The sequence below is a fragment of the Opisthocomus hoazin genome, chromosome 8 (genome assembly GCF_030867145.1).
Source record: "Opisthocomus hoazin isolate bOpiHoa1 chromosome 8, bOpiHoa1.hap1, whole genome shotgun sequence".
NCBI classification, from domain to species: Eukaryota; Metazoa; Chordata; class Aves; order Opisthocomiformes; family Opisthocomidae; genus Opisthocomus; species Opisthocomus hoazin.
In genome coordinates this window covers 66,294,581-66,582,938 of record NC_134421.1, presented here as the reverse complement: position 1 = coordinate 66,582,938, position 288,358 = coordinate 66,294,581, and the positions used below count along the sequence as shown (strand labels likewise).

Genomic DNA, 288,358 nt, shown 5'->3' with positions numbered 1-288,358 from the left:
CAGAGCTAAACACAGTGCTGGAAAGATGAAGAAAAGGTGCAATGCACAGAGAGGAAACTTGATTGTATTTGGGAAAAAAATCACAGAAATGCATTCCATTTGCCTGTGGGACCACATGACTGTTGGTGTGAAAAGCTCAGAAGCAGAAAATATATGGCTGCTTTTATAAAAATGCTTATATCTGTGCTAATCTGTAAAACACAACACGTAAAATCTGCTGCTTTATTTGGTGAATGAAGAAGCAACATCAAACATTTGGTATAAATATATACTTGAAGGTCAGGAGTGATTTTTGCCCTGGACCACCACGAAGATGTATATTATTAACAGCGTGTGCCTCTCCTGAGCTGGAAAACCCTTTCCAGCTTACTAATGAATTTCTCAGGTTTAATAATTCAGGCTGAAATTTCTGTTCTGGATGTCTGCTTCAGGCTGATTATTCCCTCCTCCCCCTAAATTCAGGTAAAAGTTAGAGTTGTTTACGAGAGTAAGATGGGAGGGCAATGAGGGAGGGTGTAGCGAAGGCATTTTTCAATATTCCCAGTAATCTGCAAAGTTGTAGCAACCTCAGGCCATGCAGCAACCACTTCAAAGTTGTTAAGCACAGTCTACACACCATAATCAGTCTTTCGAATTTTGCTTTTCCGTGGAAATCTGCCCACTCAGTTAAACAGTTAAGTCTTTGCAAAAAAAATTAAAGTTTGCATTTGTTTGGTAAAGGCAAGATATGATTATGTAATTCTTTGGGCCCCAAGAGCATGCTTGAACCTGTAATATCTCTTAAAGTTCACCAGATTGCATACGTATTGTCTTGTTAGAGCAAGAGACCATGTTTCCTCCTGCTTGGAAATGTTCATCTTGCAGTAATTGCTCCCATGTTCTTCTAGTAACTGGGATTTAACAGTAGCAAGGGCAAGAAATGGAAAAGGAAAGAAAGCCTAGAGGGAGAGGACAACTTTAAGGTGGTGGAAAGAGGAGACACGTGGGGCCTGGGAAAAATCAGGGAGAGCTGGGCTTAGCCGAGGATTTGGGGAAAGCCTGGAGCCACCAAGGAAAAGGTATAGAGGACAGAAACCTGTCTAGCTGAACAAAGAATATCGTAAAAGGATGCAAACAAGAGAAGAAACCTGACAGCTGGTAAGACATGTGTTGAGGGAGAGTTAGAGGGAATGGGGAATGCCCATCAGTGGGGCATGGCTGAAAATCAGGGCAGGAAAGATAGGCAGAGGAGTGGGAGCAGGAGCATATGCCGGCAGGGCAGGGTGACAGCAGGACACAACTGCATGGGTTAGTTGCTGCAGTTGCCCAAGGAAGCTCAAAGCATTTCCTAACTTTAAAGTGCGAGACTGTGCTGCTTAATATTACTCATTCAATTTTTTTCTAATTACTGTATTAAAAGCAAAGAACAAGAGAGTTTCTTGAGGCAACAGCAAAATCTCTCGCGGAAATCTCCCAGGATTTTTTGCAGGAAGCTGTATTTAATACTGTGATTACTGATGTACGATGATGAGTCAACAGCAGGGTGAGAGCCAGCGCACATGGGTTACGGCACGGAGGGCTTGCCAGTGCAGCCTGCTTGCCTGGCTATGCCAGGGCAGTGTGGTTGATATCTAGGGCAGCTAATAGCAGCAGACTCATAAGTAGGCTTTTGGAGATGTAGATACATCACAGTATCCACTAAATCCAAAGCTCATTGGCTTGGTGAGACAAAGCCACACTAACATGGGCTGTTCGAAAGAGATTCTACATCAGGACCTCGACAGTCAAGTCCCTATAGCACAGAGTGATGGGTCTGGTTGGATTTCTTGGAAATACAAGGCAGGGAAAGTCTCTTCAACAGCGCAAGTGGAGAAACACTTGCTAAGATTTGTACAGAGCACAAGAGAAGGCTAACTCAGAAACCCAGCCCCCTTTATCCCCTGTGGTGCCCAGTACCAAGGTGCTGAGTAGAGGAGCCCGTGAAAGCAGAACGTGATGAGTTGATCGATCCCCTGCAGCAGTTACAAGCATTACAGTAAAGATGAAGCTGACATTGAACACTGTAATAGCACACTAAAAAAAAAAAAAAAAAAGGTATTTCTTTTTCCTCCAGGGGGAACAGCAGTTGAATAAGCAGTTTGTAACATAAAATAGGACAAGAACTGAGGTTCATCAGACCTCTCTGGGACAGCCTGCTCCAGGATATATGGTTTATAGACACTATATAGCAGGTTCATTATAAGCTCAGCACCCACTTGGGCTTGATATAAGTATGATCAAATGGTCTGCATGCAGATACCTTCTGGAGTCTTTCTGGATTTGGGCACCAAGCATGACCAAAAGTGACACGTCGAGAGCATGCTAGCACCCCAAAAAGGATTTGAAAACTAGGCAAGGATTACTAATCATCTTTGAGAGGTCCTGGAGGACAGGAGAGGTGCCCGAGGACTGGAGAAAGGCCAATGTCACTCCAATCTTCAAAAAGGGCAAGAAGGAGGACCCAGGGAACTACAGGCCGGTCAGCCTCACCTCCATCCCGGGAAAGGTGATGGAGCAGCTTATCCTGGAGGCCATCACCAAGCAAGTGGAAGAAAAGAAGGTTATCAGGAGTAGTCAGCATGGATTCACCAAGGGGAAATCATGCCTGACCAATCTGATAGCTTTCTACGATGACATGACTGGCTGGGCAGACGAAGGGAGAGCTGTGGATGTTATCTACCTCGACTTCAGCAAGGCTTTCGACACAGTCTCCCATGATATCCTCCTGGGGAAGCTGAGGAAGTGTGGGGTGGATGAGTGGTCGGTGAAGTGGATAGAGAACTGGCTGAATGGCAGAACTCAGAGGGTTGTCATCAGCGGCGCTGAGTCTAGTTGGAGGCTGGTGACAAGTGGTGTCCCTCAGGGGTCAGTACTGGGCCCAGTCTTGTTTAACTTCTTCATCAACGACCTGGATGAAGAGTTAGAATGTACCCTCAGCAAGTTTGCTGACGACACCAAACTGGGAGGTGTGGTAGATACACCAGAAGGCTGTGCTGCCATTCAGTGTGACCTGGATAGGCTGGAGAGCTGGGCAGAGAGGAACCTGATGAGGTTCAACAAGGGCAAGTGCAGGGTCCTGCACCTGGGGAGGAACAACCCCATGCACCAGTACAGGCTTGGGGTGGACCTGCTGGAGAGCAGCTCTGTGGAGAGGGACCTGGGTGTCCTGGTGGACGACAGGTTAACTATGAGCCAGCAGTGTGCCCTGGCTGCCAAGAAGGCCAATGGGATCCTGGGGTGCATCAAGAAGAGTGTGGCCAGCAGGACGAGGGAGGTTCTCCTCCCCCTCTACGCTGCCCTGGTGAGGCCTCATCTGGAGTACTGTGTCCAGTTCTGGGCTCCCCAGTTCAAGAAAGATGAAGAGCTACTGGAGAGAGTCCAGCGGAGGGCTACAAGGATGGTGAGGGGACTGGAGCATCTCCACTACGAGGAGAGGTTGAGGGAACTGGGCTTGTTCAGCCTGAAGAAGAGAAGGCTGCGAGGGGACCTTATAAATGCCTACAAATATCTGAAGGGTGGGTGTCAGGAGGATGGGGCCAAGCTCTTTTCAGTGGTGCCCAGTGACAGGACAAGGGGTAATGGACACAAACTGAGGCACAGGAAGTTCCGTCTGAACATGAGGAGGAACTTCTTCTCTCTGAGGGTGACGGAGCACTGGAACAGGCTGCCCAGGGAGGTTGTGGAGTCTCCTTCTCTGGAGATATTCAAGACCCGCCTGGACAAGGTCCTGTGCAGCCTGCTGTAGGTGACCCTACTTCGGCGGGGGGGTTGGACTAGATGACCCACAGAGGTCCCTTCCAACCCCTACTATTCTGTGATTCTGTGATTCTGTAATTTCAGGACATGGATTTCAATTCTGAGAGCACCTACTAAGCAGTACAGGTTTTTCTGGGAGTACAGAACTGCCAGTCTGATTTGAATCCCAAACAGGATAAATTTACTGTCACAGAATCACCTGAGAAAACTTTAAACTAGGTACAGATGAAGTAAGGCTGCTGGCACAAATATTTACCAGGTCTCTCCTGGGAGGGATTTATGGCTCCCATGAGGTCCCACAATTTCATTATTATCAGTACAAAACCAGTTAGCATCAAGCCAGCCGAGCTGTGAACTTGATCTATAGCTACACCTTTTACAGCAGAGCAGCCATAATCTCCAACCAGCAGCACCTGGTTTTATATGAAATGAAAAAAGAACTGATTTTAGTTCTTACCCACGGGGAAGATAAGCAGACGCACTAAAGCAGATCAAAAGTTCAAGCTCAATAGGCAAACACATATGGGAGCAAGAAGATATAGTGGCCACAGCAACAATATTTTAAGTAAATCCATTTGCAAAGCTAAAACTGCGGACTGCAGATGGTGGCAGCTACTGATGTGGGTTCCAGTCACCAAACTGGAAGTCTTCATACCCAAGGAAAGAAACAGAAACTCTGTCACCTACAGTGGTAGTCTCTGTGCCAACAGCACGGACGGGGCAGCGGGCTCGAGCTGAAGCATCTCGTGCTGTTGGCCACTGCAGCGGGTTGCTTTATTGCTCAGTGAGACCCTGAATGGGGTTGCAGGTGGCTCGTGCCATCAGAGGAGCCCTCAACTCACAGCCACGTCTGGCTCCTTGGCTTAGGTTGTAAATTCTGCCTTGAAATACAGATGACCTTTAATGAACGTGTCTTTTCCATATACATAGTGTCAGTCACAGTTAAACCCTGTTGGGTTGTGGGGTTGTGTTGGTCTCCAGCTATTATAGTAATAAATGTGATTAACTGCAGCTATAAAAAGCAATTTCATTCTGACTGCTAACCTCACAAAAGAAAAAAAATAAATAAACCAAAGCATGGGCTTCAATAAGACATTTATCTTCCACCTTTGGACCCCGATGGCTCATAATGGGAGCAACGGTTTCTTTTGCATGATCAGTGTTTGCCATCACGGTTCTGTGGGACAGAGGTGCCGCAGGTAATTTCCATTACAAGGAGGAAGGAGTTGCAGCATCTCTCCAAGACTGTTGTAACCATCTGTGAATAGTAGTGACTTAATCAGTTTGTTAGGTACCAAAGCAACTGGGGTGACTAGCCAAAACAGCTAAAAGCCACTCTCGCAACCTCAGGTGACAAGTAACCTCTGCTGAATGAACAGAGTTGCAAAGGGCAGAGCTGAAATTAATCCTGAATTTACTTAATCTCAAGTACAGGCTTTTTAGAGGAGTCTGTTGCTGAGGCTTAGAGTATATAATGTCATGAACACACATCCAATAGGAACTGCATGGAGAATGCAGCCTTGTGTAAAGTAGCTCAGTTTTCAGAAAACTTTGACCAAATCGAACTACAAACATGTTAATTGCTATTTTCTTTTCTTTCTAGGCTTTTAATCATTAACAGAACATGATTTATCTCTTTGATCATCTTGAAGATTTGATTTAACATAAATTATTTTATTCAAGACCGTTTTTGGTTTAGCAGGAAATGCTGTAACAACATCCAGTGGCTGCAATATAAAGTGAGATGCACATTTTTAACAAGAATAATTAATTATTGGAACAATTTACCCAAGGATGCAGTGGCTTCTCCATCAGCTATGGTCTTTAAATAATACTAGATTTTTCTGAAGGATTGGACACTTCAGTGTCCAATGTTTGGAGTGAAGGCAGGAACTAAGAACTAATGTGTATGGGTTGTGCTGGAGTAATTTCCTATGATCTACAAGTCTTTTCACTGAAGATGGGATTTTCCCCATGCTTTTTGTAGTTTTTATAGCCCCGTTTGCCGAACTCTGTATGTCATTCTGTTAACTTTGCAAACAAAAGCTGCATTTATTATATCTTAAATTAAAGGGAAACTTGAATAGACACTTCATACAAAATATTCACAGCTGCATAAATCAACTCAAAGAAGAGATTAGGTGTTTATTAACAGGAAAACATAAGCTGTAGAAACATGCTTTGTACCTTCATTTCTTTGTGCTTCTCTTGTAAAACATTAAGGATGTCCTAGGATGTGAGGTAATTAGGCAGATAGTGTGTTGCAGCCAAATAAATGCCACATATACCTTCCTCTTCGGACAGCTTGTAACTCACTGTTTATTTCCTCACTACAATATAGGTTTTTCTGCAAAGGCTGCACTGCCCTGATATGGAAGCTGTAAAAATATTTAAATATTAAAATTTATTCTGTGAAAACCCCTGAAATGAAAGTGAAGGGATGCATGGGAAGCAAGCAAAATCCACTTAGCCTGCCTTCATACTGCCAGGTTAAAAGCAAGAGAAAATAGCCACCCACGGCAGCATGAGGTTCACCATCTGCACCATATTGATAGCAGGGGAACATGAGATTCCACTCTTGGGTTTTTTGAGCCAGGGGATTCAAAACCAGCATTGTGCATCTCCAGCCTTGAGCTGTGGTCTGTACCTGGTCCCACATATAGCACCCGTCTCCTGTGAGAGGTTTACCACAGTTTCCTTTGTTCTGTTCCCACAGTATTTCCTTTGTTGTCTTATTAAACTGTCTTTATTTCAACCCCTGAGTTTCCCCTTTTGTCCATTTCTCCTCCCTGTCCCACTGGGGAGGAAGGGGAGTGGGTAAGTGAGCGGCTGTCTAGTGCTTAGTTGCCAGCTGCTGGGTTAAATTATTGCAGCCAGAAAGGAGCGGGCTTGATTATCCAGCCGCATCTCATGACAGAACGGAGAGAAGGCATCATCCCTTCTCAACTGAGAGCTTCTCAGCAAGAGTGACCTATCTTTTCTTCCAAGTGCTGAAAACGTACAAATTTCTCAGCTATATTTGCAGGCAAGCTGCTCTGGTTTTAGCCCATGGCATGTATCATCCTGCTGTTATTCTCTGTGTGATGAGAGCAGTTTCCGCAGTCCAGCAGTGGCTACTGGTAAATCACAAGCAACATCAGGTTTGTGAGACTGCTGGGTCACCTTTTTGGATGGACCTTGGGCCCCTTCTTTCAGCTGACAGAATTAATAATTTGCATTATTAGCCTCTACAGGGTCATCCTGATGACATGCAGCTCCAGGCAAATATCGCAGGCTCTCACCCCAATGCCTTCAAGAATGTCACCTCTCTCAACCTGAAGAACTCAACCTCTCTTAGAACAATTCGTCCCCATGGAAAATTTTTTTGAGCAATAATTTGACCCCAATGGAAAAGGCCTTTCAGAAAAAAAATAGGAAAACAAAGGACTATTTCAAGAGAACTCTCAAAGTATTGTAGCCCACGATGGCTCTTTTTTGTACATTTTCCTATTTTGTACCCCCTATTACTTAAAATTTCAAAACCAATCTGCTAAGTTTTTTTTTGATGCTTTCTCACATCCCCCAGAAGGAGTCTGTTTCTAGGCTGTGCTGCAGTGTGGCTTTCTTCAGCATTTACCTATGCTTGTCAGCTTGTGAGTGTTAAAAATTCAACTTTAAACACAGAGTGACCCCTTCTTCCCAGTCTATGACAACTAATGCATTATGTCCTTACAGTAAAACAGCTTTATTACAACAGTTGTACTGTGGTTTTGTCTTTTTCTCTCTCTCAGTCTCCTCAGGGTAATTGAGAAGTGCAGCTAGTTAAGACAAAGAGCTAAGATAGATGCTGATTCTGGCCCCCATTTATATCAGAGTGACCCCATGCTTCAATTATTTATCTGTGTTATCACAGTATTTAGGAGCAGCTGGCGTGGAGGAGCTGCCATGCTGTTACAACACCAGCAAGATTTTTTCTTTTAAAGTGTTTCCTCACTTACAGGATTTACAGTCTGAGATGCTACAAGGGCAGACAGGCAGACAGACAGACAGAATGGAGGAACCAAGAGACAAACAGATAAGCCATTTTCCAGCTGCCAGAATCGCCAGCTGTCCCGTGTCAGCCCACAGCCCAAGTCCCGTTTTACCCAGCACTGCCTGGTCAGACCCAAAGGTACGCCGATTCCCTACATCTCTTCTCTATCAGGCACAGCCACTTCTTCCAAACAAGTCTGATGAACTGCTAGGATTTTTGCCAGTGAAATGAGAGCTTTGGAAATGTCAGCCCTGGAGGGTTTTGTTTCTGACTGGGAACAGCAAGAACACCACTTCCTACGGGCTGTGCCTCCAACGCAGCTGTGGGCCTGAGAAGGTCCTCCTGCAACCAGCTGATGAAAGGGATGCTCTTCACCTCCTGCCATGGACTGCGCCACTGCCACCTCCTCTCTGCTGTCAGAAGGAAGATCTGTGGAGCAACCACCTGAGCATAAGAGAGCACCAGCAGTGCTAGAAAGGACATCTGGGGCAGAGCAGCAACTCCTGTGATCTCCCTTGCTCTTCACACAGTGGGAAGATGAGGTCAAGCGCATCCTGAACCTCAACCACCCAGGTTAAGCTGGAAGGGACAGCCAAGATGTCGTCCTTCCAAACCCAGCTTTCAGACATTAAGAAGTCTCCAGAAGGAAGTGCATTTGTTCATGCTTTTGTTTGGCGGGGGACAGTGAGCCTGAAGCAAGCATATAGAGCAGCGTATATATGAATATTTCTCCCCCACTCCCCAGGCAGCTGAAGTGAAATGCACTCAGAATTGCTGTGCTAAAGTCTCCGTGTCAGTCAGCGCTTGCGAAAGGTCGCCGTGACTGAAGCAGTTGGTTGGATCCCCTGTGTGGTTGTGCTGTTTGCTCTGTGTGGAGAGAAGTGTCTGTGGAATTTCACTTTCCAAAGCCTTTCTGATGCAGAATCGCTCATCGTTTTCCTCATCGATATCTGCCTTTGCAATTTACTCCACACAGGATCACTGTCAGAATAATTTTGTTTGCTTTTATATGCATGCAACCAGGAAAACAACTTCAGTACAAAAGGTAACTGTGTGAAGACAGAACAGAAAGGCCACTAAAGGCAAGAGCAGGCTTTCAATAGGCTCCACCATGGAAAGCTTTTCAGCTGTATTGCAGGCTGACCTGGCATTTATTTTTTCAAAGATATATTTTTCCATTCAGTGAATTTATTCCACCTGAATTCTGAACAGGTTGTGCTTGCACTTATTCAGACTAATAAGGAAGATTTCAGTCTCTGTAGCAGAACAATTTGGCAGTAGGGAACAGTCCAGGTTTCTCTGACAGATGCAAATATTTACACCAGATAGCAAAGATGTCACTGGGTCAAGCAACAGAGCAGCTGCAATACCAGCATAAAGCCACTTAATGTTCTCTTTGGCTCCAGGTTCACATAATTGATTGAATCTGCAGATAATCAGTTACACTAAACACCCACTAAATCTTCTCTTTGTCAACAAAGATGCAGCGTCTCATAGAGAGAGACGTTTAAAGGATGAGCTAAAGCTATTTCCCAGACTCTTGTGTAAATACAAATGTCATTATTTAAAGTGCGCATTGCACACATTTAAACTAGCCACTGTGGCCTCTGGCACAAGCCAGGATACTCATAACCTGATTTTCCCCACAAATTTCGTTCAGTAAAGAAAAAAAAATTTTGTACTGCAAGTCTGAAAAGGGATCCTCCCAGCAGAGACACCTGATCCGAGCCGTCTGTCTGGCATCCCTGTTCTCTTAATGGAAACAGGCGTGTTCAGGTCATGAACCATCTCGTCCTATTTTAGCTAAATTGGGATGGGATGAGTCAGGTCTTTGAAACATCTGTTTCTTTCCTCTGATAATACAAGGTGTTGAGACAAATACCACCCATGTAAGCATATATATTGTAGAGACTGCATTGGGTCAGATGATTTCCCTGCTCAGCATCCAAATGAGCGTTGCTAAGCACTGGTAATAAAAACCTTACAGAGAAGTCACCAAGCTTCCAGCTTTGGTCAAAACACTGAACTTCTCTAGAAATCTTCCTACTTGACTTCTTTTCCACGTCTCATTCCACCTGGTTGTCGAAGTTTCTGCTCTTGTCTAGCCCATCTTTCCGCTAAAGAGCGTCACCTCCGTGCTAAACCCCTGAAGCTATTTGGTAAGCATTCCTTCTGGCTTATACATCTCAAGTACTCGTTCCCACCATGCTGTCCACAGCAACACTTGTTGATTTGTTCAGAAAAAAAAAACCTTTTTCATTGTTTCTCTTTCCTGACAGCTACAAAGCAGCAGACACCTTGTGGTCCTCTGGTATGACATTGCTAGGGCACACACCATTTGAGAGACACCTGGAAGACTTTCAACACAACTATAAAACACAAGTAACATGTATTAACAACCAGATCAAGGCTTACTGTAGCACTGATAACTCTGGGCCACTTTATAAAGGGTAGTACAGACACCTGGCTTGAGGAGTTTTGCTCTGGTGCTTTTTGGGAGATATCTCTTTCGAAGATGGCGTTGAGTCAAATGGTACCTTTGGGGCACCCCCAGACAATAAAAGACACTACATTTGTTATGGCTCTGGAGTGTCGTTAAGCACTGGGATTTCTTTTCATCTGCTGAAATAGCTCTGCCCAAATTGTAAAAATGGAGCACAAAAATTCCTTCAAAATGAGCTGACTTCTGAAAGGGAAGGATTGGTGGGTGGGATTATGGGATTCTCCTTGTCTGGAGAAGTATGCTGAGATTGGATTTTGCATGCAGATCAAGGAGATCACATCCATACAAATCCATGCACTCCTACCCAGAAGTCTTTCTTTATATTCACACATATCCTTCAGTCTTCACTCCTCTTCAATATTTATTTGGCTCCTTCTGTTGAAGAGAAATATTCCTCTGTAAGCCAATATCTATGTGAGCTCGGATGGAAGGAAAATGGGATGAAAGACTCTTACTTTGTAAGTTTATAGATAACAAGAGGCCTAAATGTTGCATTTGAAGCTGTATCTGCGTCTCCGCAACCATTTACCTTACCTGCAAAATCCGCTATATTAAGAAAAATACACTCTGAGATCAGCTAAGGGTATTTCAGTGATGCTGAGACGAATCTGTGTTTAGAGTTTTCAGAACAGCTTTGTAAGCTGCTGTTACTCTTTAACATACAACAGTCTCCCCATTAATGATGAAAGTTTCCTCCTTGGAGAGCTAAGGAACAAAAAGAAATCCAGACTGTGTAGTTCCTTTACTGTGCTTCAGTGGGAGAAAGGAGAGCATCAGCTGATGCTGTCCTACAACGCTTCACTTTTGCTGGTTAATCATTTGAGCTTTTTCACTAGGAACAATAGCGTAAAGGGACACCATGTTAAAAAAAAAATAAACCCAGAGTTTAAATGTATGGCTCAATATAAATAAGTCATGAGCAGAGGAGCTGATTTCAAATTCATAGAGGTAAATGAAAGGAAAATGGATAAAATTCTGCCTTTATGCAATAAGCTTCTCATGTCTCTCAGGTGTAAAACCCCGGTGACTTCAGTGGAATTGCACCAGGGATGGATTTGGTCCCATATATTTGCCTTAAAGAGTTTATCTGCCCCAAAGCAATAGGCTGTCACTGGGAAGTGAAAACAGCTCTGATGTGCGATGTGATGGGGGAGGGTTTGTACCTTGCTGTCTGAATTAACCAAGTAACAATGCATTAGCAGTGCAGGAGAGGACTCTGGAGGAGGCAGGTTTGCCAAGGGATGCTCCATTTTATAGCAGCAGTTTGCATTCAACAGCAGCCACGAGCTACCCACGTTGCCTGTCTCACTATTCTCCCTGCACCTGGAAATGAAACGAGGACAACTGAAACTGAACAGTTTGCAAAATGTAGTTTGGGGCTCAAATGATTCCTACTTCTGCCCCAGGTCTGCTCCTGGTGGGAGGGTGAGACCCCACTGGGACCATGGAGCTGGCAAGGCCTCCCAGTAAGGCCAGATTTCCAGCCTTTTTCTGGAGCAATTTGACCAGTCTCTCCCACCTCTCACATGCTCAGCTTTTTCTGCTGTTATTTCAGTTTATCAAAGATGCCCTTATTTGTGGTATTTTCCTTTTTGTGTTGTCCAAGACACAGAAGTTCAGGCCATCCTGGCTTTCAGTTTCAGTCGTCGTAGTTCAATGATTTGCTGGGAACTTTAGTTATAAGTGACCAAGGCATTTTAGGGGAAATAGCAAAGGCAAATCTGAATCTGTTACGTGCATTTTGTAGCATGCAGAAACCACAGCTGAGACTTGTGTGTACAAGGTATTCACAGAGGAGTAAGCAACTGTTTCTCCAATAGGATTACAATATAAGCAGAAAAAGGTCAATTAATACTAAAAAATGCTGAGAAAAAGGAAATAGCTGATGTAAATTTGACAAAGATCACACAGGCATCTGGTAGCAGAAAATTCCTGCAAGCCCAGTCTGAGCACCCTCACCACAACAACACCCCTTTGCCAGCAGCATCCTTAGATAACGCCTCAGTGATTTTGTAGCAGTCCAAAACTGCGAGTCCAGTGAGAAACCGCAAAATGCAAACAACTGTACAGTAGAAGGCAACCTTTTGCTGAGTCTTGGTCTCAGATTCATTAGATGGTACCAGGTAACAGAAGAAAAAACTATTTCTCGTTAGATAAGAAAAAATAATTTAGACTGAGAGCTCTGGACAAATACAAACCTACTATACATCAGAAGGGGGATTTGGGTACTGAGCCTGGGCTCTGGATGAGTAAAATTGCCTGCCAAGAGATTTAAACACAGGATGTCTTTTTCCATTTCACCTTCTAAGACTCCTCAGGCTCTATTACACTGCTTAGAAAGAGGGTAACTCATTATTTATCTCGTATACAAAACCACAGGTGAGATAGTGGAAAAAATTGGAACTCTACTGTATGTTCCTACTGTATTAAGGAGAAAAAAATCATTTCTTTTGAGTGATACATATCTATTGGCCTGAAAAGAGCAATCAACAACATAAAAACAAGAGGTGAGAGGAGAAACGCAACCCAAGTAAAACAGAAAATAGTTCTTACAGTGATTACCTCATGAAAACATAGCAATCTTAATGAAATCTGTCACTGCCCCTCTAAAGAACACCTTTGTCTCCATAAAAGCGTTGAACGACTTTAATGGTATTGATTTAGGTCAAAGTGTACAAGCCCTCCAATGTGGAGACACTTATGTTGCTATAAAAAGGCTTTATTTCAAATGCAGGAATCTGGAGAGTAACTTTCCTGTACGTACAGAACTAGGACTAAATACAGACTTTTTTCTGTTTCTTGAAATGTCAATTCTACTAGTGCTGATGTAAAAGGTTTTAAACTATGGTAGTTCAGGACTGAATATATCTTCTGTTCAGGTGTCCCAATGGGAGGTTCACGGCTCCTTAGAAAAGGCTCTGCTGATGCAGCAGCCACAACGACCACCCCTGTTGCATCCACTCACACATGAGAATAGGACCCCTCATTTTGGTACAGTAATTTGAGAAGAGACTCAAAAGATTGATTTCAAGAGGGAGGAAATCTCTTGCCTTGCAGATGAGCAGATTAAGTATCCCACATTGTAAAACAGTCTTTTCCCCTGGCTTAGTTGTGTATCTCTCACTCACACAAGGGGGTTGTCCCATCAGCTGATGAAGACTATTCGCAGAAGTGAGACCTATCTGTAAGAGAACAGCAGCTGGGTCAGGCCCCAGCACATTTGCAGAAGGAGATTAGTGTTTAATGGGTAGGAGTGTATGTTTGAGACTTGGGAAAAATAATATATCCCTGAACCAAAATCTCATTTTTAGCCCAAGAACCACTAAACGGTTTCATAAGACTCTCTAGGATTATAACAAGTATGATCCAGAATACATCCCAGGGACTCTTCCTCGCAAATAAATAAGCCAGATGAGCATGCTGTTGCCACACTCCAATTCATAAAGAGAACCAGAGGGCAGGCTGTAAACAGAAGGAAATTGCAAGAAGGCCAATAAAATGCAGTTCTGATCTCATACCATCAGCTGGACTAGGCAACAGGGATAAATAAAGTCACAGACTTCTCCTACATTTATGATTCCTTATTGTTGCAGAGCTCTCCTCGGAACAAAAATGAGTCTGGAAGGGAGGCGGTCGTGCTCCTTTCGGACGGCAACGTTTAAGAAAGGAGAACCATATGGTTTTGAGCTGGCTCAGTTGTGGCAGCCAGGAAACTAATCCGCAGATTTATTAGAGCTGGCATACGTAACAGAGTGGCAATGCTCCTTTCATTTGCTGCCAGGAAACCCTCTGTGGTGCAGAGCTTTAACTTGAGCAGCAATTGCTTACTGGGCATATGGGCCTTCTTTCTGCAAAAGGGAGTGGAAGAGAGTCAATTTGCAAATCAAATTGGAATTCTTTTCCTCCTGCCACTCCATTTTACTATGCAGACTTTATTCATAGTCGATGGAGCCTGTATTCCTGCCTCTTTTTTCTCTAACGAACTTGTTCTCTTGATAGAGGACATCCAAATGGGGGAATATGATGAAGAGAGAAGAAACCATTTAAACCATTGCCACTGACCAGACAGAAGTTATTGCAATAAGCACTTTACCTAATAGCTTATTACATTGTGCCCAGTTGCTGAAAGACCCCTAGCTATTATCATTACAGTTCCTGACACCCTGATTTTTCTTGAAAAGGTCAAATGAAGATGGAGAATGGCAGGTCAGAGTCAGTAATCTGTCTAAGATATATGATCATCTGTTAGAGAGTTTTCACATTTGGGCTATGAAGCACAATAAGAAAACCTCAAGTATCCTTTGGGCATATTCAGAGAAGGAATTTCAGAGTTCCCTTGGGCTCACTTGGAAAGAGGTATCAAAGGCTTGACTTCTGAGGAGAGACAAGGGGCAGGGGGTGATAGATAGATGAACTGCCACCCCTTACAAGTGCAAATGCAAACACGATCAGGGTTTGGAATCAGCCCCATTCACCTGGGGAACATGCATCTGAGGTCTGCACCAAGGCATGGAGAATTTCAGGGGGAAACAGATGCTAAAACAATGCTAAATCTATTTCAAAGATTTCCTGTAAGCAACAGCTAAAGACACCAAGAAATTTATACAATTTCGCTAGGAAGCTATTCCCGAAAACCACGTTGACCTATTTTAGAGTAGATACAGAATTATTTTCTTTTCTTCAGCAAAAAAAGTTAAGAACAAAGGAAACTGGAAGCGCTTTGCTTGGTAAGATCAATGATCGGTCATACCGCAAACATACTGTGCTCAGCGTGCACAGTACCAGACACATCAGAGAAGGGTAGGAATGACCATGCACGGGCAGTTCTATAACATATCTCTGCCAAACTTACCTGTGTGCCCAGTTCCCAAGAGTATGTGTCTAGAAACATCAGTGTATCCAGTAACAGCAATAACTCATGAATATAACAGCTCCATCAGCCCTTGAAGCTAATCAGTAGAAGTCCACAATGAATTAGAGGAATAAATCATTATGCTTTTAAAGGTTAACATTTGCCATCTCTCTCTGCAAGATGGTTCCTCTGTGAAACTAAGCATTGCTCTCAGCACAAAAATATTATTGAAGAAGTTAAATTGTCTCCTGAAGATTATGTTAAACCTGAAGATCGCATGCAAATCAATAAAGTATGAGTTCAAAGCAGTCAGCAAAGACAGTCCAATCTATGGGGACTCCCATAGGTCACTCAAGCCTGCTGTGACCTTATTTTGACACACCTCTTATAAAATGGGTCGGAACAACTCTTGTACTCAGCAAGTAACTCAGATATTCACAATTCCCTCCTTTCATTACTTGCTACAGGTAAAAAACCAGAAATACATCATTCGACATGAACTTAAAGGAAAAAAATATATATTTATATATCATCATATTTATATAGCATATTTATCAACAAATATAAAGAGATGCTTGAATCTAGAAGAGTCCAGTGTTCAAGCAGGTGTAAAGAAGTGCTTTGCTTTTTGTCTGCCAAAGCTACATCATTCAACACACATAACAATACAGAACTAATTGTAGACAAATACCCTGGTTTTCATTCTTCCCTCGTGAAGAACCAATTTTGGGTTGATGCCTCAGCAGGAGTCAGTTCCCATTTGTGTGACAGTGAGTGAGAAAGAAGACAGATGCATTTTCATACCTGAGGAGTGTCATTACTTTGTTGAATTGCCCACAACTAAAACTGTGTATATTTTTTGTTCTGCCTACTGAAGAGGCAATAAAGCATGTATATGCAGATACAGACAATGAAAAATTAATTACACAGGAATAATTCCATTTTTTACAACCTTAACTTATCACTTTGGTACAGTTGGCAGTAAAAATTCTTCATTTTGAGATAAGCATCTACATATACACAAATATATTAGTCTATATATTTGCACCATTGAACTAGAGTGCTGTAAAGGAAGATTTCCATCATCATCTCATGAAATGAATGTTTCTTTGACCATATAAATGATTTTATTTCAAGAGGTGGTTTTTGAAAGCAAGTGTCTGTAACAGTCATAAGCCATCTATGTCTGAATTTGTCTGCAATTTCTACTATGAATATTATGAATGCTGAATAATAAAAAAATCAGATAGCTTGTCAAAATAACTCTGCTCACTGTGCAGAAAAGGAAAGCAGAAAATAGTCAGTTATATCTGTACCTCTTCGCTGAAAAGCAGCTTGAGAGCTAACACTGGCCCACAGTAGCCCTAATACCATGTCCTCATCTGAAAGATGGAGAACAAAACCAGTCTGATAAATTCACAAGAAAGGGGCATCTGTTCACCAGTGAGAGAATATACAGATACTGCTATGTGTCCTGATGTTAACAGACAAGAAACCTTCACACTCCCAAGCATCAGGCCTTCCCTTTCTGAACTAATGAATTAAATCATGTGGAATTCAGAATGTAATTCTACCCCAAATAAGATCACAATCTAATCACAGAATCACAGAATAGTAGGGGTTGGAAGGGACCTCTGTGGGTCATCTAGTCCAACCCTCCTGCTGAAGCAGGGTCACCCAGAGCAGGCTGCACAGGACCTTGTCCAGGTGGGTCTTGAATATCTCCAGAGAAGGAGACTCCACAACCTCCCTGGGCAGCCTGGTCCAGTGCTCCGTCACCCTCAGAGCGAAGAAGTTCTTCCTCATGTTCAGACGGAACTTCCTGTGCCCCAGTTTGTGCCCATTGCCCCTTGTCCTGTCACTGGGCACCACTGAAAAGAGCTTGGCCCCATCCTCCTGACACCCACCCTGCAGATATTTGTAAGCATATATTAGATCCCCTAAAGGGACAAATTGAAAGGAACAAATTGCCTTGTGTACATGCACATGGTGGGTGTCTTATTCCTTCTGCTGTGGAATAGTCTTTAAACAAGAGACTGTCCTGCTGGTCCCTAGCCTACACCTGGGGTGAAGAAACAGACCCCTTCCATTTATACAGTGCAAGCAGGGAATGTCCCTTTACTGCCCATGCTTGGCCATGGACTCCTATGGGACTTCTTGCTGTCCACATCATGGTTTGACTCCACTGCATCAACTGAGGAGTTCATCAGACTTGGAGAGCACTGAGCTATTGGGAATGCCCTGCCCCGGTAGCTGAGGGAGCTGACCTGGGGTTTATGTATGGACAGTGTCACCACGGATCTCCATCAGGGCTGGAAGCTAGCAAGATGGAGGGGAGGGAGAAGGGCTGTCTGCCCCACTCCAGCACTGCCTCCTGCAGTGGTAATCACTGATCTGCAAAACTCCATGGACTTCACATTTAAGCAGGCATGGCATTATTCCAGCATATATAGCTATAACTTGGTTATGTTAACTATTAAGCATAGATCTTGCAAATGGCTAAGAAATATTTAGTGACACTAAATGCTTTATTTTAATTGTAACCTTTCGAACTCTCCAAATATGCCAGGTATTGGTCTTGCAAATGTTGTAGCAAGCAGACTGGTTTGCAGCATGAAGAAAAAATTTAGATATTTCACATAAATAGGACTTTTTTAAAAAAGTGCTTATGTTTCACTTAGTTTCAATCTTTTAAAATTTAAGATACTTGCAAAAAACAAAGTAAAAAAAATAACCCAAAGCTTTGAAGCTTACAAAAGATGTCTCTCCTTTGCTCACTCCATGTTTAAGAAGAAACAGCTTATTTCAGTCCACAGAGTTTGCATTTCACTCTGTCCATGAAACAAAACAGTACTTTGCAGTACCCTCCAAAGATGTTTTCCACTGCTGGCTGTAATCCGTAATCAAAATGAATGACAGATCACACAGCAGGTTTTTTCTTTGCAGATCTCTGAAATCAGTGGGCGTATCTTAACACCTCTCATCTGTATCACTTTGTCCCTGGCCTTACTTGCTTGTTACAAACAGGCCTGAACACCCTGATTTAACAGATTGCTGAACTCCCCTGTTCACTTCTCTGTTCATTAATCTTCATAAAATAATATGGCAACAAGGATTGCTGAAGTTCTCCCTGTACTACCTGCTTCACTCTGTGCTCTAGTGAATAAATGGAGAGTATCTAATATGTGGAGAGAAAAGTTTAAGTCTGTATTCTTTTACACATTGGAACGTCTACAGCCTCTGTCCCTATGGAAATGTAAAGCTTTGTATAGATTGATTTGCTATGCAGTGCACATTCAGCAGGACCGTCTGAAGGCATGTTGCAGAGGAGTGAAAATAATGAAGTAAGTTACAGGTAGCACAATGCTTTGTGCAATGTATAAATCAGCCTATGCCACATGTGAAATTCTTTTTTTTCTAGGCAATAGTTGCATTAACGATATTTCCAAAGGGATTCTCAAAACCTATTATTTTTAGGCCAATGAAAAGCATATTCTATTCAGTCTTTTGCTGCAGCAAAGGCATCTGCTGTCTGCAAAACTTGATCCTGAACACAGACATGTCACATTTGACATGCATTGAGAGTTCCACCCATAGATGGAGGCCAGAAGAAATCAGATGACCTGACTTCATGTCCTACATCTCAAGAGTGGCAGAACTGCCAGTGCAAGCCCTAGAAGGATGTGCTCGAAAGGGAACCACAGTATCAGTATTCTGTTCTCTGCAGGCTGCCCAAGGCAGGACTCGCTCTCTGCATCTGAAGCACAAGCTTCATTGGCCTCAGCACTTCACCTTGAGCTTTGCTCATCACATCACAGGATGCTTCAGGTGGGAAGGCACCTCTGAAAATGATCTTGTCCAACCCCTGCTCAAAGCAGGGCCACCTACAGCAAGTTGTTCAGGGCCATGTCCTGTTGGGTTTTGAATATCTCAAAGAATGGAGACTCCACAACCTCTCTGGGCAACCTTTGCCAGTGCTCCGTTACCCCCATAGCAAAAAAAGTCTTTGCTTATATCTAAACTGATTTTTCTGTTTCAGTTTGTGCCCATTGCCTTGTGCTGTCACTGGGAAACTTGGAGCAGAGCCTGGCTCCCTCTTCTTTAGTCCCTCCCTTCAGTTGTTTATACACACTGATAAGACCCCTCTGAGCTGTCTCTTCTCCTGGCTGAACAGTCCCATCTCTCTCAGCCTCTCCTTGTAGGACAGGTGCTCCAGTCCCTTTATCACACTTGTGGTCTCTCCAGTAAGTCCACTTCTCTTGTACTGGGGAGCCCAGAAGGGGACCCAGTACTGCAGGTGTGGCCTCACCTCTGCTGAGGAGAGGGGAAGGATCATCTCCCTTGACCTGCTGGTAAAGCTCTGCCTAGTGCAGCCCAGGAGGCTACTGGCCTGCTTGGCCACAAAGGCATATTGCTGGTGCATGGTCATCTTGGTGTCCATCAGGAGCCCTCTGGGTGGGTCCGTTTCCGCAAAGCTGCTTTCCAGCTGGTTGGCCCTAACCTGTACTGGCACATGGGATTATTCCTCCCCATGTGCAGGACTTTACATCTCACTTGGCTGAGCGTCATGAGGTTCCTTGTCAGCCCATCTCTCCAAGATGCCGAGCACCCCCCAAATGGCAGCACAATCCCTCTGGGGTATCGACCACTCCTCCAGTTTTGAGCACCACTTTGAAACCTCTGTAGCCCCAATTTAGGAAGCACAGTTGTCTGTCCAGAAAAATACTTCTCACTCTTGGTGCTGTCTGATGTGTTTTGCATCTTTATAGTGGGCAAAGGCCGGTTTACACAGCGTGTGGCGGCAATTTCATTAACCTGAAGTAGTCAGAATAGACTAGTAAAAGTGGCAAACACTACAGATGTAGGGAATGTTCCAACAATATGTCAGTGTTAAAACTGACATGTCTTTTGTCCTAGGTTAGACAGAGCAGTTTCCATAGCCTAAGTCAGATACAGATTTTTTGGCACAGGAAATATTGCTCTGGGACATAAATAATATTGACTGTCCATATTGACAGGAGGTAACAAGAGACTTGAGAAAGCAGTGACTAGCAGTGCCTAATTCAAGAAAAATTACATATTGAACTGTATTGGACATGTCCTAAATGGTAGAGAGATAAACACCCCTTGTATAATATCCATCAGTCCACTCCCACACTCCCATATGTAAATGGCTGTTATTTAGCTTCCTTTTTAATTAGAAATATGACTTCAAATTAATTTCATCCTAAAAAACCACGTAAAATGGCTTACCCATGCTCCAAAGCTACTTATTTCTCTGTGCTGCCTGTAAAAGGAGGCCAGAGCAGCTGGTTCAGCTGGAGACAACAAAAACTGGACAGAACAGAAAGGCTGAGGCTGCTCCAAGAACTGCTAAACACAGAAGGGCTCTGGTTCAGCACGAGTGACACCTTGCTAAGACAGCAATCTAGCTAAGGGCGTTATCATTTTAAAATACACTTTCTATGATATTTCTTTCTTAATGAGGGGCACTTTGCTTTTGTGAGAGCTGACAGACCGCCTGCTGCCCCTCAAAAAACGGAGATGAAGGTATTGAACTGAACTCAGACTTGCTGAGGCGATGCCACAGGACTACAGCCTACAGTCCTTAAATGTGGGGGAAAAGGAACATGCATTTCCAGCTGAGCCTGATGGTGACTCAGAGGCTCCTCTGTAAGAAGGAAGAGCAAAAGGAAAGAAGAGGAGGACAGGATGCAACACCTGAAAGGAAGATGGAGAAGGATCGTGCATCTGCAGGTGCTATTGCATAGCCCCCAAGTGATTGTCACACCAGAGAAAGAATTTTTCATCACTTATGGAAACACTGGAAAGGGATATTTCACTGCATTTAATTTTTTTTAAAAAATATATTTAAAGGCAACAAATGCAATCAAAACTGCCCCTTTCTTGAACAAGGTAAAAAACCAAGTTTTGATTTTTACAGCTTTGCTATAAACTGCTTTGACATGAAATCACTGATCAATAATAACATCACAGGAAACAGGATCTTTCCTACTGGTGCTCATTGTGGAAAATGATATAAACTGATTCGGCTTGCTTTTGTCAATATATATCTTACATCTGCACCCAGGCTGAAATTCAGACTTCTTGTGGTTTCAGCTTTTCAAGATACACAAACCTGGGATCCTTCTGCTTGTTTAGAGCAGACCTTAGGCCATTGATATAGGGACATTTTGGATTTCAAGGCCTTCTGCAATACTTTTTTCTTTGTTGCCTTTTAAATAGATCACAAGAAACAAACAATCATCATATTTCTGACTATTATTCCCTCCCAACACTTCCTCTCTCTCAGGCCCACATTTACTCTGCGCCTTCTTCAGGGTATACCTCGCTTGTCTGAACAAATTTCATTAGCAAATATCAATAAGTATACATGTGCTCACTGCAACAATGTATAACCATTGTGATTTCCTTGGAGAATTGATGTGTTTGATATGAGAAGAACAAGAAGTATCATGGTCTTAAATGTGAAGATTTGGGAAATGGATCCATTAAAAATAGATAAATTCCAGGATACATGAAGATTTTCTTCCTAGTAAAACTGCAGTTCTATGAAATGTGTCTACTTCAGTCTTTACAGACTTCTATTGTCAAGATCTTGTGTAATTCTAAACTCCAATTAGCAGAGCACTTAACTTCCATGGCTCTGCTGAGACCAGACCAACAACAAGCACTTTTGGAAAGATCTGGATGTAGGAGAAGTAGTTAGTATGTTTTCTCCCTCCACCCTACGAAGCAACAGAAATTCGTCATGCAGAGCAAAAAAGATGACAGAAGATTTAGAAAGAAAGATTTAGAAAAGCAGAAAGAAAAAGCAGAGACACAAAAAGCTTTGAACAGAAGAGGGAAGAAACCATATATTTTTGTAGCTAAATGGTAGCTTGGAGGGAACTGTATCTGGGGGTTCAAACTAAAAGGTGCACCCAAAAAAAATCTTCTGCCACCAAAGAGGATCCAACACAAACTGCCAAAATACACCCAAGGAAGGAAGGAGGGGAAGTCAATGAAACATGTGGCAAGCTTCTTTCTCCAGATCCAGACTCTCTGTGCCTCTGTCTGTTCAGTAGAAAAGAGCAGTGGTTGCAGAGTCCTGTGGAGGTAATGACAAGAATATTGCATCGGTATTTGCATGAAATCTTGCAGCATACTTCAGAGGAATTAATTTGCAACCCAGATTAGCACAAAGAGCAACACAACTAGATCTCAGTGCCACCTTTTATGAGCAGATGCTGATAGAGGATTTCTTCCCAAAAAAGGAAGGTTCCAACTTCCCAAACAAGGAAAAGAGTTGAGGTATCGTGTTCACATATATATGAACAAAGCACCCATCAGTCTTGGAGTCAATGGAGAGGGTCAGTGGGCTGCCAGGCAGGTCCACGCAGCACCCATCAGTCTTGGAGTCAATGGAGAGGGTCAATGGGCTGCCAGACAGGTCTGTCTCTAAAGATGGCACCAAAGCAAGCAGAGCCTTGGATTGGTGAATTGTGCATTTGTGATGCTCTAGTAATAAAACACCAGCAAGTGCCTCGTCCCCAGAGCAGAGCTTGGGCATTCAAAGTCCTGAGCTTGGGAAGGAAAAAAGCAAAGGCTGAGGGCATGAATGAAAGCTTCGTTTCAATCAAAGCTCTTTGATATCAAATATCACAGACCAGGAGCTAAAAAAAGGAAAAAAAAAAAGAGAGAGAGAAAAGAAAATGGGAGGGAGAGCAGAAGAAAGCAGGGAAGCGGGTGAAGTCTTGATGTGAAGTTTAGAGCTGAAAAGTGTCTTTATAGCATTTCCCTGATCTGCCATTTATTAATCAGCCCATGGCAGGACAATAGAGTCTTCTCCTGCTGTTTTAACCTACACCCACTGCCCAGGGAATGCACCTCATGTCAAAGGTTACCCGTAAATTCCAAACTCCTCTTTGAGAGAGGCCAGTGGGTTGCAGGAGAATATCGTCAGCATGGAGGCGGTCCAGACCCTCCCAGAGGGGCCCTGATCCACCTCCCACGGGATTTGATGCACGGTCTCCTGGACTATGGCCTGAGTATCTAATCCTCACTGCTTTACAAGAAGATATTGCAGCTGCAGCACGGCCCTTTATTGAGCTGATGAACCTTAGAGACATTTTGTCATTCGCACAGATCAAAAAATATTTTCTCCAGTGAAAACAGATTGATTTGGCATTAGAACTGCAGCACACTACCCTTCAGAAAACAGCCTGAAGCTCCATCCCATTTACCCCTTTAACTTTGTCCTGGCTTTATTGCAGCTAACATGGTCAAAATTGCCTACATCTTGTCCTGCGATTTGCAGAGTTACTTAGCTGAAAAACATCACCACCCCACTCACCCCACCACCCCACCCAATTTCTCATCTTTACTGAAGAGGGAGAGGAGACAAAAATCCGGTCTTTTTCTTTGCAGAAAGAGATAAATACAAAATATGGACTCTTCCAAGGAATACTACTACTACTATTAATTTCTCCCATAGATCACAGTCAAGCCTGGACTGTGGATTCATTGAATTTTCATGTTTACTACTAATATCCCAGACAAACTTGTACATGCACAGTATGGAAAACCAGCCAAGTAGAGAAGAAACACTTATAAATTGTTTTGAAAGAACAGTATTTGAGAGGTTGGCAGAAAACTTTGCTATTTTCTAAAAAGAAAGTTGTATTTTCATAAATTTTCTGGATAAAAATTATTCATTTGCCTATTTGAATATTGACAACTCTGGTATTTCCTGCAGTCCCAGTTTCTGATAAACACAAGTGGTTTTTTCATTCTCTAATGAAAACTAAGTTTTTCTGCTGTAGTTGACAGAGAACTCTTTCAGGTGTGAAGTTCTTTGTGAGAAATCACCTCTAAATTTCATATCTAACAAGGTCAGAAGCCTTGTCAGGAGCATATCAAGAGAGTTTCATAAGATTCAAAGTACTTATGCTGCTGTATGGTAGCTGAGGACATGAATTAAATTCTTGAAGGGGAAAAATTACACTTTGAAATTACAGAGCGACATACTCTAGCTGTGTATAAATTAAGAAACCTTCTCACAACTCATAAATAGAATAGATCTTTTAACAAGTGTTAAAAATTAATAGGGAGAGGAGAGAAGGAGATCAAAGCTAAGGTAGATGTTTCAGCAAACTGTCAAAGCATTGACAGAAGAAATCCTTCAGCTTTATTTTATAAGGAGAGACCAGAAAATCGTTTCCCCTTTGGTGGAATGAAACAGGTTTAAATCAAATAGAAGAGAATTTGAAATCAAATGTCTATATGGAGAGAAGTCTCTTCGTTCTCCTCCTACTGGGGAAAGCTTTCTTCATCTGAAATCAAAAGTTGTGAACTGATCATTCACTTTCTCACCCAAAATTCCTCCAGTTGCATTCACTACCAAAGAGAGAGGACAGATGAAATCTCTTAGACCAAGATGCACACACTTACATGCTGAACATGCACTTTCAGCTGCAGAATTATCCCACCAGGATCAAGTGATTTTGGAAAGAAGTTACTTTAGCTGCAGGTCCCACCTTCCAGGCTCCTCAGGCAGATTATCACTGTGTTTATTCCAGCATAAACTTTCTGCCAGAGACTGGTTGTGTGCATGTTGTTACTTATCTTGACTTATTTGGCTCCTGACACTGTTGGGTGATGGGTGCCATGACCCATCTGCTAACATCGCATCACTGCTGCTGGATAAAGGTCCCTTCTTGCCACCTTAAAAGAAAAAGAACCTAAGAGCGTGGGTCAGGTCAGTAATTCTTGGAGACAAGGACCGACCGTGACCCTGAAGTACTTTGAACAGCATAACTCAAGCTTCAGAGATACAATGATGAAGAGGGAGGAATTCTTCATCCCTTCAAAGCTAACCTCCAACAATGCTCAGAAATCTAAGGATGTGCAAAATATGCCTTGCTGATGTTGCAGCTACTTGTCATGTAACACCAAACACAGACTGAAACCTTCGTGGCAACTGTGGAGACTTCAGAGATTGTATCTGGGTCAGAGAGGGATTAACGCAGAGTTCAAACACTTTCACAGTCCTACAGAAATCCAGAGGTTAGGTATTGGTCTAAGGTAGCCATCTGGGCTCATGCTATAGCTGGAGAGAAGCAGACGTCCCCAGTGGAGGTTTGTTCTGTCTTCAGACAAACATTTAAAATAGAGGACCCGTCTCCCTCTCCTGCCTTCCCCTCCCATAGGCAGAGTTCTCCATCAAACTGAAGTCGGAATCTTAACTACTGAGAGCCTGACACTGGAAGAGAGGGATCTCACCCCACACAAACTGCTCGCGCAAGGTCACATAAGCAGCTCATTGCAAAGACTGTTCCTAAATTCAAGTTTAGCTCAAGCACTTCATCACTGTTCCCTGGCAACAAGACAGGACACAGCTTCAGAGCTTGCATTTAGCCTTGCAGCCTTTGCATGCGCGGCTAGCAGAGACCCATGCAGCCTGTGACAAGCCTTGCAGTATGCATACAAGCCAGAGAAATCTAAAGGCAGGCCACAGAACATATCTATAATTGCTTTAAGGACAAAAAAAAGTAAAAAGAAAAAAAGTTGGTTCATCTAAATCTTTCACAGCTCTCAGTACAGTAACTAGATTTTATTTTAGGTCCGTTCTGCCAACAACTATCATTTTGATTTGTATGAGCAGAATGAAGACAATTAAGCTTCCAAAAAGCCAGTATTTGGTAAAAATAGCCACGGCCTTATTTAGCAGCGTACAGAATTTTTAAAGAAATGTTTTAGTTTCCATCTTCCAGTTAAAGGGCACTTTTTTTTTTTCTGACAGAGTTATTGACTTTTCTCTATTTTCAGATCACTAGAGAAAAGAAAATGACAGGGAGATGAGTTGTCCAACTTCTTTCAAGACATGCTGAAGAGGTAAGAGTTACTGTCTCTCTCCAAGCAAGTATCAGTAATGTACTGTACAGCCCGTGTCTCTTGGACAGCTTGACACAGTCTAGCTGCGCTGAACCATTTCTGATTTACACCAGCACTAAAAAGGAGAGAGGGAGAAAGAAGTCAGACATCATAAATCTGTTCCTTGAGTGACATTTTGAAGGGCTCATACATCATCTTGAAACTAAGGTCTAGACTCACAATACAGATGACCTGAAGAATGGCTTATATGCCCCAAAGCCTCTTCTCTTTTCCTCAGATATCACTTGCTTTAGCAGAAGATATTAACTGTTCCTACAAAGCCTGTCTCAATGGACTTCCAAAGGCATTTGGAAGCCAAAGCGTTGTTGACTGTAAGGCTAACACCTCCAGGATATTTACCTAATACAACCCACTAATACTAAACAGACAACATTTTCACAAGCTATACAGCAATTTAACAGCCTGATTTTCTTTGAGGATCGAGGGAATAAGGTTTCTAAATCATTTGTCAAAGCATCAACCGTTATAGTTCATTATTTATACTGCAGAAGAGAAGCAAGAGTTGGCAGTCCATGATCTGGCCACACAATGGCACAGCTGTGAGCATTAGAGGAGATGTTCACCATCATGCACTCAGTGACTCTGCCAGGGTTTCTGAACAAGGGACAAGATGAAACTGTGTTTTAGTCAATGCAGTATATCCCCATTTCACATTGTGTTGAAGGCAGAGTAATAAAACAGGTGTAATTCCAGCCTGCCCTAGCACAGGCATTTTTCATAAAACAACATCAGGTTCTTTCCCCATTTGCCATACACACATCCCCCACAGCTTAACAGTTCATACAGATCAGAAAATGAAGGCAACACCTCAGCAAAGTGGCTTCTCCAGATCTCCATTTCCCAGCTTTGATTCAACGTGCTTGAGACACTTGGGTAAGTCTCACAGGGCTGCAGTAAGGATGCTGAGCATCATCCCATTCAGCAGCTCTGTGTAAGAAAGACCTCAGTTTTGAATATGCTTTTGGGCAGAATTCGAAATATTCTTTCGGCTGAGACTTTGGCATCCAGACAGGTCACATGGATACCATTATGACAGACAGAGAGGTGCAGAACCTCTTTCAACAAAACACAAGGACTACTATCCTAAGCAGTGCTGTAATAATGTGCAGTTTTAATGAGTTAATGGTGGAGAAAGAGCTTCCAGTCTGGTAATCTAATCAATGATAAGATCTATGTCACCCAAGATTACAGGTCCACAGCACAGGTCTGAGCATCCCAGCAAGTTGTCTGAGACTCCCATCATAACATTTGAAGTCTAGTGAATGGAGTTTAGAGTGCAACTCATCTAGCCAAACCTAGGCTGCACTGACAAGAGCCTGTATTTGAATAGCTCTATTTCTGTTATAAAGGGGTCCTAGGCTCACTGGGATTTATATCTTATAGGCACTGCAATCTTTCAGATGAATCTTAACCAAGCATTCCAAAAAGTCTGATTTATTGTGTACAGAAAAGGATTAAACTTTTTGAGCTTGAATGACGCAGTATAAGATTAAGGTAAGGAAAGTGTTAAGTCCTCAACCACCAGCATGAGCAGCAGACAGCATGCCAATGTGTCTCCACATGAGTACTGACATTTGTGAGGTTAGAATGAGACTGGAAGTATCCATTACCCCTAACTCAGACACAAGGATGACACACTATACTTGACCAGATGTCATATTCAAGCTCAGAAGCTTTATCTAGCAGTGATGATAAAATTACTGATCTGCTGGTGACAACTTTACTGGTCCTTAACACTGCATTAGCAATTAGCTTACTGAAATATTAAAGATAATAGTTGCAGCTCCAACACAACATACCATTATATGGTGATTCAGAGACTGAAAGCATAACTAATTATAGACTGAATTTTGCAGCAAATACATTGGTAGGGCTTGAGACAATATTTTAAGGCATGTGTGGGCAGTTACAAAATACTTCCAGAAACCTGAACAAAGACTTTTGCAGAGGATTATAAAACTAAGTCTTTGAAGAGCAGAAGCAGCATGCTAGCCATGTTCTTTCCTCAAACCATACTACTAAACTGTCACTTACTTAGCAATGGATTAAAGTGCTTTGTACTGGAATCCTATTAGTGGCTAACACCAACACAAAACAAATTCCGACTCTTGGAGGTGCAATGTTGTCCTACTTGTAGCATTTGTAGAGATGGTAGGAAAAATGATTGTAAAAGTACAATGAAGTTGGAACATCTCTGCATGAGTTTCAAGGCATGTGTCTGTTGCTACCATTTTCCTGCCACATATTTACTTGTTACTAATAGCCTCTGTTTTCAAAGCTAATAAACACACACATGTAAAAGTGTTAGTAATTGCAGGAAAGAGAGAAGTGAGGGTCAGTTGTACTTGTTCACTAAGGCTGGGTTGTGTTGTTGGGTTCAACCTCCTTCCATCCTCCCCAGGGAAGGGTTATCACTCAGCTGTTCTGCTCCACTGGGGGACTAAGCCTCAGAAACATCACTTTATCCACTACTTCTTCGCTTAAGTGTAAACTGCATCCTTTGTCCCTACAGTCCATAATTTTCCCATCCCACTAACTCATATAAATAGTAGAATGAGAAAATATCAGCAAAGCAGCCTTTATTCCCTAAATCTAACCTGTGGCAGATCTGCCCTATGTTGTTGCACAGAACCAGGATGCAATCTTGCCCTGAGTCATTACAGGGATTCAGAGATGTGCATCAATATTGATCTGGCAGAATGACTTTAGCATCTAGTATCTTGCCCTGGACCCCAGCATGCAGACTTGAGCCTCAGTCCAGGATGAAAGGCAAGACTGGCACAGAAATGCATCTGCAGAACCATCAATGTCTAGGCAAATATAAATTAGAACCTGTAAACTCGCACCTCAGAAGTTGTCCTCAAAGCCTATGGTTTTATGGTTAAGAGCAAGCCTGAGGTTTCTCGGCTACCCTTTTACCACGTGACAACCCCCTGAACATGGCCCAGGTGGCCACACACAGACATACAGGTCCACTTGAGCTGCCCTTTGGGATTTTGCCCTGCCACCAGCTGCTACTCCAGAGGTCTGGAGGTGCCATTCTGGTCCTGGTCACATCCACCACACACAAGTGGATGGATACCTTGGCTATCTTAAGGCATCTCAAGTGGAGCTGGACACCTATGACTAGGTCACCAAATCTCACCCACTGCACGTTAGTGAATGCTGTCAGTGGGGATTCGATTCTACCTAAAGCAGATGCCTCCTGTTTGGACCATCTTTCAGCGCCACTGTTTAGATTGCCTCTAATACAAAGCTGTACAAATAAAGCTGTACTGCACATACAGGTATCCTAACAGAGTGTCTGAATCTATGAGCTGCATCTTATGGACAGGCATCTCAGCCTCAGCAACTTAAAATTATCTCTGGCAAGAGATTTTTCAATTTTATTTAGATTTTAGTATTCTGCAGATACAGATGTTTTGAGGTTGGCCTAACATGCAGTCATTTATTTTTCCCCAGTTGTTTACACTCCCTTTAAACAACATTAAATCTAATGCAAACCACAGGAGTGTCCAGGAGGCCCAAGAAGTTTTTGCACACAGAACTGAAGTGTTCAAATCAATCCATACATTATATTTGCTGCACCTCAAGCGCATCCTTAGTAGGCTGGCAGCTAACCTCACCATCAGCATAGAGGACCACAGGCACATTGACTTGCCAGTCTGAACCAGGCCCTTCTGCCAAGGAGGTCTCGGGAGAAACAGAAGAATGAAGTCCTCAGTATCTCAGAATGTCAAGCCACTTGCTCCAAAATGGGGTAAATCTTATACTCTACTACAGAAATCTGAAATTTACCACAACAGCAGCAACTTTCCTATGACACAATGGAGCATCTTGCTGATTGTCACTAGAATATGTAACTTACTGAGGATGCTTGTGAATCTCGCCTCCTTTGGGAGTTTATATATGAGAATCTTGCTTAAAACCACTGAAGAAATGCTATTCTGTATTCCTTGTTTATATTTCTGGTATTATTTTTCTGTTTCACATTTGTCAAGATAGATTAAAAAAACCCCCAAACAAACACGGAAGAATCAAGTCAATCCTGATGGTATTCTTTATCAACAGACATGCAGATTACTATTTAAATTCATCCAGAAAATAGTTTATACAGTACCTTTCTCAGTAGCATTGTCTTTGTCTAAGAATCAAAGCAGACAACCTTTTATAACTTGGCTGTCTGCCATGACAACTTTCCTAGTCCAGTTTCCATTTATTAATATTTATTGTTGCAGTTTTTTAGCCTCTTCACAGCAAAATACAGTGTTATAAAGAGATTGGAAGTGTCATAAGAGACAAAGGCAACATTATGAAGAGCAAAATGGTTCTAAATTTCCAAGAAAAATTCTGCATGGTACATAGCAAAAAAACTGATGCCATTGCATTTCTGAAGTAATAGCATCAGTACTTATACTCCCAAGTGTCATCATTTAATTTCAGCTGTAGAACATTTTTTGTAGAGTCTAAAGAAGAATTTCTGGGGATAAACCTTCCCTCTGTTTGTCTGATAATATAAACTTCAAATAGGCTGGCAAACAGAGCAAGATCTGTTGATCAGTCTACTTATCGGGCTTCAAGATCAGTTGAATTTCTCTGCTTTTTAAAATTCACATTTTTTTATCTCAGTGAAGTTTCTTCTCTTCCTAATTATTCATTGGGCCATCATCTTTGTATGCATGTACCCACACATCAGACTAGCCAGGTTCCTTGTAAACCAGAGACATGCTGAAGCCTGAGGACATCTTTTGGACAGAGAACAACTTTATGACCAGTAAATACTGGAATTATTGGTTAAAAACTCTATTGCTTAAATTATTCATAAGGTCAAATTGCATTGTTATACTGTCATTGAGCCTTGTACTCTGGGAATAAATGTTAGAACTGAGATAGCGCTGCATGTGATGCAGTTTGCTGCTTCTAGAGCATTATACAAAAGTACATCAGGAAACGGACAGGGACTGTACCCAGAAATCACCAAGGACGGATTCATCTTCTTTAGCTTTAACCCAGTCCCTTACATTCCCTTTACGGTAAGTGAAAGGAAAATGGATAATACAAAGTCACAGTCTGTCCAGTTTCAGACATCTACTTTCTCCAAAACAGGTTGGTGCCCTAGACATATCCAGTTTCCTTCTTTGGCTTTCACTGGAAAGCAGATGATCAAACCAGCTGAATTCATCCCTGTGTACAATTTCCCTACACAGGGTCAAGTGACGGTCTTAGCCCAAACTCTGAACCAGCCAGGCAATTTCATTCACTGTTGTAGACCAGCTGGGGCACTGAATATCAGATTTTTCCAAAGAATTAGACTCCTATTTAAGCACACTACAAAAAGCAATTCTTACTTATATGTTTCTTTTAAACAGTACTCAGCACCTTCACACTCAGCAGAAAAACAAACAGAAAATGGCTGCTGGAAGACTTGATGAAAGTCTGTCTGAAAATGCAATTCAACAGAAAAAAATTCACTTTAATTTTTCTTATAACAGGTTATGAGGGCTTTTTTCTATGTTAGGGGGTTGGCATTTTGTCTTTCACCCTCAAGTGATCTCTGGTCGCAAGGACAGCAAAGGTAGTTCATACCATCAGTTTATAGATGGACAACTTACTCTGGGTATCAGTGGATTTGGAGGTGTACAATGATCTTTTAACTGCAATGAATTATAAAGATTTGTGACAAATGCGTTGCAAAATTCAGGACACAAGTCCACGACTAAATGCTCAAGTTTATTGTTTATTGTGTTTAAAAATGAAACTCATTTACCAGTTAATAGCTCATTAACTGGTAAATCACATTTTATTTCCACCTAATTTATGAGTCCTGAGGTGTTTGGACAGGGCTTAACATGACGAAAAAATAATGCTGTATGCAAAATCCTTTCATTTGCTTTTGGTGTGGTACATGAAATAGACTCTTTATTTTAGAAAGATTTTTCTCTGTGAAAAAACATCATTAGCAATCAAAGAAACAGCTATGAGCATTGATTGCAAATGTTTGAACTTCTATAATTTGCATGTCATTAATAAGCAGGCTGGCAGAGTTTGGTCATAAAGTTTACTTTGAAAGTTCACATTGCTGTTACAGCTCGAGTCATAGTAGTGTATTGGGTTTGATTGGAAAGGTTTTGGTATCAGAGGGGCTGCGGAAGTGGCTTCTGTAAGAAGCTACTGGAAGCTTCCCCTATGTCTGATGGAGCCAATGCCAGCTGGCTCCAAGACAGACCCGCTGCTGGCCAAGGCTGAGCCCATCAGTGATGGTGGTAGAGCGTCTGGGATAACATAGTTAAGAACGGCCTAGAGTTGTGTGAGGGGAGGTTTAGACTGGATATTAGGAAAAAATTGCTCTACTGAAATAGTGGTCAGGCATTGGAACAGGCTGCTCAGGGAAGTGATGGAGTCTCTATCCCTGGAGATGTTCAAAAAACGTGCAGACATGGCACCTCAGGACATGGTTTAGCAGGCATGGTGGTGCTGGGCTGATGGTTGGACTTGATGATCTTAGAGGTCTTTTCCAACCTTAATGATCCTATGGTTCTATGAGCCTATTCTAAGAAGGGGGAAAAAAAACATGCAATGGCAATTGCAGCCTTAGAGAGGAGTGAGAATATGTGAGAGAAACAACTCTGCAGACACCAAGGTCAGTGCAGAAGGAGGGGGACGAGGTGCTCCAGGCGCCGGAGCAGAGATTCCCCTGCAGCCCGTGGAGCAGACCATGGTGAGGCAGGCTGTGCCCCTGCAGCCCATGGAGGTCCATGGTGGAGCAGATCCCCATCTGCAGCCCAGAGAGGATCCCATGCTGGAGCAGGAGGATGCACCCAAAGGAGGCTGTGACCCTGTGGGAAGCCCACACTGGAGCAGGTTTGCTGGCAGGGCTTATGACCCCATGGGGGACCCACGCTGGAGCAGCCTGTTCCTGAAGGACTTCACCAATGGAAGGGACACACGCTGGAGCAGTTAATGGAGGACATTGTCCTGTGGGTGGGACCCCATGCTGGAGCAGGGGAAGAGCACGAGGAGGAAGACAATATGTGATGGAATGACTGCAAACCCCATTCCCCATCCCTCTGTGCCACTCAGGGGAGGAGGCAGAGAATTCTGGAGTGTAGTTGAGCCTGGGAAGAAGAAGGGGTGGGGGAAGGTGTTCTCAAGATTCAGTTTTATTTCTTGTTACCCTAATCTGATTTGCCTGGTAATGAACAAAACTAATTTCCTCCAGTCGAGTCTGTTTTGCATCTGACAAGAACTGGTGAGTGATCTCTCCCTGCCTTTATCTCAACCCACAAGCCTTTCATTTTATTTTCTCTCCCCTGTCCACCTGAAGAGAAGCAGTGACAGGATGGCTTTGGTGGGCACCTGGCCTCCAGCCAGGGTCAGCCCAGCACAGGTATTAGCAGTGAGATTCTTAATTCCAACTAATGAATGGTTTTAGTGAATTACGAGTCACACCTAGCATGGTGAACAGCAGCCTGGGGCTTGCCTGTTGCAGCACAAACCTCTGCTCGCATGAGTCTCCCTTGATGAGAAGGCAGAATTTGAATCCACTCCAGCAAAATCCCCCTTTTTCACTGTATGTTCGTCTTTGTGCATAGGTCAGCCACCCGTTTTATTTCTCCTCTCTCTCATTATGGGATTAGTGGACCACCAAAACACCTAGCACACTGGAGATGCGCAGTTGTCCTGCAAAAAAGACTTTGAGCCCTTTCACAAAACCAGAAGACACCAAGAGGTGAAGGACACTGCCAAAGGACATACAGAAAATGCATGCCAGTGCTTGAAAACCAGTCCTCAAAATACAAATCTAGTATCCGGAGGCTTAGAAACCAAGGAGTAGGAACAGGCAGCCGTCGTTGAATTATTGGTAGATTGCCTTGGGGAAGCAAAAACAAAACACCTCGTACAACACAGAGTGAGCCAGAGAGGCAAAAAAAATCCAGCCTCAAGTCAAACAAACTAATTGCCTTGGCTAGCCAGGTTTTCTACCTCTAAACTTCATGATCTGGATGGTTATTTTCATCACCTCAGAGAGTCATAATAATCAGCGGAGTGACACAAAGCAGACTGAAAACAGGGGAAAATAACTCTGATCCCTTTGATTAAAAATAATCAATAATGCAGCGTGCGAGGCTTCAGCAGGTAGGCAGGGGTGATGGCTCAGGGGGCATGACGGAAACGGCCAAGTGAGAGAAATGCAGAGCAGCCTTCCCCTCCTCTGCCGTGGCTGCCAGCGGGTAAAGCAGGGACACGGCTGTGGCTCCCAGGCAAGCGCAATAACTCTGCTGAATATTGCAATCTATAGTTCACTGACCCCAAATGATTACTGCACTCCTCTCATGCGTTCAGTAATTTTCTGTCCTGATTCTGCAGGATCCAAGCGGGCAACCCAAAAGAAACCAAACTCCTTAGCCCTGCTTAGAAAAACAGATAAAAAGGTGATATCAGAGTCCCCTGCTTCCCCTTATAATTTTTTAATGTCATGTTGGACTGTTGGTTTTAAAAGCTCTTTCAGATCTAGCCACAAGTGTAGCCACCTTACTGATTCACTGTGAAATGGCTACATCGTTAGAGAGGCAATCTGAGACAACATCCGAAAAATCCTGCCAGCAGACAACTTCAGAGCACACTTGTTCCCCAGCTCAGAAAGGTGCTGAGGGACAGGCTGAGCCCCTGAGATCCCTCTGGTGCTCCCATACCTTGCAGAAGCCCTAAAATCCCTGCTCTGGTCAAGCAATTAGTATGACACTAGGACAAAGACATTTCTTCAAAGAGAATAAACCCACAAAACAACCAAGAGTTCCGTGCACAGACAGAGTTTTCCTGGTGAAGCAGGAAAAGATTAAATTCTATTATTTTTCTTTTATTTTCATTTTTATTTTCATTTCAGGAGGAAAAGTAGATGGGGTTTTTGGGAGGCTGCCCCCCAAGGAATCCTAAACCCTTTTTTTTTTTGTTGGTGGTTTTTTTTTTTTTGTTTTCATTTAAAATTGCCCATGCTGCTTAAAAACAAGACAATGTGATCAAGTATATATTTGGAAGATGTGCCTGCCCCCAGCCACGGGAGCATCACATCCCCTGCTGGAGAGGGACTTAGGAAGCTGTGACAACCCATCCTCATGCAAGAGGCTCTGGATATATTTGCTACGATATTTGGACCCATGCCCTCGTTTGAGCCCTGCTAGTCAGATCACTTCAGGCACACAGAGTCAGCTTTCCTGCCCGTTGCTCAGGCGTTGGTGGCCCTTTGGTCCCCATAACTGTCCCTTCCCATCATGGAGCAGGACAGCAGAGAAGAGCCAGGCTTCCTGGTGGAGCTCGGACTTTTGCAGTCCAGTGTCTAAGCTCCACTGAAACGCTAGAAACATCTTGGTATCTGTATGCAGGGGACTTCTCAGCTGCTACTTTGTCCTCTAGACTGGCTGGTCTTCCCGTCTGTTCCAGTATGATCCCTCAGGTACCAGTCAGCTGGCAGGCTACAAAGACCACCACCCTCAAGCCGGCCCCGCAGCTTAGCCCGAGGCCAGAAAATGGCACTGAACAGACTTGTACTTGTTGAAATATTCACCGCATGAAGCAAATTTTTATATGAATTATTCACACAGGCAATTTTTAAGTAAATTGCTACTCTCCACTGAATCCGCCCTATCCAGAAGATGCCATCTGTGTTGGCTACTAGAATTTATGAAAAAAACACTGGTCTTCCCAACACAAGGTGGATGGTTTTTTTGCAGTACAATATCATCACCTGTTTTTACTGCAGGCAGCAGCATTCTCTGTTGTTGACACTGCAATCCAGATGAGTTTTAATTCTGTCAGCCACACAAACATATGCACGTGTTCCTCCAGTAGTCAGCAACAAAAGCAAAACAGACTCAACTGCTATAAGCATCAAACACAGCCCACATTCTTGAGGTACATAAAAATGTGTGGCACTGTGCAAAATTTATAGCAACCCTTCTAGTGCAATATGCATTACAGCAAAATCTTGATTTGACTAAGTGTTCAATATTCTCATGAAGCCATTACTGCTAACAGGACCCATAAGTCACATTTCTTTAGCATATGTAACTTTAAAGGGGACTGTTGGCTTCATATTTAAATCTTAATATAAATTTCCCCAGAGGAAAACCTGCTAAAGATGCAGTCATCCTTACAAGCCAAGGGAGACAAATGTCCAATTTACAATGATCTGAAAGATTTGACTCGAGGAAGAAAAGGAAATATGAAATTTTTTCACCATGTTTGCAGTTTCTGTTACAATAAAGCTCCCGCCTCCAAGGAGCATCTAGGTGCCACACTAATGCAAGCACAGTCACAGTGTGGTAGCATATAGATGTATAAATGTGAGCAAGGGAATAAGTTTTAGATGATCCCAGCTGATTTTGGGGACATGGGAATGGAGATAGCCATGAATTCTTAGCAGGGGGCTGACTCCCATTTATAAGGGGAAAAGAAAGCAAATCCATCCGCCACTGCCAGTGATGACCCCTCCTGTGCTAAAAACTTGACATTTCTGTTTTCTTAGATGGTTGCATGAATCGTTCAATAGGGAATGATAAGACCACCGTAACCATTAGAGTTGAAGCAGTTGAAGTCACTGTTTCTCAGCTGACACCTAGGAGTTAAATTTTATCTGCTACAAAGCAAAGGAAAATCAATTCACCCAGACTGTCAAGGAAGAGTACAAAGAGAGAAGGAGAGCACCAACACAGCCAGCTACTGCATCTCAGCTGGGATGCAGATACCACCTACATTGGTCTGGATCCCTTGGATGGCAAAGATCGCCCCACGGGATGCCATCCCACATTCGCTGCAAACTTCATTTTCAGCTACTGTTATCGCGACTTCTGTCTTGTGAAGGCTTCTTTCCCCACAGCTGGAAGAGAGTATTTTTAAGAAAGACAGAGACTTCCTAGGACAAGAGAGCCATCAATTTCTGCTTCCCAGCAGAGCCCTTCACACTCCTACAGGAAACTTCTGATGGGAAACATTCCCCAAAACTGGGGAACACAGTATTAATGTGTAGAAGCAAACATACAATTTGTTTCAGCAGTGGCCTGTGTCTTGAGACACTTTGCGTTAGGTTTTAGATGAGAATATTGACAAAACCCAGCTTAACCCAGAGATGGATTTAAAGATCTAGTACTACCTCTCTGTACTCACCAATTTAGGACTCAGTACAGCTCGTACTTGCTGCTTATCAGCAGGACACCTTCAGATAATTTGATTCTGGCAATAACATAACACTTTTTCTAATCACAGCAGACTCCCCAACCAGATGTTGTGCTCTGGAAGCCCTCACTGTGGTTTCTCGCACTGTGGTGCCTTTATAAATGCTGCAGCTCATAGCTGCCACATACAGCACTACACGATAAAAATTAAGACACTTTATGTGGAGCTTTGAACACTTCTCTGAGGGGAAGCTGTCATCTTATTTAGACTGGCAGAACCAGAATTGAATCTAATAAAGCTGTAGTGGAAGAGACGTGGAGGAGAGAAAATTTGTTTCTTCCCACAAGGAGGTCCTTCCAGCCCACTGCCTGCTCCCCTAGGATGGCTCACATATTTTTGCAGATCCAATGGGAATCACAAGCTGCAGTTCGTTAACACACAAAATAAACTGAGCAGTGTTGCAGAGCACCAAAACAACTTTAAAGGCCTCCAAGGAAAGTATATTGTCACCTGCAGGTGATATCTCCAGAGGAATGAGGTGTCACCAGAGCTGCTACTAGGCAGCTGCTGTTTGAACAGCTAGTAGGTGCCATTAACCAGCCAAGCACCCCCAAACACATTGCTTTGTTTTCCATGGAGATTTTGCCCCCAAAGAAAGAAATCTCCATCATTGGCCCTCCTAAGTCTGCAGGGACGTGCGCTCTCAGGAGGGATCCATGTCTAAATGTCCCAGAATACATTCCCTTCTCCTGCCAGGACAACAAGGAAAGCAAGGATCCAGATGGCAAATCTTTCTGCTGAACCTGTCCCTAAGTCTCCTGGTTTGCGAAGCACTCGGCTGGGTGACAGGAGTCCTGTGGCCCATGTCCCTGCTCCCTGGATGAGTTCTCTACTATTTCCTAGCACCTGGTCTATATGAACACAAGCACGCTGCAGGAGATGCAATCCGACTCCCTCTGCATTCCCACTGCCAAATGGGTACTGCAGCCGCTCACCTCCACTGCTATAGTCTCTTAGTCCTTTTTATTTGAATAAAAGCTTAAATTTGTCATTGGAGTTTCATTTTTAAGCACGTGAATTAAACAGTGATGGAAAACTCATCTTGTTGACACTTTGTGTTAACATGAGCTGAGCACTTCAGCCAGTCAGTGACTAATATTCAAGACCATTTTCTTTATGGCTGATGTATTTGTCTGTAGTACAGTGCAATTAAGAGAATACGTTGTGTTTCAGCCAAGGGAGTAGCAATGAGACAACAATAGAGATGACTTAGCAGATGTACATCACAGGGAGATGCTCAGCCTGCTCCTCGCAAGATCTGGGATCCCAGCGTCATGCTGCCTCCATATCTGTGCAAGCGTCCAGCTCCCTTCATAGAATCATAGGTTGGAAAAGACCTCTAAGATCATCAAGTCCAACCGTAAATCATTTAATCACAGTCCAGTCCCCTCTGCATATCCTTCTCTATCAGGCTGTCTCCTAATTTCTGGTGTGTTTCCCAACATGCTCCAGGCTCAGCCCAAGCACTGCGCTACATGTGCGGTGGGACTGCAACCTTCTCCTTCATGGGTCAGCTTCTCAGTAAGTATAAATCAAACCTGAAGGTGAATCTTTATGCAACAAACATATCCAAAAGCTTGTTACATAAATCCAAGAAAGATACCAGAAATAAAAAAAAATAAAACTTCCCAAGAACACACAAGCAACAGTGTGAACAGTGTGAGATTTCTTTCCTTCAGATGTTGTCATCTCTCTGGGTTAAAAAACCCAACTAGGCCTCAGCAAGAAGTTACACGGCTAAAATTAAACAGACCTTGTGCTCTGTAGCTGGATTTTTGTTTGTGTTTGTTGCAGAGTACCCAGCATTGCTGTGATTAAGTGTCTCATGGATAGAAGCAGTTTCTCTCCCTACTTCAGATGTTTAACAGCATTGACATAGTCAGATTTTCAGTTTCTCCTGTGTTGTCTCTCTGTTTCTCTTTAACTTGGTGAGTTTCTTCAAACAGCAAGAGAGGTCTGAACCAGACTGACCTGCAGTGCACTACACCCCGTTTCCTTAGATTTGATTCCATCTTCCCTCCCCAAAGACTCCCCTGCACCTCCTGTGCTTCCTTTCTGCAGCATCCTTAGCCCCTCGCTTGGTCCTTCGCTTACACTGCCACCCGAGTTACATGCTGTAACCATCAGCCACGATGTCCTCTACGTATGATTGGAGTATTAGTGTTAGATGCACTGAAACATGAGCGCAAGTGTTCAGCCTTGGGAAGACACAGAGGTCCTTTTAGATTACGCTGGGTGCCACGTACAGGCAATGGTTTGCAAAAAGGGAACAAGTTGCAACAAAATGGACCTTGGTTTCTCTGAGTGCTCGGTGAGCGGGCTTATCCTGTGAACCAGGCACTGGCTTAAGAAATGATTACTCAAAATGTCACTTGCAAGGAAGCCAGATTCAGATTCTGCGCTACCAATTTTTTTTTCCTTCGAAGCCGAATGCAAAGCCCTGGACAATCATTGTCGCTTCATAGTGAGTTTAACTAATGCACTAAAAAGCCACTGCTGTCAAAAAGAAGAATAGCAACATAAAATAGAGCCACTAACCTCCTGTCATTTAAGTTACTGGTCACATCTGCTTTTATTTCAGCATGAGCAGATTCAGGTCTAGAGTATTCTCAGAAAGAGAATCTTAGAAGCCAGTCATAGGGTAAAATTAACAACTGCTGATTGATCAAGATTTTAGTCACTGCCTTTCTTAAAAGTAATGACAGTAAAAAAAAAAAAAAGTAGCACATCTCTGTTTTTCCGTCTGTTCAGAATTCACTGCTGTGGTTTCTATCTCTATTTTTTATTTAAATAGTCTTTGCCCTAGAGAAAATAGTTCATCTGATGTTACAGCTGACCTTTTGGGTTTACTCTACATAAAATTTTTCCCCTGAAGAAGGTTCCCATCTCTGTAAAAAGGGATGGAAAAATATATCCAACTCTTTTCCTCTAATTCTAGCTACATCCTACATTTAAATCAGTGCACAAATGTAACCGAATTTGGGATCAGTATTTTAAGTTTTTCCAACAAGATCTCCTATATTAAACCGTGATTCTACAGGAATATGCCACTGCTTTTGAAAACTTGCTTCTTACTGTATTCCTGTAAGCTTTTGGCTTAGCTAACTGTAAATTATCTTTTAATGAATTCACCTTCTATGTATCAGGGATAGTAGTGACACTTCTGGTAGTGAACACATAAGGGAGAAAATTCTCACATGGGTATTTAGGATCATACTGTATAAACAATTACAGCATTCAATGTCTGCAGAAAATCAAGTGGCAAATCAGCAGTGAATATCAATTATACATCTGCTGCATCACAGAGGCAGATGGCACTTTAATTGTACATCCGAAACATTATGGACAATTTTCCCCACCCCAGCCTGACTGAGATAGTGGCTTTAGCACCTGAAAATATCAAGGCAGGGTATGTGGGCAATGACTCATCCAAGAATTCATTTTGGTCTGAAAATAAATGTTTCATCAGTAAACCGATAATAATCTCCAAGATTCACAGCTCATACGCACAAACCTTCTATGCTATCTTCATCAAGGTAAAAACTTCTATTGATGAAAAGCAATTGGGCAACCGTATGGGTCACATCACTCAGCTCAGCGTGTGAAATTGTCAAAGTGTTTGAAGATCAATAAGACAAATTGTTTTGATTGCATCTGTAGAAATTGGAAATGTCGTGGAGATAAGTAGAGTAATATGGATTTACACTCTTCTCCCAGCTTGATCCTAAGAGAAGAAAGATCAAATCCTTTTCCATGGACGAGAATGCTTTTGTGCAATGGGGAGAGTTTTATGGAACTTAAACAGAGGCAACTACAGCTACTGATCATGGAGGAATCAATTGACACCAGTCTATATATGAAAGAGTGACTCTGGCTCCCCAGAGACAGCTGTGTTAATTCACAAATAGCAGAAATGCTGTGAATGCTTACTTTATTAAAGATTATTAAAAATTAAAACTGGCTGCTCTCTTGTTCTGAGCTGGCTATATATTATTCTGTTTGCATAGGCTTTGCCACCCCTGCTTTATTACACATGGACAGTAATGGCGATTTCAAAGAGGATTCTTTCCTTAATCCCATTATGTTCAAAACTGATGGGTTTTCATTTGTCCGCACAGTCACACAGCCTTAAAATGTCCAGTTACTCTGACATCAATTTACATTTCATCTTGCAAGAGGACAGCACTCCTCTCCTCCTCAAGTATTTTTGAGGCTAGCCACAGCAGACACATTTATTTGCATTGTGAGCCCCGGTGCATTTTATTGGGAGAAATGTACAAAGTTAATGACAGAAACCTGTATTTGGAAGTGATCTCTCAGGTAAAACACTAAACACAGACAAATCAAACTGGAACATTCAAAACAGGATCCATGCCCAAGACATCAGGCACTTCTGGACTTTGCAGCTAAGGTTTAATTCCTACTGGTGAATCAAAGCTTTCAGGGAAATTACACATGGATGATTCTTTATTTAGCTCTTCAAATTTAAATGGTTCATCCAAATATGAGAAACTCTCTAAAGTGACCTAAGCACTAACTGTCCAAAGAACTTTAGTAGTAAAACTCATCAAAGAATGGGTCAAAATATTCCTGTGATAGAAAAACGTTTGTGTTGGAACCAATGTAAGATGCAGAGACTGCATCTAATACTAGATACAGGGGAGGAAGAGAATTGAGGAGGAGCAATTCATCAGAAGTAGAGGACTCGGAATGAGTAAGCCTTTGCTTACATACTGCAGTAAGGCCGGTGACAAAATGAGTTTCTGTGTCGATCGAGAGGGCAATAGAGGTCTCTCCATACAGAATTTTTTAACTCCTGACTCCAAAACAAAATCTCAAAGTGGGGAAAAAACCCACTGCTAGGAACTTCAGGAAGTTACAAAACTTGCCCATCATTTTTCTTGTGCCATCACTATGTCTTCTGACGCCTGTAATTTTGTCTATTTAGAGTTGAAGTGCTTCCTCGCAATCTCGTTAACGCCAGCAGTCTCAGAATACTGATTCAAGGACTTACGGCTGCATGAAATATCCTGTTTTAAACACATGATTAGAGAAAACAGCATGCAGCAAAAAGCTGTATTTAATATAGTAAATAAGTGCTATTATTAGTGATATCTTGCAAAGGAAATTACTAAAAAAATGGTCTTCATTGTTCTTTTGATTTCATTAGGACTTTCTTTGTCTTTAACTAGAAAATAAGGAATTCTCAAGAACACTAGTCTGCCAGTGGAGGAAATACTATTAATCCTTCTTAGAAACATCATTTTTAAATTTTGGTTTTCAGTAGAAATATCACCCTGCTGCTCTGGGGACCCTGACCTACTGAGCAGTTTGAGGGACAGCTCAAAAGCAAATCTCCCTATAGCTCCTGCTTGATCTGGAAGTTAGAAGCCCTTCTGGAGGCAGCAGGATAGCTAGAACGAAGCCTGGTTTTCATGAGAAGGCTGATTTTGGTCCATCATCAAAATCTTGGAAACTCAATCCAAGCCTGAGATACCAGAACACAAATACCACTGTAGCAACATGTAGCAACAACTGCCCTGCTGGCCACAGCCACCTACCCAGTGTCCACGCCTTGCTGCTAAAGAAGCCAACATGAGGGGTCTGTTGGGTTTTGCTCAGTCATCCAGCCCACTGGGACTGCCAGTGAGAACACAATCTGTGCCACTCCTTTGAGAAGGACAACATTTCTGGCCACGTAAAGCTAGATGTTCAACCTCACAAACACTTCAATTAATTGGTCTGTTTTTAAAAAAGTGGACAAAAATCTAATCACCTGAAAATCAATGTAAATGTAGAATAATTGAGAACAATCTTTGCTCTCTGATATCTGAAATGAGACCAGAACAGGAAAAATGGGTGTTTGAAAAGCTCATGCCATTTTTTTTCAATCACAATAGCTTATATAACAGCAGTAATAATGACCTTCACTAGACATTTCCTTGAGTACTAATGACCTGGGGTTAATGGCTCAAGACATACTTTTATGCAGTCAAATATCACAGCCAGCAATTAATTACCCAGCAACACTATGTGCTTTGACCACTACGGCTCAGTTAGCCTCATATTATTAAAAAATGAAAAGCATTTCAATCTTATTTACTGTGAAGCTGTCCCAAGTTTTGCTTTAGCATATTAGACTAAAAAAAGCTTGAACCTATATTAAGCGAAACATCTGTTCTACAACACTCCTCCATTAACTTCACACAAATTACGGGGAGTCAAAGCCAAGTGTGTTGAAATATGATGATCATCACAGCCTGCTCACAGACAGAAAAACAGTGTGGAGCAAGGCTCTGTGTGAATTCTGCTTCTGCACTACCAAAACCTCCCTAAAAATAATTTTCAGCTCTCTGGTGGCTGTAAAGGGATTGAGAGAAGAGAGGACAGCGAAGGACACACTGCAGAGAGCAACCCTTCATTGGCAGGGATGGGCGGAGTGTGTTGGCTAGGGACAGGAAGGTGAAGGTGTATTCTGTTTTTACCAAATTGGGTGAGGCCCCAATTCCTCTGTAACTGATTTATGAGGAATATCAGTGTAGACTGTTTTTGCACCCAGCTTTATGCTTTCCCAGTTTACTCCCATTCATTATGTTTTATTATTTCAGCAAGGCTTCTGCAACATGCCTTGAAAACAAAGAACCTTGGGCTCAAATCTCATCATTCCTGGTTAGCTGTTGGCATTTTAGCACAATCACAAGCTTTTTGGAGAACTGAAAGGCTAAAGCCAGGCACTAGAACTAGCACTAAGATGTGCTGGATTTAATTAGGAGATTACCAGCTTTAATCCCATGAAGGATGTAAAAAACTGATAAGAATTTGTATGTAGATCCACTCCTCTAAATAAGTTTCTGGCATTGACTATACCTTCTGTTTCCATGAAATACAGACAGACAGACATTTTTTTAGGTCTCTTCATGTCTGTGAGGCTTCTTGAGGAAGATCTGGTACCTCACTGCCTTCCAGCAAGGCTTTGGAAACGCCACTTGGTCTCAGGCATTGGTCCTGGACAAGCGCGTGCTACGAGGGCTCTCAGTAGGACTACCTAACACAGTATGACCCATCAAAAGGCAAGCAGAACCCTCATTTCATGTGCTTTGAGAGTTTCAGCTTCAGGCCAAACCAAGAATTAATTTAAACAAGAAAATTTCTATCACTTGAAGGTAACAATAGGTTCAGGCTAGTTAGATACTCACTATCATTAAAACCTGTTTGTGAAATGACTGATTTCAACTCACTTCCCACAAGTTTCTGGGCTTGATGATTTTTAAAAGCATAGGGAATTAAGACATTGGGAGCAAAATGGATGCATCTGTCTGGAGGGGCACAGTTTACCCAAAGTTTGCCAATGATGGCAGCGGTGGAAACACCCATTCCCCAGCAGCATTTGTGGTGGCTGTGGAGAGCCCCAAACTCAGTCCAGTCACTCTGATTGACCGCACATCCAGCTGATGGCTTCTGTTTTCAGTGAGACGCATGAAATGAAGTGGCTGTTGCTGGTGCTGGCCAACTCCATGAGTGCCCACAAGACCAGCCACCTAAGCGCAACAGCTATAGGTGCCAAATCACAAAAATCTGCATTTTCATGGGGTGTACAGAGGATCCACATGGGACTTTTGTACGTCTCTGAGCTCTGATGTGCTAACCACATTAGCCTGCCAGAGGGCTGGATTGTTGTCACACTGAGAAGTTATGAGTACAGTAATTATGGAAGCGTGACATTCATAACCACAAGGCAAAGAATGAAAAATTGCAATCGCCCAATGTTACAACTGCTTACTATGTATTAGTAGCTATTCATAGTCTTGCATCTTAATTGTGGCAATTACAGCATTTTTAATATTTTTTTTTGGTTTAGGGATATCAGTCAGGTTTTCCAACGCATTTCATTTTAAAAAAGTCAGAGTGACATCATTCTTCTATATATTGTCAAAAGGAATTGTCATATTTAGTGGTCTTGTCAATCTGTTAATACGTTACTTTCCTCCTAATTGTAGAAAGGCTCCAATTAATTATAATGATCATTTACTCAAGTGCTACTAATTCTCTTCTACAAATAGTGATGCTCTATAGCATCATAAAAAAAAAAAATCAATGGCCACATCTCTGATGAGATAATTCTATTAGTCACTCAGAATGAGCATCTGGAATAAAAAGTACAAGCTATATTCATAATAAAAAAGTTAAGAAACAAGTAATCCTTCTTACTCCTGTTTTAAACCATAGTAATAAATGGGAAAATTCAGATGTGCAAACATTATGGTCTGCTTCTTCTACAGCATGTTCATGCAGAGGGACACGGGAACGAAAATTGATGGCACGCGCTAGAGCAGAATCGAAGGGATAACGATTTTGTAGTTCTACAGCTCAGATGGGTAAAAGGTGACATCCACCACAGGGAAGCCAAGAGCAATCCCGGGGAGTGTTTAATCTCATTCACCTGAATTAAATCACCATGTTTGAAGTCTTACTGCAAGTTTATAGAGGCTTATAGTAAAGTTCAGATACAATTCAGTGCTGCAGGGGAACTTATCAAAAAGAAATGGCTAAATTTCCAGTCCACAGCAGCAAGCAGCCACAAAGCAGAATTTGTTATTTGTAGCAACTTTGCTACTCTCATCGTCTCCTCCAAAAGAGCAACCAGCACAGCTCAGCTATTTGCTGCTCATGAAGCCCATTAGCAAATTACTGCCTGGCTGGAGCGAGGATGGAGCCAGGGAGGAAGGGCAATTGCCGCCGGCACGGCTGCCGCAGCGCATTATCATCTCCCGCCCAGACCTTCTGGGAAGCCTGCGGATGAAGACCACACACCTGCACGGTGGAAATATCGGCAAAAGGAGCACAAACAGGGCTGCTTGATCACCTCCTCTCACTGTTTAAGTAACCCCACAGATCTGACTTTGGGCCTGAAGCTGAAGAAGGCCATATGTCAGCGGTGCAGCCGATTCCTGGGGGAAGGTGTTCTTCATCCTCAAGCAATGTTGCTTACACCCAGACCCGTGTATGGGTCACACACTGCTCACACATCACACTGCTTCAGCATTATACGAGAGCTGCATTAACCCCCTATGCTGTGCAACAGCAAAAAACGATCGGGTTTTGTCTTTGTGGAAGGATCATGCCAAGCTTAGCTTGTCTTCCAGGTCAAGATTGTCTGTAGATGAGGTCACAGCAAGGAGGTTTGAATGTCAAGGGCTTTTGCATACTGTCAACATAGAGATAATTTAAGCCTGAGATGAGAGAGGAAGAAAATGACCTCATCCCCACACTGTAACCTTGCTGCTCCCAAAGGCTTTAATACGATCCTGCAAGCCCAGCTGTGCTGCTGCAAGCTGTCTGGAGGTTTGAGTGGGACAGAACACAGTTTTACAGTCAGTAGGGTCAGTCCTGGGTCTAAATACAGCTTAGAAGATCTATATCTTTTGAGTTAGTTACCCAACTCACCTTCACACGGGCAGACTTCAGGCATAAAAACTTAGCAAACATGTGAAATGATATATGAAACATCCAGAATGTTGTGAAGTCCAACACCTCAGAAGCCAACCAAGCAGGCTACGGCCCCCACAGCGTTTAGCAATGATACAGTCAATATCTATGAAAGTGTTTTAAAGGAGATTCTACAGAGTTCAGTGCTACGTTTCAGAATGATCAGATTGAGGAGATTCATGTCAGTTTGAGGACTACAGTGTAGCTCTGCTTGAGGGATGGAAGGATGATTCAGGAGAACACTCTTTAAAAGGAGGACTGGAAGCACAGGGGCATACTAGGATTTTCAGTGAAGAATGACACTCCGATGCCAATTATTTATGCAAAGGTTTAAGAAATGGAGCAGTTTTTACATGTCTTCCTGTTGCAGATGTCTGCCTTAGACATCCATTGCAATGCCTTCAACCCAGTAGAATAAGAAAACAACGAGGCTGGCAGCCACAGTAGTGGGCTGGCCAGCCAACTTCTCACTCTTCTTTGTGAGCATTGTGAACACCGTGGCCTGAGTTAATGCTCCCAGTTCCCTTTGGGCAGCCTTTTCTCCCCTTGAATCACAGAGGTAACTGAGTCCCATGTGGTTAGTGTCACCTAGGACCTCTGACATCCACCTCTATTCCAGCCTCAGCTTTGCAACCAGCTCAGACACAGAGTAATGAATTATAGAAAGTGAAAGCATCATACAGCCCCTTGAAATGAAAGATACTCCTCCAAACACAAGCAGTTATCATTAATTTACAATTGTACTTGTTTTCTAAATGGTACATTGTTATTTCTTCAAGGAAAGCATTTCTATATACAGACCAGAGAGAGCAAAGCCGGACTATAAATACAGTGAAGCTTCAATTTGATCGAGGGAGCGAGAGAAGCTAACTGGAGCTAGCTTTTCTGGAAATAGAAAACCATGCTTCTCTTCCCTACCATTTTAAGATCATTTTGAATTAATTGGTATACACTGAGCTGTATACCTTGCTTATCTGAACTGCTGCTGCCATTGAACACAGATTAATTAGTGCTAGTGTTATGACCTACAGTAGTTTGAAGGTCAAGTCCCTAAGATCTATTTTCATGAGATACAGTAATGCTGTCTCGAGAGACACCAGGTATCATAACTTATTGTGCTGTTAAAATCTACAATCAATAAGTCTGCAGCTTTAAAATTTTACAATACACTAATAAGACAGACATAAAATCCTACTAGTATTGCACTTACTCCCATCAGCATTAATGATCTTAACGCAGCAGGTGTTATCATTCCTAACTAGACACGGTATTTGCTATCTCATGCTTAGATGCTCCCTCCTCTTGGTTCACAGAAACTAAGGAAGCTCTGTTTTAACGGTTTCATAACGCTACAGGCAGAGCCACTTTGGGCAGAGTTCGGCCCCGTTTCCTCCATGCTGAACCAGGCAACTTCCCTCATCTGCTGTGATCTCTGAAGCAAGGTAGAGGCAGGAGTCCTACAGGACCAGGCACAATCCAGAACCATTTGTAATACGAGTCATTTACCAGAATGGATGAGTTGCAGTTATATTTTCAGATTGCAGTCTTTGTATGAAAGCTGCATCTTTATGCTAGGAAAATACATGTTTAAGACAAGTTCTCCTTCATTGAGCCTTTTCCCTGGCCTGGGAGAAAAAAAAAAAGAAAATCACTAAATACAGAAAAAAAGTATCACCTGAGTATTAAACTGGCTAGAAAACAAGATCAAAATAAAACCAGATCCAATTTAGATTAATTCATTGTATGGTCAATATTTATTTCACTAAACTGAAAAGGACCGGTCCATATAAGGCTGCAGGTTTAATGAGATTCTCAGGTGTGCTAATGGCTGCCCAGGCAATGTGCTACTCCCTGCTGACCTGAGGTCTGGGAGCTGCTTTAGGCCATGCCAACTACATGTCCTAGGTAGCATTTACCAGGCACAGGTAAGTCACAGTGAGCTGTTATCATGGCTGGCACCCAGAAATGCCACACGGTCCCATGTACAGCTCTCTCTGCTGGGGCGTACTGGTGCTAGATACCTATGTCCTATAGATGGTCCTTCTATAGGAACGAAACCCCATACCCTGGAGATGCCCATCTTTCTTAATTGGCCAGAAAGGAGTTTGGGATGAGCAAACTCCTCATTTGAGTCACTCAGTTTAGTGCATCAAATTCCAGGGAAGTCAACTAATGGCTCTGTACCTTGGTTTCTTTACCTGCAACAAGAAGTGCTTTGAGGTATCCCACTGAGAAGGAGTTATTTTCAGACTGAGTATGATGCAGCACTGCCAAATGCTGCTGCTGATTAGGTCTCATAAAAAGTGGATGGTTGGATGCACATTCTGCATCCTATTGCAGGGGAAATGCAGTACTGAAGTACTCCTTATTGCTAAAAGAAAACTCTCTCAACGGAGAAAGCCCATCAAAGTACTAAAAGATACCTCTGTGGGCTTCCCAAAGACATATAATCCTTTAATCTCTGGAGAGTGGCAGTTTTGGAAGAGATGCCATTATAGCTGCTCATTGTGTGATGAATTATGCAAGAATTTATTATTGATTCAAGGGAAGCCTGCTCAAGAACACAATCAAAGCCAAGCCAGAGCAGAGGGGAAAGAACGAGGTTTCTACAGTTAACTAAACCAATTCATGACCCAAGAAAAAACTAAGGCAAGAGAAGCAGTTGGCAAGAAGTGGTGTATTTTACATACCAAGTCACCTTTTCCACACCCATAACCAGCCTTTAGTACCAGATCGTGACAGAGCAGAGTCCAAAGTGTTACATGAGTCCTCTCGCAACCCAGAAATGCCTCCCCCCACTACCACCCCAACCATCCATGGGGTCAAAGGCAGGAACCCCTTTGGCTGTGGAGCCTCAACCCAACGCAGCCCATCCACGTGGGGCTAGGAGACCACAACAGCCCTGCCCAGGGCTGTGCCCGAGGTGAGGAGACCCGAGGGGTCCAGGCTACGGGCCAGAGCTGTAGAAATGCCCGATCCACCTCAAAATGACAGATGGGGCAAGGTCATCCGGCCGCAGAATGCTGTTTTAAGAGAGAAAATCTGTGGAGAGCTTGGCACCATACCAGAGGTTGACAAGGTCTGTTCAAGGAGTATAGAGGTGGGAGAAAAAGAGGTTTAACTTGAGAATTAAGAGGGTAGTGAAACTAAACACATATACAGCCCAAACAATGACACAGGGGTGACAGGCACCCATCAATTTATCATTGAAAGAGTAATAGAAAGAGGCCATTTAAACAGCCAGGAAGGCCGGATGTAAGCAAGGGGAAATAAAATGATCTTGCACAGCAAGTCAGTCACTGACAAATATAAAACAAACCATGCGGAGGTTTAATAGCATGTTTAGCATTTTGAGTAAGGGACATAAAATTTGCTTTTCTCAACTTGACTTTTGTTAACAACCTTAGGCACTACAGGGTTATTATCCTGCAGCGTACCCTTTACTAAACTCATCATGTCTCTGAGTGCTAGGGACCATTTCCTAATACAATTAGAAGAGAGATCAGTAACAATAATCACGTAAATATATATGTAATGCATATGTACCTATGCATTCACACACACGTGCACACACACATGCTCTTTGCTTATAACAACTCTCTAGCGGAAACATCACAGTGTCCTTTAGGCAGAAAAACATCCAGCAGAGATCTTACACTAAAACCATCCCTCATGCTGCTGCATAGAAAATGGCAACAAGAGTAGGACAGAGGAAAAAAAAAAAAAATCAGTAAAGCTAAAAAACTCTCTATTACCCCACCAAAAGGGTTTATTTTAATTGCAGCAGGACTGTGGCATGTTTCTGGACTCAGTCACGTGTTTTGCTAAATAATCTTCTTTGAAATATTATAAATATGCAGAACTTTGAGAAGTAGGTCAGTGGCTCAACACGTTGTAGCAAATAGCTCAGATAGATACTAGCCATCAGCCTGTGGTCTGCACCCAGCAGCAGGTCTGACACACTCTGCAGAGAGTCAGGTGGCAAATCCCTGCATTAGGGGACCTTTCCCCGAATGATACAACACCTGAGTACCTGGTCACAGCTAACACCGTGCCTCTCAGACATCAAGCTCTCCTTCTCATCATCTAAGCTTTCTCACAATCAGCAAGGGCGAAAGCAGAAGGATGTGAGAATTCAACACACTGATATTACGAACAAAATGAGAAACAACAGCTCAGGATCAACCCCGAGTGCAAGCCTCAGCTCTGCCGGAAAGGTGACTTCAAAACCCTGCTTCGAACATTGGTCCAGATGCATTAAAACCCATCACAGTAGGACCGTCTCCGTGCGAGCAGCAGATGAGCCCTTTGCAAAGTTCCCCGGGACCTGTAACAGCCAAGCGGTGGCTCACACAAAATCCTGCTGTGGATTTGGTGCCCTGAATCCGTGCAGTGCAGCCCCCCTTGCCCACCCCCCTTCCCAAACGGATTTCAGCAAGCACTTACCATCAGCAGGCTCAGAGCAGACTCGGGAGCACGCTGCACAGCCATCGCCTCTCTTCCTACGTACAAATCCTCCCCACGACTCGGTCAGCCCTCGGCCCTCCGTCACGGCAAAGCATCCACAGAGCCCACAGCTAACTGCAGGGAGAGAAACCCCAAATCAGGGTCGGAGAGCATCTGCAAGAGGAGGAGAGGATGGACGAGGGGGTGGGGAACAGAGGAGGGAAGGAAATAACCTTCTCAGCCAGGGAAAGAAGCTTAAGCTAGGCCAAATTTTACACTAGAGAGAGGAGGAAAATGAAACAGAGAGCCTGCTGGAGAAACAAGGTATCGGGAACTGCAGGATATTTAAAGCTCAGGCGCACGCTGCCACAGTGAGCAGCAGCAACACAGGACATGTATCAAACACCTACATGACAGGTTAGGTCCAAGCCATCCTCCCCCTGCCCCAGCACAGAGACTATAATTAATTGCTTTTAATTGCCACTCTCCTTCCTCCACCTAAATAAATGCATAGATAGCACAAAACAGCCATGCCCCTGACTCTGCGTCTTCCTCCCTGCCCTGGTGATGCTAGCGCAGAAACAATGTCGAATAGCGCAACGTACCGCTTCCAAAAGGGTCAAACCTCTTCTCTCTTCTTGCAAAGCCCTGCTTCGCCTGGTTGGGAGAGCAGGCGCCTGCATAACACAGACACGAGCAACGAGGGAGAGCAGCCAGAACCAGGAAGCACCCGCCGTTCACTTCAGAGCAGCAATTACCTTTATCATATTCGAGCGAGAGCTGGGTTACGCACTGACCCTTTTCACCTTACCCCCCCACAACAGAAAGTCTCTTCTTCCTCCTCCTCCCCTTCCTCCTCCTCCTCCTCTCCAAATGGACCCAGCTCCCCGTGGAGCTAACACACTTCCTAGAAACATGTAATTACACAGTCTGTTGTGTTAGCGCTCTGATCACGCTGCCTGTACCGCGCGGAGATGGCAGCCAGGCAGCCCCCCCTGCCCCCCCTTTGCCAGGCGACATGCTGCAATCCCCCGCCGAGCTCCTGCGGCTCGGGGGCCACAGACGGCTAATTGTGAAAATGTGGCCGGTTAAGACACAAAGACAAATTAGCCTTGAAAATAAGCCCCTTGTTTAAACGTTAGCTGTAAATAGAAGATGCCTTTCTGAAAGCCTTTAAAAATAAACAGAGCATCCTGGTAGGAAGGCAGATACTCTCACACAGATGTGCCCTGCCAGAGCTGTAGGACCCCTACTCTGCAGGGTTCAAAAGCCTCCTGGACTTCAGTGTATCAACTCTTGCATCTCTCCCCAAACAAGGAGAATTTTGGCTTCATTTCCTAAAATGTTAGGCTTCATGTAATGACAATATCTGTTCATCTTCCAACTCCCGCCTACACATTCCCCGGCCCCCTCTCCCCCCATGATTTTGGAACCCAATTAGAAGTTTCAGACAAATTCAACTAGAGTTGAATTCTCTGACACATGTCATTCCTGCAACTTTTATAGGAATTGGAACCAGGACAGAAAAGAGAATCAAATAACTGTCTCCGTGAAGGCAGGCAGCAGTAATCCAGCCCTTGAGCTCTGCAAGCTACATCTGGCAGGTCAGCTGTGGCGGGTACCACACCGGAGTAATTATTTGCCCAACCTCTGGTTATTCACCTATCACCGTGTTTTAGCAAAGGGGACACAGAGACATGGGAGATTGCAGACAGTGCCCTGGGAAGGACATTCAGGACATCTGTGTCAGACCCATACCTCCCAGCATATTACTCTTGAGCCAGGGGACTGCCCTTCTTGTAAGGCACATATAGCATGTGCTGTACAGAGAAACTTGCTTTTTTTTCATGTAAATACACAGACCAGTGAAATCCCCTCCATGCTGCAGCACCAAGCCTGGGTGTTGCGTGGTGATGGCCAGGGCTTCCTTCCCCAGCAGGTTCTCCACCAACAAGAAGCCACTTGCACAGAGAGGTGACGCCTCTCAAGAGAAAGTGTAGACTCACTCATGGGCACGCAGGAAGACATTTTCTGTGGTCCCCCCTCCTTGGGTTACAGACATCAACGCCCAAGGAAAGTCCCTTGTTTCACACCTGGGAGTGGCATTTACTGCATTGTTTCTGAGACCCGACCTTCACTGCAGTGAGTGAAGCTCCTGTGAAAGCACACTTATGCCAGCAGTCGCGCTTTTCTCCACCCTTGGAGGTAAGTCATCATCTCAACTGATGGAGAACAGACGCCCAGCTTCTCAAATGCATTAAGGTACCCAGGCACCAAGGAGCTCTGGGCTTCAGAGATTTGCTTCAATTCAGCCAGAGAGCTGAGGCAGAACTTCATGGTGCTTTCTAACCATACGGCCTTTCTTGGTTTTCTGCAGTGAGTTATTCTTCTCCTCACAGGCACCTGAAGCTTTGAGCTGTCATAAAATGTGATCTTCTCCTTTCTCTCCAAAGAGGTTTGTCTTCATTCCTGAAGATGACCAGGTTGCTGACTGTTATAAGGAGTGCAGGAGGAGGCTACCTAAATGTCTCTTGAGAGGGGAAAACATGCAGAATAAAAGATGAAGGCAAGTTATAAAAGATATCTCAAGGCATCAAATTCTAAAATATATAACTAAATCTTTTTCAAAAGTACCATGACGAATATCGCAAGGCTACTATATTTTCCTCTACACTAACCCAATCTGAAGCACTGCAAGGAGGTGGCTGCAGAAACAATGTGCTCAGTAACTCTTGAGTCTGGCAAGAAAGGTTTCTCCTTTGCCAGATGATTTTAAGACACCAGCCTATACCTGTGTTTTTGGACTTAGCTAAAATGAAAAATCTGGAAGTGTAGATGTCTCTTCCAACTCTAGCTCCTGAATTCACTCTATAGTTGAGCAGGGTAAAATTCCAGTCGAATACTAGGAACTAGTTATGATTTCTGGTGTCCTTGAAAAAGTTCTAGTTTTTTTCCTGAGCTCTGAAAGTCTCGGAGTTATGACCATATGTAGCGAGCCATCTGTGCACAAGTATATGATCTATGGCTTCAAGGTCCATTTGCAAACTTACCTTCAGGTTTGCTACTTTCCACTATTTAGGTGAATAAATTTCATAGCACAAGAGGAAAAAAAGAATAAGTCATTATTCACTGTAGGTTGTGAAGAGATAAAAACCAACCATTTTAAAAAGGAACTTGCTGGACAGATGGTTAAAACTACAGACTTGTGGTTTTGTGTCAAGGTCTAAAGCTATGACAGTAGAAAAAGGAAAGAGTTTATTAGCTGTCTTTCCCCAATACTTTAAGAGAAATAGGTGCTACAATTGGTTAATAAAGTAACTGCTTACAATTGCTCAGAGAAAAATCTATTACAGCAAACTCTGGATTAATAGAAGAATTGATACCAGTAAGAAGACATAAAGCACTTGCAGAATGGTAAATGGAGAGGGTCCTCCAACGCCAGTGTTACGACTGGCATTCCTTTGACAGGGGTAGATATGTCATGCCATGGTGGGTCACCTTCATTAGAGTAGGTGGTTGCTGGGGCTGTGGTTTGAGGTTCTGGTAATGCAATGTGGTAGGAAAACCTTCTGTTAAAAGCACATTATTTTGCCTGTTTATGGACATACAGAACCTGATAGGCACATATTGTCCTCAGCAAGAGATGCGGCTTTGGAGACTGAGAAGAAGACGGCATTATTAATGGTAGGAATAAAGGCAATGCAGAACTCCAGGTTAATTGCAGTACTTAATTTCAACTAGTACAGAGCTTATATTTCCTGCTAAATTTATTTCCTGTTTTTTTCTTCCAGGAGTTCTATTTTTCACAGAAGTGAAAGCAAATTTCCCGTGTATTGCTATCATACATATTTCAACTACTAAAAATCAAAGTCCTTCCTCCAGTTGCCTGTGACATATCCAAGAGATCAAAATCCTGATATGAATTTTAATTTGCCTTCTTGCATCACAGATGTGTGTTTGAGTGAAATGTTGTCCAGTGATATGACAACTGCCAGGAGGTCACTTCTTTAAGCAAAGGTGTATACAAAGAAAATCGTTTGATCAAGAGGAGTTTAAGTCTTTACCTCAACTTACAAGGGCTTAATAAAACCAGTCCTGCTATTGTTTTGGCAGGAAGATAGTTAAAGTTGATGGTACTACTATAAGCAACGATGTGACCAGAACCACTTCCATTTACAACACCCTCACCCATCCAAGAACCCAATGAAGAACCCAACAAGCATCTCTGGAACCTGAGCTATATGAAAGTTTACGTCATGTTTGTAAATTTTTAACCACAAATTTAAAGCACAATGAGTTTCAGCAGTGTGAAAAGAATAGATGATGTGAGAGTACGAAAAGCTGTCTGAGTTTATTGAATTTCATTCATGTGTTCCTCATGCATCTCAACTGTTTGCTGGAACTTAGGTGATTAGTTTCAAGTATATGTTAGTCACAGAAATAAAATTTGGATTATAAATGGCCATGGCAGAAGTGCTTCTGCTTTAATCCACAAAGGAGGAACCACTTCACACCACAAACTGCAACAAAGCAACACAGCTGGGATGTCTAAGATGTCTAACCAAGCTATAGACAATTACATAAAAAGAACTATTCACATAATTCAAACCCACAAATTTGAGGACCTACATTTTGCTTGTAGCATATCCCCAAAGCAGATAAAAGCCTGATGCCAACAAGTAAATTATTCATTGTGAATTATTCACTCAGCTTTAAAAAAGATCTGGAAGGAACTTACTGCATTAGCTCTTCTCCTTACCTTCCTCTGCTCCCCTCTATCAACCCAATTGCTCTAAAAATCACTTGTCATGCCCCACAAACAGATCCCAGCAGGGCTGGGACTGTTTCTTTTGAAAACTCTCTTAGAAGCTTTTGATAACTATAATTGCAGTGATAAGGCTGCTTCTCCAAGCTGCCAAACAAATACTGCACAGGAAGAGAAACATCATTCCTCGAGCCAGCAGACTGTAAAACGAAGTCACCGCGTGTGGATATACGAGGGAAAGGGTCTCTGGTCAGCCTCTTGCTCCACCACCACTCTCTCTGGAGGGCGAAATTAGTGAAGGGTGCCCTACCAAGTGCTTGGGAAAATATTTCCTTGCCTTCCTCAGTAAGGAGGTATTACAGAAAGTATTGATAGAAATATATCCAGTGTAGGTGGAGACCTGGACTATGACACAGGCTAAGAGAAGGATTAATCTCAAACTCATCTCTTGATTTCTAGTTTAGCTGTTGGTTGGCTCATTTCCCTTGCCTTACTTTTTTTGGCAACTGCTCCCTAAGAAAATAGTGCTGTTCATGAGTGGTATAAACCAGAGGCTCTGCCTTCATTCGAGTGCCGAGGGCTTCCCCGATTGAACCTCTCTGGATCATTTGTCCTTAAAGCTGTACAAGCAACTAACAGGCTGCTCACTGCCAAGCAGTCCAAATCCCAGGATGACTTATGTCTGAACATTAATTAGCTTTGATAGGCACTGCTCTGGAATAATAAGAGTCCTAGAAACATCTTCTCGTTGTAAGGACAAGGGTGAGATAGCACAGAATTTTCCTGATATACCACCATAGCTAGAGGCAGAGATTTTTCTTGGCCTCTCTGAAGACGCTTCTTTACAATGGTGACTATCACTGGAGAGCAAAGATCCCTGCAAGAAAAGGTCATTGCACACCTCTTCTACAGGTGTCAAGGTGAGACGTGGCAAAGCAAGAAGATCAGTCCAGAGTCCCCTAGCAGACAGCTGCCTGGGCCGGGAAGGGAACTGAGGCTTCTTGGGGGCCCTGTGCCAACCACAAGGCAATGCCCAGTCTTAGACCACTTTCAAGAGACTGAAGCAGGCCAGAAAAACCTCATGTATGTAAGTATGAGAACTGGAGTGTCCAGAGAGAGTTATACCAGTAGTAAGAGCTCAAAGTAACAGCCTTACAGAAGTGCACTATAGTCACATACAAGAAATTTTTGTTGGAAGTGGGGTGGCTTCCATCAGAAGCAATGAACGGACTCTGACATATGAGCAGACCTACTGCTCTTGCACAAGGCCAGCTGCCTCAGGCACTACTGCCTCTCTCAATTTCAAGATGAGGCTGGTCTGCTTTTTTCTGCCTCTCAATGTAAGCAAGACTCCTGTCTTCCAGGGCCCTCTTCAGCCTATGCAAGATCTCAGGAATCCTGGCAGTCCTCATCTGATATCTGGGAGGAAAAGCATCTCCTGCTGAGCTCTGTCCAGTGGGAGCTGGCACCCAGGAGCACCTCCTGCATCTCCCATCCATCAGTACCACCTTTCTGTTCTGAACTCAGCAAGGGCTGGGCAGTCTTGGCATTCAGGGACATGAATTTTTGCTGTCTTGAACTAGGCAGGTTTTACAGCTCCTTTCAGCAGACCTAGCATCTCCTTTTGTCCAGGAGCAGCTGTTTCAGCCCACAGTTCGGCCAGCCTCTGTAACTGCTTGGCACTCATACCTCTCAGAACTGTCTATGGCCTTTGTCTGAGCTCCTGCTCTCCAGTATAACCCCATCCAGTTTATCACAGCCCACACCGATCAAGCCAGGACAGGAGCCTGGTTCCCAGCAAAACTCTGAACTTCCTCTACTCCACAGAATCATAGAATCATTTAGGTTGGATGAGACCTTCAAGATGAAACAGCCTGTGGCATTTAGACGTGTCGCAAGAAAAAATGTACATTAACGGAAAAACCTAACATAGAAGTATTCCAAAAGCTGATCTCCAATGTTCTTCTAGATTATATTCTACTTTCTATTTAGCAATTTAGAAATTAACACTAACGGTGCACTGACACAACCCAAATACAAAAAAACCTGAAGGTTAACAACTAGAAAATAAACATGTCATAACTCAAAGTACGACTTGATAGTGGCATAGTAATTAACATTCAGTAACCATATTACTCAAGTTGAAAGCCCTGCGTTTCATATTATGATTGTTTAATATTAATTTGACATTTATAAGATGATGGCCTCAGCAAACTCTGATATCATGAGTCTAGCTGAACTCCAAGGCCCAATAGAGAGTATGGGAGTCTGCAAGCACGCATCACTGCTGCAGTTATGTTTGTTCTCTGAATATGCACTCTCCAGTGCTGTCACATGACCTGTTGGGCTATACTTCTACTACTTGACCTAATTTGCACCTGTGGAAGTGCAGTCTTAGTGAAATAAAGTGGCACTTTTCAACTGATTCCATTTTCTTTTTCTTTTTTCCCCCTTTCTTTTTTCTTCTAGCATTCATTTAAAAGAACCTATGGGAGAGTCATCTCTTATCAACAGGCCTAGTTCCTCTTCTACAGGCAGGCTCTGCATAGTTGTGCTGAAAAACTTACTAGGTTTTGTATTACTGTTCATTTTTAAATTCCAAGCTACATTTATTCATAACCAGTTCTTTATCTTTGTGCTGGCACTATGTTTCAACTGGAGTAGCTCTAGTTCCTAGTGATTTATTTCTAGACGTATTTGAGATAATCATACTTCTTCTGAGCCTTTGTTTTGCCCTCTATGGGTTTTCTAGCAGTCTTCCAAGTAAAAGACTATTTCTTTACATTAGACAACCTTTGCTACCCACACCAAATAGGAGTTATCTTCCCTGAACAGCATAGACCAACACATTTTTTCAGATGAGACCTGACATCTTCACAACTCTATGCCACATATTTGTGCATGTCATGCAATTGCCTTTTCCTCTGGGCTAGGCTTGAGCATTCAAATCCTTTTCTTCTCAGCGCATCTTATTAGGCGCTCATGCACCTCTTAAACATGTTCAGGTTAATGCATTGGCTTTAAACCAAAAGAAGGTTGATGCAATAGCTTTAAACCAAAAGACGGTAAATTAAGAATAGATATAAAAAAGAAATTCTTTACTGTGAGGGTGCTGAGGCACTGGCACAGGTTGCCCAGAGCAGCTGTGGATGCCCCCTCCCTGGAAGTGTTCAAGGCCAGGCTGGACAGGGCTTTGAGCAACCTGGTCTGGTGCAAGCTGTCTGAGGGCGGGGGGGGGACAGGGGAGTGGGAACCGGATGATCTTTAAGGTCCGCCCCAACTCAAACCATTCTGTGATTCTACGATTGCACTCATCTTTAGGCCCACCCAAGTCCCATAAAATATTCACAACACAAACATGGATGAGTACTCATGTACAAGACTACATTCAATTGTCTAGGGTTTATGGAGGAGCTGGAACTTCCAATCTTTGCTCCATACACTATCTTTGAGTCTGGAAGGTGTATTTGACCTTTCAAAACTTCTCTAACAGAAGCCTCAGCACACCAAGTAAACCAGTTTTCATTGACTGGAAAGTGAAGGTTTGAAGGCTCTACACTTTGAACTTGAGGCCCATGCATCCTTTCAGGCCAGCACTACGAGAGTTGCCTATATTCTCAAAGAGAGTCTGTAAGGCAACCGGGGACTAGATGTCCATTTTCTCCATCCTACCCATGTCCCCTGTGAAGCACTTCTCCTCACAGAGCTTCTGCCTTTCAGACTCAGAACAGCCTCTGCACAGTCTAGACTTCATACAGAATTTGTTTGGCTGGATGTTAAGTACAGTGACTTTTGCTACCTAATGCCTTAGGGCAGAATGTCAGACAAGTTAAGGAACAATACCTGCCAGAATGCAAGTGTTACTGAGAGCAGTCTATTCTCAGCTTCTGTCCTTAGGAGTGACCTAACCTAGTAAAAAACATTTATGAGTAAGATATCTAGCCAAAAGCAGCCAATTGAGGCTCCTTCACCAGTCAGTGGACTAATACATGCAGCTCCATAGGGTGGGTTACACATTAATCTTCAAATGAGATAAGTGCTCTCTGGAGAGCCTGGACTCTCTCTATTGGCTACTAGAGAAACCTAAATGCTTATTTTAACGTGGTCAGCAAATCTCAGCTTGAATATCAGCCTTGGGAGCTACACTCAGCTACCAGTGCTGCTGGCTGCGCACTCTGCAGCATCTCAGCTCAGGCTAGCACCACTCCCGTGCGGGGTGTGCATTTGAGGATGCACACAAACCACAGGCTCAGAGGCAGTCCGGGTTCTGGAGGCTGCTGACCTCTCAGGATGCTCCCAGCATCAATCTCATCTTCCAGAAGTTGTCTGTCCTCCCTGAGGATTACCCTTCCTTCTGCTCAGAAAGGGACAAAAGTGATTCTTACGAAGGTTCCCTTACACAAACAAGAAAACCGTATCGAGAGCTGCGGCAAGCATGAGGTACCCAAAGAGGTAGGTGATCTGCCATGGGCTGAGGAATAAAAGTAGCGCAGGTTCACATGTGAAAGTCAGCATGAACATTCACTCTTGATCTCTTTGTCAAAATCATTTATTTTTGCCACAGTTGCATTTTGGGTATCAGTCAGAGATTTAGATGACCCAATGGAGTTAGGCATTGTACATACACCTTGCTAGGCCAGGGATGTTAATATCAACTATTTGTTATGACTCCTACATCAAACCAAATCATGAGTCTTCACCCGCTTCAGAGCAAATTCTGGGCTTAAAAAAGAGGAAAGTGATGAATACTTTCAGAATCAATTCACCTGCCTTCCAGCACAGCACTGTAACCTCTCAAACTATCATGGCTATTTCAGCAGTGATTGCTGTGGCACAACCTAAGTAAGATTCATGGCTCACCCTGAAGAGTTGCCAATCCACAGTGAGATGGAAGGACTAGCAATGGTTTAAGAAGGGGGGAAAAAATTCTACTCACAGCAGTAAGATGCAAAGGCTTTATGCATATAGAATATTTACAGCAATCTGTATAGTGATGCTTGCCAGAGTCAGTTATCAAAGCGTTAAGAGTTCATTATTCAGTTGCTGTTTCATAATTTAGTCAGAGTAACAGTCTCATATTTAACTGAAGTCAATTCTAAAATGAAAAGGAAAATTAGTTTTATTCACTTCTGAATTACTGTTACAAGTAACTAATTTATAGGAATAGTAATAAAAGCAGAACTGCATTCACCAGGTAACATCTACAGTTCTGGAAGAGCATGGCCATTAATAAACAGAAGTGAGTGCAGAATTTTAAGTACCCTTCCTTAGTCCAGATATATGTTCCGCAAAAACCTCATATAAGGGAGTGAGCAATTCAGCTCAGTCCATTAATTGCCCAAAATATCATGGCTGGTAATCTGCAAATTAGATTATAAAACCTCATTGCATATAAACAAATGCTAAGATAGATTGTCTCTGCTTTCTTGGCAATTAGCTTGCAAAACAGTTACTGTATTTTACGCTTAACTGTATTAAAGAGCCAACAGTGATTTCACAGAAAAGCAGCTTCATAATGAATATTGTTTTTATGAATCCTAAGTCCAGTCACTAAATGTTTATGGTTGCCCATATGACTCCGTTTTGAAAGATACTTCTGGTTTTTATCTAATCAGGTTCTCCCTACAGCACCTCTGGGCAGCCAGGAGCTGGGGCTCCAGGCCCATGTAGGGACATTATACGCCCAGTTTTCCCCAGATGTGCTTTTTATTTTTTTTACCAGGAACACAAACTGGTAGCATATTGAGCAGTTACCAAGTTAGCCAGGGATTTCTGGATATCTGGTATTTCTCACAAGTGAGGTAGACAGAACAGCTCTAGCTGGGATGCTCAATACCTAGAAATCAGGGGTGACCATAGTGCATGCACTCACAGTAACTTTCACATTCTGGGGAAAGGAAGAGTTAAAAGTATTTAAATGCCTTTCTAGACCACAGCAATTAACAACTAGGTCCACAGAGTGACCCCTCCTACTGCTGATGTGAAGGTGGCTACATGGGCTTACATACAGAACTGTTCCCCACCACTTCTCATTAGTTGGTCATGAGTGTGGTAAATGACACACACATAAGGGTCCATGGAATGTGGAAAGAGGGGCAGGTCACTTGGGAAGAATACAAGAATGTGGTCAGAGCATGCAGGGACGCGACGAGGAAGGCCAAGGCCCACCTGGAATTGAAGCTGGCAAGGGATGTCAAAAACAACAAGAAGGGCTTCTTCAACTACATCAGCAGCAAAAGGAAGGCTAGGGACAATGTGGGGCCGCTGCTGAATGAGGCGGGTCTCCTGGTGACGGAGGATGCGGAGAAGGCAGAGCTACTGAATGCCTTCTTTGTTTCAGTCTTCAGTGCTAAGACTGGCCCTCAGGAATCTCAGGCCCCAGAGGTAAGAGAAGCAGCCTACAGAAAGGACGACTTTCCCTTGGTCGAGGAGGACTGTGTGAGGGATCGCTTAAGCCATCTGGATGTCCACAAATCCATGGGCCCCGATGGAATACACCCACGAGTGCTGAGGGAGCTGGCGGATGTCATTGCTGAGCCACTCTCCATCATCTTTGAGAGGTCCTGGAGGACAGGAGAGGTGCCTGAGGACTGGAGAAAGGCCAGTGTCACGCCAATCTTCAAAAAGGGCAAGAAGGAGGACCCAGGGAACTACAGGCCGGTCAGCCTCACCTCCATCCCGGGAAAGGTGATGGAGCAGCTTATCCTGGAGGCCATCATGAAGCAAGTGGAAGAAAAGAAGGTTATCAGGAGTAGTCAGCATGGATTCACCAAGGGGAAATCATGCCTGACCAATCTGATAGCTTTCTACGATGACGTGACTGGCTGGCTAGATGAAGGGAGAGCCGTAGATATTGTCTACCTAGACTTCAGCAAGGCTTTCGACACAGTCTCCCATAATATCCTCCTAGGGAAGCTGAGGAAGTGTGGGCTGGATGAGTGGTCGATGGGGTGGATTGAGAACTGGCTGAATGGCAGAACTCAGAGGGTCGTCATCAGCGGCGCTGAGTCTAGTTGGAGGCTGGTAACTAGTGGTGTCCCCCAGGTGTCAGTACTGGGCCCAGCCTTGTTCAACATCCTCATCAACGACCTGGATGAAGAGTTAGAATGTACCCTCAGCAAGTTTGCTGACGACACCAAACTGGGAGATGTGGTGGATACACCAGAAGGCTGTGCTGCCATTCAACGTGACCTCAACAGGCTGGAAAGTTGGGAAGAGAGGAACCTGATGAGGTTCAACAAAGGCAAATGCAGGGTCCTGCACATGGGGAGGAACAACCCCATGCATCAGTACAGGCTTGGGGCGGACCTGCTGGAGAGCAGCTCTGCGGAGAGGGACCTGGGTGTCCTAGTGGACAACAGGTTAACTATGAGCCAGCAGTGTGCCCTTGTAGCCAAGAAGGCCAATGGCATTCTGGGATGCATCAAGAAGAGTGTGGCCAGCAGGTCGAGGGAGGTTCTCCTTCCCCTCTACACTGCCCTAGTGAGGCCTCATCTGGAGTACTCTGTCCAGTTCTGGGCTCCCCAGTTCAAAGATGAAGAGCTACTGGAGAGAGTCCAGCGGAGGGCTATGAGGATGGTGAGGGGACTGGAGCATCTCTCCTATGAGGAGAGGCTGAGGGAGCTGGGCTTGTTCAGCCTGAAGAAGAGAAGGCTGCGAGGGGACCTTAGAAATGCTTATAAATATCTGAAGGGTGGGTGTCAGGAGGATGGGGCCAAGCTCTTTTCAGTGGTGCCCAGTGACAGGACAAGGGGCAATGGGCACAAACTGAAGCATAGGAAGATCCATCTGAATACGAGGAAGAATTTCTTCCCTCTGAGGGTGACGGAGCACTGGAACAGGCTGCCCAGGGAGGTTGTGGAGTCTCCTTCTCTGGAGATATTCAAGACCCACCTGGACAAGGTCCTCTACAGCCTGCTGTAGGTGACCCTGCTTCGGCAGGGGGGTTGGACTAGATGACCCACAGAGGTCCCTTCCAACCCCTACCATTCTGTGATTCTGTGATCTGGAGACATTTACCTCCATTTTAGGAGAGAATCACATAGATTAAGTTTAAACATTTCGAGAAACTGTTACTGGTGTCAGTCTGCAAGTGGGAAGGTCACTTCACAGCCCTTCCACAACTGTAGGTTATTGCACGAGAAATATTGACCTTTTGCTGTCCTCATGTTGGGCTTTGCCATTAAAGCAGCTTATCCATCTTCTCTTCCTCATCATCTCTCAACGACCAGTTACTGGTTCCTACCTCAGGTGCAGACCAGGGAGGTGACAGCTACTACACGCTAGTGTAGCACGGGGATGAAAACAGAGGGCTCAACATCTCAAATCACATAAGCACAACAGGGCATCAGGATGTGTTTAAGATGTCTCACAAGAGCCTGGGACTGCCAAATGGAAAGCCAGCATTCCCTGCAGTGCTGAGCAGTGAGGAGACAGAAAGTTCTTCCACCTCCTTGTCCTCAAAGATTTTGGCCTCCAATCAAGCTGATGTGGTACCAGAAAGGTCCTCAACCCAAAAGCCCTTGCTGGGCTCAGGCATCTCAGTTGCTCTTTGAGAAACCCAAAATGTGGAGGAAGGTACAGATGAGAGATACTCAAAGGACAATTGCCTCAGTCAAGCACCAAGAGGCTGGGACATCCCCAAGCAGTGTGGGACGCCGCGGCCTGGTGCCTACAGTGGACCAAGGGAGTTCAGAATCCTGTGACTCTGTAGCAACCCAGATGAGCTCTTTGCAGAACCTGTGCTTCTTGGCAATGCTTAACTGCCCACAGCTATCTGGAGATGTTGTGTCATGTTGCCTTGCAGAGCATGGGCACATCATCTTGCAGATGCAACTCCAAGGGGCTCTTACAGATTTCAACAGCTGTAGAGCAACAAGGAATTTACATCCAGTCTTTATCACCCCAGAGAACTACCTCAAACCACACATCTTGTCTCCGAGGTACTAGTGAGGCATTGTGCCTCTTTTGGAGGACATCTTCTTGTACCTTATTATAGTATGTTCTGGGTGGTATCTCCCACTGACTTTCTAGAAAACATTCAACATCAGCAACAGGGCGGAGCCAGGAGAGCTGCACTTCACTCTCCTAAAGCAAGAATGGCAAAATATACACTTTGAGGGATGCTGATGGCACAGCACTTGGCTCCTCACCCACACCCTGATGCTTTATAGTGCCATTTTGTTGCATTTGTTCCCTCAGTTTTCTAGATTGAAACATGGCATTAATACACCAAGTTCTGGTCCCCTCAGACACAGCTCTTTGATTTGAAGAGTATTGTAAACATTGCACCAATTGCTTAAACATGCCACTTCACTTACATAGTCAGCTGAAAACAACATCCCTCATTCCTTCCAAAGCAAATAAACATAAAATTATATTTTATTCTGCATTTTTAGCTATGCTGGGTGTCTAAATCTGGGTCTGCTGAGCTCAATAGATTTTCCTACTGAAATTCAGGAGGATTTAGATCAACTTCTCACTGAGAAAATGAATTTCAGCTCTTCTACACACACACAAACAGCTGGTAGCTCAGAGACGCGAATTTTTCTTGGAGTGCTTTCCCTAAGGTAAGCAAATGCCTGTTAATGTCTGCGAGGTGTTGTCACTCGGGGAAGTACATGCGTGAGCTGAGGGCAGTGTTATCTCCGTGACATTGCAAGGTCCCAGTGCTACAACGCCTAAGTGCTCAGATATGCAAAGGCCACACCAAAATGCAATATTCTGACCGTGAATTCTGCAACATTATCACAACTTGACAGCCCTCATTTCCCCAGCGTCCTCAGCAGAATGTGAAGTGGCACAGGCAGGAGTGCAGAAGAGCAGGGCCTTTAGAGTGGCCGTTAACAAAATACATAATCAAAGCTAAAAAAAAAAAAAAAAAAATGTTAGCTTGGGTCTGTGTCACCACGGAACAACACTCCATTTGCATGACTAATACATGGGGTTTTTAGAAGAGAACAGGAATATTTGTCACTGCATTTCCCTGAGATCCCAAGAAGCAGTGCTTCAACACAGTCTCTCCAATGACCTTAGCACTTGGCTCAGGAGATCCTAGCAGGACTCCATGCTCAGAGGTGGGAGTGTTCTCCCTTCTCAGTGGGGATCTGTACTACTGTCCTCATGCTCAACATGGCCCTGAGGGCCCCACTTCCCTCCTGATCCACACAATGCAAGAGACCATCAGTGTGAATTCAGGGTCATGGGCAACAGCCTGATTCACCCAACACTCTGCTGAGCAGACCATGTCTCCAACTCCTCAGGGTAGATGCATCTTGATTACTCTGCATGGATTTAAAGACAGAGTCCCTCTCTTGGCCAGTATTGCTTATTAACCCAAACAGACAGTGCAAAAGTAATTTATGGCTATATTTGGTCTTCCCCTGTTTGAACTCCTTTATGGCTCCACGCAGGAGCCACCACAGAGACAAGGTATCATGGGACATCAATTTAGGTATAGCAGACAGCTTTCCACAACCAGTTTGAAAAACAAACAAATAAACAACCAAAACCCCACACACCGAGTTCAGCTGGCTCAAGTACATTTTCCTGGGCCAGTGAGTTTTACCTGCCTTTAGCATATTGGGTTTCCTTGGGAAGGAAGAGCCAAGCCTAGCATCTGGAAATGGGGAATCCAGCAGCTGAAGGTCAGCCATGAAACCTACATCTCCTCTTTTCTGGCTAGAGAAATGCTAATATTCTGCAACACATTCAAGTTCTTGCTCCAGGGCATTAGATTTTCTACGCAAATACAAAATTGCAACCTTACACTAAAAAAAAAAAAAAAGCTATTTCGAAGGTGAAAGAGATGATAGAGACCTTACTGTTATCTCTGACAACAGCTCTTCTTTCTTTCCCAGAAACCAGCCCAACTACCTTTCTCCATACCTCCTTATTCCTTCATTTAAAGTCTTTAAAGGATTTTGTAATCTTAGGATCAGTCTCATCTGGGAGGAACCTGAACAAGCACAGGTGCACTTATGCCCAAACACCACCAAGGCACCTGGCTTCTCCTGAGAGTAAGAAATACGTGGCAAGATGCTTTTTCCCCTGAGGTTTTAGACAATGTTAAGGCATTTTCCTACAGCACGTGCAGACATCAGGCAGGGTCCGTGTACACAGATCACAGAATCACAGAATCACAGAATCACGGAATAGTAGGTGTTGGAAGGGACCTCTGTGGGTCATCTAGTCCAACCCTCCTGCCAAAGCAGGGTCACCTACAGCAAGCTGCACAGGACCTTGTCCAGGCGGGTCTTGAATATCTCCAGAGAAGGAGACTCCACAACCTCCCTGGGCAGCCTGTTCCAGTGCTCCGTCACCCTCAGAGAGAAGAAGTTCTTCCTCATGTTCAGACGGAACTTCCTGTGCCTCAGTTTGTGCCCATTGCCCCTTGTCCTGTCACTGGGCACCACTGAAAAGAGCTTGTCCCCATCCTCCTGACACCCACCCTTTAGATATTTGTAAGCATTTATAAGGTCCCCTCGCAGCCTTCTCTTCTTCAGGCTGAACAAGCCTAGTTCCCTCAACCTCTCCTCATAGGGGAGATGTTCCAGTCCCCTCATCATCCTCGTAGCCCTCCGCTGGACTCTCTCCAGTAGCTCTTCATCTTTGAACTGGGGAGCCCAGAACTGGACACAGTACTCCAGATGAGGCCTCACTAGGGCAGTGTAGAGGGGAAGGAGAACCTCCCTCGACCTGCTGGCCACACTCTTCTTGATGCACCCCAGGATCTCATTGGCTTTCTTGGCAGCCAGGGCACACTGCTGGCTCATGGTTAACCTGTCGTCCACCAGAACGCCCAGGTCCCTCTCCGCAGAGCTGCTCTCCAGCAGGTCCACCCCAAGCCTCTACTGGTGCATGAGGTTGTTCCTCATGGATGGGTGCAGAAGGTCTTGTCCTCTGGGCTGACTGCACATAGAGCAGCCGTGACCTGCTGGGTAGATGCAGCAATGGCGCAGTGCTGTACCCATGCATCTATTTATTAGTAGAATCATAGAATCATAGAATGGTTTGAGTTGGCAGGGACCTTAAAGGCCACCTAGTTCCAACCCCCTTGCCATGGGCAGGGACACCTTCTACGAGACCACGGTGCTCAAAGCCCCGTCCAACCTGGCCTTGAACACTGCCAGGGAGGGGGCAGGCACAGCTCCTCTGGGCATCCTGTGCCAGGGCCTCACCACCCTCACAGTAAAGAATTTTTACTAATAGATGGCCCTGTCTTTGCTTGGGGAACGGTATTTGAATAGATCGCACCATGCAGAGCTGAAATAGCCCCTTTCCCTTCTTGCACTGAGTTTAGTGAGAGACAGGTAAAAGCAATGAAGAGAGTAAGGAATTTCTCTGTTTTGCATCAGCAAACAAACAGTACCAAAAAGGGATGTTGCTTCAAGCTAAGAGCCAGTGAACTCTCACCATACATCGACTGGATCTTCGCACGTGGAGGCCATTGGGAGACCACTGAAATCAGTGCCCTGCAAAGCCTCTTCTAAGCTCTCATCAGTAAGGACAGCACTGAGTCTTTGGGCATCACACACGCCTCCTTCCTTCCATGGTGAGAGCATCTCAACAGATATTCCTGAATGCTTTTAGTCACTGAATATCTTTTTTTTTGAGGCAGGAAAGTTCCCATATCTCTTCTGTGTAGCTAGTGAGCTTAAAACAACAGAGAAATCTGGAAGTATTTAGACGGGTTCCAATGAAAGCATCGGGAAATGCAGCCACATCGACAAAAGACACCAAAAACCCCACAGAATCAGACTGACTGAAGCTATTCACTTCAGTAACTGGTCACATTTGGCCCACAGTGTCGATGGGAAAATTAATGAGAAGAACATAAAACAGAAACAAAATGTTTTATTTCAGTAAATTCTATACTTCATAACAGGGTTGTATTTGGAGATGTAGCTAATATTATACTCCCATAATGAAGTCACATGTGTTTTATTTGGGAAATGTAAATGTTTAATTTGATTTGAAAAACAATTAATGAAAATGAAAAAGATTGCTTTTAGTTTAGTTTGACCTAAAATGTTCCTTCTACTTCTGGATTTAATGAAACAAACAGAAAATCAAAAAAATCAATTATATGCTAAGCTTTGTGAGTGACACACGGAGAAACAGGTAATTGAACTTCAGCCTCTCAGATTTATCTTTCCATTCTCCCTTTCTTCAGAGACGAAGAACACTGACTGTTTTCATTAAAATATAGTTAAATACTCTAATTCTACTACCTTAAATATTTCTAAGTATATTTTGTAATTTGAGGAGGTCTGCTTAGAAGCGTGCAACCTTTTGCAGTGCCAGATCTAAGCAAAATGAAAACAGTTTTCTTTATAGTCTTTTGGAGCAGCTCCTTGTGAATTAGATAATGACAATTTCCTTTTAAATGTCAGATTAACTTAAAATCAATTTAGTGCTCCCAGCTTGCATTATGACTCAAGTGTTCTTAGGCAAGTTCTTATCCAGACAACATATTTAATGCTATGTTTACTGCAAATGGCATAAATAAAGCCTGTATAGCTCATATTAGGTAGTGATGTTTGTTAAACAAAAATGTGATGTATTTGTTTTATGTTCTGGGAATACATCTAGAAAGCAATTTGTAGCCTCGATATTACCAGAGGCTGAGTGATTGCTGTGCAAGGATAAGTGCTGTGTGCCTTTTAACAAATAATGAGCCTGGATGACTTTATTGCTTTGCTAATTAATACAAAGTTTAGTTCAGGGCTCTAACTTAGCACGAGATGTCATGTATTTGCTTAGCACAAGAGTGCTGGAGTTACTGAGTTGTGAAGAAAGGAATATAATTTCTACAGCATTTCTAGGATACTCTGTGGAAATCTATAGCTTGGCAAAAAAAATTTCTGCTCTGCTTTATCAGAGACTGTGAAATGCTGACAGTGAAACGGTGAGTCATGTCATTGCTATTGCCACTAGAGCCATTTAATAAGGCCAACAGAAAACCCACAAGAAAAAAAGAAAACCAAAAAAGAAGGGAAAAGACAAAGAAAAATCAGATAATAAGCGGATAAAGGAGAAGTTTGACAACACTTTTTCAAAAGAGTGAAAAAAGGGGTTAAAAGAACAAAGGGTGAAAAAAGGTTTTAGAAAAAAAATGTAGATTTTGGCTGTTGTTTCATCCACAAGCTTCCTTTTAAATCAGTAGCACCAATAAGTCACTCCGGACTCCGCTGACACTAGACAGCATGTTTTGAAGGAATTATAACAATTTATGTGTTTGTGTGTGCCACAGATGTAATAAGAGGGACATGAAGAAATATAAAATGAACTCTAGGAGATCAATAAAATGTAACCCTTTGACCTTGTAAACGATCCTTAAACATTTTTCAGAGTTAGGTGATAAAATCTGTAAGGGATAAGGTTTTAATCTGGCCATTACTGGTACCTTGTGTCTGTGAACTTGTGCATTCATTTGGCGCACAGATCTATTTTTAAATGTAGTGCTGCTAGAGAAGAAACCAAATTCCCAATTGGTATTAAAACTGGCTTTGATAAAATTAACATTTGTATTCAAATTGTTAGAGTTCTCAAAGCTTATCTCAGGAAAAGAGAGGGCTCTGTCTTCTCTGCTAGAGGAAAAAAAAAGGCAAGATAACAAGAAACAGAGCAGATGGAGTAAATTTTCAAAGCTGTGTGTGGGAGTTGAGCATTCAGATCCCATTAACCAATATCAGAGTCAGAGGATCAGACTCCTACTTACCAGGCTTCAGAAACAACAGGTTCACATTTCTCCAGCTTCACTTGCTTCTTACGCATCCCTGACGCCATCCTGGCTTTTCTCTAAAACAGGCTGACATTTACGCAACAGCACGGGGCCAAATGTGTCTTTACATTTGGGGCAGGGTTCCTCATCCAGCAAAGAGAAATGGAAATACGTGAAGTGTAGATCTGAGCTTACATATGTACCACGTGTGCTTATGGATGCGGTATGGAGAAGGACCAAAATCGTGCTGTATCCCATGGCTGCATCCCATGACCGAAAACAAGCCACAAGTCATCAGTAGTTTGGTACAGATGCTCGTAATAGTCACACTTTACTCCTTTAGGACAAATGAAGGGTGAAAAGCAGATAGATCCAGCCTGTACAGGTGTTCAATGATGCTCCGAAGTCTGTTAACTGATGTGTGGTTGTATTCATCATCCTTGCAGCCCCTCAGTCATGGGAAATGCACTGTTCAGGCCGATGCGATGGCCTCTGTGAGTAAATACGTCTAATGCCAACCTCCTGCACCGGAGCAGCTAACAAGCACAGCTTTTGCCATTTATGTCCATCTCAGTGCAATGGCCCCAGAAGTTCAGCTGGGATGGGCACATGTCATCCAGGACTCTGGGTCATCTCCACAGTTTTCTATTATGTGACTAAACACCCTCTCCTGCAAAATCAGGTTCTCTGTCCCTGATAGCTGATGGGAAGCAACCATCTTCAGCTCTACTGTATTTTATCATAGTAGCTTTATTTTTAACTGACATTAATCAACCAATTTTTAAGAGTGACACAGCACTTACACCCTATCGCTGCAATCTAATTAACTTCCGATTCTATAAATCAGTCTCGTACATCAAATATGTAGTATCTATGGGCTGAATCTCTTATTTGCTCCACAGGGACACTCAGCAGCATTGGTTATGAGCAAAATACAGCACAAAAGGAGAACAAAGCAGTTCTTGAAAAGGACATAGAGGCAGTCTCTTCCTTCCCTTCTGCTGAGCTTGAAACACTTGCAGATGGGCAGCAAAGGCACGATTGCCTGGCCGCTGCTCAGGGCACCCCAGAACAGTGCACCTGCCACAGAGGTCTGTGCAGAAAGCAGGAGCGTACCTGGGGTTGCCATTCATTTCGCCCACTTCTCTGCGTGTAGAGGATTCATCGGAGGTGAGACAGACTCAGATTTTGGTGACTTGCAGCGCAGGGCTGGGGTCTATAGGATGTGATCTCTTGACATGTGTGTGACAGAGGGAGATGCCTGGTCCTGGTCCTCTTCAGTCTGAACTAGGAAGGGACCTGGCATCCCACTTTCAGCTAGACACACTTTCAACAGTGTCCTCAGAAGTAATGTCTTTGAGTAATGGCATCCTTAAATTCCTGCAGAGCTTCTATCAGCATGCTTAGCCACTGATTTCTTTGTAAAAATACAGACTGTTCAGCTGTTCTGGAAAGTCTGTTACAGCAGGCATACTGGGGACACTCTGGGCCCAGGCTCCTTCCCCAACCCAAAGGCTCGTCTGGACTGCCTTGGTTATCAGAAGACACTTCTTTCTCTTCCTGATCACAGTGGGGTCATGTATGAGGGATGTCTTATCACTTCCCACATGACCAGAAACATTCTTTAATCTACATTAAGGTAAAGTGAAAATATATATCTTTATTTACACACTTAAAAAAACCCACCGTTGTAGTTATCAGTGTTCATAGAAGACATAGCCTGAAGAAGTGAAAGAATATCCTTGAACAATGTGATTATAGGGAAGTTAATTCAGCCTGGTCTCTCTGTCTCTCTCTCTCACAGCATCCCGACGACTTGCTGCATGCACCATCCTGACACATCCTTTGTCAGGGGTCCAGTCTGGACTGCATCCTTCAGAGAACTTGTCCATGGTAGATGGCACTAGATTTTATAGGTAGTTTCCTTTTTGGAGCCCTGAGGAGTGTTTGGCCAGATTTAATCTTTCCTGTTGAAAGATATTTCTTTTTAACATTTTCAGGGAAAAAAAAACCTGACGTGGCTTTAATAACAGTAAGTACCATTCCACTTCCTTGGAGATGCAAGCACAGCCTTGCTAGTGCAGATGTCACATCCTTAACAGTTCTTGACTCACTGAGGGGGATAATTTCTCCTCCCTCCTCTCAGTATGAAGTGTGTCCACAGCCTGAACCTCATTTTTTATATTCATTTGCACAATAGCAAACATCATATCAGCATCTAAATGCGGTGACAAAGGTGACTGACTACAAACATCCTTCTAGGACTGTGGGAGCAGTCAACAATCCCTGCATTAAAACACAGAAAGTGGAATTTAGGAGGGCGATTTGACTCAGTCTGACAGGGCAAGCAAATGTCAAGGGGATCAACAGATGCTGTGATTGCAACATGAGACATTTGCTCCAGAAGGACCCAGGCTCTGATCTTATCCCTAGAGGAAGGTGATTGCCTGGCATTGCAAGCAGAGTATAAAGAGGAGCCAGGAAACCCATCTGAGGAGCAAGGCTGAAATATTGCTCCATGCAGCTTCAGCCCCACACTCTCAGCCTGAGGTTTTACAGAAGTAGGTGCAAGAACGTTCATCTGTTGCCACACCACGCTGTAACGCAACTCAGCGCCTCCTGTGCCAGCCCATGGTGGCTGCCTTGCTGCGAGCTTGCTCACTCCAGTCACATTCAATGAAACACGATGGTCTCAGTGAAATTAATTTTGCTTCCCTTGACTAGATGATCAGTGCTCCTAGCAAATCTGACAGTTTCAACCATCATCAATTACTGCTTTCACTACGCAGTGACTCTTTCTGTGTCACACTTTCCGTTACAGAGACCTTTGAAATCTGCTTTATATAAAATGATTAGAACCAAACCAGGAAAGCTCAAAGTAATTCCTCTTTTCAACCCAGTCTCCTACCAAAAATATTGTACCTTAATAACAGGAACCCAACAAAAGTCTTAACTGATGTGGGAATTCTTCCTCACAAAGTCAGCAGGCTGCCTGTTGGAAAGTTATTCTCAGAAATGCAAGGCTGTTACCCATGTCATTTTGTTCTTTATAGCTATGGGTTCACTGCCGAGCAGAGTGAAGCCACTGAAGCAAGGTCCTTGCCTGCAGAAATACCCAGATCTTGTGGTATTCATGGAGAATCATTACTCCCCTGCTCTCTGGGTCCCTCCATGACAGGTCCTGATGTTGCTTATTGCCTGGGGAGAGGTTTTGTGAGATGACTGAATATGAACTGCCTGCCAGGCATGATAGCATCTCCATCCTACATGGCTAGAGGGAAGGACGGGGTGTCTGGACCTGCAGAGTCCCATCTCCCCACCATTCAGAGACACCCTCCATGTAGAAGACCTCTGCTCAAGGCCACTCTCTCAGGAGAGAAAACGAGACCTTTGCCATGAGGATTGCATTGTGGAGAAAGAGGGCTGAAGAGCTGTTTTTTCCCAGAACATGCCTGAAGGTCTTGGCCATTTCCCACTTCTCTGCATCTCTATCCCAGGAACAACCACTGCATTTAACCGCGACAGCAAAGCCAGTAACCGTGCCAAGGATGGGGCAATCTGGAAGACTGGAAAATCACCCCAAGTGGATTCTATGCTCTGTGCTCTCAGGCAACAGCATGGTAGGATTATCTGCCATCACGATTGCTATGTGGGAAGAGAAAAAGCTTCATTTGGGAAATAAACATTTGCTCACTTCAAACAACAACAACAAAAAAATCAATGAAAACACTAAATTGGAGGGTACACAAAGAAGTCTCAGCTATTAGGCTGAGCTGAATTTGGCTTCAGAACAGCTGGGCTCGACTTCTGGCAGAGCCACTGGTCTCTGAGTGACCTGGAATGGTTGTTTTCCTGCTCCAAGCCTCAGTTTCTCCTCCTGTGAAATGGAGCCAATGGTACTGATTTGACGTAAGATCTGCTGGTGACAAATCTTATATAAGAACTGGTGATATCAGTATTTTTCCCTGCCCAACACAAACTGTGATGCTTTTTTCAAATATCCTTAGCAATAAACAAAATACAACCTTGTTCACTGAGTGTAGGTCCATCAAGATAGCAGGTATGGATCTAGGTGTGAGCTGCAGATAATGCCATTAAAAGACACTTCCATGGATAGTGTTACAACTTAAAGAGTTTTCTCACAAAGCATTTCACGAAGGCTTTTCTTCAGAGTGATCCAAATCATTGAGGTCTTTTTGAGGAATGTGATTTTTCTTCTCATTAATTTCCTGCTTAAGGATTCTCCACAGCAGCAGTAAGTGTTATGTTTTCCTATATACAATAACGAGCTACCAGCTACTTCAGCTTTCATTTCCTAGTAGGAAGAACAAAATAAAAGCCAGTGAGGAGTCTCTACCAGGCAGGACAGTGTGTGTCACAGCTCTCAGCAGCTGAGCAAAACTGGCAGCTGCCTCCAAGTTGCCATCTGCCTCTCAGCAAAAGAGCAGCACACAACATACCACATGCAAGGGAAGCAAAAGGGGAGAGGTCCCCAAAAAATTATTTCACAGGATCTCGTTCAGTTCATGAAAGATGCAACTGAGAAAACTGTTTAAGTTGTAACACTCTCCATGGAAGTGTCTTTTAATGGCCTTATCTGCAGCTCACACCAAGATCCATACCTGCCATCTTCACAGACACTTCAATCCTGTGGTTTATGCTGTGTTAAGTTTTGCACATGGGAACATCTTCCGAACATTACAAAAGTCAACAATTAAGCAACCTCAAACTAGGATGCTCAGGGGCCCAAATCTGTCTAAGTCCAAGTCACCTCTTTCTGCCATGGGAGGTTACAACAGCAACACCCAGATGCCCATTCTGTCTGATGCATGCAGAGCAGAAATCACTGCATGACTCCCAGGGCTCCAACTAGCCCACAAGTCTTCATACGAACTAACTGCAGTGCAATATTATTCCACTTGTCAACAGTTTGGGAGGAATTGACAGATCCTAGTTTAACTATTTAACTCTGCCAGGGGTAATAAGTTCTCTCATGCATTAAATTAAAAATGACACTTGAAAAGAAGCACATTATGGACCAAATATAGCACAGAAATGGGGGGCAAAGCTTTAAACTGCTGCCTGGTGGAGAATTGCCAATGAAGCAATATGCATCTCATTATCCGGACTTGCACTGAACACATCCACCACGCCAGCCCTTTGCATATAGATGCGTTTGCTGTGGGCAAATGCCTGCTATCAGCGTGGACAAACACGACTGTTGATTTTCCATTGTAACACTCTTTGAGTTAATAAACCTGCCGAGGGGTCCTTACAGTGGGCAAACTCTGGACGAGGCAGTCTCTGCTCACCCTCAGCCCCCATCAATTTTGCCTTGCGGCCCATTGTCTATTTGCAAAATTCTCCTCTTCTGCTACTGCCTGACAACTGATGAAAAACACTGTCTGAGCTGATACGACACACTTACTTAAGATGATAGGAGAAGCAATAACAGTAATAAAGACAGATTTTATTTGTAAGAAGTGGAGTATTCCTTTCAGAGGGAAGGAAATTTCTTTACAAGCTTTGTGTTCCGTAGTCTTGAGTAATGCCACCTTCTTCCACTGTCACTGGGTTTGTCTTTCTCTTTCTCTTTCATTTGCAGCAGTGTCCCCCGTGCAGCAGCAATCTCATACACAGAGACACAGCTCTATTCACTCCCAGTGTTGGAGCACGCTTACCGGCCATTGATAGGCATTTGGGGTGAGATTTTTGCCTCTTAATTCAAAAACGTTGTCACGTCTCTGTGAGTTGGTCTCCTTGATAGTCAATGGAGAGCCACAGGAATTTGAAAGGAACAATTCATCCAGTCTGTCTGAATAAAATGAATCACCCAGTCAGCAAGTAGGTCTTAGGCTGAATCACTCCACACTTCTCCAGGTTGCCAAACAGTGTTAGGAAGGGAGAACTGCGACAGAAAGGACTACTGACAGCCTGGCCAGCTGGCTCTGGTTTAGTCATCTATTCTGCAGACATCTGAAGTTAGGCAAGAGGAATCTCCCCACGTAAGTTATGCTTTTAAATGAGAAGACACCTCAAAAAGGAAATGTTGGGTGAAGAACACGTGAAATACTCAGGGCCATTAGTATGAGCTGAAAAGCAAGAGGTAAAAGGAGATGTGATGAAGACCGAAGTTTGCCAGAAGCTGAGTGCCGTGGGCTGCAGTTGGGAACGTGCAGGGACCAGCTTTCATAGTCATGTTGGCAGCTGTGACAACTGACACAGGGATTTATATACCTTCCATGGCAGGATATAGATGTACTGAATGGCTTAGGCACTGCAGGCCGAAAGCAAACCCCTGCAGACAGGTATGTGAGAGTGCATCCAAACAGCCGAAGTTAAATGCTGGCTCTGTGCTGTGCCCATCTGTTCCAGGAGGAGGAGAAAATAAACACCAATAAGTTATTCTTGAAATTGCTGCTAGCTTCAGATTTTGCGTGTCGTCCCGTAATAGCTTCCTATCGCACATGTCCTTGGAGAAAGAGTCACAACCGCCAAAAGGTTACAAACTGATTTTAAAAATTGTATTGAAAATCTATCCTCTGGTAGAGGATATTGAAAATTTTCTACTGAAAATGTGTTGTCTAGGAAGTGATGGAGATTTGCAGAATAAAATCCTGATTGATTGGACATGTTTTGCATTCTATGGGAAATACAAAATTAAAGGAATCCTAATCAAAGCACTCATTACACTGAGGTTGCAAGGAGATAATGGGAGTTTTCCTTTGACCAAATTCCCACTAAAAGCAGGAAAGAGATATATATGAGTGTTCTGGGGGTCAGACCCTGCACATTATGCCAGCTGTGTGAAGATATCCATGTCTAGAAGAAATAAAGGCATTTATTCCCACAGCTATGGAAGGATGAAATTGTAAAAAATCGGGATGTTAATCAGAGTCCACAGTCTGGGTTTGGAAGTCTCCCTCCTGAGACTATAAAAATAAAACATGACAGAACATGAGAAAGAGGAAAACCAACAAAAGTAAAGTGCCCATCCATGCTTATGTGTCAGATGAAGCAAGCCCCACTTGAGGATTGTTTTCATCCTCTCCCATTCCCCAGTCCTACCCATCCCTGGTGACGGGTTCCTCTGGGCTGTCACAGCTTCATGCCACGGGATGAGCTGTGACATGACCCCAAGGGACCCACTGGCAGCATTGAGGGTCTGGTGGGACGTGGCCACGCCAAAGCTCTCTGTGAGGGACCCTCGCCTTATGTTGCCAAAGGGGAGAAATCAAAATCAGTGTCTCCTCAGCAGTGCTGCGTGTCGTATCTCAGCTCACTGTTGCCGTGCCGGGCTCCCTCGAACAATGCCTTAGGTGCAAACAAAATTCTCAGAAATCCTTTCTTGGATTACTCAGAGTCATTCATATTCATTAGTGGTTATCAGCACGCAAGCAAGGCCCACATTAATTAAATATCTTTGGCATTTGGGAATTGAGGAGTTTGGTCTTGTTTAAGTTTGCTTATTTCTTAGGCGTATGAACTTATTCTGACCTAACTTTCTCCGACATTTTACCTGGTTAGAGGAATGAAGGCTTATAGGCAAGATATTTGAAAATGCATCCACAAAGTTGCAGAGAGGATAGCAGAAACACTGGAACTGAAAACTCCAACCTCCATATTTTAAAGCTCATTTTAAGGCACCAAATGAAAAAAACATGGGGGAAGTTCTTCCCTCCTTGACTCTTTCTCAAGAAGGCTTTGTACCAAGAACACTAATTACCTTTGAACCTGTGTCTAAATTAATCGTTTCCACTACCAAAATAATTTATACAAATGTAACTATTTCCATTTATTCAGAAATCTATTCACAGTGTTAAAACACACGGCAGCTAACAGCATTGCAGTCAGAGTTGTGAATCTCCTTACAGACCTGTTGTAAAAGGTGAATCCCCCATTCAAAAATATCATTTTCACAGAGTTCATTGCCTGTTTTTATTTTTTTAATAGCATCACTCTGTGGCGTAACACAACACCATTACCTAGATGGCCTGCAGGGTTCCATCTCAGCAACAATCCTGCAGTGACTGCATCTTGGCATTGATTTATGTATGCATTTTTATAAAATAGAAAACCTATCTATTGTAACAGTTTCCTTGTTTACTGAAGGGCAAAAAAAACAGCTAAATTATTTCAAAAGCATGAAGTAATTTGTAACAGGTGCTATTTTACTGATATGAAACAACTGCTATAATGGGGAATAAACTGCAAAAATATTCACAGTTATGCAACTTTACATCACAAAGAAACCTCTGCAGAGATCTTTTCTGCAGAAAGAAGCTCAAGCCTTCCTCACTCACGAAGTCACACCTCTGCCATTAAAATCCTTCACCTCAAGAAGCCTTAGCTCCTGGAAGGGCTGAGGATTTGAGACAAAGGTTGGGACTTACAATTAAAGGTGACAAAGTGATATAGAAAAAGCCTCCTAATGCTGCTGGACCAGACTTGCACAGCAGATGCAGGGAGATGAGTGGGAAAGAACAAAAAATATCTCAGTCCCAAAAGGAAGAGCGGAAGATTTGGACCATGGAAATCCACTGCTATTTCCTTACCCTTTTTTCACTCATACCTCTCTCTGCTGTTCCTATACTAGTAGCACGTCATACTTTCCTCTAAGCCATAAGAGTTACAGCTGTTTTATACATATATTCATAACGAGGTGGAATTTTTATTAAACTTGCCTGTGGAAGCTATTGTGGAGCCTGAATTTTATTTACTACAATATAATAAATTTCCAAAGCAGTGGTGACACCATGGTAACAATATTGCTAATGTAATTATTCCTGACTCTAAAATAGAGTCAAGTCTTTGTAACATGTAGCAATGCTATACAATAATTGAATACGATTAAGTTTCCTTTCTTCTAAGCAGGAGGTGAGGAACTGAAAATATACTTCTGCATGGTAATTTGAATCAGTAATTATGTGCAGAGATCAATGGCAGGAATTACCCATTCACAACTCATAGCCTTCTGTTTGGTTGTTTTTCCTAAGTCAACTAAAATTGAACAGAGAGATTTTGATCTGGGCATCCTAGCAACTCAGGAGTGAGGTGGCTTGCTCAAGGTGTATGCACACACATATGGAATCACCGCTTCTGTGAATACAAATTTTTGCAGGGCTAATCAAACAAAACCTTTTCAATGGTTTACATTTTAACACTGTTGCAAATTTCTGGAATATAATGAGGCAGAAGGACAATCTTCTCCAGATAAACCACACATACTTTGATGAAGTGTAATGACTTAGCTGCACTGCCAAATTTAACCTTCACATGGAAATACCTAAAAGAATTTTGTAAGGCTTCTTATCAGTGCTGGGAGAAATGTCTGAATGAGGAAATATCACCAAGAAAATGTTTGCCTGTAAAATGACCGATGTCAATAAAAATTTAGAATTCAGTGGTAATTTTTTACTGTTCTCATTACATCAGTATAACTGTGATCACACGTCTCTGCTCCTGTTATATAAAAAAGTGATGAACAAATGGGCATACGAGCCCCTGAAGAAACATTAGCTCAATAAGCATGCACTTACACACATGGCTACTAAATGAAACCTGGAGCTACAGTGCTGGGGGAAACATCGATGTAGCTCGGCTGAAGCCAATTGAACTCCACTACGATCTGCACCAGAAGATGCATCTCTCTCTTGCATTTTGCTAATGAGAAGAGAGAAGTCTTTCTAAAATTATCCTTACTGAAATTATGTTTCCTCATTTAGTTTCTCCTATACAGAGAAAAGGCATTTGATGGAGTGGAATGGAAAATCTTATGGAAAAGGGGCTGGTCTGTGGATTTCAAACTGTTTTATGGACATTTGATGAACTTAGACCTTGGCCTCAGAAACAGTAGGAAAACAAGAACATTTCAGGGACTGTGAATAAAGAGCTGTATCTCACGCAGCAGCATCTTACTTAGTCCCTTGAGAGTGGCAAAGGTATTGGCTGCATTTTAAAAGGTGTATTCAGCGGTCACCTTTGCCAATGCCCTTTGCAAAGACTGCTGAGCATTTGTCACACCCCTGGAAATACAGTCAGGAAACACCTGAAGGGAGGCAATAAAGGGACCTCTGTCAAAGGGGGGCTATTATTGCCAAATGTCCATTGCAGTCAACAGCATTACTTGCATGCTTAATGTTAAACACACGCTAAAGTGCTTTGCTGGACAGAGGCCAGATGGCTCAACGCTTTGCACAACTGAGCTCTAAATGAAGCTTCTCCGGGGTCTGGCTGTCCTTCAGCATGGTCCTCCATGGCCTTGTCACACCATGGCTCTCTAGAGACTGAATGCAGACCTGTTGGCTCAGTTATGTTGGTTCAGAAATTACCCAGCCTCTTTGCTGTTGTGATCACAGATTCTCCAGACATTCCTAAAATAAATAGATGCAATTAATGGATTTGTTAAGAGAATATTAATTTTGGGCTATTTTGGCTTCTGATTCTGGAGTTAGACACTGTAGAGGCTGAATCTCAAATACAGTTGTTGGGCACTGCAGTTCCCTCTGCAATGTGTTAAGTGGGTCAGGCTCCTCAGAAGACCTGTTTCAAAAGGAGATGGCAACTGGAACAAAAAGCTCCCCATGGGCTGACAATGCATATGGTGAGCACGGTAGTGCTTCCAGGCCTGCAAACAGAAATTGCCATCTTTGGATCCAGATTAGCACCTTTTCATGAGTCTAGGAGATCTCTATTTCTCTCAAGAACTGAGCACATCCCAGTTTTCTCTTTTTAAAACACATTTTGTGATGTAGTCCATCCTCCTGTCTTTCACCCCCCGGCCAGGCTGGGTTGTAGGAGACTTCCAGTCAATGTATGTGCCAGGGCAAACCCACATCTTTCATGAAATGACCCCAAAGATAGGGGCAGAGCAATGTGTGCTCCATCCTGCAGAGTCAGTGCAAGCAGAGGACACCAGCCTCAGAGGCAGAGAGAAGCACTCAAGGCCAACAAGGAGCAAGCAAGACCCAGCAGCATGGCATTGGCTTAGGACAGACGAGTCTGAGGTATTCTGGATTTTGTTTCACGTAAAATATATCCAAGGTGCTGAGCGCTGACAGTCTTCCCAGAACTTTCTTTTTTCAGACAGATATGCAAACTGCCAAGCTCAGTTTTTACGAACACACTTTGATACCTTGCTTTTCCAGAGCCTAAGAAAACAGAGACGCTGAATTACTTTCATTCAGATCACCGCTGATGAACTTCAGCAAGGCTGCGGTCAAGGCGTTGCTGAGTATGAAATCCTGTACCCAGCCCAGAGATAAAATTTCAGGACTTCAACTGCAGCTGAAGGGAAATGAGACCCTTGCACAACACTTTGTATTGAGAAAAAAAGAAGGGTTAAATAAAAGCTTGTCTACAACTGAAATAAACGAAGAATGTTACTATTTCTTACTTTAAACTCTTGTCCTTTAATTTCTAACCCTATTGCTAGGGTGATTCAGACAGCGGCTGTCTGACTACGAAGATAAGGATAGATGTGATGACTGGTCTGTACACAGTGATATATACTTTATTGTCAAGCTGGGTGCTGCATGAAGTCAATAAACCTCATAGCTATTGATCATGCTGGAAGAGGAAATTAACACCGACATGGCTTGTTTTTGCAATATGATAGGTATGTCTGCACATCATCACCTGACAGCCTCGAGCCGTTTGCGCTTGTTTGAGTTGGATAAGATGTTGTTACCCAAAATCTGGATAAATAACAAAAATCAGTGGGGACCTTTGAGAAACTTCAGCTTCATAAAAAAAAATATTGAGACGCATCTGGGAAGTGACTTACAGGATCTTTTTTGATCAACATGGCATATTAATCAGAGCTAGAATAAGGACAGTGAGAAGTGCTCTGGCCAACAACCTACCCCATCTGTCCATATGAGCTCAGCTTCAAAATATTTATAAAGACACCCAAGTCCGTGCAATTTGTGCATCTCATCTCCTTCTTTTCAGGTCTTCACCCTTTCTTTGGCAGTCAGGAGGAAACTGCTCCCTGTTGTGGCCCTCTTCGTGGCACTCTTCAAGAAGCCATCCCCAGGACTGTCACTCAGGAGGGCACCAGCCTCATGCCTGGCACTGCCAAGAAGCGGTGTATGGAAAAGCAGGTGGAGTACCACCAGCTCGCTTACCAAGGGCTTTTTGTTCCCAGACTGCAGCCTGACTCTTCTGACCTGCTTGTGAATCAGCAGGTCCTCCTCTGCAGTCAAGACGGATGGACGGAATCTCTCCCTCTATTACCACCTAGATCAGCCATTCAGTAAGACACATGTGGTTTTCCTGAGTTTGAAAGATCAGCCGATGTGTTTTCATTTCTGTAGGCTTAACATGTGCGGATTTGCAGTGTGACTCTTAGTGCTGTTTGGCAGAAAGTGCTGTTGCAGCTGGGCTGTTTCCAGCATGCAAGCTAGGCATCACAAAGCAGTTTAAGGCTACCTGAAACTATGCTGCACCGGGGACCTAAGCAGATGCAGAATGCCCTAAGTTCATCATTTCATATTTGCACTGCTTATGATTGTGAGTCATGGCAGTATTCCACTCCTACCAAGTCTCATACAGATGAGTATTTTTATTCATAAGCGGATCTATCGATACCAAAGTCAGCTGGGGGCATAAGGTTTGCAAGGCACTTCTCTTGCTTTGCTCAATGTGCTTTTATTAAAAAAGTTACAGATATTATAATAAAGTTTCTCGCTGGTTTTACACTTTGGTACATTCCTCCAGTAATCCATCACTAGCTATGTCAGGGAAAAAACCACAAAACTTAATCAGGTGGAAGAGGTTTGTTTTTCAAAGATATTTCCCTGGAACCACAGTGCATTATGAATTTTCCAGCCCTAGTAGATCGACAGAATGATGTTTGAGTCACAGTGAGAAATGGAGTTGCATGGCTGGATGAAAGCAGTAAAAGCAATCAAATGCCTTGCTGAGCATGTGGTGTTGCCACTCTACTTTGCTCCATCTCTCCAGGAATTACTATCAGTTTTGCTGCATCAAATGAAGGAAGACACTTTGGAAAATCACTGAGCAGAAAAGTCCTAGCCCTGCATAGATTTCTGGACTTCTTTGTTAGGTAATTTATATGCAAAAAATTCTTCTTCCAATCTTTCAGTCTACTAGCTTGCAATTTCTGGCTAGTATCACACAATCTGTCGAGAATCAGTATATACTCACCCAAACCGAACCCACAAACCGAAGTGGTTGTACCAGTTCTTGGCATTTCGCTTGCTGATGCTTACAGCAGAGGAGATGGCATTAGCAAAGGCAGCAGTAATACAGGACACAGGTACTGCTCCTTGCAGTCTCCCTGCTGCCACAAGGCAGGAACTGTGAGCCCTTTTATCTACTTTCACAGCTCTGTCAAGTCTCAAGCCCGTGGTGGCTCTCCGCAGATGTGCACTTGTCCCACAGCCTGTCCTGCCCTTGGGTGATCACACACTTGTTGGAGATAGGAAATATGAACCATCAGGATCTGGCTTTTTTGGAGCAGGCAACCTGCGTCACAGTGCAGCCCGTGGCTTCTTGAAGTGCTGCAGACAGGGGAGCGGGGCTGGAGTCATCATGTGCAGATAACTCTCATTTATAGCCTTTGTAGCAAGCTTTAATCTTTTCTAAACAGCTTTCTATGGCTCCAAAGGGACACATCTGAATGGCCCTAATAGGTTGTCATCATTTCACTAATGAGGGTTTAGCGCCTGACTTACGGACAGAGACCTAATTCCACTGCTCATTGCTGCCCTGCAAAAAGAGTGGTCCTGATTCACCTTCCCCATGTCCCTCTGCCAATAGGTATGATTATCCTGACATTAGGAGGGACTTCAGATGAAGAACCAAATTCCCTTCCACAGTTTAACTAATCAGGGGACTGCCACCATCAAAGCTTTGAGTGGAGATGGGTGGGAGGAGAATTAAAATCTTTCCATGACCAGATCCATGCAGTATTTCTATTATTTGCCTCAGTACTACTCCGGATGCATATGAAAGCCATGTACAGTGTGATGTCCAGCATCTCATTAGGAGCAGACATGCAATGACAGAAGGCACAATGGGAGGAAAAAGCCCTATTTTTAAAGCACACTGAGTGGCTGCTACATGCAGAGGCTTGAGAGAGAGTGGACTGGGCTCTTGAGTAGGTCTCCCTTGAAAATCTACACCCTATTCCCTGCAGGTCACAAATAGCTGGAAATCTTTCACCAACGTCATATCTAGTTACTGTTGTGCCTGCGGCTATTTTGTGTATTCTTTACGAGCCTTCCACTGAAAGAGACAACAACATTTTCCGGCATTAGGAAACAGAAATATTTGCAGGCTCCAGCTGCCAAAACCTACACTAAGGCTCCAGGAGAGCACATCTGCTGCAGGATCCCTCAGAGCTGTGTGGCTAACGCTGGGCCAGTGGAGACACTCCTTTGTCTCAGGCCTCTTTGTTGCTAGCTCTCAAACTACCTGCATAAGGGGTGATACCCCTTTCCTCCACAGATGAGGAAGGTGTTGGGAGGTTGGGGCTCAGCGTTCTTTCTGATGGTGAGGATATAGATGAGGTAGAGACAGTCTGTTCTCAGGGTTGCTCAGTGAAAGGTGGACAAAAGTTACTGAATAAAAGCTGGAACAAAGAAAGGTCCAGCTGGTCACAAGAAAGAAATTCTTCACCGTAAGAGTGGTTCAGCACTGGAGGAAGATGCCCAAAGAGGCTGTTTAATCTCCATCCCTGGAGATTTCCAGAACTCTGTTGGACAAAAAGCCCCAGGCAACCTGACCTAATTTGGAAGTCAGACCTGCATTGTGCAAGAGATCAGGCTATGGACTTCCTGAGGTCTCCTCAACCTACATTATTCCATAAGCCTATGACTCCATGAGTGGTTCAGAAACTAGGCTACCAGTATTAACACATTAAGAAATACATAACTTCTTGATGTTAACCTAGTTTCTTAAAATCATCCTAAACTTCAGATAGATGAAGCTTAATCATAAATCTAAAAGTCAAAATAAACAATGAAAACCAAACTATCTGCTCATTCAAAGATTAAATTCATTAATTGCTTCTCCATGTTCCTCTGGGAAGAGGAAGATATAACTCAGATAGAGTATGGTACTGCAGCCTCTGTGCACACAGTATGTCAGGGTGCAATTACAGGTGAGGAATCATTTGTTGGCAGTAGATCTTCATATTCAGTCATTTTCTTGGAGTCTGTTAGGCTTTCAGTTCAGACTTATCCTTCTCAGTCCTTAACCTCCTCAGCAGGCAGGTTCAGCACTCCCCGCTCCAAGCTGGTGGTTGTCCTCACTTAGGAAATGTTGGTGCTCCTTTGGGCAAATGAAATCCTACAGACTTCACAAAATCCTGACATTCCCATTCCCTTAGGAAGTGATGTAAATATCTCAGTGCAAACCTTTTCTATGCATGACAGCTCATACCAAGGTGTGAATACACAACAGCACTGAATCCAGATATAAACAAGGAATTACATTTTGCTGCTCATTGCTGACTCTCACTTAAAGCAAGTCATAGTCGTAATAAAATAATTGGCTGTCATACAGGGTTAGGCACAACTAAAACCAGTTGAGTTTCCAAACCTATCTTTTGATTACTCCTTAATTTAGTGGATGTAGCTTTTTCCTCAAGCAAAAGCTGGAACTACATTGCATTTCTAGTCAATATAAGGGGCAAAACGTGGGGATACTACAAACATCATCAAATGAAAAGGCTGAGGGTGTTAGTCGCAGTGTAAATGTCAGCACACTGCTCAGCATGGACTAATTGACCTAGTTTGTCAGCATCACGTTACAGACTAAATTGCCCTAGAAAGAGTGCCCTGACCTCATACCTTCTGCTGGAAGAGAAGTCCTACATCAAACCCACATCCTGGCCTGAATTCACCAGAGGCTCTTACAGGAGTGCAAAACATATTAAAGTTCAGCAATGCTAATGCACCTGTGTTAACCCAGCGGTGTGGATCAGCTGCTGAGAAGTGAATCCAGAGCATGAGGCGTAATTGCCAAGTCCTGCCTATGCCTCCTATTATCCCAGCTCAAATCATTCCCTAGGCTTCCACCCATAATTTTGTCTCAGCTTTCCTAGCTACGTCTTTTGCAGCAAAAATGTGAGAGGTTTCTACCCTGTGGAACAGGCAGGGGACACAGCTTGGGGAAGCTGTGGTTACCCCATATCCACCATATGAGCTGAAATTAGTTTTTCTCCCAGTCCCATGACCCTGTAGTTTTAGTTCACTGATGTCATGCTTTTCAACTCTGCATGCCGTGGCGTGTTGTGCTTGATTGCTGGGAGAGCGTATCCATTTTTTTTAAAACCCCATACACATAACACATGTATCAGTAAAGAATGCAATTTCACCGTAAAATCTATGTGTTTCATTACGTGCTCCATATGATCTATCTATTCTATCAGGAAATATTGCCCTCTGTTTGCTACTTTACGTTACATTTCCCATGAGGTTACCTTGGCTTTCATGTGGCTTCTACACTAGATTTTTTTTTATGTTCACATAACCTTTTAAGATGTACATGGTTTTTGTTACAGGTACAAAAAGAGTTAGGTTCACATATTGCAGCTTTTATTAGTGCTCACAGAGAGGTCTCATTACCCTGAAAGAAACAATAATACCTGCTTTAAGGCAAGACTTTATCTTTTCGATGGCCATATACGTTCCTATTGTCTGCAGAGTAATTTTTTTCTTTTGGTACTAAAACAGGAAATGTGCAGAGAAAAAATAGTCTGTTCTTTATTGACTTCACACAGCCTTTTTCAAACCATTTCAAGGGATGTAAAGCATTGCAAAGGCAGACTTCACATCGATAGTGAGAGCAGCACTTCAAACAGACAGCAATCCTGAGACCTCGCTGCTGAAAAACCAATTCTGGTCCATTGGAGTCAAGAGCCTACAACGGTATAAATGAGAGAAGCAACTGACCTATTTTCTTAGCACAACTTTTCTAAGCAGACTAATTAGTTGGCTCGTGGACACCCTTTGAAACTGCAGCCCTTTGTTTTCCATCACCTTGTACCAGTTTTAGACTGTTACACCACCACCAAAGCCACAGCAGTCAAAACAGGAGCAATGAAGTATTGAACTGCTGCCACCAAGTCCACAACACAGGCCTGGATGTGATGGCCAAGAGACACAATTTCCTTGGCATTGTGTAAAGGTGTGACCAAACTTGATTTCTGCCGCTCCGTGCATTGAGTAACATTGTGCACTGGGTAGTGAAAGGCAACTCACACTCAAAATGTGTGTGATAGGGGACAGCCCCTTGTCACAAGAAGCTTGTAAGTGATCTTTCTGTCAGATGTGAGTTTGTGGAGCAAAACCATTCCGGCCAGAGTGGGACTGCAGTGCAGGAAGATGGCAAGATGTTTGAACCCATGTTGTGTAGACATTGTGGATGTTTTTTCTGTTCTGGTAGTTTTTAGAGTTTCTCTTCTTAGCTGAGATGAGAGCCCCATCATGATCTTAAATCAGCAGCTTTGCTCGCTGTGTAGTCAGTGGACAGAGAGACACATCCAGAGGGCAATCCAGATCTAAGGGAAGATTAATTTCCTCCTGCAACTGCCTCAAGAGGCAGCAGACGTCAAGGGCACCCCAAGGCAACTTCCAGCAAGTCTTTTTTATTCCTTCTGTGCCTCAATTCCCTGCTAGTACAGTAGGAACAATATTTCTCAAACTCTGAGGCCTGTTGTATTTGTGAGTTCTTTAAGTATCATACTGAGGAGCTCCACAAAGCGTAGATAGAAAGATCCTTGTTTTCAATGTAGGGGAACTGTTGACTGTATTTTTAGTTGAGGCATAAATACACTGAATGAGAAAGATGTGAAGAGTTGCAAACTGCTACACTGCACACTGAAAGTACATTTTTGAAAAGAGTGCATATGTGAAAAGGGGCAGAGTCAGGATTAACAAAGTTATCCTCGTTTTGCCATTTATTAACTCCTGAGCTCAGTGTTAATCTTGTCTGCCCTGGTAAGGGGAAGAGTTTCACCAGGAATATTAATATGAATTACAGTTTATTTTCTCTCAATTTAGGTGCAAATCCTATCAATATTAATGGGACCCAGTTAAACAAACACAGGAAGGAAATGAGGAATGGGAAGGGGAAGGGGCAGGGACAAGGGAAAGGGAAAGAGAAGGGGAAGGAATTTGAGTATTCAGATATTAACTTTCAGACATGGACTTTAAACACTGGACTGTGTTTAAACACTGCCCTTGGCACAAACAGAGCCTGGCGCCCCTGATTTTCCCTTGCCTTTCAGCTGGTACATTCCCTGCACAACCATGGAAACATTGCCATTCTCGTAAGATGTTTTATGCTCATTTCATGGGAGTCATCTACTAGAGAAGATGGAGAAACAGAAGCAAAACTCTTAGGATTAAGAACAGGATTCAGATCTCCAGGATGGTGCTTCCCCCCAAGAACTGTTCATCCCTGAAAAACATTCATAACCAAAATGCTGCAAGCAGTTTAAAGTTCACATTGCTGAAAATGCCTTTTGTGTGAAATTCCTATTATGTATTTACAAAACCTCTGCCCCTACTAGATAATAGCAGATTACAAATTACAAATGAATGCAGCTGTATTTCATTATAAATTGTAACATGTTCCCAAGCTGTTCAGTCTCATGGTCTGCTGATCATGCCTGACCCACAAATGGGAGTATGCAGCGCAACAAAATTTCACACACTTTTGGTGTCCTTTCTAATTAGCGAATGAGTCATGCCCTACATCTGCAGAGCGGAACTGTTCTTCCTTTTTCTAAGAGCATCTATAGATCGGTGTGCAGATGTTGATTCAGACTGCGTTGCACACCACACTTGTGGAAGGATCAGCAGACTGGGAGCTAAGTTTTACCCCAAAGCTGCAGGCACCTATAGGAGAGTGCTTTTGGAGCTGGCTCCTTCAAAATCTCATCTGGGATTTGATTTTCTTTTTTTTCCTGTTAGCTACACTTGGGAGGTGTGGGTGAGCCTGAGCATAGACTAACTCTGTGCTTGTCCTTTTGATTGTGTGTGTGACAGTACAGTGTCCTTCAGCTGGACGCGGATGCAGAGAGGCTGTTTCTGAGGGCACTGTCAGAACATCACCACATGGTGTACACAATTAGTTGTGATGTACAAATTGCTGCACCAGCTATAGCGCTCTCTGCTGACAGCAAGGCTTGCTCTGCCACTGAAAGGACTTGCTGCCAAACAGTTCCACCGTTCAGGAAAAAGAATGGGCTAGTTTAAAAGAGGTCATTAAGTCACTTGGCCAAATTCCTACCCCAGGCATTTATCCTATATGTCTCCTCCGATTCTGAGGCACAACTATTAATTGAAAGCTGGATTTTGCCTGAGAGTAATGAAAATCTCACCCCTCCAAGGTCTCTGAACCACCAGGGAACCTGTAAGTCTCAAATGCCGATGAAGGCCAAAGTGACCCTTTTCCCATACCTTGATGCCCATGGCATAGACTTATCTCCCTAGACAACACAATGCGCAGGCAGCACAAATATCTCTTGCTTACTCATATTTTTCATCCTGATTAGAAGCAGATTAACTGGGTTAAATTATGAATGTCCCACTAAGTTACTCCAGCAAAAGCCAAACTGCCTTCTCCAGCAAAGCCTTCCAGATGGGTTTCACCTGAGATCTGATCAGATGGGGTAATATATTTCTGACCAGCTGGCTATCCTTCCTGCCTCTACAGCCTTCTGAATCACTCTCTCAGCCTACCACATGGATTAGAGGACAGTAGCAAGAGCACAGCAGAAAGGGAATAGAGCCCTAGGTGATGGATTTACTCCAGCTTCATTGGATTTGACAGACAACAGAAGCTAAATTCTCCAAGTCTGCACAAGAAAGAGACAATTCTTCAGAGCAACATCAGCTGGATACAAACACCAGCTCTCCACTGGATAACTGGATTTTGCTGTTGGCCACTCCCTTGACTCCCAAGCTCTGTGAGAGCACACAAACGAGCTTCCTCTGCACAGAGGTGTAGGACATCACCTTCATATTTGGCCAAATGGATGGCTTGCCCATTGCAAAACCTTCATGAAAGTTCAAAGAGCTCAGCTGTTTTGCTCTGAAGGTACTTGACTCTATCGTCAATTCGTCAGCCCACAGACTTAATTACCAGAGAAACACACATACTGAGGGCATGCAAAGAGAAATGGAAATTAGTCTGTCTAGGAATTTAATGGCACTAGCGTAAATTAAAATGTTATTTTTCCATCAGCACTTTTCTTCCTGCATTATTTTGTTCTAAGAGATCTCTTATAAAATTCCTTCTTAATCTAGTTGTATTTCTATCAGTTCAGTAAATTTCCCTCGTGGAATTATTACCCTCATTATTATCAGCAAGTGCAGGCTGAAAGAATGAGAGTGAAAGAGAAACACACACAATGCACTCAGGAGGCTGAAGTGAGCTCTCACATGAGGTTACCAACTACTGCCCTCACAGTGATGGGTCATAAATGGAGCACAGACCACACAGCATCGTGTAGCCTGTGCAATTTCTATGGCTGTTGACTGGACAGATGGGACTGTGAGGTATGGGGGTCTTGCTATGGAAGGCAGAAGTCTGGGGTCTCCAGTTGCCTGAGTCACTGTCTGTCGTTGCTCTTTTCATCTCTTCTCAGAGCTTCCTGAGAATGGTCTGATTTGTATAAGTATATATAAAATGCATTTAAAGTCATCTCTATATGACTTGCTTAGAGCCATATATAAGGAGTGACCCACATCAGTGCCTTCCCTACACTGTCCACATCTCACTGTAAGCGAGAGCTTCCCAGGGAATTTTCTTAATGTCACTTAAAAAAAGGGAAATTCCAAAAATATTTTTCATAGTTTTACACAGCATGAGCTGAAGTGCTTTAACAACACACAAACAAGTAGGATGTTTAATCATTTTCTCATTCTCACACAACTACACTTTCTCCAACAGTAGCACAGGGGAAACAGCTGGTTCCCAAAAAGGAGAGGGACAGATGCAGTGAAGCAAGAGTTAATTACACTATGGTAGATCTCAGGCTGCAGCAATTTAGGTCTGTCAGATTTAAAGAGCCAGTTCTCAAAAGATGTGCCTGGAAGTAATCATCTCCTGATGCTTCTGCCAGGTGGAAAAAAGGCCCCTATCAAATAAACCTCCACTAATACCAGTAGGAGCCCCACTCATAAACTGGGGACACCAGGTTCAGCACATAGTAGCTTTAGAGGATGGATAATTCCCCATTAACATGTACCAATACCAACGTTTTAATACCAGAAGAATTTTCTAAAGGGTGTGAAAATGTCTGGAATTTGGCACAAACTTGGAAGGTCCTTTCACAAATACATCAGTAATATCAGGTGGAATTCATTCCCGTGGACCACAGGGCAGAAGCAGTAGCCTCAGCCATCCTCTGATACCTGGTAGCAGTTAATGAGACAAGTCCATGAATAAGTCCATTATTACCGACTCAGAAATTTTTCTCCAGAATCAAAGGGATGCAGAGATAGCTCAGGTACCTCTCTCAGCCCTAAAGGGCCTTCTGCTCTCAGTCCTGGTTGAAGGGGTGATTTTGCATAGGGAAGGCTTGTGTGGAGTCACTGCTGAAGCAGTAATTCAATCAGACTCCTCACTAAAGGCTAAAGGTGGTTGAAATTAATTCCCCTGTTGAAAAGAGGTTGACATGAGTTCCTCATTTTCCTAATGAAATAACAACACTGCCACATCCCATCAGGAGCTGTGAGTGAGAAGAGCATTTTAAGGTATTTATTTATTGTGGCAGCCAGAACCTTCTGTATGCGAGAAATAAGCATCATACTTACCCCTCCAGAAATAGAAAGAGGAACTTCATATCACAACAGCACAGACCTGAAGGACAATTTAGGCTGAAGGGACCTCGGGAGGTCTCTAGAACCCCTGTACAAAGAGGGGGTAACTTCCTAATTAGATCACGTTGCTCAAGGCTGCGGCCAGTTGAATTTTGAAAGTCTCGAAGAATTTTCTCCCATCTAGTGTGTGAACATTGCATCTCAGAGTAAAGCCTGGGTTTGTCTTCCCTGTAAGCCACTCCAAGTATTAGAACTGCTATTGCATCTTTGCTTATCTCTTCCAAGTTAACCAAGTCCAGTTCTCTTTGCCTCTCTATACCATGTGCTCTAGTCCCTTAACCACCTTTTTCGGTCCTCTGGCTCTCTCCCAGTTTACTAATAAATACTTGCCAGGTTTCTAGATCCAACACACCAAACTTCAGAACCCCCATACAATTGTGTGCTTGTGAGCTAGTTTAAGTGAGTTTGTCAGCTTCCAAATGTATTCGCTATATATGTCCCTATTTTAATCGTCTTCAGTCATGTAATTTGGACACCTGGCTTTACAGATGGTCAGGCAGTAAAAGTATAAAAATGTTCCTCATACTCCTGTTTAAACATTTGCAAAATAGTGTCTCCTCAAAACTTACAGCATGTGCAGCCTATTACTAATATTCCTAAAATATAGTAGTTTCCAAAGGCACCACACTGTCAGTGGGTGATGCTCTCTGGGTGCTGCCCTTCCCTGCGGGAGGAAACCAAGATGTCTCAAAGAGCTCAGCCCAAGGAGTTTGCAAACTAGGTTACACAAACTGCAGGAGGAGGAGGAGAGACACAGAAGAGGGAAATGGAATATCTCATTCACAGAAATTGTCAGCTGAGGAGCCAGAAATAAGACTCAAGTCTTCAGACTTGCAAATCACCCTTCTATATGCCTCTTCTTTTCCTTTTGCCTGCCTTCTAGGGTTTATTGGGACATCTGTTGAGTGACACTTAGAGAAGTCTTCTGAAGTCTTCAGCTTTTGCAAGAATCATGAAACACGAAGTGGCCATTTCTGGCTTAAAACATTAAACCCTTATTTTCCATCTCTCCATCAAGTGTATTTCTGCGGTGGATTCCTTCCTAGCACTGTGTTTGTGCAAGGGCCGGTGCTGAACACCATAATGCTACCCATGTATTTGGAAGTGGATAGGGAAAGCAGGTTCTTGGATTAATTTTATACACGTAAATAAATGCAATATTGCTTCATAATGAAACTTTCCACTCAGCAAAGCAGACTGTGAGTTTGAAATGGATTTGAGAATTCAGCAGGAAATTATTAGCACCTAAAGCCATCAAATGGATGTTTGGCACTCCTTGTAGGAACTCAGGACAACAGGGACCCCTTGACTCACCAGCTGAAGACAAACACTGTTCTGACGGGCAATGGTGTCACATAATCTCATTCAAAAGTTTGAAATTTTTCTCACCCTTCGTTTATCAGATCTATATTTGCCAACCAGCTTACGTGGAGGAAAGACAACTGCCAAAGCCAGAGCCTCACACAGGATCAGTGGGTATGAATAAGGGGATGCTCTGTGCAGCTTCCTCCCATGCCTATATCTACATGATAAATCAGTTAGTTATCCCTCGACATATTCAAGGAATCTTCTGTTTAAAGTACAGCAGTTCTCCCCTTCCCATCTTCACATAATCTCTTCATCCCCTGAGAAAGTCTGACATATTTAATCTAAATACATGTTTTTCCATACAGAGGAAGGCTTCAAATGTAGATGGCTGCTCAGGTGTCTATTGTCGGCTGCTGTTTCAGGCATGTGAGTTAATGATTTTCCTACATCTCCTGACGTTCATTCTCCTTAGATGGGGCCCACCCATTGCAATCCCTGGACATCCTTCAAGCGCCTCAGTGGCTAACTGTCCTGTGCCCTTGTATGAGGAGCGCAGCAGTAATTGGAAAAGCAGTTTTAAACAGTGGCAGCTCGTACAAGCAAGTGGCAGGCTGGGAGAGCTCTGCTCCGAGTCTGGTATAGTTTAATAACTCTATCTCCTACCCATGGCGCCTGCAATTGAAACACAACGAGTTTAATGGGAAGGCAAACCACAGGCAGAGTGAGTAGGGATCAAAGAAACAAATCTATTTTATATATAAAATAAAGCTTTTGATATTGTGATGCCAAATGGATTAACCAGGAGAATGTGCTGAAAGGAAACAAGCATCTCCCCATTCAATATTTATATATCCCTAGATAACAGCCTTCATTGAGATGGATTTGCCAGAGTTACAGTGCTGAGCATCCTTTTATGGTTAGTTTCTCAATTTTATGCCTAACAATAAATGGCAGTGATGCTTTTTATTAGAAATGCACAACAGCTGGATTTGGCATGAAGTTCAAAATCTGATTCCAAAAATGGCAGCAATTTATGAAGCTTTGACAAAAACACATAAACGCAATAATATTGATTCTTCTGACTTCCGCTTCACAGATATGACACATGCACTTATGGCTCAATATAAATGAATAATAACAACAGTAATAATGATTAATTTCCTTCTCGCCTTTCAGACTTCACCTTTGAAACTCTGCACAGCTTTTTCTTACCTCCATTACTGCTAAAATTCCCTCACGTTAATCTTTCTTTTAATATTATTGGTTATATTGCAACATCTCCAGAGGTTGCAACACTTTAAGGCTTCATTGTAAAAAAATGGGACCAATTTGTTCTGTTGCCAACACAGACTCTCCATACTGAAGGGTTTATGATCTAATTACAGGTAAGACAGAAGTAGTCAAACATATACAACATGAAAAAATTTCCTATTGTCTGTTGTAATCTACTTAATCCCTCGTTTCTCTCTTTTATTCATCTTGTCACACCCTGTATAGATAGGATGTCTTCCCATGATTGGTGTACAAGATCTGTATCGGCTCAATTCAGACCTTAGCTTAAAGTACTGTTCTTTGTGAAGCTCCTCAATGCCAATTCACCAAAAGAAAACTTCACAGAATCACAGAATCACAGAATCACAGAATATTAGGGGTTGGAAGGGACCTCTGTGGGTCATCTAGTCCAACCCCCCTGCCAAAGCAGGGTCACCTACAGCAGGCTGCACAGGATCTTGTCCAGGCGGGTCTTGAATATCTCCAGAGAAGGAGACTCCACAACCTCCCTGGGCAGCCTGTGCCAGTGCTCCGTCACCCTCAGAGGGAAGAAGTTCTTCCTCATGTTCAGACGGAACTTCCTGAGAGAAGCTTCATGGCTAGGATCTTAAATTTGGGTTGACACTGAGCATCAAGCCAGGAACAGTTCACAATGGCTGGTGTTGCTCTTGGCATCACAGCTTTACCTGGACAAGCATTTGCTTTCTCCACAAATAAGATGTGAGATAATATTGACCGGAACTGCTGATAAGAACCATTGCTTCTTGTTCCAACAGTTTGCCTCGAATGAGTAAGTTGGAGCCCTTGGAATCTGCATTATTTTTTCACTGAGGTTTAAGGCAGTTTGCCCTCAGTGAGAACTTCAGCTGACTTAAAGCAAGGAGGAAGCGTTTCTGTAGTTCTGCAGATCAAAGAGGAAAGCTCAGAGAAGTGACTTAATGCACAGAAGTAAAATCCAGGAGATATAGTAAAAACACCTCGCCTTTTTATTTATGAATTATTTTTTTAAACCTTCTCAATTCTTGGGCCTCTTTGATGTTTTTGCAAGGGCCATAGATCTGACAGCATCGAAGTTCAGATTCTGGGTCTGGGAATCAAAAAGGAGTTTAAAAATACTGGGACTTGTCATGACTTGTGTTGTGTTGGAGACTGCACAGAAACAATGGATGTTCTTGGTCAGTGCTGAAACCAGGGCAGCCCGTAGACATTCCCAGGAGAATTAGTTAAAAAGAGGCCAAGGAGCCCTTTTCCAACCACAGCTGAAGAGTTTAGAACAAAGTCTTGTCTTTTTAGCTAGAAATTATAGACTCCTAAAACTTGCATTTTATTAAAAAGTCTTTAAAAGACTGGAAAATTGACATCAAAGAAGAAGCAAATGAAATGCCTAAGAGAAAAGATGATTTTTAGCTTTTTAAAACATCTGAAATCCAATATACCGAGCACAAATACTGCCACCAGGCTCAGGATTTCTGCCTTACGTTTTTCTCTGGGATTCCACTAATTGTCTTTCATACACCTGCGGAAAAAATTGCTCAGAAAAAGCCTTTGATAGAATGTCATTTTGTCCCTACTTTTTTAATATAGGTTGAAAAAAAGTTTATGTTATGCATCAGAGATTGCTGAGTCACTCTCCAAAACCAAAGAATAGAAGTACTTTCTTAATGGGTTAAGATGCCCAAAAAAAAGGGCATCTTTCTGAGGACAAGCAAGACAAAAGAACTTCCAGATTTCTTTTCATGCATGGAGAGAAGCAAACCACGGGGAAAAGTCCCGGTTAACTTTCTTCCTTTGTGAAATACCTTTAACTACTGCAGAATGTCACCACTGAGCTGTAGGTGACTACTGCATCATGTCTTGCCCGCTTTGCTGATGTTAGTGTTTTCTTACTGCTCCCCTGTTAACGGGAAAAGCAGAAGATGACAAGAGCCAGCAGGCAACAGCTTTCTGGTGAAATTGCTGGGTGTCTTTGGACTTCAATCCTAACTCATTCTCTTCTGCTTCAGAGCAGGTCTATTGATTTTATCTGATGCTTGGGGATTATTTGTAAGGTGCTTTGAGCTCCTCCGACTGAAACCACTTCTGGAGTGCATATTATTGGATTGCCTTTTAGGGGCAGAGGACCGCAAAAATCTATGTTTTAAACTATGATTTTAGAAAGGGAGAGAGATAAAGACAAGTATCTGACAGCTACGTTAATCATGCGACTTGCAGCAACAGGAGTTTTTTAATACATCAGGTCTTTGCGGATACTTTTGATGGATCAGTCTACTCATTGGTATTCTGGAGGGGCTCTACAGGAGTTCAACTCATATTTCTTCCGTCAACACATTTTTCAACAACTTCTTAGCATGTCTGACATATTATGAATACATGGTTGTGGAATCAAAAATATATCAGACTGAGACATACACTTCTGACACTTGCTATATAGACTGAAGGTATTTTACTCTCACAGGAATCCCAGCATCCTCTTTAGAAATGTCAGTCATAAGAAAAGAGACCCCCATACATTTCCTAGCAAGCCTTTTAAATATTAAAAATAACGCTTAAACATATATCTAATTTCCTCTTCATTCCAGCAGTTCATACAATGCTCCTTTTGATTAGAAAAATGTATGATTTTACTATACTAATGAGATTTGCAGTGCCGCAAATATGAAAACAATAAAATCTTCTGTTCCCATTCAATTCCATTTCCATACCACTGCTGTCTACAGAGCTGACCTCCAGGCAGACCATGGACTTTCCCCCTATCCATTTTTCTAAGGAAATAAAGGTTTTAAAGCAAATTTGCTATCTGCTTTAATGGAAATAAAAGGACTTTTTCTTAGAACTCATCGAATTTAAGATCTGCTACTGAAAAACCTGCACATTATCAACTCCTCCTCACAAATTAGGGAGGCTGGCGATGCAGGGGTGGAAGCTGGACTAAAAGGTGATTGCCTGGGGGAAAAACATATTTAGAGAAATGCTGAATATTCCGGCTTTATAATACAATAGTATCTACATAACACCAAGGCATTTTTAAAATATGCTTCCTTTGCAACAGGATCTGGTTTTATCTTGCTGTCTAGCGACCACAGATTTTGTGCAGCTTGCAGAAATGCCTATGGTTTGCTACGGTAAAAATCATTCTCAGTGTTTCAGGCTCGGTTTTATCAAAATTTGCTTTGTGCTGTGGTCCTTCCTTCCTAGAGAAGGCTGTGCGCTGAGCGAGTGCTTCGGAGCTGAGCTGGCTGGAGAAGGCTGGCTCTGTGTCAGCTAGAAAGCTGATAGTTTAGCTGTTTAGCTTAAACTGAAGACTCAGACTTCTGCTTACACCAGCCTTACCACATTCGTGAAGTCTGTAATCGCTGGCATCGCTGCCCCTATGTCAACACATCATTGCCCTGCCTGCATATTTGGGCTGGAGTCATTGCTCTGCATGATAAAAGCTTGGAGCTGCTACAAGTAAGGTTTCATGGGATGGCCATCATAGCAACTGTCTTCATGGGCTCGTGTAGTTGTGAGAGTTAGGGTAATGTTGTCTAATGCGGTCTGCTGAAATGGACGTGAGACATTCGAACCGCCCTAATAGTTTGGACCAAAGTTTAGCTGATGTAGTTTTTTACCACAGTTAATATTGAATATTAAGAGAAGAGACAAGAAACTGGGTCATCCTTACCCTTGGAACCTCCACAGAGCTTCTAACCACCAGCAGCATAGGCACTTCCAAGTCTCATGCTGCTTCTGGGCCATTATGTTTAAGAGTACAGGATGGATGTATTTGCCATGAATCTGTCCAGCTTCTTTTCAAGCCCATTTTAACTTTGGATTCCCTGATACCCTGTTACAATGACCACCAAGGTTTCACTGGTGTTTTGAGAATACATATTTCCATTGATCATTTTGAAGATGACCCATGAGCACTGTGCAATAAAAGCGTAAGGACGGATACATGAGTGAAGCCCAAAGGAGAGTCCAGCCTGGCACTGTCTCTGTCAATGACCAAGGGTTTTTCATGGAAGAGGACAAGTGGGATGCTGAGAGGGTTGTAAGCCATCCCTGAATAGTTTCCCCAGACCCAGAAATCTGTGGCTTAAGGGCTTCCTGACACAGACTCAGTGTCTTTGTATTTAACAGTCTTTAATGGATTTTTCTTCCGTCAACTTGTCTAATTTCTCTTTGAACCCTTCTAAATTTTCCAGATCTTCCTGTGGTGAGAAGTCCTGCAATTTAAGTCTATTATGTGTGAAAAAACAGCTTGGTCCCCACAGTACACCCTTGCTGCTCTGGACTCTTACTGCACGGCTGCTCACGTGTCCTTAGTTTGTTTTCAAAAGCCTGGCACTTGCAGGTCTGGTTTTGTGCAATTCTTGACAGTGCATGAGAAGGCAGCTGGGCCTCAGGCACCTTCTGCCTTCCACCAGGATGCTACAGCTTTGCTCAGCCCCCTGGCCCCCCAGACACCTCTTTTCCAGCTAAGACTGCTCAGTTATTCTGTTTCCTAAACACATCCTCTCTGAGACCTCTGAAGAGCTCTGGCACATCTGTGATGCATGATCTCTCTCTACAGAAGTCATGCTTATTCCCCTAATATATTTATTCATGTGTCCACTGATTATTTTATATCACAGTTTCAGCTGATTTTCCTGGTGTGGAAGTCAAATACACTCATCAGATACACTAGTAAACAGACACACTTGCACAGGCATAGTAAATAACTATTTCGGTCCAAGTAATAGTTCCTTGGACTCCCCAGAGTCCTTTTTAATGCAGAACTGATTTTTAACAGAATTTCTCTGCTAGTGCAATTGATTCCAGTGATAGGTTACACATCGCTGCAGGTAGTTTAACAATTTCCTACTGGAGCTCCTTTAAACTGAAAACCTCTTTTGGCTCAGTTCCATCCACCTATCCTTCAGAAGGACAGTAAACGAAGAAGCTGGGTCTCACTGAAGAGTATGGCCTCCTTTCCTTTATGCTAAGCACAGGGTCTTCTCTGGTCCTAGGCAACTGCTGATCAGTACAGAAGGGTGTAATCAGAAAACATCTATATTTCCTTATCAGAAGCAGTGCACACATCTAGGTCCTAATTACTATCCTTTTTCACTTAAGGCTTCACCTTCACTGCCAAGTAATTTGGTATGGTGGGATATCAGGAGACGGAAGCTGTCAGTGATGAAACCCCTGCAACAGTACTACGGGCAGTTCTGGGGGATTCAGTTTTATCTGGTGCCTTGCACTGAATGTTCCCATCACACAGGAGTTTTCAGGATATCTGGAGGGCAACCACTGGTCTCATTGGACCTGTATGTCCCCATGAGCAGACGCAGAGCATTAGCGGTGGTAGCAGAGCTTGTGTGTCCTCCCGAAGGAATCCAGTCCGTGCACACCAAATCCAATTTAAAAAGCAAACCAAATCCTGCATGGGGACTGTTGGGGGATTCACTTCAAAATCTCACCGAGGCTCTGAAGCAAAGACTGATGTGGATGCAGCTTTAGACTACATGGTTTTTGAAGAAGAGTCTGTGTCTTACCAAAGCAAGGCCTTGATACTTGCTGGGGTCTCTGCATGCTACTTTGGTACACATTACCACCTTGAAATTGCAATGCTGCCCTTTGGGAACAATGTGCAGAACTAGTTTTGCTTCTGATTATGTAAACTGAAATAGGAATAGCTCCATTTCAGGGCCCAGAAATGGCTACCAGATCCCCAGCTGTGTGGCTGGAAGTTTAGAGGATTTCTCAGCCTGTTGTAGAAACATTTCCCAAACTCCCACCCTTTTTCAACATGCCGTTGCACAACAGCTTCCGTGTCTTGGCCAGAGCAGTGTGGGTCCACAGGGTTCCTGTATCTACCCGTATCCTCCCTGTCTGAAAGCTGGTCCTGGTGTGTGGCCGCTCCTTTGTTGGTTGGGAAGGGCAATGGTCACTGCCTTGCTAAACAGCTTTGGAAAGGAAGCTGGAGAGAAACCAGGGCAGAGTCCTGCCTCCCTGAGCAGCAGCACAGCCTGGTCAACAGCACTAGGAGGAGTCAGAAGCCCCAGCTGCCTTCTCGTCTTTGCTCTCCACCACCATCTGTGTGTCTGCAGCCAGCTGTAGGGATCCTGGGTGGTCCTGGGCTTCCCGTGCTGTGGAGGGAGAGGTGGGCTTGCCCCATGGCGCAGTCTAGGTCCTCCTGGGTGGTGGATGTCAGGAGTTTTCTATTCCTCTCTGTTGACCACACAAGAGGCCTGGGTGACAAATCAGCTTTCAGACTCTGGAAACCCAAACAGGAACCTCAACGGGGATGGGGTTTTTTTGGATCTCTGTCATCCCTTCAGATGGGGATGTTTATAGACAGTGCTGAGTTCCCCTTCTTGGTTAGGCTCTCCAGATTGACCCGAGCAGAGAGGATGTGGAGTGATGCAGGCATAAATTCCCCCAGAGCCCTGTCATAGGGCAGATCAGCTGGGTGACTGAGCTAGCAAGTGATGCTGATTCTCCGACTGCTCCTCCAAACCAGTACACGCTCAGTGGCTTCCTTGGCGATACTCTTGAACTGAACCAGTGGAAGGACAGTTTGGAAGTACTGAGTCTGGCCAAAACTCTGCAGAAGCAGAAGGACCAGAAGGGGTCTCTGCACTGATTTCAATGAGTTTAGTGTCAGGTCTACTGCAGCCCTCTTTAAAACACACTAAACTCAGCTAAAATGCATTTGCAGCTTATTCCTTGTCAGTGTATGAGGAGAAACCATTTTTGTTTCATAGCCAAAAATCCTTCACAAGGTATTTTTCGTGTAAGACTATGAAGAAGAAATAAACTTCCTCTTCAAAAAGCCTAAGAACGGGGCTGACATACGGGTGCTTCCCTGATCCTCTCCCAGCCTGCCATGGTTTGGACACTATGGGACTTGCTGATCTGGGGTGATACCACTGCACATATACATTGTGCCAGAATGGCGTGGCCATAAGGGTAGCAGGCAGCAACACATCTGCCTGCAAGAGTGACACCACCAAAATCTAGAGATGTGCACAGCAGGGACAAGAGGATGTCACAGTGATCATACAGCATCACGAGGATGTTCAAAAAGCAACAAGAGATCATCAGGCCATTCAAATGCAGGCTTGGCTCAGAAGTGCAGGCCATTTGTTGCTCTGTTGATTGAGAAGACAACTTTAGACATGTCTCTTGGGAGAAGCTTGCTTCGACCAAAGAAAGGATGGCTCTGTGTGGCACTCACTCCCAGGAATGAAAAGGTTGTTCTCCCCAAAACATACTAGTGTGTAGCTTGAAGACGAGCCTGTTGCTGTGAGGAAGTATTTGGTGACCTGGTCGAATCCTGTCTAGTCCTCTGCTTTCCTCCCAGGGAGGAGAGCCTGTGGTTGCCTCTCTGGCAGAGGTGGCCATGTCCAGGCAGATGGTGTTCCCACATGGGGATCCCACTGCTGCCCCTGCACGCTCCTGCCTGGTGCTGATGCTTGGGGATGTGACAAAGCAAAGGACAGCACCAAAAGGCCAGGCTCTAACAAGATTAACCTTTCTTTCATGTAAGCTCTGGCAGTCCCTATGACTAATAAAACACAGATGTATCAAAAAAGACAGACTAAATAGAGCTGCAGGGAGCAGTTTCCTAAAAGGATGTCCGGGGAATGAGGGACATGTGTGCCACCATCCATCATGAAACCCTTCATCTGGTGAGGTTTCCTAGGCAGACATGGGATACAGCTCTGAAGGGCTTCATTTGGCCCCTTTAGCCAGGCGATTAAACCCCTTTCGCTGTCTTTGCAATCACTCATGGCTGCAGCAAGCAAGGCAGGGTATCGTGAGCTACCAACACAGCTTCATGCATTGCTCTGCGTGAAAATGATCGTCAATCACACGAGAAAGCATTATATCAGTGCACATGACAGGGATCAGATCAGGTTATAATGCTGACCCTGCCCTCTAATAGTTTAAAATGCCTGATTTCTCCCAATTAATGTATCAAAGCTGTATTTTATACACTGTGTGCAGGAGCTAGGTATTTACTCACCCATCCCTGTATCTCTCCACCTAAAGAAAATACAATCTCCGTGCGTATCGGACGCTTGGACCACTGTCCAGGATCACAGAGCTGCAGCACACTGAGCCCTCCTCTCCTTTAGGAGAAATCTCCTAATGAAGTGACGAGCCCCGAGTAGTGCCCAAGGACAAAGCAGCTCGGCTGCCTCCTTCACCACACCGGTGTTCTCTTAAGAGTAAGATGTTTGCAGATGACAAATAGGAGAGGGAAAATGGGAGTGTAATGGGGGAGGAGGTGTTGGGGAAAAAAAGAAAGCAGCAGTGCTCATTAGTGGCACAGGGAAACGATGCCTTTCATACCTGCTTCACTCGCTTTTGCTCCTTCCATTCTTCAGACAAATGAGATACCCACGGCGCAAGCAGTGTGCTGGCGTGGTTCCTCAATTATTAATGGGAGATGCTTTGTTTTATTTAATGCCACGGTTTTGATTAGTTTATTCTCCTGGGACAAGCTTTTCTTCCCCCTCGTCTCCTTGTTTCTTCCCCCTTTCTCTGGCCTACCTTTAATCCGTTTTTTTCTTGCAGTAATGATGCACCTACGTTGTTGCTTCTGCCACCGGGTGCTTTGCTACCATGGGCTCAGGTGAGTCAGGTGGGCACGACAGTTCTCCAAAAGGTCATATACTGCCAGAGCCCCTTCTTGGGAGACAGTGAGTCTTGCTAGAAAATAATGAGAACAGGCAGGTCTGATGATCCAAAGCTGTGAAACATATGCCTGGCCTGCCTCTTTCATCTCTGTAATTGGGTTTTTTCATTCCTGTCAATTAGGGCTTTTTTTCTCTTCCCTCTGCCCCGGCGTGTCTCCTTTCGCAGAGCACAGTGTGAGTGTCTGAATGGCTGATCACAAGGGTGGCCCTGGGGTAACCGGCGCCAGGGTGATGCGCAGAGGTAGGTTTGTACAGGATCACGGGAGCCGGCTGGAAAATCCGACAGTTACTTTGGCAGGGGAGGGAGGCCTGTGTCTGCCAGAGAGAGACGACACCTCTGGACACATGGAAGTGGAGGTCTTACTTTCTCTTCTTGTCTCCAGAACAGCCTGGGTGCTACATGATGACATATTTAAAGACAAGGCAAGGTGTCTTCCTACTTCCATTTCCAGCCATGAAGTTCATTCCCAGCGGTGCAATTACGGGGGATTACTCTTAGCAAAGCCCCCTGCTCCTGTCAAAGAGGGGCTTAGAATAGGTGGCACCTCTTTTGGGAGAGCAGTGTCTGCAGAATATGACTTCTTACCTCCCCTAGATTTGACCTTGCACATTTCCTCTAGCCCTGGCCCCAGCTCTCGACACCGGGGCCATGGGGGAAGCCTGCTGTAATGCAGCCTGCACGTAGGAACCATCCACCCCGTGGCTCAGAAAGACAAGCCATGATGCAGGAAACATGTTTCTTGCTATTATTTCTGTTTCTCAAGCCTTATAAAAATCGCTGACTTCTTTCCATGAATGTGTCTCCTAGCACGAAAATGTCAAGCTCAACAGCTGAAGAGTTGGTGAGTAAGATGAGGGCTACGTTTTTAACTCCACCAAACAATTTGAACAGCTCATCCTGTTGTGGGACCAGGGCAAAAGCTCATTGCTTTCATCTCCCATTACAAACAGCAGCTCCTTTCAAAGAAGAATTCAGGGCTGGGGACCTCAGCTTCCAAGCCAGAGGTGGTGACTCTGTGTTGGCTGCAGCAATGACCGCTGTGGTCACCAGCTCAGTTACCCATCTGCATGCGCTGTTACAACGGGAAAACACTGAGAGTTCTTTCCATGGACTAGATTTGAAGACATTTTTATTCTGTAAAAGGAAAGGAGCAACCTGATTGAGTTGAAGATGTCCCTGCTCATTGCAGGGGGGTTGGACTAGATGACCTTTAAAGTGCATATACATCAATGTACATAGCATGGGCAATAAACAGGAGGAGCTGGAAGCCATTGTACAGCAGGACAGCTATGACTTGGTCACCATCACAGAATGTGGTGGGATGACTGTCATGACTGGAGTGCTGCGATGGATGGCTACAAACTCTTTAGAAGGGATAGGCGAGGAAAGAGAGGTGACTGCTTCAATTGCACAGAGCTCGACGACTGTGATGACAAGGTTGAATGCTTATGGGTAAAGATGAGGGGGAAAGCCAACAAGGCAGACATCCTGCTAGGGGTCTATTATAGACCACCCAACCAGGATGAAGAGGCAGATGAAGTTTTCTACAAGAGGCTGGCAGAAGTCTCACAATCGCTAGCCCTTGTTCCCATGGGGGACTTTAACTTACCGGACATCTGCTGGAAATACAACACAGCAGAGGGAAACAGTCCAGCAGGTTCCTGGAGTGTGTGGAAGATAACTTCCTGACGCAGTTGGTAAGTGAGCCTACCAGGGTAGGTGCCTCGCTAGACCTGCTGTTTACTAACAGAGAAGGACTGGTGGAAGATGTGGTGGCCGCAGGCTGTCTTGGGCCATGAAATGATAGAGTTCTCGATTTGAGGTGAAGTTAAGAGGGGGGCCAGCAAAACCACCACCACGGACTTTCAGAGGGCAGACTTTGGGTGCTGCCCAGGGTGCTGATTGAGAGGGTCTCTTGGGAGAGAATGCTGAAGGGCAAAGGGATCCAGGCAGGCTGGACATTCTTCAAGAAGGTAGTCTTAAAGGCACAGGAGCAGGCTGTCCCCATGTGCTGCAAGATGAACTGGCGGGGAAGACGACCAGCCTAGCTGAACCGGGAGCTCTTGCTGGGACTCAGAAAAAGAAGGAGGGTCTACCACCTGTGGAAGAAAGGGCAGGTGACTCAAGAGCAGTACAGGGGTCTTGTTAGGTCATGCAGAGAGGAAATTAGAAAGGCAAAAGCCCAACTAGAACTCAGGCTGGCCACTGTTGTAAGGGACAACAAAAAATGTTTTTACAAACACATCAACAACAAAAAGAGAGCCAAGGAGAGTCCCACCCCTTGTTGGATGTGAGGGGGAATACAACCAACAGGGATAAGTAAAAGGCTGAGGTACTTAATGCCTCCTTCGCCTCAGTCTTTAATAGTCAGACCAGTTATTCCCAGGGTAGTCAGTCCCCAGTGCTGGAAGATAGGGAAGGAGAGAGGAACAAACCTCCCATAATCCAGGAGGAAGCAGTTAATGACCTGCTGTGCCACCTGGACACTTACAGGTCTATGGGGCCGGAAGGGATCGACCCAAGAGTGCTGAAGGAACTGGCGCAGCAGCTGGCCAAGCCACTCTCCATCATCTATCAGCAGTCCTGGCTAACAGGGGAGGTCCCAGATGACTGGAGGATCGCCAGTGTAACACCCATCTACAAGAAGGTCCAGAAGGAGGATCCTGGGAACTACAAGCCTGTCAGCCTGACCTAGGTGCCGGGCCAGATTATGGAGAGACTCATCCTGAGTGTGCTCACCAGGCATGTGAAAGACAACCAGGGTATTGGGCCCAGCCAGCATGGGTTCATGAAAGGAAGGTCCTGCCTGGTCAACCTGATCTCCTTTTATGACCAGCTGACCTGTCTAGTGGATGAAGGAAAGGCTGTGGGTGTTGTCTACCTGGACTTTAGTAAGGCCTTAGACACAATTCCCCACAGCATCCTTCTGGAAAACCAGCTGCCCACGGTTTGGATGGGTGTATTCTTAGCTGGACAGAGAACTGGCTAAATGGCCAAGGCCAGAGAGTGGTGGTGAATGGACTTAAATCCAGCTTGTGGCCGGTCACAAGTGGTGTTCCCCAGGGCTCAATTTTGGGTCTAGACTTGTTTAACATCTTTATCAATCATCTGGATGAGGAGCGGCGAAGGCAACTGGGGCTGTTTAGTCTGGAGAGAGGAGGGTGAGGGGGAACCTTATTGCTCTCTACAACTACCTGAAAGGAGCTTGTAGTGAGGCGGGGGTTGGTCTCTTCTCCCAGGTAACCAGCGATAGGACGAGAGGCAATGGCCTCAAGTTGTGTCAGGGGAGGTTCAGATTGGATATTGGGAAAAACTTCTTTCCTGAAAGAGTGGTCAGGCCTTGGCGCAGGCTGCCCAGGGCAATGGTGGAGTCCCCATCCCTGGAGGTGTTCAAAAACCATGTAGATGTGGTACTTTAGGACACGGTTTAGCAGGCCTGGCCGTGTTGGGTTGAGGGTTGGACTTGATGATCTTAGAGGTCTTTTCCAACCTTAATGATTCTGTTCTTTTCTATTCTATGGATGAGGGGATTGAGTGCTCCCTCAGTAAGTTTGCAGATGATACAAAGATGGGTGGGAGTGTCGATCTGCTTGAGGGTAGGAAGGCTCTGAAGAGGGATCTGGACAGACTGGATTGATGGGCCAAGGCCAACTGTATGAGGTTCAACAAGGCCAAATTGTTTTGGGCCCCTCACTACAAGAAAGACATTGAGTTGCTGGAGCATGTCCAGAGAAGGGCAACGAGGCTGGTGAGGGGTCTAGCGAACAAGTCTTATGAGGAGCGACTGAAGGAACCGGGGTTGCTTAGTCTGGAGAAGAGGAGGGTGAGGCAGGACCTTATTGCTCTCTACAACTACCTGAAAGGAGGTTGTAGTGAGGCAAGTGTTGGTCTCTTCTCCCAGGTAACTAGCGATAGGCTGAGAGGCAATGGCCTCAAGTTGTGCCAGGGGAGGTTTAGATTGGATATCAGGAAAAATTTCTTTCCTGAAAGAGTGGTCAGGCATTGCAACAGGCTGCCCAGGGAGGTGGTTGAGTCACCATCCCTGGGGGTGTTCAAAAAACGTGTAGATGTGGCACTTCAGGATATGGTTTAGTAGGCATGGTGGTGTTGGGTGGATGGTTGGACTTGATGATCTTAGAGGTCTTTTCCAACCTATGATTCTATGATTCTAAAGTCCCTTCCAACCCGAACCATTCTATGATTCTGCAATTCTACGAACTTTGAAAAGCACTTCAACTTTCACATTGCGTAACACCTTTTTTCTCCCCCTGTTTTTTATTGTACAGATAATCTGGGCAAAAAATCTTATTTTTCATTTTTCTTGTCAATTGCAAAATAGGTTTCTAAAAGGGCTACTTAAACATCAGTGTATCCAAAAATTCTCAATGTAAATATAGTTTCAGAAAGGCAACAAAATCCTTCCCTCCTCTTGCTCTCTACTTGTACTTTTTTGATCTGATATTCAGAAGTCTGCAGAAAGTATCCAATATTTTGTGACTTGGGACAGATGTGAGTGGACGATGCATCATCTGATACACGGATGTTTGCAGTTATGGATCCAGGAGGGCCCAAAGCCTCCACAACTGTCCAGATGAAAGGATACTGATTTTCCAGAAAATTGGGCTATGTTACAGATATTGTAGCTAAAGTTCTCCTCTTTTAACCAAATACAGTGGAGTCACAAATTAGGCTAAAAAGATTGCTTTGTATGCTACACAAAAAAACCCTGCATGAATTTTCCTGCCGGGCTGTGCCTGGAAGGGGCACACAAGAGTGGGTGGTTGTGCACGTCTGTGTATCCAGGAAAGGAGGCAGCACTCGTGCTCTTTATACTTCACCAATTTTTCACCTGAAAAAATGCTGAAATGACCAAGTACTATTGTATTTCACATGATGCTCATCTTTGCGCAACTAAATGTGTTTATACGAGTAGCTGTCAGCATCAGACATCTGGGGGTGGTTATACATCAGCCTGGCTGATAAAAGAAACGCAGTCAGATTCAGGGAAGGCAAATTATTTCACACGCCTCAACACCAATTAAATGTGTATTTCATTTTCACGTAATACATTGCAGGTATCTGTAAAAAGAGTGAAGGGCGTATGGCTGGCTGTCTCCTTGTCTGCATAGGTGATTTCCCCCCCCGATCTTCTCCTCACCAGAAGATTCAGGGCACTGCACCCGTGGTACAACATGGCTCCCTCCCCAGACCTTTGCTCCAAGCCCGCTTCCAGAGATGTGCCGGTTTTCCAGCTGTTCGTGGGCACCGTGAAGAGGAAGCGCGACTTGGAAGACACGAAAAAGGGGCTTCCCAGAATCGAGCACTGGAGTAATTAACGTTTCTGAAGAATGAACTCCAAGGAGTCTGTGACTGAGAATAGAGATGCGTTGACGTGTCTGTTTAATCAGGGCAGACAAATGAGCAGATCCACAGAGTCTGTACAGTTCAAATTCCACTTGGATGCTGGGACTGAAATTACATCAGACTCTGTTGAATCTTGAGGAATTTTTCTAATATTTTAAGAAAAAGTGCCATACTTGCAGAGGGCTGACACCTCTGAAAATCTCATGGGAGCAGGTGAAAACAAGAGCAGAATACTGAACACCACAGCTGACTTCTGCTGATATGTAAGAGTGTAGTTAAGTTAAAATCTTTAAAATTATGTCAAGGTAAAGCAGCCATTGTTCTTGCCGGTCACTCTGTCCAACCACCAGGAACTAAAAGAAAAAGCCACTAAAACAGGTTTTATCCTGAACCACTACATCTGCCAGAAGACAGTGGCTTGAATAATAAACTCAGCCTTAAAGCTCTAGATTGTGTCATGCTGCCAACCCATTCTTCACAAAGTGGTAATCCGCATTATTAATTTTAAAAAATATGGCAACAAAATAGACCATATCAGTTGAAAATCTAGCCCTGAATTTTCTTTAAGAATAAATGAGGGCCTATTATTAGCTGGAATTTCAAGCACTGGGATTTCAGATCATTTACACCTTTTAAAATATATATAATAAATTTATAATGCCTTATATTTGCTGCCCCTCCCAAGCTTTCTCATTTATTTTCTCCTCTTCCATCATCTCAATTATCATAGAAAGTGGATAAATGCCAGCAAAGACAGACATAGCTTACGACATCTCTAAATGCCCAAGAGGTAAGTAAGTCCCTGGGGAGGCAGGAGACTCAAGTTCAATGCAAATTTCAGGCGAAGGAGAGGAGGGACCAGCACCTGTTTCTTTCACACTCAAGAGAATGATCTAATTGCTGGCTATTCATCTTCTGTAGGACTCAAAAATCTGGCTTTACCCAGAGCCTTTTCCTCTTGCCATATGTAAACCCACGACCTGACTGGAAATTGAATTTAGGTGCTTAAACTGTGCTGTAGATCTGAAAATAAGCAATAGGTCAGGGCAGGAAATCTGACCCTGTCCTTTATCTCATATATTGGTCGCATGCCTGAAGCAGGTTACGCTTGTTTGGGCACAACAGCCTCAGGAATTTCTGCCCCAGTTTTCAGGCACATCGGATTCCGCTTTGGCAAGCAGATCCGCTATCCAGAAGAGGCGTTACTGCTACTCCAGAAACTGCAAAGGTCAGTCCAGCATTAGATTCCTGGTTTCCAAGGCCATGGTGCCTGTCTCAGAAGTGCCCCCAGACCCCCAGGTCACATCCCCTTCATTTCTCACCAGTCCCAAGGAGCTCCCTCAATCTGATGTGTCTAAGTGCTGACCCTAATCAAGTTCTGACCCCTAGAAACAAACTTCAGTGAGATGGGGCGATACCAAAAACACAGAACATGCAGCTCTCGTAGAAACCAAGGACTCTGCCATCTCCTTCACCCTTCACCAACTCTTGCTGAATAAGATTCAATGTGCAATAGCCATAAAACCAGTAGAGGGGTTGATTTCCCACTATAACTCTGTTTTTATCCCCTTTCCAGCCTGCCTGAAATCCTCTGATCAGCTTCACTATGTCCTGACAGCTCCACACCTCGGTGGCAAGAGAAGGGCCCCACTGAGAAACAACTGACATCTTCCTGGTCGCAAGCCCCGCTGCTCGGCGTGGACCTCCCAAGCCTCTGCTGCCGCCTGGTGAGCCCCATCTGGGGAGGATGGTGAACCTGCATGCGTGGAAAGGGTAAGGAGGGTGTCTGAGAAAAGCCAAGTGCTGGGCATTGCCTGCGACAGGAGCGTGGATCACAAACCCATGGCCAAGCTTCAACTCCTCAGCCTCCTCTCCCAGCTGCCTTGAGACGCAGCTTCTTCTTTCCATCCAGAATAAACACGGGAAGGTCACGCTGTGCTAGTAGCAGCCAGTCAAATGAAACACCAGCGCTTCTTAACCGAGAAACGTGCAGACACAAGAGGCAGCGAGGAAGGACTGGCTTAGAAGTTTAGCCAGTCAATGCGTCCCTCTGGGTTTTTTTTTCTTACACTCATTTTTCACTTTTTAAATAGATGTGTTTTAAGTGGTTGTGTAAATAAACGAGGATCTGGGAGAGGGTCTGCCACAGCATAGAAAGAAAAATCTGTCTATGCCCCAGACAAAGAAATAAACGACGAGAGCAGGTTGTACAGCCCCCTCTCTCGGCAGCAGCCATTAATCATACCAGGCTGGAGCGGCAGTGTTTGGATGTCCGCTTCTTTCCGCGGTGCTCTTCCCTGCACCCTGGGGTACCACTCTCAGCTCCGAACCGAAATTTTTCTCATGATCAAAAGGTCCAGGGAGGAAATGTCAAGAAAGGAAAGCTCTCCTACTTGCTACCAGTCCAAAGTTCAGCGGGAAGCCACCCAAAACCCCTCCAGTTTTTCCAACAAGCTGTCGGGTGAAACATACAGTGCTCCTTCAGGACCTGGAGTCCCAGTAGTTACAGATATCCTGCAATAATTTGGGAAGAAAAAGAAGCAGGAAAAAAAAGGAGTAGGAGGAAAGAGCTCTATTGCTCTATTCCATAAGATTATATTTGTTTCCTAACTGAACTAAAATCAAAGCAAAATATATTCTCTTCAAATGAGAACAATTTTTTAAATTGTCCTTCCAGATTTTTTGGCATTTAAAAAGAAATCAAAACAAGGAAAAAGAAAGTGTTAAATTACTTCAAAAAAACTGAGCAATGTGCAGCCAAGATCATTCACTGCTGCAAGGGACACAGTACTTCTTTTATATCTTCTAGTACTTCTTGTTTTATATCTTCTCCTTTCAGACTGGAGACCAGAGAAGAAAAAAAATGTTCATTAGGTGATGAAGAGTAAATCAGAACTGTTTCAGCACTGGAGTTTGATGTGTTCTGTGAGATTTTAAGGTCAACTTGCTACACAGAAAAGGAAATTATTACAGGAAATATTACACTTCATGCTTCTGCAGCTGGATTAAGTGCTTTATTACTTACCACTGAGGACACTTCTGTTTGACACAAATATATTTGTTAGAGTATTTTATTAAATTACAGCAAACATCTGAATTCAGAGTGGGGCTATCAAGAAGCTAAATGTAAGAAGAATTGACATTACAGTGTCTCACCAGCAGTAAAGCTGTAATCAGTTTTGACAGATCTTACTCATGTGCTTTAGGCTCAACGAGAAGTTGTTCAGGTATCACCGTGGTGAAGCAGAAAGGAATGAAATACCAGGAGCTCCCTATCAATGCAGCGCTATGGAGAAAGGCTCTCCAGAGATGCTTCTCTCAGTTTTTCACCAACAGCACTACAAAACTGAGGGCTGTAGGTAAATAGCTGGTAAATACTTTGGTATTTAGAAAGATTTGGCGTATTTGTTAATAGTCCTGCCTCCTGACCTTACGTGACTGCATGGACAGCTTATCTACCACTTTCAAACATATGTTTCTGGCCCCCAAAGCTGTAGACAAATTGTGAGTAGAAAATAAAATTATCTCGCTGAGTGCTTTTCAAGCTATTTTTGTAAAGGCTTCTTTCATGAGTTTTGTACTTCTCATTTGATTATTTGAATGTTTGGGATCAATAACTTTAGGTCCCTTATTTTGCTGCTTCTGGCAGGAAAATTAAGAAGAGCTGATTGCTGGTGCCTGCTATACCCCAAGACAGCCCGCAACAGCCCAGCAGGACCAAATCTCAGGTAAGCACAGCTGAAGGGCAGCAGACGGTTCTTTCCTTCTCCCTTGGACATGAGATGCAAGAAGAGAGGTATAAAAAATCACTGGCATCTCTCTACCAACAATGAGGGATCCCCAGTGGGATCCTCTGCTCAGATTTAAGTAATTTTTAATCCCAGTCTGGAAGGAAATTATGTTCAGCAATAATTAGACCAGTCTTCTGTAATGATATGAGGTGCAATATGGTCCCATTTATTGTTAGCTCTCACATGAGAACTATAGTGCAGGGAATACTTTTCATATCTGCAGTCCGTAGGAGGCATTTTCCAAGGGTTAAAGGCTTCTTGTTCATCACAGGACAATGAATTTCCCCGAGGAACGTTCTCAGGCTCATCCCTCATCCCTTTCACTCTGCTTTATAGTCCTGGGAGTCATTAGAGCACAGGTACATCTCAAGTCATTTTTGAAATACCATAGGAATTGGTATTGCTTCCCCTCTCTAGCATGCAAACCACCCCTGAAAGGGCTTTCAATGAAAACAATTCCTTACATTGTTTCCCAGGTGTTTGTGTTCTTTTATTTGTCTGGGATCAAAATGCTTATGTGATGATGCATAAGGACCTATTTAAACCTAGAGTACTTTAAGGTGGCAGCAGCTTTTTCTCCTCTTCCTTTCATTTTTTATCGTTCTTTTTACCCATTCATGAGACCTCCACTGAGACAGAAACTCAGAAAAAATCTTTAAATGTTTATACAATGTCTTAGCATGCTGAAACAAGCCAGTTTCTCTTCAAAATTCACTTAGGCACCAGCTGATCACTTGTAACTTCTTCTTGTGGACAAGATTTTCCTTTATAGACTCCTTGGACTTTTCCCCACTCAAAGTTTGCACGTAGTCAAGAGTATCTCTTGCAGTGAGCTCCATCCCACCTAGGTTCAGTGGTGCAGGATTATCCTCAGATGTCTGCTGCATTTCTGTTGAAGTCTCCATAAGCATGTCCTTTAAGCCTCCACCCAGAAACGAGCAGCAGGCGCCAGATGTATGAAAGTCAGTACTACATATTTGTTCCTAACGAAAAATCCTCTGAAGGTATCCAAACCCACTGTGTAGTCAATGGAAAGGGAAAGATGCCTTGGAAGATTTCCAGGGATCAAACCCAACTGAGGACCCTTCCTTGATTGCATCTCTCTGAAGACAGACACTGGTGGTCTCTGCCAAGGTTAAATGTCCTTCTAGATGGTGACGTTAGATGCATGCTCGTGTTCCAGTGGTTTTGATGATAGGAATTAAAGGCCCAGACCCAGGTCACTAACAAACTGCAATCTGGACATTCACATCAGGACTGAGATTTACATAACTAAGCAAGAGCTTTGGTGTCCAATGCACAGAGCATTTCAAATTCTCTAATTCTTTCTGAATTCAGACAGACTGCCAGCTCTTTGGGTTGGGTCTCCCGCCCAGTGCCAAGCATGCAGGCTGTGCTGCTCCATTGACTGACGCCACAGGGAGTCCTTCCTCCAGACTTTGTTTTGTTGCTTCACAAAAATAAAACTGTTACAGTTCAGGCAGGATTTCTAGTTCCTGGAAGCCTCCCTCAAAACAAAGCTGACTGATCAAGTTGTGAATTGTTTTTTCCCAGTGTTAGCCACCCTGAGCCAAAGCCACTGGAAATGGTAGCACCGTGTAAATGAGTTCAAGGGTCTAAAGCAACAAAGGACATGTGTGCTCAGCTCCTTTTCTCCCTTACAGGAGCAAAGTCTTATTCTTTTTTAGTTTCCTCTCTGGAGAGAGCTTTATTTAAAATTCTGTTTGTGCATCTTTTTTTTTCTTTAGTGCCTTTGGGCCTGGAGAAATCTGGAAGCTCAAGAATTCAAATTTCAAGGAGGCTGTTGAGAAAAACTTCAGTCTGCTACAGCATTTTGTAAACCCCAGATGCAGGCTGGTGCCTTTGATTATTGATACACGCCATTCAGACTCTGCCTCTGTCAAACATTTTTTATTTCCACACTATTGGGTGAAAAACTCCCCATCCAGCAGCTCCCTTGCGAAGCAGAAAATGCTAATGCTTGTGTCTGTTGCACTGCACCTCCGGCAGGAAAAACAGAGGCTCTGTGCAGGGAAATCTCAGTGTTGTCAACCCCTCCTTTTCAGGTGGAGTATGCACCTATATCACATTTTTACTTAATCAGGGTAGGTTGGTCTCATCAGAGAATAGAGAGCTTAAATTTATGGCTTGCCTGGCTGTGGTTGTCCCCTGCAGTTCATTTGACTATTCATCATGCCACACTGTCAGCCATCCATACAGCTGAGGATGTCACCTATCAGAGGATAAACCCTTGGTCATGTCATAAATTTAACATTATACATTACATATCTGTATTGTTGTAATGCTGACATAAGATATTTTATGTATATTAAATCTCTAGCACTCCTTGCGAAGAGATTTTTGACTGTCACATCCCGCTCAGGTTGTAGCTCCAGTAATTACACGATATTCCTGTCATAACAGACCAGAGCTTCAACTGGTTGAAAAGCCAAAATCGGTGTAAAACGCCACTCCTGCAGCTCTGCCGATTCACAGCACGGTGGGCTGGCAGCACCTTCCTCCCCTCCCTCCCCTACGAGGGGCATGGCGAGCTCTTACTCCGGCTCTCCAGGGACTGAACCCCCAGGTCACTGTCACCGGCGTGCCCCAGGCACCGCAGCTCATCGGCCAGGGGACAGAGGGTTGATCAGTGCTGGGCATGGAGAGGCTGGCAACCTGCGAGGCCATGAATGCTTTGGCCTGGCTGCAGATACAGAAGATGCCATATCACTTTGACCCCACAGCTGCCCACCGAGTGGGTGTCCATGCTCTCCCGTAGCACGCCTCAAGCACCCGTGCGATGCCAAGACACCAGTATCCACTACCTGCCGACACTTTCAGGTGCTCTGAAGATTGTGCCACCTCCTGCTGCTGTTGTTCCTCAGGCTATGCCCCAGAGAAGGCCCCATGGTACACCAAGCCATAGCTCCATCGGTGAGCCCGGGGAGCCCTGCTGCGGCAGCAGTGCTGCAGAAGGACAGCACAGGTGCAGCCCAACTATTCCCAAATATTCCCAAATATTCCCAAATATTGCTACGGAGGTCTCCAGTAGGAATATTTTCTTGGCCTGGGCTGCCATATAACCTCCAGGTATCCCCACCCCTAGCCCAAACGCAACCCTGCGAGCGGGTGTTACCTGAGGTGACAGTCCCCACTGGCACTTAAAATGGGACTGTACACCAATGTTTAGGCAACTCAAACATGCCAATGCCCTTACCTAAACAAACCCAAAAGGAGAAACAGAAAAGTAAGACAGATACCCAACCAAAGAGCAAGGAACATGATGAGGCACTGGAGCAGGCTGCTCTGAGGGGCTGTGAAATCTCCACCCCTGGAGATATTAAAATCTCTGCTGGGTGAGGCTGTGGCTGACCTCCCCAAAGCTGGTCCTGTTTTTAGGGTGCATCAGAGACACCCAGAGGTCCCCTCCAACCTGAGTTATGCTACAAACCCATGATCACAGATGGGATAAGTCAAGATGAGGCCCACAGGAAGGATCATCAGGTTGGGATTGCTGACGACAGGTCTTGCTCTGGCCCCTCCAAAAGACGAGGAGGGAATGATACGCATCTCACCTAGTGTCAGGTTACGGTTTGATTTTCCAGACAGAAACCACAGCTTAAGAACAAGTGTATTCATTTGTTTTTCACTAGCTAGGCACAGGATTACCCCATGTCACTTGAACTCTCCTCTTGCTTTTCAGTTTTACAGATTTTTCTGAGAAAGCTTCTGAAATTCAGAAGTATTCCCAGGCAACCTTCCAAAACTCAGAAAGAACCGAATATTGAACATCGTTTTCCCTCCTCTAGACTGCCTCATCAATTTTAATCATCAGGGAATATATTTTCAAAGTGGCATTTAGAGGCAAACAACTCACGTTAAAAAGTAAGGGCATTTCCATCCCTAAATCACCACGAGCAAATCGAATCATGCCTGAAAGCAGCTCCTTTTTCTGCCCGGGCAAAGAGCAAGGCAGAGGGAAAAGCTCCGGGTGTAGGGACAAGTCTGAAGCTTTCTTGCTTGCGGAACCCACTTCCTTTGCACATGTCTAAGAAGGATCCCAGGAGCAGCTGGGACCTGTGTCCTGCAGGACCCCTGTGTAACCTGGTTTTTGCTACCCACTCCACACAGCATCAGCATCCCTTTGGTTTTTCAATACAGAGTGAAAGAATGGATGTTAACTTCACAGGTCCACACCTATACAAACAATACATCAGCAAAATGGCATCTATCTTCTCATTGCTGCAGACAAGATGTCGGCTTAATTGGAGTTCTAGACTTGTGTTCTCATGCTGCATTTTTGTTTTAAATGAACCTCATTAATTTTTGCCTTCTAAACTATTACAGATGGCAATGAGAAAGCCAGATGCAAGTATGCTCACCTCCATTTTTCACGCACATTCATATTTTTTTCATTCTGGGTACGTGCTGTACACAACATATTGACACCAGAACACCTGCTACCGGAAGATTAAGACCCAAACACAAAAGCGTCTAGTCTGTTGGCTTTCCACTCAACTCAGTGGGCTGTTCAGAGCCTCAACAGGAGCAAAGAGCTGCAACGGTTGGCTGAGTCAGAGCCTCAAGGTGGAGGCCAGGACCACACCGTGAGCTACAAAGAGCGCCAAGAATAAAACCCAGGAGCTTCTTGGCTCTTTGTTCCCCATTCAGGATACGGGATCAGGCTTCCTCTCCACTGATTATCATGTAAGAGCAACAGGGGATGGCACTAGGAGGCTACATGCATGATTTGGAGATGGCCTGTGCACCTTTGCATGCACAGTGACTGATGCTCTGGGTAACCAACAGAAAATATTTGAGGACAGGGTTGTAACCAAATCTGAACACAGCTAACTGAGAGAAAACAAAACAGAGCTGCACAAAGAATGAGGTTGAAAGCTAAGATCTAAAAATAATAAAATACATAAGTCACAATATTATTTAGTACAACAATATGTGATTAAAACAAAGGACCTCTGGGAACGTGACATTTGAAGATTTGTAGGAGTATTAACAACTCTGTATGAGGCTTAATGCCATGTTTCCTCAACCCTCCTTATGAAACAGAAATGTTAAAATACGTAAGAAGGAACACTGAATTTTTAAGAAGAAACTGTTAAAGTGGCCGTTCATGACACAAAGCCGCTCATTAAAGCATTTTTTTAGGACAAAAGGAAAAGAACAAACTATATATATGAGATGATCCAAACAGTGGCCTCTAATTTATTTTTCTTAATGAATTATCTTGAGGCAGTTTTCTCCTGGCACACACACAAAACCTGATGCTGCAGGAGCCGTGCTTGCACTACTGTGGACTCCAGCCACGTTCAAACACAATGGAGAGTGCTGGAGCCACACGTGCATGGAGGACCATCTGCAAACATCTCCAGCACTGCTCCTAGCACCTCCTGAAAAACCCTGACATTCACACTGCTGGCAATGCAAGTATTTCTGAACTTCAATATCAGCTGAGATATTTTTGAACTGACTTCAGTGCTCTTTCCCTGAGCTAACCCCCACCTCACAAGAGGTAAAACACAATAATCAGTCAGTCACGGCTGGAAGAAGGATCATGCCTGTCCTCTAGTCCTGTTCTTGCTACATTTGGGATAATCATGACATTTTCAAGACAATGAGTGATTTTTGAATCTTCCTTGGCTGAACACTGGCCTTTATGAAGACAGCTGCTTTGCAGGAGTTGTATGTACTGACTGTCTCCACTGAACAGCATCGCTTAACTACGCAGGCATTTTCTTAGATGCTTTCCTCTTTTTTGGAAACTTTGACATTCCAAATATCTTCAATTTTGAATTAGCCGAAGAATAGGGATGCCATAGTTGCTGCGTATGAACTCAGTGGTAACAAAACCCAACTACAAATTCAGCCCAGAATCCAGAATGAAATGCAGGAGAGTTTGCTAAAATCTTCAGGAATTAGAATAACTGCTGATAAAAAAACCTTATCTTTTCCTGAATGCTTGATTGCACAAATCCAACTCAAGGTGAGAACAAGCACACAAGAGGACGAAAAAGGCATACAAGCTATTGAGCCTTAACGCCATCTCACATTCCCAGTAGCGACCCTACATACCATGACAAGTTAAAAACTGGGAAGGGAAAAAATACACGGCCTCAGAAAGCCACAACTTCACGTAGCCTGGCATTATCGGAAGGGTCCTTGTTTTGTTGTTTGTGGTATTAAACAGCATAAAACTCATTTGGGTAGTCACTGGCTGGAGGCAGATTCTTCCTCAAAAAAACACCCCAAATTTGGAAGCCTTTGCTTATGTCCAAATTGAGGAATAAATCATGGACTGACAAAGGAATAGATCACAGTGTCATGGTATAACCCCAACCAGCAACTAAGCACCACTCAGCCGCTCGCTCACTCCTCCCCCTCTCCCCGGTGGGACGGGGAAGAGAATTCAAAAAACCCCTAAAACTCTTGGGCTGAGATAAAGACAGTATAATAGGACAGCAAAAGAAGAAAAAACCCCTGAATATGAAAAATGAGTAATGCACAGCGCAACTGCTCACCTCCCGCTGACTGATGCCCAGTCCATCCCCCATCAGCAATCCCAGCCCGCCAGCCAGCTCCTCCCAGTTTATATACTGAGCATGATATCATACAGTATGGAATATCCCTTTGGCCAGTTTGTGTCAGTTGTCCTGGCTACGCTCTGTCCCAGCTTCTTGTGCACCTCCACGCCGGCAGAGCATGGGAAGCTGAAAAGTCCTTGACAATACAAGCGCTACTTAGCAACAACTAAAACTTCAGTGTGTTATCAACATTATTCTCATACTAAATCAAAAACACAGCCCTGTACCAGCTACTAGGAAGAAAATTAACTCTATCCCAGCCAAAACCAGGCCACATGGATTGGTAGAAGAGGAGGCCCAAGATTGCCCTAACCAAGAACATAGCATGGGTCTATGGGGGGCTTCATCCTTATGGGAAATGGTGCAGGGGACCAAATGGGTCCAAACACTTCATCTACAGGAACAGGTGACTCTCAAATGTGTTGTTGTCAGATCAGAAGCGTACTCCTTACACTTGTGAGGAACAAAGAGCCCCAGGCTATGGGAAAACAAGGATGCTCTTAAGTAATTTTGATGTTTTCCTCCAAATGGCCTTGAAAATGCAGGTGGAAAGTCAGGATCCATTTTAGGTACCTATCTGGATGGACTCAAAGAAAGAATCATGCTTTCTCTAGAGAAAATACGTGATGCAGGATTGCTAGGGTCAAGGCAATCTGCTCCAGGGATTTCTTCCATTTCACTGGGTAAGTCAACTTGGGTCAAGGGCTGTGTTCTGTGTAGCAGACCATGTCACTCCTAGGCCATCTGCTCCTGCCCTTGCCCCTGGAGCATCCTGACGCTGTGGAAGGCAGGCCAACACAACTGGAAATGGAGCCGTGACTGGGAAGCATCAGGTTGGTTGATCAGCTAAAGCAAGGACAAGAACATCGATCTTCCTGCTGTCAGGACGGCACAGCCTGGACTTGCCATGGATTTCAGCTGCACCTGCTTAGAGGCACAGGGCACACCTCTGAGCCTGCAGCAAAACAGAGCAGCAGCTGAGGTTCTCCATTTCTGGGAGCAAACCTCTAGCTGGCAAGAGAACCCATAGCACTTCCCAACTTCATTAAAGATATCCTCACTTCAACCTTGGAAAACGGGAAACTTGGCACAAAGGGGCACCATCTCCTGTGGTCACAGGGAGAACATATGCTTCCTTTTGATGGAAGAGTGGCAGAAGCATTTCAAACTTGTCTTGAGCCTTTTCCCAATTATCAAAACCAGGCTGTGTGAAAAACCCATTTGTACACCTAGCCAAAGGCATTTCGCACCTAAAAGTGGTTTTAAAAAAGAAAATATCAGTAGCTTTGGAATAATGGAGTTCCTGAAACCAGCAATCCAAGGTGAACTGAGAGAACAGTTCTTTAATCCAAAGCTGCGTACATAGAGAAGTAAATTTATGTCATGATTGATGCCACAAAACCACCAAAAATATCAGTAGCTGATACACAGCTCCAGCTGCAGGCAGGACTGCAAAAACTCCATTGCTACAAGGAGTAGAAACTGCCCTAAGTTTTCTAGCTTGCTTTTTAATTTGCTGGTTTTGAAGCTATTTCACCTCAGTTAGTGAGGAGGAGTTACAAATGTCAAGGGGCTGGAGAATATAAAAACACCCACGAGAGTACTTTTTGGGAACAAACTCTCGGCAGGTCTCTTTGGCCGTGTTTAGGCACCTTGTTAGTGGTATGAACACAGCGCTGGAGGAGAGCAGCTGCTGAGGCTCGCTAGCCCACAGGGGGAAAACACATGACTTGATGTTCTTCTTGTGAAACCCCCAGATTTCCCCTGACCTGCAGCCTGGCATAGAAGATGCTATAGGTAAAGCAGTAGCTGCAGTGCTTTGACATCCCGAGGTGATGAGATGGCAGAGGACACGGTGTGGTTCCTGATGTCCCACCAGTCTGGCCTCAGCCCAGGAGGCTGTCCTAGGTCTTCTTCAGCAGTCACAAGTCCTCGTGGCGAGCCCCGGGGGCAGCAGCCTGCCCAAGGAACCGGCGGTGGAGCTGGAGTTCAGCAGGGAACAGCGATCCAGGGTGGAAAAGCCACCATGACTATCTGCTTGCTTCTGGGTTTGGCAGGGCCCTCAGGGTTGGTTTTGGTCTCTGCAGGAACAGCAAGCTCTGTCCGCAGCACCCGACACCCAGCCTGCAGCAACAGAGAGGCTTCACCCAGCACCACGTGCTGGACTGGAGGTCCAGAGCTGGGGCAGCGATACCCAGTGACTTTGCTTTAGAATTTTACATTTTCCCCCCCTGCACGTTTGTGGAGACTTGCCTTCCAGCCTTCACACCAGACCAGGACACAGCATTGGACACATCTTTTTTACTGTATTTCAAGCAATCCTCCCACTTTCATGTATTCATAACTCAATCTGCATGGGGTTTTTGGGCCAAAACAGTGGTGCTTTGGCTTGGAGGGCGCGTGGGACAGTAAATGTAGTCCATGTCATGTGTGTGGACCCGGCTGGGGGTCTGCACAGAGGGAAGGAGGCACGTGGGGGTCGCAGAGGGCCAGCAGCCCCCCAAACGCAGCCATCTCCCTCTTGCAGGCAGATGGTGAAGGCCTGAGGAGGCAGCGAGCGTGTTCGCACGCGGGGAGGGGATGTGGATGCAGGTGGGGAAGCGCGTCAGGGTCTGGTCCATTTGGCTGGGCTGCTGCTCGTCGTTATAGCAACAGGAGGAGCCTGCTGTGAGCCGAGGGGATGGAGCGGGAGGGTGGGGAAGGGGGACGTTCTTAGAAAGCAGAGGAAGGAGACTGAACGGGTGAAGTGAGGGAGATGTCGAAGATCTGGAGACCAGGATGGAAACTGCAGGGGAGCGGGAAGGGTTTGTGGAATCAAAGGACCCCCAATGCCTGCGTTCAGCTGGTGTCCCCTCGCAGCCCTTACTCAGGGCAGAGCGAGGGTCTGGCCGGGGTCCCTGCCCAGCCAGGACGGCCTGCCAGGCCATAAAGAGCACAGCACTGCTCTCCACAGCAGCAGCAGGACAAGGACCACTGCTGGTGGGGCAGCCAGCAGGAAGGGCTTAGAGGGGAGCGAGCATCAAGACATCATGCTCGCTGCTGGAACTGCAGCAGTACGTAAATCCTTGGCAACGACCCCAGCATACAACAGAGGGTGGAACTGCTGCTCGGGGTGAAGGACCAGCCGCTGGAGAAGGCTGTCCCAGCCACAACCCTGGCAAGTCTGGGCTTATCACACCTCCAAAACACCCTGATAACAGTGCTGATCTTGGCAGCGATCTGCCAGTGCAACAAGGCCCTGGAGACTCCACAAGAGCCATCACACGCCTCTCCAAGGCAAACCAGACCAAGCGTGTGAACAGAGACACCAAAACCTGCTTTGTGCATCCAGCGCCTGAGTTACTGAGATCTTGAAACCCTTTTTAGCACAATGTCTCAGCACAGTAGAACTACTAACAATGTTTGCATAACAAAAATCACAAAATAATATTCCATTTCCCCAGGAAAACACCAATTTCCAACGCTGCGAGCCTCGAGAGCTTTGCATCGCTGTGTTTTTGGAGGATGAGGAAGGGAAGCCTTCGCAGGGCCACCTCGCAGGGTGAAACCCTCCAGCCGGCTCCAACATGCTGCTCCACAGGGCTTTGCCCAGGAGACAGCCACAGCATGTGCGTGCTGAGTGCGGCCCCATGGGACCCGGACCTGGGGGGCTCCCCGCTTCCCCACAGCCCCTGCAAACCCCCATGATGAGGAGGTCACCAGCCTGCGCAGGAAATCACCCAGAGAGGCTTTTCATCGCTTTAAGCAGGACAGTTTGACTTTGCCCAGGGATTGCTTTATGTATGTTCGGCTTCATGCTAATCATGCAAATTCTTCCATCCTCCTCCTCACCTCCACCACAGCCCTTTTATCATCATCGCCCTTCTTTCATCATCATGGCCCTTCTTTTTAAGCGTGGCTCTGAGACAAAAACTTTGATACAATTATACTGGTTGCTCATTTATGCTCTGTCAGATGTCCAGTCTGAATTTCCATTCCTACCTGCTCTTTGCCCCTGCACACAGAGTATTTCTCATTCCCACTCCCCACACGCCGAGGGTTCGGGCTGGGTTTCCCTTCGCTCTGCACAGCAGCGCAGTCGTCAGCCTCAAACACCCATTTTAGGATCCATCCCGAGGATTCCTCACCACTTAAATGCCCTTCATTACAAACCAACACTGGGAAATAATCCAAGGGCAGGGAGACCTGAATAAGCAACAAGAGCTTGGGGTGAAACAACAGGAAAGGAATCAACAGCATGATGAGGCTTCAGGGAAAAGATGCAGACCTATGGTACATTAGAGGTGAACACAGGAACGCACTGTGCCGTGCGCAGGCTGCGCATCATCGTCAGACTTGCTGTTCAACCTCGAGTACGAGGTGGAAATCTTCATCAGTCAGGGATTCGCCTTCCCACTGTTCATTCCTCCTTTTTAGCACCTCCTTTTTCCTCCCCAGACAGCAATCCCTGCCCTTCAGCATCAGTTGGAGCGGGTCTGCCTGCAGAGGAGCCTGTTGAAGCTGTAGGTAGTTTGCAATCCACCATGCTCTGGTTATCAGCACGATCTCCTCACACGCAGGGAAGAGAGCTACTGGAGCAAAGCAGAAACTTCTTGCAAAAAGAAGATGACCAAAAATTCAAGATATGTTTTGAAGAGAATTTGCTCCTTGGTATTTAATGAGTTAATTTTATTTGTATCAGAAATGAGAGGAACATTTCCCTAACAAACCAGTGGTTGTGAAGTATCGGGCCCACCATGCTCAGCAAATTTCCAAAAGCCACTTTTTAGTGTGGCACCTGAGCTCAGCTCGTGAAGGTGGTACCCTGAAATTGAACAGACTATAATTCACCAAAACGATTAGCACAGAAACAAAGCTGGCTGGAGACAAGTGCCGAAATTGTACATCACGGAAAATTACTCATTATGGTCCACGCCCGCAGTGATGAAGGGCCTTCCAGGTCTGACGGCGTAAGTTTAAAGGGTCTCTCTCTTTTCCTGTTGCGACTGATGAAAGCAAATTCCTGATCAGCTTCTCGTTGGAGAAATCTTTTAGGCTTCTTTTCCCAAAGGAGAGTTCAAAGACAGATATCCTGTAGGACACAGCCCCTTATCCAGGGAGACCATTTCAGACGGGCTGGGCTGCCGCGCCCCAACTCCGGAGCGGGGGGATTCAGCGCTCCGCAGGCAGCTCCCTTTGCCTTCCCATACCGAGCGACACGTCCTTCAAACGAGCCCCGATAAAGGGCTTAGGCTTGCTGGGTGCTCTTTAATTTTTGAGCACAATGAAGCAGACTTGGCATTTCAATTGCATTATGAAAGATTTGTTTCCGAATAGCTGCAGAGGGGGAAAAGAAGTACGTTTCTTCTTACCACCTAATCAGGCTGAAGTTTCCCGGTGCCAGCCTCAATCTGTGTCAAATTGCTCATGCCATCCACCGGAGAGTTTAGCCTTGGGTACATAATAGAAGTTAATTCCGAAAATGATTACTCAGATAATTAAGTACTACAGCTGTAGCGGGTGATTCTGGCTCTCGGAGCCCACTCTCAGTGGCTGCACGTCCCCTCTGCTTCCCTCGCCGGCACGGTGGGGATGCCACCTCCCCTCCCACAGGCCGGCGTTCGGCCTGGGGTATGTCCCCTCTCCCCAGCCCCCTGCGGAGGTCACACATCCCCCCAGCACCCCAGGGCTCAGCTGAGGACGCCACGGCACCAAGCACCAGAGCTGGCGAGCACAGTGGACAGACGGGCTCTGTACCAGCTTATGAACCACTGAGACTGAGGGACAGATTTACCGAAGGTGTCCAAGTGCCTCAATTTTCCTGGGGAGCAAAACTCCACGAAAAAGAACGGGTAGTTTAGCAGTGGCACTTGAATCACCCAGCTTCAGAGTCCTTCCAACGCAGATGACGTTCCAGCCAAGCCAGCCATTGCAGGCTCCTTTACAGCCACAGAATGGAAGGGAACTGCGCTCCAGAGGGCTGGTTTCTCTGCGCTGATACAAATGAAAAGCAGATGATCAGCTCAAACGCACTTGTCTGAGGTTCAGCAAAATGGACCCCTGGGTACCCGAAGGAGAACAGAAGTAGTGCCCATCTAGCCTTGGAGAGGCAATGCAGGCCGCGTGATGGACCCAGAGCAGCCTTCACCCAGCTCTTCAGCAATGCCACAAGATGGGCTGCAGACGACAAGCACTGGAGTGGGAGTCACAGTGTCTGTGCTCTATTACCACCACTAAATGCTTCCTCTGGCCATGGTTTCCACCACCTCCATCACGGAATCATAAAATGCTTTGGGTTGGAAGGGACCTTTAAAGATCATCTAGTCCAACCCCCTGCAATGAACACAGACATCTTTAACTACATCAGGTTGCTCAGGGCCCCATCCAACCTGGCCTTGAAGGTTTCCAGGGATGGAGCATCTACCACCTCTCTGGGCAGCCTGTGCCAGTGTTTCACCACCCTCATTGTAAAAAATTTCTCCCTTACACCTGGTCTAAATCTACCCTCCCTTAGTTTAAAACCATTATTCCTTGTCCTATCACTACAGGCCCTTGTAAAAACTCCCTCTCCAGCTTTCTTATAAGCCCTCTTTAAGTACTGAAAGGTCACAATAAGGTCCACCTGGAGCCTTCAATTCTCCAGCCTGAACAGCCCCAACTCCCTGTCCTCATAGGAGAGGTGCTCCAGCCCTCGGACCATTTTTGTGGCCCTAACTCTCCCATAGAGGAGCATCTTCCTTAATATTGACAAGGGCACCACAAACCTTTACTCTGTCAGATGAAGGATTTCAAGCAGAACACAGTGTAAGTGGCAGGGTGGGAGGAAAGATCTCTTGTGTTTCCACTCTTCCAGATCTCACTGAGTGTTTGTGCTCTTCTTATTGTGAGGTCTTGAGAACCCAACTTGCCCCCCTATTCTTCACCCTAAAGATATCAGTTCTGATCCTATGGAAACCACCGCTGAGGCTCTTCTGCCTCCAGCTGCCTCGCTCAGTTATTTTCTTACATGCAACTGGTCACCAAAAGCACTATCAGCCATTTTAGGTTATGAATGCTATCCACGGACCCTGTGAGAGCAGCCAAAGGACCCCAAGGTACTTCCTTCCAGACAGCTGTGGCACGACACAACCCATCTGCATAGGACATGGGCAGGACATGGGGCAACGGGCACAAACTGAAGCAGAGGAAGTTCCATCTGAACATGAGGAAGAACTTCTTCCCTCTGAGGGTGACGGAGCACTGGAACAGGCTGCCCAGAGAGGTTGTGGATTCTCCTTCTATGGAGATATTCAAGACCTGCCTGGACGAGGTCCTGTGCAGCCTGCTGTAGGTGACCCTGCTTTGGGAGGGGGTTGGACTAGATGACCCACAGAGGTCCCTTCCAACCCCCACCATTCTGTCATTCTGTGCATACAGCCACAAAAGCACTAGCAAAGCCCCCAGCAGACCAGCGCTCGCAAACCCATGTGACAAAACGTATTAGCTCAACACAACCCAAAAAAAGCATACAAAAGGGAGATCATCTTTTCCGCTGGACGTGCTACAAAAGCGGATCTCATGCCCTCACTGTTTTCTTTCTGGAACTGGAGTGAAATATCAAAGGATAATTCTAAACACATTTGGATGTGCTTGATGCAGGAGAGCGCAGGGCAGTATCTCCATGAGGCCACAGAAACCCACCCCTTGTTAACTCTCTGTTCTTTCTTGCCTCCCCCACGTTTGACAGCTCCTGGAGCAGGTCCAGCATCGTTGCAGCAGCAGCATCGCCAGAACCTATTCCACATGCTGAGCAGTTTCTGAAGGAAAAAGCATTTCCTGACATCTGTTCTGAATTCACTCCTCTTCTCCTCCTCCCCCACTTGGCTTCACCCGGTGCTCCTCTCCAGCTCCCCCTCCACCACCACCTGTCCCTGGCTGGCCAGGGCTCACCAGTAAGAGCTGAGGATCTTCGTGGACAACGGATGACCCCCACCTGCTCTAGCCCCCTTCCTTTCCCATGTCCAAGTTCTTCCTATCAGAACCACAGCCTTGGGCACTGGCTAAATTAAAAGCACCTTTGCAGGACTGAACCCAGGACCAGGCTCATTGCTCTTTCCTCACTCCCTCTTACGATGGAGCTGCTGCCACGCTAATGATTCCAAGGTTGAATTTTGCCTGGTGCACTTTGATCAAGTTAGCAGGATAAACAATTGTGGAAATCATTCCTTGATTCCCATCAGACGTCTTCCCTCACACTCTGCCTCACCTTGCGCTAGCTGAACAGCTAAACAGCCCTAAAAATTTTCCACGTCAAAAATACTCAAAGATATCAAGACTAAGAGACACAACAAGCTTTTTCTGCCAACTGATTTGCCAATAATTTTGCATATACGAACACGGATGCAGCTTAAAGGAACCAAATGTCATCACCATCTTGGTACTTCCCCCTGCACCGCAGAATTTTAAATAATCTGGGTATCTCAGCGAAGTCCCTGAGGATTTGTTTTCAGCAGGACATGACAGACACCACCGCATACGCCAAGCATGTAGTAGGTTTTATTAAGCATAGCTTTGGTTCTAAGTATTCCACCCTCATTCTCATAATACCTTTAGTTAAAAACAATTATACAAGAGCAAATACAAAAAATATTAAATTATGAAAACAAATCCATTAAGGCTCCCTTTTTATATTTATATATATTTATATATGTACACTCCAACAAGTGCAGATATTAACAGAAGATTAAAGCCACAAAAATGCTAAAAAATTTACTACTATCTATCAAAAGCATGAATTTTAAAAAAGTACAAAGTGGTGAGCCATTTTCAAATTACTGAAGTATTTGCTGGATTGCTTCAAAACCCATATAGCTAAAGGGCAGATCTGGAATTGCTTACACTCACTGGCAAGCAGTTTCTCACTTGAGTAGCCTCACAGGACACTTGTGGTGTGACTAGCTGGCCACCCATTTAAGGGTTGCCCATTCTAGCCCAATCCTGACTTTAAAGACAAGATATTGCCTGTCAAATTGACATGAAGGTGGCTGGGATTCCTAGACTAAAGGGTCAGCAGAATTCAAAGGTGTCCTAGCACACACATTGATGTTCTGTTCACACAGAGAATTGATTCCAACTGAAAACAAAAACCTACTTCACGCTGTATGTACAAGGGAGTTTTCTGGCCTCCTGTGTTTCTGAAAGAGAAACTCTACCCCCAGTCACAAGTTGATATGGAGAGAAAGCAGAATGCCTTCAGTCTTGAAGGGCCAAATCCAACACACTCACTGAAGCCAAAGAGAGGTCTTCCTCCCCACCGACTCTGGTGCCATTTGGATTACACCAACTTCATTGCACTGTGCATGCATGGTAGCGTTGCCATGCTCACTGAGGGGAAACGGCTGACAAGAAATGGTCTCTTCAAGCCAAAGGAAGGTTTCCTCACCAACTTCTACACATTTCCATACTGAGCAGAAGGTTAATTGTGGAGTGGAAACCAAGAGGCATGAAGTTTGTTAGGCTGGGAGCGGCTAAAACGAAACATGAGTGTGGCGTGGAAGGCTGGCATATAGTGCTGTCTCAACAACATGAAACAAACTCCATCAGTGCAAGTGTCTGAATAATGTGCTGCCAGAAAGGAAGGTCCTCTCCTTCCAGAAAGAGAGAAGGAAGAACTGAGTGTATTCCTTTGTTGAGAAAATACATGGAAGAGTTAACGTTTGGCCTTTGCGTTTCATATGTCCATAATCTGAACAGTCTGGTAGACCATCTTCACGTTTAATCTTCTAGACGTGAGTCACACTGCAAGTCTAAATCAATGGCAATACACTTATCACAATTCAATTTACTCTCTATCTGATTATCTCCTCATAAAAAATGCCTGGATCTTGACAAATTGAAGTCTGTATGTAGGAAACATTTCTAATTGTGAGCATTTTGTCCCACGTGCTATGCTGAAATTGTATTTAAAACATCTAATACAGGAAAAGCAAAAGGAACCAAAAAACCAACAAACCCTCCCCCACCACCTTTACAGTGCAAACACGCCACTGTTGATATTAATAAAAAGTGTTCTCAAACAGTTATATCCAATATAATTACAAAGCAGAAATTATTTTGTTTAGCATCCTAAAGCAAAGACTAGGATCAGATCAGCTGATATGGATGAACACAGCTTCAGTGAGAGCTAGGACTGTGCCGACCAAGGAAGATAAGAATTTCTCCCCCAGATTCAGAAGATAAGATATCTGCACCTGTTCACACCAGGTAAGAATCCAATTCTATAATCCTACATGAGTAACGTGTTCCCCCTCCTCATCCCAGGCTTTCCTGGATAACTAGTAGTCATAAGCATGAAGGATTAGATTCCACCATCCCTGTGCAAGCTGAGCAATATTTTATTCAATGGCAAGTCACGGGGCAACTTCCAGAAAGGCAGAAGGTGACAGAATTGGACCCCAAGAGTCAGTGATAACACACTTCACTTCTTTCTTGAGGCAAAAGGAAGGATGGGATAAAGTGAATTTCATTTTGTGCCTCACTTTCCATTTCAGTAGATTCCAATGATCAGTTTGGTCTGGCTTAAACTGCTCCGTTGCAGGAAGCGCAACAAGTTCCTGCAAGCAAAGGGCAGGAAGTGATGGCAGATCAGATTCCCAATTTCAGTTCCAGCAAACAAGTTTAAACACTACCAAGTAATGTGTTAACACCGCACTCAGATCAGCATATCCATGGAGGAGAAAGGCCACAACAGCAAAGTAAGCAGGATTTCAAAACAAAGAAGTAGAAGACCGGTCATTTTGCACTGAGAGGTAAATTCACAGGTAGCACTGCACAGGCCTGTACACAATGGTGTAAGTTTAAAGACTGAGAAAAACCAGCTTCTGCATTCTCCCTGCTGAGAGGATCACCAGATTTCTGCTCTCTTGTAGCCCAAATTCTACATGCCAAACAGGGAGAAATGGGCTTTAAGGCTGCTTCACTTTTCACTGCTGGTGAATTTTAGGCATTCTCATCTTGCCCACCTGCCTGTCTTAGTGGGGATGGGCAGCAGCGATCAACATGCCTCGCATCCTCCCAGATTTGATAAAAATTCCAACTAAACACAAATTACTGTGGGATATACACAGGCTGTAGGTCTAGATAGAGGAAATCTACCTGCACAGCAAAGCTTCATAATATATTACAGGAAGGTTTTTGTTCTGTTTTAAAGCAAAATATACTCTGTGTATCTCCCCTAAACTAGGATCACAAGAGATAAAGCAGTGCAACACTGAAGGAGCTTCTCTAGTATCCCTGGTTAAAATCTCTGAGTAAGCACATCAGACTGGTCCGTGACACTGAACTGACAAACAGACTCCTTATCCATTGATCTCAGGACTGCATTTGGCAAGTCGATCTGTTTACAGTACTGTCTTTTTCATCCACACGCCCCAGGAATTAAAAATCTCATCTTCAGTAAGTGTCAGCTGGATGCTGTTATCTTCCCTCTGGAGGGACAAATCTGAGACAACTTGCAAAAGCCTCTCTCTGCAGGAAAGCTGGAAGTCTTAGCAGGTGCTGGCTCTAGGAGTCCGGTGCTTCTGTTGCTTCCTGGACCGTCCTCCTCAAGTTGCCCTTGACTTTGACAAATTCAGGCGTATTTTCCTGCTCTTCCTGCATCTTCTGTTGCTCCAGTTCCAGCTTAAAAGAGAATCACATGTCAAAAAAAGTATAAAAAACTGATCATCAAAATACAAGACAAAAACCTAAAGGTTTCAATAACTGGCCATGTAAAACTGTTTAAACTGCTTCCTTTCTTTTCTCATGGAAAAGATAAAGTTGCATTTCTTTGGGAGTATCTGTTCTCATAAACAATAAATCTTTTCAGATCCTTGGCTGTAGCTCATTCCAGATGTCCATCTTTGCCAGACGGACAAAAACTCTGCAAGCCCAGTACTAGAAGAAGACGAAGCATTTTTGAAGAAATTCTTGGACATCTTAATTAAAGAAACAACAAAAATTCCCTTCTGTGGCTTTTACAACAGCACAAGGACGAATGTGCCCTGTGGGAGAACACATGCAAACAGCTGCTACTGAGCACACTCGCAGAATTTATTTCCGAGTGTCTAGGTATGGATTTCTGTACCTAACTTCAGCCTCTTTTGGTGTATCTGTTTTCTCCATCACAAAAAGCAATACAAAAATACAAAAATCCTCCTTGGCCCTTAGTTGTTAATTTTCGAGAACCCACTCACTGACATTTTTAACATAGTTGGAGCTCCTGCCCATGGAGACATTCAAGATTACCACGTGAGGTTAGACACCTTGTTCTACGGAGCGAGGCCATACCAGGCCATACAGAACATGGCCTGCACATCACACAGAGTATGGATTGCTTAGCAATCCTCAGTGAAGGCAGGTAAGTCGGCAGAAAGGAAGAAACAACCCTTGAGAAAACTAACAAAAGCTCCTGAAAGGAGCTCCTGAAAAGCTCCTGAAAAGAAAGCTTTTTTTTTTTTTTAACAGGCTAAGGTCTCCCTGATTAATGGGGACCGTGTATAGCTCCCCTAAATAATCTCTCTCCTTTATCTCTGCTTCACTGGCGAGGGACATGCCGTGTTACAGTAAACTGTGACAACCTTCTTCCATGAGTCACTTTGTCAATTAACGCCATTCTTATGATGTTCACAAAGTCACAACACTGTTTGCAATGGGCATGCTTTTCCTCTTCTAACAGAATTTTCTAATCTACAGATGCCCTTGGATAGCTCAGTTTCAAATAAAATCTTCCCACAAGCTGAACCATGTGAAGCTGGGCCCTTAAGAGCGGAAAGGAAAAGTGACAGGATGATACACTTCAAAATACAACAGCTTTCTCCCTCCAAAAATATTTCTAAACCCAATTAAAAAAAACTATAATAAAATCCCCAAAACTTCAGTAATGATTGGATTATGCCTCATTTTCTCATTTGGCTTAACTGACTTCCATTGAGAAAAGCACTGTTTTAAAGCATTTATTTATTTAAAAATAAACAGAATGCTTGATGCACAGTGACTTCTCTGATGAGGTGTTTCATCCCTGAAATAATTCCTCACAGGCGCATGCAATGCCCTCAGAGGCACAGAGACATTTGGCCAGCCCTGTGCCTAGCAGTAAGCTTCACCACAATGACTCCAACCCCACGTCATCTCCATACTCAGGATCTGAGGATCTTTTCCTTCATTTGAGGACACCAACAGGCTCATAAATTTTAAGGCTATAAAAGACCTTTTTAAAGTCATCTAGTTTCTTACATAACCCAGGAGAAAGAATCAATTGATTTTTTTATTCAGGAAGTATCTAGTTTGGATGTGCTACAGCCTAACAGCCATTCTTAGTGGATCACCTCTTAATAGCAAAGACTACGAAAGTTGACTAGCTCACAACAGTTTCAACAGTTAAATAAGGTCAGTGCTCCACACACATTCCTGCTGTCTGGTGCAGGATTCATTCAACCAAAGGCAGACACCATATGCAGTTTCTATACAGTAAATGACAACAAACAGGTAATTGTAGAGTGTGACCTGACTCATCCTAAAAAAAAAAAGGTATCTGCATCTAATCCAAGGAAACGTGTCAAAAATCAGCTGCTGCTGCTTTCCTATCTACAAAGAGAGCCTCAGGTGAGTAGCTCAGATGTAGCTGTGTGAAAGTACTGTTATCCCCCATCATACCTGCTCCAGCTTCTGCTGCCGTTTCAGTAGCTCTATTTCCAGGTCTGATTTCTTTTTCTGTGCTTCCTCCTCTTTTTGTTGTTTAATAACTTGATCTCGTTTCCTTTTCTCCATCACCTTCTGTAGCTCTGGTTTGTTCTGAGGTCCAAGACCCCTTCAAATTAAATGGCAGGGGTGGTGGTGGTGGAGGAAACCGGGAAGAAAGAAATCAGGTTTAATTAGCAGAAATTCACACAGAATTGTAGGCAGGTTTTCTAAAGTCAAGTAGTTGTCTATTTAGATACTTTGGAATATAAACAATTAATTAAAAGGAAAAAACATGCAGACTTTTGCCTGTTTCTAACCAAAACCCTAAACCAGAATTTAAGCTGTATTATTACTGAGGCCATTTCTCTTCAACATGCATGCTAGTATTTCTCCTGGGTAATTCACTACTTTTACTTTCACCTTTAGTCTTCCCTCTATTCTCTCAATTCCAGAAGAACTGCTTAAAAAAAAAAAAAACAAAACAACACACAACCCACTGATCCAGACTCTAGCGGAGCTAGAAACAAATTTTGTACAAAGAGACTTCCCTTGCTGGCTGGTAACTCTGAGAGCTTGTGTTCAGACAGTCCTGTGCAGGGCATTATGCCCACAAACGTTTGCGTGGACAGAATTAAAAGGGGTCTCCCTCTGGATTTTGCCAAATTGCTCCTGGAAATGGTGGATTCTGCCCTTCCTTGACAATGTGAGAGCTTTACCCACGCCTGGCTGAGAAGCTGTTTCCAGCAAGAGCTCCCAGGCCACACTCAAAATCACAAAGAGGCTAAGACAACAAAAATCCAGAATTAAAAAAGCTGCAGTCACCCTGGAGACCAGACAAAGGCTGAAGGATTCACCCTCTCACATGACTTTAGGCACTACATCAACTGAATGTTTAGAGTCTGTTCAGCACAAATTGTTTTCCAAGCCAGCTACCCTCAAATGAGAAAGCTTACTCTCTGGGAAGATGCATCACTTTATTCAGGCACACGCAGATGCACTCACTCCTACTTATTTTTGTGACTTCAGCTATTTCTTTTATTGCTGCTCTGCTATGATGTTTTCAAAATTTGTGATGATACGATTCAAAGCTCTCCCTGTTGTTCAGACATTAGTCACTTACATCAGAGCACAAAAATACGAAATTTGCCTTAGTTGTCGTCGTCTTCCCTGTGACAACTATTATGTGAAAATGTCCAGCATTAAGTTTAACATCAACCATTTTTTACTTCAACTTTAAGAAATTCAATAATCTGAATAAGCTTCCAGAAAGTGTATTTTTACCCTTCTCTCTTTCTCTGCATATCTGTATCTGTGGTTGCCCAGTTCCTCCATAATATGCACATCTGACAGCATGTCCAACAATACATTAAAATGCCATTTTATAGTGACATCTATGAATGACTCCATATATTATGCACCATACCATCCCTGTACATTTCCCTGACAGCAAAATCAAATATTTAGCAACACCAAATGCTGTTCCCTGTTTCTCATAAGAGATCTCATGGCCTGAATGCAACAGAAGCTAAAAGATTGTGTTAATATTTTATGTTTCATGCTATTTTAAGTTTTATGTGTTGAAATGTAATTAAGTCAAGCACAGAAGAGGTGGAGTGATATTTTATTATTACTACTACTGGGTCAGTGAGAGCTGAATGAATGGAAACTTCTGTCGGCAATTAGCAATCAAGATGGCCATGAACGAGAGGCAAGCTGCTAAGTAAGATAACTTGTTCCTGCTTTTTTAAGTAAGGTTGCACAGTAACGAAGCAGAGGCACGTGAGTGATTTAGATGTGCTGTAGCTATAACAAAGGGGACCCGCAGAAGATACAAGTAATACAGTCTATTCAAGTGGAGCTGGCAGTCAGACCTGTAACACAACAACTCTAACATCAATCCTATTTGCACTCTCCTTGACAAGATGGAAAATCAACAAACAGGAAGCTACTGGATTAACTGGGAGTCTTGTATCACCTTGTAGTGATTGTTCTGGGTAAATGAAAAATCCTAAAGCTTTGATACAGAGTAAGCAAAGCGTGCTACAACACAAGTTAAAACTGACAGGGTTAAAACCTCTGGAAAGGACAGGACCAATACCCTGCAGAGCTGAGGCTGAGTCCTGATAAGTAAAAATAGTTTAAGGTAAGGGGAGGTTTAGATTGGATATTAAGAAAAATTTCTTCACCAAAAGGGCTGTTCAGCATTGGAACAGGCTGCCCAGGGAAGTGGTGGAGTCCCCGTCCCTGCAGGTGTTTAGAAGATGTGTAGATGTGGTGCTTCGGGACTTGGTTTAGTGGTGGGCTTGGCAGTGTGGTGTTTGCGGTTGGACTTGATGATCTGAAAGGTCTTTTCCAACCCCAGGGATTCTACGATTCCGTAAGTGACCAGTGCCTTGAGGCACCACTACCCGGATCTTTGTTTGCCCAAAACAACTGCCACTTCTGCAAGTAAATAACTGTATCAGTTCAAGACCCAACAGACACTGCTTACAGTAGGCAAGGACAACGATCGGACCAGCACTGGCTAATATCTTCCAAGGTCCAGAAATGGCTGTTCAGAGTTGACTGGTCAAAAAGTGAAGCTGCTGGTGCCTACACTGCGTCTTCGCAATAAAATAAGATGCATGCTAAGCAGACTTCTGTAAGAGCACTAAAAGTCCTCCATACACACGGCAATTCGCAGTGACAAAGCAGAGCAGAAGCGTAATATCTACATTACCAAAAAGCCTCATATCAGAGGTAGTCAGTGGCACGAAGCACTCTTTTCAAAAATACCAGTTTTTCTGCTGGTGAAAACCCTCAAAGATTTTTAATTCTGCACCAATAAATAAGAATCTAAAATTAACAGCTGCAGCTAATCAAAATCACAATAAGAGAAGAGTGGGTACTGAGGGCTGCACAACTCCTCTGTGTAATAGGATATTCTCCCAGAAGAAAAGAACTCCATACTATCTAAAAGTGCTTTATGCTTTCACAAACTTAAAAGAAAAAAACAAAACTGCAGCCTCCACATCCTTTAGAGCAAGATTGTATGTCGGGAAACTTCTTTTCTTTCAATGACTATAAACTTCTTGGTGCTAGGAACTTACTTTGATGTTTAATCCCATTAATGAAAAATAGGACAAACACCTATTTAGGCCAGCTTCTTCCAATTCAGTTGGCATTCTGTAAAACATTTCTACTTCTTCATCACTAAAGGAACATTGTATTGTGTACGCAATTCATTTAGAATTAAGTATCTAAGCCTAGCATTTGCGAAGATTTTGCTCTTACACATAGAAAAGATTCCTTCTCACCTCAAAATACTACCCTGCCAGAGGAGGAGGGGGAGAAGAGAAACTTTTGTGATGTGACTTTTCCTGCCAAATAGACAAATGCAGTTGTGCCAGATAAACACATGTGGACCCCCACACCCTTGCCTCTGGAAAGCCATTTGGGGTAGCTTCAGTGCACCAAATCACTGATTTATATTGTAGTTAGCTTCTGTTTGTTTAAATGCAGGAGCCTCAACAGGCTTGATGGCTTTTCCTCCACTGTGTGGTCTCGTGGCTACTTTCTATTTATGTTTTCCAAATGAGTCCTCCACTGCTGACGAGATTTAATAACAGAACTTCAGCTATTTCTGTGCAAAGTGCCTGTGTCTCTGAAGTCAATGAAATCAAGTTCCAGTCATTTACATCTTTAAAATAAATATATAAAGCAACAGCTGTGCATCCCATCGCAGAATGGAAGAAGCAACACTTGCATAACGTACAAAGAAACACTTGTGCAGCAGCAGAGCAGGCACCAGACTATCACACTGCACTGCAAGAAAGACCAAATAAGTAGAGAACAGTTTCTCTGAAATAAAGCATACGATTTCTTTGATTTAGAAGTGGCTCCCTAAACTCAGTGCGCTGGGAATGGTGAAAACCCAAAGATTTTAGCATCCTGCTGGTAATAGCAAAACTATGTCAAATACTTGATAAAGAGTTCCAGACAAATTATAGTACCCAGGTAACCAATATGAAATGCGATAGGGGAGAACTTAACTGCTTCCTCTTGAAACTGACCCTCTGTGAGTATACACAAAAACAAAAGGAGAAGAAGCCTTTTACAGCCAGCTTTTGCAGAGCAACTGAAATTCAAAAGAAATAAATGACACAGTTGAGAATCAGAGTCTTTACATCTATAAGATCAGAATCAACAAAAAGAACCTGCTGGGTTTTGGGTAAAATCTCATTTCAATGACACTAAAACTCAAGCTGTGTATTTGGGGTGGGAGGGTGGCACAAGTGATTTTTAGACTCTTACCTTTTCTGATTCATTAGCAGTTCTCTATGGAGATCTTGATGATTCCGGGATGACTTCACAGGATTAATTAATTTCTGAGGTCTAATTAATTCAGGATTGTCATCGTCTATGTAGTCTGGTTCAGCCATAATCTTTCTTGGAATGGGATATGGATCTCTGTGTTCAGTGTCTTTATTCACAGTATCTGTAAAACGGGAAAAACTGCAGTAAATCTAGACGAAAAGGCCTTTTAAAGATGTATCAAAACATAGAGGCAGTGTATTACATTGGTAACAGTTACACTTTTCCTAGATTAATTTTGTCTGTAGTCAGTAAAAGCTCTCAGAGCAATCAGCAGCATCTTTTTAAATAGTCGGCAATTTCACAACAATGTCATCTCCAACTCCCTTCATCCGTTGACACAGACACACACATTTCCCTCATTTTAAGAAGAATTAGATAAATAATTTAGGTTAAGCATGTGAAAAGCTCTATTGATTTTAACAAGCCTGTTCACACAAAGCATTTTTAGATCAGCAATACAGAGAACCTACAGACATTTTAAATACTGACTATATTAAATACTACCAGTGTGTTCCAAAACCATACAGAGTCGCATTTTCTGCCATCAGTATCACGCCAGCTGTGGGGCAAAACACCTTCTGTGGATAAGCCCTGAACTGTACTGCTCCGAGCAAAAGATTCCGTGTGGAAATTGCCAGATCTGCAATTGTTGGGATGGGGGACAGATTTCTGAGTGGAAAGGCAGGAGAAAATTTTGGGTGAGGTTGCTTCTTAAAGGCTGTATTTCACCCAGTGAAAATCCACAGAAATTCACTGATCTGAAGGCAATGAAGTCTTAATGATTTATACCATCTGGAAATATGGCATTTTCCTATGCTGCTATAGAAAAATGTATCTATACAGCTAATCATAACACTTCTAATCAACAGCTGACAAGTAAACTATCATTTTCAAATAATTATAGGTGACCATTCAAACCCCCTTCCATTAAAAAGCCTCAGACACAGAAAGTTCGGCACCCGAAACAAAGCACATTCAGAGTGATTCTGCCTCTGTTTGCTGTCATGGAAACCCGCACACAGAATCTGCAGTGATCAGTTTGACAAAACATTGGCCCCCCAAACAGACCCCAAAAAATCTCACAGCATGTGGGTTTACAGAGGTGAATCAATGGGATTTGAAAGAAAAGGCGAGAGACCTCCATTAGCCTGACTGGCAGACAGCTGAACGCTGCACACTGTACGGTACGGAGCTATGAGACAAGTTAGAGAATCACTGGGATTTGCTGTGTATTTTCCAGTAAAAGCTGAATATGCGTTTTAATTTAGATCCCGCTGTCATCAGCCCTTTCCTCCCTCTCTCACTCCATGGGCTGTAAAACCTGTCTAAATTCAGTCTCAGTTTAATCCGTAAACTATTTTCTTTCATTAGGAATCTGATATTGTTGCTCAGGTCTGATTCAAAATTCACTTGACACAGCGGAAAGATTTCCACTAATGTATCTGTACATCAGCACTGAACAGGACCACCAGCACCCTGCTTGGGCTGCGTGGGCACTCACAGGCGAAGCAGCAAAACAACAGGACTAAGTTCTGAGCGGATGCCGGGAAGCCACTCTGGATTTGAATGTGTCCAGTGGGTCCAGTACAGCCCTTTCAACTTCTTTGTTGGAATGGATGATGTGAAATGTTTTATTGGTGGTACGTGTCACACACCAAGCTTCTACGGAGCAAATCCAATGAGAAACAGCTTACCAGTGTGAACTGCTCTCAGGGTGGCCCCTGCATTAGTTGTTCAAGGCAACTTTATATATAGTGTTTTTCAGCTCTTTGGGCATGCTAGTTCTCACAGGGACCTCCGAAACTAATATGAAAACTGCCCACAGTTCAAAACTACATCAGTATATTGCTGTACATGACATAAACCTCTTACTGATATGGGTCATGCAGTAAAAATACTTCCCCCATCATCCCTTCAGAGTCCTCCTTGCCTCAGTCAAGTAACCAGCTATCACACATGTGCCAAGTATGCAGGATCACTGGAAAACTGAGGTTAGAAGAAATCTGGAAGATTTCTAATCCAACCTCCTGCTAAGAGCAGGAACACCTACGAGATCAGACCAGATTGCTCAGGACTTTACCCAGTAAGGTCCTGATGTCCTCCAAGGCTGCACAGCCTCTGTGGGCAATCCTGCTTGTCTGCCTTCATGGAGAAGTTTTTCCTCACACCCATAAGAATCTCTTGCTTCAACTCACACCTGTTGCCTCTCACCCTCTGGCCTAGCACCATGGTGAAGAGCCTGGCTCTGTCTCCCCGGTAAGTTCCCCCCAACCTTGCCTCTGCTCCCGGCTGAGCCAGCTCAGGTCCCTCAGCCTCCGTCACAGCACCCGCACCCCAGCCCCCAGCCCATCTCGGTGGCCCCTTGCTGAACCTGTATCTCAAATCCCTCGCTGTTCAATTGCATGTCATATAAAAAAAAACTGAACCCCTCCCCCCCCAAAAAAACCCCAAACCACAGCATACTTGTCAACGTATACCACATAGCACCATGCCATTAATATGTCTATTCGCCATGTCTATCCTCTTTACCACAGACGAGGACTAAACCAGCTACCATTCTTTCTTTTTTTTAAATAAGGACACAACAATTCACATCAGGCTTATCACAACCAAAACAACTCAAATGTTACATATCCAGCCTCCACCCAAAATAAACATGCTGTGTAAATACTTGGTTTTCTGTACTCCTCTATCATTTCAGTTGATGGGGCTGTGAGTCATTTATCATCGACAGCTGTCCATTGAAGTAAATCTGCAAATAACCTGCTGCTTCTTCAAGACAAGTCTTCTGTTTGCTTAGGCGGAGATGAAAAATGCAGAATTACCCTAAAACTGTCTGTCATAAACAATGTACTATTTTTTTTTAACACCAGCTCCTGAAAAACAATTTGATTCAATCATGTCTCAGAAAGTTTAATGTAATATTTTGCAGTACGTAGATTTGCTTTTGGCAAGCCCTTAAAATGAAGTCTATTTATTCTTCTTTCTTCTGTTCCATCTCTATTTTTAAAAACATGTATTCAACTCAGAGGTCAGGAATCGTGGTTTCCTAATGTAACACGAACTCTACTAGCAGCAAACTTGAATGAATAAAACTCCCTTGGGAACTGAAGATGCTTTCCATGTGTGATTAAGCTGAAAATGATTTCAGCTAGGATTTCCAAACAGAGCCAGCGAAACAGGGCACCCAGCTCCTACTCAGTGAACTCTCTCACCCCTTTTTGCAAACCTCAGTTTGGCTGGAGTCCACCAACCCAGTCCTGCGGAGTCACTGTGTAATATTATACACAATACAACTATGACAGTGTGATTTCTACCCATACCATTTCAAAGCAAACACAAAAGCACAGGCAAGTTTCATGTGAAAAGGAAACTGAGGCACAAAGGATTCATCACACAATGGCAGACAGGAACAGAGCTGGCAGTACAGCCCCAGAGTTTCATGCTGAGATTCAGGTTCACACCAATAAACCAGTCACGCTTGATGACAGAATCCCTTGAAAGTCACAGGAAGTTCCGTCTGAACATGAGGAAGAACTTCTTCCCTCTGAGGGTGACGGAGCACTGGCACAGGCTGCCCAGGGAGGCTGTGGAGTCTCCTTCTCTGGAGATATTCAAGACCCGCCTGGACAAGGTCCTGTGCAGCCTGCTGTAGGTGACCCTGCTTCGGCAGGGGGGTTGGACTAGATGACCCACAGAGGTCCCTTCCAACCCCGACCATTCTGTGATTCTGTGAAAGTTTAATCAATGTTCAAGCAGTAACAATTAAAAAAGATACTAATTCCACAATCCTCTAGTTCTCATCACCACGAAAGTCACAACCCATAAAGGTGCTTTCAGATCATCACTAGGTGCAACAGCGGGACATGAATAATCCAAATAATCACTTAGCAGGAACGTGCTGCCTTGAGAGCATCCGAGAGGCTCCTTTTAACCATCTGCTCTTACAGGAGCAATTAAGAATGCACAATCCATTTCTGTTTCCCTACTACCTTGCTCCAAAACAAAGGAAAGATTTGGAGGATGTTTTAGGTGAGCTTGGCTGAAGTTTAATATACCCACTAATTTAGCAGGTGCTTCCCCCGTGCATTTGCTGAATTAGCTGCTGCTGCACAAAAGCATTTATCTACCCAGCCTTGTCCTGCCTGAGTAACTCTCACAGACTTTGTCCATGACTTCTTACATACACGTGGATTTTCATCAAGAAAGAATGAAATGGGGATCCTGCATGGAAGAAGGATTTTAACTCCTCAAATAGAACTGCAAAGCAATTTCAACATCCCACTAGACAAAGAAAATGCCTCTGTATAAAAATAACTTCAAGCATCCTCCCAGACAAAAGTTTAATGTTTTCAGACACAAAGATGAACCAAGCAGTATGACACTGGCACTTCAGTCTTGGAAAGCCAAGACCAAATGGTCACATACTTGCAATTTTCTCATTTATTTTTTTTGCAGGGCAAGAAAATTGAGAGAGAAACAGAAGAGACCCTTCAAATCGATCATGCAGAATAGATACAACTGAACTGGGGTGTGCAAGAAGCATGCATGTTACACGTGGAGGAACATGTCCAACAGACACATTTGCTTCCAATGTTATTTATTTCTTACTCTATCTATAACAGGGTCTTCTTCAGCAGAAGTCTCTTAATGGTAGTAACACTGGAAACAAATGTGCAAAGAGAGCTACAGACAGCCACCAGTGTTTTTAACAGATTCAGAGTAGATCTTGGCAACATCAGGTTAAGGATTCAGCAGCTGCCAGAGCTTTTGCTACAACAGGGCTTCCACTGCTTCCGCAAGAGGGGGAAGTTCATGCCAAAAAATCCTCGTGTTTATATGGCATTAAAGGATTGCATTTATTTTCTATGTGGTATTCCTCATACCAGAAATCACCCTCTACATACGGAATTTGAATATAAAAATTCCTGTGAGACACCATATATTTATATCATTATACATATATATGGCATTTTCACCCTTCAAATAATTCCCACAATTATTTCCAGCTGTGAAAGCAGACGTAAAGTTGAGGCCCCTTAAAAAGCAGATAAATAAATGCCTAAAAGTACCAATGAACATCAAAATAATAGACTACTTCAGGATCCGAAAGTTACACTAAGGCTAAATTCACGTGATTTCCTTTCTGCCTTAATAAATTCTTGCACTAATATCTTCCACACAAGCATTAGCTCAAACGCTGAATACCTCTCAAAGAAAGATTTTCTCAAAAAAACTTTAACATCTGTGCTGAGCTGTACTGCAAACCACCAAACGCTATTTTTTAAGACTTACATTTTTAGCTCTTTTAAACTACTGCGTAGACTTGTGGTTTGTTACAAGTAACCCAAAGGCATTCTTTGAGAAGAAATATGGTTTTACGCTCCCCTTTCCGATTTTGAGAGGAATCGGAATAAAAATTCTTCAGCGTGTCTCTGCTCAGACGTCACACGCCCAGCACCGCCTCCCATCAGCCAGCTCAGGTAGAAAGGAAGAGAGGTACTTCAAAGCAGAGTGTGCTTTCCAGGCACCATCGCAGCACTGTTTGCACATGAAAGCTCACCGCCACTATCATTTTTATCTATATGCTCTCAGTGCAGTAAGAGGCACTTGACTAGAGAGATTTACTTGATTAATCCTTGATTATAGATATCATTAATAACTTCCCACAGTTCGCACTTTAATTCAAAGTAAGAGTTCCTGAAAACATCATACAAAATACTCTTCCCAGTCAAGATGCTCAAGCCAGGCACAGTCCAGGGAGTTTGGCCATTCACACCGTCTTTAGCAGTTGAAAGGGATGACGCAGTTGGATCCTGTCAACACACAGCCAGATGGCCTGCGGAGCGACAGGGAAGGACCAGAGAGGGCCTGGCGGCTGCAATTCCTCCCAGCCCCTCAGGCTTTGCTCAAAAAGGATGCCAATTCCCAGCTACAAGAGCTTTGCTTCTAGATCACAAGAGTGTTTTCACCTGCCTCAAAATTGAACACGTTTAGGGCAGTGTGTACCTACTGTACCCACAGGGATCACTCATTGAATATCATCCTGTTACCAGTTTACTTACTACATCAACATTCTTCAAACAAAATGAAGACCATTAGACTTTTAAAAGCTTTCACAGAATCACAGAATGGTAGGGGTTGGAAGGGACCTCTGTGGGTCATCTAGTCCAACCCTCCTGCCAAAGCAGGGTCACCTACAGCAGGCTGCACAGGACCTTGTCCAGGCAGGTCTTGAATATCTCCAGAGAAGGAGACTCCACAACCCCCCTGGGCAGCCTGTGCCAGTGCTCCGTCACCCTGAGAGTGAAGAAGTTCTTCCTCATGTTCAGACGGAACTTCCTGTGCCTCAGTTTGTGCCCATTGCCCCTTGTCCTGTCGCTGGGCACTACTGAAAAGAGCTTGGCCCCATCCTCCTGACACCCACCCTTCAGATATTTGTAAGTATATATTAGGTCCCCTCGCAGCCTTCTCTTCTTCAGGCTGAACAAGCCCAGCTCCCTCAGCCTCTCCTCGTAGGGGAGATGCTCCAGTGCCCTCACCATCCTTGTAGCCCTCCGCTGGACTCTCTCCAGTAGCTCCTCATCTTTCTTGAACTGGGGAGCCCAGAACTGGACACAGTACTCCAGATGAGGCCTCACCAGGGCAGTGTGGAGGGGAAGGAGAACCTCCCTCAACCCACACTCCTCCTAATGCACCCCAGGATCCCATTGGCCTTCTTGGCAGCCAGGGCACACTGCTGGCTCATGGTTAACCTGTCGTCCACCAGGACACCCAGGTCCCTCTCCACAGAGCTGCTCTCCAGCAGGTCCACCCCAAGCCTGTACTGATGCATGGGGTTGTCCCTCCCCAGGTGCAGGACCCCGCATTTGCCTTTGTTGAACCTCATCAGGTTCCTCTCTGCCCATCTTTCCAGCCTGCGCATCTGGCTTTTGTTTATAGCTCCAGCCTTGCCTTACTGATCTTGGGCAGGTTATTTCATCCCTGTGTGCACCAGCTCACGCACATACAAGAGAAAAGCATCTTAGAAACCACCAAGAGCTGCTGCAAGGCCAACCTTGCTGCTGCTTCTCATGCACTTTAAAATCTTCAGATCCCAGCAGAGAAAATGAAGTTGCAAGGCTGAAAAACTTCTGTCCATACCATGCCAGAACAGTTTAACTCACAACACCTTCCTTACACTGGGCAGCATCAGTTAATGGCTTCATTATTTGCCTGGCTACCGAAAGACTGACAGACCACATAGACTTCTCTCAGGACCAAGGGTGTGGCTCACTTGATGAGGGCAACCCAAAGCAGTCGCAGTGATGTCAAGGGTATGGAAAGAAGCCGAGCTTGCTGGCTACTGAAGCTGTTTCTGTTGTCACTTCAGAGGATATTAAAATGAACTAAACCATGAAAGCGTCAAGGAAATCCAGTTAATACTCATTTTCTTCCCTTAAGTACTACTGAAAGTGTCATGTCAACAAAGCACAGATAAAATATCCACTAGATAAGAAACCAGAAGAAAGAGGGTCATTTTAAACATGTTTGCATTGGCACTGATGCCTAAAGGGAAACAGAGTGCGAGATTTGGGGCAGTGCTCCACACTGTTACAACTCTCAAATGCAAAGAGCTGCTTCTGGCTCTCACTCAATTTAAACACCGCCGGCCAGTCTCAGTTCCCGTGCTTTGAAGTTCAGTCAAGTCTTGGGTGCGGAGGGCAGAATCTAGATCCCCTGGAGGCTGAGGGCTGAAGAGCAATGCTGGTGAGGGCAGAACGGCTGGTCCCTCTTGATCTCTAGTCTACTTGGAGAAGAGAGGCAGAAAGACACAGATGGCTTTCAGAATACTCTCACCTTCCACTAAAATGACCAGGAATTTGTATTAATCCAAAAGAATTTTCCCTTAGGCTGCAAGGTCTGTGACGGAGCTCTCTGTCACCAGATTTGAAACCAGCTGAAAGCACCAGCTCTAAATAGTTGCATTTCCTTCTTCTCTTGCTCACTTAAAATGCTGAAGAGGTATCAATGCAGCTGTGTAATTAAAGGTGGAAAACGGGAGAAATAAATTGCCTCTCCCATCCTACTGCAACAGGATGTCTCCATGCAAGGCAGGCTGTAAGAGCCCTGGAGAGAAGAAGATGGAGACCTTCATTCACCATGGCAAACAGACTAGATCCACTTTCTGTCAGATACATATAGTTTGTTTCCCTGCAACAAACTACTTAGCATATAATTTTTAATACAGGCAGTGGAAAGGACAGAAGGACACAGCGTGAAGACTCACACACTGTGCACAGAGCCCATCTTCCCTAAATCCTAGTCTGTGCTCAGTGCACCGTAACACCATGGTTCCAACCTAACGGCAGATACAGCAGACTATACATCTTACATCACTTCTCTTCCCCCAAAAGGAAAGACTTTATATTGTCCACACTCATTTTGCTTAGGTCCTTCTGACTACCAAAATCCCTCGATAGGGTTGGGGATGCGGAAAGCCATTCTGATAGCAAGGAGAAGACACAGTGTTTCAGGCACCTCATCAAAAAGGCCCTTAGAAACTACATTGCTTTATTCCTGCTGAACACCAGCATGCCATGCACACACACACACAAAGACCCCCCCATCTAATGTCACTCATTTGAAAGGAATAAATCATAACTAGCAAAGGTATGCAACTAAATATATATCTGGCTTTCACCAATACATTACACAGGTAATTATTACACCTCAGTAAACACGACTTTCAAGAGAAGATCACTGAAATTATGCCTCCTAGGAAATGCATTCCACAGCACAGTTTGCAGCTAGATTAATCCCAAAACATAACTAGCAATTTATTTATACATGGGTCAACAGTGATCCATATGCTATTCTGAAATGACACATTTTTAAAAGAGATTTTAAGATCAGAAAAGCAAGTAGGATCAGTTTATACTCCCTGCAGCTACAGTGCACCATCAGTGTTCCAGACCAGTCAGTTTGGACCACTAATTTAAAAATTCGGGCAGGTTTGGTTGAATCAAATATAACTACATGAAAATATGGGATTTCATATGAAAACGAAGCCTTGATTCAAAATCCAAAGTCCAAAGAATCAGCGGACAGTTTCTTCAGGGCTTCACTGTTGCAAATGTTAAGAACTATCAAACAGTGTCACCCAGTGGTAAAGGGCTTCCTACAGACAGGAACAGAGTACAAAAAGTCAGGGGGAGAAGGGGGAAGACTGACCTAAATCCACGGTTATATACAAATCCACCAAACTCTAGAGCAAACAAACTAAGTCCCACACCTTTTTAGCAGAAAGTCTTTCTTCTAAGTCTTTCCATTTCCGAAAACATCAGCATCAGAGGACAGTGATTCGTCAAATATAAAAGGTTTAACACTAAAGAGGTGTATTTCTGAGGGAGAGGGGGAAATCCAGAGAAGCCTGCAGCCTCTTACTAATTGGGATAGTGGAAACATTTCAAGCATCTGACTTGAGATGCTTAAAAGGAGACTGGCAAATCTTGGATACACTTCAACTCTTAGTTCAGAGGACTTCATCAAGATTCTCTCAGGGAAGAGAGAAACATGTCAACAGTGGTTGTTTCTGCACTTGTTCTGTATTTTGTTCCTTAAGATGTGGTGAGCGAGGTGAGAGAGTAACACGGGATCCAACGAGGCCAAGCAAGAACTAGGAGCAAAAGCGTGGAGGTCATGCTCCCTGAACAGAAACACGCTTCTGGGTGCTATGATGCTGACAATGATGATGGAGGATCCTGGTAAATATTCAATTGTGCAGAAGTCTAAGCCAGATACAAGCCAAAAAGGGTAAAATGACCTTTGATATATGTGACAAAATTTTGGAGCAAGAGAAGGGGCCAGTTACTTGGCACCCGCGTAAACATGACTGGCGAACACAGCTTCCTTATTTATAAAGAAAATAGGATGTTAAAAGCAAATGGAAGAGCAACATCTAAGAACTGGAGAACATGCCCTATACTGAGGCCGTTCTAAGAGCTCTGCTCATTTGATTTTTAAAAGTGAAGATGAAGAGCAGCCTGATTGTCCTGTAAGCAACAAGCACAACAATAGTTTGAGACATTTCAATGACTGAAGATTAAGGCTAGAAAACAAATTCCTAAAATAAGGCACACACTTTTAAAGTAAGGGGAATAAAATGCTAGATTTACTAAAAGATTTGTAGTAGGAAATCAGAAACGGTTCAATTGGCATGGAGAGACCAAATTACAGGAACGTAATTATGCCTTCTAGTTTTACAAATTTATAAATCTACAAATGCAACTAATAAGTGTTTTCAAGGGGGTCTGAAGATGAAAATCTCTGCAATAATCAGGTAATTATGCATTCAGTAGCTACAGCAGCAAAAAAAGAGACCAAGCGAGCTAAGTATTTCATATGGTGCCTAAGTTACACCAGTGCTGTAAATCCCAGAGCCCTGCCAACCAGAGAGTAGCGGGGCTGGTGACCCTCCAGATCTTGCTTCGTGCCACGTCCCACTCCTCAGGGCACACCAGCATCCCGCCTGGAGATACGCACGGAAGGATCTCTGCGCTGTCACGCTTCCCCTCCCCTCCCGGTGCTTCTGAATGACAACTGAAAAGGAAGTCTACCACCCATAAAAGAAGCCCATTTTCAACAAATTTAAAAACACAGACATAATGAAAACCACACAGTCCACTGCAGCTTGCCAGCTTCCTAAATATATTCATAGGCAGTTATGTAAAAGTTAAGTACTTCTTCAGACCGGGCAGACATATATCAATTACCTGCGAACCCAACAACTCGAGTTCCCTTTTTTAAGGAAGAAACCCCTTTTCTAGGAAAGGCCGGGGGGAGGGTGGAAGGACAAAAAAAAAATCTGCACCAGTAAACATTGCTTTTTTCCTTCTCTCTGGTGGTAAACGGCTCAGAGCAGGCATCCAGCCTCTGTTTTCATTTCTTAACACAAGGAGTGTCTTTTCTTCAAAACAGAGAAAAGGAAACAAAGAGAAATAATTTTCTTAAACCTATTGCTACTCCAAGCTAACACACTCCCAGCTTACTGACAGGAAAGAAATAAAACCTTCACCTCAAGGAGTTAGTCTTGGCTCAGGCAACTACATTCACATTCCAGTCTGCACTGTGTTCACAAAGAGACACCTTCCCTTGCCCAGACCTGTTTTACCCCCTCTCAGGTGGCAGAGATGTATTTTAGGTATGTGACTCCTCACTGCAACTCGAAGTCAAAAAGGACACCACTACAAAGGCAGGGAAGACCTGAAGGAAAAGCCAAAAATAAGGAGACCAGTAAAACTGATGACGTGATCTGCCAGAAATGAGGTGAAGCAAGAAATTAAAGGTTGTTCCACACCCTACTCATGATCTTAACCAAAGACACGGTGCCCTAATGGGTTTAAAAGGAATGAGTGGGTCTAAGAATGTGTGTCAGCCAGAAGAAGCCGCCTGGAAATGTATGCTGCAGGAGGCAGAGCATGCACCACACGGGTTTAAGAACAGCCAAGCCTGATATATGTGAACTGCAACAGTGACCCACAGGAGCCCTGCAAAGAACATGACATACCACAAGCCATGTAGTGGAACATCATCTTCTCACTGATGGAAGAAAAGAGAGTTCTGAAAAACAAGAATTTATAGAAAATAAAAACTGAAAAAAAAATGTCGATGCCTCATCAAATCTGTCAAAGCTGGTGACTTTTTACATGCTCTTTATGAGCAGCTACAATCAGCTTCTACTGCAGCCTCATACATCAGGAAGCTCTGACACCAGGGCAGGGCTGAGTATCAGTCAGCACGCTGCACATCAAAGGAGAACACAGCCTGCCTCGCTGCTCAGACGGAAGAGCGTTGTTTTCGAAACAAACATGCCTCCATCTGAACAGTATATGGATGTGTTGCTCACACAACTGAGTTGCCTTTGGCCTTTTAGCCTCCCTGAAATTAGGAACCCAGAATGTCAACACCTAAAACAAAAGCAGTCATACAAGCTTAGCAAGTACACAGGGGAGATGAATCTTATACTCTGGCAGAAGAAATTAAGCTGTGTATGGTGACATGGGACTGCTTCTAGGATGTTTTCTATGACATCATCTTTTTTTGGTTTTCTCAGAAAGACTTCAAGAGGATCAGGGAGAAACAGTCTCCCACTCCCTAATTCCTCCAGAAAGGAATTGCTCAACAAATTCCAAGTAGTTAACAAATAAAACCATGAAACCAGAGGGATGACCCCAGTCTTTCCACAAAGAGATTGTTTGTTAAGCTTGTGAGTGGGTGGCAGGAAAGCAATTTCCTACAATTGTTACCTTTCTGCTTGACAGACCACCTGGAGGAAAGTCTCAGACTGTCCTTTCTCAGCAGCACTCATGAAGGGGGTCAGCCATGCCACTGGAGTTAGCAGGACTGCTCAGCTCTGCACCTCACATCCTTCTCCGAGGCTTTTGAGAGGAGGGCTCACTTGCTTTATGTGCTACAGAAGTGGAATCAAACTGGATATAAACATGAACTGGAAGAACTCCTAAGTATGTAAGTTGAACAAACAAAAATACTCAGTAGTCCTAAGACACACTACAGGGATCTCCATCAAACTGTTAAAACAAACCACCTGCATCCCAAAGTCACAGGCTAGTTCACAATAGTCTCACAAAGGAAAATAAAATGTGCATATTCTTGTCTCTTCATGCTCTATAATGAGAAAAACCTTAAAGAAGCCAAAAACCAATGGGCTGCAGAACAAGCATCACGCAGAGCCAAGAGCTGAAAGTGTTTGTCGTTAGATGCCCGCAGCCGAGGAACAAAAGCAGTATTAGGTCACAGCTTGGCTCTTGCTAGTCAAGGTTCAAGAAAGCAGTGTACAGAGCTTCCTGAGAACGCCATTTGTCATTCACATATAGACAACCAGACAGCCGCGTCTCTGAAAGCGGGTCAGCCTGAAAAGGGTTTGGAAAAAAGCCTTCTCACAAGCCTTGGAGCCCTCTTATTAACACCATTTCACAGGTGACTCAGCTTGCTTCACAACAGGCTGGCTGAAAAGCTGTCCCCTAGCTTCCCTTTTAACAGCAGCAGCTTAATTAATACCATGAATACCTATTGATACACAATCATAACTGCCAATTGCCAGCTGCACCTCTTCACATCTGAAGCCAGCCCTGTTCTTTGTCCCTCTGCTGAGCAAGACTTCCCCTCTCTGTCCCTTGAGGGACTCTTAGCACCTGCTGGGCCTGCAACCAAAGAGGGAAACTTTCAGGCCAGCAAACTTCATGTGTTGGCAATAAAATGTATGTTAAGGACCCCTTAAAAATGTCACCATACGCTGTCCCCAGCAGGGTATCATCTTACTGTCTCAGATATTTGTAGAAGGAAGGAAGAAATGGCAAGAGGTGTTTCTATGGTCCTTTTCTGCTCTCCTTCAATAGCTAAATGGCTACTAAAAAAAAAAAAACCAAAAACAAAACAAAAATACAGGAGAATTGTAATTAAAATTCCAACAAGCCTATACGACCCCCATGTTTTTCAAAAAGCACACCTCTGTTTTGCAAGCAGAAGATACTCCAACAAACGGTCACGGGTGAATACTCGGCACTCCAGTGAACACATCGCGCCGTGTCACATCCAGCCAGCGCTGCCTTTCGTGTTTCCTATCACCAAATTAATTACTAGTTTTCTCCATGACTGCGTAAACTACAAAGACACTATGGACTTATTAGAAGGAAAGGAACTGTCTTTGTGATCAAGGGTGAAAGGGGAATTGGTATTTGTGTAGGCATCTCATGCATTCTTAATTCCTCGAGTTGTGCCTCACTACAAGAAAGGTGGTCTCCAACTGTAAGCCCTATTTTTACCAGTAAAGGGAGTCAGAAGCCCCTGTCCTTTACTGTAAATTCTTGACCTGTTACTAGTCCCATAAATCTGAGTAAAAGAAACCAACCTTCCGCAACACTTTCAAACATTTTAACCCAAGTTGCTCAAGTTCCTACATCCATCACAGCTTGTCCATCGTCTTACAACACAATCAGTTTCTCAACCTGCTTGCTTAACAAGTCGTGGAGAATTCCAGGTTGCCAAAGCAGAAAATTGACATCTGCTTCTTTTTATTTTAATTAGAAAAATCGTGTTTTGCCATGTTTCACTGAGGAATTGTGTTTTAAAACGGCAAAAAAAATTACTAAGCAAGAGGAATTCATCAAAATATAAAGTAGGACCTGTTCATTACAATGAGCTTAGTCACAACAGAGGCTCATTCACTCATCAGGAAAGCTGCCCTGTAATTACAGCAAGGAACTGAGTCGTGACAGAAGAGAGAAGCTCTATTCTCAGCTCTACCAAAAATTGGATTTGTGATGCTGAGCAAGTTGCTGAGGCCTAAATTAATCTGGAACAGGCTGTGGTTGTCAGCAGAAGCCAATGTGTCGGATACCAAATGCTGAGAGAGAAAGACAGGCTTTTTTGGAGGAGCAGATCAGTAAGAAACATCATAAATTACGACAATGCTATGCTTCGTTCTATTATAGGCAGTTTTTGTCAAAACTTTTGGAGCCATTTCACGTTAAGCGCTCTTTTTTTAGGATTGAACAAATGCTTGCTTTAGAATCAAGAGGCAAAATCCAAATAAGTAATTTGCTGAATGAAATTTAGAAAATGAAATTGATTATGTTTAAAATAAGCTAAAAAGTTATGGATTAACAGATACACAGAAGAAAATTCAGAAAAGATGTTACAGTTAGTAACACAGAGGCTGTGAACTTCTTGGTGCTGCAAAGGAAACTTCAGGGATTTACGAGTCTTATGCCTGAAGGACGGATGCCATTTTCACCCCAAGCCTATTTTTATGAATTTCTTCCTTCCCAAGTTATTACCAAAGTCCCTAGTGTTTTCTTTTTTGTTGTTTGTCTATGGATTTATCATCTCAACAACAAAAAAGACACATTAAACATATGCTTTTATTAGCTGCGCTAGTAAATATGCTCTCAGAAATGACTCCAAGACGCAGATCCACATTGAAAAGCCAGAATGAAAGCTGGGAGCCTGAGGGCTTTCCTATCCCACTGGTGAATACAGCACGTTCTTCTCAAGCATGTTAGCAACCACACAGAGACCCATTTATCAAAATCCGTTCTCTTTAAAACAGCATGTTCTCCTCAACAGTCTCAGTGCTCAGCAGGGCGCAAATACTGCATCTTCAGACACTACATCAATGTGAGTTTACCATATACATTAACGTTTAAGATTACAGCAAATGTTTGCTACAGTTAAGTCTCGTTTCATCAAGAGAATGTTAATAGTCATCCTTTAATGTGAATGTTAACAAGTCAGCCTTGGCTTTTTTCGTATCGTCGAGACACATGTTATAAACATAGGATTCACAGAGTCACAGAATGTTAGGGGTTGGAAGGGACCTCTGTGGGTCATCTAGTCCAACCCCCCTGCCGAAGCAGGGTCACCTACAGCAGGCTGCACAGGACCTTGTCCAGGCGGGTCTTGAATGTCTCCAGAGAAGGAGAATCCACAACCTCCCTGGGCAGCCTGTGCCAGGGCTCCGTCACCCTCAGAGGGAAGAATCTTCCTCATGTTCAGACGGAACTTCCTATGCTTCAGTTTGTGCCCGTTGCCCCTTGTCCTGTCGCTGGGCACCACTGGAAAGAGTCTGGCCCTGTCCTCCTGACACCCACCCTTCAGATATTTGCAGCCATTTGTAAGGTCCCCTCTCAGCCTTCTCTTCTTCAGGCTGAACAAGCCCAGCTCCCTCAGCCTTTTCTCGTAGGAGATGCTCCAGTCTCCTCACCATCCTCGTAGCCCTCTGCTGGGCTCTCTCCAGTAGCTCCTCATCTTTCTTGAACTGGGGAACCCAGAACTGGACAGAGTACTCCAGATGCGGCCTCACTAGGGCAGAGTAGAGGGGGAGGAGAACCTCCCTTGACCTGCTGGCGACACTCTTCTTAATGTTCCTACCCACTACACCAAACCCAGCAGCCTGCCTGCACAGAGGATGTTGTCCCACCTGATTTAATATTGATCCCAATAAAATGATCAGAAAAGCTGCACAGAAACACAGCAAAAGCAGCATTTTTACTGCCAGACAGCAACAAGATCTGTTTTCAGTTTCAAAATGCATTTAGTTACAAAAGCAAAGAGGCTATCAAAAGTCATCCTGGAGCCTTCCTCCACAGATATGTCACTAATATTTCTCATTCTCTCACCTACACCTTTCCATCACTGCTGAGAGCAACATCGCAGGTACCAATGGCACCAAACTACAACTGGTAAATGTTTGAACATGGCCAGAGTGTGAACATGGTGCTGGCTCAACCAGACTTGCGTCTTAAGGACCTTTCTGGGAGATGACGGCTTGCTCCAGCCAGTCCCAAATCAGCGGTATTTGAGAAACTCTACAGCTGTGATCAGCTCATGCCACACCTGCAGGAGCAAACAGGCCCTGCAAAGAAACAAAACCCCCCGAAGAGAAAGACCCAGTTATCTGGGATCACGCAGCTTCTGCCGGTGCAACGTCCTCGTGAAAATCAGCACACGGGTCTATCTGCATCAGTATCAAGCAAATTATTCCAGACTGGGAGCAGCTGTGCCAGCATAAACACAGTCAGCTAGCATGGACAATTGCAGCACTTCAACCCTACAGACAAAGCAGTACAACTTGTAGGAAAAGGTCAGAATCCCAGTAACATTTAACATCAGACTCAGAAGTGCAGGTGGAAAAGTGAAGTATCTCTATTAAGGATATTGTCAAAAAAAAAAAATCCCAGCTCCTTCACCTTTCATGATATATTCAGGCAATGAGGAAGGAGTTCCAAAAGGCTGAAATGACAAGAATTCAGTCATTATTATTTGAGTTTTATTAGAGCTCATGTTAGACATTTAATTTACAAACAGCAATTAGAACCAAAATCAGAGCAACCTCACTGTCCACACACACACCTCAGCGAGTCATTACGCTCCACAAGCTTCCAGTCTACATGGAGGGCTGAATCATTATCCCCATTCTATAGCCTGTATCTTCCTGGAAGCTAATGGCCTTTGGGGCTTACAAAATAGGAGGACTTCTGGAAACTTTACCTATGACTGCCCTCAGCCACTGCTGCGTCCCTTCAGAGAGACATGACCCTCAGCTTGTCTTTCACACAAAGGCAACATCCCGCTCACATTTTCGGTAACTGTTTAGTCTAGATTTTTCAGATAAAAAAAGATGTCCGTTGCCACCCTCAAGCCCCAAAGCTCGCCTTGCCAGCGCTACTAACCTGTTTGCTGCGAAGTCAGGCTGGATGAGATGCAGTGTTATGCCTCTCTGAGTGGGGTGACAGCCACCTGCATGAGAGTCCACCAACATGGCATCACCTTGTAGGCAGCTAAGCTAACAACTCCACAGTTTTGGGTTAAACACCCTCTTTCAAGAGCCATTTCCCTCTCACAAGCACAGCTAATTAAACATACACCTCAGGGCCTGGTGGAACAAACAAGTCTTTGTGGTTATACAGGGGTACAGATGTTCATTCAGGAAGTATATGTCTGCAAATTAATTTTGATCCGCATCTTACTGCGCTCGGTGTTTTCCTATGGCTTCTATTCAACATAAACACTTACTACCATTGAAAACCTAGTGCTTCCAGGAAAACAATGTTTAATTAAATTCACACAGGGATTAAAAAAATGACAATAAGGCCATTACATTTGAAGTCAATGGATGAACTTTGCAAGCCAGGAGCAGTGGGTTTACTAGAGTGCATGCCAGCAAATGTGCCTGTCCACCATCAAAAGTCCCCGCCTCCCTAGCAGGGAGATTAACAACTTTGTTAGTCATTTCCAGTAGAGTCAAAATGGAAAAGTTTGAAGAGGCTAGAACACAGGCTCTTATCGGGGAAAAGAGATTCATGCACAATTTCAGAGTTCTTTAATCTCCTCTGGGGGGTATTTTCATTGCTAGAGGGTGCTGACATCCATCATAGAGAAAACCTCTGAACATGTCTTCATCCCGAAGAAACTCCCATGGGACAGCTGTGTTACTGCAACAAGTGACTTGAGAGGCAGGAGGAGACAGTATGCTAAATGAGTAAGGCAGACAGGGAACGCCAAGGCAACGAGAATTTAATCCAAATTCTCATGTGTCCTTCTCCCCTTCTTTGCATCAGATAAATCAACATATTTCAGCCGTAAACACCTTCTATTTATCTTACCCAAGACCTCAGCTATTAACTTAAGACATCAACCACTTACTTCTGTCTGACTTAACACCTTTTATATATCCCACTCTAACCCTTGTTTATATCATTATGGTTATTTTCTAATTATAAACAATGGCGTGATTAAAACATACATATTTATAGAAGCATCCATGTCACCTACCTTTAGGCCTTTAACTGCTGTAGCTAAAAATGGGAAAGCAAGCTCCTTATAGCATTAACATGGTTATCCAGAGGACAAATCAAAGCAGCTATGCTGAGCACTAATGTCAAATATCATCGCTTTCAAGCAGTTTCCAGAGACACTTGCCTTCCTCCACTGGGATTATGAGAAGTCCAGGGTGCCTAGACTCCCAAACTGCTTTTTAATAGCAGTGGGAAAGGCCCCTTCAAAAATCAGAATAGTTAGAAACTCCAGATCAAATTTCATAAACTGCAGTAAAACTGAACAAATCAAACCTGTCACTGCTTTCTACAGTATCTCCAGTACGCCAGTTACTTCCGGCTTCACATACTGTATAATGTAAAACCATGGAAAATACTCAGTTTAATCATTTCCTGTATTATTCACTGCATTGTCTGTAATACCTTGTGGATTAAATATCTAGATAACAAAATGACTGCAAGTGCCATTAATGTTGTTGGTCTGCAGCAGTCATCTAAAGAACCAGAGCAACGTGCTCCTGTGATCTACGGCGTGAGGGAAGCTGAACTGCAGAACCACCCCTCCTAACTGCTACACACAAAAACCCCCTTCCTCCCCATGCAGGAAGGTGACTAAACCACTATACAACTGTGGAAAGCCCCAGTGACTGGGAAAACTGAAGAGAGCAAAGGGCTTTCGTACCTGGAAGCCAAACTATTCAAAAGAATGGAGAAGGGTCACCAGACCCAATAGATCTGAGTCGTCTTCATCTGAAATCCAACGCAGAGCTAGAACTTCTCATCAATCACTATATTAACTTACTATGTCGTAAATGCTATATGGTGAAAGCTATTTTTCAGTCCTGTACATAGAATCCCAAAGACTAGTTCAACACCATCAGCGGTTCAGCTCACTGCGGAGCCCAGTGGATCCCCACTACTGGTGGCCCAGAGGATGCCCGCCCATCCCCTGCCACCTTCCCAAGCACCCAAAGTTGGCCAGAAACGCTCAGCTCCTTGTATGGAAGTGACTAGCGAAACACCAGGAGCAGGGCACGAGTGGAAGAAAACCACTGTCACTAAGTGGGACGATTCACTTCATCTAACAGTGAGTGCTAAAAGACACATACCCAGGCTAAGCTAGTCCTCTGGGCTAGTCTAAGTCAATCTAGACTTGTTCTGCAGAGGGGGGAAAAACAAAACAAAAACAAAACAGAACAGAACAGCACCTTCAGGTAATAACCTGTTAGAGTAGGTCCAGAAGAAGGCCACAAGAGGCTGGAACACCTCTCCTATGAAGAAAGGCTGAGAGAGTTGGGGCTATTCAGCCTGGAAAAGAGAAGGCTCCAGGGAGACCTCATTGCGGCCTTTTAATATATATAAAGGGAGGTTATAAGCAAGATGGTGACCAACTTTTTACAAGAGTCTGCAGTGACAGGACAAGGAGCAATGGCTTTAAACTGAAAGAGGGTAGTTTTAGATTGGATATAAGGGAGAAATTCTTTACTGTTAGGGTGGTGAGGCACCTGCCCAGGTTGTCCAGAGAAGCTGTGGCTGCCCCCTGCCTGGAAGTGCTGAAAGCCAGGGCTTTGAGCAGCCTGGTGTAGTGGAAGGTGTCCCCTGCCCATGGCAGGGGGTTTAGACTAGATGAACTTTAAAGGTCCCTTCCAACCCAAACTCTTCTGTGATTCTACGACTGATCACACTTACATTAGGATGGGACAAATATGTTTTTGAAGGTGCTTGTACTGATGAACAAAAGCAGACTAACGTTGAGAAAGACACTGTACCCAAGGTGACAGAGCCCTCCTGGGGCCAGGACACCACACGAGTGACGGAAGCCCTCGAGCAGAGTTGCTGCTGTCCCTAACCACAGATGTGGCCATGTACCAGCCTGGGGCTCAGCCTGCAGAGCTGGAAACAGCTCATTTCTGCGTACCCTAGTTAAGCAAGAGGCACGGATTTCTGTTTGAAGGCAATATAAACTGCACCACTGGAGATACCAATGGAAATATTTCTGTTATTTCCAGACCACCAAACACAAGTAGCACTTACTGGCTTACTACTCTGGTTTCCAATTTGAGAAATGCCTCTAATGGAAGCGCTTTCTTGAACACGTACCAAATGCCACTGAACATAAATGTGCCTAAACTGCATCTCCAACAGAGCTCTGTCTTTAAACTAACTTTGAACATGTTCTAACCTAAAAATGGAGAAGGGGAGGGAAGAAGAAAAAAAAAAAAAAGAGCAAGGTCTCTTTTGTGGCATTTTTCTTTCTGTGAACACAGGAGGAAATAGGTGTTGCTACAAGCAGAAAGGAAGACGGATTTACATCTCCCAGTTTCAAAACAAAGTGCTATCAGCAAAAATATTAGATTATTGATGCACAGAGAGGGGAAGTTGCAAAGCTGCTCCACATTTCAAGAAGCTGTGAGGCTATTCACTCAGTACTGTAGCTGGGGAAAATAAAAATATTCTTTGAGTAGGATTTAGTAATTCAATAACAAAAGTCAAATAGATTAAATGCTGCATCTGTTGTTGTAATTAAATTAACAAAGTACTGATAGAATCATGCATGTTTTCCCCTTGTGTACCATACCCTGGGCAAAGATGTAGCTGTACATATTTCCTGTGTCATAAATTAAAACACAAGCCAAATTCACCCTTCCTGTAACGCTATTAAAAATCAAGGAAAATTACTCTAGGGATAAATCTGGCCCAGAGATATTTTTCAACAAAGATGAGTTTCAGAATAAATTCTACCAAAATAGGTCTGTGTGGAAATGCTTGAAACATTTTCACTGTCTTTCCCAGAGCACTTGTTTAAAAATATATTGGTAAAGATAGTTCCCACTATTAAATAGGCAGAAAAATTGAAGACTGTTTTAGAATACTGTGTTTCCAGGTGATCAACCTGATATTTTTACAGTTTGGACTGGGGGGGGGGGGGTGATGTTGCAGTTTCTTTTTTGTTTTCAGGGGTTTGTTGGGGGTGGGGAGAAACTGTGGGGTTTGTTTGCTTGTTTTGAGGTGTTTTTTAAATACCTAAGTATCTGCAGGCATAAACAAAGGCCACTTTATACACAGCTCAACTTAAGTACCAAGAACTAAGGAGCCCAGAAATTACATGTGTGCTTGGAGAATCAGACCCATGCATTCAAGAGATTTCAAATTTGTACATCAAGATTACACAATCAGATGAAATACTACTATAAATAGCATCAGGTTAGGCTCTCAGCTGGCACGATCTGCAGCCAGTCTACTAAAGTCAATTAATCTTCCTCAGCTTATCTGACTCATTCAGGGAATGCGCACAATTATTAATATTACAGTGCTCCACAGAGTTTCATGTGATACGCAGAAGTGCTGGCGAGGGCAATGGCCTCAGTTAACCTTCATACACAGCAGCATGAGGCTGGAGACCTGCATGAATGCACCCGTTACACTTCTACTACAAGAGTACATCAGCTCAAATGATGGAAACAGCCATAAAACACACACGAGTTGCTGAAAGCAATTTATCTCCAGCGATTTGCACAGCTAACAACCATTGTAATCGTGTTTTTGCAGAATCACAGAAAATTGGACTGGAAGGAAATCCAAAGGCTCTTCACCCCTTCCCTGCCCCGGGGCGAGCTGTAGCACGCCTACACACTCCTGACACCTCCTCCTTCCTTGGAGGGTTTTAAGCCAAAATGTTCCATCCTTGATCTCAGTCCAAAACAACATGTGATTTAAACCTAGTTGTTCACCTTGTTTTAAGCTCCAGGTGTTGGCCTTTACTGCTAACAAACATCCAGAACATCAAACTGGCTGGCTTGTTCCTATGTGAATACAGTGCTGAGCCTTTGCTAATGTGGGGCCGGCAGAAGATACAAATAGGAAGGATTAATGATTTTTTTTTTTTAGAGGAAGAGTCAAACATAGCTGAAATTAAAAAAAAAAAAAAAATCTGTTCAACAGATCTCCATTGCAGGAGATATTTTTAGCACATCTGGAGGAGACCACAGAGGTCATGAGAAAATCTGCAGTGCTCTCATTGAGGCCATTCTCTCCACAACAGGCACTGAGAGGCAGCGGGTCTACCCTCCTGCTGCCATGCAGAAAAGGCCATTCTGTTCCCAGAAACCTCTGTTCACTCCAGCATTGCTCTGGCCAAGTCTGTTTTTCATCCCCCCGGTTTTACAAGCTTGTGACAAAGTCCCCTTGCAATGGCACAGGAGCACGTACTTCTCCTCCCTTCTGTTTTCCCACCAGAAAGTCACCGGCTCGGAAGAGAATCCCACAGAAGAGACAGCTCCCAGCTCCCCTGCCTCCCAAACCTCCCAGAGCACAAATCCAGAGACAGAGTCCACAGAGGGAGGAAAGGGTCGGCTGGCTGGGAAAGCCATTAAATGTGCCATTTTGCAAAAATAGTACTTGGACGGTTCTCACCAGCACAGAATGATTCAGGACTAACAGTGCTACTGATGGTGCTTCTGCGGTAAAGCACAGGGAGAAGGGTCTGGACATAGGATCCTAGCCCTGTAAAAGTTTTAAATTATTAAAGCAAGGCATCAATTCTTGTAACGAGGTGCTGCAGTTTATTTAAAGAAAATTACGCACTAATAAGAACATTTTTTTCCTTCCACATCTTCCAGACAAGGCATCACTAGGATCTGGTTGGAAATGTTTCCATTGCTTCTGCCACTGTCCTGAAAATAATCTTGTGCTTGCAAAGAGATGCAGCCCAGCCTCCTCACTGAGATTCTAAACCAGGATACATATTTCTTCAGTTTTTTTCCCCCGTATATTTCTTTGCATGCAATTATTCAGACACATCATACACCTCAATCTCCTGGGACTTCATTTATTCCAGTAATTGAGAGGGCTTTTTTATTCTCTGATGTTCTGTTTTTCAGGGCAAGGTTATTTTTTGTGTGTATGATCCTTTTTCAATTATGCAAAACCCAAAGCAAAACTGTAATAAAAAATGCAACAACTCTATTGCTTATTTTTGTGGTCTGACATTTTCATTTCATGTCGTAATGAGTCTAATCAATCTATCCTGCATTACGCACATATCACATTCCTAACCAGTAGCAATTAGAAATAGATATCTGATTTCTTTCTTCCATAGCTGTATGAAAATTAATATCACTTGTCACAAAAAGAGTTCAGACTACAAAGAGCAACACACAGAACACGAAGTATTTTGATTTGACACCGTTCTTTATACAGTTCTCAAATCAAAGCAACAAGGTTAAATTCTATTATTAGTCCTCCTGCTTGGATCATCACTCTGAATAAAACCATTACTGAGATGGGGACCTGCAAAGCGTTGTCTCAGAAGCCGTAAAACATAAAACTAAAATTGAACGTTTGGTTCTCAGGTTTAAAAATCCTCAGTAAATCACATAATCACCAAGAAAAGGCTAAAGTACTGACCAAGGAGCATCTGTAGCGGCTCTGATCCCTTCTGCCCAAGTGACAGGCAGGGCATCTCTCAGGAGACAAAGCCATGACCCGTATGAGAGGTGCTGCATCCGTCGTGGTCAGGGAGCCGCGCTGGCAGCTTTCCATCCCGGAGCTCGAATTCTCACAGCTGCCCACGCACAGGACTTTCCTGCTCTCCTCTGACACTCTTGCCCTTATCTTCCGAGAGGCAACGAGCACAGTTGTCCCACTTAAGCAGGAGGTGTCCTGCACCAGTTCATGCCATCGTAAAGACCCAACTGGTTTCACGCTGGCAGCTGCAATAAAAACAACTGCTCCACTTCAGCGAGGAGTGGCCAGTTGCTGCTACAGCCAGCTCTGCCCCAGCTGATGGAAGTGGCAAACAGTGACATTTCTTCATATTGGTTACAGAAGCCTTGCCTTTAATTTCACTTGCAAGCTCGTCCCTGCCTATCAGGTTTGTTCACTTGGTGTGTCAGCCGCTTGTTCCTTGAAGAGTTCAAACAGGGAGGGAGAAAAAGGATGTAGAAGCTGGATTAATGCAGAGCTCTTCTGTAACTATGGTTTCTGTACCTGGGTCTCTAGAAGTAGCTGTATCACATCCAGGGTATATTGGCTTACCACCTCAGCAGTCAGAGGGCCACCCCAGTTTCAATTCCCAGCCCTGCCTGTCATTCAGTCGCGTGCTAACTGTAAAATACAGACTGGAACTATGGCAAAGATGGACATGGAGTACCAAAACTTCAGTGATTCAGGCTTGTCTCTCAACCACCTACTCAGATGTCACATCCATTTCATAAAAACATCCGCCTGTTCTGCATTTGTGTTAATTGGGCCAAAAAAGCTAAGTCTTGCAGGTGTGCAAAGCTCAGACAACAATAAAACAGGTCACTGACCAGACAAACTCTCAGGGTGCATTCTCTTTGAAAGACGGCATGAATTTTGTTTCCTCGCAAGGTAACAAGACAGATGGACATTAATGCCTACTGCAAAATCGTTTCACGAAAAGCGAGTGCCACAGTGAGGGATGCAGGATGTGCAGATAAACCCGTTTAAGCTGAATCCCACACAGCGTATGCGGGAGTAGGGGCATATGAATCGCATAACTGTCAGCTTGCACATTACCTGCATCTTGGACAAAACACCCATGGCCAGCCATCCCGGGGATTCCCAGGGCAGACTAAGGGAAGTCTAACAGCTCACCAGCTGCTACCGAAACCTATGTTCAACAAGAGGCTAAAAACATATAAGGTGTTCTCTTACTAGGTCCCAAACTGCCACTGAACAAAGTAACAAGACAGGCAGAATCCAAGGAGTGTCCTTTATTTGCACAATCCCTTGAGGCCCAGTCCCTCCAAGAGGGACAGCAATTATAAAGCTTTAATTAGCCAACCATCACCAAAAACCTAAAATTTAATTTAGCACATGAAATTTTTTCATATCCTTTTAAATCCTTTATGCAATTTGTGTACCAGCAAGTGCAGATTACCGTTTTTATTTTCATATACTGAACTAAATATAACCCTGATAGTTAAGAGTGAAATAAAGAAACAACTGCAGATTTTGAATACTGATGGTTAGTTCCCCCACCCCCTCAATATTTCTACGTATCTTCCAAATGCTGAGTAAATCAAAACCCAGAGAGAAATATGCAGTGTGGGCCAGATCTTTCAGCAGGTATAAGCCAGCATGGTCTGAATGACTCTTCATACATAATTACAGAGCCAAATACTTGATGAAAAGAATTGAGTGGATGTCAGCATATGCTTCGTGTAAAACAGACAAGAGGACCTTTGTCAGGCAAGAATTAAATTAAGACTCACTATAGGAACTTTATCATACGGTTTAAAAGAAAACCACACTATAAACACATGTGCAGGCCTGAAAACAGGGGTAAAAAGCATGAGAAATGTCAGCTGCGGTCTGCTCCTTACAAGGAAGAAGATTCGACAGCAAGGGATACTATTATCCATTGCACGTGGAGAACTGGTTTTATAGGAACCGGCAGGCTTGCTGCTCCAAAGCAGCTGCTTAAAAGACAGACTATTCCTCGCGTTTTCCTTGGTGTCTCTTCTAGCTGCACTGCCGAACTGCTCTGCTGGTACAGCGGTGCCAAAGAGCAGCACGTTTCACACGGGACCAGCGTGCCTTTAGGCTGAACGAGTGCCTGGTAAAAACGGCACGTGGTTTATACGGCACGCCGAAGCGGGGACCACAGCACTGCACCCATGCCGGAGGGGCCTGGAGGCTGCTGAGGACACGGCTCAGTACGTTTGCATCGGCAGGGTGCTTGTACACGAGCCATCTTCAGTGCTGGCTATTTTGTCATAAAGAAAGCCAAAGAAGAAAGCAGTCAGCAAGAGACAGAAACCTGTGCAGTCAGGAGAGCAGCAGGCGACTGGCACACCGTAGCGACGTACGCAAGGTTAGTCCATGCTAGTAGTCCGAGTTAGGTGTGGATAACAGCTCCGACAGCCTGCATTACACAGATACCAGGCTTGCAGCCTACACATCTGCCAGTTTTCTTGCTAGGTACTGAAAAACAGCATACACCTCATCACTCACCAGCAACAACTCCCTTTCCTGCTTCCATCTTCTGTTACACAGTTTCATCTGGTCCAAGAGACTTAAATACTGAAATTAACAATATCTGATTTTTTTGCTGGAACAGTGGGACGAAATAACTCATAAACTGAAACTTAAAAAGAGAGAATGTAAATAATAAACTGAAAATAATTTTCAAAGCAGTGATGCAGCTCAGTGTATGATTTTACACACACAGACACAGGTTTTCCACATATTAGACTGATGTCACCTAGAGCAAATGATGGGCTCAGCTTTCCTTCGAAAAGCCCATCATGCAAGCAGCTATCTAATGAAGAAACAGACAACTGCAGTCTGACACAATATGGCAGCTTCAGTCTAACACAAAGTGTTGCTGGCACTGAGGCTGAAGCTACACATTTTAAAGGAGAGCTACCAGGTGTCTCCTGGTGCGAATGTTTAATGTTTCGAGAGAAGCAACAGAATTTTGTGTTTAGAATTTACTCCATCAGAAACACTCTTCTCTTAAACACTTAGTTTTAAATTAGGGTTATCCATCTTGTAAGATTGCTCACAAAATCTCCAACCCCTCAAGCAAAGCTAGAGCTCCTCAATCAGAAAAGCTGTGGATAAATGGGATTATCAGTCTGGCTTGCAAGCGAGAATAGCCTGTTAAAAAGGGCAGAATCACATTTCCATCTGTAAAATTTTAAAATTATTTTTACTAAATATAAAATCACAGAGTTTTTTTCCTCTGTTTCATTTACAATGATGTGCATACAGTCATCTCTGCCTGTTCCATTAGATAACAATGGTAGCAGAGCCAAAGTCACATTCTTGTTCACAACTGCTTGTGATTTGAGTGCTTTCTGTCAGGTTCCCCCGGAGGGGAGCAGCAACACTGAGACCATGTGGAAACAGGCAGGCATGTGCGGGATGGAGAGGAATAGGAAATCACTGCATGTGGCTCTTGCTCATCTTCTTCATGGACCTTGTCAAAACATCTATAAGGTAGCCAAAATTCCCGTACAAATCCGAATTGGGGAGGGGGGGAGGGAAAGACTCAAATCTTGATACATTCCAATTTGAAAGTGTCATTAAGAATCATAATTCTGAGCTAATTACATTGCAGGTGGTGAATAAAAATCAAGCAAAGAGGATCGCTTGATATGGCACCTAGATGGCAAGAGAGAGAAGCATTTATTCTACCACACTGTAACATTTTATATTCACAGTCATTGCCACGGTGTGGAACAAAGCAAAGGGAAGTGTTGCTGCTTCTTCCTTGTATCATTCTCCGCTAAGGCACCCTCTGTCATCCAAATTCCCGCTCCCTCTCACACCTTTACAAAATGCCAGTGCAGTGACTTTCTAGGAATTTGGTCCAAGTTCAAGAATCCCCATCTGCTCCCGTTGGAGAGGAATGAGATCAGACTGTAAATGCACGGCAGACTCCCAGCAGAGACATGCGAGCACAATTTGGACACATATGAAAGTCAGCATCCAAATTAAAAACTTTAGACTTGCCTCTGTCTCTGTGTAATGAAGCATTCATATATTCAGTTCATCATCCGTTTAAGTGCATGTATAGGCAAGCACCCTCAAGACACTTCATTAATCTACATTTTTCTTACAGATGTTTAGAATTATAGACGTGCATGCACAAGATGAGTTTTTCAAGACTTAAAAGCAATTAGGTCTTGAGAAAAGTGGATTTGGTAGCATGTGTTCTCACAGTTATTTAAATACATTCAAATCAAATACATGTTTAAATCAGCACAAGATTTCTCATTAGACACCGGCTTTTTTTCCAGTTCTAAGAGGTTTTTTTAATTGCTTTGCACTCTGTACTTAGGAGCATGCACTTCTGCAGGTAGTCAGCTTGCAGGATACTGCCCCTTGACAAACCTATACACACACACAGACTCCACACGTTCAAAAACTGAATTTACAAAACTGTCATTATAGTTGGTAGCACTATAGAAATATATATACAAAAGAAGTGTTTCATATCAAAACATCAGTCTTTCCAGTGACTCGCAGGGAACAAACAGCAGAAACAGAGCCAACAGCTGAAGAGCAGAGCAGCACACCCGCTTGGATCAAATGATGGAGCAAACCTGGGTCACTGACTCCCTGACTGCTTGGAAGGAAGCACCCAGACTAAAGAATGGCCCTAACAGTAGAGAAGAAAACCAGAATACTCCACCGCTCCTGGGCAGCTCAAATTCACTTGCTCACTTATGTTCCAGAGTGCGTAAATCTGGAGTCACCTTCTTGGAGATGTTTCTCCCCACATGACTGGTTATCACAGTAGCCCAAGGCTAAAGTTAGGAGCAGAAGCCACCGTTGTCCCCAAAACACTTCAAACTTCCTTATTTGGTAAGACAGAGAACATTAAAAAAAACAAAACCACAAACCAAAACACACCCAAAATCAAGCTACTGCCCACCATGTGAGAACTTAGGTAGAACTGGAAACTGAAGGTGGACCATGCGAGTCCCAGCTGAGCCCCGTGAGATTAGCCCTTCTGCATCTGACCACCTACTACACTTCTAGATACACAGTAATTTCAAATCCTGCCTATTTAAACAGAAGACTCTTGAATTTTCCATCATTGGAAAAAGACAACCCTAACTCTGGTGGAAAGTATCAGACTTCCTTATAATCCCAAGTGTCTCTCTTGCTTCCATCTATTCATTTTCCTTTTAAGTCCGCTGCACTGAAAAGGAGAATAAATAGTCCATTTCTTGACCAAGTCCATTTCTTGGCCACAAATGTGGCCAGGAAAAGACAATGTGATTACATTCTGCATGTGGTTAAAGCCTGAAGCTTGCTGTTTTAAATCATACACATAACCACACAGAAATATATGTACATGTATATATACACACACACAGATACATACACACATATATAACCTTTGTTAATAATCAGAACACATCTTGATGAATCACTTGTATTTGATTTTTTGCAGTGATTCTTGTAAAAAACAATCCCCAAATGTGCAAACTATTAAGAAAATGTGAAAAAACAAAGTCCGATTGGCAGACTAAAGTTGTAGGATGAATAAGACATGAGCCTGTTTAGCATTAATGCTACAAGATCCCCTCTCACTCTAAAAATCTGATCTATCGTTCGCTTTATTAGCTCTAAATCAACTATTCATTTAATTTACATCAAAAATAGGAAATTAGATATTAACACGGATTATTTAGAACTGAAGTCGTGAAAAGACAACACTTCTTTTTTAATAGCCTTTCACTTTGGAAGTGAATATTACTGCATGGTACCGAATTGCTACAACAGTCCACAGGGTCGGCACTCTTAAGTCTGTCAATATAACCGTTAAGATTTTATTTACTAATTGTAACAGAGCTGATTAACTCAAGGCTTCCTTTTCCACTAACTGAATGCCACAAACTGCCTCTAACTATTAGTTTAGATCGAAGCATATGAGCAAGGAACGACTATCTCGTGCACCATCTAGAATTACAGTTTCACAGATCAAGGAAACTTTTTAGAATGAGGAAAGAAAAAGAAGGGCAAGATGATGCTTCACTCTAGTCAAAAAAATCACTGAAATCTGGATTAACTTGGAATTCATGAAATTTTAGTCAAGAAAGTAAAAATGAAAGCCTGACCCTTAAAAAGCAAGGTCAGATGTTCCATTAATTTCCTCTTATATTTTTGTGAAGCACGTGGTCCAAGGTCACAGAAAAGCCTATTACAAGTCACAAATCTACCACCAATAGAGATCCAAGAGTTTCCCTTCCAAGCTAGAGCCAATTACCAACCAACAGAACACACCTCTCCAGCACCAAGCCAAATAAAGGGAGCCAGAACTCTTCATTAGCAATCACACTGAATAGAAATGACAATCTATAGAGAAGTAGCTCTGCAGCCAGAGCCTGTGGCTGCCGCAGCTACCCGTGCCCTGGGGCAGTTAACTCCAGCAGAATGGCATTACAGTTGCTCCCAGCCCCTACTCACTGCAGGAGCCTTGCTAACATCTATGTTTACTACTCTAGGTCAATGCCAGTAACTTCACAGTCCTTGCCTACTGGAAAGTGCTATCCTCCTCCACCTTTACGCTTCCCCACACTCCCATAGTGAGAAGGACATGCCTCCTATTCCAAGCACCTTAAACTCCATCTAAGCCCATTTTAAATCACGCATACGGAAGCTTTCTTCCCTTCCAATATTCTTAGTGAACATAACATTGGAAGAGGCTGAGAATTTTTCCTTTCTTAACCTTGATCAAACCTTTTTCTGCTAAGTACTTTGTAACAAGGCTGCTGCGCAGCACCATTACTGGAAACAAGGGTTTTATAATGGAAATGGTGATGTAACCTTAAACACAGCACCAAGCTGCATGAAAACACTGCCATGCTTCTGGAAAGAAAATGCATTTAAAACCTAACAGGCTTTGTCATCATCATAAAACACACACACTACTGCTGCATGCTTTCAAAAAGCTTCATTACATGGGGCTGGGCACAGTGGCAATGAACTGCAGTCTCCCCTGCCTTTGTACAGTACATGGGCTCATTACCACCAGCAGCTGTGACCATCTTCACACTAACAAGGAAGGGAAAGAAAAATCCGCACTAAATTAGAATCCAGTTTTGTGATCACAAAAAGAATAAGGGAACAAAACTGATGTGAAAAGAAGTCAGTGCTGGAGGGTTACTCTTACTATGTGTCCATTATACGCTTAGTTATTCTTCGCCCAACATTAACACCCACTCATTTCTCCAAACCAGTGACTCTGACTATCATCCTCATTCTTTTGTTGTTATCCAACTAGCCTTCCTCTGGGGAAGGTTTATCAGCTTCAATGAACAACTGACCACGGTAGTTCACATAAAATGTGGAAAGTTTCAAATAAAGACAGTAGATCACCACTACCCTCTGCACATAAGAGACAGTCCACATGTGACAAAGATATAACAATGCTATTATATTAAATCAGTAAAAGAACACTGAAGAGAAGTGAACAAGACTTGGCCTTAGTGAACATCTGAAAGTTAATAAGCCTAAATTAATAACCCTGTTGAGGACTGCCATTACAAAGACAAAGATCTCCATGAATTTAACACAGAATAAGTTTTATTATTAAAACTATACTTACACCTAAAGTGATCTGGATTATTTAAGATTTATTGAAGCGAGAGCCAGGAGACCTCATCAAATCAGGAATATGCTGTAATAGCCCCTGATTCAGAGGCCATCAATTTACTTTGTGTTCACAGACTATGTACAGCATACCATAAAATGAAATAACAAAAAGAGGTAAAAGGAAAGAGCTCATATGGCAAAAGACCCAAGCAGTAGCTGGGGGAGGAGCTGGGGGGGGGGGGTGTGCTTTAAAGACAAACTATCTGCATGCATAGTTCTGAAATTGTAACTCCCAACTTCCCTATCACATTACCATGTGTGCTGAAGATGAAACAAAACAATGCAGAGTAACAGGGCCATGTTGCCTCTTTTGAAAGGAAAGATCCACCATCATGAAAGCTAATAAAGAGAATAAAAGCAACAGGCAAGACTGAGAAAGCAGAGAATGAAAAGCAACAGTATTGATTCAAGTATTTCATTTTTTATTCATAGATATCCCTTCCAGTGAATATAATGGAAGCATTTTATGCTTAATAGGTGCCATCACTGTGCAAATGTTTTCTAAAATAGACACATTTATTCTTACGTACAGAGAAAAAAAAGCCTTTACCAAGATATTAAGTGGCTTCACTCCCCCACCCAAAGCCTGCGCAGGACGCATGTGATAAACAGCAGAAATACGCACAAGTCCTTTACAAAATGTCATCATAGGAAACAGCCATATGCAGAATTCAAGGATCAAAATGAAGTGTGGACCATATAAGAGAGAAGAAAACACCCTCAGCAACAGCCCTTTGATGTTGAAACAACTTAATAGAAGGCAGGTGCTATACATGCTGAAATATTCTGTTGTTTTAAATTGCAAAGCAAATTAAAGTATGTTTTCATCTGATAACCCTGCTTAATTTGTCCATGATCCTTCACTTCTCGGAGGAGAAGGTATGTGTATTATTAACTACCCTTCAAAAGGCTTCAAAGGAAAAACCTCAGCTGAATACACAAGTCCTAGTCTCAGAGCCCTACAGAGAGAGAGACCAATTGCTTCCTGCTTCTGGCCCTTCCCTCTTCCTGCTTTAAATGCTTGCAATATTTATTTGAATATTTATCCCCAGTTCAGTCTATTCCACATATCTTAACTATAAAACCCTAATTCAGCTAACAGATTAAACCCCATTGTTTAAACTACAAAATTTTAATCTGTAATTAATATGCAAACCAATGCCTCTTGTTTCCTTTTGCATAAATTGCTCTCCTCCTTCCCCAGACTCCACGATAGCGAGTGGCGTTCGCCAAGATTTTACTTCATAATCTCACTAGTGGTCTCTTCTTCCCTCTCCCATCAGTCAGGTTTTGTATTTAGATAGAAATGTCTTCAGATAGTGCCTGGCAACAATTACAGCAATCACATCCACTTGGAATTGAAAATGCTATTTAATCTATTGTGATTTTGTTGATAGGAAATATTCAGAATAATAATAAAGGGAGGGGGAGGAATTGTTACAGCTTTGGAAGGATGTAATGTACTTGATACCCATTTCCTTTATTTACTGAGCAAACACGCAAAGAAGCATGTGTTTTCCTCCAGCGAGCCAAAAAAGGCACGTGAGAGGGTCACAGTGACTGAAACAGGACAGCGTGCAGATGTCGGACCCTTTCTGCCCCGTGTGCCTTGTGTACTCCCCTGCATGCGCTGCGGGCTGCTGGCTAGAGATGACGAGGAGGCACAGACTCAAGGAAACGACCCTTCTGCTTCCCTCAGAGGTGCCATCCTTCACTCTAACTTTTGCATGGCTGCCCCCGGGCAAATAAATCTTAGATGACCAACGGTCTTCCTTGCAGAAGGCAGCCAGGAAGCAGACTGTTGACAAAGCCCAACGGGTACTGGAAAGAGGCACGGGACAGGATCGGCAATCTTCTTGCAGAAACCAGAGCCTCACTGGTGCAGCTGACCTACATTCTCCAACTCTGCACTGAAGGCCTAGCCAAAACGCATAAATAACAGATCCTTATCAGCTGAATCTACAAGCATCCTGTGCTGGTGAGAACAAGTCATCTGCTCTTGTGTACCACCCCGTCACCAGCCACAGATGCTAAATACGATTCCAAACCACTTTGTTTTAACTTGCATAAGGCCCTTTACAGACCAGACTGCATCTTGCCAGAATCTCATGTTAGACTGCCATTTATTGACTTGGTGGTAGTGAGAAATCCAAAGTTTTAAGCAACCAACATAACCCTCGCCTTTGAAATCTAATTCAAACCAGCTTTAAGACTTCTTTTTTATGACCAATTCCCTTCATCCTGCCATCTACTAGATTTAAGAAAGAAATTATAGCAAGTTTCAATTTTAAACTCATTTTTACCCAAGGTAGTCCATCCTTAAAAGACTACAAACTTTCTTCACGATCTGCACATCTAAATATCTTCTTGCACAGCCAGGAGCAACTTCTCATACTGAAAGCTTGCAGTCTGTGGGTTTCAACATTTTACATCAAGAGTACAGTACACACAGGCTCTAAGTAATCCCATGCCTCCATTTTTCACTTCAACTAAAAAGGATTCACCAAGACACAGAAGAGAAACTGCTGGTGTTTCTAGAAATAAACAGATGCTAAAAAACGAAAACTATTTAAGCAGAAATCTTGACTGTCAAATATTTGTAGCATTTTTCACGTTTCAGTTATTCTCTGCACAAGAGTTGCTGTAACATGAGCCTTTTGTTTGCCGAGGAGGCAGATGAATTAAACTACTAATTGGCAGCATGTAACACACACTTAGTCAAATTCTTTACTACACATGGAAAATCACTCAGTTCTAATGTTCTAAGCAAACACACTTTCCACTGTTACTCCTATCAAGGTTGCATTAAGAGAGGTAAGCGAAGGCAGAGTAAGTTCACAAAACCCTCAAAGCGAAACTGATTTTATTTACTTAGATAAAAATCACCTGAAGCAGCCTGAGCACAAAGTGGAACAGACTTTTTGTTTATAGATCAAATTTATAAAGCAAATTATTATCTGAATTAGTAATTTGATTATTTTTTTGGTCCCGATTCCAGATTTTAGAACTAGTTATCATTTGCTATCTTAATCATACTCCTGACTCTTCACCACTTTCTCAGCTTTGAAGTAAGTACTTATTGAATTTAAATAACTAGCTACTGAACTCCTCGAATGAAATAAAGAAAATATCTCTGAATTTGACAGAAAGACTACTGGCAAATTTTGCTTTTTTCTCAAAAAAACTGGTTCCAGTCTCTTAACCAGTAAATTTCAACAGGTCAAAGGGGGAAGCTTTAAGGTGCTTAGATCAGGGGGGTTAAGTTAGACTGTATATTTCACTATGGCTCAACTACACATCTATCTTCAACTTATTTGTGAATAAGATTTCCCCTCCCCATTACCTTTATGTATTTCTAATCCAGTTTAAATTAACGTTTCGATCTACACAATCCTAAAGACCTACCCCCATACGCACATTCAACAAAATACTTAAAGATGATCTTAAAGTGGACAAACTGAGGCATTCCATCCTAAAGCAGGTCTTTGCCAATCTTGAATTTACAGTTAGCATGTAAGTCTTTCAACCCCAACCGAGAATCTGAAGTACACTCCCCCCACCTCATCCTGGACAAGACTATCTCCTGCATCGCAACACTGGCAGGATGCTTGTACAAAGCCAAAGGCACAAACGTAGCGGATGTTTCCATACCTCACTGAGCTACCAGTTAAACAGCAGAGCAGTGAAGACCACAGCAGTGCTGCTTTATCACACGCCAGGCACCCAGAGCAGAATCAGATGCGTGGCAGACTTACGTCTGGCAGAAAGTCTTCAGGCTCTGCTCACCGGCATTATTCTTCCCTGCAGAAGCAGAAAATGATTCTTCGAGAGGCACGCTGCCCCCAGAGCTGAAGTCTTCCTTTTCTTCCTGCTGCAGCCCAGCAAGCTGCATCCGGGTGACGGGTGCTGCAGGTATAGGATGGCTCCTCTTTCCTGCCTACCTTCTGTCCTCACCTTCACCGGCACCAGCAAAAACCACCTGGCTGCTAGATCAGGTAGCCGAAGCTGTCCTAGTTGCCCTGTGGCAGCTGCTGTCTGCTTTGCCCCTCCCCTGTCTTTTCCCACCTCCCTGCATCGGCCCCGCTCTGGGGGGCTGGAACCGGAGTCAATAACTGCACAGGGGGTGCGAGGGGCAAGCAGCTCCAGCTTAGGAGGTTTCAGTGTCTAGAGCAGCTGGGCACAGAGAGGTGGAACCACCTGGTAACCTCTGCCTCTGCTGGCTGAAAAACAGCAAACATGGGATGGTGCGCCCTTGTGTACACATCAGAATAACAGGAGGCAGAGATGGCCAAAAAGATATGGCTGCTAAGTGACGGTCGGAGCTTTCGCGGTAAATGCAGAAGTGCCATGGGGACACGCCAGAGGCTTGGGAAGCAGGACAGACAGACAGTCGAGACAGACCAGTTACGATGAGAGCAAGGGTAACAGCACTGTAACAGAGAAATCCAAACTGGTTTAACTGGGTGCTTCTCCTTATAAAATAGTTATAAAAAGAAATGTGAGATTAGAGGACCAGTTGAAACTGGCGTGCTAATAAAACACAGGAAACCACTGATCTCAGTAAGAGTCATTTACTGAATGCGTACAGAGAACTGGGACAGTAGGGCTAAAATATGTTATTATTTCTTATTAAATGTTTTAAAACATGTACAGTTCCTTGTAAAAGTCAAACACAGGAACTGGAGAGAACCCATACGCAAAAGATTCTGCAGTGATCATGGCTTCAATGAAATTCTGAAGTCAGAAGATACCAAACCTTTCCTGCATAAATACAAGGCTGACCATTTTAAAAAGCTTTTCACAACCTGCCAAAATAACTTCGGCAATATCACGCCATCTCAGAGGAAACATAAGGAGTTCAGAGAAAAACTCAGAAGTATATACTTTTTTTCTTTCCTACGTGAATGTCTGTGCAACTGGGGTCCCTTTAAACTTAAGCATCACTAACAAATTAGCCAGTAGCACAGAAAGCCAAAAAGCAAAACAAGAATACAAAAGGAGACATAGAATTAACTCAACAAGGTCTACAATAGATCCTGGCACACCTCTGCCTCAGGAAAAAAAATACAAAATAAAAAAATTGAAGACACCACAAGGTTTTGCAAATATGGGCTGATGCTCGTATACTGTTCTGCGTTACACGCGGCTGCAAAAATCCACTCTGTCTCATGAGACCACATGCATACACCCTGTTACAAATTTATGAAACATTTTGCCAGAACCAGTCAGACGTTTTCCTTTATTTCCGCAGCTGCTGAAAAGTATTATCGCATCCATACTCTACCATGTCCAAATTTTCCTGGCTTTTTAAGTGATCCATGCTTCCTATTTAAAGCTTGAACTGGAATGGATGTTTAACTCATTTCACAAGGACTTTGGTTATACAACTCCCTTTACGAAAAGTTTAAATTATTTGGCTAAGAAGCAGTGTCTTTTTACCCCAAGACACTACTCCAGCAGCAGTTAAGTAAATAATACGAAACAAAAACAGGGAAAGGAAGCAAAGTGTTTTGTAACTTAGACAGAAGAGGGTTTTGGTTTGTTTTCATAAAGTTCAAACAGAAGAAGTTTTACAACTTAAGGAAAATGAGTGCAAAAGGGTTTGGAGAAGGAAGGTTTCCATTAAACAGATCCGAACGGGTTCAACAGTAATTTGAGCCCCATATGAGCTCACTTTTTGCCATGCCATAGTCAACAGTGAAGCAAAACTTCACAAAACACAGGAGGGAGCTGATGACAGATTAGAGGGCAAGAGGCAATGCAGGGGCTATCTCTGAAATAATTACTAGCACTATATTACAGCCTGCCATGAGTGAGCCTTTCCCACATTTTTAAAGCTGCAAATGTAAACAGCACTTAAAAGGAAATTTGAGTGGTGAACCAGGAAATGAAATAAAATGGGCTGGAAGAAAGTGATGGATTTTTCCTGTGCCCCAGGGAGCAGCCCTGGGAAGTCCCGGCTCTCAACAGAGAATCCCACTTCATGGTCACCAGGGCTCTGTGTCCCTAGGGAGTGGGACTTCAGGACGATGTTTGGCTGTCATGAGAGGCTGCTGTCAGCTGTGGAAAACCCCACTGGGACATGGAGAAGCTGTAAGGCAGCTTAGGACTGCTAACGTGCAGTAAGCCTCAACTGCTTTAGAGGTCTGGCAGAGACACCCTGGCTTAGGGAGTCATCCTCTACCTACACTTCTTATAACTCAGTTCTGATCCACAGCAAAATAATTTTTTTGATGGTGAAAAGCGGGTACTAAAAATGCAATCTTGCAACAACGGTGCCAATGAAAAGCGGAGCCAGGAGACTCTCTGACAGTGTCTACAATTTATGGGAAAAGGCCGCCCAAGGAGCAAGCTCAGGCCAGGCTCGGCAGTGGGTAACGCTGCCTGCAGCCCATCCCTGGTTGCCAGCACCCCCACTGCGCAAGGGCAACCTGAGCACGGTCCCACCCGCTCCTGCACCAGGTGATGCGGGTGACCCTTTGGTGACAGCGCCCCATAATCCCCCAGCACTGGCCCAGAGGAGGAGGACTGGAAAGTTGGTGAGATCCACCCGACAGGGATCTATCAAGACAGTTTCATCTCAGGCAGCACGGCAAGTCTCCCTTCTGACAGCTTAACGTTTCACCCGCAGATCTGCGTGCAATCAGCTCAGCGTTAGGATCTGCAGTTAAAGCTCATTGGCCAAGCCTGAAGATTAGAGATAAAAACCAAGAGGTTCAGGAACAAAAAGTAAAGCGAGGCAGTCTGATTTGTTGTTTCGCTCCTCATTACTCACCACTGTAACTGCACCCAAAGGACAGCCACTTGGAGGCCACACTGATACGGGTTCGTGCCCTTCTGGAGAGCTGGGCAGGCTGTTACTGGTCTCCAGAAAAAAAAGTTGAGAACTACCAAAAACCCCTCACAGGTTTGGAGCAGGGCAGTTCGTTCCTCCTGGGAGAGGCGAGACAAGCCGCCATCTGCACTGGCAGCCCAGCTGCCCAATGCCTGCTCAGACGGGTTAAATCCTGACTTACTGGGCTGAGCAGCACTTGCAGAAGGACCTCGCATCAACAGGAACCAGGTTAATGATACAGGAGAAGGCAAGGCACAGGCTTTGCTGAACGGAAATTTTCCTCTCCAAGGAATTCTGCAGTTGGCATCTCACATACTGTGGTAAATCAAGACAACCCGGGGCAGACCTTACAAGCAAAGTCAACATGAGTCCTGCTGTGGGATCCGTACTTTTTGTATATACAGAGATGATTTTAAATACAGATTGGCATCATGAAAGTGACTTGTTAGGACACCAGTGCAAACACACAAACGTAAGGAACCATGTAACCTGAATAACCAAGAGTTCTTTGCATACAGAGACTTTCTAGCCAATTTTTTTTCAGCTTCACTGTGGGATGGAAATGTAAATGGGAACCTAAGTATTTCTGCTAACAGGTAATAATAATGACTTCGGAGAGCCTCTCTGATTTTTCTTTATTACACAGGCAAGAGGCCAGACAGAGCATTTAGTTAATTAAAGTTTTATTGATAGTACTAAGTGGTACATTTATGACATCCTTCATTTTTTTTTCCCCCAGTACAATGCCGTCCTTAGCCTTCCTTTCATGTACAACAACAAAAAAACCCAACTATTTAACTTCCTGCAAAATCCAAATAAAAAAGCTACTGCTAAAATATACAAATAAAATAAAATCCGAATTTATCATTCAATATAGTCATCCCCATAGAAAGACTAACAAGCAGATGAAATGGGAAAGAACTTTGCCTAGGCTGTTAAGGGGAAATGCTGTCTTACAAAGGTAAGTTTGGAATAAAAAAACAGAGGCAGGAAGTAGGAAAAAATAATTAGATCCTTATACTCTGCAAGCTGGCAAAATGCATCAACCCTTCTTGTATTTGTTTGTCATGTGTTACTCACTAGGCATGTTCACTAGGCACTGGGAAGAAAACCCGATAAAACGTGGTTATTGGCCAGCAGAGATAATACAACTAGAATGCAAGCCCAGGTCTGCAGCAACTTTCCTCATATAAGCAATATATATCCCTATATATAAGCAATATATATCCCTATATATAAGCAATATATATCCCTATATATAAGCAATATATATCCCTATATATAAGCAAAGATTGATCCTACATGATGTGACACACCACTGATACAAAGAAATTGCTTTATGATATGATCCTTGACTGTAAAAAAAAAGCCAACATGTATTCACTGTGGGCTTACCACGTTTTATACTACTGTGTCTAAGTTTCCACTTCACGTGAAACTACTTTTTATCTTTCTGTGATACAACCCAGCAGTATGTCAAATTCAATGGTCAGTCTTTCAACTCTAAGGCCTGAAGCCAGTTTACATCATAACAATGTGAAATAACATGAGTTTCCTAGCCATTCTAATTTTCAAGACTTTGCAATGCATATGTGATTGAATTACAGGAATAGCTCATCCGGTTACAAAAAGCTTTTACGAGGAAGTGATAAATGAACATTACACCTTTATAGTTGTAAGCAAATGAGGGGACCGAAATACACTGGGTTTTTTCCCCATCTTCAGCTTTACAAAATTTTTGTGTGGCTGACTGGTCAGAAAGTTAGCAAGAATGAAAGCATATCTACAGTTCCCCATCTCAGCTACCCACCAAACGACAGTTAAATAGAGCTGAAGGAAATTGGTGTGGTTTGCTTGCACAACAGGCTTTCTAAAAAGGTAGCAACCATGTTGTAAACTGCTTAGAAACGAATTAGGAAGAATCTAGGATGCTATTCTGATTCCCACACATTCGTTAAATCAGCATGGCCCTAGCAAAACCAGACTGCAAGAGCTGGCCTACAAGAGCCACCACAAGGAGCTCCCTTGGTGCAAAGCTAAGCTGCAAAAACAGATCCAGAGAGACTGCTTCATAACCAAGAAGCAAATGCAGGACCAGGTCATGTATTGAAGTTAAATTATCATATAAGAAACCTAAGAAGATCATTTACGTGTGTATTCGCATCCACCTCATAAGCTTTGGCTGACTTCAGCCAAATTTTTAAAGGGTTTGAAGCTTCCAAGATACAAAGCTCCCCTAAATTTCATGTAAACTGGTGGCCGAGTAATGAAAACCTCCAGCCACGAGTCCAGGCTCTGACAGGGCTCATGCCAGCGCTGCTAAACAGCAGTCGCAAGTAACAGTCATTCGAAGCCTGTTAAAAAGAACCAAACTTGAAGAGCTGGGAAAACAAAACCAAGGTTTATGGAAGGCAAAACTGGAGGATCCCCACACTGACCACACGTGAACTGGATGGCAACGGGGCTTTAGTTATGCAGCATAGAGGAGGTCAAGCTTGTGATGTTCTTGTGAAAAGATTCACGGAAGCTTATCTTGTACAGATCAGCTAGAAAGTTTACAGCTTTGGTTTGCAGCAGAAATACATATGGTACGAACAGATACGCCACAAATTTTTATTTTTTTTTAAAATTATCTCACATTTCATTTTCTCTCCACTCTAATACCACAAACTGACCCATTTTCTCCCCCAACCCAGAGATCAGGTCAAAATTTATCAAACATGATGATGATGAAAAGGTCCACTCTAATGTGCCTACCTGCCTGCATTCCTTCTGAAAGTAGGTGTCTTGCAGGATTCCTCTGGCTTCTGTGGCACATTTAAGAAAAAGTAAAAAAACAAAATCAAACAAAAAAAGCCCCAAAGACCCAGACTATTCCACCTTTAAGTACAAACACCTCTTCTATTATGAAAAACACTCCATCATTATGATGAATCAGCTTAAAATTCCAGATTCTTGCAAGAACCACTTACAGTCCTTGCAGAAACTTCTTGTTGTTTGCTCATTACATAATTGACATCTATAGTCTAAAGCATCTTTCACGTTAGGAAGAAAAAAAGAAACAATTAAGAAATTTTCTTACATGGGATAATGCAACAAGGTCTAACCTCGTTGCAATGAGAATAAACCCACTTCAATCCCAAGCCAGTTATTCAGTTGAGGATAAGTCATATCACTAAAAGTCTTTCCAGTTACTGTCTGGTTTGCCTTTACTGCTCTTGCTTATTTTGCTCATGCCTCAAGCAGAATCGGACACAGGCGCGGCTGCAGTCCAATATTGTCATTTAGCTCTGGAAGACACATCCATACTCGTACCAAGCCACACAGCTTTGCTTTGTGCTTTACGCCCTGCCTACAAAAAGCAACACATGGAGTCCAGCACAGCGCTGGAAGGAGAAAAAGCCTGGTGCCACCATGAGTAACAGCTGCAAGGCAGCTTGCTTCTATTTAGTGTGCACATATGTGTACACCTTAGCCGGATTTCAGTTGAGGGCCTTTAACCTCTGAAGTTAGGTTTTCAGCTTCAAAACAGCTGGCTCTGGATAAAAAGTTTTATATTCTTAACAAACACTGCTCAGGCAAAGGGGAGAAGAATTGCACTGTAAATTCAAGCCTCCCACAAAAGAGACACAGGAGACATGCGCATGAGAAAAAAAAAAACAGTTCACAGTACAGACTAAATTGTCAGAGAGTCAAAATTGTCAGAGAGTTGAAAAGAAGACAACAGTAAAATCTGATCATTTAAGCTGATGACTCTACATTTGAACAATATGTCGACACTCCTGCTCCAATGCCAAACCAACCTTGTAAAACTTCAAGTCCTGGATTCAACTATTAACCCTCGGCAAAGATAAAGAAAGCCCTTTTAAAAAAGCTCTTCTACTCCCCTTCCATTAAGGACTGCAAAGTAATAACACTTAAATCTAGTCTAGGCTTTCAGTGTCCCGAACTCAAACTTTTAAACTTCCATTCATCCACTCTTCCTTCAACAATTGGTTTATAGAAGGATTTTTAGCTTGTTTTAAAGAGCACCATGGCTCAGTGTAGGACCTTTTGATTCTCTAGCATGTGCTATCACTTATTTACTTTAGGTTTTCCCTTAGTCAAGTGCTGGCTAGTTCACATTCATATGAGTCACAAGCACCAGTGCAAACAAGACAGTTAAGGCAATGGAATCCAATTCAAATAATATGCAGTACAGAAGACATTTAGAAGTCCAGAAAACTAAGACGTTTGCTTGGCTTTTTAACTTCGCATTTTTCAAAACAAAAAAAGTGATCATTAAGAAAGTCTGAAATTGCTTAAACTTATGTAGAAACGCCACTAAAAACTCCCTATCTCTTAATTTTCATTGGTGACACAAAGGCATTGACTGAAAACACTAGGTACTGCAATTAATTAAGTTTTTTCCAAAAGCATCTCCGGAAAAGGGCAGGGGGAATCCCAAACCCTGTCACAGGACCACACTGTTCTCCCAAAATGCACCAATACTGAAGTGGTGCAGGCACCGTGTGAGTGCTACCACCACTCCAGCGTGCAATTCAGAGAAGCAAGCGAGTATTGTGCTTTAAGATACATCGTCCTTTGCATTAAAAAAACTAAGGTTGTGGCTTTTGTGATCCAGAGAACTTGCCAAAGTTCAAAAATGCAAAAGCAAAAAAGAAATGTTTATTCTATGCTCAGCCAACATTGTCATGAAAATTAACACTTGACCAGGACAGAGGGAAAACTACAACTTAATGAAACCGCAGTTAGTGACATCCCATAAAGAGATGCCAATCACTTGTCTTTTGAGTCAGCTACATTTCCACATTTAGTACAACTGCTTCGGGTGACTCACACCAATAATCTATCTGGGAGATAAGTAAAGAAAATCTCTAGCACAGTTTTGTTGCAGCTTTTCAAGATAAAGCGTAATTCACCTGGTGTGCCTCATTTGAACTTCAATTATTTGAAAATTTAATTTGAATTCCAATTTGTCTTTAGGAATTTTCTCAGAAGCAAAAAGGTTAATGGGGGTAAGGTAACATGCACAAAATTGGCAAGTAAGGTAATAATCATGGTCTAACCAGATCCTGTTTTCAGTAAGAAGCACCTTTTTATGATGCCTACTTGCCTAAGGGCCTTTATGAAAAGATGATTTCTGTGTTGGGGTAGGGAGTTTATGCTTGAAATATAAAGTTTATATTATCTTTTCACTATGTTTCTTTTTGCAATGTTTCATTCTGTTTGTTTTTCTCTTGTTTCAAAGACTCAAGTTCAAACTCTATCCTTGCACTAATTAGTTATAGCTGTAGGGAAGTCAATTCAGCCTTTGTTTCTCAATCTGTAAAAGAAGGACAATAATAAACATTTATCTACTTTAAACAGATATTGGAAGGATTTGTTTACCCTGACACAGTTTGTTTTTCAAATACACAATGACTCTATAAAATTCTAAACAGAAATTACCTAGTTTAACCACATTAACTGGAATTATTGTAATTTTCGTAAATGGTTTGTTGAGCTTTCATATCCTTTCCTTCCTGAAGGATATTTCTTCCTACAATACGCTTCTAAGCCTCCTGTTCAGCAAACCATGATACCTAAGCTGAGTTTATGGACTCTTAACTATGGTAGTTTAAAAAAAAGAAACAGTATGTTGATTACAAAGACATTTAACCTTAAGAATCTGAATGGACATATTTTAGAGTACAGAATTTTCTTCCAGTCCCCTTACTAGGGGAAAATACCCAGCAGGAACGGGAGATCCTTATTACGTTGCTTTTACAATAATGAGTTATCTCTGACATTCAATGTTTTGTTGACTAGTATGTGTAATCTGGTGCTTTCTAAATCCAATTGCTGCCTGACTTCACAGCACTTTAAACAACTGCACTTGAAAGTAAGTGAACCACATCTGTGGCTATTTTAGCAGTCAATTAATCAGCTTCCTATTAGAAAGAAAAAAATACCCTAAAATAAAGTGTGATTCTGGAGATATAATAAAGATGAATCTCAAAAGTCTTGTGAAGCATCAAACCTGAACACGAAATCAGCTGAGGCTTCTTCATTGTTAAAGATAAAAAAATAGGAATAAATTAACTCATCACTGGCTCAAACTTTAACACTTAATTCTACTAGTCCTGATGTTACTTATCATAAAGAGATTAAGATCCAATACTAAAATGAGAGGAAGGACTTGAAACAATCCCTTAGAGCAGTCATTTAACAAAGCACCATTTTATCAATGCACGCTCTGCACAATTTGATGGAACTCTTTATTAATTCAATTTCAGTCAATGCTGGAAGGAATAAGTTCTTTGAAAGCACACACTCCTCTGCCTTAAAGTTTATCCTAAACTCTCGCCTTCCAGTGCACAGCACAGGCACTACAAACGCAGCTGCCCCCCCTGCCCCGACCCCATAGGCTACTAGATGATGGCAGTCAAAAGAACTAAACATTAAAACAAAGCCCTCCATCGCTAGAGAAAAAAATACAACAAACAAGTGACAGCACTGTGCTTCAACAGCTAGAGAGTCTTTTTTAGTGCATAATCCAGGGTGGGGGGCTCCAAAAAACAGTTTTACTGAGCCTGGTATGGGGATGCTTCAGCAATTAAGAATTTTGTACAGCAGACACCAATACCTTAATTAGCAGAGCATTATCAAACTTGCGCAACCTTCTGTGTGCAAAGGTAAGTTCATCACAACTTGAGCTGACCACAACCTCAGCACCACAGAAATGAGAGCCCTTCCCTGGCAGATGCTGTTTGACTACTTGCTGACAACACCGTGACAGCTTTGAAGAAAGGAAGAACTACTTAGCCCTAGGAAATCACAGCAGGGCATTAGGAAGAGACCAAACAGACACCAGAATTATAATCTGAGCAGAAAATTTAGTTAGTTAGGTACCCATATGGCCCACTGCTAGAGCATCCAAGTCGTCGCCCAGGATTTAAGTACTTTCCCCATCTCTTGAAGTTCTTCACTTGGTTCCTCAGCTTCACTGACAAGACCGATCTCCGACTCTGCGTTTTGAACTGGCCCCCATTTTTCAGAGTTGTCTGCTATAAAATTTCATGGCAAAAGTGATATCAGTTGTGGACATTTTCTAGCAAAAAGTACTGGTCTAACTTTTTTTAAAGTCTTGTTTTCTTTGACAATAAGATTCACTATATAGACTTACGCTTCTCCTCCCTGGAGTAATTTTTGACTGAAGCTGACAAATGGGTTGCATTTAGCTAAAAGCATGGGTTATCCCTGCTCACTGCAGGGGGTTTGGGCTAGACGACCTCTTAAAGTCCCTTCCAACCCAAAGCATTCCATGATTTTATGATTCTTGGATCTATTAATCCAATTAGTTACCTGGAAACAGGTAACAAGGTTGAGGAGATGCCTTTTTGGTGCTTCTACAGAGAAAAAGTAGGCCTTAACTAGCTGGAAAGTATATAGACCCCTATAGGGCAGCTTACAGTGTTCAAATTTGTTCCTGTAATGCAATAAACATAAGTGACAAAGTACCTTTCTACAGATACATAAAGCTACATCTACACTGGAAGTTTCAGTAAAAATCTGTTTCTCCAGCAAAGCAGCTGCATTCAGTGCAAAACTGATCTCTGGTGCAAGAAAAAATTTTCTACTTCAAGAGAAAATACCCAAACCACCACAACTCTTTTCCCATCCTTTCCTTCACTCTCTTAGAACACTCAAACCTGGCCATAAATTCCTGCCAGACTTTTTCCAGGGGGAAGCAGTGATGTGCTAGGTATTATGCGAGTGTATTACAGCTTGCTTTATATGACACAGCTCATCTTCAAGAACAAGTCACCTGGGAAAGCTTTAAAATGGCAAAAAAAAAAAAAATTGTAAGATAATGCAAAGACTACCATAATCCAATCAAAAGCCTTCCCATTGTCTCCAGAAATAAACATCCCCAAATCACAGCTGCTTCAGATGAAAACTGGCTTTTTTCCTCTACCAACAGCCAAGCCCCAAACTGCATCTCAGGGCAAGCCCAGGCATCCACTCTTCCTTGAAGGGCATCGTGGAGCTCAGCTACCGCAGCAAGGTTGAAGGACATAGCAGCAATGCAGTGGGACACTCAGTAAGTCATCTTTCCCCCAATGACGCTTAAGAGGAAACTAAGGCAGCAGAATCGTATTTCAGTTGAAACAGCAGAGTAATGCACATATTTGAAGGAATGCTCAGCAACTCATCCTGCCAGAAGAAAATTTCCTTTGGCTCAAACTAAACTCTTGGAACACCTCTGCTGTGAGGAAAGGCTGAGAGAGTCGGGGATGTTCAGCCTGGAGGAGAGAAGGCTGCGGGGAGACCTTACAGCAGCCTTTCAGTGCTTAAAGGGGACCCACAAGAAAGATGGGGACAGGCTTTTTAGCAGGGCCTGTTACGATAGGACAAGGGGTAATGGTTTTAAGCTAAAAGAGGGTAGATACAGACTGGATATAAGGAAGAAATGTTTTATGATGAGGGTGGTGAAACACTGGCACAGGTCACTCAAGAGAGGTGGTAGATGCCTCATCCCTGGAGACATTCAAGGCCAGGTTGGACAGTGCTCTGAGCAACCTCATCTAGTTGCAGATGTCCCTGCTCGTTGCAGGGGGTTGGACTAGATGCCCTTCAAAGGTCCGTTCCAGCCCAAACCATTCTGTGAAACTCCTTGCTCTCCAGAGGTACTAAACAGTAAAGCTTTTCCTCCACAACCATATTAACATGCAAAGCAACCCAAGACCATCCATAAGTGCTCTGCTCAGCTAGAGGTGCACTTCACCCATCTGACAGCATCAACTACATCTCCCCTTGGAATCTGTTCAGCTTGTTTAGCAGCATCCAGCACAGGCACTGGCCTAGATTAGGAGTGCAGTTACGCACACACGAATGGTCTTGACCCACTTCTCATCACATCGTCTTCACTACTCAGAGTTGTGAACTCCGTTTTATTATCAGCACCAGAACAAAAGCCTGTGTATATACATGAGGTCTTATGAATGCCCATTCACTGTACAGGCAAGGAATGAAAAGAATCGTTCTGTTATTTCCCATCATCATCCTCCTCTTGCCAACCCACCGAAAGACCCACTGAATGCCATCACTATGGAAATACGTTTGACTGGTGGTGTTTGGCTCCCATTCAGAGCAGATGCCACCTGGAGAGTTAGCTAGCACCAGTGGGCACAAGCATGGTGAACTGAACGTCTGTCCGAGACGGACAGGAGAACTCTTAATATTCAAGTAAGCAAAAGCAGCTTAATGTGGGTTTCCCTTTACACAATAATAAACAGTTTTAAGACTCGGTTTCCCTTCCCCAAAATATACTATACTGCAAAGCGGAGGGACTGCTTCAATCAAAGTCAAATATGAAGGCAGTTTCTCCTCCAGAAGCATTTTAGGTCTCCGACTTCTATGAAAGGTGAATAATTCCTAGGCACAAGGTAAAAAATAACACCCATCCCACCACAACAAGCAGCAAGGTTGCTGTACAGGACATTAAAGCACTCCTTACAGCAACAGCACATTTCATGCTTCATCATCATAAAGACAGTTCTCTACAGGACTCCAACGTGGCTCACACAGAGGAGCAGTAAATACAAGAGGCTGACACTTGCTAAAGGACAGAGCAGAGGTTTTACAGTTTGTCCTGCAGGCACATACACTGCCTGAAATGCAGGATGGATGTAAAAATAAAGAAATCAATCTCATTTAAACAAAGGGAATTTGTCCCACTGTTCCTAAATGACTTCACTATTTCTCTCTTTGAGGAAGAGCATGTATGTGCACAGAAGGCAACCGTCTGGCTTCATGTTGCCAGAGCAATTTTAAAAATGTAAGCAAATCCAGGAGTTTTGTTTCTAGCACAAATAAAGCTAGATAAGGCAAAGGTTGTTTCATTTGTGCTCTCATCGTGAAACTAGGATCCTTGTCCCATCTAAGCAAGCTGATGACCCACTAAAGACTCAATTAATTACAAGACAGACCAGATCTATACCGGAAAGCAAACTGCACCAAGCCACTACAAACCCTGCCCTTTCAGCTACAGACCAAGGCTAAAAAATTAGAGTCACTACTGATTTCAGATGTTATTTTAAAATGTGATACAGACCGGTGGACAGAGCACTGCACACAACTGCTTCAAAATCTTTCTGGCTTACTCTTCTATAGACACAACTTGGAAATGCTGCTCTCCCACCTGTGAGTTTCCTGCCCTTCGCTGCACAAGACGTACAGCATTGGCCTGAACACAAGCAGTAGGCTGCCAGCTCGAAACATGTTTTGAAACTAAAGTTAAAACTATGACAGACTTTGCAATTACAACAGTCAACCACCACACACAGTGCTGTAAGGAAATGCATTATTTCAAACTTCAGTGTTGCCAGTGTGATGAAGCACAGAGGTAACAGGTATCCTCCGCTGTTCTCGAGTTACACAGAAAGGGGAAGAAAAGGTTCAGTTTGACCACATCCTTCCTGTTCTTGCAGATGCCAGTGCTCCCTGCTCATATAACCCCTGTCAGATCTCGGTCACAAGAATTGCCACATGCAGCTCCCCGCTGCCGTGCAACACACACAGCCCTTCGCACCAACGCCTTGAAGTGAAAGAGCAGCCAAGTGAGAACAGCAGGTACGTGAGTGTCTGTGCGCAGCAAAAGTTAAGGGCAGCTGCCCCTTTCCAAACGAAGCACGAGCCTGGTCATCTCACCCAGCTGCTGGGGTCACAGAGACGCAGTCCTGGTCTCACCACGACCCTCCTAGCTCCGCAAAGCCTTCTCGTCCCTTCTGCTGGCACCTACTCACAGACAACTGTACGAGGGGCCAGATGAAGGACCTCCTGGAAGATCCAGCCAGAGACCCGTCTGTACAAACAGCACCCACTATTTAATGAGGCAGGTGCAGACAGGAGAAGAAAAATGTCCCTTACTGTTTTTTCTGTCTCCTATGTATGCTGAATGTCTTTGTTTAAGCACTCCTCATTACAACACCCTCCTGTTTTTCATAGTCTAACAAAGACCAGCATGCATGTTGTTGGTGGAAGAGCAGTCGACCACTAATTGCATCACAGACAGGTAATCAAACTTATTTTCAAACCGTGCCTTTTGGACCGTGCCTCTTCACTCTTCTCGTCTCCTGCTCCTTCATGCAGAGGACGTTCTCTCATTTCAACATCAGCCAAGAGTTCAGGAGACACAAGTTCTTGCACCATCCCACAGTTCCTGTGTAGTCACAGATGACCCATTTACTTTCTTGTGCTTGTATTCCCCATCTGCAAAGGGAAGGTGTCTTCCCACAGTGGGAAGACACAGCACCTGTCCACATCAGCATGGTTGCGAGAGGCTTAATATAAATGAAGCGTCCAAGCAGATAAGCCTGACAAGAACATATAACACATGGAAAGAGGAGGTATCACTGAGAAAGGTAGTTCTAGCCAGATAATTCATCTTTCTCCTAAAAAAAAAAACCAGTTTTTCTTATCAAATTTGCACCTCCATGTTGAGGTTAGCATATGACCGATCCCCTTTCCACAGCTGAATCCTTCCATTCTCTTACGTTAAAATTAACATCAAACCCCCAACTTACATGCTCTTTAAGTAAAAAGAGAAGAGTTGCAGGCTCTTTACAACATCTACGCTAAGCTGCAAACCTTACTTTCACTGATACACAAGAACACGCCAGGTCTGGCCAAACCAGAATAAACTTTAGACTAGTCACTGCACTGAAGAAGCATTAAGCACTTTTTTTCCCCCTCCACAGTTAGCGCATATATCTTGACCTTTGATGCTTGCTTTTTCCAAGTGCCAGAACGGTGTCAGCTGTGAATTGTGTCTGACATGCTCTTGTTGTGTACTCACAGGATGCAAACAGACCCAAAGCTCTACAGCGCAAAGATACCAGATACAAAAAGACAGACTCTGCCAAGCTGAGCATTGAAACTTTTTGTTTAGAACCACCACAGTGCCAGAATAGCTTGAGTTGGCTACGTATCTTTATATGCTGTTAGCAATATTAAATACAACATAGTTCTATTCAATAATGTTTTTCTTTTTTGAAACTTTGATGGAGCCAAAGTTCTATTAAAGCCAATTACTGGTTAAACAGTTCCTCTCTTCTTACCACAGCTAGTAAACAAGAATATTTCCTTCTGTCTTTCCCCATTTTTCCTTCTGCCCCAATTTTTAGATGATTTTCCTGTCCTTACTGATGTCATGAAAGGTGCACCCAAAACCAGCTGTTTCTTAATGTCACGAGCGTGGCACTATGTAAAAACTCAGCGACTCCCCCACCCCGGTCTACTCACTCCGTCTCTCTCAAGCCTGGCTGTTCGACTGCGTGACTCTGTCAAACAATCTGCCACTTCAGCAAACGCACTGACCGCAGCCACCACACAAATCAGCTTGTAAAAAAGAGGCGTGTGCATGTGCAAGAAAGATCTCCGAACTGCAGCTGCCACACAGCTCCTCACTTACCCAGTCGCGCAGGGCTGGTGTAGAGCAGTTCAACACAGTCTCAAAACCTTCAAACGCTCAAAGGTGAGCTGGAGTTCAGAGAAACTTCTTAATTTTGAAGGGAGAAAAAAAAGATGCCAAGACTGAAAAAGAAGGAAGGGAGTAAATTAAGGGATAGAAGATCTGAAGCAGAAAGGAGAAAGCAAGCAGGAAAGCATCTGAAGGACCTGATGAGATGATTCTCCCACCTCTACCCCTTACTTCTGGGAAGCATCAGCACAGCATTTAAATTAACAATACTTAAGCGTCGAAGGCAAAAGAGCAACATTACTCTTGAGCATTTTGGACTCCGAAAAACACAAGCGACACTTCACCTGCCAAAATCATCCCTGGCAAAACTCCACTGACATCAGTGGAACTACACCAAGCATGAAATTGGCTGACAGTTCCTTTAAGACAATAAAGGCTTTGTTTTAGGAGATATGGGGCATTTGTGGTTCTTTTTAATAAAGCCCAGCAGACAATTGTTTGTTGTCCCTGAGCAAATATTGCTGACAATAAGCAAGCAGCTATCACATTCATAGTACGTGCTGTCTGTCCATATATTGCTAGGAAAACAACCATCAATAAAGCAAGAGATTCTCCATGTCCTGTTCATATCATAGGGAAATTAAAGGCCGTTTAAATGCCTCTCAAATTGCCTACAAGATCCACAAGCAATTACTCCCACTTTTAACAACATTCTTCCATGCTTCTACTTCTCTGCCAAGTCGATGCAAGTTAAATATCCTCACTGGTGCTACAGGATTTAGCGCACACATAGACGTACCACAACACAGAACAGCACCGCTGCCAGAGAGTTATTCAACAACACTCCCACCACAAACTACACACAGCAACCACATTATGCTCGCACAGAAGCACCTTTTCCTCGTTTTGTTGCATTTTTGTTTGACTACGCAAATTCTCAACAAAACCCGAAAAGTTCACAAGTCCTGCCTCTCCCTTGAGTTCGCTACAAGCACTGCCCCGAACTTACAGGACCAGACTCCACTCCAACGCCAGCCACGGCACAGTATCGATACATGCCAGAACCCATTAAGTTATGGAAAAACAAACCCAATGGAAGAAGCAAACAAGTATTTAAGTCACAGAGAGCTCCTGCATCGCACCCCTTCCCCTTGTGAGCCCCCAAAAGACAACGGCCACGCTGCCTCTGAACCCAGCGCATGGGAAAATGGGGACATTGGGACTCTCGGGGCCGTGGAGGGAAACTCTGACAGAGCCACACTGGGAGCGATGGAAGGATGGGGAGACGGCACAAGGCCTCGGGGCTTTCGGTTCTTCTAAAAATTTTGTCAGGAAGCACCCACTGGCCACCTCAGAAGTTCAGCTGCTCCGAATCCTCATTTCACAGGGCGCAACATATAAGAAATAAGATTTGTGTGGGTTTTAGTCAGTTTTCCTTTTCCACGTCTCCTTTCACCCCAGCCCCACCAGGCTGCAGCCCACAGACCCCGCCGGCTTCCCCGGCCTCAGCGAAGAGCCCCCGCTGAACCCAAGCTGCCCCACGGGCCCCACAGCCCCGCCGGGCCGGGGACCCGGGGAGCGCCCGGGCTCCCCGCTCCGCCGCTCCCCTCGTGTTCTTCGGCAGAGCCGCGGTGGATGAACTCCCCGAATTCCCCCTCACGAAAGAAGGGGCCGGGACGGGGCTCTCCCGCGGGCCTCGCCGAGCCCTCCCGCGGCGGCTCCCCGACAGCTCCCCCGGCCCTCCCGCCGCGGACCCTCGCCGGGAGCCGCCTCCCTTTAGCCACCCGCCGCCGTCCCGTCCCGTCCCGTCCCGTCCCGCGCCTTTGTGTGAGGAGACACGGCACCTACCTCACTGGGCGGCTCTCCCCTCCCGGCAGCACGGAAGACGAGCGCGGGGAGACCCCGAGACGCCCGGCGGGAGGAGGGACGAAGGGAACCCAACAGCCACCCGCTCGCTGCCCGCCCCGCCACAGCACGGAGCCGGCCCAGCCTCGCCTGAGGGGAGCGGCGGGGCGGGGCGGGGCGGGCCGGGGGCGGGGCCGCCGCTGAGTCACCGCCGAGGCCGCCCGGCCGCCTCCTTTGTTGTCAGGAGTGGAGATACCCGGGGGGGCGAGGGGGGCCTGGCTGGGTGGAAATCCCGAGAGGAGCGGGGAGGAAAGGGGGGGGGTTTGGAGGCGGAGGTGAGCCCCGTGGCCCGGGCCTGCCCCTCCGGGAAGGGCAACACGCGTGCGGTGCCCGCGGGCGGTTTCCAAGCGCCTGCCGAGGCCGGTGGTTCTCTGGAGCAGCCCCTCTTCTCGCGGCAGAGGAGTCTCCCAGCCGTGCCTTCGTGTAAGGGGCTGTGAGGGTGCTGAGGGGACTGGGGCATCTCTCCTAGGGGGAAAGGCTGAGGGAGCTGGGCTTGTTCAGCCTGGAGAAGGCTGAGAGGGGACCTTAGAAATGCCTCTAAATATCTGCAGGGTGGGTGTCAGGAGGACAGGGCCAGACTCTTTCCAGTGGTGCCCAGCGACAGGACAAGGGGCAACGGGCACAAACTGAAGCAGAGGAAGTTCCATCTGAACAAGAGGAAGAACTTCTTCCCTTTGAGGGTGACAGAGCCCTGGCACAGGCTGCCCAGGGAGGTTGTGGAGTCTCCTTCTCTGGAGACATTCAAGACCCACCTGGACGAGGTCCTGTGCAGCCTGCTCTGGGTGACCCTGCCGAACCCCCAACAGGGGTTGGACTAGATGACCCACAGAGGTCCCTCCCAACCCCACCACTCTGTGATTCTGTGTCATTAACTTTCCCCACGTGGGTCCTTGCCCCATTCCATGGCCCGGTGCCCTGTCCCCCATGGGTGCTTCCACCGGTCACTCCTCTGCAGGGGTTACGGTCCCCACTCTGCGTGCAGACCCACCCAAGTAAGGGGCCAAGAAACGGCGGCCAGCCAGCCAAAGCGTGCCTCAGCATGCCCCAAAATCTGTCTGGTGGCGAGCAATGGAGACGTTGCGGAGCCTGGGACACAACACAGACTTTGGGAATGAACCCAGAAAAAAAAGACAGACCTTTGGGGATCAAATGTGTGTTGATGCTTTGGCGTGCGTACTTGGAGTTGAATCGATATCTTTTGTATATTTGTCACTAGGTTTCTTCTGCGTTTCTTCAGAGCCGATGACTTGAATCACAGCAAAGTGACAGAAGCCACTGGAGTTACCCCAGGGATGGAAACCTTCAGGCTCAGCTGAGGAGATCAGGCACTCGAGGAGCTCAGGAACGTGAGGAGCTGAACATTCAACGTCGCTTGGGCTGTGGAGACAGACCCTTCCCCTCCAAAAACCCCCAACGCCAAGAAGTCCCTGCAGGAAGAACGTTGGGTGCTCAGTAGATGGTGCTATTTCCACCAAATCTGTCCTAAATAATCCATTGCCCCGCTATGGTAAGGGGCATGAGTGGGTAGGGAGGGATATGTTTTGTGTGAGGGAAAGGCCGAAATCCTGGGGGCTGGTACCAAAAGGCTGCTCAGGTCTTTGTGTACAGCTGTTCTTTCTTTCACTAGGGAAGAAAAGACAGCCTGGGTGAAACCTAACCAATAGATGAAATTCAGAGCGTGGGTGGCCACTGTCAGTTCTGGTTTGATTTGAGTGTGTTGCCGAGCACCAACCTGTGCAATCAGACCTACGCCGTGAACAAACAAAACATTATAAAATACTGCCTGCTCCTCAAAATTCACCAACGGCATCACAAGTTGGGCACTCATCTGTGTCGTCCGTGGTCACAGTGTCAGCCCTGGCTATGGCCAGCCTCCTTCCCCAGGTGCCCTTTCCTTCACAGGAGTGTTCTGAGACATAGTTGTTCCCTATGTGATGCCCATGGACACCATATGGAGTCAAACCTCATAAAAATGGATTTTTTTTTATTAAATGCAGTACAGTGATGTGTCTAGATGAATGAGGGAGTATAAACATTGGATTGCTCCTTGTTCTACAAGCAACCCTCCACCTGAAGCACGGGAGGGGGAAACGATGTTTGACCAGGGAATTGCAAACGGCAAAGAAAGAAAATGAACTGCAAGGCCAGCTGGAATGCTGGACTTCCCTATCTTTTGCATTCTTGACCCTGCAGACCCCTCTGTATCATTTCTGTATGTAAGAATTAACCATTTGTATTCTAAAGAGACTTTGTAGTCCTGATGATGTTTTATCTCTGTTGCCTTAGACCCCGCACAGGCAGTTGTCCCTGCTCTGAAATCTGACCCTTTACATCAGAGAACCCCAACCCTGTCTCAGCTCAGACAGCTGCTTTGCTGCGATATGTACCATCTCCCCAGCAGATCCTGCACATCCACACCTTTAAATGGAATGCAACACTTTGCTGAAGCTACCAAAAACTTCTGTGTATCTTGCCACAGCTTGTCAAAGGAGCACAGGCATTTTTCATGGTGATAGCTACTTTGTTCCAGCGTTACCTTCAGTTTAAGTGTGTGGTTACCTGGTATCACTGGCCACACCAGGTGCAGACTTAGAAAATCCCCTCCCCACACATACTATCAGCTTGTGCTCCGTGAAATGACTATAATGCCGTGCAACCCCTAAGCTGCCATGGTTGTATCTAGACTTGAAAACTGTTGCTGGACATAAGCAACGAAGAGGAAGATTTGGGAGAGAGGCAGAAAGTTGAAAGGGCTCCCTGAGAACACATCTGAGAACCAGCGATGGCCGAGATCAACCTGTTATCCTAGAGTCTTATGTCCCCACGCGGTGCCTCGCACGAGACAGTGGTCAAATGACAGCTCTGAGTCAAAAGTCTCACAGGGATACCTTGCGTCATCGGGTTGCCAGTTTTTGAGCTACTGGGTACCTCAAGCCTGTGCTTGGGGACAGTGAGTCAGGCCAGCTCAGCTCCAGCTCTAAGTGAGGAACAGGGACACATGAGGAGTCAGTGTTGTCTCCCATCTGCGAGCTACTCAGGTTCTAGGTGTTCCCTTTCCATCTTTAAGGCAACATCATTTGTGCCTCATGCCTCTTGACCACATGAAAATTACAGTGTGGGGTTCATGCGATACAGAATTTTGGCCACAACTGCCTTTTACTCATGACAAGCCTTCTCCCTCCAGCACTGTGGGTAACGAAACTCTAGAAAGCGCTTGAGAAGGCCTCAGGGATCTTTCTAGATGAAAGATACAAATGTAAGACATTGCCAGTTTATTTTAAATGAAAACCAGCGTATTGGAACCCAAACCAGGAATAAACTGGCTGCACTTTAGAACAACTCTCTGACAGAGTGATGCACTGGAAATACTTAACAAGATAAATCCCTTTTTTATTAACATTATAGCCAAAAGTATATAGTCATTCTGTTGTATAAGTGTCATGGGATGTATGTGGTATGTCATTTGGCATTTGGGTATCCTATGAATCAAGCATTATGTATTTTAATTGCTTGTTGGTGTTTGCATTTCTTTTCAGTCAAACTGCACAATTAAAAGCAAAATCATCCTTTAACTACTTGAGTTGTCCTCTTTGTGGGCCAGGGAATTGCATTTTACTCCATGCCTGCACCATACCTGGCCTTTGAGTGTTCCCATAATCTAACCTTAAATAATAACAACAATTTTACTGTGCCAGAAACAAAGTGGAGTACAGAGTCAGCAGCTGTGGGATTTCCCTTGCTTAGTTTTAGCTGTCTGAAAGCAGCCATCTCCTCTCAGCAGGTCGTGTGGGCTGGGGGAGAGGTGGGCACCTCCGGAGGAGACTCATGCCTCCCACCTTAGGTGTCTGCATCAGAGTTGGATTAATTGCTTCTGGAAGTGCTCCTGCTCGTTATACAAGGCAGCAGCCTGACAAGCTTCAGCTAGATGCCTTCCTCAGAAACTCTTTAGCTGTGTGTAATTCCTTTACCCAAAGTGGCAAAACGCCTCCCCATTGCCTGCTCCCGTTTGTTAACAAGAGGTGAGCGCTGCCTGTATACCAGTGCTTTTATTCCACGTACCTTGGAGACGCACTGAAAGTACAGGAGAGGTTTTGGGGTTTTGGGAAACCAAAGGGAAAGTGGTTTTCTTTATTCCAATATAGCCACTTTAAATATTTTTTTTCTAGATTTTTAATTTAATCAAAGTAAATCAACTGGAATGCAGGTTGCTATGAAGGTTTTTTCCAGACCATAATTCTGCAGAAACATCAGTTAAGTATCTGAAGAAACATCTGCTACGCACATAGCTGTATAAATATATATAGGAGCTGAACAATATGACTTTTGAGTTTGCAGGATTTTCTTTACACAAAGCAAGGGGCATAAAAGGGATTTCCTCCAAGTTTTCCTGTGTATTAATAATGAAGATCAGGATGCCACCTTTGTTTCCTCCCCTTCTGAGCATACAGTGAAAGGAAATGGTTCTGGATCGAATCACAAAGAGCAGTGGGAAAAAAAACAGACTACACTCCACGCTGGCACTCAGAAGTTTAATTATCCAGCGTGCTGCATCTTTATGGAAGAAGGAGACAGACAAATCCCATATGTTAATAGCTGGCCCCCTGTGGCTGACCTTTGGCTCAAATATTCCATATTGTGGTTAATGTTGCACAGTTGGATCCAAAACATGCTCATTCCCCGGGCTGCAGAAAAAAAAGGGGGATTTAATTCACCTTCCAACCGCAGAATTTCATTTGATCACTCTTTTGGAGCCTGATTTTATCCCTGCGTGTAGGCTGGCCTCTGAAGAGCTGTTTTGCGCTTTCTGAACTAGGACTCTGCGGATCCAAATTTTTGTACATTCTCTGTTACTGTCTGTCTGGACAACCTGAAATAAGTCATTTTGCCTCAGTTTCTGGTCTAGTAGAACAGCGAAAACAACTGCAACTTCCTTGCAGACACAGTTTGCAATTTGCAGATAGAAGACAGCAAACAAGGTTCCTCCTCAGACAAAATTAGATATTGACCTCTAGAATGTAGAGGTTTCACAAGATTAGGTCAGAAAACCATAGCTGCACTTGGATCATGGTTTTTTGGCCACCTTCTACCCCTTCTTGCAGTCCTTATCTGTCCATAGATTGTGTCTGTCTTCCCACGTCACTGTAGTAACCTTACATCATTCTAATACCATAAACTCTACCGCTGGCCCTGGCACAGAGAAGCAGGCATCAGGAGTTCTGAGCCTATGTATCAGTTTCATCCCGAAGGACACAGGATCTGTGGACATGATACGCATCCCATATATTACAAATACACAGCGCGTAGCATCCATGGCACCTTTCTGGGGAAATCAGATCCTCAAACGTATGGTAACAGGGGGGCTCAGGGTTGTAACGCAGAACATTTTAATGGACTAAAACAACATGTCACTGGCATCTGCTATAGGGCAAAACCCTTGAGGTGCTGAGATTAGCAATACCAGAATTCTTCCCCATTTGACTTCTCTGGGGTCAGGTCTGACATAGAAAGCCTCATCCGTTGCTAATTAAAGCCATTGCTAAAATTGCCACAGCCTTCAAGTGAGTTTGGACTGAGCTCTCGTTTCTGCCTTCCTGCTAGATAAGATGAAGCAGCAAAGTTTGATGAAGGCTCGGATACTGCTCCTTTTCCCATGGAGATCACAAGGAATTTTGCTGGGACTGGGCCTGTGAAGACATGCCCAGCTGTCTTCTCAGGGATGACATAGAAAAGTCTATGAAAATACAGCTGTAATAGCTGGAGACAGAGAAAAACGTGAGACAAAGCCTCTGAGGAGGTCTGTCCCTACCTCCAGCCAGGAGGACATCTGGACTGTTGCGCAGGCTGGGCAGATTTTTCCATTTCCAAGCTGTTTTATTTACCAAAGATGACAGGCTGTTAGCAGACTGTACTCAGGGTGGCCTTACAGCAATTGGAGCAATCTCATATCATTTCCCACTAAAGCAAATAATGAAGTGCTCTTTCCCTCATGAAAGGAAAGACAGACAGATATCCTGCATGGTCAGAACCATAAAGTACATGCAAATTGCAAGTGGCAAGTAGCTTTTTTTCTGTCTTTCATGTAGTAGTGATTGCACTCCAACGACTTTACATGGGCCACATACACACTTGCAGAGGAACATGCACATGGATCGAGACTCTAGCGTCTTCCATTACAGGATCTCAAAGTGCTGGTTAAACCTAACAACTGCAAGAAATCAATAGCCATGCCATTTCCAGCATGCCTATCATCAGAATACATAAGCACATCTAATTTAGAGATGAAAAACTACAGATTTTCATTTTCCAAGAACTGCCAACCCTAGCTGAAGTTAATGGGAGCCTTGGATATCACCAAAACTGAAAATAAAGTGAAAAAAAAGAAAAAAAACCCACATTATACCTGCTGGCATTTGACATCTAAAAGCAGAACGTTTAATCTCTAGGTGTCGAGTTCCCTACATTTCTATGTGGGATTTCCTATGCAGAAATCCAGGAACACGGGTCCTGCTATGCAGAGCAGTGAGTCTTGTGTAAGCAAAAAATCTCAGACCCTCTGTGTAAGCTCTGCGAAACCAGTGGGTACATGCATGGCACGCCCAAATAGTTTTGAGCGTGTGCAAGTCCCCTTGCATGGGCAGATTAGCCCTGCTTATCAGACCACAACAGTTGCTGAGCACAGAGAAATCCTTAATAATAAGCCAAGCTGCCCTGGTTTTCCATGAATTCCTAGAAAAACAGAACAAGCCACAGGATGGCAGATGATGTAGAGAAGTGGTAGCATTGACAGAGACACCCAAGGCAACACGCTGAGCTAGCAGCAATTCCGGCAACAAGAGTCAGAGCTCCTGGTTCTCACTATCCCAGTAACAGGTAGGTTGCACACTGGAGTGCGTCTCCGCTCCAGAACCGGTTCAGGTCTGTGATCTGCGTGTGACATCTCTGGCTGGCTCAGGCACGTCTTAGGCAGTCACACTGTGAAATTCTGCCTGCATTATCTCTGGCTCTGCATGCTGCTAGGACTTCTAGGATTATTCTTCCTGGGGAAGTTGTGCTAAAAGAACTTCAAAGTCTCTCTGATTCTTTCTCGGTGAGTCATTCATCACGGGAGTGCTTGCCTTGGTCCTCTAGACACATGGGGAAAACTGTGGGAAGAAACTGAAGAGACATAGTAAATGAGTTAGCATCCCAGGGGAAAGCAGAGCCACAGCCTGCACTTCCAACCATGGCTTCAAAGCCAGGTGACAGTGTATTGTGTACGATCAAGAAGGAAAGTATGGGGAACAGAGTATTGGAGCCTTCAACGGCGGCTGGTGAAGGCACAGTGTAGCACAATAGATCCATTTCAGCGTAATCAGCTTATGATCTGAGCTGAGTCTCTAGTCACCAATTCTAGTACAAATAACAACAAAGAGTAATGACAGCAAGACAAGCAATTAACAGAAATAGGTTTTCAACTTTTTTCCTGGTTTCCCACTTGAAATAAATCATTATTCTGTCCCTCACTCTTCATTTTTATTGTCTACCCCCTGTGGTTTAGTAACCAGCTGGCATTCCTTATAAAGAAATCTGCAGGCTGATTGAGGCTGTGGCTACCCTGAAGTCCTCTGAGGCTTTCTTATTGACTGACCATATCTTAGATAAGGTTGCCAGTAAATTATAGCTCTGCTTAAGAGCATCTGCCTCAGGGCTGTTTTCCCCTCATTATAGAACCTGATCTAATCCTGCATGTCTCTTCAATTATTGGAGAGTACAATTCAAGAAGTGGCTTCCCCAGTGAACATGAAATGAGATAAGCCATTCCTAAGTAGGGTAAACGTGAATACTCAAGAGTGAAGCTAAGCATTTCCAGGCCAGATTCCTTCTGATTTCCATGTGGTTTCCAATGGAATAACACACCACCACTCACGTTAATGTTGACTGTTGTTTCACCACAAAAATTAGTTAGAAATTGGATGTCCATACACCTGTCAGGAGAACTACTTGTAAGTATTTCTCTCTGCAAGAGCCAGGTGTGTGACAATTCAGGTGACAATCCTAGGAAAGGTACTGGGTAAGTCACTTGCTTTAGACTCTCCCGTCTGCCACAGAAGGCCTTGGGAGATGCTTCATATCAGACAGCAATCAGAAAAGCAACAAGCTTATCTTAACATTTTCATGTGTCAGGGAGATAAATAATGTCCTGGACTGCAGGATGAGTTCAACACATCAGTGCTGATGGAGATGAGTTAGTCCAGTTCATAGCTCCATGAATGAAAATATCTCATGCTGTGGAAGCATCCTACCACACTGAATAAAAGGCAAATTAAAGGAGACTCTTAGTGCTCTGGTTGGGTCAGTACCTACTCCAGGTTCCAGCAACTGAGACAAGTGCCATCACTTTCTGTGGCCTTCCACACATATCAAAACACCAATGTCCACCTTTGCAGGTCCTGCCTGAGCTCTGGCCCTTCTTGAACCTTGCCATTTGTGAACACCCTTTCTCTTTCACCCATGCGTTAAGTTTCCTGTTGTCCTTATACAAATCTAACAAGCATGTTTCAGCACTAGTAGAGAGCTGACATTTATTTACAGCTTTGTATTTTCATCTGGATAAATAGGAAGATAGAGAAGGATTTGTCTCTTTCAGGGGCAAATGTACATCTAGCAACAGAATTAATGAAATCTGTGAGCCCAAATCAAGGTTATATGGCAGTTTGACTCAAGGTAACATTAATGACTTATTCTACTTGTGCATTAAAAACCCAGATTATGTATAGTCCACAGCATTTCTTTCTGACTAAGGGAAGTTTATTACTCACCCTGCTCCACATACAGAGTGAATTTTGCCATTGCCGGTGGGAAATGAACAAGTTGTCTCATTGCTGCTATCATCTACGTGTGCCGTTCTTTAAATCATTAATTTGTGCCGTGGAGGGCAAGCTAGATTGGGATGTCAGATGACAGAAGAAGGAGCACTCATCTGAGGACACGGTGGGACTACACACAGGTCATCCTTCCTCAGCCTCAACCTATGGTGCCAGCCCAAGGAAGCGCTGTCTGTCCTGTGGACAGGCCTTGTAGGATCCTCTTGGAAACCTCTTTTCGCACACTTCCTTCCGATTGGTCATAGTATAAAGACATAAAAAGACTGTAAGAGTGGCTGCTATGTTCAGATTACAAATCTGTCTAGACCCATCTCTGGCAGTGAACAAAAGTAGATGCCCAGGGAATACTACAAGAAAAGGGCAAACATACCTGATACCCCAGTCACAGCCTCCAGCCACCCCCAGCTTCCTGAGCTGCCTGTAGATCTCCACTAATTCCTACAAATAGATGTAGATTTCTATAAATAACTCTCAACAGATCTTTCCCCTTGCACCTGTCCAGCCTCCCCTTAAATTCACATAAGATTTTGGCAATGTCTTTTGGCAAGCATTTACAAAGCTCAACAGTCTTCTCCTAGGAGAGCATACTGTGCTACCACTGGTTAGCAATAAGTTTTGTAACTGTTAATCACTATCACTTAGTACAATTTTCCTTATAGGAAACATGATCCTACAAAGAATGGAGGAAAACTTCTACAGGCTTCACTGGTGCTGGATCTGAGCAGTGTGGTCTGACCCAAGTGCCCTCAGCAAGAGATTTTTAATTTTAGTTAGGTCTACAATTCCTGACTGACAGAAAAATTATTCAAAATTAAAACTTGGTCAAAGTGAGTTTTAACCTCTCCTAAGCAGCCAGTATCCCTTAATGCCGTTCTGGGTTTGTAATACTGCTTTGGTTTCTAGCAGAATGCATCAAAAAGTTGATTTCCTTTCAAAAAAGCTACAGAATGTTTCTTCAGGAAAGATGAAAGGATGGATGCTAATGAATGGTGAGTGGGGCTGCACCACTACAAACAATTATGGAAACAAATAGGTCCAATAAAAAGCTCTGTTCTCATTTACATGGCTACAGCGCTCATCTAGCTAAATTGTGGCCCCTTTTATCAACGGATTTAAATCCAGATGATCTCCTTGTAATTCCCTCAAATTTATACCAGTTGTAGTCTGGTTTTGATCAGCTATTTTCTACTGTGCTGTTAACTAAGGCAGAGGTACCCTGAAAACACAGTACACTTCAGTGAACTCCTTTATTTATGTACTTATAGAGAACTTCAATATTTCCCCAAACTAGACATGCCACCATGACCCACATAGTCAATATGTGTTGCATTTGCATTCTTTTATAATGCAAGTCAGTTGTAGAGTTGCATACAAACAGACCTCAGGGGGCCCTGGCCTCCCAGCTGTATTAAATAAATCCGCGTAGGCACAAAAGAGGAAGAAAAGGAAACAAAAAGCTTCCTGCTAGCTTTTCCTGGAAGCATAGAAGTAAAATAATTCCCTTTAGTGTCCTGTGGAAATAAAGGATAGTCAGAAAACATCAGAAACAAACCTTTACAAAAATACAGTCCTAGAAGTGAAATAGTAAACATCTTGCCCATAGAGAGGAATGGAGTTTTCCGAGTGCATTTGCTCACCATCACGGCCCTGCAGAAATCACTTCATCTTTACTCAGACTACATGTCCTCTTACTGTGGAAACCTGAAGGGAAAGTGCACCACTTGAATGGACATAGTTACAGGGGGTGTTTTTGGCAGTAGTTTATAGAAACTCCTCTGCCCTGTTTCACTCAGTTGCAATTTATGTCTTTATTGGTACACATACAATACTCAAGCTGACTCTGATCTGATAAAAGGAGCTATTTAGACCTAATGTCTGGTTTTCTTGCAAAGTATTTAAATGAAATCGTGAAAACAATTTTGCTTCAGTTTAAAATCAAACATTTTTTCAGGGTTTGTTCATGTATTAACCAAAAACCACATGCCTTCCTAAAACTTTTGACAAATATTTCCATTTAGTCTAAAAACTCGTTTCTGGGAAAAAACTTCTTTTGGAGATGCCAGTTCTTCTAGAAAAACTGACATTAGACTCACGGTGATCCTGGGCAGACCCTGTAATGTCAGTTTGTTCTTCCTTTTGGGCACCTCCTGTGCATGAAGCCCTGGACAAATGGCATATCCATTGCCTTTAACACCAAGGCATCCCCTGTGTGTATCTCATTGTCTCTGTTCCCTGGATTTAATGGCAGTGGAGGGATATTTCATTCATCTTCGATGACGCGTGGTGTTTTTCCATATGACCCTTTCCAGAAAGAGACCAAATGGAAAATCAATGGGGTTTTTTTTAGAATCATAGAATCATAGAAAGTTTTGGGTCGGAAGGGACCCCTAGAGGTCATCTAGTCCAACCCCCCCGCAGCGAGCAGGGACACCACTAAGTAGATCAGGTTGCTCGGAGCCCTGTCCAACCTGGTCTTGAATGTTTCCAGGGATGGGGCCTCCACTACCTCTCTGGGCAACCCGTTCCAGTGTTTCACCACCCTCATTTTAAAGAATTTCTTCCTTATATCTAGCCTAAACCTACCCTGTTTTAGTTTAAAACCATTACCCCTCGTCCTGTCACTGCTGTCTCTACTAAAAAGATTGTCCCCATGTTTTCTATAGGCTCCTTTTAAGTACTGAAAGGCTGCAATCAGGTCTCCCCGCAGCCTTCTCTTCTCCAGGCTGAACAAGCCCAACTCTCTCAGCCTGTCCTCATAGGAGAGGTGCTCCAGCCCTTGGATCATTTTTGTAGCCCTCCTTTGGACCCGCTCCAACAGTTCCATGTCCTTCTTGTGCTGAGGGCTCCAGAGCTGAGCGCAGTACTCCAGGTGAGGTCTCACCAGAGCAGAGTAGAGGGGCAGAATCACCTCTCTCGACCTGCTGGCCACGCTTCTCGTGATGCAGCCCAGGACACTGTTGGCCCTCTGGGCTGCCAGCGCACATTGCCGGCTCATGTCCAGCCTTTCGTCTATCAGTACCCCCAAGTCCCTCTCAGCAGAGCTGCTCTCGATCCTTTCATCCCCCAGCCTGTATTGGTACTGTGGATTACCCCGACCCAGGTGTAGGACCTTGCACTTGGCCTTGTTGAACCTCATGAGGTTCACACAGGCCCATTTCTTGAGATTGTCCAGGTCCCTCTGGATGGCATCCCGTCCTTCTGGCATATCAGCTGCACCACTCAGCTTGGTGTCATCTGCAAACTTGTTTGTGTATGTATTACAGGATGGATTTTGGAGAGGGAAGCTCAGTAGTGTTTAGTCATGGCCCTTTGGTTTTGTCCACTGATTTCATTGTCCTGGTCTCACAGCACCCAGTCGAGACACGCATTTCGTTAGTAATTAAGCGAATGGAAAATGGCTGGCAAAAGTTTGGCCCATGGCACATTTCATTTCACAGACCGCTGAGATCAAGGGATCAGAGAGAGCAAGCTGAAGCTTACCATGTGTCACTAGCCCTCCGAGGACCTGCCACGCTTGCTTACAAACGTGATTTTACCAGTTCAAGCACTGAGTCTGAAGCCCTGTTTGCATATGACAGCATATGCCAGATGAGTTTTGTTTTGCAAAATCCAAAGTGGGAATGACCGGGATGTAATCAAAAGTCCCTGACTGGGAAGGGTTAGATAAATGATTCTAGGTTCAATCCATCTCCTTTGTTAATCTTATTATTCAATGACTGCTTAGAGCCATCCCATGCTCATTTAAACTAAATACATAACCCAATTAAAACAATCCTGAGCTATCTAGATCGACAAAAGCAGAGGGAATCCCAGTGCTTCTGACATTTCGGATCGTTCAGGCCTCCAGAGTATGAATATCTATATTGCTATCTTATCTTCTTTCATCTCAACCATCATTCATAAATTGCACATATGGGTTAGGAGGTTGTCATATTTCATACATGGTGCAATAGTTCCAGCTAATTTCTTTAGTAAACCAGCACCTACAGACATTACTGGATACTGAAATCCCCTGGTATGGCTCTATGTCCAACTACAGGATACAGGACTTAGGTCTGCAAATCCACTTGGGTCCCTGGGGTCATGGGCATGTGTTGAAGTGATGGCAAGAAAGGACAGAGGAAAAGGGTGGAGTTGGAAATATTCGGTCCATCCGCACAACGGCTTTCCTAGTAGAGCTGGAGCCTTACCAAAGGCCTGATGGCTCTCTTTTGCTGTAGGAAATAATCTGCTAACTAGAGAGTTCACAGTGGAAGCAAACAAGGAGAAGGGGGTAGTTAGGCTGAAACAATGAAATGCTTTTCTCATCAACTGTGCTTAAACCCAGCTGCAAGTTGATCTGTTTGCTAGGAACAGGCAAGTAAGATCTTTCCAGGGGATTCTCACAAGGTTGCGACTAAAAGCAAGGAATGCTCAAGAAATTAAAGTGAAAACTTAACTAAAACAAGGGCAAAAAACTCATGGCAAACACAGAGCTCAGCAAATAACTCCATGGATATAATTTCTTCCATGGATTTTGTACCATTTAAGTTCACAAACTGTTCATGAACAGATTGCAAAATTAAAACAAGCAAACAAATGAGAAAACATTTATTCATTGTTGGAATAATTGATATACAATATGTTACGAGTTAGAGATAATTCTTGGTCTCCAAATTGTATCAGCCAGGATCGCATGACTGTATTAATTTGCACTGCATAACTGTCATACGAGTCAGATGGCTCTGCAGGACTTGAAACCACCACAAGTCATCTCAGTGGTGAATGGAAAGCTTTGACATATCAAAGACAGTGGAGGACTTAGTGGAGCCAGGGAAGAGAAGACAGAGAAAGACAACTTAAGTCAAGGAGATGGAGCAGCTGCCTTACAAGGAGAGATGGGAAAGGCTGGGGGACCCTTCAGTTTGGAAAAAAGGCAGCTGAGAAGGGATACGACTGAGTTCTACCAGCTCACAAAGGTGGTGGGTAAGGTCAAAGGACAAAGTGATCCACCCATCCCTCAATACTATAACCAGTACAGCACCCCAAGAGCTGCTTCTTGGGGGGGTCCACTGAGCTGATGCATTTCTGCCAGGGGTGCTCTGCCCAGCAACAGAACAGCACCAGGGAAGGCAAGCAGGCCTCCCAGCTAAAACAACGGTTGTGGCCAGAAGGTGATGGAGGAAGACTTGCAACTAGACCATCGATCAGAGCATTCAGGCATTTCTTATGTCCTTTATCTATTTGCTGTGGGGTGCCCTTCACACAGGATAACTAACCTGTAAACAAAATGCCTCCCAGTTGTATAAACTTGCACAGGTGTGGAAGAATATGCAAGTGACACCATCACAGCCCACCTTGATTTTGGTGTGAACAGTTCAGGTCAGATGGCACATCCCTGCTCATCTGCTTGGACTAGCACATGGTTTCCTCACCTCTGTGCCTGGGAAGATCATGGAACAGGTCCTCCTAGAAGCTATGCTAAGGCACATGGAGGACAGGGAGGAGATTCGAGACTGCCAGCATGGCTTCACCAAGGGCAAGTCCTGCCTGACCAATTTAGTGGCTTTCTATGATGGCGTGACTAGATCAGTGGACAACGGAAGAGCTATGGATGTGATCAATCTGGACTTCTGTAAAGCCTTTGACACAGTCCCTCACAACATCCTTCTCTCTAAATTGGAGAAATACGGATTTGATGAGTGGACTGTTTGATGGTTAAGGAGCTGGTTGGTTGGTCGCATCCAGAGGATAGTGGTCAATGGCTCGATGTCCAGATGGAGATCAGTGACAAGTGGTGTCCCTCAGGGGTCCGTACTGGGACCGGTGCTGTTTAACATTTGCATCAATGACTTAGACAGCAAGATCGAGTGCACTCTCGGCAAGTCTGCAGATGACACCAAGATGAGTGGTGCAGCTGATATGCCAGAAGGATGGGATGCCACCCAGAGGGACCCGGACAATCTCAAGAAATGGGCCTGTGTGAACCTCATGAGGTTCAACAAGGCCAAGTGCAAGGTCCTGCACCTGGGTTGGCACAACCCTCACTATCAATATAGGCTGGGGGATGAGGGAATTGAGAGCAGCCCTGCCGAGAAGGATTTGTGGGCACTGGTAGGTGAAAGGCTAGACATGAGCCACCAATGTGTGCTCGCAGCCCAGAAGGCCAACCATATCCTGGGCTGCATCAAGAGAAGCATGGCCAGCAGGTCAAGGGAGGGGGATTCAGCCCCTCTGCTTTGCTCTGGTGAGACCCTACCTGGAGTCCTGCGTCTAGCTCTGGAGCACCCAGCACAAGAAGGACATGGAGCTGGTGGAGGGGGTCCAGAGGAGGGCCACAAAGATGATCCAAGGGCTGGAGCACCTCTGCTGTGAGGAAAGGCTGAGAGAGTTGGGGCTGTTCAGCCTGGAGAAGAGAAGGCTGTGAGGAGACCTGATTGCAGTCTTTCAGTACCTGAAGGGAGCCTATAGGAAAGATGGGGGAAATATTTTCAGCAGGGCTTGTTGCGATAGGACAAGGGGTAATGGCTTTAAACTAAGGGAGGGTAGATTTAGACTACATATAAGGAAGAAATTTTTTACAATAAAGGTGGTGAAACACTGGAATAGGTTGCCCAGAGAGCTAGTGGAGGCCTCATCCCTGGAAACATTCAAGGAGAGGTTGGATGGTGCTCTGAGCAACCTGATCTAGTTGAAGACATCCCTGCTTACTGCAGGGGGTCTGGACTAGATGACCTCTAAAGGTCCCTTCCAACCCAAAGCATTCTATGATTCTATGATTCCTTGCTGGTCATGTAGGAGCTGGGCTTCCCAATGTCAGAAATGCTATGAATTCAAAGCAGTAGAATGAGTGGAATACTACTGCTTTCATTAGTAGAATGAAAGAAACTCAGGAAGACAGTAAATCTGATTTATTTGCTGTATGCACAGAGGCTCAGCTATAGGATGTTCTTGTGCTCATATCTTTGGTCAGTAGCAGACATCAAGGGTGAGGAGTGCGTTAATCAGTATGCAGCCTCCACAATGTGTTTTATATTCTCAGTTTGCTTTCCTGCTTTCCTGCTTTCCTGACACGGCTTTAAATTCCTCACAGTACTGATGAAGCTACTTCTCTTTCTCACCCACACCTTCTCCTTTCACTCCCCTGTGCCCTTTCACGCTCTGAATATGCATTTGAACCTGGCAGACACGGATCCCTGCTCTGCGACAGGGCCTTGACTTTTTTTCTTCGCTTTTTTTTTCTATTTTTTCTTCTTTTGCACCTGCAAATGATTGTGGGTGTGATTTTCTGTCATCAGTTATACAGGAGTATAATTTGTGCCTCTCAGAGGGCTTAGCAAAACTGCAGGCGCTGCTTCATTTGTGCCCAGTTCTGGAAAGCAAAAAGCACCTGCAATTATGCATCCATGGGTGCAAATTACAAGGATAATTCTCAGACAAGATTGGGAATTTTCCAGTGAGCTGGCTTTTTGCTGGGAAACAAAGAAAACAAAACTGATCTACCTGAGCTGAGGGTTTTTTTGTGGGAATGTTCACACCCGTTTCAACAATGATGGCATTTGTGGGATGAACCGCACAGCACGATAATCAGCTTTTTCCAACTCAGAATAGCAAGAACTCAGAATTTAGAGCATTTACTGAAGATGGGAGTGTCAATGTCAAATCTCTCTTTACCTAACTCACAACAAGTAATTGGTTCTGCAGTCACACATCTCCAGTACATGCCCTACCTGTGAGGCCACCAGTGATTCTTTCCCAATGTCTTCGGTTGAAGTTTTCTCACCTAAAATATTGAGTCAACTCTAGGAAGTCTGGCTGACTGCCTCAGCACCCACAGGACTTCTTAAGTCCATAAAAGACTAAGGGTCACAGCTGGGTCTTCATTTAGACAGGGCAAAGCCCTGGACAGTGCACGCTCAAACCTTTCTGACAAGCCATAAATGACTGAGTTGATGTTCCAAGTGATCACCTCCCTCAGAGTTTTGGCTTAGGGCTTTGGAGGCGTTCACACTGAGCAAAGGAGCTCCCAATAGTCTTTGCAGCTTGTGCATTTACCTAAAAACGTATTATCTTCAGGCAAAGCCCAGAGATCTGACTTCAGAACAAACCCTCCAGATTGAAAACAGTAGGAAACTTAAAATCCTAAACACATTATGGATCACCCCATGCATCCCACCTTCTCGAGGCAGAACAAAATAAAGATTTGGTAGTGTTGGTTTCTTAAATGCCTGTTAATAACTATAAATAACTTTGAAATTTAGGCAGGCTTAGTCCAGATGGCTTTGGGTAGTCCACGCTGTGGGCCATATCTGCCTGCTTTTTCTGTAGGAGGATACATATATTCATCTTTCTCCATGTGAGAAAACAGCGCACATCTTTTACAGCCCATTTCCCTCTTCCTAGAAGACTGTAATCACAAGAGTAAAACCAGCTGGTGCAGCCTCCAACAAACAGCCCTGGCCAGCTGTAGTTGAAGGAAACCTGGTAGAAAGGCCATATGAAGAGGTGTCTGCGGCTGTACGTGGGGCTCCTACTTCCCTTTCCACACTGCAACACAGCTGAGGTGTGGAGATGAGGCCAAGGCAGAGAGTGAGATGTCTCACAAAGTTTTGCTGACGCAGGTCCTTCATTGTGGATGTCCTCTCTTTGATTCGAGTGCTACTCCACAGTCAGGAACAGGTACCAGAGCACTTTCCTCCACTGAAGGTGCAGACTAGTCCTGACCTATTTTTAAATACAGTGGTGAAAATCTTTGGTGATAAGAATGAGAAGTTTGGAACGACTTTTTTTTGTGGTCAGAGCCTCTTACTTCTAAAGAACTAATCTGAACAGATGAATCTTAACTCAGCTGCTGCTCAGTCCTCTGAGCTTCATTGCTCAGTGACAGATGACATTTCTCCTGCAGCCTTGTCAAAAAAAGAACAGCACTAAATTGAAGCTCTGTCTCACCCTGCTTCATTAGAACATAATGAGGCAAAATTACAGGGTTTGCTGGCACCGCTCAGCATTTCAGCACCGTGATCGTCCTCAAAGCCAGCAAAGTAAGAGAGCTGCCAGTCCCTCCTGCAGCACGTGGAATTGGCTGGGGGTCAGTGCAGAAGATCCACAAAGGCTTTTCTAAGGTGTCTGCCCTCATGATAGTGTCTGGCATGCTAACAAAATCAGAACTAGCCCCAACGGCACCGGGGGCAAACAGGGCACATGTAGCAGTCAAGAGACAGTGGAGCCGAGCTGCTCCGGCATTGCCATTCCTAAGGGCTGCAAGGGGCGTTAATGGGCCCCATGTGCTACGGGAATGCAAAGCTCTGCGTGGGCCGGGAGATTTATGCTCTTGACATTAGGGGGAACTTCCTGACTAAGAGCTAATTGCTTTGGACTGTGAGTTCCTCTGCTCCAAATTACTGTAACTTTATTGAACAGTAAACCTAAGGGAGCAGCAAAGCCAAAGACGGACGGTTGTCCTGTGTAAGATGCCACTGGTTTAACATCATGTTTCTGAGGATGTGGAGCATGCAGGATTTTTGTTTAATGAAGTTCATATTTATTTGTCATTTAGGTGTCATAAAAAGATGAGACTGGTCTCATTATTGTTGTTTTCCAGTTTATGTCTTCAACAAGGGCCAGCAGTGAAGGTATGTGGAAGAACATAGGAGCAGACCAAAGCTGTAGTGCTTTCCCAGTCTTTCCCAGTCTTTAACAAGCTACGGCATGTGCCGAGCCACAGATAGTGCCTTTGTATTTTAGTAATCTTCAGTCATTTCAGTGATTTTTATGAATTTGTACATTAATGAACTCACATAAACTGCTGGCAGCCCAAATATCCCACAGCTCAACTGAATATTACGTGAAGAACCGTTTCCTTTTGTTTGCTTTTTCTTGCTGTTTGCCAATCACTACCCTTCCTACATGGTATTTAGGTGATCCTCTTCTTTTATAGGTGCAGGTTGCAGCATAGTTTACTTGACAGAATGATATACTTGAGACTGACAGAATGATATACTTTAGACCAGACTCAGAGATCCAACTGTCCCATTTTTTGTTCATCTCTGACTGCTGACCATCAAACCCAAAGTTGAGCTCCCTGTGGGGATAGAATCAATGCTTTTGAAGGATCTTCTTGAGATGAGGTCACCTGAAGACATGGACATTCAGTCATAAGCTTAATGGTCCAATAACTTTGTTTTTACCTGTGTAACCCATTGAGGCACTGAACAAATGTTTGGATGCTCAATCAGTGACAGGAAACATGAAAGCAAGTAGAGGGGCACACTGCAAAAGGAGAGCAAAATAGCTCTGCAAGAGGGAAGATGAGTGGATCTGAAAAGATCTGGAGAGGCCACATGCACAGAGGTGCAGTGATAAATGGAGATGTCAGTGCAATGGAGGGAAAAAAAAAACCTAATGTTCAGTGATTTAGGTTGGTCTGTGCCCAGTTTGCAACAGTTTGATTAGAATGTGTACACAGAATTAAGAAAATCACAGACCGTAAGAATGCCGAAAACCGAGAAAAACAAGGTCCCTTTTGAAGGACCCCAACTCCCACCACCACACAATTAACAACTTTTATTCCCCAGTGCCTTATTAACGCAGAATTGTCAGGCTCCACTGCGAACCTTGAATAATTCATCCCTGTGGTTCCCTGAACATCCAAACGACACAGAAATTTAGTCAGTTAACTTATCTAGGAAGGCCTTCTCCTCTTTCTTGTACTGCTCACATTGCAGTATATTGCTGGCATCATTTAAACTGTTACTGGCAAATAATATTGTTTTATGCATTATAAATAGAAATCAGGCAGCAAATGAAATTAAATGTGGACTGGAGAGCACAAATTCCTGAGCAGAACAGCCTGTGTGTCTGACAGGAAACAGAAAAACTTTGTTAAGTTTGCCCCTGACCAGCCTAATTTGATCTTTGATTTTTATGTTTTTCAAATGTGGTATCACATGTCTACAAAACGTAACAGCTTCTTGAAACCAAAAACAAAACCACTAATATAAGGTTTCTCCAGGGCATCCCAAATTATTTAAAACTGAATTAGTCTGAATTCTGCTTTTGCAGCGTTCCTGTGCAACAGATATCAGTAAACAGCAGGTTAAAAATATACAATGTCAGGGTTATACAGGCAAAAAATAGCAGCAGATATCTGTGAAGGACAGGTCAGCAACAAATCCCCACTTTAGTTATAAATGCCTTTCATCTCTAAGAAAGATTGTGGTGACGCTCCAATTCCTTAACCTAAGTAAAACATCAGGTATGCTGCAATCCAAGATGCCCTGCAGTGAGCTGGTGGAGAATCGTACCCATCTTTCAGGATTTTCCCTTGCCATCAGGTTCTGTACCACTCAGGCATCTTCCACATAAAATATGAAGCAAATGTAAAAGTTCTCACTAAATTTCTCAGAGTATTCAGATTATTTTTGTATATGTTGATTAATTTTACAGAATTTTTTTTTGGTTTGCTTCCAGTTGTAACTTTCACAAGAACATTGTGGACGCTTTTGGTGGCAATTAGAGCAAAAACTGTTGATTTTCCAACAGTGCCTATCATTTTCTGTTGGGGTAGCAAGGCCTTTTGGAAGATGAAGATTAATCTTTCCCGCTTCCTGGCTCCTAAAGATAGCACCCAGGCTCTCCTCTAACTGCACTGCAGGTTCATTTCACAGCTAAAAGCTCTCAACTCCTTGTTATCAATGCTCTGTTCATACCGCTCCCTTGCTTCTTCCTCAACTTGCTTCCTCTTTGGCATGTTAGAGAAAGATCTAGCCACCTCGACAGTTCCCATATCAATACTCAACATGAATTGCAAGAATCCAGTCTGCTAATTGCTAATGGGATGTTTCCTCTACAGGCATCTTTGGAGCTTTTTGTAAACCCAAAGAGTCAAAAAGTGTTGGGTTAGAATCAGATCATTTTCAGTTTTGTGTTGCAAACCTTGAAACATTTTCATTTTTTCAATGAGATTCACATGGGAAGTTTCATGTAAAATATATTTCCCCTGAAAACACATTTTGTTTTTTGAGAAGCCCAGCTTTTCTCTCCAGTTCAGCTGGAAAAGCTGGAGGAATTGATGTCAGCTTTGATTTGCTGGAAAAAGCTATTGCAAACTCTGCTAGGGGACGAAGGGCTGCCTGCACCCCCGAAGCAGAAGGGGAGGTACATAGAGATCTGAGCTCTTCTTTAACTTGGCTGGGCATGAACTTGCCCCGATCTGAAAGCCAAGTGGCTGAGCCTTCCCGAACTCCTCATCTTTGCAAGCTGAGTGCTCCTGTTTTCCCACTTTTGTGTAGCAAAGGACAAGGCACTGGGTGCAGACACCCAGCACGGGTGCAGCACTGAGGCACAGAAATTACACAACAAGGACTGAATCATGCTTAGGGCTATGCTGAAGTCAGAGGATCCTGTGCAGACCCAGAGATCTGGAGCTTATTTCATGATCACGACCCGGATCGGTGTACGTGATCCTACACGTACGGCAAAGCTCCCCTCGATCTTCACTATGTAGGATGAGGACAGGAACGAGCTGGGACTCAGGAAACACTGAACGCACAAGAGAGCTTTATGAGTATTTTAATTACAACCCCTTGCTTTAAAAATGTAACCATGATCTACAGTGGTAATTTATCCTGTAAATTTGTAGTACAAGTATTGCACAGTCAGTGCGATGTTGCAAATGGGAGTTTAATAATTACTGATTACTTTAGAAATGTTGTTTTGTAAAAAAGTGATAATCGAGGGTGAAGGGATTACTGCTGTTGATTTAAAAGCTTGCTGAGGCAGATTCAAAATCCCAAAGCTAGAGCATTTGTTTAAGCACATAAAAATGCAAAGAAGAACAGACTGGCGGAGTCCTTGTTCGAACAACTGTCAGGCAAGTAGCAATAAATCATGAAAAAACCATTTCCTAAACTTTCCCTTTTAATAAATTAGGTGGTGTTTGCAAAATAGCTTGGGAGAACATGTTAATACAGAACTGTTAGCTAGGTAACGAGCCAAATCCATCTCTGCGTTTCGGCCGAGTTACACCAGGGATGAATTTGGCTCTGTCTCTCTACAAACATGAATCAAGCTGTTTGCATTTTGTCATTACACTATCCCTGACCCAAGAGGATACATTTCCTTGGCAACAATAATTAAGAGCATGACAAAAACACTACACATTATCTGCATGATTTTTTTGTCCTTTAACAAAAGTTGTATTTTCCCACCCCTACCTCTCCTCAAGTAAGGAAGATTAAGGGGCCCATCCAGTTTCCTGCAAAATCAAAGATAAAGTTTCCACTGGTTTTGATAGCTACAGAAGAGCTTTCTTCATTCTGTAATTATTTATTGGATTGATAGGCTGAGCCAGGCAGCAGTCCCAGCTCCGTTGGCTCTGGTGCTTGCATTTTGACTTCTAAAACTTCTCCTGCCCATGGCGAATGCACAGAGAAGAGGAGGGCAGCTGCACCAGTGATGCGCTGGGAGCCCTCCGGGTTTCCAGGCATTTGGGGGGAGACGACAGCAACTAACGGGGATTTCTTTGGGAAATTCACCAAAAGTAAGACTGCACAGGTATTCTGGGATCACGTGCATGTATTTAACCAAGAGACTCACAATATGCATCAAGGCATTCCTGCAACCAAAGTTTTGGCCAAATGGATCCTGGCTGTGTAAAAGTGACTCCTCCAGCACAAACAGCTGGTCTAGGTGTTGGGTCCTGTTCCCTCAGACACAAGGTACTCCTGTATCTCGTAGGCATAGCATGAAGGAATGTTATGTTTTGTGGATGTCTCTGTCTGACTGAATTTGCCATCAAGAAAATGGGGTGATTTCTCTTTCCATTTACGAGACAGTGGGCTCTTTTGGATCATCCCCCAGTTTGTATCTGCAGAGCAGAGCCTGGATCCTGGCTAGCCCTCTAGGAGCAGCTGCAATCTTCACCACTGTCCTTCTAACATGACAAACACAGAAAATCAATATATATTCCCTGATGTTTTTATTCTCTATAAAATATTTTGAAGAATGCAAACCCTCTCCCAAACTCTTATCAGACTTCTCTTCCTGATCCAATGCAAACCAAGACTAAACATAGATGTATGGCTCGTAACTGCAGGAACATCCAGCATGGCTTTTCCCAACTAGGTATTACGCATTAGGATGAGAGGAACAGCACGTGCATCAGTCATAACATATAAGATACTATGTGCTGAGCATCAGCAAACCTCCGCTCAGAGCTGTGTAGAATGCAGTCCCTGTCTTTAAGGAATTTGCATGCAAAAAAACCTTAGTCCCGTCAAGCTTCGTTTTCAGAGGAAATCTCAGTGAGTGTTTCAGGGTTTATGCACCCAGGCTTTAGGCGATCGCTGCATCTGTAAGCGGTGTATTTATTCCCTTGTAGTGTGCTGAGGTGTTGACAATGCAGCCTGACTGCAGTGAACGCTTACCTCTGTTGGAGATAAAACCTGTTTCTGCTCACTTCAGATGGCTGAACCTCACTCGCAGCCTTTTAGAGGTCATTGCAAGGAGCCAGGAGACAAGTACCAGCCATCACATCCAGCCAGTGCGGTCAGTGGCACAACAGAACAGTGTTTCCATCGACTGCATCTGAGAAACCCACCGAGGCACCCTGATAAGGTTTTACCTGACTGATGGTAAGCCGGAAAAATAAGAAGAGAACAAAACAAAATCTGTTTTCATCCTCTCTTGCTGGTTTGCGTGGCAACGTGATAACCCCACTATCAGGATCAGCAGCCCTCTTCCGTTAGCAAAACTAAGCAGCCGTTACCACCACACTGAAAAAGAGCCTGAATCTGCTTTTTGCTGCTTTTGAGCGATGGGCTGGGATTTTCCACATCTGTTTCCTCCATTCTCCTGTCGTTCGCTGCAGCAGGGCAGGAAACGCATTGCTCCATGCACCAGCCACTGACCCCTCTGGGAGTCAGCCTGCAAGCAGGGCTGGAAGTCCCTCACACTTCATCTGATGGAGCTTTGAAAACACGGATTGCTATTAAACCCAGCCCAACTTGCTGTGTCAGGGCAGGAGTCTGAACTGAGTGTGTTTACTTTGGGTATAGTAAAGAAAAAAGGAAAAGAAAAAAAAAATCAGTGAAGGGAAGGAAAAACAATGAAACCTGTCCTCACCAGGAGTATTTCAATAGCTGTGCATGTCAGCGTGAGGAGTTGGCTCTCCCGTGGGTATGCCCCGGCTGTCCTATCACACCGCACTACAGATCAGTGCTACCAAGAGTTCCCTTGTTGGCAACCTCTGTCTGCTTCATGAATCTCCTCTAGGATGTCCTCTCTGCAGGAGGAGATGTTTTTGAGTCATTCTTGCTATAGACAGGTCCCTAAAGATCCATCACCTGGATGGAATGACTCCAACACCTTCCTTGTCGCACCCCAAAGGGCCCAGCCCTGAGGCAGGGTCGGGCCCTCTCAGCCCTCTCCCCCCGACTCCCATGAAGTTCCCCTTCAACTTTTGCGTGTTTTGGGGTGCCACCAGCCAGTGTTACCTCCCAACATCATCTGTCAAGAAACTTTACCACTTGCTCCAGTGCTTCCTCGCTGCATGTGGTTATCATATCTTGCAAGTATGTTTGCTGTAGCAAGGATGTCTCTCTTTTTCTAAGGCTTCAAAGCATTTTATTCTTCCCCGCCCATCCTCTCCTGACAAAGAATGCTTACAAGTGATGAAAGATATTGTCATTCAAAACCTCTTTTCCCAGTAACCCATAGACATCTGGCCCCTCTCTCTTACTGCAAAGCCAGATAAGTTCCCTTCCTGATTTTATCCAGCTTATTTTCACACTTTCCAAAACTTGAAACTTGCACGCTGCTGAGGCCTTGAGACTGATTAAAAATAGCCTGTGTCAAGCAAAAACACCAGCCAGGTCTTCACTGTGCAACAGCCGGTCCCAGAATCTCACACAGCACCTTCTCTAACACTAATTTGGCAAAGGCTGGAGTGTCACTTCAGAGGTCGGATCTTGGGTCTCCCAGCACGACTTACGGGGGCCCTACTGAAGGCTGACTCCCCTCGTCAGCAAGGGATAGGAGACAAAAGGGGAAAGGGGTTGTAATTTTAGGAGATTTCTAGCTCCTGTAGCAGAAAATGAGAAGGCAACGTTGAACTGCATCCATGAAGGACCCAACGGCTTCCTCTGCAAGACAGGCAGAGCATGCAGAGAGACCTTTAAGGTCTTTTCGGCAGAGTTGTGCCCTTCTGCCAATGGCAAAGAGTGCACAGATGCCCACTTCTGGAAAGCGGAGGAGAGCATGCAAGGTAAGCAGGAGAGCAAGAGATGCAAAGAGTCCTAGCAGAGCAAGCACCCAGCAAGGTGCTCTGAGATAACGTCATGATTCCCTTCAACATTTGTTGCTTCATAAGCAAAAATCAGCACGAGGCAGTGTCATTTATCACACCCTGTGAAAGATGGGCTTTCATCTTCACCTCACCCCAACCTTTTAATCCCTGATGTTCTTCTTAACGAGATGTGCTCTGAATGTCCAGCAAAGATGAGCACAAATGAATTTCTGGCATGCACAGAACTGCAGGGCTTAGTGGGGGGTGTTCACCATTGCTCTAGGATTATACGTAATTAGACCGTCTAGACCACATTCAGAGGGGATGTGGATGGGGTGGAGAATACCAGCTGGAAAATCAGATAGTGAGAGGGTGGGCAGCTGGATTTGGGCAGGACAGAAAGCCAAGTGGAAATGTAAGAAAGTACCAGATTTATTGTATGCCCACAGCTTTCTTGCGTTAGCCACGTCCTGTGCTCCTGCTGCAACATCTGAGCCCTTTGCAGTCTTGCACATCTTTTTCCTTCCACAGCCCTGTTAGCAAGGAGAGTGTCATTGCCTTCCACTAGCACTGGGCCAGCGAGACACAAATTGGGTGGTGATGTTCAGGTATGCCGAACTTCACCTCCCATCTGCCTGCTGTGTGCGTCCTGGTGCTTTGCAGACACCAAGCTTGGATGTCTCTTGGACACAAAAGCCTGCGTGTGTCCATTTTGTCCTCCTTGTTCATACACAGGGTCTGTGGTGGACCAAAACCTGAACCCAGGTCCCCAGGCTGTTTTTCTAATCCTTGGACCATGCTCCCACCCATGGCCCTTTCCTTCTGCTGGCCTGGGATGTTCATTTTATTGCCAGGTGTTGGAGTATTCCTAAAGAAATCAATACAGAGTCACGATTTGTTTGACATGCCACAGTGAGTGCTTCTCACATTGGAAACAGAAAAATGTCCTATTTTGTTTCTCTTGATGTTCCCTGCAGGCAACTGTACCCAAATCTATCCCTGCACCAGTGCTGAGTATCAGAGAGATGCACAGGGGAGGAGATGACTTGTCCCTCCCCAGCCTGAAGCTCATGGCATAGAGAGGTTTTCCTGGGGTAAATTACAACAGCGCTGAGTGTTATTCTTGTATCCTGAGCTTTAACGCCTTAAGGTTACCTTGGATGACACGATCTCTCCCTCTCTTCTGCCTCCCTGGGGTACTCTCCAGGGAAGTAGGAGCAGATGTGCTTTGTGACATGGGATCTGCTGGAATATGGTGGCCCCAGACCAGCTCCTGTTCTTGCTCCTTTGCATTGGACCATGCTTTGCCTGGTGCTGGTGTTTCAGAGCCAGATGGTCCTGCAAATTGTTGCTTCTTGCAGTTGGGCTCTGCCAGCCTGAGCAGACGGATTGGAGGGGCCTCGGCAAGAGCAGGAAACTGTTTTTGCTGAAGCGTAGGAGCTATTTTAAGCACATAAGCGAAGTCTAGCGTGGAGAAGACCCTGCTGCCTCAGAAGCATATTTAGCCAGTCTGATACTGAAACCTGGCCACGTTTTACAGGGCATATCATTTACCCTCCTCCAGGCAGGGATCGGGGTCAGGAGGCTTCACACAGTTCCAGCCATTAGCAAAGAGAACCCTTTCTCCAGCAGGCAGTTGAGGAAAAACACATTTTTCACTGCATGAGCTGGAAAACCAAAATACCTAAGTTCACCTACATCTTTATTTACTCCTCCACTAGTGCCATTGGATGACCTGCAGGTACTTCTTGGCATTGCTGTTGTCCTCTCCCACTCTCCTCACTGAAATAGTACAGAAGGTTGGGACAAAAATGAAAAATTTTGCAGAACCGTTTAACCTGTGCATGCTAACCCCTGCATGCAGATGTCCTGTCAGCTCTGACACCAGAGCACGGGGAGTCTTCATCACTGCCTGGGCTAGAAAACTGGTCCTACAGCCAGGGCATACCTTGGTGCTGGGAAGTGTGGGTGCTACCTGTAGCAGAAAATATAGAAACTCATCTCTCTCTGCTCTCCTCAGTCTTTATGTCACAGATATTACACAGTCTCCAGCTCTTCATAGTTTCCAGCCTTACTCCTGGGCTCCATGTAACATCTCCGTGGTTTTCCCTGTCTCCTCTTGGCCCTAAGAGGAGATGTGCTGCTGCTCGCCGACATCCCGCTTTCTGCAGGGTGGATGCAGGAAATACTCTGCTAATCTTTTTGGAACTAAGGAGGCACTTTCCAGCCTGAACAAACCCAGAGAGGCTTGGGGTTTTATTCTCACCGCGTGACAAGCAGCAGGCGCCATAGGTGTGGGGTGCTCGGGATGTATCCCACCGCACCGCAGCTGGCAAAACAAACCTTTCCGCAAAGTTTTCACCACCTGTCCAGCTTCCTCCCTGCAGGAAATCCAGCCTCCCCCGCTCCCAGAGACCATAGCTGGAGCTTTGTTTGCAGCTCCCCTTTCACAAATAAAACCAGCATGGACTGGTAAACACAGTGCCACCAAACTGGCAAAGCAGTACTCAAAGCATGGAAAATAATGGTGTTCTTTTCTACTGAGTTGGGCATGAGCATCTGCCAAATCCTCAAACTGCTTGCAAATAGCTCCTTGTTACTGCAATTTGCTTTCCAGCAGCACCCTAAAGTCCCAACTGGGGCTGAAGCTTTGCTGTGGGAGCAATGGCTTTGCCTTTGACAGCTGAGCAAAGAGACATGACAAAGCTACAGAGCCAGGGGACTGTTCCCACTGACCACTGGCAGACCTTGAATCCATCTCCCTTCTCCCCGTACCAGTGGCTTTACCTAATGCTATATCGGTCATGACCAGAGAAGCAGGGCCAGATCCAATTTAGGTACAAACCTGACTCATCGGGAAGAGCTTAGCTGTAGAAAGTGTGGTATGCAGGTGGAAAAAAGGAATGTGAGGATTGCTGCAATTGATCCGATCTGAAGTCCAGTGAGCTCAGTATCTCCAAGTAAGGCTGAAATGAGTGGCTTCAAGAGCAGATAAGCATATCCCTTCAGCCATGAGGATTATATTTCTCTTCTAGAAGAGCTGATAACTTAAAAATCCTTAAATCTGGTCTTTTTATATCTCTCCCACCCTAACTGGCCCCATACAAGCCCTGTATCTCCCAATAAAAAAAAAAGGGACTCAAGACTGAAGAATTTGCGAAATTTTAACATTATATGAGCCTCAATTTGCCTCCTCCATATATAGTACTTTCCATCTTGAGTTAAAAGAAAGGAGACTGTAAGAGAAAGAAATGAAAGACTGCTATCAGATACTGGTAGGGCTGTAAGGGAACAAGCAAAGGATGTTTACTGGGATGTGGCCATCGCAGGGCACAGCCGCTTGCAGACAGACACAAGGAATATGCCAAAAGTCCCACTCTCCAGGAGGCGCGGAGAGGCAACGTCCCTCCTTACACAGGCAGACTCAGAGAAGGGAAGATCACCTGCATCCTTACACACAGACTTTCCTGAAGTATGTCACGACATGCAATATTTTTAATATAAAATTTCAATTTAAAAAAATTTTTTTAAGTCTTTTTCTAAGAACTCTCTTAACTTGGAGCTGCTGGAGATTCCAAAGTGAGAGATAGCTACCTGGAGCAAAACCCTAGAGGCAAAGTGGCTGATCTATCCACCGAGCACACGAAAAACCTAGTTCTGGAGAGGAAAGATCTGTGGGGTACAAAAGGCTAGAGAAAAGCTCCTTGGAGGAGCTTCCAGAAGAGGATTTCTATCTAGTAGGTCTGCCAGAGGTTCAATGCTACCTAAACGCCATGCCAGCAACAGATTGTTCCCCTGGAATTTGCCTTGGGAAACAACTTTTATGACTAAAAGCAAAAGCTTTAAATGGTCAGAAGTTTTGCTGTCTCTGTTTCATGGATACTGGTATGTTAACCGAGAGCGTTAGATTCTCCAGTAAGACCTTTTTGATGGCTAGGGATCTGTGGTGGTCCAAAAGGAATTTAAAGAGAAGTGATTTACATTTTCTATAAAAAAAGCAGGAGGTGAGGAAAGTTTCACTGAGCACAATGAAAGAGCTCTGGATTTATATGGAATAAAATAATAACCAGGCTGAGCTGCCAAACCCCTTAATGACCACGTTCCCTTTCCAGAGACGGAAAAAAGAAGGACCAGCACCTTTTTTTTTAACCTCACATTTCCAGGAATCTCTTTTCTTTGTTTTTCACATCAGGAGTAGAAGACGTAGGGTTAAGATATCAAGATAAAGGTCATCCTCAAGTATATTTAGCCTGACTGGAAGTAGGAAATACCAGAAATCCCTCCAGATTCCGAACTCCATTTGTCCATTTCAAGAAACACAGATAAATCCCCCAACATCTGCTTGCCTATCAGCCACACCGAAGGGAAACTGCAAATCATCTGCTTTTTGAAAAGCGATACCCAATGCAGCTTGCTCCTGGGTTGGCCGGTGCTTCATGCACCTTCTCCATGACAGCCGCCGAGGGCAGGGGAAGGAACCTCACAAAGGGGCATCCCCAGCTCCTCGGCAGCGCCTGCATCTGCTGGAGCTGCCAAGGAAACCCCTGCCTCTGTCTGTTGGCCTCCAGATGAGCTGTGATAACGCTCTCAGGATGGCCAGGTCAAGGGACAGCTCGCAAATAACATCAAGCAATCTGCTTTCTGAGCCCTGATGTGTTCCGTGGCATTTGTATTTTGGATCAAGTCCCATGTGCCATGGGTTGTCATTTTAAAAGACATTAAAGGTGTGCGATGTGTATTTGCATCCTGTGCTGCAGGAAGATGCGTTTTTTTAAGCTCTTCTTTTTATCTTAATGTAGCAAATGGGCCATAGTTTGGTAGCATATCTGTGATGCTGCTGATGCTCTGAGCAAAAAAATGCTCCATTTTTGTTACTGGAAGGCGAGCCACATTCAGGGAATTCCTTGGAATGAAACACCCACATACCCTGTGCCCTTTCTCCTCCTTTATTTCCAGCACTCCCCGTGATATTCAGCTTTCCATTTGTACATGGCATTGCAGAGAGAAACACACACGGACCCTAAGATGTGGGTGCCACGTGACAGGGATGGAAACAGAATCCAGACCATCCTGCCCTCAGCCTCATGCTTTTGTTTCAGGGTCACGACTACCATCGGTCGCACCATCCCCTTGCACACACAAAGAAAACTGCACATGTGCTTGGGGGGAAGTGGAAGGGAGGTAAATCTGCAACGTGGGGTCTTTTCTGGTTTGCAAGACCCACATCCATCTCTGGTTGAACTCTGCTCGGCACCAGTAGGTTACATCAGCAAAATACATTTTAGACCCTGCTCCGTTTGTCATTTTTTAACCTGCTGCTCCACTTCTGCTTGAGCAGATTTTTGCCAAGGATATAAACATCTTGGCCAGTTTAGACTTTTCTCATTTTAGCTGCTGTCTTAGAGAAGGATCAAGTTCTGGATGACAAAACATTTCATTCTCCGGTAGCTGAAGAAGGAAGTTGTGTGTTAATGGAGAAGTGCTGCAAGCAGCTGAAAGCCGTGAGCAGAGGACAGACCTGCGGAACCAGGAAAACCGCGTTCGTTTTGCAGCTGAGCAACAATGCAGATTCTTCTGCGCCGGTTAAAAATACCTGTGGCCTGATCCTGCCGCAATGGAAGGAAGTCTGGCCTGGGTTAAGGAAGGCATTTCAAAAAAAATTATTTTGCAACAGTGCAGATGTTTTCTTTAGTGCCACCGGCAGCACAGGCTGGCCTGGAAGGCAGCAGAAATGAACACAAGCCCATGTCTTACTGGGCACCTCACCATCCAGCATTGGCGTTTCCATCTTCTTTATCACTGTAAGTTCATCTAAGCATCTTCGGTCTCCGACCCCGGTGCAGAAGCAGATGAGCAGCGTGTCCAGCTGGAGTTCCTAATATCTTCAATTACTGCAGCTACATTCTCTTGCTGGTTACCTGAGAACTCTCTGATTTCTGCTCAGAAACGTGCTTTCTGCTTTGCCTGGATCGCGGCCAGCTCGCTTGTGGTGCAGCGTGCAACCACACCACGGCAGCAAGAAGAGAGGAGCCACCCTGTGGGTTTTCTTTAGCAAGAAGCCAGAACGTTGTTTTTATTTCATTTCTTCTTGGTTTCCTACTTTGGCTTTATTGTCAAGGTTTGTGGAGGAGGGACGGGCAGTTTTCGGCTGGTCTGTGCAGTTTACCTTCCCCTGGATGCCACGTCCCCGTGGTATCAAGAGCCGGTGCTGGCATTGCTCCTGACGTCTGCGCCAGCAGAAGTGTCGAACAATGGGGCTTGTGAAGATGCAGTTGCAAAGTAGTGGTGAGAAGGCTGCCGAAACTTGCTCTTTGCACGGCATGGGGCATACACCAAAGCCATTAGCACGGATCCCTGTGCCACAGGCGTTTAAGTTATGACCCAGAGCTAAGGAGGGACCTGTCACCAGAGACTGAGAGGAGGAACAGTGTAACAGCCTCCATGTGCCCGGTAAGCGAAGATGGAGCAGGCCTCCTGCAGCAAGGTTAGAAGACACTAAGATGAGGAATTTGTGGCAGAGGTTCCCCTCCCCATGCTGCCATAGTCAGAAAAACAACCTCTCCTCTCCCTCCTGGCTCTGCCTGGGGTGCAATGGACCCTGGCTACTCCCTCCTCCACTCCTCCCTTCCTTCTTTGCAGCTTGCTGGGACCTGCACTTCCACCATAAGGGTCCACAGCAATATTAGGGTACTGCTTGGAGGCAGAGTTAACCCCCTTTTGCTAGCAACAGGTCATGGTCAATCACAGCAGTGGAAGATATTAATCTAGTCCTTACCTGGAGTGAAGTCTAAGGAAGTACAAAGGAGAAAACTCCCCCTTGCCCTGGCATGGATAGCTCAGAAAGCACAGTCACAGCCACCCAGGACATCTCCTACCAGCTTCACACCAGCACCATGTCCCATCTTGCAGGGGTCTGGGTGGGGAAAGACTGTTCTGTGCTGCAGAGTCATCTCCAGACAGATGCGGATGACAGCTGGACATCAAAGTGGTTCCCGGAGCTTCGGTTTCTCCTCCCAGTTCCTCTTGGCATCTTGCTGGTCCTGAACTTGGTTTTGTTCAGATATTTATGAAAAACAACCCTTTTGTTGTTTTTTTAAAGGGTATTTTCTTCACAAACTTGTATTTCTTTTGGAGCTGTCCTGGTTTTAAGCCAGGAAAATATGAGGATTTTCATTTTTTAAAATGACACATTCCTGTGAGCAATGCTCAAAAACAATAACAAAACGATGTCTGAACTTTTCAGACTTTACGTGGAAAATATTTGCTATTCTTCTGCTCAGAAAGTTAAGTAACTCTTGCTTAGGTTATCTCTTTGGTAGAATTTAGATAAACCACACACCAGGGGGCAACTCCCCCACTCAGTATTGATCTCGAGTGGACTCTTCATACGCCAGCCCCAGAGCTGTGTGCTACCCAGAGCATCTCTGCTCCCTAATTTGTCTGTTGGATCACAAATGCAAGAGCCGAGAGGTTCGCTTTCATCTCTCTGCCACATAAAATAAAAGCAACCTTGCGACTGATTCTAACTGACAAAGGGTAAAAGCTACATCAGTAAAAAAACGTTGCGTTTCATTGCTGCTTTCTCACGAGGCAGCCTCCGGGACATGCCACAGACATTGCACAGGTGTTGAGGCCAGGCAGATTCAGCGCTGACATGAGTGAGGATGAAAGGAAAGCTTTTTCCTTATGCTTTTGTTTTTTGTCCCTACTCTTTTTCCACAGCTACATCACTGCAAATGCCAGCCCTGAGCAGCTTTGTCCTGCTGCGCAGCCCTGACTGGCAGGGGCAGCCTCCGTGCAGCAGCAGCTCAGTCGGAGCTGCGGCGTTTTCCCTTCTCCAGTCTCAGCATCCTAAATCTCAGCATCTGCATCTGGTGACAACCATTTACACAAGAGCTTGTATTATCATAAATAAACTGGGCGCCAGGTTAGAGCTCACATATGTTCCAGCACTGGATATTACCAGGCAATTAATTCACTTGCCCAGAAAATTTTAAACACTCCAAACAGATGCACAGGCAGCGTTTTCCAGTGGCCTTTTCAGTTGCTGGCTGGGTGGGCCCACAGCAAATGCTGGCCCCACTCAAATCTATGACTATAGATCTGCTGAGAATGTTTTATTTTGTTGCTCTGCTCATAGCAAACCAGGCAGGGAGGGAAAGGAGGAGACCCTACACAGCTGAAATGTGTTCTGGCCTCTTATTTGTTCTGCCTTATCTAGAAAGCCACAAGTGTAAGATATAAGACCTCTGGGTCCAGCCTCACTTGCAGAGCTCCCGCAGCATTGACATGTGCTCAGCAATCGTAAAGGTCATGGGAATCTGCGATATAAGCATCCGTGCAAGAAATGTGGATGTTCAGAGCTGTACCCATCAGGGATCACACTTATCTAGGATCTCATCCCTCTTGCTGCTGGCAAGTGCAGTCCATGTCTCTGAAGGCAAGGGCATTTCGCTGACACCTCCTTCCAATCAGACAGCTGCTACATCAAGTGTGGCTAACAAAGTTCATGTGGTTTTACCAAATCACCCCAAATTTAAATACAGTCCGGTCACAAGACCAGATTAACCACCTCTCTGAGTTTCGAGTCTACAAAGCAGATGCAGCAGCTAGACCTCGTAAGTGACAGTAATACTGATGATGGATGCTCTCTTCACAGGCCTGAAGTCTTCTTTTTTTACGGAATACCTGTTGTCCACTCCCTTCAACGCATGTCTGGGAGCAGGGGTGTACAAGACCCCCGAAAACAAGTCTGGGCAGGCAAGGGTAGGAGAAGGAGGAGCTACCCACCAAAACACGCTCAGAGTGGCAGGGATACCTTTTTAATAGACATTTTGGAAACTGCCAATGATTTTAACAGCCAGCTCTACCAAACCGGAGTAAGCAACGTTCAGCCTGGCTGTGATTCATATCCAACACTTTATACAGAGATTTCATGGCCCTTTGTTTCTTGTTAGCGAGAACAGAATGAAGTTACTTAAAGGGGGAGACAGACAAATTCATGAGCTCATGAAGTTCAACAAGACCAAGTGCAAGGCCCTGCACATGGGTCGGGGCAATCCCGAGCCCAAATACAGGCCAGGCAGAGAATGGACTGAGAGCAGCCCTGCTGAGGACTTGGGGGTGTTGGCTGACCAGAAGATCAACATGACCTGGCAATGTGCACTCACAGCCCAGAAGGCCAAGCGTACCCTGGGCGGCATCCCCAGCAGTGTGGGCACAGGGTGAGGGAGGGGATTCTGCCACTCTGGTCCGCTCTGGTGAGACCCCCCCGGGAGTCCTGCGTCCAGCTCTGGAGCCCCCAGCACAGGACAGACATGGAGCTGTTGGAACAGGGCCAGAGGAGGCCACAAAAATGGTCAGAGGGCTGGAGCACCTCTGCTGTGAGGAAAGGCTGAGAGAGTCGGGGCTGTTCAGCCTCGAGCAGAGAAAGCTGCGGGGAGACCTTAGAGCAGCCTGCCAGTGCCTGAAGGGGCCTATGGGAAAGCTGGAGAGGGACTTTTTACAAGGGCCTGGAGTGATAGGACAAGGGGCAATGGTTTTAAACTGAAAGAGGGGAGATTTAGACTGGATATAAGGAAGAAATTCTTTACTGTGAGGGCGGTGAGGCCCTGGCACAGGTTGCCCAGAGGAGCTGTGGCTGCGCCCTCCCTGGCAGTGTTCAAGGCCAGGTTGGACGGGGCTTTGAGCAACCTGGTCTGGTGGAACATGTCCCTGCCCATGGCTGGGGAGGTGGAATGAGATGATCTGTAAGGTCCCTTCCAACGCAAACCATTCTGTGATTTTCTGATCCTGAACTCCTCTTCATTCCCACTCCAAGGACATGCCTCTGCAGTGTATGGATTGCAGGAGAGAACAAATACTGCACACACCCTTCGTCACTGTCTTTTGCAAGGGATAAGGTCAAAGACATTTTTAATTGCATTAGCTGCAAATGCCTGTCGTGTTGTTATACAGGCACAGAACCACTGTGTTAACAAACTGAAATAAAATCCCAAGACAACAGACAGGCTACAATAGACATGAAACAAGTTCCAGGTCTGTTATCACAGATATCTCTCTCTTTCATTTGCCTTGATCTGAATGTCATCACATTATCATCCTGGCTCAGGGCAGTTTAGAAAAGACAGGTTTTAATTTGCACCACAGAGAGGAAGCAAGCTCCACACATCACTTGTACCTGGTAAGGGCTCATTCTCCAAGACTGGCAAATCCAGCTCCTTCTGTGACTCCTCTTCTTCATCTTCTTCCTTTTATATTGCATTTCCCAAAAGAAAGCAGAGAAAAAGAAAGAAAATGAGAATCATTAAACCATTTGCCAAAAAGAGACAGAAAATTTTGAATGGTACTATTAACAAATAGAAACATGAATTACATCAAAAACATCTTTCATCAGTCTTGTAATTCATGCCTAACATGAAAGCAAGACTCCTAACAGGCTGGTGTCAGACATCACTTCCCCACAATGCTGCTAATACAGATGGAGAATGTGAGGCTTAGAAATCATGTGAAACCTTACACAACCCACCCAGCATTTGAATGGTAGAGCTGGCTGGAGATGAAAATCCAAGTTTCAATCTTGACACTAAAACCCAGTGTTGCCTCTCTTATGCTCCAGCTGAAGACAGTAAGCTTCTCTGTCCATTCATGAAAAGAAATAAAGTTTTAATAGAATTATTCAACTTTTCCTTATTAAAATACTAACTCCATTCATTTGAAAATCCCATTGATGCCAAAGGCGTCACAAAGGCAGAACAAAGCAAAAGGCACAATTGTTTTTTCTTCTGAGACTTTTGCCCTTGGGGACTGAATGTCTTCAGCATTCAGAGGAAAAATCTGGTCACAGCTAAACTTCTGACTCGCTATCTCCCAGAGTTTAGTTAAGAGAAGCAACCCAGTGTTTCCCATAAATAGGTTTATATTAGTAATGGTGTAACATGATGGCCTCTGATGCTGTCTGAGCAGTACATATATGGCTGACTTCGATGGGGTGGAAATAGCTTTATTATCGCATTTTGCAGAACGAGCGGAAGGTGGGAATGGGAATGCAGGAGCACCGTAAGACTATAGAAGTGGCAATGCAAGCCACTGGCCCCACAGCAACCTTCTTCCATGTTTTGGGCAAGTTGGCCCAAGAGGGATCCCTTTCTCCTCAGTTTTATCTGTCTTGAGTCTACTCCAAGTTTGCTTTGTTGGCTCTAGAGATAGGCACCTCCCAGCTGGTGACCTGTTCCATCTCTGATAGTCACCTAAATCAAGTGAGACGAGTCTGGAGACAGTTTAGGATGAACATCAGATGGACCAGACACACAGCTGTCAGATGTCTTAAGTGAGATCAGACAGGTCCTGCCACCTACCATGAGAGAAAATCAGTGCTGGGCACTGAATGGATGCTACATGAATGGAGCTTTGCAACTCTTCAGGACTGAGGCCAGATACAGTGAAAACTACTCTGCAATTGCCATAGTGAGGTGTAATTGAAGACAACCAGAAATCAAGCTTTTTCTCTCAGCACTTTCAAGTCTCTTGGGGTATTGCCCTGTCAGAAGTGTCCATGTGATTTAAAAGTAGAAAAGCAGGGACATGTTGGAGAGATCTGGACGGAGGTTTGAGTGCATGATGGAAGCAGGTTTCATGGTGCCAAGGTGGAAGATGAACATTGTTCTGGGGAACTCAGAGCAGCTTTCACAACACAGACCACAACCCTTCCTCGCTGTGAAATGTTGTATTTAAAATATCAAATGCATTTTTTGCTTTATTTTGCTTCATCACAGCAAAAGGCACAGACAGCTTGACCTCATGCAGAAAATGAAGCCAAGCAGACATTCACCAAAAGGTGTGACTTCATCTGATCTATCAAGATGGAAAAAAGAGCTTTTGCTGCAGAGTTTTCTCAGCAGCAAAGGCAAAAGAATATAGTGTGGATCATACATCACATCAACGTGTTTTGCTCACCACGGTACAGCCCAGCGGTCAGCCTGCAGACCAGGTTTCATCTCCTCCTGCTCACGTTTCCATCTCTCCGTGCCTCAGTTTCCCACCCACAAGCAAAAAACCTGATATCCTTCCTGCAGGCTCTACACCATGCATATCTGAGATATTCAGCAGTGAGCTGGCCATGGACATGAATGTGAGCGATGCAGCCTGAAGATCTCGACGCTGGCAATGACGAGAGGCCACCCAGCTGCCAGCAAACAAGGGGGGAGCTGCTGGTGCATAAAGCAGGCAGGAGATCATATTCGTCTTTCAGAGTAGTATTTCCAGATTAAGTATAAGATGGAAGCTCAGAGAGGTCACAAGCTGAGACTGACTTTCAGAATGATGACTTTGACATCCAAAGAGGGAGGACAGGCTTATTAAAAATGCAGTGTGGATTGCAAATCTGTCACACACCCAAGCCACCACGTGGAGCAGGAGGATGGACGAGGTGATTATGGAGAACCTGCTGACAACATCAACCTCTCGAGTGACGGGTCAGTGAATAGTTTGCTGCTATTCAGCATTGTTTTGACAGAAACTACACAAAGCAACTGCGTGGGGGACGAGCAGTAAATGTTCATGTCCGCTTAGAGGTTTGTTTATAGTTGTGTGGTGGGAAAATATGACCATGAATGAGAATTAAGCCCTGCATTTGCTTAGGAAATCCAGTTTGGTGAGGCAGAACAGGGAGGGGAGAGAAGCAACAAGGGGAATCATGGGGATTGAGGTGAGGAGATGGGAAGAGCAGTGCTGTAGAGGAAGAGCAAGTAATGCTGCTGGGACACACTGGGTGAAGGCTGCACCAGCTTCTGCTGTCTCCCCAGCCTTCCACTGCTGTGTCTGCTCTGGAGCCCACTGTTTTTCACCTGCTGTACCACTTCTTGGCCACAGTGGCTTTAAAAGGTGAAAGCTGATGGTGTCCAGCGCAAGGGAAAATGACAGGCGGGGAGCCACACTATATGCAGGTGAAGGGCTTGCATGCCGCCCACCACTTCTCTCACCCTCATCTTTCATCTCCAAGCAGCTGCCTGATAGCTGCCTCGCCTCCTTGTCGACAACACCATTAACTTGCTGCAATTTGAACCTTCTCCATAGAAAGATCCGCCATGGAAAATTCTTCATGTTTGGTGAAAGTGAAAAAAATAACAGTATTCATCAGACATTGAAGGCAGTGGCAGAATCTCTGGAAATGTTGCCAAGACGTCTCATGGGTGGTTAGTTTGGGTTTGAGCTTACAGATGAGTGGGTTATGCTGTAAGTGCTCAGTTCTTATCTTATAAGCAATGCTCCATCTCTAAAACCATCTCCCTTTTTCAGGAAGTCAAAATGTCAAGCAGTGAAGCACCCAGGGAAACAGAGGCCAGATACCCTGGAAGATACGAGTCAGGATGCAGTGAGGATCTGAGATAAGAGAATTATATTATTCTTCACTGCAGATTACCAAAATTTTTGGTAAGGGAGGCATTTATTGTAGTTGCAAGATGTAATGTCAAAGCTGCAAGTAGATGTAACATCAAGACATCCAAATACATGTGGCTTACCACTAAACAGGGCCACCACCTTCTCCTGGCAAAGTTTAATCAGACTGAAGTATCTCAGACTGGTGATGTGTTTCCTTTTTATGAAGGAACTGAAGACCATTTCCAGTTTATATACTTATAACAGGACTGTAAATGGTTCAGAGAAGGGCAATACAATGGATACAAAGGATGTGTGGCTTCACGTAGGGCAGCTACACAGCTACACAGGAGAGAAGCTAGTTGGGGGTTCCCAAACACGCAGAAACTGCCTCCAGCTCAGACCGTCCCTGAGCCAACTGCAGCACGGGGGGATGAACCATATGCACCTGCCTGTTCTCACTGTGAGTAAGTAAAACTTTCGGCTTTTACTACTTTAAAGAAACAATATCTACTTAGAGCCAGATGCAACAACGTGTTTAAAACAGAGCAGTAAGCAGTATTATTTACCATTTGTGTTATTTATCCATTAAAATTAGCGGTTTGTACCTGCCATGCACCAGCATTGATGCTGCACCGGACACAAACCTCTGCAAATATCCCAGCTGGTTGCACCAGGTCATCCCAGGGAAAGAAGATCCTCTCTCTGGGTAGTGTCTAGGATCATTAAGAGCACACCATCATGGCAGCTTGCAGCAAAAAATTAATTGCAAGAAATGCCTTTGTGCTTCCCACTCCTGCTGATATATAAATATATCTATATATATAGGTAGTTGGAGGTGCAGCTTTAACAACATCTAAAAGAATGAGTCATTCCTGGTAAAACTGCTCACATGCGAGCGCACATCCATGCATTTGAAACCAAAAAGCTGTTGTGAAATCTTTTCAGGCCTCAGCAGCCCAGTCTTGCATGACATTCTCCATGCACCTCCTGGGATCACAGGGCAGAGTGACCCAGGCCCAGCGCGCTGTGCTGCTCAGCTGGGAAAACAAAACCTTTTCCTCTCCTTGTTTTCTGTGGCTGCTTCACGCATCGTTTGTCTTCCACCATCAATGGGATCATGGTGCAGGTGGGAGTTAAGAGCGATGCAGGACTTCCTAGTCAGGAGCTGCTGGGCGGATCCAAGGGGAGACAGTCACTTTTCTGATTTTTGAGGAATAAATACATTTTCATACGTATCAGAACAGCAGTAAAGGGAAGCTAGGAGAGAAGATACATGCAGTGACATACTCCCCATCCAGTAAGTGCTGTGAATGTCTTCTCAATGCCAGCTACGGATTTGGTCCAAGGACCCTTCGGAAAGGAGGATGCTCCAGACCCTGGTGCTTATGACGAATAAAAGTTTAGCTTGGCTTGGGTCCAGACAAATTTTTCCAGCAGAGTTAAGACTCTGGAGGCTGCAAGCACTAAGCCCTGTGTCTCGCCTCAACCCAAAACTGGGGTCATGCGCCCAACCCAAATGAATCGGAAAACAAAGAGGGATGGGCAGCACATGAGCACTCCTCCCTGCTAGGAGTGGGCTGATAAGGAAGGGACGGCATGGTTAGTGACATGCCAAGGGGATGAAATAATGTCTTGAATGAAAGCATGGCAATAGGCAAGAGACATATTTATGGGTGTACAGGGCAAGTAACATTTCATACATATTTCAGCATTTCCAAGATAAAAAGAAAAAGTTTTCTTAGTGCCTTCTGGGATAGATAAGAGGATTTATAATAGCTATATTTCTGGCCCATAATCCTTAGAAATGCATGCATTTGCTTCACATGCCAACTATGACATAGAGACGAACTACATGATCAGCTTATTCCATTGTGTAATTTGGGCTGTAATAACTACAGCTGATCTTTCCGTGTTTCTCCTCAGCCCAGCAGAGCATGCAGCTGTACCACCCTGTGGAGAAGGCACCACACGGCTGAGAGCAGACCGCAGTTCAGGCAGTGGGGTGCATATCTCCCATGCCAGGACTTGGCTGATTAGCTCTCCCCTCTCCTTTCCTGACCTAGTAAGTCACCTCTAGCTTCCCACCACCACGACTGTTCTAAATTCAGTGGCACCCTTCTCATATGAGAGCTATTTGGGAATCTATCCAAGAGGCACTAATCATCTCCATCCCTCTCCTGAAGCACAGCTGCAACTCATTGCAAATTTGGGCAGAGGTTTGACACAAGGGGAGAGCCAGGAGAGCAGAGCCCTCTGCTCCCCATGAGTTGACCCCACTGAGAGATAGAGGCTGGAAGTGCTCTGCTTGGGGAACAAGTGTCTTCAGCTGCCTCTTATAACCAAGGGTTAAATCCAAACCTGCAGTGGAGGTTGACCTTCTACTGACAGACCTAGGATCATGCCTGGACAGAGGGCTTCCTTCACTTTGGCTATCAACAGTTTATTTCAGCCCAAGAGGTGAGTTGGTGATCCCTTCCCTGTGCATTAGCATGAGTGTATTGTATTGGTATGCAGCATGGAGCTATAGAAGGCTATAGGGTAAATAATCCTTCCCTCAGCTTTGCTGCTTCAGACCTTCTGGAGCCTGTGTGATGGTACCTGTGCACACAGCAGGACAGCTGCAAGGCTGTGCAGTAAAATATTTAGGTGAACATGCTCTGTTGTTTCAGAAGCAAAATAAAATCATGGCTTAGCACCTCTGGGAAAAGCAGTCTGGCAAAAAAGAGTCTTTCCTGGCAAGACTGGAGCCTCTGAATCAGCAGCGTGGGGTCATCACAGCGGCGTTGCCAAACATCGCCTTGAAGACTTCAGCCAAGCATTGTCGAGGAAAACGGGCATCTCATCCTGAGCTGCACACACCGTGCAGGGGCCGATGGGGTCTGTAGCATTACAGGACAGGACAACAGAGAAAGGAAAGTGATGCTTCCCCTGTGCACTGTATTTCTAAGATGACCCCTAGGGTAATCCTGTCTTAGGTCTTTCTGTGCCTACCCATCAAGAAGGATGTGAAAAAGTGTAAAAAAAAAAAAAAAAATGTTCTGGAAACAAGACTTGGCGTATAAAACTTACGCTGTTCACTTCAGCCCAATTAAAAGGTGGAGGGGAGACTGGTCAGAGAGACAAACACCTGGGAAAAATATGGCCTGCAGAGGGTTTACGGGGTGGGGAGCATTTGAGACGTTTATTTCTCTTCCCAGAGTCATTCCCTTGCTCCGCTGGAGTTGCTTCTTGGCCCCATGGGATTTGGTAACAGCATCTACTCTTCCTCCATGGGATGAGGGCTGTGCCCATCTCCCCAGATCAGATTTGGGGGTATTTCAGTCTTATGGACAAGACCTGGTAAGATTCTGAGGCTGGCAGCTGGGGCTTGATAAATTCAATCTTGCAGTCACACCTCATGTCTGGCCCCTGGACATCTCCCTAGCACACAGGACTCCAGTTTGTATGCCAGGACATGCATGTCCAGTGGGTTCCTGAGATGTCATCCAACCCTAGGAGGGACAGCCAGGTCACATACATTGAAAAGGGAGACCAAGGATGTGATAAGTGGTAGATACTCTCAAACAAAGAATCACTAAAGCTTTCTAATTCACCTCTTCAAGTCCAGATTGAGGGGAAGCAGACAGATGATACGAGGACTATGACTCTGTCTGGACTTCCAGCTTCGATCACAACCTCATTCTGAGGTGCTTCTGCTGCTCACAGACAGGCCACAGCATCTTCCCCTTGGCAGAAAATCTGCCTTTGTGTCGCTCTGACACAGAAGGTGTCTCTTTGGTCCTTGACACAGAACAAAAAACACCCAGTCTCAAGGGATAAAAGTAAAGCTTGGAGAAAGCTGTGGGATCCTCAAAAAGCCGTTGATAACAGGATGCACAGGAAGGCTGGAGGATGGGTGTTCACATACGTGCTGTCTGCTGTATCTTTTAACTGCCCACCAGGTCAGCAGTGAGCACTTGATCTGACAGATGGTTTTCTTCAGCCTGGACAAGCCACAGGGGACATCACACCCACCCACACTTCCCAGCTTCCGCTCCCAGGCTCTCCTAAACCCCAGCAAAGGACCCCACTGCCCTTTCACACAAATGCCTGGAGATTAGTAGATGCCCTCAAAATGTCCGCATCCTCCTCTGAGAACTGCCAGAAGTACTCCTCCTGAGGAAAAAGGACTTTCTGGCTTGTCCTGGACAAAGCCCCGACACCTGGCTCAGACGCAAGCTCCAAGTATTCCCTTCATGGACACTCTCCTCGGAGCGGCAGGAAGGTACCACTGTGAAAGTGACTTTGGATACCACGTTTACCGCATAGCCATCACCACACTGAGCTCCAAATAATTCGGAATAGTCTGTGAATTGCTCATGCAAACTTGAATTTGTTCACAAGGACCACACGACAGGTGACAAAAGCCAAACCAGTCTCCCTAATCCAGGACCTAGTAGGTGAGGCACAGCACCAGCCATTCACATTGGCTCCCCGCCATCTGAACTGTTCTCCACAAAGCAGGGGAGGAAGGATGAAGAGATGGATAGCAAACCTATCTAACCACATCTGGCTGTTTTCTGGATTTTCTGCATCACTTGGATAAAGTCTGGACATCTGTAGTGAAGTGTTCAGTAATATCTCTGCAGCTGCGTTTCATGACAGCCAGCTGAACTGCTGGAACACTGGATCACCGAAATGCAGAAGCCTCTGTAGGCTCCGGATGCCTAGGTCAGGCATTAATTCGTGCTGAGGATGGGTTATTAACACATGCACTCAGGGGAGGCATTTTCGGGGATTTAAAGCCAGTCAAACTCACCTTGCCTGATCTCTTCCTGTAGTTCGCTCCCTCTTGCTGGTTCTCCTCAAGCAGGAATGCTTTGTCACTGGCTCTCTCCGTCCTTGCCCTGGGCTTTGTGATCAAATGCTGAGGCCCATACAAACAGCTTTTGTACTTTCTGCCTGGCAAACCTCTTTGTCTCCTTACAGAAACATTTTCTCACAATTTCTTTGGGCAGAAACCACTTTCCATTTGAAATAAAAGCATCACTTTGGCTGTCTCTAGGCCTCTTGGCTGCACTGGATGCATCAACAAATTTTAATTCCGCCTACAAGATAAAATAGGGCTCTCAGTCACTTAACTCTAATGTCTCAGCTTGGGATCATATTCCAATCTCCATCCTTCTCATCAAAAATAGAAAGTCACTCCCGATCTTCCACCCTCCAGGTCTCAGAGGTGGCCCTGAGAGTAGGATGGGGCTGCAATTTTTGTGTATTTATAAACTGAGAAAGAGTTTGCAGATACAAACTGAGTGAAGGGGAGAAGGAAAGACGTCTGGTCTTATAATATAAGTACAGAAAAAAAAGGCAAAACTTTGCTGGGGACTTGGCATTTTACAGGTTTCTTGCAGGATGCAGGATCTTTGTGGAAAGCTTTGAAAGCTCTTGCTTTTGGACCCGTTTGGGGTAAAATCAAATTTTACTTCTTTTTATTTCCCAGGAAAAAATACCCACCATAAAGGCTGTGATTTTTAGACAGCTTATCTACAGCCATCTCACCGCTATGACACAGCACATTCCCTGGCTCAACTTGTTGACTTCTGTGTTTTTTACTCTCCTGTTTTCTGCCTTTCCTGCAATATTTGCTTCTGTGCTTGCAAAAGACACACGCAAACTCCTGGCTATAGGCTGATCACGCTCCCCAAAGACAGAATTTACTGACAACTGCCTGGAACATCCACGTTTTTAATAATGATAGCATGGGTAAAGCCGTGAAGAGAGTAGAAGGAGTCGGAGAGATCCAAGCTATGTGTCATTACTTTGGGAAGGTAAGGAGACAGGAGGCTACAATGGAAAGTATTGCTTAGTATTTGTGCAAAAAAGAAATCCCTTTATATTCCTTTTCTAAGACATTTACAGCACTGTGATGAGTTTTCCCCAAATCAGAAAGGGAGGACAAAGCTCACAAAAATCAACAGTGAGTCAGTCCAGTGCCAAAGAGGAGACGGTAACCCACTGCACTACACGTGGCAAACGGCTCAAGCGAAACAACGCCGTGAGGTATGGCCAGGTGTTTGTCACTGAGGGGCCTTGTAAAAGCTTTTCCTGGCTAAAGGAGTGAGGCAAAAAAAAACTGGCAGCAAGGCGTCAATGAAGCAGTTACGCCGCAGTTTCTGGGCAGAGGGAGGGGGAAATTTAAGATGGGAGCTGGACACAGGCAGAGGGATGAGCTAGGTCTCCCTGCCTGCGCACAGCAGACACATGTATACCCTTCTGTATAGTGACAGATCATGTTTATCACAATAACAGTATTTGTACAAATTTTTCACGAAACCCAAGTCATGCCGGCTTCCTGCCTCATCCTCAGGCCCTTATTCCCACTTCACATTAAATAAGCCTACAGATGGCCATTATAAGTTGATTTTTTTTCTTGGAAACATGTTTTCTATCCCAAATGGTTACACTTCTTGTCTTGGAGAGAAGATCAATTAATCATTTTAGGAAACACACTGGGGGTTATTGGGAAGCGTTTGAACATGAATTGCCAACTCAAACAAATCACCTTTTCCCATCCGTGCTCAAGGAGCACCCCAGGGTTGATCAGCTCTTGTCCTTCTGCTGAACAGACCTTTATTGGGCTTGGTGAGGCTCCACAGTCATGTCAGCCACTCGCCCAAGTTAGAGTAGAAAAGGTGTCCCAGACCCAGGGAAGTCATCTGCGTCATGATATTTTAGAAGCAATAAACTTTTCAGTGATAACAGCCTGATCTGGTTTAACCACAGGTTGACCATGAGGTAACAAAGCTGGCACAGCTGCTTGCCACGTGTGCACTCGTGGAGCTCTGCCCCAGGAAGGAGACTACTAGACAAGATTTTGCTCTCTCTTTCTCTAAGGCTGAACTACTGCACAAGCCGAGCTTCCCACCAACAGCTGTGCGATCTTCAGCCGCTGAAGAATGATAAGGTTCATCATTAACGGGCTGGCAACCTGCTAGCATTTCTTAGACTCTCAGAATGCAAAATTTAAAATGCTTTTTCTTTCAGTACATCTGCCTCTTTAGGCAATCTTTGCATTGCATTTTTCTTTATTTCCACTGAAATTCACTCAAAGTCTTCTCCTTGGGATGGCTGGTTTCTGGAGACAGTTTCCTTCAACTTCCATTGCATCTCATATCACTTCTAGTAATCCTGCCAATGCATGGCTATATTTGAGAGACTGGATATTTAATGAACACAGCCTAGAACATAATGTCCTTCAACAAATATATTCCCCCATCTCCTCACTCTTGCTGCGTGCCTCACCTTTGGTGGCCAGGGAAGATGCTGCTGGACACTGCTACCCAGCCCTGCTCAGCACAGTTGTCCCACCAGCTGAGAGCACCTTTTGCTGCCTCCCCACATTTATATTCTTCATATATTTGCATTGGAGGTAATCTCAACTGGAAGGGCCATGGCACAAGAAATTGTTCCTGTGCTGATATCCCACGCGTGCCAAGATTTATATCACAAGTGGAAACGGATTTGTTGGATGTACTTGGACACTGACCATGTCAGGTGAACTCACAGACTTCAGGGGGGAAGCAGCTTACAAAAAGCCTTTAACCGGGCACCAACAGAAAAGAAAATTCAGCCTCATTCACAGCAAGTAATCATGCTAGCCTAAGGAGGACAGATTGTTGTCATACCTGCTGCAGCTGAAGGACACCCCTATGTGCCATAGCTGGAAAAGACAGGCAAGCAAGCGTACCTAAAGCAAGCAACAGCACTGAAAACAAAGGGGGAAGAGGAAGAGGGACAGAAAGTGAACCCTCATCAAATGCCCTTTCGTATATTGCGCTTCATGCAGCAATATTGCCACATGACTGAGATGTGAGGCCAAGTTGAGCAATCCTGCAAAGGGCTTTGGAATAAAAAATGAGAAAGCAGACATTTCTATAGTTAAAGCCAGCTGCCAAACACCCAGGACAGGAAAAGGTCCCACATCAGGGCTGTACCCACCTAATCTCAGGCCTCTGGCCTGCCCAGTGATTCTCCAAACTCGCAGGAGAGCCCTACAGCAAGGAGCCTTTGGGGAGCCTCCCTCTTCCCTGGGAGAGGGTTGGGTTCTGGAGCCACCCTGTGCCCCTGTGGACACCCCCAGACCCACTCATGCCTCCGGTTCCTCTCCCTTCTCTAAAAGCCCCCTTTGCCCATGCTGCTGCCCCTGGGCTTTTGTAGGGGTCAGAGTCCCCGTATCAGCTGCAAACCAGAGATCCCACCACGTTAACCGCACTGGAGAAGTGGAGGAACGTGAAAGATGCAGGAACAGAGGGATACAGGCTCTGTGTCAACACCATGACGCTCCTGTGCTTGATACAGGAAGCACTGGGGATGTGCTTAGGCAGAGACACCACCACAATCCACTAACCGACCACCAACGGGCAGCAAACGGCCCTCACCCCAGCTGCGCAAGTGGATTTACTGGATCAGCAGAGCTTGGGCATTTGGGTAAGAGGTGTCCCTTCGAGCAGAGCTGGTAGCGACAGGGAAACGGGGGTGGCAAAGCTGCAGTTCTCTCTCTTGTTTCTGAATTGGAGTTTATTTTAAAAGCAAACAAACATTTGCTCATGCATCTTCCCTTCTCCTTCTGGCCCTTCATGCTGCTATTAAAAGGGAAGAAATGGGTGGGAGGGAGCAACGGTGTACTTCTCTGTTTGATGGAGAACTCGGCGCCTTCCAAGAATTATAGGTGAGTGGGGGGGGAAATAGTTTTAAAAAAAATTTTTTTTGTTACAAAAGTCAGACCAGTTGTTTTCCCATTTCCAGAAATGAAGATCTTAGAGGATCTCCTGACCTGCAAGTCACCCACAGACAAGCGTCCATCCCAAGGCCAGATGTGCGCGGGTGGCTGACGCAGCCAAGGGCACACAGGTACTGTGCTTGGGTTGCCTTTGCAGGAAAAATCCTGCAGATAATCAGATTATAATAGCAAAGCTTAAAGTCTGCAACACTGTCCTTCCCCCTAACTGCCTCATGATGGCTTTTAAAGTGCTGGGGAATGTTTATCATTTCCCAGTAAGTCCTTTTCCAGAAGGTAGGAGCTAAACCCGCTCGCAGCTGTTCTCGTGCTCCCGCGCAGCAGGGAAATAGCCAAGATATTTTTTTTCCTTCTCATTTTTCCCTTTGTAACATTCAGCTGATCTCCCTCAGGGTACAGCAGTGGAAGGTAATAGTGCTGCTCTGGGATGGCAGAGGATGCTGCCGGCACGTGTCCTGCGAGCAGAGCTGTGATGGGTCCCTGCACACCATCAGCCAGCCTCACATGTCCCTTTCCCTGGGAAGCCTCCATGCCAGGATGGGCCAGCTGGGATGCGGGATGAGCGTCCCGCTGAGCACACTGTCCCCTCGTGCCCTGTCACCCTCTGTCCCGCAGGGTGGGAAGGATGCTGGCAGTATCACCCGGGATTTGTGAGGGATCACTGCATCTCCCAAGCGAAATCAGAGCAGCCCAAAGGCCAGATCAACCTCAACCACACACTTGGATGTGAGTGTGGCTACACACTGCCTGGCAGGCTGCGGAGAGAGGGATAAGCCTGTTCTGTGAATATATGAACACTACAGGGCAAGGTAAGGGCAAAAGCAGACACCACAGCCAATTTCACTGGAGAGTGCTTCCAGCCTGAATCTTCATTATTTTCTGTACTTTTCCCATACACACGGCACACACAGCAACCCAGATGTCACTTGGGTCAAAGAGCATTGCAGCAATATCGGCAGAATGGCCTCTATGGACCATATGCCACAGGACACGAACTCCTTGAGATTCCTTGCTTTGCACTACGTGTGTGTAGATGCCACTAGCGTTCACCAAGCAGATCTTCCCATTTAGAAACGCGTTCTCCAGCACCTTCAGTGACTTCTGGGCTTTCCCAAGTAAACTCAGACGGAGCAGAAGGTGGGCAGTGGACATCCCTGCCCAGCCCTGCTGTGTGGGTTGCAACTCCCAGTTCTGCTTCGCATTTCCCGTGTGATATGCAAATGTACCATGTGTACAAGCCCATCAGTCTCCTGTATGGCCGTTGCCTCCGTTCCCTTTTTCCAGGCTTCCCAATGGCTTTGCTCAGGCAGTCACACAACACCCCTCCTGCATTAGCATCTGGGGTCTCGGCTGTAAACTCAAAACAAAAACATCTTTGCCTCCTCCTCACACCTTTGCAGCACTCCATCTCCCTCCTCTCCAGTGTAAACCTTCTCCATTGGGGTCTCCTAGAGACAACTTCTCCGTGGCCCTGGGGACACGCTGGGTCTCTTTTACATGTTTCTCGGTGGGTTTCCCTACCCCCATACACTAGCATGAAGTGTACTCCTTCACCACTGCAGACCCCTGGAGAGCCTCTGCCATCCCTCTGTCCCAGACCTACGCATCCAGCGATGTACTTCCTTAGAACATCTTAAATAAAACAGAGTAAAAGACACCGTCACCAGAATCAACCTTAAAAAGTCTCCGGTTACTTTTGTCTCAGAGTCCAGTGACTCAGATTTTTCTGCATCTCACAAAACGATCTGTGAGCTAAAAATAAGTGACCTCTACAAGGGAAATACATAAATCTGTCTGGCCTCCACAAGTGACTAAACTTTCAGGGTAAAGAGCATTCTGCAGTCTCTGGTTTATTTTTCAACTTCACTTCTGCAATCATAAATGTATATTAGGGCTGAAAAACTGGAATTGAACTGCACTTAGGAAAAAGTGCGACGTGCCATAAACTAGACTCAGATTAATGTACAATTTGGTCTGCTCAAAAGTGCGAATTATTCATGCAACATTAAAATGTTCAGATAAATATCTCAGAAAGGCAAGTATCTTTCTTTCATGACTGGTACTTGGCTATTAATAAATTAGTCAGTGTAATAAATATGGTACTTGGCTATTAATTAGTCACTGGGATAGGGGTTACTCTACTCTTGCCCCAAAAGTGACTTGCTTTAAATCTGTTATAATCTTATGGATAAAGACTTCTCCAATCTGCTCTGTTCTTGTCTTGAAAGTTTGGCTGCTGCCAAATCAAAACCGTTTTAGTAAGTGTCCCTGTTTCCCTACAGAGTGCACTCTCTGCTGTGAGTTCTGGCTGCTGACCAAGCGCAGAAGATCCACTGAGGTCCATGGGTACGCAAGCCTGCAGAGCCTGACAAAGCCCAGCTCAGCCTTAGTCATGGAAAGTGCAGTGAGATGTCAGCCCTGCAGAAAACCCAATTATTTCCCACAAGTTGGAAGGAACAGGCTGGTGATCTCGTGTGGTGATCATCAGAGGTGGGCTGCAGAGAGACCTGCCAGACCAGGTCCCTGCATGCTGCAGTGGCACATGGGTATGTCACGCTGGAAGGACCTCCTGTGTCATGAAGCAATCACCCCCAAACCCACCCCTGCAACCCTACACTGAGGGATGGGCCAGCCAGCAGCAAAACAGCAGCAGTCTCTATGCTCTATTTCTGCTGGAGCTTGGTAGAGCTTTCGGGGGGAGGAGGGATAAGATCTTTATCAGCAAAGTAGCTTCAACAATTCTAACAATAAATGTGTTGTCTAGCAGAATAGTCCTGTGGGAAGCATGCAGCAGAGCCTTTTGAACAGGGCAGGCGAAAACCTATGGGGAGTCCAATCTGATCGAGTTTTGGGTTGGATTCAGAAGAATAATAAAAAGTGCATGGAAGAGGCCTGAACCTGCTCGCTAGGAACTTGGACTGTCATAGTTTTGCTGAAAAAAAGTGAAGTCTTCTAAGCAATGTTGAACAGAAAAGCATTTAAGTCAGCTGCTGTGGTGTGTCTCACGGTTTAGACCATTGCTCATCCTCTCCCCACGAGCAACCAGAGCTCCATAGTAAATGTAGTCAGGCAAAGAGGACATCCAAGAGCAACGCCAGCACCTGCGACACAGCACGGCATGAAGCAAAGACATCTGGGTCCTGTGTAGTCTTGTGGTTTACAAAACAGCGATCCTTACAATTGGGGGGAAGAGGGAGAGATAAGGATGGTGATGTGGGGAAGGAAGGGGGAGAGGATGGACTGCCCTTCTTGGTGCCATGCTGGTATGTAACAATAAATTTCATCCTGAATCTATGTTGTGGGAGCTGTGAGGGATGGTTTCTCATCCCCATCCACTCTGCCTGTTCCCTTGCCTTGTTGTAGCCCTGTCCTCCAGCTCAGGCTGGCCCAGGGTTAGGGCTCTCATATTTCTAGCTGCGATTTGCCAAGTGGAAAACTCTTTGTCATGGTTTAGGAACAACCTGATGGCATATGTACAGTGCAAGGAGGGTGGGAAGCTGCAGCAGTGGTGCTTGGACTCCTTGGACACACAGGACCCAAGTCAGAAAGGCTGCACTTCTCTGCTGGCATTAGATGGGAAAATGAGGCAAAGAGCCTTGAAAAACTCTTTCATCTTTAATGATCAGTGGTGTTGGTAGAAATACAATCTAAAAATGCTCTGCTTTCGCAAGATCTAAACAACATGCGCAGCCCTACAACATCTTAGTGCAGGGGTTTGTCACGTCCCCCCTTAATGGGCACGTTCCTCCTCAGCGATTTCTCCCCGACTTTGCTCCAAGCCCCTTCTGTGCGGGTGGCACGTGGGGGGTGAGCTGTACGTCAGCCGCAGAGCTGGAGGCCGAGTACAGCATGCATCACAGTATGAAGCATGCAAAAATGCAGACCACAGAAACGATATCTGGAGAAAGGCATCCCCACGCTGAGGTTCTGTTAAAGCCTGCGAGCCAGGAACAGCCCGTATAATGTGCACGTCAGGGGGAGGACGCAGCTGCAGTGGTAACAGAATTGTTAACATTGCATGACTCATTAAATGCATGATACACTGGGCAGTAGTAATGGGAAGAAGGTTGCACAGGAATACAGGGAATTGATGAGTAGAAAGGGTTTAGGAACTCTCTGTGTCCCTTCCTGCAACTACATCACTACCTGTCCATGGGAGACAGACACCACCACCCCTCTTGCATGGGCTGTCATGTGCATTTACAGCTTCATAGCAGCATGAGTGCAGAGGGTTAGGATTCTATAAACCAGCTCCTGGCCATGACAAGCCTTGGCAGCGTAGAGCTGGTGACGTGCTCCGGCACTTGGGCGCTGGCCACGCTGCTGGGTTTCAGTCCTATCACACTCAGCCCACATTCTCCATGCTCCGGTTGCAGTCAACACCAGCCTTTCTCTTGACCTTGGTCAAGAGATTTTCTGATCTCTGCTTATAAAACCCTCTGAGGGAAGTGGGACCTCACTGTCCTGGACCAGGACCAGCACTGGTGTCCCCTCAGCTCCGCCCATGGTTTGTGATCAGTTTAAGCCCATCTAAGCCCATGTTCTCACCCAAAGGTGTGGTCTTGCCTACTCCCTGCCCTGGCCACATGTTCCTACTCACTCCCTTGTGTCAGCACAGCGTGTCGTGCAGCTACCAGCAAGTTGGATCAGTTTGGTGGGTCATTCTTCAGCCAGATTAACAGGCTGACCTGCTTCACCGTGTGGTTTCACAACTGTTAGCCTGGCACAGTGGCAGTGGCAGGAATGCACAGCCAGGGATGAGGTGGGGTGGGACGGGGAAGCAGGACTGTTCCTTTTGGCAGCCAGGCAGAGCTGGATTGGCTTGAACTTCTCATGAAAACCTGTTTTTAATTTTCCCTTTGGTAAATACGATGGGGATTTAATGGGGAAGTTGTGAGGCTCCATTGTGTTTCGGAGGCCCTCTAACCACAGCATCTTTCTGCAGATCATAACCGAGTTAAGTGTGTTGAGAAAATAATATTTCAGCTGCTAACAGTTGAGTCAACAGCAGGGTGATCACGATTTAATCTTCTATTTCACAGGGGGAGACCACGCTGCTATTTTACAAAGCCTTTTTCATCACAATAGGATTCCCTGAATCAAAGGCTCACAGGTGTGATTTTTGGCTGGGAACAAACAGTTGCATTCCTATCAAACATATTCTGCTTTCCAAGCACAAATAACCTTCAACTCCTCACCAGTCACGAAAATTGCTTTCCAGAACAGGAAGGTGTTGCCTTCCCATGAGTTCAAAGGCCCATCAGGAATGTGGTGGTTAGGATGCTGCTAACAAAGCATCCTTCATTACCAAGGAACAATTCCTAGTAGTTAACCAAGCAAAAAAGCCTACAGGAGGCTAAAACCAGCAGAACTGGGAGAAGGAAGAAAAGTAAATTCAGCCATCAGCAGTGAGAGGGTGGCTACCTCTCCTTCACTTTTTTTTGCAGTAGCTGAATCAAAAAACCATGCTTCATAGCTCTAAGCAATGCCCCTTTCAAAACTGATGGAGTAAAACGGACATCTCTTTGAAAGACAGGTTCAAATGCTGCTGAATTTGCTTGTTGATCTTTGCAGGGATATTACTATATAACAGTCAACGGCTATGCTCTTTGGGAGGTTAGTTTAGAGGGGCATAAAGATTCCTTCTGCCCTTTCAGGCTATTCATTTTGTCATATGGATTTCTTTCAGAGTGCTTTCTTCTTATTGCATCAAAATTCTGAAGAGAGACAGTGATTTCTGTTTCTCTAGAGGGCTTTGCATGGCCATACCAGCAGAAACGAGCAATTTGGTCCTGCGGGGATGCGGGAGTGCCATAAATGAGAGGCTGCCAATATGCAAGATGTAAAGGAAGGCAGTTGCTTTCCCTGGAACTTAAAGCGGGCAAATCTTTAACAGTCAGCTACAGTCTGATTTCAAATATCTCAAGGGAGATCAAAGGAATTTGCTACAAATTAATTTCTTGGGTGTTTAAGTATTGACAGACTTGCTTGCAGAATTTATGTCAGCAGTGGACTGAGGCCAACAGATGATCTGAGCCTGCAGATCGCCTGATAGGGCATATCCTGGATCAATGCAGGAAGGTGGAAATAAAAGGATGGAGCGGTCCTTGTGTATGGGTGGGATTTGTCCATATCTCACAAGTGATGCAATGTTGCTCTGTAGGGAAGTCATTCACCCCAGTTCTTTTAGGACAGCTTCTTCTCCTTAGGATATGCTTGGGATACCCTTAGGAGATACAAGCTTAGAGAGCAGGGAATCAGTGGAACACAGAGCCTGTACCTTGTTGCTGACCATGGTGAACCTCATTTGCACAAGGTGGAGCAGAGCCCTGTTGCAACATCAGCTCTAGCTGTGGGCTTATTGAAGTGAGATTGCTCCCTGCCTCACCCAAACCTGCTCCAGACCTCCTCGGTCCTGTGCTGTGCCAGGAAATCTGGATATAAAGAGCAGAGTGGAAAATGGAGAGCGCAGAAGTTCAGATAGGGGCAAAGTTGAGCCTTGTGTCAACCTACACGCCAAAGCTGAGAGGGGAAACTGCTCCTCCCTCTGCCGCACAGGGCTCTGGAGGGGAGGAAGGCTCTTCTGGAGAGACAGGGAGGTGAGCAGTCGCTACACAAATCTGAAGTATGTGCGTTTGCATATGCTGTTTTGTGAAACCTGGGTTAAAAAAGGAGCCTGTCCAAAACTGGACGAAAGTATCTGCTTGTAATAAGCATACAGTCCAGACCTAATATCCCAGAAGGAACGGTCACCCTCATCTTAGGCAGTACCTGGCGTGCTTGGGGTACTGAAGTTGCAGAGTCTTCTCTGTAGAAGACTTTTTTGCAAATGCAAGGCAGGAGACTTTGTTAGTAAAAACCTCCCTGAAGTAAGCAGAAGGAGAGTCTGCTTAGGAGGTGCTCAATAGGTTGAAAACATACCACAGTACTCTGTACTACGTGATTTTTACTTAAAGAGCAGAAGAAACTGAAGAGGAACCACTAGCAGAGCTGTAGCAATCTGGGGGTGCGGCTAGCAAAGCTGCTATATAAAGTGCCTTGGTAGAGCGGGAAGGGGCACAAAAGAGGGGAAGGGGAAAGTGAAATGAGCTGCCAGGAGGGGGAAGTTGCCACATTTTGCTTCCCTCAGCAAGGCAGAGCTTAATGCCTTCTGCAGGCAAGGAAACAGCCTTCGACCGCTGCCCCTTCCCAGCCCACGCTCATGGCAGATAGCAGGGTAATAAATCTGTCAGTCCCTCAGCGGAGAGACGCCTCCCCCCCACATTCCTGTGCAAACCTGCAAAGGATTATTAGCTAAATATCTCCCTTTGAAATCAAATCTCAACTTCCAGAGCTCCTAATCCAACCCTGGCAGTGTGTCAGGTCGTTGAGCTGCACAAGTCTCCCAATAATAAGAGATACAATATGATACCATACGCAGTAAAGAAAAATCTGCATCTGATCCCTCCATCCCAGTTACCTAGGGGATTCCTTCCCAAAAATCTCCACCCTTGTTTTCAATCCAGCTGAAAGACAAGGATAAAAAAAGCGGTTAAACAGGAAAGTGGAATAGCTCACCTCTAATTTATTCCTGAAAAAAGTTTACCTTGCCATGTTAGATTACCCGTGTCCCCTGAAAGACCCAGAACATTAATCGCACATGTTCACCACACTCCCCTTAGGTAAGAAGAAAGCCACTGCGATGCCAAATTCCTGTCTCAATTCAGTAACTCTGCTAAGCTGCTCCTTATTATTCCACTTACAGACTCGATGTGCAATGTAACTGTGTTGGGTTCTTGCCCTCCAGCTCCGCCTGCACAGAACAGGCTGGCAGGATGAGTGAAGCACAGCACTGGAAAACATATACCCATTATCTTATTACCCTTTGGCATTGCCAGAAATCCATAATGACTGAGGTCCAAAATACATTAAAAGCCTTTGAACTGATCACTTACAGAAAATCATCGGCGTCACTGTAGTTGGGTATTTCTAGAGGTTAACAGGTGTCACGCTGTGTGATGCATTTTATGATACAGCCAGGAAAGACAGAAGAGCAGAGCCAAAATATCCACACTGGTATCAAACATCAACACTTTAAGAAGTCATGTTATGAAACGAGAGTTTTCTGATGTACAGCCTTGATGAATATTAATAAACTTATTAGAGCTGATCAAAGTTTTCCATCTTGGCTTTTTGCTTTGTTTTGTTTGCCAAACAACAACAACAAAAATTTCTCTAGCAGAAACAGAAATAATTTCAGGCATGATGTATGCTTGTGCTTTGGAGAACGAACAGAAAACTGAAATTAGAAAATACATATGCAGGTCTCCGTGCTGCTCCTGTTCGAACCCCACTGACTTAGGGAGGAACAGGAAAGGAAGCAGTATGGGGATGGGTTTCAGTCACCTCCCAAAACTTGCCTCAGTTATGGTTTTTCAGCAATAAGGAACATTCTCTTTCCCTCCCACCTCTGCCTTCCCACTGGCCATGCTCTCAGGCTGTTATTTCTCAGGGGACAGACTGGGTTAGGGACCTGCATCCCTCTGCATTTACCTCTCAGCCCTTCCCTCCCTACAAGAGTCCACCACCCCTGTGGCTGAGCTTGAGCCCACTGCACTGGATCTAAAGCCGTGAGCAAAAACAGCTCACAGAGCTCATCAGCCCCCAAACCTACATTATTTGGTTTGTTTTGGAGGGCACAGGTCTTCTCAGGCATTTAGAAGGCCAGGTTAGGGTTTACAACAGCAAACGTGCTTTAGGGAGAAACATTAAGAAATAAAAGAGGAAAGGCAAGCTCAGAGGAGAGGAAGGCAAGGTGTGTGGGAAAGGACCAAGAGGCCAGACCCACGTACTCCAACAGCTATCAGAGCAGAGGTTAAAATCATGGTGACACTATATTTTAGAAAAGAAAACCATCATGAGAAACCCATCAGATTGTTAGACTTCTTTCCTCTAATGCCTCGGTGCATCTTGGAGAGCAGCATGGTTTCTTTAAATACCCTACATGATTTACACAGTCCTGCAGGTCAGGGAGAGCGTTCAGGAGATGCAAAAACTCAGCCTGGGCTCAAATATTCCCCCTTCCATGCTGGAGCATGGGTGTGCATGCACCAAGGGCAGGTAAAACCAGCGGCTGCTCTTGCTGAGCCCACCTCCAGGACAGGGAGATGATGGGGGAGCCCACCACAGGCCCCCCAGCATTTCGCCCTGTAGAGCGGAGGAGCGGCAGCACATCTTCTCTGGTTATATCCCCATATGTGCTGAGTGAGACACCACCTCGTCATGTCAGCGTGAACTACTAAAACGATCCTAGCTTTGTCTAGCACCCAACGTAAGTCTCCTAGGAACAGTGTTAAAGCAAGCTGGGCTCCAGATGCTTCTTCATATCTGAATATATGCATTCCTTCATCTTGGGGTTTGAGACCTAAGCTTTGCTTCACAAGAGTTCCCCCTTCTCGTTGCCCTTGCAACAAAGGATGAACCTCTGAAATGAAATAGCACAACATTTGCACGTTGGAGGACAACACACTCAATCCATACATTCTCATTTATCTGCCTGTTCTCCAGAGCTGAGCAAAGTGTGAGCTCATACCCTGCCAGGCCTGAGCAGCTAATCCTAGGGTATTCCACTTGCAGTAGTGTTTATTTTATTACCTCAGATGGCAATCAGGGCTGCTAATGAACTAAGTGGGTAAGAAGTGAGGGAGAGCTGCTGACTGGGGGGCAGAAGAGGGCTCCCCCAACCTCCTTGCATCCCTGCTCTCCCCTGGTCAGACCCGTGCCACTGTGACACCACTGATTTCCAGGTCTCCCACTTCAGCCCCTTTCAGACAGTACCTGGCTTTGGGGTTTTTTCCTAATTTTATTGACACATAATGCCTCTAACCTGGCAGATCTTAGTGAAATATCATGCCTGATCTCCGCATATGCAATTTTGCTGATTTTTGTTGGAAAATCCCTCTCCTTCCTGTTGCTGGTAACATTTGGCTGAGAAATGACAGCTGAAGGGAACTGAAACAACAGGAGTCAACAAGTGTCTGCATCCAGGGGGTCTTCTCTCCAATGCAATTCCACAAGCGAAACTAATGATGATGAAAAACGACTTAAGTGTTAATATTATCTCTGAGAAGAAGTTAAATTACACTAGCCTGGGGAGCTAAAAGAATGGTTTAATTAAAATCTGCCTGTGTCAGCCTTCTTCCCTACGTGTATGAGCACAGCCTGCCGGGAAAATCCTCCTACAGAAAAGACAAATCCCTCCAAAAGCTGGACAGCATCCCAAAATTTAAAGCCGTAAGAGCAAGCTCTCGGTGAGTAGCTGCTCAAGGCCACCAGGTCCAGCCAGAGCCCCAGTAACTGGGTCCAGCCCCACTTTCCCTGGAGCTGTGCTGGGGCAGGGGCAGCAGGTGCCTTCGCAGCCCTTTTTGGGGCTCTCCCCTTCTCGGTGGGGTCAGGACAGCAAAACACACCCTGCTTCCCTTCCTGGGAAGCCTTTAAACACCGCTCTGTGTTTGCGCATGTGCATGTCTGCGTGACCCCAGGGATGCTCAACTCAAAAGCCAGGCATGCTCAGAATAATCGTATTTGCTTTGGTGCTAAAGCCCTGTTAATTGTATTTGCTTTCTGTGCCTCTGGGGTGTTCTTACTTTTCTCAGCATCCATGAGGACTCAGAATATTCTCCGGTTTTCAAAAGGCAGCAGGGACTATCAGCTAACATTGAGCGAACGTCAGGCATGACCACCAGCTGCAAACCATCTCAGATGAGGTGAGGAGGGAAGAGGCAGGGCACATGCCTGGAAAAAGCCCTGTAGAGATGGGGTTGAAGGAAGGCAGAGCAGGCCTGCCATGTCTTGCACCGAGAGGTAACAGTTTTTACTGTACAAGCTGCGGTGTCGGCAGGGAGAGTAGATGAGCTCTGAGGAGCACAAGTCCTCTCCTTTGCCTGCCCGTCGTGGTTGGAGCTGTGACTTCAGCCTGTGGAGGACAGGCTGGAGAAAGGCACCAGCAAATCACAGCCAGGAACCAAAGACAGACTCCTGAAACATGGTAATTTCCATCTATGATTATCCCCTATGGGCTAAGAAATGCTAAAATCATATAAGGAAAAAAACCATCCCAAGATAAAGGTGAGGAGCAGAAGGGGTTATGGGAGCAATTCGGTGCTCTCAGTCAGTCTCCAAGAAGCCACCAGCATGAAGGACCCAGCCCACCTCAGCCTCTGCCTGGGGCTGGGAGGAGCACAGACCCAAAGAATACGAAAACCTCAAGTAGCAAAGATGAACCTGAAAGGCTGTGGCATCCACGAGGTGATTGCTTGAACCTCCATAGGCTTCTGAGCAGGAACAGTTTCATGTGACCGGGGAGACTAGAAAGGCCACAGCTGTATGTGAAAAGAGTCTGACAAATGTCCCAACACGTCAGGACAGAGGGTGACTTCAGCTGTTGAGTTTGGGCCAGCTGACCCTTGTCGAGGTGAGAACCAAGGGAATGAGAAGGCTTTCAAGGTGACACTGCTCTATTTTGCTAAGCTTGAGTAAGATGTCTGGAAAAGCCCGTCTCCAGCAAACAGGAGTCCTGTCAAGAGGTGTGCTGGCAGTTACTGTGACTTTCAGAGAGGATCTTGTTGACAGAGAAATTCTCTTCTTCTGCTCTTCTACCTCACCTATGCATCTACCATCTCGTATCATCTCATGGCCATTTTTGGAACTTAAACAGTTCTCTTTCTCACTACTTTGAGCCACATGTGAAAAGACCCAATCCTACTAGTGAGATGCTTCTGCCAGTGGACAATAGCTTGGTATAAATAATGTTCATTTACTGCTTCAGTTTATTGTTTGAACTTCCTGAGAGATGAGACTGCCACTCTTTTCTTTCAGAAGCTGTGCATGGTTTCAGACCAGAGGATCTCAAGATCTGGGACTTGATTTCACACACTTTTCTGTTAAACAAAGTCATAATGCCAGATGATATACTGCTGAATTTTTGTGCAATGAAAACAAACTTGTCTTGCAATTATGAGATTGCAACATTTGAAATGATTTACATGATTATATTTGGCTGGAACAAGAAAAATCTACTCTGTTTCTTTTTTTAATTATTCATTTGCAAATGTCACAATTAAGAAAACCTGCAAAGGGTGGAGGTTGTGTATAATGGGAATTGTATGGTAACAGCATAATGAATATTAGATGCTTCTGTCAAAGCATCATATCTGAGTGAATAATAGCTGAGAAACTGGAAGAAATATTCTTCTGTACGTCCTCCAGAGAGTGGAGAAAAGCACAACACGAAGCACTGAAGGTCACTCAGGTTTTGAAGCTGAGTAGAGAGGAGCAGAACTGAAACTGGTTTTTGCAGTATAGGATTTATGTTTGCTTTTAACCTCTGGAAGGCCACGTATCTTCTCAGCAGAGAGCCAGCTAGTACCAAGAAGTTTTGGCATATAAAAGGAGGGCTCTGTTGAGGTCTGGCAGGTCCACAGAGGAAGCTGGCAGCAGACAGAAGAGCTTTTAGACAGATTTGTGGAAGAAGAGGAAGAGATGGGCTTAATATTAGAAAAGGACCTGCCCACAGACTCACCCAGAAAAGCTGAACACATGTTACTGTGGTGCTCACAGGGAAGAGGGAGATTTTTGCTCCCACAAGTAAATTTAAGTCTAAAAAATACCCTGCTCTGGTGGGAGATGGGCCTCATCTCACTCAGGTATCACTGCTTATCTGGTTCACTTGAGCTCTTCCTAGTGAAGATTGTATGAGCCGTTTGAAATCTCACTCAGCTGAAACCTGGACAGCAGAGTCACACTGTGTTTAATTACTTTATATTTCTTCCCCAGAAGGGTCTAGATCACTCAGCTGGGCTGTGGAAGAAATAGAGAGAAACAAAACCTAAACTCTGACTTTTTATTAACTGCTTCAGGAACAAGATTTAGGTCTACAGCTGAAACAAGGTCCTCCACTATTACTGCTTTTTGATGCCCAGTTTTGTTTACCTGGGGTTGGTTCCTACAGATGCTGAATGAAGGCCTCACGTTCCCAAGCAGCAACAAATATTTGTCCACATTTCACTTTAGGTACCTAAAAATGAATTTAGTCTTTTGGCACCGAGCTACAGTTTTCCATAATACACCAAAGGACAGATCCAAAATCTGGTACCAAAGAGATCGGTTAGATCTTTTTACCCATCCCCACCATTACAATCTGAAATTGCACATCAAGGAACACATTTTATGACATGTGGGTTTAAATATTATTTAACAGCTTGTAACCACTGAATTATTAGCTCTATTATACACCTTTACTTAGCTTTTCATCTTGGAGCCAGTACAACTGCAGGACTAGAGGCAGCTACGGATGTCTATAGGTGAAAAGACTATCCCGTCCCCAGAGAAGGCATCATCTTGTTAGCCATGGCATATGTCTGCTTTGTGTCAGGGCAGGAAAGCTAAGGGTCCCTTCTGCTATTGCTGTGGCATTCTCCTGCTTAATTAAAGAGTTAACAGAAGCACTAATTTAACCAGAGCAGCTGGAGAGCCGTGACTACTGGTGTACGGAAAAGAGGGTGGCACAATAACTCTACATTCAAAATGGATAGCTGGCCCCCAATTACAGGGACCTGCCATTATTCTTGGAGGGGTTTTAGCCTCTGTGTAGAGTCCTTATCCAAAATAAACCTCTATGTGCATGTTCTTTAGTTTTCTGAGACTGACAAAGCTCAAACAAGAGCATTTGGCATCTGATGCTCAGGCACTGAAATCAATGACGATCCCTCTTGGGAAGGACCCACCACATCAAACACTTTGGTCTGGCTGTACCCAGCAGTCTCATTAGGGGAATTAACGGCCCAGATGATTTATTTTTTGCCACTGTTGGCACACTTATTTGTGGTTTAAAAGCTTCCATTAAAAATAATAAAGAAATAAGACCTTTCTCCTTATGGTTTAGATAGGAATTTTCTAAAGGTCAGGATTTAGGCATGTTGGTTGGGGAGAGGCTGAATGCTCGCATCATTGTATAACTGGACTACAGCCAAGCTGTTACCTTTCAGATATACATTTTGTGTTAGCACCTAGCCCCAGTGTATCAGGTATTATACTGTCACTAGTCCTCAACCTATGGCAATGGGACAAATAAGAAAAGCAGAAGCAAAGATAAACACTGTCATACCAAAAGCATGTGAAGAAGGGGGTCTGAAGCTCCAAAAATAACTATACTAAAATCTATTATATCTGAATATAACGATATATCTATAATGATATAAATAGTATGCATACACACACATATATATATATATATAAAAGATCTAAGAAGTTTTTGATTTCTTGAGCTCTATGTTTTTGATTTCTTGAGCTCTATGTTTCTGGGCCAATATACGGTCATGTTCATGTAAGACTTGGTCTTGATTCATAGGGAGAGTCTTCAAGGTCCTACAGGCTGGAAAGTGACTGCCCAGCTCCTGTGCAAGCCAAGCATGTCACCGTGTTCTCTCACTGGGTTTATCCTGCCTGAGCTCTCTGGTCGGGAAAGCAATCAAGACTGGCATGGTCCCAAATTCTTGCATGGTCCCTGGGAAGCCATGTATCCTTTTAGGCATCCTGAGGTCAGCCCTTCTTCTTTACTAAGGAGAGATGTCATAGACTCACAGACTGGTTTGGGTTGGAAGTGGCCTTTGAAGTTCATCTAGTCAAACCCCCATGCCATGGACAGGGACAGCTTTCACCAGATCAGGTTGCTCAAAGCTCCATCCAACCAGACCTCGAATGTTTCCAGAGATGGAGCATCCACAGCTCCTCTGGCCAACCTGTGCCAGCGTCTCACCACCCTCATCATAAAAAATTTCTTCCTTATGTTCAGTCTAGATCTACTCTCTTTCAGTTTAAAACTATTTCCCCTTGTTCTGTCTCTACAGGCTCTGGTAAAAAGTAAGCCCCCTTTAAATACTGGCAGGCTGCAATAAGGTCTCCCCGCAGCCTTCTCTTCTCCAGGCTGAACAGCCCCAGCTCTCTCAGCCTTTCCTCACAGCAGAGGTGCTCCAGCTCTCAGATCATTTTTGTGGCCTCTTCTGGCCCCACTCCAACAGCTCCAGGTCTGTCCTGTGCTGAGGGCTCCAGAGCTGGACGCAGGACTCCTGGTGGGGTCTCACCAGAGTGGAGCAGAGGGGCAGAATCCCCTCCCTCACCCTGCTGCCCATGCTGCTGGGTATGCAGCCCAGGATATGGTTGGCTTTCTGGGCTGTGAGTCCACATTGCTGGCTCATGTCCTATTTTTCATCCACCAGCACCCTCAAGTCCTGCTCGGCAGGGCTGCTCTCAACCCCTATATCCCCCAGCCTGTATCGATGCTGGGGGTTGCCCCGACCCATGTGCAGGACCTTGCACTTGGCCTCGTTGAATGTCATGAGGTTCACATGGGCCTACTCCTCAAGCCTGTCCAGGTCCCTCTGGATGGGATCCCTTCCCTCTAGCAAATCAACTGCACCACTCTGGTGTCATCTCCAAACTGAGGGTACGCTCAATCGCATTGTGTCATTAATGAAGATATGAAATAGTATTGGTCCTACACAGATCCTTGAGAGACACCATTCATTGCTGGTTTCCACTTGGACATTGAAACGTTGACTGTAACTCTTTGGATGTGGCCATGCAGCCAATTACTTATTCACATAATAGTCCATCCATCAAATCAAATTTAGAGGAATGAATATTGTGGGGAACCGTATCAAAAGCCTTCCAGAAGTTCAGGTAGATGGCATCAATAGCTCTTCTCCCTCCCACTGATGCAGTCACTCTATCATAGAGTCTTCTATGGCCACCTAGTCAGACACGATTTGCTTTTGGTGAAGCCATATCAACCTTTCTCTTTGGCTTTTGCTGTTGGACAAGGGGTGGCCATAGCTGTAGCAGATGGGAAGACTGCTCGCCAGACAGGCCTAGATCAGTAAGAACACACAATATTGACAGTGTTTGCTTTATCAATGACATGAATGCTGCTGAGCCACAAAATGGCAGAGATGTGATGTGTCAAGTCATAAATAACTCATCACAAGGAAAATGTGCACCGTCTGGGCATGGAGCCATAGCATTCACCCTTAGATACGCATTCAAATCAGCTCCATTAGTATCATATTCTTCTGTAATTACTCCATTGATTCAAACTGCATCTTATCTCCCCCCAAGAGCAGCAAACACCCTTTAATTTACTGAAAGGCAGAAGGAAGGAGAATGCTAACATAACATCCCCACTGCGTTCAAAGCAAGGCAATGAAGAACATGCAAATAGGGCATGAAAGCCTACGAAGGCTGAACAATACCAGTTCTGCAGGTGCTACAGTCAGCAAAATCAAAAGCCTGAATGCTAATGGGATGCCAGTGTTTGCTTACGTAGTAGCATCCCAGGACCCTCATGCTCACCCTAAGAGTAGAAGGGGTATGAACTCTCCAGTGACCCTGGGCTGTTCTGTGTTGATGATGAAACCCAAAACCTTTCAAGTTTCATGCGGTCTCCAATTTCCTAGCGAAGGTTTCAAAGTGCTCTTGTTACAATATCTTGTTTTCAAAAGTACCTTTCATGAGACTTTACAAATTCTCCTCCTTAATCCCCTTTAAATGAGGGTCTCATGGCTTCCAAGAACTCCCTGAAAGCTTTACTATTTCTATTATTATTGTTGGCACATAGGAGGTTCGTTATTACCAAGAGCTGCTGGAATAGATTTCAGGGTGAGAGAGGGCATGAAGGAAGCTCTTAGTCCGTCCCTCATCACTCTGCTATGCAGAAGCTGTTGCAGAACAGCAGCTGAAAGCTGCATGACCCCTCCGAAAAAAACAACCCAACTGATGCAAGATGAGAAATGAAGGGATAGAAGCTAGATTTAGGAAAAAAAAAAAAGAAGAGCTTCTTGTCAAATAGAGGAAACTGCACCATTTTGGTCAGGGTCACATCTGGAGTAGTTACGTATCGGTGAAAGCTATGCCGTGTGAAAGATGAAAGGGAAAGCTGCTGGATGGGGAATCCTGGAGGCAGGAGAAGGGTGATGGTGCTCGTCAGTCTGTGCAGCAACGTGCCAGCCCAGAGCTAGCAACAGGATGGGGCACGGGGCAAACACTTTCATCAGAGCTTGCTGCTTCTGCCAGTAGGATGGATTTTATTTTGTGTATGTGCGGGCCATGGAAGTAAACGGGTTGTGCGTTGGCCGGGATGAAAGGCTCTGCACCGCGCAGTGCCATTACCTCTGTGTTTATCTGGGAGTTGAAAGTAAAGCAAAAACGTAATGAGAAAGTCTGGTTTCACTTAGGTGCTGTTTATATTGAGAGTCCAGAACTCCCAGCCCACACACACTCTCCTCAGACTAGCTAGAGAGTCAAGATTAAGAGGAAGAGATGAAGGGAAAACATTACCGTAGCGTATGCTGCTAAGAGAGGTTTTGGTGGTAAAGCACAGGGAAGTGGAGTAAAAAGAAAAAATGAATCCTGTCCAAGGACTCTCTCAAGCTTCTTGGAGGGTTCTGGCCAAGTCATCAAGGCCATAATCTCCCAGTTGAATTTGCCAAAGTGTTAAAATGTAAATGTCGTTTAAATAAATGACAACGGGTTTTTCTGAGGTGCTAAGCTCCTGCAAACGCTGGGGAAGGCAAGGGTGTTAATGTTTCTCTGGCAACCACTGCTGCATAGCTGAATGCCCACTCTGAGGACTTTGAAGGGATGGGTTTTACCCTCTGGATTTAATTTGCTTAAATTAAAGCAAACTTTCACCAGTGTAAATTTGGAGAGAAAACAGGCAGCTTTTGCCTGTTTTGCTGGGGCAAAGACTGTCCCTGTGCAATTTCCACAGTCGCACTGATAAAATGACTGCAACCCTCTTCTGCTGAGGGGTGGAAGGAAACCTTTGCAAACGTAAGCAAAGGATACAGCTTGATATGAACTAGCTGCCGTTCATCAAGTAATGATACACATTTCCCGCTAGTTTTTAGCTGCCAACTAGTCATCATAATACTTAACATCTCCCAAAGTGTCCTTGAAATGCATCCTTCAGCAGTTGGACACTCAGGCCTGTGGGCTCATCCAGCACTCAGGGAGAGCTAAACACAACCCCTCTTGGCCGTTTCTCCCAGAAAAGCACAAGCAGTGCCAGCAATCCTCCCAAGGATTGTGTCCCTAGGAGCTGGTACTAGAAAACCAAGAGTACGCGTGAGTTTGCCTGTGAGAAGTCCCATTATTTTCAATGGACTGTTCATATTTTCCATGTATTTACGGAGTTTACCTATGGGCTTCACCTAGGCAGCTACTGGTATATTTCCTCCATCTCAGTTGTCCTCATCTCTTGCAGTCCTGTGTCTCCATTCAGTGAGCACTTCCCCCTCCCGTAAATGTGTGACAAGTTGTGATCATGCTCTGTTTTAGCTGCATGGGTATAAACAATTGCGCAAAGTGTCAAGCAGGGAGGAATTAGGCTCTCAAGTCCTTGACGCAATGCATTACTTGAACCGCTTAGATATAAACCATACCTACAAGTTGGCCAGAGAAAGATCCAAAGAACAAAATGAGGATGGTAATAGAAATTTATGTTCTGTGTGGGGAGGAGTATTCATGAGGTTTCTTCTCAATTTCCCAAACAGCTACAATTACACCTTTGAATTTGGGAGTCTGTCATCATTATCATCATCACTATGATCACTCAGATCAGTTCTGGTCCAAAGCCCAGTAAAGTCATTGCTTTCGATATGGTACCAACAGCCTGTCTGTTGATGTCCAGATACTTGAAAATGAGCTTCACTGGGTCAAATCCACTCTCTAGCTTCTCTAGCCAAACAACTAACCTAGGTACTAAAAGATGGAGGTGAAAAAGAGACGAAGTTATGCATTCAAGGTTTGAAAGTAGCTTTGAGGTCCGCTAAAGAGGTCTAGGTACCCTAAAGGTATGACTGACACTTTATCTAGGAAATCACAGGTGAGACTGATTTCAGTGAGCCTCCCCAGGTGCAATGGGAAGCACAGCTTACTTCATCACATGTATCATTCCCAGGATCTCACATTTAAGGTCTCATCTCCTGATCTGTTGGTGTCTCAAACAGCTTGAAAGGGAAGAAATTATTCCATGATGCACTGGATGATGTTTGGGTTTCTTTTGTTTCAGAAAAAAAAGCAAGGCAAACTCTGAAGGTCAACAGAGTTCAAGGCAGGTGAATGACACTGCTCGTAGAAAGGGTCACTAATGTGCTTTTGTCAACATGAAACATTTATTGGAGCCATATCACAGTTGCTGGTTCAGAACAATAAGGCTTTCTTCCGAAGTTTCCACTTCAGAGTTTATCAGTGGCTAAAACTGGACTTGGAAATAAAAGATGGGAAAATTGTTGGTGTTGTAGCTGAGGTTGAAAGACTAAGCAAGCAAGTTTCAGTGGGTAGTTCTGGCAGCTTTGATTTATGGTGGTGTAAAGTCTGATAAAGACCCTCCAGGCAACACACAGAACACAAAAGAATTAATCCTTTGCATGTCAGAATTAGGACAAAGATGCTAGACGTGCAGAACTTCATTGACATTTAATCATGCTTTATTACTGAGGCAATCTCTAAATACTAGAATGATGGTCAGTTATTTACAAGCACATTGCTGCCACAGTAATTTGTGACCAAACAAGTCTAACTCAATCTCTTTGGTAATTATATTAAAATCTAATTTTTGTTGTGATCATATTTATATCAGATTTAAAGTTCCTCCATCTGGAGCAGATGCAGTCTTCTCATAAAAGGAATAATTGATCAGATTCTGGGTTTGGTTACATGCATGCAACTCCACTGTAATCCAAAATATGTGACAACATGTCCCAGTGGGGAGGGTCAGCTGGAAGATCTCATCAATTAGTATATTATGTGCTCAAATTCGAATTTTATGCTGCTATTAGTGAAAAATGGACTGATCCTCTGCTTGAAAAGGATTATGCTGACAGGTAGACAGCAGGTCTCTTGGTGCTGGAAGTTCTCAGCGTATTTGTCATTAGCCCCTTGCTGATGTCATTTTCAAAATGAAAGAGACAAAAGAGTATGAGCATTTTTCCTGACGTTACTTCAGCTTTTGTTGAAGAATTTGACGCAAGAACTTGAACTAAAAATCTCTTGAATAGGACTGTGAAATTCCTGTGTTGACACAGCACGTTTGCCTTTTGCCACTTAGCAGGTTTATGTTATTTTAATTTACAGATTTCAGCATGATTGCATAGGGAAGAGGACAAATTTTGTCTGTTTTATAGCTGGAGAAACTAAGATACAAAGGGAAGGTCAGATATGCCAAGGAGGATGGAAATTTGTGTCTTCTCTATTGGGCCTCACTGGCTCCTTTTATGATGTCTGGATATTGTTATTTTAGGACAGGCGTGAGCTCTGCTTCAGGGACTGAAATGCCTCCAGCCCCTGCTCCCAGGCAGCCCTGTGCTTTCTCTGCTCCTTTTGTCTCCACCCTCCCACCAAGGCCACCCACGCCCTGCTCACAGAGACCCTGTGCTCCTCTTTCTCTCCTCGTGGCCCATACTTTCTCTCAGCCCTGTGCTCCAGTGCCTTCCCTCAGAAGTATACCAGATGTCCTGTGTGCCTCCCACCACCTTTTGTCTCCATCTTATTCCTCCCTCTCATGCCAGGAGATCTGTGTGTGGTCCCCAGCCCATCACATGCCATGACCATAACCTCCCTCTCTCTTCATTACAGGGCTATTCCTCACTCTCTGCCGCAGTCCCATAGCCAGGGCTCTCTTCTTCCTCTCCATATTCATCATGTTGCTTTCCCTACTGTGGCAGAGAACCCAAACCTCCCAGTATCTCCATACGCCACACTTTCATTCTCATCCCATCAGAGCCAGTATGCATTCCTCTACCCACCCACTTCTACTTCCCACCAGTGCACCACAGAGCCTCTGCGAATACCCCATCTTCTTATTTTGCTTCACTTATTTGTTTACTTTTTGCCTGGGAAAGCAATTACTGAGGGTACTAACATTTTAAAAATGGTTGTGCTGATGGGCAGAGCTGAGAGGGAGGACACTCTTATGCAGTCAGGCACCGAGAGCTGCCACTAAGCAATTCTCTGACACGCAGACCCTCATAGAAAAGCTGGATGTGGATACTCAGAAACTGAGAACTCTGTGGGTCTCCTGTTTCTCTCTGACATGCCACCAAAATCGGCTCAGCTCAGCCTGTTGGTAGCAGAGTGCCATGACTGATCAGATGCAGTATCTGGGCTGTGTGTGTCATGGAGAGAGAAGTGCTCCTCCTCTGTGTGGGACATCATGAGTATCATCAACAAGACCCCACAGACCTTGGCAGGAAGATCTCAATGCGAAGGGGCAGCAGAAAGCCCAATTCCTAGCTGTGACAAGGAGTTTCCTCGCAGGTCTCCCCAGTGACAGCAAAACATCAAGGCACATAGAAGAAGATGTTCAGTAGAACCTTAAGGGTAGGACCACACATCATCCTGATGGATGTTTTGTAGCTCGTTCTTAAAAAAAAATAAAACAGTCACGGACAATTTGTGGTGACTTGGATGACTGAATAACTTGAATCACCCAGATTGTCCAGAGCAGTGGGGTCCATTCCTGACTACTCCTCTGACTGGAGATTGCTATAAATTTGTACTCCTAAATTCGAGTACATTGGTCAGCAGAATCCCTGCTCCACCACCACAAAGGCATGGGAGCATCTTTGGATCAGTACGGAGTCAACCCTTCAGCAATGCCTGCTCCAACACCACTGACCTGTGGAGGTTAGAGATGTCTGTGCCCAGCGTAGGGAAACTCTTCTGCTACAGCAGACACCCGTGGCATGAGGTAGGTATTGGCAGTGGCTTTGGTAGCACAGAAAAGAGCAGCACATGAACCAAGGAAGGGTGAAGTGGTTGGAAGGAAGCAGGCAGGAGTAGAAGAAGGGGAGAAATTGTCACAAAAGTGTTGTGAAGCCAAGAGCACCACTGGCTATGTTGCTGTCTCAATCACAGCAAAGAGACGCCTCAGTCTAATCCCATTTCCTCAGGCTTATAAGCGGCATACATATGCATCAAGATCCATACGTCACATAACCACAGAAACATTGACTGTAAGGATCCTCTTGAGGTCTCTTGTCCAACCTTCTGCTCAAAGCAGGACCTCTGCCAACACTACGTCAGGTCAGCCACGGCTTAGTCCAGCCACGCCTTGAAATCCTCCAAGCACAGCACCCGCATCACTTCTGGGTGACCTCTTCCCATGCTGCACCACCCTCCAGGTGAGAAAGCTTTGCCTAACATCCAAATGGAACCTCCCAAGTGAAAAAAAAAAAAAAAAAAGAAAAAAAGAAGTGAAATCTCAGAAACGTGTCAGTGAGGAAGACCTTGATAGCATCTGGTTTGGCTCCTTGGATGACAGCCGGACTAAATATCCTTACCCCATCCGCAGATAATGGTCATCTGGCTCTTCTTTAAAATCTTACATGAAAGAGAGATCCCAGCACCTCTACAGTCAGTGCTCCTTTTTACACTGAAGCAAATTATTGCTCTCAGGCAGCTCCAGTTATTCCTTAAATTCTACATAGGGGTGATAGTAATGGGACTGAAATGGTGGTCTGCAGAGCCTGCAGCTCTGGTAATAGCAGAATAACCCACCTGGAAACCCTGATTCTGATAATTTTCTTAATTCTAGCAGATATATCTCATAGTAAACCTTTTTCTAACACTTCTTCTACAAGAAGGACAGATATCTCTGCTAAACACTGTATTACCTGACTCTGTAGGGAAAGCGAGGAGAGGCACTCTGTGATTTGGCAGGGAAATTGATAGAGAAATGGACTATTCAAATAAAAGCTGTGGTATAAAAAAGGTGAGTCACACATGTGGCTTCTATTACTCAGTGTTTATCCGAGGAGGGGGGGGGAGAAAAGCATGTGATCTCCAGTTACCTAACCAAGAGAAAATGAGAACAGCGCTATTTGCTCATTACTGCACTCTATTTCACAGAATCACAGAATCACAGAATAGTAGGGGTTGGAAGGGACCTCTGTGGGTCATCTAGTCCAAACCCCCTGCCGAAGCAGGGTCACCTACAGCAGGCTGCACAGGATCTTGTCCAGGCGGGTCTTGAATATCTCCAGAGAAGGAGACTCCACAACCTCCCTGGGCAGCCTGTTCCAGTGCTCTGTCACCCTCAGAGGGAAGAAGTTCTTCCTCATGTTCAGACGGAACTTCCTGTGCCTCAGTTTGTGCCCATTGCCCCTTGTCCTGAAGTAGTACCGACAGTACTAGTAGTAGTACTATTTGAGTAGTACCGACAGTAAAATACCCAACTTTGTGATCTTCCTGTTCAGGCAAAACCAAACTGAACTCACCAAAACTGTACTCAAAACCTTACTGTTGCCTCCAAGCACACATAAGCTAAAAAAAGGATGGAAAAATAATTCTGCAGTCACTGGTTCCGCAGCCTCAAGGCACCTGGCTGCAGCGGCAAAAACGCAGCGCTCGCTCTACTCAGCGGAAAAAACCCTGCTTGTCCGTTTGAAGGGATTTTGGATCAGGTCCAGAATAAGTGAGGATTACCAAAAGACAGGAAGATGACCGAATGAAACGTACTATAAAAGTGCCCGGTATTATTACAAACATCCCCCAAAGGCTTCTGATAACAGTGCAGGAAAGCAACAGCTGTCACATTATTTTAGTGAGAACAGATATTAGTCCCTTCTTGACTGCATGCCGATCAATAGCAGATAAATGCTCCTACAGATTTTTTTCCCCACCCTTTTCATACTTTGCGAAGGCGAGCCAATTCTCTTACCTTGTTGCATAGCGACTTCTAGAGCACTCACCTTTGGCACGTGGATGATGGACGGTCTGGGGATGTGCGTACAGAGTGCAATAACATCATGGCTCAGCTCGCGAGCAGCAAACGCCGATGACTCCGTGGCAGCAGACGCTGACTGAGCAGCAATGTGATTGCTGGAATTGGTGCTTGCGCGGCTGTGTTTTTCAGAGGATCTGATGGCTTTGAACATCTCCTTGCTGTCCTTCTCTCCCCCGTGTTTGACGCTGCTGGCTGCTATTGCAGATGGCTGCAGGCACACCGCTGAGCGCGCCTCGGTCTTCTCCTCTTCCATGGCTAGAGGGCTTGCGTTGGGCTGGTCGCACGGAGTGTTTTCGTGTGCGTTTCCAAAGCAGGTGAGCAGGGCTGAGCAAGGGAAAGGATGCATCTTGGATGACAGGTTATCGGATCCGCTTAGCCTGCTTTCCACATCTGCATAATCAACAGGCTGCATTCACATCCAGAAGAGCACCCAAAATGAAAGCCCGGGCATGATGTCATTCCAGCCTTCCTAAGAGAGAGCACCCCCTCTTCTGCTGTCAGGAGCATTCAGAAGTGGGGCACTACACCTCCTGCTCTGTCCTCCACTGAAGTCAGCCCACGGTCTCCTCGCTGCCGCCCGCTCCTATTGTCTGCAAGGCAAAGCAGCACAGACAGAACAAAAACGCTTGCAACCCTTGCACGCTGGTCCTCGGAGCTGTCGGCAGCTAAACAAAGCCCTCACAATAGCCCCACGACCCCGGCGGGCTATGGTTACAGGAGCGGACGCTACAGCATCAGGCGGTCCTCAATCAGTAGTGCCGCGGCCTCAAGTTACCTGGCGAAAGAGGCAAAAAGATAATGTAGCCCGAGCTCCCCAGCCATAACAGCACCAACTCGTGTATCAGTGTCATCATAACAATAGTATAACTGGCTCTGATTACGCTGCTCAGACATTTATCAGTGGTAAAACCCCAAATCACTCGTCTGTCACTGACTCAGATCAAAAGTGTGCTTTCAGGCTCTGGCTGGGCTGTTCATCGCTAAGAAGGGAAAATGAGTGGCTGCTTTGGTCAGTGAGGAGCAGACAGGGTGCTGTGCGGTCACCCCACGTCCTGTCCTACGGCACAAGTAGGATCTGCCCCACAGCTCCTCCTCCAGCTGCACGGCTCACTGCCCACCACCCTGCATCGCCTCTCCCAGCTCCTCGCAAAGCCACCCGCTGCTCCTCCCGGCCCCCTCCGCTCCCCAGGGAAAACTGGGGAAGCATCCCACTAACACTCGTCTGCCACTGGGAGACGTTTCCTTTTTCAGCGTGTGGTGGCTTGATGTTGGCTGTTAGAACAAAAATATGTGGGCAGTGAGGGAAGGAGGGAGAGTTTGTGGTTAGAGCATCTGCCTCCAGAAAATCCCAATACCTTCCTTTTTCTGCTGCCCCAGGCTTCCTGTGCGATAGTGGAGATGTTATTTGATCTCTATCTCCATCTGTAGAAAGAAGGAGAGTAATAACTTCTTTTTCCACCCACTATACATATCCCATCTCTTTACAAAAGGTTATAAACTCCTGAGGTCAAGGGATTGCTCTTCTTTGCTTTTAAGCTGCTGGTACAAAAGATCTCCAAATTCAAACGCAGCATCTACTTGCTAATAGCATCTCAAGAGAAATCGTGTGTTTCAGCCTTTCCCAACAAACCCATACTCTTCCATTTACTTTTCTAGCCTGGTTTGTTGTCAGATGTTGTTAGATGCTCATCATACCCTCCCTGTAACTGTGCCTTTCATCTTCCTATAAAGCTTGACACAGAGCAAAAATGCGATATAAGTGAAACTCCTGTTTCCAGTAGCTCATCTGGAATCAAAGTGCAGAAGGTTGAGGGTTAAATTCCTGTTGTGTCAATTGTCAGTGCCCAAAGGAAAACAATCCCAGGTCTCTCAACCCCCTTTAACCTCACAGTTCTCTTTGTACCCCTTCCTAATCGACGTGTCTTGTACATCAGCTTGTCTCAACGGCTGGTACTGGGTTTTCAAAGGCCCACAGCGGCCTCCAGCTTGAGTAGCAATTCACTTTGTGCTGCAGGGGCTCTTGCTGTCCTGTATCACTCCCTGGTTTGCAAATACTACCAGCGTGGGGTGAAGACCATACGGCTCCTGGAGTGAGAAAGATGTGCCTGGTGAACCAGAAAAGCTTGAAAATATTAGGAGAGGATCTGGTAGTGGGGAAAGCAAACTCAGAGGGGGAAATGTGCTGAAAAACTAAAAATCCTTCAGGTGAAGTGTATTATCTGTATTATAGTCATGGAAGAGGATGATTTTGGTTTGGGGTCCATCTTGCTTCACTTGAGAGGTGAAAGCATCAGCACTGATGTCAGTATTCCCCTTCAGCAAGTACCAGGAGACCAAAGACTGGCTGTGCTGATATGCAGCAACTTCTCCTTGCTTTGCACCCGTCGGGGTGGACATGGATTCCTCTGGAAGTGGGTCCATTGCAGATGGATCCTGTTTGCACCGACCTGGATGCCCTGTTCTTCTGCACAGCACTGTGGGTGCCTGTCTGAAAGTTTTGGGCTCTGCTTTGGGCAGCAGGTAGGTAAATGTTCAGGTGGGTTTTTCCCTCGTAACTTTTAAATCACTTCATTTCCTTACTGGATCTGACCTTGGGTGCTTCTTTCCCTCAGTTTCTAATTTATCGAAGGTAGGTAATGGTGCTTCTCTGTCTCACGGATGTTAAGCATTGTGAGTTGTTCCAGTATCACAATACTGGAAGACTGATAGGATCAGTCTCTCAGACCTGGGAATTTCAGAAGCTGAAGAAGTACCCGCAAGCCTGGATAACTATTTGAGTTTTACAGACCTGCTGAGGATGAGAGGGTGGCCCTGTGTCACAGAACAAGCTCTCCTATGGGATTTCTTGTGCCTCCGTTCAGTCCTGGGCCCTGGCAGGACAACAGGCACAGGCAAAATATTTTCAAGAAACTACTGAAATCTTCAGATCCTCGGAAGAAGATCTCTTTGAGTCTAGACATAAACAAAAGTTTAGAGACTTCCTTACTTCTTGTAGAGCAAGACCCTTCTAAGTACATTTCCCTTTACCAATCCTTAGGCTTCACAAAAATGTCTGAGAGAAACTAATAAAATCCTCTAGGAAGTTTTTCTGTGTTATCCTTTAAACTTAGCTCTACATTTTGAAGTGTTTATGTATTATCCTGTGATTGGGCTACATTTGGTACCACTTGGGTACTTGATATCTTAGCACATGCGAATATTGATAAAGTCATTTCGCCATTGCTGTATTAAACAAAGGAGCTCAGGTACTCTCAGCATGCCCAGAAAAACCTGGGTATTGGTTGCAAAAAAGGCTTTGTAGACCACAGTGGCTGAGACTTCGGTTGTGGACAGACACCAGGCTAGGTTCAGACCCATGCCTAGGGGCCAGCTGAGCAGTATAGATGGCACTGGGCACACACCAGACAGGTTTCATGGCTGTGAGAGGTCAGACCAAGAGGCAGGACTAACCAATCAAAGGAATAACTTCTTTTATGTGGGAACAGTGTTCGGTGTTTCGATGAGAACCGTAACTTCAAAGTGATGCACAACTAAGGCTTCAGGCGATCCGATACATCTTTAATTACACAGTAAGGTGTCCTTAGAATTAAAATAATTGTTTCAGCAAGTCAGTCAGCCAACAACCTGCATTCAGTTGTTTCCAGGATTTCAGTTGGCCATGCTAGCCTTTCTTCAGCTCTTTCTGAATTCCTTGTGAGTTTACAGGGATGCCAGTCTATGCAAAGGCTAGCTGCACCAGCGAGTCACGATCGCTTAAAGGCACCATGCAGTACAGATGCATGCCTGTGTGAAAAGGGGTTGTTTTAAAAATCAGGTGTCTGCTTGTATTACCTCTGAGGAGGGAAGACATTCAGTGCCTGCGTGCTGAGAGCCACAGAGATGCTTTTCCAGTCAACAAAAAGAGTTAAATGTTCCATTGTAACTGTAAAAGAAATTATCAGGGCAAGGGTAGTTATCCCTTGAGTCTTGTCCTGAGCTTAAAGACAACATGAGAAATATTCACAAGCCAAGAACATCCAAAATGAAGTGGTGGTGACATCTAAGAGGTGACAACCATGAGTCCCAGCAGTCAGACCTGGGCCCAATCTCCTCATAGCTTGGTGCTATTTGGTTTTGGCTTATCCCCATCACTCTAACCAATGCTAAAGACACGATTCAAGGTTTATTTCATTCAAGAACATTTCCTTGCACCAATCAACCAAGCATGCTAACCACATTTTTATATGCGATGAGATATTATTAGGACAAGTGACACAACTCGCTTTATTCCTCCTGAATTTGCTCATAAATTAATGATGAGATGAAATGTACTGGCTTAACGCCTCAGCAAGCTGGACATGTCGAGTAAATGGAGAAGGTGAATTTCAGCCAACTCTTGACCTGTCTTCAGTCTTATTCCTTCAAGAGAAAGTTTTCCTTCACGTGGCTGATATTATACTCTCTTCTCAGCAGGACATTGGGTCAGATCTAGCCCAGGCCCCCCTCACTTGCAGCAGGGACTAAGCCTAGCTGATTATCTTACTTTGCAGGAGCCAGTTTTACAGCAGGTCATCCTGTTTTGCACTTCTATGTTGTGCTTTCTTTCCTCTTCATTGTGTCCCTACAGTAGCACCGACTGTCTACACGTCTCCCAAACCCACATCTGTCTGGTGGGTGTTGGCCATAGCTTGGTGATCCCCAGCATCTCCTCTTCCTCATCCTGCCACAAGCCCCAGCTTGTGTCCTCTGCCTCTGTGCTGCCTGCAGAAGGGATACATTCATTGCACCAAAGTAAATTTTAGGTTAAATCTGAGCTGGTTCAGCTGATGTTCAGTGGAGCTCCACTGCCTTCAAATTATGGGGATCTGAAAGGGTGATCATAGGAATTAAATCCAGTCTCCTGATATCTCCTCTACCTCCTTTCAGACTGCCCAAACTTCAGCTGAGCTTCTGGCTTCCCCTATTTCATATACACTTTTGATATACACACAATGTATATGTCCTATAGAAAAAGATGAGTAGGATGTGAAGAGACTGTACCTAAACCATGAAATACAGCTAGAATCAACTTGGAACTACTTAGATGGGGCTTAATAGAAGAATGCTCAGAGAAGAGCAATGTGGAAAGCAGAGGGACTAGCTCATGAGGAAAGGCTTAAAGAGCTCAGCTGGACATGCAACAAGAAACCAGTAAGATAAGCAAGAAGATAAGATGCTCTGTGTTTATTTGAGAAGCATAGGAATTGAGGTTACAAAAGAAGCTGATTATGGTAGTCAAAACACTCCCTAAAAGCACTCCCTAATAACTTCAGAGTTTATTTCATCTCCTTTTGTACCTGCTATTAGGCATCACTGAGGGAAGGTGACTGGGTTAGAGGAACAGTCAGATTCATCCAGTTATGGCAGAGCCTATGTTTCTAGATAGGAAAAATTTAGGCTGATTAGCAAAAGAATTTATTTAATAGTAGACCAGTTTTTTTCAAAAGTGCAGAAAACTTTTTGAGGGTTTAACTAATTTTCTGAAATTTCTAAATGTTTTGACACTTTTAAGACTTAATCACAATGCCTGATGCTTGAGGAATTACAACTAACTCTACAGCTCAAGCATTCAACAAAAAATGTCCCTTTTTGTCCAAAAAACAATTAGCATTCCAGTGGAAAGCTGAATTCTGAAGGTCTTGAGTGGGCCTGTTCAGTACACTCCAAAATCTTGCTCCCAGGAGGCTGTGAAAACCTCCTGCCTTGGAACACCCAAAACCCAACAGGAATAAACGATCGGCTGGAGGTGGGCACCGAGTACGCCCCTCTCTGTCTTCCCAGGAAGGGTTACCATCTGGGGCAGCTGTGAGAATGCTTATCTACCTAAGGGATTCATGCTGACCACAGAGTAGCTGGGAAAGAACACGGGCAGGAAGTAAACCCGGCTGGTGAGATTACGGAAGGCTGGAAACGAAGGGCTAAACTAAAGCCCTTTTCAACACATTGTGCCATCTTACTGCAGAATTAAACCCAGGCTGATTCACAGAGATGGCTGGATGCATGCATGTGCTCCTCATGTTAAAGAAAGTCATTCTTCAGGTTTTCTGGTTTTGGCCATGCAAATAATATTCATACCAAACCCAAGTCCTGGGCCTGGGATGAGCCAGAAGCTTTTGTAAACCAAGTCTTGATTCTGCTGCTGAAACGGGCGCAATGGAGATGATGCAGTTTACTTAGCTACCTTCCAGCTGGGCAGGTTGCTTCCATCAGTGAAAGCTGGGAAAATCTGGAGGCTGTTTAATAAATCAGTCCTTTTATAACAAGTGCTGCTAGTTTCTGAGGTGGATTTAGAGCCTTGTTCTTATAGCTGGCTTAACAGCAATTGAAATAAAACTTCTGTCTGAGCACAAGTTGTCCTTGAGACAGGAGTAGAACCTCTTCTGCTGCAATTTAAAGGATTCAAGACTAAAAAGCATATTATTGTTCTAAAATGTCCTTTCATGTGCTAATGACACTTAAAGCTTCTGAGCCAGAAGAACATTTTAATAAAATTGACACTTGGTAACTGATCAGCTTCATTTACTTTCTGCTTTTTTCTCAGTCACACAACGAGCCTTCACAATATACATTATACGTTTGTAGCAGTTTTCCATTTTTCACTCTCACCCACTGACACTAAGCTGAACAGCCCCAACTCTCTCAGCCTGTCCTCATAGCAGAAGTGTTCATCCCTCTGACCATTTTTGTGACCTCGCGTGGCCCCAATCCACCAGGTCCATGTCTGTCCTGTGCTGGGGGCTCCAGAGCTGGACGCAGGACTCCCGGGGTGGTCTCACCAGAGAAGAACAGAGGGGCATAATCCCCTCCCTCGCCCTGCTGGCCATGCTTCTTCAGCCTGGAAACATATCCTAGATGCAGCAGGTGCATCTCTGGACCCTCATGGCCTGATCCAGTGCCCTGGAGCCATCCTCCATCCTCCCGGCTGGTTGCGGGATGACTGCTCTGCTTGCACAGGTTGGCATATGGATGCAGCAGACTGCCAGATGCCTTTCTGGAAACGGAGGAGCCAAATGCCACTTTCCCAGTGGGGATTTTCTCAAACAACTCTGATTTTTTCAGCTTCTGCCTAACTGGCGTGGGAAAGGCAAGGAGGTCTCAGCCTTCCCTTTGCTGGTCTGCAGCTGTGTTACTGCTCCCCGCAGCAACGGGCAGGCTCCGCTCTGGTGTAAACAGCAATGCTGAGCGAGCCTGGACCGGGGGGATCGTTCTCTGGCTGTCCCTCTCCTGCTCCGCCGGCTGAGCCAAGCCCCCTTCCCATTGCACACCACAGATGGCTAATTAGGATCATGGAGAGAGGAAATCTGCTCTGTGGCCTTCTGTGCTGGGAATGGGCTCTTCGTTATGCAGATGCAACCCATCATTGTGTAATTCTGCCTCTACAGCATGCAAATACAGGCAAACGGAGGAAGCCCGCATGTTGCAGCCGGAGGACGGCACAGCACCCATGGCGGTGGCACAGTCCTGTCCTTGGGGACTGGGAATCTCATTTTGGGCATGGATAAAGAGGAGAAATGGGGCACCTAAAACAAGGGAGTGATGTCTGGGAGCAGGAAAGGTGGGCTTCCAGGTTCTTTTCATTCCCACTGATCTCTTCTTTGAACCCTCCCCATATCCACCTAAAAAAAATCATTAGTGCTATTTAACTTCAAGGCACCGTCACTACCTCTCACCCTTAAAATTGCTGTTTTCTGCTTGACTGTGCTAATTACAATGTGACAATTACCTCTCAGTATAAATTCACCCAATTCCTTTGACTCTGTGAGTCCTTTACTGACCAAGTCTCCATGGCTAGCAGAAGGACATGAGATCTGAGAGCCATGAGGAACCATGCCAGGTACCCTGTGTCACATACTGGCCATGAAATCTCACTCTGAAATTTCTGATGCAGGGAGAATTACTTGTATTCCCTTCTTCCCTCACAGAGGCTTGAAAATACATCATCATATAAGATTTCAGCCATATATTGTTCTTTGTATGCTTGCTGAACAAAACCTGGTCTTCATCTCAGCACAGCAGGGATTCCTAAGTAGTAAAACCAGAGTCAATTTAAATGGGCAACATAGTAAGATATTTTAAAAATGTATAATTGCATTTTGCTTTGCATTTCCCTGTAAACCTTTGGGTGTTTTGTAGAAACACTTCAAAAAATGTTAACATTTTATTTACATGAAGACAAACTCCTCTTTTTTCTCTGTATAAAGAAGTCATCTTCCTTGCTAAGAACATTTTTGTGGAAAAAAAGAACCTACCAAAGCAATTATCATCTCACAAAATGATTACTTTGGTAAATGACCTTTCTTTTTTGGGAGCCTATTTTTAAAAACTCTAAATGAAATGTGCCTTTGCGAAGGCTTTGACCAGAGCTAGGTGATTAATCCAAACAGGGTCCTCAATCTTTTTGCTACTTTCAATTTAATTTTGGCTATGTCTGCACACCACTTGGCTTTGTTTACTCTGTGACATTCTTGCTTGATGCTTGGGAAAATGGACAGTCATGCCTGTGGCCAAGAACCTGTATTTAATTAAGAAAAAAGATCACAGGATTGCAGAAAGGTGAGGTTGGAAGGGACCTTTGGAGGTCATCTGGTCCAACCTCCTGCTCAAGCAGGGTCACCTAGAGCTGGTTGCCCAGGACCATGGCTTTTGAATATCTCCAATGATGGAGACTCCACGACCTCCCTGGGCAACCTGTGCCAGTGCTTGGTCACCCTCCCAGTGACAAAGTGTTTCCTGGTGTTCAGAGGGAACCTCCTGTGTCTCAGTTTGTGCCCATTGCCTCTGGTCCTGTCACTGGGCACCACTGACCAGAGCCTGGCTCCGTCCTCTTTGCACCCTCCCTTTTTAGATATTTATATGCAATGGTAAGATTGCCCCAGAGCCTTCTCTTCTCCAGGATGAACAGTCCCAGCTTTCTCATCCTTTCCTCATAGGAGAGATGTTCCAGTCCCTTTATCATCTTTGTGGTCTTTCGCTGGACTCTCTCCAGTATGTCCACATCTCTCTTATACTGGAGAGCCCAGTAATGGACAAAGTACTCCAGGTGGGGTCTCACAAGAGCAGAGTAGAGGGGAAGGATCACCTGCCTCAACCTGCTGGCAATACATTTTCTAGTGCAGCCCAGGATACCATTTGCCTTCTTTGCTGTAAGGGCACATTGCTGGCTCATATTCAGCTTGGTCTCCACTATGGTCCTTTTCCGCCAAGCTGCTTTCCAGCTGGATGGTCCCCCAGCATGTACTGGTGCACGGGGCTGTTCCTTCCTATATGCATGACTTTGTGCTTCCCCTTGTTGAACTTCATGAGGTTCCCGTTGGCCCATTTCTCCAGTCTGTCTGGATTGCAGCACGATCCTTCGGCATATCAACCACTCCTCCCAGTTTGGAGTCATCCGGTTTGTGACTGCATAAAATCCATCTCAAGTAGAAGCAGGTGACTTCTTAACAGACTTCATTCACCGAGTCCAGGAACCACAGCAATCAACCATCAGATCGACACACTCAGGTCCGACAGCAAAAGCTGGGTACCACCTGCTGACCTGACTCAGCATGGGCAGCTGGTGGAGGGGGCTGCCCCTCAGTGCCGGGCTGCCTGCCTGCCCTCGTATGCAGCACAGGCAGTTTCTGACTGACAGGCTGAAATACGTGTGTGTGTGTGTATGCAACGCACTTGTTCAGTGTTTGCTTACAGTGCCCCAGCTAAACACAGATGGTAGGGTTTGCTACTGCCTCTGCACCGCGGCTCTGCAGGCATTTCACTGCCTCGGCTCCTTGCTGAGCCCTCACCGGCGACGATCCAAAGGCATCACTGTAACATCCTTACAGCTAATTACCCAGAACTTCGGGTGGTGGGAATGGCAGCCCAGCTACAGAAGTTTTAACAGAGGGTTGTTCTTGAAGACATTCGGAAATTTCCCCAAGCACAGATGGCTCCTCACCGCGATGCGCTGGGTCCTCTCTCAGCTGAGCCTCCAAGATGGTCCGTGATGGAGCTATCGCCCGTTAACCTCCATACAGCTTCCACACTTCAGGTTTCATTTGTTTGATCGAGTCTTTAAACTTTTTTTTTTTTTCTTCCCAGCCCCATGACAGGCGCATACGCAGCTCACAGGTGCAGCTTTCCACCGCTTGACTTGCCGGGGTTGGTTTTGCCGGGCGCAGCTGGCTGCCTGATGAAACGGGCAGGAATTCCCATCTCAGTGCCCACAACGCATCTAACAGCTGTCTTGCTCTCGCAGACTGCTCCGGTTTCCATGAAAATGATTTCAAATAGCTGCTCCCCCCTCACACCCACCCTTCACTTCACAGCAATATAAGCAGATAAACCACAGCCGTGTTTGACTCTACCTTCAAGAACAAATGTTTGGCAAGAACAAAAGTCACAGGCGTGTTCAAGGTGCTGCAGGCTTGGAAAACCTGGTCATTTAATTCACATGCCTCAAACGTGAAAAGAACAGCCAAATTTCAGGAGCAACTTTGAAAATCTTATTGCAGCAAAATGTCTTCTAAAGATGGGAGGGAACGGCAATCTGTAGTGGGATTTAGGTGTGAAAGAGCCGAGTCAAGCAGTTGTGGGGTTGTTTCAGGCTGGATGAAGGAGTTGGTACTGCTGTGGTTAAAGCTCCTGGCTCCCAGAGGCACGTGAAAATGCTGGAATTGCAGATTCCTCTTTAAAAACATGTCTCAGAGCCCCTGGGCTTGTAAAAGAGAGTCTGAAGACTTACCCCAGGAGTTATCAGCAATGCAGTGGCACGTGCCTACGGCCCTGTGCAGCCTCCAGCAGGGAGGAGACAGTGAGCTCCCTTTAGCAGGGAGGGAACAGATCCTTCATCACCGCACCATGCCGGTGTCCCACGCTGCACCCCTCTCCTGCTCCGCACCCCCCGCAGCAGACGCAGAGGATCACCCCACCGGCGTCCCACCAGACCTAGCCGCACTGAGCACGGGCGGCTGCGGGGCAGAGGAGCAGGAGGGGACCAACACATCTCCTACGCCCAAAGGCACCTCGTCCTGCTGCTCTGACACTCCAGAGCTGATGTTGCACAGAGAGAGAGGGCAGGCACAGGCAAGGACTATTAAGAAGGTAGATTTTAGCAAATAAGAAAGATGCCAGGCTGAAAGCTGCCCAGTGCCACCCTCATCCTATTGCCCCCCTCCTCCAGGATATTATTTAATTTGGGATAGCTTATTTTTTGGGATAGCTGATTTCATAGCCGCATTTTGAGATCCATGGCAATTCCCCAAGTGGCAGAAATCCCTCAGTAGAAAGACTGAGGGGAAGCATTGTCTACGTTTCCGACACGGACCCGGATCTCTGCCCCGGCACCAGCAATTCTGTTAACTTCCAAGGAGTTCTTGGCTCGGCCCAGCACTCAGCCCGGCTCCGGCGCTCCCTACAAGTGACAGCTTCACCCATACACAGTAGCCGTGAGGACAGAAAGGGAGGTCAGATCCCAGCCTGTGTCCTTTTGGCAGCACCCTCCTTTCTGGCTGGCTCGCCAGCAGCAGTAACTGGCGTTTCACAACTTCCCTCTCTGCCTCTAGCTCTATTGTAGGCGGACAAAAGGCTTTTTCTTGGCATGTGATGTTGGGAGACAGAAGGCACCTCTTGTGCCAGAGCCTGTGAAATGGTGGTCTCAGCAGTAGGGAAAAAAATAGTTTTTTGGGCTGCTGAGTTTGCTGGCATCAGCAAATGTCGGCTTACAGAGCGAGAGAGCTCCAGAACGCCGTGGGCTGGTGGCAGCTATTTCTGCACCAGTTCATCGGGTGCGGGAGTCCCACCTGCGACGCGAAACATTTCCGCTCCCATCTTTTGTCCAGACTGAATATTTTGCTTCCCAATTTTAAAACGGCCACTGAAGCATGTGTGTGACTTGAGTGCCTTTCCCTCCAAACGACTGTGCCTAGGAACCCCCACCAAGCCATGGGACGACGGAAATTGTTTGGGCTCTGCTGAGCTCATTTGGCTCATGGCAACTGCAGGTCTAGCCTTCTGTGCACACCTGGCTCCACGGTCACTCCACAGGCAAGCAAGTCACAGCTGAGCAGGCAAGAGGTCTTGAACCAGGATCTAAATAACTAGATAGAATTGCATATACTTACATAAATATATATTCTTGGCCACAAGGAAAACTCTGGTGCTTTGCAAACTTTAGGCAACACAGCTTAACCCATCTATTGAAATGCTTTGGCAATGAAATACAAATTTGTGTATTTTGTACACAGTTGTACACCTCACTGCAAAATCAAACGGTGTTTTTCATAGGAAACACAGAATATCTTCTCCAGATGTACATGGGAGGAAAACAGAGGCAGACAGGAAGGTTTCCAGTAAGGTGTGTTTGGGCACATCCCTAAAGTTAATACTCTGCTCTTTTATGAAATGCTTCTTAACAAGGTGGAAGGAATTAGGAATATGGATTTAACTGCTGCGACAGAGCACATCCGAGAGACAAGTAACATTAACCAGATAACTTACGAATATATATATAATTATCCATCCATCTATCTGTCTACCTATATTTGTGACAGGAAATACTGAAAATTCACTGCAAAACCAAACAAGACGGGCTCGACTGAGTGACCTCAGCACATGTATCTACAGCCATTTCAAACTCTCTTGGCTGAGACGCCCCGTGTAGGCAGATATGACACAGGACCTCCAGGAGATGCACATCCTTCCAGCCCAGCTGGAAGTCTCACAGGGCATCCCAGGGCATCCCAGATGGCACTAGAGACCTATGCTCACTCAAGTGATTGAAGTCCAGGTTTTCCAGACAAGACAAGGCTCCAAGGTTCAGATGTGAATTTTTAGGCATCTGTTAATTTGTAACATACTCCATGTTTGCTTTTTACCATTTTTACCATTGCATTTAACCAACTGCAATCCGAGTCCTCTTTCTACCAGTGTTTGATGTGGCACTGAGCTACAAAAGTAACAGCATATTTCAAGGGCTTCCAATGCATGAACTAGCTTCTTTCCCAAGTATTGCATCTTGGTTTATTTTGCTCCTCCAGCTAGTAGAAACTTCTCACTTTTTCCAGGATGGGTCCTGCACTTCAGTCACAACAACCCCATGCAACACTACAGGACTGGGGAGGAGTGACTGGAAAGCTGCCCAGCAGAAAAGGACCTTGAGGTGCTCGTCGATACCCAGCTGAACATGAGCCAGCAGTGTGCCCAAGTGGCCAAGAAGGCCAATGGCATCCTGGCTTGGATCAGGAATAGTGTGGCCAGCAGGAGCAGGGAGGTGATCTTGCCCCTGTACTCGGCACTGGTGAGGCTGCACCTCGAGTGCTGTTTTGGGCCCTTCACTACAAGAAGGACATCGAGGGGCTGGAGGGTGTCCAGAGAAGGGCAAGGAGGCTGGTGGGGGGTCTGGAGAACAAGTCTGGTGAGGAGTGGCTGAGGGAGCTGGGGCTGTTTAGTCTGGAAGAGGCTGAGGGGGGACCTTCTTGCTCTCTACAACTACCTGAAAGGAGGTTGGTCTCTTCTCCCAACTAACTAGTGGTAGGATGAGAAGAAACTGCCTCAAGTTGCATCAGGGGAGGATTAGATTGGATATTAGGAAAAATTTCCTCACTGGAAGAGTGGTCAGACATTGGAACAGGCTGCCCAGGGAGGTGGTGGAGTCCTCGTCCCTGGAGGTGTTCAAAAAATGTGTAGATGTGGCACTTCAGGGCATGGTTTAGCAGGCATGGTGGTGTTGGGGTGATAGTTGGACTTTATGATCTTAGAGATCTATTCCAACCTTGATGATTCCATGATTCTATGACTCTGTAAGTTACCAGAGGGAGGTTTCTTCCTGCCATTAAGGGATCTGCTGCCAGTCTCAGGCTTTGGGACCAGCTCAGATCCTGCCTGTCAACGCTGAAGCTGTTCACTCAGGACACAGTGTGTCATAACCTCTCCTGCTGCCACCTACACCTTTCACGGTATGAGGGTCCCTGGGCAGTGCAACCCAGGAGAGGAGATGGCACGTTCCCTTCTGGTGGGGTTGGAAGGGATTCTGGTCACTCTCACAGGTAGACAGGGGCTTTCTGAGGTAGAAACACAAAGAAGAAGCCCTCTGCTTTCCTTTTAGGAGTTGTACCGTGGCCTTCTGCTGACCTTCCTGCGCCTTCATTTTCTGTACTTAAAATTAATCTCCACAGGCTCTACCTGTATACATGTCAAACAATTCCTCTAAACCAGCAGAATGTACTGGAGTAGTGGGATTTTCTAGTTGTGCTGCCATCCATCATGCAAATCCCTGATGCAAGGGATTTGAAGAATGCCAAAACAAGCACAAGGGAGTTGAGAGCTCAAATTCTGCTGAAATCCTCTGAAAGCAACAGTTTAGTAAAATGAGGTGACAAGGCCCTTGGATATCTATAGATTTTGGCAAAGTATAATACACCAAGGTGGGAAGAGATGTATTTAGAGCAGGTCTAAAGCGCATAAGTTTTTGTTTACGATAGCTTCAAGTGCACTAGACTGAGTATTCGTGGCAAACTGCTACAAAGACAACAAGCAAAGGAAACTGCAGGCTTGTTCAAGAATTATTCCCAAACAGCAAAAATCTATGGGTTATGGAATAATATCCACAAGGGAACATGTTCGTACGTTTATGCCATACTGACTCTTCCATCCACTACGATATTACATGTGCAAGGTGCAACACTTCAGTGCTGTCCTTTTTGCCTTACATTCAGATTTTTGAAAAACACCCTCTCTGAATGTTTTTTCCAGAATTCTGACATATTCAGTAATGTGTAATGGACAGGGTTATCCGCAGAGACCCTGCCTCCTTCCTTCACTGTTAAGATGAAAGGCAAGAGCCTTCCAGGAAAGCCCAGATGGATTTGTGGCCAACGAGCTGCCTGTGGAAGTTGCAGCTGGTGCCAAACATTTCTGTATGAGATTATAAGGTGATGTGATTTCTGGCTGCAGCTGATCAGAGTTAGCAGCTAGTGATCAGACTGCGACTTCTGCTGGTCAGTGCTCTCCTCACCCTGCATGGACCAAGATTCTGGCACTCCCATACTGCTGATGGCACTGCAGACAGAGCCCCTTCCTAAACTCGTCAGCATAATGAATGCTTTAAACAAACTCACCAGAAAAAACACACAAAAAAAGCAAAAAACCATTATTTTTGCTTAACTTCATTCTTCTGACAGAGGTGCACTGGGAAGAAGTCACATGTTGTGTTTTGTCAGGAGACCTCACGTACCAGCAACCATCAGCAAACTGGGAATGCATCATCAGAAATCGCCCTCCAACTCCCAGCCTAAATGGGAGCAGAGCTCCGATGCAGCTCTTGCAGCACGGCCAGAGAGATTTAAAGCTGCCTCACATCAATATATCTTGTGCTTGTAAATTACAAACTCTAACAGTGTCAGGCATGCTTCAGATCAATGGGGAACCTAATCTCCGCGCCGGCTGGGTATTGATTTAACTACATTGACTTAAATTCAAATATAGTAAATCACTAGAGCTCCCTAGCATTGATATAAAAACGCAGGTTAAAGGTACTTCCATCAGTGTAGCTTGTCCTAAGAAAAATAATTTTAGCAGGATTAATTTTTTTTTCCTAGGTTTCCCTCTGGATATGGTTGGACAGTCACAAGCAGGCAGGTCAGTTCCTTGAAGACATATAAGAGGCAACAGCATCGCTGAAAGGAAGGAGCCTCCAGGAGAGGGTGGGAAACCAGAAGGCAGCACACGCCGCTCCGTCCTCCAAAGCTCCGCTGTGCCTGTTTGCGTATGGGCACAAACGGGCAGGTGAATTCTGCCAGTTTTCCACCAGGCTAAAACGAAATAACTGAAGCCACTTGTGCCGGCGGTCTGAGGTTAAATTAAGCCATCGTGGGACCTGGAGAGGACTGGATTCTGTGCCAGCTTGTAGCGGAAATTTTTTACTGGGTCTGAGGCAAAGAATATTAATAAGAAAATCAGAAGAGTGGATGCATACAAATGGTAGCAATGCGTAGTAAGAGGCAGATTGTTTCCTAGCAACACAGGCTCTAGGCTGGTTAGTTTTGGTTAGCGTTTTCTGACTAATAGCTGCAATTTTTATCTGTACTGCTACTCACTTGCCTACCTATGCTGAAAGAGAGAGAAAGCAATAGAAGACGTAGGACAGGATCCATCTGTGCTAGACTACATGTCTGAAAGTGAGATCTCTGCGTGTGAGGGACTCACCAGCGCTCCATAAACTGATGGGCTGAAAGCGCCTCTCAGGACGCCCATTTCTGCCATCTGTGAATTAGCTCAGACCTGGACCTGGTGCTTCAGCTAAGCCAGGGCACATAAGTTTCACTTCCACTGTGTTTTGGCATTTCCCTCCTTCCCTGTCTCCACCCCGCAGTACCACGTGCCCCAGGAATACCCCACGGCTAAATCTGCTCTCAGTATCATCAGTGAGAGACCCTTGACTTCACTGGTAATAAGGCAGAGCCCTTACATTTTATTTATTTATGGATTTTGTCTGGCTTTATTTACACCATGTCCTCAGAGAATAAAGTAGGAAACCAGCTTCTCTGTGTCTGCGTGTGTGTCTGTGTGTGTGTATGTACAGGTCTTGCCATATTGGGACCTCCGCTCACCTATTGCAAGGTAAATAATTAATGATTGTATGTCTGTTAGTGACCTTTTCTGAAAGTGTTCGAAAAATGCCTTGCACTGCTAGGGTGCTACAAAAGCAATTTCTAACAAAACTCCCAACCATCCCTTTAGACAGTACTTGTGATGAGTATGTGCTTGATGGTGGTGTCAGCTAACAGTCTGATCTGGGGTTTCTGCACGTACACTTCGGGACCAGCTCCTCAATCCGGCTCACAAGCTCTGCTTTCTCCATACAGACCCCGCTCACTTCTCCCCAGACTGTCAGCACTTCCAGAGCTCAGCCTCTCTCATCCTCCTGGAGAGCTCCATGGATTTTAAGTCCAGTTTCCTTTCTGCAAGAGGAAAGAATGTGAGAGATGCTTTAGAGAGCACGTAAGTTTTTGTGTTGTCCTTAAGTCCTCTGTGCTGCAGGAGACAAAAAATCACCCAGTTCACGCAGATCCTGCAGAATGATTGCTGTAATGCAGAGGGTGGCGGAGTTGGGGAGAGGACCTGCTGCACCCCAAATGACATGGGCCTGCAGTCCTGTGCCCTCCAGTGATCCGTCCGAAGCTCCAAGTCTTTAAAGCCAAGACCAGGGCTTTGCTAGTCCATGACATGTCTAGAGGTGGTGGCACTAGCTCCTCTGTCTCACTTCTTTCCCCATAGATTGGGGATCTCCACTGCCTCCCCCTCCCCAGGAGGAAGGCTGTAGAATAAATCTTTCTACACACCAGAGAAACCTCACTGAGAATGAATCATGTGAAGTGCCCAGCTGTGAGAAAAGCTTATGCCAACTCTTGAGCTTTACTAGGACAAAACCAGCAGATCCACAAGACACGAAGGCACTGCAAACCGAGGCTTCATTCAGTCCATGGCACTGGCTGTTTGTGTCCTACATTCAGTTTTTATCTGCCATGAAAAACTGTCTGAGTATGCGGAGAGCAAGCAGGTTTTTGACGTACAAAAAGAAAGCAAGGCGTGATTAACTGAAGAGGGAGAAGAGATTTCATTTATTCGAGTCACTGAAAACTCTGCAGTCTTTGTTAAGAGCTGCTCAGCTTGAACAAACAAACTCTCTCTGAAGGAGTCGGCTCTGCTCCTCCTTCACAGCAGCGCTGGGAAAGCGCCCATCCGCACGCGTGAGTCATCCGGACAGGCCTCCAACAAAGACTGCTCTGGCTAGGATGAAAGCCTAAGCCCCAAACTAAGCCCCAGACTCTTTACTTTTCCTGGCCTAAGCTGTAAGTAGATGAGAAGAGGGAAGGAAGGACTACAGCACTATTTATTTCCCTTTCTGCTTAGGTTTAGAAAGGCTAAAGAACAGAAAGCGTCTGCGGGCAGGGACCCAGAGGGATAAACGAATCCGACTAGACAATGAGACCCCAAAGCCCAGCAATTTGCTTTAAAACCTCAACGTACCTTAACTGAGCTCACCAAGGCAAGTATCTGCCACCTTCAACTTTTCACAGATCTTTAGCAGGGACACATGGGCACCACCGTGCAAGTGACTTCAGCAACGATTTTTGTGGATATGTTCCTGGTGGCTCCACAGTAACAGCACCGAAAAACACAGGACAGGGAGTTAACACCAAGACAAGAGAGAGCGGATACTGTAAAGAAGAGCAATGATGCTGGTGAAGGGTTTGGAGAACAAGTCTTACGAGGAGCGGCTGAGGGAGCTGGGGCTGTTTAGTCTGGAAGAGGCTGAGGGGAGACCTTCTTGCTGTCTACAACTACCTGAAAGGAGGTTGTACTGAGGCAGGTGTTGGTCTCTTCTCCCAGGTAACTAGCGATAGGACGAGAGGCAATGGCCTCAAGTTGTGTCAGGAGAGGTTTAGATTGGATATTAGGAAAAAATTATTTCCTGAAAGAGTCATCAGCCATTGGAACAGGCTGCCCAGGGAAGTGGTGGAGTCACCAACCCTGGAGGTGTTCAAAAAACGTGTGGACATGGCATTGCGGGACATGGTTTAGCAGGCACGGTGGTGTTGGGGTGATAGTTGGACTTGATGATCTTCGAGGTCTATACCAACCTTAACGATTCTATGATTCTACGATTCTATGAAAGTGGGGAATGCTTTCACACCGCTAGAAGCCCGCGGCAGCAGAAGGCACCCAGAAGTCAGGGGTGTTGACTGCCACAAGTCACTTGCTAAGACCACAGGACTCCCTCTTCCATGGGGTAAAACACACGGCAAAGCGGTGGGCACAGCAGTGCCAGACTTGCTCATAAACGATCTTGATAATGTGCAAATAATTGATTCTCAAGGTGATACTGAATGATGTTATTACTATTTGGCAATGTTTAGTTTAATTTTATAGCTATAATAAATCCTGAAAGTAAGCCTTGGATTGTCTTGGTCACATGAGTAAACATAATGAATGTGCAATTAAATGAATTAGTGAGTAAGGCGATACACCAGTGAAGCACGCCTCTCCACGGTAGAACGCACCCCATTGAGAGCAGTGGGGTTTTCCTACTAGCTTTTACAGCATAGTGCAGGCAAAGAGACCACCTGTGGTTCTAAATCAAGGATGAGAGCTTCCACCTCCACCTATCTCATCTGTCCCCCCAGGACCTGTGGTGGATAAGCACTCTTCAGCACAGGCGGAGGAGGCTGAGCTGCTGAAACCTCTGCATATCTTCTGGGCAGACTGATTCACTGTTTCTCCGCAACCCAGGGAATTCCTGTTGGTTTGGCTCGTTTCTTCACTTTTCACTTTTGTTATGACTGTAAGTTCTTCGAGCAGATCTTGGTTTTTTGGTCTGTGGTTGAGCAGCACTCAGAGGAATAACCTCTGGGCACGAGAACAGTCCGGGAAAATCCCCAAATGATAACCTGGGAAAATCCAGAGCTGAAAATCTAGCGCATGACTTTCTTCAAAGGGTAGGTCCATGGGAGAAAGTGGAGCTGCAGGTATGTCTGCTGTGCTAAGGCTGTGCTGAAGCTGGCCAAAAGTGGCTTCTCGGTGGAGTGGGACCTGTCCCTTGTGCGCTACCAGAAAGCAGTGTGTCTTCTGCAGCAGCTCTTCTGTGAAGACCTCAGGAATTCCCCTCCCGTTTCCGAAGAGGTGAGGAGTCCCTGCAGCACGACTGATTAAGATTGATGAGACTTATGAGACTGATGAGGTTTTACAGCACAAACTGCCTGATTGCACAAAGCTCCTGCGGTAGGATCAGTCGACAGAACATGTCCCAGCTGCCCGGACCCCAGGTCTGCCCTAAGCGAGAAATCTTTCCGTCTCCATAAACACGTGCGGCTTTCCACAGAAGTGACAGCTGCTCTTTTAGAGGCAGCTATCTGGACCCAGGTCATTAAAACCAGAACACCACGCAGTAAAACATACTGGGTGCCTGAAATACCTCTGAAGCCCTAAAGCCGTCACCAAGGGAGAAGAGTGCGGCTGCCTGTTTATCAGCAGCGCAGCCTCCCTCCGCTGCACCCCCGGCCTTTCCCAGTTTCGCTCTGGAAAGGTGGAAGGGGATCTCAGCGTATCTATTCAGTCATCAGCTGATGAGCTGCCAACAGCTATGTCAATGTTCCCGTGCTGTATTAGGCCGTTTAGGGCCCTGGTCAATGGCCAGGGAAGCTGCTGGAAAGAGTCCCGCTGATTTCAACGGCTGTCCAGCAACCTGCAGCCATACATGGCAAAAATTAAAACCCAGATCCTCCAAATTCGCTTCACACAGGCCGCGGGACCGTCCTCTGTTATTCGTAATTATCATCATTATTGTCATTACTGGATTTGAATTAATGCCCGTGAGTGCAGATGGACGGAGATTTTTATCGAACAGAAATTCTGTCATTTAATTAGGACTTTCTCAGAACTTAAAACAAAGGAGAATGGTTCCAGATGCTGCTCTTTTCCTTTTGCATACCCACAGCTGCTGACCAGCCATGGTGTCCACAGCAAAATCTGAATTTCTTTTGAGTGAACTGGAAAATCTGTCCAAAAATTCTTTATGTATTACAATAAGAAAATAAAAACCTTAAGCTGAACAGCAGAAACTGGTAAAGCTGCCAAAGGAATGTTAACAAGTTACCTAAAGACAGGGATCATTAACACTCAAAAAAAAATAAAAAGCTGACTGTTCTGTAGTTTAAAAAATAAGAACTCTAATTTCATCTTTTAGCTTTACAGATAACGGTGGGTTTGTGGGAAAGGAAATCGTTCTGCTAGCTCTGCGTGGATCCTATTAACACTTTTTTAATAAAAGGAGCTGAGAATCTATCACCACTTTGATCTCAGTTCAGTAAAGCTTGTCTTCGCGGTGGTTTTATCATGGACATTTAATTGTGTTTAATCACCTTCTGCAAAAATCAATTTAGTTGACATGATACTGACCAGGACTGGTCAGCAGAGATAAGGAAGAGCTATGTTCTAGCTACTCCGGCCTATTATGCTCACCTCCAAGCAGGCCACTAATTAATGTAGTTATCCTCATAACACTCTTGGGAGGAAGGGAACACGCTACTCTTGGCTGGTTTCTTTCTTTTTCCGATGCAGAACTCAAGAAACAGTAAAATTATATCACTTCCTCAAGGTCTCACAGTAAATCTCTGACGGTGCACAGAATGAACTTCTTGTTTCACGCTGGCACCCTCACCCCTAAATCAGCTTTTTGCCTAAAAATAAGACATCTGTCAGTAATTGACCCGATGCTGGTCCCGCCCTATTTGGGCAGTCAGCTCTTCTGAAACTGCTGGTTTAAACCGCTCAGCTTTGTGCTGAACTTGCCCTACAGAGTTCAGGCTTCATGCCAGTGCTCAGTGAACACAAGGTTTTCCACTCAGAGCACAAACATGAATTTCAGGCATATTTTACCACGGAGCTTGCTTGGAAAGTGCTGAGGTTGCCTCATGGCACCCTTTGCAATTCAAGTCATAACTTACTTCTGCATGATTAGCCATAACTTTTTATGTTTACAGAGCATCCTCCAGCCAGAGATCTCAGTACACTTCCTATCTATTATTAAAACCCTTCAACATTCCTGCAAAGTGAATCTGACACCATTTAGGAGACAGAAAATCTGGGACATGGACAGGAAAAAGGCCAAAATTTTAAAAGGAAGTTATGTGAAGATTTTTCCATTATTTTCATTGGAAAAAAAATTATTTGTATGTATGTTTAAAAGTTCTCAGACTTGATAATAAAAATAAGTTGTTCAGCCAACCACGACCATCATAGATGTGCCTAAAGATGATAGTGCCTGATACTGTCTACAACAATTCTTGAAACGGTGATGAGAATATTATGTATTTGTTTTATTAACACAGACTATACATGCAATTTTCTGTGGCACATGCTTATTCTCACCCTAAAGAAAATAATACATATTTGATTTTCATAATAGCCAACAAAGCCTTGTCAATGGTGACTTGTGCTTGTTCTCAGTTCTATCTATGAAATACGTTTGCTGTGTTTCATTAGCCATTAGTGCCTCCTTACTCCGGTCAAGAATAATCTGCAATTGGCTGAATGGCGGCAGAGAAGAACTGCACCCAAGTAACTTGGAAGAGGTTTGTATCTTCTGGACAATGTTGCTTTCAGACAAACTGTGCCAGCTGGAGTCTTCGGCTGATTCCCTCGGGATCCTTCAGCGTGGGTCAGCAGCTTGTGAACACAGATCAACATCCCCGGTACAGGTTGGAGGTTTGGTTGTTTTGAGGTATAAGAAAAACGGATTCTTCCTACTTTGTGACTCAAGTTTGTGATGTGGAGTGCAATAAAGGATGGTTTATTTTGCAGGAACTCAAAGCTTTTTGAAGAAAAAAGAGAAAGAAAACCTAACATTTTTGACTTACAAGCAAAACCAAATAGACTTTAGCATGCTTCATGTCATCTAAAATATAAAACAATCTTGGGATAATCTCTAATAAGCACTCTGGTGTAAGTTAAAAAAAAAAAATCTGGCTTCCACTTTACTGCAAACCTGCTGAGCTGCCAAACAGACCAAACGTTGCAGAGCTGTAGCATCGCAATTACATGCTGCATCTATGCCACCTACAGGCATTAACATCAGCCTCTCAACAGGTTTGCCTGCCAACCTTTCTTCGTAATTCTTTTTTGGGCTGCTGTGGGAAGACTCCATAGCAGTGAGCCCTGACCTTCGACCCACAAAAACATTCTGTTCAGCTTATTAAAAATTAATACAATTATTTAATTAATCTGATCCACTAACTGAACTTTCCTCTTCCCTATTACTTGCGTACTGTGACTATGACGCAATGAGGATACCGAAATCAACTCTATCATGTGCCTTTTGTACTGGGTGGCAAGTGCTACAGCAAACCCTGAAATAGCCTACAGCCTCCCCCAAAACCCAGCAGCTTTGGGGGTGATACACAGTCACACCTCCCAACAGGGTGTATCCCTGTGCCCCAAAATAAACACCGCAATTCTTTCAGGCAATTTAGGTAACGAGTCTGAGGAGCAAAGAAAAAAAATCTCCTGGATGCTTTTATGCAGGCAAGTGATGGGGATGGAAGCATCTCCAGTAGGACCGTACAGTCTCACACCGCTGTCTTGGGGAAGAGGCTGTTTTCAAAGCCCAGAGGGAAGTGCCACCTGGAGAACCACTGTCCAGCTCCCTCTGCAGCCAGGCTCTCGCGCAGTTTTCCCAAGAATCGACTCCACTGGCCCCGTTCACCTCCCCGGGCCAGAGACGATCACAGGTCTTGCAGCTGCTGTCTCCAGCCTCCTCGGAGCTCAATTTCCTGAGAATTAAGTCAGAACACGCACAAGATAATTAAAAGAAGTTCTCTCATCCATCTTTCCTCACCCCAAGGGACATTTTAGAGTATATATTATTTACCAGCCACAAAACAGTCTGTTGTTCAATAAAGATGCTTGGTTCCACTCTAAATAACTCAGCAGATGTTACTGCCTTTTTGCCGTAATCTCTGTGATTTTCCTGCAGTCCGCCTGCTACAGACAGGGATCCATTTTTGCATTCAGAAATGCTCCATTTTGCGAGCTCCCGGTACAGAAGGAGCTTGGGTGAGCTCACGCCGTACTGTGCTAACAGCTGGTCTGACAGTGGCAGGTCTGGTTTCTGGATGGCTGAGACGCACCACAGACTGGGAGAAGAAGGGGCAGCTCCGATGCTGTGAAGGTTTGTGCCACTGGTTTGTCAGCTGGGAAATAATACTAAGAGGTTTCAGCAGAGTACGTGGCTAAATCAGAGGTGAGTTTGTTGCACGGGGAGGATGGTGGGCTTGTTTGATGCAGGTACCTTGAGATGTGCAGGACTCCAGTCAGGCTGGGGCTAGATTTCCCTCCTCCTCCTGACTGAGAGGGATAGCTCTCCTGGAGGTGTGAAAGATGAAATTCTCTTGCATCCTGAATCCAGGTTGCTTGTTGAAAACTACAGGTTAAGAGCTAAGTTGAAATAGATTAATTAAACCATAGAGATAGAATTCAATAGTTATTATAGAAGAAGTAGAATAGGAATAGGATTAATGATAAGACATCACAGCTGTGTAATCACAGGTGTAAACAGCCGCACAATGCAAGACGGCTCATTTGTCCCATGTACAGCCCTTTCCATGGCTGGCCTAATCCCCAGCCACGTTACTCAGTAGATAAAGACAAATGGAACGGTAAGTGAATAGATTTGATTAAGGTTGGGTAAGTGCAGACATAGATAGATTGAGGAATAGATAAGAATAGCGTATTTCGAAATATATGTACAACAGAACACCGAGACACTTTCCACAGGAGAAGGATGAAAGACCAGATGGTACCTTGCGAGATGGACTGATGGACTCTGAGATCAGAAGCAAAACTTTGCAGAACATGCTGATGGAGAAGATTAATGGACTTTTTAGAAGAAATTGAGAACAGAGGGCATGGTGGAAATTTGTGGTGGCCTTTACCTGTTGTCTAATTGTGTTAAAAAAGGTATATAAGGTCTTAAGATGTGGCACAGAGTTGCCACTCACTGAGGTGATGGCCCAACTCTGAGTTGTGAATAAAGAAGCAAGCCTAGAGTAACCCAAAAATGGTATGAGAAATTCTTTAACATTGCTGCTCAGATCAGTGTTCGTCTCTTCAACCCCACCTTTAATGAACAAGCATACTAAAGGCTTTCACTTACAGAACTGCCATAGCAAGCAGGGCAGCCTCTCCCACTTTTACTTCACAGTGGGTTGCTCGCCCCATCACTCAGCTCACACAAGCTCAGTGCAACCTCGGAGTTCCCCATTAACTGAGGACGCCACCCAGAAAGATAGGAAGGGCACACACAGACGGGTCTTTTCACTCCTCAACAGGCACTGCTGGCTGCCACAAACCCTTGCCAACGCACTTCTTGCCTGGTTCCACGCAGATTTGCTTACACCTGGAAAGGGCATTAACTGCTTTAGTTCAGATAAGCAGAACTTCTGTGTGTCCATCCTGACGTGTCGATGGCATAACAACAACTGGAAAATAACCACAGATGTGCTTAGCTGTGTAGATGATAGCAGTGAGGCCACAAGAACTTTTGGGAACACAGACTGCACATACCGGTCTATCGTCATAAATGGTGCAATTGGTCTTAGGATTTGGGGGAAAGCACAGGAAAACTGTTCTTGGATGGTTTTTGTACCCGGGGCTTCTGTTCTCCTTCACCCTCCTATCCTCAGTGTCTCTTCTCAGACTCCCTCCATCTTTGCCTTTGACAAAAGCATCACTTCTATTATCACTTTCTTCTACAATACCTTTCTCCAGTCCCCACAGGCCTCTCCTGCTCACCTCTGCCCTTCTTCTCTTCTCCGTTTACAAGAGGAGCCAGAAAGGAGCTACAATTTGGACACGCTTCAAAGGTATTGTTTTCAGCTGTACAAGTTTCACCTTTATCAACACTGTGATCCTCTCCTGAGCACGTGCTCCCGGCAGTCTGAGCTCCAGCTTTGGTCAGACCTCAGCAAGGTTGGTTACTGAAAGGAAGATTGTCCCGTGGCTTAGGAAGCCCAGGATCAGCTCTGCAACACAAAATCTTTGTGGATAACTCCTTTCACCTCTGTGCGATCTCGGTTTGTTCCTTTAAACACTTCGTATCAGATATAAAGCAGGGATAAGGATGTTTACTTCAGAACAATGCAGTGAGATGGTAGTGCACGGCACTCAGACTCCCCACGGACACAAGAGGCAAACGAGCACCCCAACCCGCAGAAGCACCTTCACTGTCACAGCGAGAGGCTGCGCATGCGAGGCGACCCGCACCCCGCAACGCACACGCAGAGCTTCGCAGCGCCCACCTCGGGGCCACGCGGAACCAGAGGAGCCCTCACTGATACCTGTGAAGGTAGCGAATGCAGCAGGTGTTGTGGACGTAGATAAAAGTTATCACTTTAGGTCTCAGAATCATTGCACAACAGATTAATTAAAACCAAAGCAAGTCTTGGTTCTTTGTGAGTAATTGGGAAGGTTGTAAGGTAAGAGACTCCTGAATAACCCCACTTAGACAGCTCGGTCTTGGGAGAGCAGATGCGCAGGACCATGAAGATAAGGAGGCTACAAAGTGACCGTCAGACTGTAACGAAGCAACCTTGAAGGACACGGTATATGTGATCTTAACACTGAGCTTGTGCAGAAGCAGAGATCACTGTGATGAAGAGTATGAGCCTTTATCTGAAGACCCCCGACGACCACCCAGAGGTGCCAACAGACACGCGCGAAAAACACTAACATATGCTAATGAGTTCCCAGAAAAAATATGAATATGATAAGCATTCCTCAGGAATGTAATGAATAAGTATATTAACATAGCATAAATACCTAGCAACTGTGTCGTTTCAGCATACACATTTGGGCGGAGCTATCCCCTGCGCATCCAGCGCTGCAATAAAGTACGCCCTGATGCACTGAAAAGCTGGAATTGAAGACTCAATAGTCGGAAGACTTTTAAGACTATTAAGCAGGTATTCTTTATTATGGCACTGGGCACATGGGGGATCCCTCCTTCAAACGTGCGCGCCAAACACCCTGTCATTTCAGGTTAAATACAATCACAATATACATACTGGTTATATTTCTGAGAAATGCTTAGCACATTCATAACTTTTCCAAGAACTAATTAGCACATGTTAATGTCTTTCACACATGTCTCTTAGTGTCCTCGGGTGGTCTTTGGGGGTCTTAAGATGAAGGCTTGTACTCCTCATCACCGTGTTCGCTGGTCGACCTTTGTTTCTGCGCAAACTCAGTTCTACGATCAGTATACCGTGTCCTTCCAGGTTGTTTTGCTCTGGTCTTGCTGCCCTCTTGGTGCCTCTTTACCTCTGTAGCTTGGTGCATCCGTCCTCCCAAGGCCGAGCTGTCCAAACAAC

The 288,358-nt window shown here is 44.6% G+C and overlaps 2 protein-coding genes across 8 annotated transcripts in view; both read right to left on the bottom strand.

Moving 5' to 3' along the window:
• The window catches only part of FRMD4A (FERM domain containing 4A), a 392,745-nt gene extending 340,727 nt beyond the window's left edge, over positions 1-52,018 (bottom strand). For 2 of the 4 annotated variants that reach the window (XM_075429179.1, XM_075429184.1), the window contains exons 1-2: positions 51,864-52,018; positions 51,259-51,393 (exon numbers count right to left, since the gene is read on the bottom strand). In XM_075429179.1, the coding sequence (XP_075285294.1) occupies positions 51,259-51,303 (45 nt within the window). In that variant the 5' untranslated portion in view covers positions 51,304-51,393; positions 51,864-52,018. Of the gene's footprint in view, positions 1-51,258; positions 51,394-51,491; positions 51,622-51,668; positions 51,724-51,863 lie in introns of those variants that run through there. The other 2 variants (XM_075429182.1, XM_075429181.1) reach the window with 2 other exon arrangements.
• A 76,103-nt stretch (positions 52,019-128,121) lies between these two features.
• Positions 128,122-261,486, bottom strand: FAM107B (family with sequence similarity 107 member B). 4 transcript variants are annotated; one of them, XM_075429084.1, is made up of 5 exons: positions 261,406-261,486; positions 225,644-225,713; positions 137,592-137,775; positions 133,272-133,425; positions 128,122-131,258 (listed from the first exon to the last, which is right to left on the bottom strand). In XM_075429084.1, exons 3-5 carry the CDS (start codon positions 137,717-137,719, stop codon positions 131,142-131,144), a joined length of 399 nt encoding a protein of 132 aa, XP_075285199.1. In that variant the 5' UTR covers positions 137,720-137,775; positions 225,644-225,713; positions 261,406-261,486; the 3' UTR covers positions 128,122-131,141. The 4 variants fall into 4 exon arrangements, with proteins under 4 accessions (XP_075285199.1, XP_075285195.1, XP_075285196.1 ...); XM_075429080.1 differs by lacking the exons at positions 225,644-225,713; positions 261,406-261,486 and adding an exon at positions 190,279-190,447; XM_075429081.1 differs by lacking the exons at positions 225,644-225,713; positions 261,406-261,486 and adding an exon at positions 188,422-188,539.
• Between the last annotated feature and the right edge of the window lie 26,872 nt (positions 261,487-288,358).

Bases quoted from the DNA above. Each gene is read 5' to 3' on its own strand.
- FAM107B (XM_075429084.1), bottom strand. From the start codon at position 137,719: ATGGCTGAACCAGACTACATAGACGATGACAATCCTGAATTAATTAGA. The intron at 133,426-137,591 runs GTAAGAGTCTAA...TTTAATTTGAAG, and splicing joins CTGCTAATGAATCAGAAAAG to GGGTCTTGGACCTCAGAACA. The intron at 131,259-133,271 runs GTATGATGGGGG...TTCTCTTTTAAG, and splicing joins GGCAGCAGAAGCTGGAGCAG to CTGGAACTGGAGCAACAGAA.